This window comes from Hetaerina americana, unplaced genomic scaffold, assembly GCF_022747635.1.
Source record: "Hetaerina americana unplaced genomic scaffold, ioHetAmer1.1.p SCAF_2, whole genome shotgun sequence".
In the NCBI taxonomy this organism is placed as follows: domain Eukaryota; kingdom Metazoa; phylum Arthropoda; class Insecta; order Odonata; family Calopterygidae; genus Hetaerina; species Hetaerina americana.
Window position 1 is genome coordinate 90,921,047 of NW_027286763.1, and position 288,358 is coordinate 91,209,404.

The following is a 288,358-nucleotide window of genomic DNA, read 5'->3' on the forward strand; positions in this document are numbered from 1 at the left end:
AAAAAAGTAGCAACGGTTTCCGCACCCACGCCTCCCAATACTGTCGCCAAGGTCCGACCCTCCTCCCATCCTCTCTCCCCACCCCTCCCGCCGTGTCCTCGACCCACCCAAGCCCGCCTCCTCCCGCCCTACATAAAACGAACTGGAGAACCCCTCCCAAATCTCCAAACTATTCCCCCAAACCCTCTCCCGACATCTATAACCACGCATTTTTCTCCACAAATATGAGTAATGCCTTATTTCCGCCCCAACAAGCAGGGGTAGTTTCTGTTTTGACTATGCTCTTATTAGTTGTTACTTACCGTCACCCATTTTGCACTACGTATCAGTGCGTGTGCAGCGCAGAGTCGGTATCAGTTAAATACAATTGCTTTAATACAAGGAGGAACAATCAATGGAAAAAATTGATTTAAAAAACTTTGGCAATTACATTATTACCACGGCATCCTACCTTAAATATAATTAAGCTCATTAAAGTCAGCTTTATTTTTCTCAAAGCTGCTTCGGCAGTGGACCTTTTATGCATGTAATAAATCTGAAACTAAAACTAAATGACGACTTCTGATAAAATATGTAATATTCCCCTCAGCGAGTAAGGCTTTTTAAGACTGCAGTGTTCCACATTCTGCATACTACTGGGTAGACATGCCTCTTTTCCCGCACGACCTCTTTCCCGCGTCCCCTATTACATCCCCTAACGACGATATCTTGGCCACTGCTCCCCTCGAAGCGACACCACTCGCCCCCTCCCTCTCTTCCCAGCGCCGCTCTACCCAGCACATCGAGGTAAGGACCCCCCGCGCCCGTCGCCCCCACCAGACGCCCCAACATCTTGCCCACAGCTGGCCGCTAAGATTCCGGCGATTTGCATGCACTTAAAGATTTTCCTTGCGCACAGTGGCCGTTTCCGCAAGGGCTCGGGGGGTTGGATGGAGCGGGGCAGGAGGGGGACTCAGCCGTGGGCGCGATATGAAAAGCAAGGACGTCAATGAGAGAAGTAAGGGGGCGGAGGGAAGGAGAGGGACGGAGAGAAGGAGAATCGGAGGAAGGAAATGAAAAATATACACGTTTCGCTCCTCCAACGACCTTTACGGTTTCTCTTCTTTATAACTCCAGACACGACCACTTTGCCATCCCCTTGCCACCCCGGTCCGCTTCTGAGGCCCTCCTCTCCTTGAAAACAGCCACACGCAAGCAGATACGGCAAACCCTTGCACATAACGCAAACAACCATCTCATCGACACTGAGAACAACACGGCGCATCGACGGACACCCCTTTTCGACGCCCGCTCCATTTTAGTGCGAGAGTGAGAGAGAGAGCGAAAGGTTTCCGGGAGGGAAGAGGATCGGAAAACGAAAAAAAAACTCCTTACTCCCTCTCCCATATGAGTGGGATTAAAGGCAATAACTTATCTCGGGAGGGTGTTAAATCACAGCGCGGGAACCATACGTTTCGGCTCCCTCCTCCCCCGACCCTTTTATGCTTTTTTTTGGGTTCCTCATTTTCACGTCCGCACCCCATCCAATTACGCGACCCACACACGAAATACGCGTGGAGGGAGAAGGGAGGATTCCGGGAGGAGAGAATGGGGGAAGGTTTAGGAGTGTCTTGGAGAAAGGAAAATTTTTGTTTACTTTGGAATACACATTTAAAAATCCTTAAAATATCCATTTCCCTGGGGTCAGGCGTTGGGTGAGTCGCGAGTGGTCCCCGGTGCCGCACGTCGGCTATTTCTCAATGTCCACGCTCTGAGGAGCGTAAAATTAAATCAAATCACCAGGGCCCCATGGAGGAGTCCGCACTCTCGTCACCAGATGTTTTGCGAGTGAATGAGGACTCGAGGTTCGCCACGCTATACCGTCTTGGTGGTCAGAGTTAGTGAGCAAATTGAGTGGTGCGGCCGTACACGATAAATAAAATGGATGATTTGTCCTACTGAAATACATGCCACAGAAAAAAACCATAATGCGGCTGCTGAGGAAAATCACATGAAATCGATGAGTTGAATTTATCAATTTTACCTCCTATTTCTTCAGTCGTCCCTTCCGTAATGGAAAAAAATTGTACCGTCGTTAAGACGAGTAATCACATTTGGGCCAATATTTAATAGAATTTAATAAAAATTTCTTGGGAATACCTCACCGGCTCGAAAAAGTAATGAAATATATCCCCAAATATTTCTTTTTCCTTCCCCGTCGGAAACAAAAATGAGAAAAATACCGGTTTCCGTCATGTTTTTTCCACCTCACCCATTTCAAAATCTTCTCGTTCATTCGTCTCGAATTCTCGTTCCATTTTCGATCCGCACTTCGATTTCCTTACAAATATATATACATATAAATATATATATTTCTTTTTTATATACACTTACGAGACAATCTCCTTCCCGGATATCCTTTCCGCCCAACCGCTCTCGGAGATATATTGAGAGAAAAAGAGGGAGGGAGGTAAAAAAAAATATTCGCTCAACGTAACTCGCCCAACCCAAAATCCACTGCGGCCCCTCAACCCTTCCTTCCTACTTTCATAAAAGTGGAAAACCGATCTCCAGTGCCTTCACCTCAAACCTCCTACCCCTAACATCTCTCCCACCCACCCACACCCCCGTCCACATCGAACCCCCCAAAAAAATACCAACGGAGAAAGATGGGCGAGATGAAAGGAGAGGGGTGCGGGAGGAAGGGTGAAAAAAGAACGTGATGAGAGAGCCGGTCCGGAAACTCCTCCCACATGACACCCTCTTCCCTCTCCCGCCTTCCCCACCGGCCGCCACCCCCCTTCTCTCCGTTCTCCCGATCTCCCTTCGACCTCTCTTCGCCTCCATTTTGACGTAAAAGAAAGAGAGGGAAGGCGGGAACGGGAGATGCGGGAGGGACGGAAGGAATGAGATAAAAAAAATGGCTGGTGGAAAAAATAACAAAAAAAAAGAATCGGAAGCAAAACCGTGGCCTACCCCCGATGGCAGGGCGGGAAAAAAGAGAAAGGTTTGGGCAGCCGGCTAACCCTTACACCACACGCCTTCTTGCGAAGTTCGGAAAAATCGCCCATTTTCTCCGACCCCGTTCCACTCCACCCTTCCATTCGTCCCTCCCATCCCCCCTTTTGAACTCCCCGGGGTGCGGAGGCACGAAGGGGTGCAAGTGAGGACGCCGGCACGCCTCCCACCTACCCGGCTCTGTGGCCGCCACTATCATCCCTTCCCTCACCGTCGCACTCACACACACCCTCGCACGGACCTTACGGCCTCGCAGCCGTCTCCTTCCGCCAGTCCGCCCCTGATATCCAATATCCCGCGGAGACCTTCCGGTGCGAGATGGACTGGTAGGAGAATGCGGACGAATCCACCTCCGCGGTCCCCCCTCCCGTCTCGCCCCTCGTTTCTTCCACCTCCCCCCCGCAGCGCCTTCTCCATCCGCCCCTTCCGTTCAACGAGAAAATCACACGGACATCCGCCTCGAATCATGCACGCTCGCAGTGGAAAAAGAACGAGCATAAGTGCGATAAAATCTCCCCACCCTAGAAATTTGCCGGCTGCCGTGGAGACCACTTCGCGGATAATTTCTCTGAAGATAGGTGAAACGCATTTTTATGTTTCACTACACATAAAATACTGTGAGCGAGCTTTAGAGGTCGTTTTGCGTCGAATTACGAGCATGCTTACATCGTGAATGTTCATCTGAGATGGAAATCTCTCCAAGAGGTTAAGAATACTAAAAAAATGAAGCAACCTTTGGATACTTCGGAGTCGAAGCTAATCATTATTTTTTTACATATTTGGTGAATGGCTTGTGTCGTTCTAGTTTGATTTTTGAAAATTCTCCAGGCATATACGAGGAATCTCGCAGCACGGATGGATTGATGCCTTGCAAATTCTAGGAAAAGAGTAGGAAAAAAATCAGGAAAGGATGGAGCTGCCCTAGGCCTCGGCGACGCATTCCATCTGGAAGTTTTGAAGGCGAGTAGCTATCCGCGGACTAGGAGAACACCCTCGGTAAATTCTGAGCGACGTGGAAGCCTCGGGGACGAACACCAGTGGACCGGAATCCTTCCACACCGGAAGGCGACACTCAAGAATCCTCCATTCCGGTTGCCATCTTCGCCTTCCCTTCCTCCTCCGACCTGCGACCCCCTCACCCCCCCCCGCAAAGGATACTCTCCCCCGATCTTAACCCATCCCCTCCACTCTCTCTCTTCTCTCTTTCTATCCCTCTCCGGGGCCAAAAGCTTCTCCCCGATTCTTTCTCGCTGCGAGCCATAATTCACGCAGCGGTCTCGGCCGATGGCAGAGATATACGCGAGGAGAGGTTGACGCAAGAGGGGGGGGGCGGAGGGAGGGAGAGGGAACGGCCGTGTGCTGGCGGGGCTGCGGGCGAGAAAGGGGAAAGAGGGACGAGAGAGGAGATAGAAAATGGGGGAGGACGCTTGGACAACGAATATACATATATAATATGAGCGTGCATGTATAGCAGAAAAAAAACTGTCGAAGGCAATGTGGGAGCGTCTTTCGGATCTCAAAAAAAACCGGACGGATGTGAAAGAGAAGGCGAGAGAGATTCTCAAGGGTCAAATAAAAAAAATGCGAATTTTTGCGAAGAAGCTGTGACAAAAATAAAGGCAGACGATTCTGACTTTACGCGCGCGCGCGCAGAGGACGTGGGGAAAATCACAACATCCTCTCCTCGGATGGAGGGACCACCGCAGTCAGTATCTGACACCATGTATGTCCCTCGGAGCGATATAAAATTTCTGCAAGAAGCAAAGGCCGGACGAGGCGTGCTAAAACTGAGAAACTTGAAACTTGGATCACCGTAATCATTGTCTTAGACGAATTCACCGGATCAACGCGAGAGCGAGGAGAAAAGGACTTTAAAATACGCCTCGCAAAATTGAAATGAAAGGGACGGGAAAAGGGAGGCACGGTGACGGCACACAGAGGTGGAGGAGGAGTGGAGAGGAGGAGGGAAACGGAAATAAAACAGTCCCACGTGAGATTTAATGAAGAGAAATGGTAAGAGGTGGGAGGAGAGGGGAATGGGAGACGAGGTGTGGCGGGGAGAAAATGAGGGTTCCCCGTGAGTAGTTTGCAGGGAATTGGAATGGACGGGAACCGGGAGATGGAGGGAATGGAGAAGGAAATTAATTCATTGCCCTGACCGATACATTAGGCATGTGATGTGGGCGGCAAGAGGGGCTATGGGCAGAGAGCGGAGGTGTGTGTGAAGTGCGGGGGGGGGAGAGGGAGGGAAGGCAAGGCGGATGGGAGGGGAGGTGGGTAAAGGACCCCGCATTCTAGGCGGCGGCAGGTGCTGACGCGAAGGAGAGAGAGAGAGAGACCAGGTGAAACCAGGGCAAACCTGAACGCCCTTCGAACGCTGATGATCGGCCAAGGAGCATGGGCCCCTGGACACGAGCTTTGCTAAACAAGTCTATCTCCACCCTTCCTAAAGCCAATCGGCATCCTTGCCCTTTGACGTTCTTTTATATGCGAGATGCAATTGCTGGCCGAGAGATTACCGCACGGACTTGGGAATAATCTCGCCCTACGTTTCCTCTCTAGAGGTGAAAACATATATTAATATTTCCAATTTTAGTCCTGCAGCAATATCGCGAGTGCTAAGCAGATGTAACACATTATTCTTAATAAGCTAACGTCAAAATGTTTATCACTGACAGCTATAATGTGCATCTTAAGCGGGGTTAAAAAATACATCGCCGAGGTAATCATAAAAAAAAACTCAAAGAGATAACTAATTGAGTTTTTGGAATCAATTTATGTATTTCGTTCACATCGGCCACTTAATTATATGCCTCAAAATATATTAAAATCATAAATTATCGGTTGCATTTCATCCCTTGATGGCAGAGGAAGTACTTACAAACATTATGATTTAGGGAGTAGGAAAAAATGCTCGAACCCTAATTTAAAATCCATCGGCCAACATACTCAGTGTAGAAAAACATACGATAGTCTAGTTATAGCTTATTAATCATCATCTGCGCAAACCCAATCTTTATTGGCACTCACTGCTTATCTCTCGCACGTATCTCTCAGCACTATCCTTTCCGCCCGAGTCCGTTCATTTTTAGTCCACAAAATGGCTCCCTCTCCCGTGTCCATCCGTTACAACCCTCTTTTTTTTCTTTCCCCTCCACTTTTCGGCCCTTCTGCTCCGCTCCCTTCTGTAATCGAACACGCGCCCGCTATCACTCATTCCGACAAAAATGAGATTCGTCACGGCCAAGGTGCGGTCTATCCGCGTCTCCACAAAAAAAAGGATTCGTCTCCCCGGCCTCACGCCTCAGGGCTCCGCCTACCGAGACTTAAGATCTCGGCGAGGGGCCTCGAAAAAAGCCCATGTTTCCAAAGGCTAGATCAAATGTAGTAACTCTGAACTGATAATCTTTACATTTTAAGTAAAACAGTGTCACTTACAAATGCCAGAATCACCATTTTATAATGAACTCTAATTATAAATCTATGAGGCAAGAGTAGGATCGATAAGATAAATGCATAAAGTAATTACGAAGGCATGGGCATGTTGCATTGATAAATTTCGTGCAACATGGGTACAAAACGGAAACCAGGTTTTGGGTGAGATTATTTCGATTAAAGTTGTAACGAATTAATAAATATATTTGAAAATAATATTTGTCCCAGCGTACCGATAACATGCACCTGCATTATAACAGTATATATGAGTATTTTAATATAATATAGCTTATAAGTTTTTTTCCGAATTTCAATAAGCACGTCATTTCAAAATTAGCGACACTTTACGTAGACTAGTGGATAAGTAATGCGTAACTTAGAATGACATACTTATACAAAAACCACGATGGCAGTCCTTCAAAGATATAAAAGCCACAGTCTCTTCCATAATGGTCATGGAACAAAAGAGTGAAACCCAAAAAAAACTCTTGGGTACCCAGGGGCAAAGGCTCGGCTTGACCGAGGCCAGTCAACGGCTGGAAACTGTGAAAGGTACTCACTTAACTTGGAGACTGAAAGGAAATTACCAAAGAAGAGGTGAGGCTGAGCACAAAACAGCTTTTACGAGATGACCGCACGTCTAAAAACTAAAGGGCTCATGTTACTCGCTCACAAATGACCTTCCAAGAGTACCAAAAAAATCTTCACCTGCTTATCGAAATTAGAAGAACGGGGAGGAATAAGAGGTGAGTGCTTTTTTTTTACAGAAAACGTGTTTTTCTTGGCATTCCTCTTCCGCTGAAGTTGAATCAACGGCCAGCGCGTGTTGTTTAGGGCGCCAAAAATGAAAAAAGAGGGGCAAAAACATTTAGGACGTATTCCGGGCCAAGAACACGTTCTTCATCGTGGTGTGGGGGTATAAAAAGAGTGGATCATATAGTATAATTTAGATGATGTCCCTTCGGCTTCACCTGGTCAAACTTCAGCGACCGAATAGGACCCAATGGACCTCACTGGGCATCTAATAGCCTCTCAAAAGAGGTCTAAGTTGAAACAAGTGGTGACGGTCCCAATCAGTAGGAATAAAAAGTAAATGAGAAAGGATTACGGATGGCTTAACGGACAATGACAAAAAAGAAAGAATTTGAAAGAACTAAATGCCTGAAATCGTTAGGCTAACATTAATATCAGCTAAACAAATCGGGCAATTGAAATACAGAGAGGATATCACGAAACTGTCAGCAATTCAAATACGCCATTTACTAATCATAATACAGGTGAAGAATGGACTTAGGTGTACACCAATAAGTGTAGTAGAACCGAGAGTAACGAGTCGACAAAAATAATACATTTTGTAGAAGAAAATGCAATTGAGAATATTTATCATTATATTTTAGAATAGCATATATGCATTGTCTTTAAAATCGAATGTAAAAATGTCCATTCTCTTAGCAAACCTGTGAGTAAAACTCGCGATAACTGAATGCGGAAGAAATAGACATAATATTTTGTGTGTGCAATTGCATCATTTAGCAATAGCGCTAGCAAATTATAATTTTCTTTGGCTTCTTCCTTCTCTAATTATAAAAACAAGATATTTTAGCATCCCATTAGCAATCAGATATATGTATAACAAATAAAATATATATATAACATTCTATTTAAGTCATCCCACTACATCAACGCGAACTGATGGTCCGCCGAGCAAAACTTAACAATCCCCTTCACCTCCGTGGGGATCCTTCAACCCCCGTCAAGAAGTCACCTTTTAGTTCTCTTTAGTAGTACCCTGGCCTCACGATCTCCTCTCCCCGATGGAGACCGTAACCTCCTCGGCCCCTATCTCCGTCGCCGAGAACCGTGAATCATCTCTCAAAGCCACAGGAGGAGAGGTGGCGTGTGTGCGGGGGAAAGAAGGGGGTGGATGTAGAGAGCCTCCACCGAAGGGGTGACGGGAAAAATATGTGTGTGGGGGTTGACAACGGTAGGGAGACGGCGCGTGAGGGGCATTGGGGGATGTGTGTGTGGTTGGGGCAGGGAGAGGGAGAGAGCTAGCGTTTCGATCTCTCGTGACACCGTCCCCTCCTGAGGGTGGGGTAGGGAGTGAAGAGATACGCGAGGGGATGATTTTGGTGGTGAGGACCCACCCTCCCATCTCCACCCCTTCAAGTAAGGAAGGCTGCCTCTCGCCACCAAAAGTCATTATTGCTTCCAGACCGGAAATGCTTCTCCACAGGATCTTAACCAGATCCTTTACACCCCGTCTTTAATTGCGGACCGAAAATAAACGGGCTACCCCCCCTTCCCGCCGTCGTCGCAGTCTTAAGGTGGCATCTCGTCCGCGGGATGGAAATGAGCGGAGAGTGAGAGGGTGTGGGAGGGAGAGGAGAAGGGGTGGGTTGGAATGGGAGAAGGATGGGAGGGGGGCTGTTTTTTTTAAAGGGACGCCGCCGAAGGGAGGAGGGGTGGCGGCGAGTCACGAATGGTTGGACATCTTCGCCGCGACTCCTCCTGTTTTTAATTTGAGCCCCTTAGCACGGGGGGAGGAAGAGCAAAGAGGGGGAGTGGTAGTGGGGGCGGGGAGACGAGTGTGACGCCGCGCTATCCGCTGGCATCCCACCCACCCTCGATCCTCTACCCTTTCTTCTTTCATTCGTCCTCCCATTCTCAGGTTATCACGTTCAGAGTCGTCATCTCCCACTTCTCCCGTCCCCCTTTCTTCATTGAGAGGACCCTGTGAATACGCCGCTGTGCTTTCCCTACCTTTCTTAATTAAAAATGCACCTTTCCCCCGTTGAATCTGTGACACCAGGCTTCCGCGCAGGAATGACTACGGTAGACCAATCTAATTCGTGTTCTAAAATACCGAAAGCAGTTTTAATGTTACACTAAATATGGAATGCACCACAATATATGTCATTAGCAATTTAGACTTTAAGTAATCAGTATCTTAAAGGGTTTTCTAGAGTAATAAAAAACTAACACAAGTATTGGAGATATTGATAACAAATGTGAAGCTTTTTACATAACTACAAATCAAAAATTGTTCACTGTCTTTTACGTCACTGAAATGGATCACCAAAGCATAGGTGTACTTTGTTCCTATATGTGGCCATCCACCATGGAGTCGATACTCCTCATCATGCTATACAGCCAAAATCGGAGAGCTTCTAGGGATATAACTACGCATAGGGAATCATTGCCTACATTATCATCTACAAAAGTCAACAGAAAGCACAAAGGAATTAAAAAATATGGCTTCGGCTCGTAAGCTGAGAGGGCTTGAAAACGAAGCAATCACAGCAAAGAACTTCGAATGGTGTGTAAGCCAAGCTAAATTCTGATACATGAATAAAAATAGTACGAAGGGAAAAGCGAAAGACTTCGGATAGTGGGCGAGGAATGAGATAAAGGTGTCGATTTTGTCAGAGGGATAAAGAGAAAGGATGGCGAGGGAGGATAGGATTATGATGCACGAATAATCTGAGAAGGCAAAAGAAAAGAAACAGTTACGAGAGGACGGAGGGGAGACGATAGAAATTTGGACGCAGGGTGAGACGGTAGGGGTGGGGAATGAGGAGAGACAGATGGGATGGGAAAGATGGAAGGATCAAGGACTCGAGATGAAGTCATACAAACGCGATTTTTTAATTTAAAGAGGAAAGAGATAAAAAAAAGTATCCCCCATCACATACGTCCCCTCGGGGGGATATTGTCGGGAAACGATCGGGTGACAAATACCAAGATGGGAGAGGGGAGAGAAGAAGTGAAGAGGGAAAGAGGGTGTGATAGAAGGTGGATTATTGGTGGGGGGGGGGCTGGATTTTGCGAAGCGGAGCTTGATGGTGAAATGACCGGGTATCGGTAGTCCGAAGAGAATCTGCGACCGCCGCTGGGGAGGAGGAGATACTCCACCGAGAGGGCTTTCAAGGGAGCCGTGGAGAATGAAGTCGGGGATTGAAGGATGGATAGTGTGCACAGATTGGGTATCGTACGCCCTCGGAGCAGTCGGGGAGATATGCTGGTGGGGAACCCAGGACGTGCCCGAAGGGGGGGGGGAGGTAGGTTCGGAGAAATTCAATTCGGATGAGGTGTTAGTTACGAAATCAAATTTCGTTTGGTTTCCATTCGTAACGGCGAAGTGATTTCTTCATTTCCCTGGCGAATAGATTACTCCCGTAGCCGTCCATCTCTCCCGTTCTGGGGGAGGGATTGGGGAACACTCGATTGTATTCCACAGAGCGCGGTGAAGACTATCCCACCGAATATAAGGTGTTATTTTTATTTTAGGAGCTAACTAAATATCGGATTGCACATGTGAAAGGAAATTCGAATACTTTTCGGAGTAAATTTCCACTTCGAAGCAAGTAAGTGAAAAATTTGACGCCCTCAGTGTCCTAGATAAATTGCGCTCGAAACGGATTTCAGGAAAACGCCCGACAGACAGAGGCAGTCTTGACAAAAATATCTAAAAATTCATAAAAAATAGGTTTATTATTTGCCTAAGGACAGAAGGCCGTGCCATCAGTGTCAAGTACTAAATTATAAAATAAACTGAACAGCCAAACGATCCTTTTTCTTTGTGTAATAAATATAATAAATAACACACTAAGGCATTCTAATTCCAAAATTTATACCCGTTCAAATTGTCATTTTAAAGTTGTTTACGACGAAATACTCACTACTTCCTCCTCTACAGCACAGGTGAATTTATATCGCTCCCTGTATACTGTCATAATAAATTTTAACTTTTGCCGTTTCGCGACTTTTCCTACGTAAAGATAATCATCTCGAAATGCACGAGAACACAGCATTAGTGCACATAAAGTCAACCTCAAGGAAGCACAAAAGATAGTTTCACAAAAAAGAAATATTCCCCAGTCGTAATGCTCATATCGCGAATCGTGAACATAATAACTGCCTTATGTTGATAGACATTAATTTGATACAACTACAACGCCTCGAAGACCATAAAACGTCCGACGAGTTCTTGGCAAGTGCAAGAGGAGAGGTAAGTGCCGTGAGAAATTCCAGTGCAATTGAATCGGATAGAACTAGAATTTTGATAACTCCAACTGCAGGTACCGCCAACTAACCAATCTCATTGGCTCTTTATTTCGGTTTGCAGTGGACCTGCCCTTCACAATCACCCCAGATATTCAAGAAACACAAAAGAGGAGCTCCTTGAAAAAAATGGAAGGAAACTTAGCCGAGACACCAACAGTGGAAGAAGGGTTTATCCACCTAGTTAAATAAGGGGGGGGAGGAGACGAAATCGAGTTGATGCCAAGACAAAGGAGAAACCTAGAAAAACTGAATCTGGCGGCACACAACAATACGTGAAGGCACGGTTTATTTTATCGTTAAAAGAAGAATAAACAAGAGTAATCGAGGGAGAAAGATAGAAAGGGCATGGAAAGCGAAAGGTAAAGAAGAAGAAAGGTTGGGAGACACACTGAGAAAGTAAAACAAACGGAAAGCGCGAGGTGAGTTATAGAGGGGGGTTACAGATGAAGGCACGAGTCTTTGGCTCGAAAGTGAGAAAAGTAGACGAGGCGGAAATGTTGAGTGGAAAGCGGATCGTAGAGTTGGAGGGGTGAGATCGAGGAGAAAAGGAGAGAAGAGAGAGAGAGGGGGAGGGGGATCCAGGAAGAAGGAGCCAGATAAAAAAAGTGGAACATCGGTAAAAAATACAGAGTAAAAAGGGGGGTTCGCATGCGAGAGAAATTATTTGGAAAAAATATTATAAAGATGCTAATGATGTATAGAATAGGTACACTAAACAGCGCAGAGCATCTGCCTACGCTTTAAATTATAGCCAAGGAAAAATAGGTTTTTGCAGATCTACTGATGAAATCAACGCCGAGGAGTCACGGTTACTTGGTTACGTGAGGTCAAGCAGAAATTAAGACGGGACGAAAATAGAATGTAAAATAGCCCGTTTTATGGTGAGAAAAACAACTACGAAAAACTAATGACGAGAATAATCCACTTAAGAGCGAAGACTTATAGCATCAAAGCGTGATTGCTCACCATCGTTTGGCACCGACAAAAAACAGAAACGGATATTGGAGAAAATAAGAAGATGGTGGGAGCACTAAGTGCCATTTCAAGGGCTTGCAGATTCATCATCAGAAACCCATCTTCATCTGCGGAAAAGGGAAAAGATGGGAGTTAGAGAAATGAGGAAGCTAGTTAAACGTGCGTGTTCCTCGCTTTGGACTGACTTGTATAACATGTGAGATGAAACCTTTGAAGTAATGATGATTAATACGCAACTTGACGGCGGGAGAGTGAAAAGAAAAATTAGCATTTTCTTCCCATTCTCAATCCTACAATCTCTAGCATTCCCCGCCAAATAAAGTGACGGTTACGAGAGATGAGTAATTGAGAGCGTTTTCAAGTGCAATACAAGTTGGGAACAACGACGAGGCATTGGTAAGCACGGATAAAATACGGAGAACGAGAAATGACGAGGAACGTAAAACGACGGCTAAATTGGATGGACGTGGAAATGTCGCAGGAGCTTGGAGACGGAAGAATTCGGACTCCAAACAGTGAAGAGGGGAAAAATACGTCCTAAATTTAAGTCTAAAGGTTGTCTCATGGCCAAGGTTCATCCTCCATTCTTCATTCACCAAGAAACACTTCTTCCCCTCCCCTGATGCTTCTTCGCCTCTCTCTATTTCTTCCCTCCTCTTTTTTCCACTTTTTATTCTTTTGGGAAAGGAGGCGGCAAACATAATGTACAATTTTTCTCACCCTCCCCGACCATTTCCATACACTAAATAAGCCCCTATCTGCGGCGGGACTCAAGCCAAGGAAATATTTGGAGCGAAGGAATAAAAAGAACGCCTCGAATCTACTTTTTTTTCCATTCCACTCCGTCTGTCTCTCTCTCTCTCTCTCCACCCCGATCGGTTCTCATCTGTTGCTTTCCAGCACTCCACGCTATGGAGAGCCAAAATTTAATGAAAGAAGCTGCGGACATGCGTGCGCGCCAGACCGAAGGCTCCAAAGATTCAAAAGATGTCGAAGCGTGCAGAGACGTGGAATGCCTACGCCCGACTGCCCAAGGGACTGACTTTCAAAGATAAATGCCCGGGATATGTTTCCCACAATTTGGGACATATAACCACGTGGTTAATTGTTGTGATTTCTTTTCCTCCTTTGAATTCCTCCACTGAATTACATTCTACATGAAACTTTTACGAGAATAATCATTTAACATATGAATTATTTTATTGAGAATAATTCAAGAAAAGCCGAGAAGAAAATTTGGTATTCCTTTCAAAGCACATCAAATGATATCGCCAAAAACTCCTCATCAATGAGCATTCCGTAATTTAACATGATTACAACATGTTGCCCGTGAATTTCCACATTTTAAACTTAAATCGAGACATTATTTCAATTATAACCGTGTCGGTGGATACATATTAATATAATATAGCAAAGCAAATAAGTATATACACATCACTATAATATATTAAAGAAAATAAAATCACTTTAATGTATGTACACTTTTGCGAAAATGTTTATCAGTGTTATTAAAAAATTGCTAAAAACACTGGTGCGTTTTAAATTGAATTGTTTGTCGTATAGCCCCAACAAACTTGTACTGCTGCTTTCCACTTTTTGGGAATGGCGATTAATTTTGGGTTCCGTTATAAACCAAGTAATCGAGATACTTAAAAAAGAACTGGCATTAGAAGTAGGATTGAGATGTAGAAGACGCTTCTTGGCGTCACGGTGAATATACAGTACTTCTCAGGGAGGGAGATGAGAGTGGGCAGGGCCCGACTTGGATAGTGTGGAGCGGCGGCCGGTTCGGGGTGTAAGAGGGGGGCGGGCGATTCGCCCTCGCGCAGCGAGAGAGGCGGTGAAAGATGAATGGAGGAGGCGGAGGGCGTCGGTTGGGCAGACGACGGCGACTGATGGCTCTGGGGTCGTGGGGAAGGTACAATGTGGGTGGGCAGCAGGCCTTTGCCGGGAGGTGGGCTTTCCCTCGCAAACGAATAAATATAGGTTGTGCGGCAAGGAGGAAGAATCCTGTGAAATGTGAATTCATAAGCCACTTATGCACGAGGCGGAGCAAGTGTGAACCCATCATATCTCAAATCGAGGAAATTATTTCGAGACTATGACCTTAGTGGACGAGGTGAACAGTGATTAAGTAAAATAAGGAAGAAGCCGTGCAAGCCACAATGATATGCTGTGTTTTATGCTGCACCATAGAGCATATATGAGATGGACCGCACATTAGAATGGCAAATATCCGCCTTACATTTCAAAATAATCGGCTTGTCTTTGATTGAAACTTCCATAAGGAATTACGATAATTGCTGAAAATGACGAAAACCCGTGAATCTAAAGTAAATTGCTGACGTCATAGCTTCCATTGCATCAAAATTAAATCTGTTCCCGGTTGTGGCGTGGAACATTTGAGGCACTTGAATCAATTAACAATGAGAATATGACCTCGAAATATTCGTCTAGTGTTTGATATGTAAGATATACATTCTTTCAAATTTCGAAATTTAGAAAGATAGGCATTCGCATTTCTTGATTGCGCGAGGCAGGCACACCTTACGGGATTGATGACCGACTGCGATGTCTGGAAAGAGTGGGAGAGAGAGAGAGATGATGGAATCTTCCCTCTCAAATAGGAACAACCCACGCCTCGTTAGCGATGGCAGCCAAAGATCCAAGGGCACATTTCGTCCGACACGCTGGGAGAAAAAGCACCGGGCCGAAGGGAAATTGTGACAAATCAACCCGGGGCGGAATGAGCGACGGAGGGCATCCATAAGGTACTCGCCACACACGAGCGGGCGGCCAGGTAGGAAGGAATCAAAGGGGCAGGAGGTGGCAGGAAAGAAAGGCGGAAATAGGTGTGGATCTGGAGGACGAGAGAACTATGCGGGTTGACAAGGCGCAAATGCGACATGACACCGAAGTCGTCGTTCGGGACTGGGGGGGGGAGCGAGAGGGGGCAGTCGGGGGTACATTTAGGCAGCAGGTGCCAAGGGGGACGGAGGGGAACCGGTGCAAATGCAATGGAGTGGTGGAGGGCGCTTGATGGGGATAGAGGACGGAAGAAAGATTAATCAGTTACGGTGCGTCCGAAAAAGGGATATGGAAGAAAAGAAGAGAAATTGTGGGTCGCGGGTCGGCTAAGGGAGAGCTCCAAATGAAAGGGGGGTACGTGTGGAAAGGCAAGGAGGGAGAGGGCGGTCCGAAGAAAGGACAAAACGGATGGGAAGAGAGTATCCGGAGCGGACGAGAAATTAATGAGGCTATCTGGAGGAGAAAATTCTTTCAAGGTATATTATCAGGAGTGACGTATCGGTCGAATATCTTTATGACGGGAATAGTGCGTGGTACTTTTGAAAGGGGAAAGATGCCCTCTCATCATACCTGCGATAGAAGTGACTTGTGACCACGAATGAGGCAATATGCTAATTCTTAAAAGGCCCGTGAAAATTCTAGCATGTGCGAGTGAGAATGAAGGCCTTGTTGGGGTAGGTAGGTAAACCTTATATGGCTTACAACAATTCTTTGATTACTAAGTTCTTTTTCTTCAAAAAAATCAGAGAACGTTGTGAAAACTCTCAAATGAGACGGAAGGCACAAAGATTTTTACAAAAACAGTTGTTACTGCAATACGACTGCTATCTGCTCCCACAGTTCACCAATAACAATTATAGCTAGGTGCTTCATTCCAGTTCATAGAACTTCCCGAAACTGCGAAAACTTGGGTTTTTCTCGGCGCGGAGGCCGTCTAGATCCTCGGAGACATCGAGGAGTAACCAAATCTAAGAAGCGAGAAAATATGTTGAGGAATGGGATAGAATGAGCGTAGAGAAAGGAGGGTTGCGGGGGAAGTGAGGGAACGAATCCAGCGGAGAGTTTCCGGGGCAGAAAAATTGCCCCGCGGTGTCGTCGCCATTTGTCACGTTGGTCCTGACGTCCGCGGACGACGATTCATTTGTTTCGGAGGATGAGCGTGACGAGTCGGGGGGGTGAGGGGAGGAGGAGCAAGGGAGTTGCGGGCGAGGGACGCTCGAAGAGTGTTCAGACGGATGAGGTTGTGCAGGCGGAAGAGATGCGTCTAGCGAGGACCGAACATTCAACTTTGACAAAATAGGAAGACGCGATAGGGTCGCTTACTTTGTTTAAGATCGCGGAACGAGTTGAGCGAAATATAGCCGGATTCAGGATGTGCCCTTAGACCACACACGACCGAAAAGATATTGAAATAAATATCGGCAAAAGTGTTTCTTTTATAGTTCGGCTTAAAATTTTCCGAAACTCACTGCAAAGAAAAATATCAGAGAAGATTTCAAAATAAGTGCAGTGGCTGCATTACTGATTGGCTAGCGTGCATGGAGCAGTCAGCTCGCAAAAAATCCCAGGCCAGGGATGAAACATGAACAACCTAACAAACTAGGAGAGAAATCGGTTGTCAATATGAAACTTAAAAACGAAAATGTGATCCTTTAACTAGTTTTCTTTGCGTGAACAGTTGAACTCCCTACCAAAAAACAAACCCACTCGATCTCTTGTCAAAAATTATAACGTAAAACTTTAACTCCTTCTTTAAGAGCGGGCAGTCCATTTTGGCCGGTTGCTTAGCCGCACCGAGCCGGTGAATTTACAGCTCCCCGCAGGGCAGCTGGGAAGTAGATGAAGCGACAGGAGCTTTGTCAATAACTCATTACGCTTACAAGAGAGAAGGAAGCAACCTCTGTCAGAGGGTTGGCATTAAGGAAACCAAACATAAAACGAGCCCAACTCCTTGGGTGCGGGGCAAGGTGGAAAGGGATGAAGAATTAAGGGAAGTGGAATGAGAACAATAAATGGCGTCGATGATCACGTGTGCAGTAAAGTGAGCGCAGTGTATAGAAGACACCACGATGGGCGTGGGAAATAAGATCTTTGTTAACAACAAGAAAGAGGTCCGATGGCAATAATTACGCACGCAGGACCGACATTCTATGACGGTAAGAAAAAAGAAATGAGCTCTACAGAGGCTACCATTTTTATTTCGCTGACTTCCATTGCCAAAGTAATTTTTGAAAGTGAGAAACAAACCTTTGAATAGAAATTGGAAACATGGTAATGCCATAAATTCATCCAAAAGTACCGTAAATCATTATAATTATGTTGTATATTATAACTGAAGGAAGACAAATTACCCATTTGCATTAACCATTTTGCCACTTGATGCCTAGCCATGTAGTCCTCTGAAAAATTCGAGAGATTTTACTAGCTTTGATGCCTTACTTTGCATGTCGGAAACTAAAAATTCACATTTCAATGCGTAACTCAAGAGTATCTACCAGTATTTAACTGTTTGCGTAATTTTAGAAATATTTTCTCATTGTTTTAACATCCTTTCTCTCGAAAGCAAAAAAAAAGTGAAAAGACAAAATTCAATAACTTCACCCCGCGAATGAATTATAATTCACAAACACTCGCCTTCGGGGCGACCTACACTCTTTCATCCCCTCGCCGCGGCGTGGCGATGAGAGAGCGTAGATAAGTCGGATCAGTCAGAAGATATATTTTACATTTCACGAGACGGTTGGTTGAGTGGGATATGATTTCAACGGGGAGGAGGGGATAAAAGAGAAGAAAGAAAAAAAAAAAGGCGTTTAACCGATAAAGGGATCACTACCGGCGCGCGGGACGGCGGGGAAAAGGGCATCGTGCCTGATGAATCGATAGCGGATGAGGAGGAGGAGGGAAGACGCGCATAAATTAAGGAAACAAAGGCGCAGACCGTGTAGGGAAGGGGGCGTGAGGGAGGAGGAGGTGAGAGGCTGGGTGAGCGGAGAGTAGTGGTCTGGAGGAAGGAGGGGGACGTTCCTGTATCCCTCTCTTCCGGGAAGGGAGGAACAAATCGCGAGGGTTCCCGTGAGGCAGCGTGCGCGCACACAAGTCCGGTGGCCGAACTGACGTGAGGAAGGCATTATGTTTTTTTCTCCCTCAGGAGCTCTGGGGAGGGAGGGTTGGAGGACTACGGAAGGAGTTAGGACGGGGGTTACCGTTGGATGTCTCAACCAGGTGAAGAACGGGAGAACCCTCCCCGCCTATCTCGCCTCCCACCTTCTGCGTTCCTCGCCGATTCACCCCTTCCTCCTCCCCCTTCACAATCCTCCTCCCATCAACTCCTATACATCTTCGCCGTATTTCCGCATTACCGTGAAACCTAGGCGATGAAATAGGAGAGATTCTCCGGAAACGATTAATTGGCGGACATGGTGGCAGTTCAATTTGAATAGCCGTTGTTCTCCACATTGACGGATAACTCTCATTTCCTCTAAAGACTCGGATGGAAATTTTTAACAATATAATTACAATCATTATTGTAGATATCATTAAGCCTAAAAGACATTTCAGAAATAATAAACATGCATCAAACAAACTTTTTGACGGGTTTCCAACCTTCACCGATTGTAACTCACCTTACTATTAAAGATAACTAATACCAAATACAATTTTTAGGCCTAATCCTCGCCACGACAATTCAAGAGCATATAGCATTGAAAAGAAAGGAAACCATCGAAATAATAAAACTGGCCAATCTAATTACATTCTTTTCATTTTAAGAACGTAAATACTCGCAGCCGGAGGTGAGTGATTATTCAGTGTATTTAATTGTACCTGGAAAAGCAGAAAAAGAGAAGGAAATGGCTAAAAGTTTAGAAAGGTATTGATCCCAAATATTTCTGATTTTTGGGGTGGACAGGTAAATACGGAGGCAAAGAGTTGAATAAACCAAAATCATTACTTCGCCTTCCACTCAGTCAAAGGAGAGTGATTATATCGCTACCGCCGTTTAAACAAGCTAAGAGGTCCTTCATAATTAATTAAGCAACTGGAAAAGATGAATTATTAATGAAGCAAAGAAGTTAGCTCCGAAACGGAATGCATTTATTTTTTCTTGGTTAACAACGTAATCGATTAGCGCGATTATCACCAGCTAAGCAAATGCTGTCAGAAAATTAATTTCGAAGAAATTCATATCTGGAATAATAAAATTACATTAGTAAAATGAGCCTAGCGCCATTATTTTACAAAAGAGAAACAGATTTACAGGAGTGTGACTGTTAAGCAGATCAACGTAAGCATTAAGTAAGCGTAAGCGTAAACAGTAAGTCGGATTAAGTACTCTTACTCAACTTCATACCATTCGCAGCCGGAAAAAAAACAACTTTCGGTAAAGATGGAAATCATAACCGGAGGTAACATTAATATTTTGCGTACGCCCACGACTGCAGAACAGGGTCAAGATGGAGGTCGGTCAGGACGGTCATTCTTCGGAGGAGAATTAAAGGGAGGGCAGGGAGAGGTGAAGGGGCTAAAAGATGGGGAATGAAAGTGGGAGCCGTATAGATTTAGAAAACGCCGGAGGAGAAAGGGGGCAGAGGAGCGAGTGCTGCGGGCGAAAGGTGGGAGGGAGGGAAAGAGAGAGGTGAGAGAGGTATGGCGGGGACGGGAAGGGATCAGGGGGAGAGATAAATAAGTGGGTGGCGGGGGGAGGGAGGAGGAGTGGGGACAGAGATACACACGGAACGGCGGTGGCACCTGCCGGCTCATGCGGGTAATGAGGAAGGGAGGAGAGCGAGGGATATGGGAGCAGGGGAGGGTGTATTTTTTTCCAGGGGTACTCACCTCTCTCTCTCTTTAACTTTAGCGCCCACTCCCCCTCCCTTCCCCGAATATGCCCCGCAGGTGTAAAAAAGACCCCGAGGACACGTATACACGCATATACACATACGGACACACACACACACAGTATAACCTCTCACACGCAAACCCCCTCCCTCACCCATCCTCCTCCACACCTCATTTCAGTATCGACCCCCACCTCCGCTGGTCTTCTCCCAACTCCGAACTCCATAAAAAAAGCAGATGTTCCATTTAGTTAGCCATCCCTCACCCCCAATCCCCCTCCCCATCTCCACTCCCTTGCTCCCCGTCCCGTCCCACCCTCTCCCGCTCACACCACTCAACCTCGCGGCATCCCGTATTTACTCGCAGACATCACATTGTCTTTATCTCTCTCTCTCTTGATGTCCTTTTTTAACTTAACCCTTCCTCCAGCACCTCCAGTTCTTTCCCCGTTCCCACTCCACGTCCCCCTTCGCCCGTGACCCTCACTACACGAATTCTCGACCTCGCTGCTATCCACCTCCCGCCCCTCCCACGGCGCCTCTCTCCCGCACAGATGCTAGGTAATCTGTCCTTCCTCCCCAACCGACCACCTCCCCCCCCACTTTCCCCTCTATCTCCCCCGCTTCTCCATTAAGCAACCAATTATGCAGGTAGCAGGACTGTGTGGAGGCGAGGGGTTGGGGGAAGGAGGAAGGTGAGGTTTAAGGATAGGAGGAGGAGGACGGCCCAAGTGGATAGGAGATGGCAAGCTAGTATATTTTTTCCCCACCTCCCTCTCTCCCTTCCGGGGAAGTGGGAGGGAGATGGTGAACTCGACAAGCAAATAGAAGAGTGGTTTGGCGTTTGCGAGAGGTGCGGAAGGGAAAACGCGGGGAAGACGATGAACTAGCGACGCGGCTTCTTTCAGGGAGAGAATAAAAAGGATGAGGGAAGGGGGGATGGGGGTGTGAGGGGGTGGGGAACAGAGTGGGTGCGTGCGGGGAAAAGGGTTAATACGCATGGGCCGCGCAGTCGGGTAAGGTGGGAAGTTGAGATATCGCCCGTAACCCGGATTGGTGGTTTACAAGTTGGCCTCTTCCTCGACGTGATTAGCATCGCGAGAAGACGAATAAGTTCTGAGGCGACAACGGTATCTCTGTCGGGTGTTTTTCACGAAGGGAGTAGCGCTGGGGAGGGGTGTGAGAGGATAGGTGGGGAGGGCTGGAGTGAAGGGGATCTTTAATAGCCCGCGCGCGTGTTAGCAAATCTCCGGCGAATAAATTAACCACGGAATTGGGAAAGGGAAGGAGGCACTGAAAAACCCAGGTGTTTGGCGTTTTGCGGAAAGATTAAGGCCGCATTATTCAGCGATAAGAGGTCCGAATAATGCATTATCATTATCGTGTTGCTTCGGGGGTGAAGGGAGAATCATTGTTATTTAACTAGCAGTTTTTGAAAACATCGATCCTCGAGAAATTCCCAACAGGTCAAATACTTAGAAGAGGTAGAGAATTGCTGAATGCACCGATCCACTGGCCTTTCCCGTGGGTTTTACAGCGAAAAAACAATCTGAATTATTTTGCAGGAATCAACAGATCTGAAAATCTTGAATGATGAACCACCATACCATCAGGAACGGTGAGCCCGCGTTTTTGATGAAATTTCGCTGTCAAATGCATTCAGGGAAATCTCATTGTTTGTCTGCTGTGGCAGAAATGATAACCTAAACGCGAAGGTTTGCTAACGACAATATCATGCGGGTCGCAATATCCTGACCCTGGTGAAAATGCCGGGCCGTATTTTTCCGTGAATTGGCCTTCAAGAGACCTCGTTTTTTCATTCAGGGTAAAGATTCCCACCATTAGCCATTTTCTAGCACAAGACGTAAACGTTCCATCAGTAAAAGAGATTCTGCCACATAAATAAGCATATCAAGGAATAGAATTTATAACCCCAAAGACAATTAAAATACCTTTCTAAAAGTTGCTGAGAAAAACTACGGAAGAATAATTCCAGTGAGAAATTTACAGTAAACTAAAAACTGTTGCGTAAATAAGCTCGCGTGTATACGGGGCATATATCATCATCGTCTGTCAAACATAAAATAGTGCTAATGCACTTCTGGGTGCTCTCATTTGAAGCAAGTGGCTTAGGTATTTATCTCTTTCCAGGAAGAGTACTATTGGAAACCGTACACTTTAGAAAACATTAGAGCCTTCAAATCATAACAGGTAGACCGAGCTGTTTCTAATCACAAAATAGCCCTAGAGAAATGAAAGCAATGAACAGGAAGCAAACTTTACACCTCAAACGACCGCTCGTTGCTAATACAAAATATTACTCATGTTAACACACCTATTTGGATGATAAATAAGTAATTATAGAGCGCCAGCATGAAAATCACTCATCAATACCATGGATTAATTGCTTTCACGTCTTCTACATCCCTGGAATGTCCATTACGCACGCGATACGAATAAGTAACTGCGAGTCAGATTAATATGTATACTTATTTCCATAAAGAAACTAATGATGATCATCGGAAGCTATTAGTCACTAGTTGCATTAAAAACTCTTGATAACGAAAGAATGACCACGTCAAATACCTTATTATGATACTTCCAAATTTGCATCGTTACGGCCCCTGTGGAACGTTTGCATCCAATTTTGAACGTGCTTCGTCTCATTACCCTTCTGTTTTTCTTACTGAATTCCTTCCCGAATTGTCACACGTATCCTTATTTTTGCATACCGCCCACTTTTATGCAAAAACCCCAACCCCCAAATCTCGCCAAGCGTACAACCACACAACACCCACTGTTTTTGTTTTTTTCCCCACACACTTTTCTCCGCCGCTCACTAGCCATCAACGACTCCCACACCGCCTATACCCCCTCCCCATCGCTCTCCACCTTCAAGTCCTTAGCCTCCTCCTCCTCTACTCGACCCCACCCTCCCTTTTCAGCCCTTAATCCTCCCGCATCTCCTCTTTCCCTCACTCCAGCACGTTCCACGCCTTGTGAATACTCCACTGCCACATACCCTCCTTCCCTTGAGAGAAAAAAGATAAAAAATGAAGGGGAGGTGGATGAAAAAATTGGGTGGGGTCCCTGCGAGGGAGGAGCAGAGGGGTAGAGTTGGGGGGGGAGGGGTATTGGAGGTTGAAGGGAAATGAATTTTTTGAAAGAAAGGAGAAATCGCCATCTCCCTTTAAGCATCCCGTCCGACCCTCAGCCACCCACCCACACGATCCCTCTCTCGTCTCCCCTTGCCCAACCGCGTACAAGTCTCCTAACCGTAGTCTTATTCCTAAGCGTCCACTCTATTCCCGCCTTTTCCCTCCACCAATCCTCCCCCTGCATCCTTCTCCCCTCCTTCTACGATATAAAGATCATCGCCTCTTTTTTTCGAGAAAAAAAAAGAATACGAAAAAGGACGAAAACCGCACCTCCCCACCCTCTACGACCACGACGCAGTACAAGTCTCCCTCTCGCACTTCTCCTTTATCTCCCCTTCTTACCGTCGTCACCCGTCTCCGCCCTTCCAGCCCCCTTCATTTGAATGCTGAACCGATTCGCCACCCCTCTTCTTCCTTAGGCCTCCGCCCCCCCTCCCCACTTTCCTTCCCCCTTCTTCAGCCGGCTCAACCCTCTTAGGGCCATCCCTCTTATCCTTCCTTCCTGCCCGTCCCTCCACCCTGCCCATCCCCCCCTTCGACGCAACCCATCCCCCTGCCGCCATCCTTTTCATATGCCACCCTCCTACGGTCATCCACTTTTTAATTCCGAGAGACGCTCGCCACTCTGGCCATCGCCATTCTCACTCTCCCCATTTTCCTACGACCCTTCCCTCTTCCCCACCTTACTCCATTCCCTTCGAGCTGCCCACCCGGATTCCGTCCCCCTGCGAGGCTCTGTATTCTACGTCGGTGGCGATTTTTTTCCATTAGGTCACCATGGCACTTTATTTCGATTGAAAACGTTGATGGAGTCCCGAATTATTTATGTCCTAAATTAACGTCTTGGTAAAAATTAAGAAAGCGAAGACCTCGCGAAATAATAATGAAGGATTTCCCTGATCTAGCAAAACCAACCAGATTATGGCTACAGATAAGCTCCGAACCACCGTAAATAAAAAAAATAATCTATTCATCCATGATCTCGTGATGAAATGACTTGCTCGAGTGTCCGTTCATTTCCTTATGGGAAACGGGATAAATGAAGTTGAAAATGTAAAAAGTGTACCAGCCAGGTAGTAATGTGCATTCTTTTCCAAATATATCCTCTATTTTCCACTATATTTGGAATAGTTACGCAAAGCGATTATAAAATCCGGCATTTTTTTCTGAAACAAATGGTGATTGGAAAATTTACTAGAGAAAAAAAACAAGTTGAAAATGTTTGTTCGCGAGATCGCATGATAAAATATTACGAGTGAATACTGATGACTAAATGTATTTCCGGAGTTGCTATCTTCTCTGCAATTAGCAAAACATATCTAAAAGACATGAACTTCCTATTAGTTAAAACTAACTAAAGCTTTCCACTTAAGGAGAATGAATTTGAGGTGCCGTCCACCCAAGTAACCTCTGCTCTCTCTCTCTGTCCCTCGTTCTTTTTATCTCTTTCTTTCGTCCGCTTTTCCTTCTTTAAGATTAACCTCCCTTCCCATGGGTAGTCAAAGAAAGGAGGAGGAAAGAGGCTCGGGAATGAGGCGCTTTGCAGGCGAGTAGGTCCCAATTCCAGCAGACGCCTGCGCTTTTTAGCATTCGGGATAAAAAAAGGGGGTAATGTAAATAAACGAAAATCCTACTAGAGGACGCGACCACTGTAGAGGGTCTGACCGCGTTGCTAGGAAAGGAATTTGAATGCGAGTCTTTCGTTTTTACGTGGCAGAGAAATAAACGATGGTACGCTGAAGACGATTGGATTTGAACGACCGTCAAAACAGTGGCTTGCAAAATATGCTGCTTGGGATTAGAGAGAAGTGATGATATTTTTAATTTGAAATTTAAAAGAAATGCCGCACAAATGCGCGCAAACGTAGAGTGCGTTAGTATTCCGGCCATTTGCATCAAGATTCCCAATAATTATCTTTCCAGGGAAAGTACCTGTGGCAAAATCAACGAGATTCGGAGAGGAAAACACGTCCCTGCGTTTTTTATAAGTGAAAATAAAATAGAATAACGTCGGTTAATGGGCCAGCATGCAGATAAAATTTCGAAAGTTAAGTCTGGCCAAAGATAGCAGGAACGTATATTAAAAACATTTATATTTTGTTAACCCAGATATTCTACGCAACAAAATCCATTGTTTCCAGAAGCCATATTTATTTAGGAATAATAGATAGCCAAAGATATGTACATCCTTTCTATACCCCAAAGGAAACATATAGTTCTTATCTCTAGTATCATTCGGCTTGTTTTATCTTTCCAATTAGAAATAAAACTTCCAGGAGTGGGTTAGCGCCAGGCTAACTTTACCTTTCCGGGAAAACGCCCAGTCATCGAACTCCTTATAACCAACCAGCTTCCTTTACCAACCGCACACACACACCCTATCCTCCCACTTCTTTCTTTTTTTCATTCCACCCCTCCCTCGGCCACCCATTCCTCCCTTTCCGCTAGAACGTCGCCCGCATCGTAAGCGGCCCCTCAGACACACCCTTCCTTTCGCCCACCCCTCTCCCCCTCTCAGCTCTTGCCGCTCCCACCCACGCACACCCCCTCCCCATTCCTTTTAACAAAAACCTATTCTCCTCCCGACGCCCCCTCCCGCCCCGATACCGTCCCCTGCCACGGGACCATGCTCCCGTTATCATGCCAAAAATCTACCCTCTACCGATGCCCTTCTTCCTAGCCCATATAACCGGCTGAATCGAACGACTTTCCCCCACAGACTGTCCATTTATATTTCTCCGCCGAAACATTATTTAAATCCAAATTTTCCGAAAATATCCGGAAGATATTTTGGTGGGCTAGAAAGGAATTCTTCGATTTAGGGTTCCGGATAACTACAGTCTTGATTGGATAATGGGGAGAAACTCGAAACTAATCTCTGACTGTGATATAATAACATTGGGCTCCTGCCATTATTTACTCATTCGTGCCAGAGTGGTACCTAGTGCTGAATAAATTATTTTTTAAATTTAAGTGATAAACACCAAAATAATATATATTGAATTAGAGGACTTGGTATTGTTTCAATTATAGTTGATCCTGTTTTGGGAATTCTAACGCGCGACCATTACTTTGAACACTGTACTTCTCACAGAAATATTCCATTTGAATTCTAAAAAGTTAAATCATAATAACTATCCTCTCGAGTGTGAAGTTTCATAATTGATAAACTCCATGAGCACTCTCTTGATCCTTCACATTAAAATATTTCGCTAAAAAAATTATTATTTTATAACATATGTGAAGACTGGTCGAAATATCATTTTTTTACTCGAGCGGTAGTGCACCCAGGCGTGCGCTGGAAGAATTAGTTCCTTCTTACGCATGCTCAGAATATTCTCGTGCCTCACTCTAAATCTTACGCGTTACTCGAGCTGAGCCCCAATTCGCTTTTTCTGCCGCGAGACCAATGCAGGTGTGCAGGCGTGTGTAATTAGCGAGTCACATCGGATTAAGACCGTGGGAAACATGCGTGAAAAACATTCCTTTGATTAGTGGATTAAGCACGTCAAGGGAATGGAAGGTCAAATGATATGTGGGAGGAGAAGAGATCAGTAATTACCGCCCCAATTAACCATAAGGGACGATAAAAACTTTGTGTCGCTGCACATTGATAGAAAGTTTTTTGGCTATAAAACATAAATCACCGACGTCGACTGACAGCCAGATACTACGGGAGAAATCCCTTATAGTAATTATTCTTGTCAGAATTATTTATTCATCATGAATAAACATAACACATCAACAGAATACAACAAATCAGGATGTATTGACAACTTAATTAATCGGCCTGGCATATAAACTCCAAAAATTTAAATATTTTGCAAACTAACATGAGAATTATTTCGATAGAACAAAGATTCCTACCACACATTGTTGCTAATTTGTTTTTAGCAATAATTGCCACACATTTGTATTCAAAAGGCCACGATGCAAGACAAAATTTAGGAGTTTTAAATCGAAGAATTGGATCCCTCAGCACTTCGCCAAACAATAACCATGAAAAAGGGGGTTTTCCCCACTTTTCCAATAAATTTACTTTCTCTATCCCTTCGCCTCGGTCCTTAATATTGAGTTGAGCCATTCTTCGAAAGGTCCTCCTCCTCTACTTCGGTAATACTTTGCTTTCCCTGCCCCACCTCTCCCCAACCTGCCACTTTCGCCCTCCCAGGATTCCTAAATCCTTCAATAGTCCGTCAAGAAAACCCACCCCTTCTGTTTCTTTCTCCCTACTCCTCTCGTCCCGAACCTGGCGCAAACACGGCAGGCAAACACGCAAACAAAAGACGACGTTGCAAGTGTTGTGAGGGAGAGGGGGAAGAAAAAAGCAGCGGCAGTCCGAGGCGGTATGGAGGAGGGGGAGATGTGGTCGGTGAAGAGAGAGAGAGAGTGCGGAGAAGAAAGCAGAAGAAAGAGAGCAGAAAGGCGAACGGGTAAGACTAGGAAAGAGGGTGTGGAGGGGAATCTTGAATGCGAAAACAATAAGACAAAAGAGGTCCCATCCCCGCTCCGCCCGACGCAGTCTAATAAATAAAACTAAACAAAAACAAACTTGAGAGATAGGGAGAAAACAAACGAGAGGAGAGAGTAAGAGGAGAAAAAACGGAAGATTACATTAAGACTTGGAGAGATACGAAGCGAAATCTCTCTCGTGCAAGCCGGCCGAATCTCATACATTATTCCGAATATATTTTTCTTTTCATTTATTTTAATCTTATTTTATTCCCTCCCTTTCCCACCCGCAGGGGATATTACCAGCCAAAATGAGGACTCCATTCGGCCCTCAGAAATTTCCTCATGCCCTCTTGATCGCGATTGGATATTTGGTAAAGGTCAGCTAGTCCAACTTAAGTAATGCTAATTTGTCATCCCGAGGTGTCCGTAATGATAATGTGTAAGGTACGAAAATGAAAGAACTTAACCCACCCCAATAAAAGCTCAGATCGAGAGATACGCGGGTTTGAAAAAAGAAATACAGCAGATGGAACCGTCGATCTTCTGATCGTTTCTCGAGAGTGGGCCGTAAATTTCGAACGGGATTGGACGCACCTGAAGAGGTAGGTCTATAATGAGGGTTCATCCATCCTACTTAAAACTGGACCACCTCGAGAGAGGGAGAGAGACTGCAAAATGAACCGCACGCTCTGGATTGGATGTTTGTACTTAACAGTTATCGCTTCCTGGGCAATCAAAAAACGATAAAATACCCAACCCAATAAAAATTAACTCTGACATATAGGTATGTCTTTCCAAAAGGAGGACAATTTATGACGGTAAGTTTATTGGCAGCTTATTCAAAATACGTGGCCGTTATAAAATAGAAAGAATAAATGCTGCAGTTAAAATAAAAACGCTGAAATTTTAAGTGAGAAGAGATACATACAATTATTTTACAAGAGACGCCTTCCATGATTTTTTTTGGTGTAATGAATATTTTTTGCTAGTGAGTTTTAATTCTGACCAAATTGTTAGTAAGCTTAATTCAAAGTAAACAAAAACAAATGTCGCATTAGTTTCTCCGTTCTTCTTTTGGTGGACATCTGCTGCATGTGAATCCCACCATTTTTATGGAGGAATTTTTTGCTCTTACTCCTGTATGGCCTTCACATGCTTGCTTTTAGGATCAAAAACAAGAAAACTTTGCACGGCGGACTTTCTGGAAAACCTTCAATTTCATCACTCGATGTTTTTTGATAAAAGTCAAAAGAACCAGAGTACTCTCCCATTTATTTCACAGAGATGCATTCTGAATTAAGTTATATAATCGGTGTACAATATTAACAAAAGTAAACCAAAATGCCTTGCTGTTTCCTCTTTATTACAATAACATAAATATAGTTATTCTCAATTCTGATCAAGTGAATAGACATTAAAATATCAAAATATTTTATAATTGGTCATAATACTTAGCATTAGCCAGAAATAGTACCGATCATTTTTTACATAAGTGATGAATGGTATTTTGAACACGAATGCTTAAAAGAAAGTTAATCAACTAACTCTTTTGGCTGACGTTCCAGGTGACTAGTGACAAACTAAAATTCCCTCCTCTCTATAGAGCTAACCCTTAGTCCAAGACGGAGAATTATTTACGCAATATAATTCGCTTAAGTGCGGACCTACTAAGTTAGTGGTATCTCTTTGCCTCTTTCCAGTAGACCTATTCCCTTCCTTCAACCTCGCCACACGATGAGCTATCCCCTCCAGGCCCGAGAACATCTCCTCCCATTTCCTCCCCACACGGCAGACGAAACCTCCGCGAGCTTACCCCGAAGGCCAGCAGGTGGTACAGCAATCCGATTGGCATCTTCCGAAGGCCGGTGTGGCAAGATGGAAAGGGAAGGCGCTGATGAGGGAGGAGTTGGGGAAGAGGAGATGGGAGCGAAAGGGAGGAGAAAGCTTACGAAAAACGGACAAATGAATAGGGAGAAGTCAGAAGAAGAAGGAGCGAGGTAGAGAGAGAGAGAAAAAGAACGATTTGCGATAGCAAAAAGTGCGTTGAATCATGGGGAGGAAAACACATGTTCCGTAATGAGAGACAGGAGCCGGATAAAACGAGAAATAGAGAAATATCAAGACGGTCAGACAACTTATTGGTCGGCTTGTGACCAGTGCGAAAATATACCCACGTCCGGCATGCAAATGAATGAAATATGCACGGTATATTGATAGAAAAAATAAAATTTGCCTGAAAAAAATAACCGTCCACCCTGTAATTATATTAAAGACTGAAATACTTTGGAAGAGACGGTCAGATGGCAACAAAGAGCAACTAATACTTTCCCAATTTAGTGATCGTAAATTATGAATCGACTTGATTCTGTTACACGCGATGCGATGGAAAAACAAATTACAAGGAGAAACTTGCCGAGCGAGTTGGCGATTCGTAAAGCCATTCTTTGATCAGGAGGGAAACGGAAGAGGCCATTTGAAGGGATGCCGACTCGTGAGAATTGAAAATTGATTATGATCAGATGGAGATGAAGCAAATGGGTAGTCAGAGTATTGAAGAAGATGGGAAATAGTGACTGGCGTGAAAATAAAGGGGACGACTATGAGAGGAGGAAAGAAAGACTGGCTTTTCAAAAATGCACCTAAGGTTTTCAAAGGAAATGATCGGGGAGATGTGAGCCCAAAGAAATGACGGCGGAGTGTGGGTATATGAAAAAATTTGATCGAAAAAAACTACTAATGAGTGTTGAAGGAGCGGCTGAAGAACTGCTCGCACACGCTTCAAACATTCCGGATGGCGATAGGATGATTAAATGGAATTTAATTTTCCTCCCGAAGTTATTATACCGTGGCGACCATCGATTTATCTCGATAATAATGCGCCTTAAAAAAAGCTACGCCATTAGAGACTGTGGGCGAGCTCTGAGGAGACTAAATTACAGTATTCTCTTTCAACGGAATACGTAGGCCTTGTGGCTGCGAAATTATTTTAGGGTACGAGTAGTAGATGCTCATCGCCCCGACGACCCAAGTCTGAAAAAGATTTCATGTGACTCGCGTGCTACCTCACATTAAGCATTATTACTACATCGAAGTGGTGTCCCCCTAATGGGCTTATTAAAGATTGTTTACACCCATAATTTAGTCTGCAATGACCGGAAAACGGTCATCTAATTGATTCGGATTGGTAACTTTAGTAGCAGAATTTATTCAGAGGGCAAGGTGCATAGAGGCGGTGATTAATGACTGTTCTAAGGAAATTCAAGAAACATAAAAGGCACCTTTACGATAATCAATCCTGGAAAACAAATTATCATTTTTCACGGTGTTACTTTCCTATGAAGAAATATCTTGTGTGGATCTGGCATTCGTATAAAAATTCTCCACCACCTCCACTTATGCTCAAAAAATATATTTTACAAATATAAACTGTAAGATATAACATTTCCCACTCACCAGAGTTGGTCGTGTTTGATTCCGCGTCGACGACGTCCACCCTTGATTCGAGCCTTTCCTGCTTGATCCTCGGAGTCATCCTCGCGTCATCAGCGCTATCGCTCGCCTCCCGCTTCCCGCTGCTGCTGCCAGGGGTACCGCTCCCGTTGGCGGCCGCCGCGGCCGCCGCCGCCGCCACCTCGGCCAGGAGGCGCGGCGACAGCTGCGGAGACTGGGGCGAGGACGTAGACGATGACGAGGAGTGGTGGAGATGGTTCGAGGAGGAAGGGGTCCCCGGGGGCGGGGCAGGGGGCGCGCTCCCACCGGGGGTTAGCGAGGCTGGAGGAGGGGTGCTCGGGGATCTTGCGGGGCCATCGCCGCCGTCGGCCCCCATGCCCTCTCCGGCCTCCGAGCCGACTCCGAGCCTCTCCTCTGCCGCCGACGGAGAGGAAGAGGAGGCAGCGGAGTTGCCGGAGACTGACTTCTTGGCGTTGATGGGCGCCGAGATGCTTGGGCGCCGGGAATTAACAAGGAGAGCTTGCGGGGCGGAGCCATCGTCGCTGTCGCCCTCTTCATCGTCATCCCTCCGCCTTCGGTGGTGGTTGTTGTGCAAGTGGTTCGCATGGGAGTCGTAGTTCTCTTTGTTGCATGCCAGCACTTTGTGCTGGATGAACTTAACTATGTCGGAGAGTGCGAAGGGCTTCTGACATACGCCACACGTAAGGATGTCCTGGGAGGACACTTCCGCCTCCGCTAAAAAAGGAAAATATGATTCAGATTAATTTTCTATGTAAAAATTCGATATAGCTATACAATATTAGTTGGTTTAATGATCGATACGCCGCAATAGATAGGAAATGAACCTCGAGTAAGCATTATAGCATATTTACATTTCATGAAGGTTCACCACAATGTTAATGTTTAAATACACCGTATGATTTGAAGCCATGGTGATAATTGTGCATATTCGTTTCTTAGTGAACAGGAATCGAGAAAAATTGGTCGAATGTACAAGTAGCTGCATTTCATAAACCTGGAAGGTTATAAATTTTGTAAAATAAAATTTTTATAAACCTGTCGTTTGTACTTCAGGAAGATATTAATTATTCGCTGCGCTCCTTGGAATAATCATAAATATTAGCGCACATCAACAATGGCAAGAATTTTATTCTGTTCACTGCATACAACTGGGATTACATTGTGCACAAATAAGGGAAACCTAAGAAGATGCGGAGTAAGGAATGAAATTTTCCACTCGCACTTGCAAACCGCAAGCCTCGGTCAAGCTAAGGGAGGAGGAAGGGAATATGGTAACGAATGTGCACAGAAGTGCAAAGTGCTCGCGCGAAATAAAACGCGCCACTAACTAACAAGGAGATAACATGAATGTGTATTGCCCGGAGGGAGGGATAACCACGGGAGAAGCAAGAATGGAGGAGGGGGGGTGGGTTTACCCGTGAGGGAGATGGGGGAAGGTTTCTGAAAGGAGGAGGAGAGATTGTGGGAAGAATAGACGAGTGGGGTAGGGGTCAGCGGGAGGTCCCGTGGGGAGAAGGGGTGAGAGGCTTTGGGGGAGATGCTCTTTCTCCCTAGCCCTCGCTCTCTCCGCCTCCTCCGAGGGGACTGGAGGCAGGTGGGGCAAAGGGGGGGCGGGGAGGGGGTGTAGGCTTCCGGGATGGAGGTAGGGGTAGTGAGGCGGCCGCAACTGCCCCGAGGTTTCCACGACAACCCCAAGAAAGTGGGTGGGGCCGGTTGGGAGGGGAGGAGGAGGGGAAGAGGGTGGCGGAGTAGGTGGGGCAGGGGACGGAAAGGGTACCCCCACGGGCATTGATCGCACAGGGGGCGGCAGCTGATGCCGGAGGGGCGGGGGGAGGACTTTTGGGAGAGAGACAGAGAGAAGGAACCCTTACGCCCCCATTCCACCCCCTTCTCCCGACTCGGCAAAAACCCCTTTTTCCCCGGGAAAAATAAGAAGGGAGTGCGGGGGAGGGGAAGAAAAAAGGAGCCGAGAGGGAAAGAGAAAGAAATAGAGGATGCGGCTATTTCCGCTGTTTCCAGCAGGAGGCCTCCTTCTCTTCCCCTGAGGACCCTGGTTGCCCCTCTCCCACCCATTCCTGAGGAGCGCCTCACAGAGACCCTTTCGTCTCGTATACCCCGTCCTTGCCCCACCCGGACCGTCCTTTTCCAGCGTTTTCTCATTCCACTGGAGTAAGGCGTCGTCCATTGCTTTTTGACCCTTTCCAAGGAATTTAATTTTTTTCTACCCGCTTCCTACTCCGAGAAAGAAAACTTTCCAGGCGCATTTCTGGGGTCTCTCCACAAATATAACACTTAAACGCAGTATTCAACTGCAAAACTGAAATATCTCAGAAGGAGAAAAGGAAGCACGAGGTTCCTCCATTCCAAATTCCGCACTCAAAGTATGTGAGAGATTAACTGGCGAAAGAGAAATGGAATGGGAGTGTAAATAAAATTTAAAAATAATACAGACTGAAGCCGTTAGGTTTGTATCCTTTAGGGACGAATACGCTCAATTTTCACTGTAAAGGAATAAAGAATTGGATCGCGAATAAGCACGACTTCGGCAAGTCGTGAGGATACGTGGCATGCGAAACCTTAATTACGTCATGCATAAAACGAAAACAAAGAGTCACGAATTGAAAAGGCTAAGACCAGGGACACAGGACAATTGTAAAGTTTGAGGTCCAAAAGGTCGGGAGGTTTTTATTACTGCGGAGCACCTCCGCCGTCTTTAGGCACGCCCGCAAGAGGGGGGGGAACAAAAGAAACGGCAAACTGCGGCGAAAAGGTAAAGGGAGTCGCCCCAAGAGGCCGATCCGACGTTAAAAATTTCGCAACACCACTCGCGTCGGCGGCGGTGGAAATGGCATTTACCTCCACCCACCCCCGAATCTCCCCTCCGCCACACACCTCCCCCGCGCGGCAAGTAATTCCCGCGGCTTCGCAACGCAATGGGAAGGGGCCCGGGAAGAGACGGAGAAAGGGCTGCGGGGAGGAGTGGGAGAATATAAGAAGGCCGCCTGCTCTAGATACGAAGAATGGAGGTGGAAAAGGAGAGAAAAAACACGTCGGGCGAGGGGAGTGGTGTGGGAGGAGGGGAGAGAGTGACGGAGGGAGGAGTTGGGGTTTCGAGCGAAAGGGAAGGGACGTGGGGAGAAATAAGAGTGGAGAATGACACGAGGCATGCGCAGGACGTGCCCTGGGCAGCGAGGAGGAGTCCGGGGTGTGTGCGGGGGTGGTCGGAATCCTTGGGAGGGTGGGCGAGTGTGCGGGGCTATTCCGGGGAGTGGTCGAAGGGTCAGCGGCGGCGGGAAGTGGCGTGCGGGAGGTAGTCGGAAGCCGTGGAGGGTGTGGGGAAAGGAGGGAGGGGAAAGGAGAAGTGGGGAGGGGTCGGGAGGAAGGGGGGACGAGTGGGCAGCTCGGCTCTCGGGGCGTGTGTTATATGCCTTTTAGGGTCCAGCCATTGGTCAGTCTCTCTGGTCAGTCCGAATGTGGTGCGTAGTGACGGGGAGGGGACAGCGGTGGCGAGGAGTGGATGGGTGTGGCATATGTGTGTGGGGGTGGCCGAGGGACCAACTGGATTGGGTGTGGGCTGCGGTTGGAGATGGGAAGGGCAGGGATGGACATTCGCTGACCTCTCCCTCGCACGCTCCCTTTCCATTTGTTCGTCGCCACAGTTGCAGAGGAGAACACTGCGCCCAACCACAGAGCAGATGAGGGATGAGGCGTGCGTGGTCAGATTATTACTTGTATAAATGGACTGGGTGAGGAAGGGAAATGAGAGCAGGGAGAACACATGAAGTCTGCTCACCCCTCATGGTGACCGAGTTCAGGTCTATGCTCCTCATAGTTTCCCCTTGAAATATCGTAATAATATTTTGCCTTTTCTTAAACATATTGTTTTCTCCCATGAACCTATTGTCCCTCCCATGACATATGGATCTTTATGATGGATGTCTTTGGAATGCAAATCATCCAGATTTAAATCATTTCAACTGCCTAATATGAACACTCAATAATTAGACCATGGGAATACCAAACGTACCTTAAAAAAGGATAATGTATTGCATTAAATTGACCATCAGTATTTCTCTCATTTATGATTTTCAATTTATTAATTTCAATTCAAGTAATGCTACTTGTTATGAAAAAACTGATTCTTGATAAAGAATTTTCTCTACTTTAGATTTTATACACTTAAAAGAGTTGAAATCAATCGTGGAAGTGGAAGTACGTATGTAGTCATTGTCACTAAAATTCGGCATGTAGTCGTAAAGGGAATACGCCCTTGAAAGAGGGAACACTTGAAAATGGGGAATTTTTAAAAAATCTGAATTTCCTTAACACTCATCATTTTAAATTGCAAACATTGCCACTTATTTCACTCGTGTGATTCAAGCCATCATCTCCCCTAAGTTTCGTACAGGAGCGCCTTTCCCGCACTTGCTATCCACTTCGACTACGCCTTCCCTCCGCGTCGACTTTTTAACCACATACGCCAACGCACGCACGGATATAACCCACTCTCCGACATCGCCACTCCCTTTCCAAGATCCAGATTACACCACATTTTTCCCCTTCCCGGGAGCACTCTCCTCCTGCCGCCCTTTGACCCATCACTACGTCCTCACCCTCTCCCACCTCCTTCCACCCCACCCTTTCGACCACTCTTGAAAACTCCCGTATGGCGAAGCAGCAAAAGCAGAGAACAATAGGGGGAGAGGGACCAGAGGATGACAAGACGGAGGCACCCCGCTCTCTTTGTCCTGACCAAAGAAGATCAATAAGTCTCCAAAGTCCTGTGTCCCATGCCACCGTACCTGCCTCCCGCCCTACCCCTCCCCCCCTGCATCACCTTGCCTGACCCCTTCCTTCCCCCTACCCCCATCCCTTATCCTCATCCTCCTCTTTCTGTCCTTCTTTCCTATTCCCGAGATCCCTAGAGAGCCACGCTGCGGCGGACACCGCCCCCTGCCCCGACCGCCTTTTCTCCACCCCTTCGGGACAAGGAAATTCCGATTCTGACCAGCAACACCCTCTTCTTTAAGTTTACCGGGAGTCCAAGGACCCCGCTACACAACTCTAGCCCCACCCATAAGCGCCTATAACCCACACCGCCATACACCTACGCCTCCAAAATAACACACCATCGACACAACACATTTCCGGATCCCAAGCCATGCTACTTAAACCATTAACCATTAAAGAAAATTAAAACACGTGTGATTTTTAAACAGACTCTTACAGCATAATACGCTTATAGATAACTTATGATAAATTAAATGTAGATTTTGATGCTGGGATTAAGTTTCCACTCTTCAGTTGCCATGATTAAATTTTCACTCATCTATGCGCGTGATGGTAAGCTAGTGGGAAGATCATTCCGCTTCTGCAAAAGTGTCTCCGGTTGGAATTCGGGTGATCCCTCGGGACGAATCTTCACATCTCTCCCAAGTTGTGTTCATTAACTTTAGAACTTAATGGAAACCTCGAGTTACATAGGGAAAGATGTTAAGTTTGAATTTCATACGTGGTATTGTTTATAGCTCAGTGAACCCAGCATTCACGTAACTAACTATCGAACTGAAGATTGCAATTTATCCTGCGTCAGCATTTAAGCGTATACAACCAAAAATTGTGATTGATAGAAATTATAGGTTACTTTTTGCTAATTACTATGACGTGAGGGATACACAAGGTAGTAGTGTAAGATACTATTTAAATAACTGGAACATCATACGTTTCAAATTATTAAAGTTCCCTCGGACAAAATCACAGCAACATGGTTTCCCACCTTAACCCCATGCCCGGCTCCGATCTTCTGCACCTAAACCAGATTTTAATATTAATATTCCAAGAAAATGCGGGAGATTCCGGAGTCATCTACTATACGTGTATTACAATGCCACAATTTCTGAGGGTAAAAATCCCGGTCAAGGTCAATGATTTTTACCCTTTTAAATTGCTGCATTTTATTATTCATATTAATTATTCGACGGCAATGTACATGCTCGTATCATGGCTGAAATTTCTATAACAGCTTTGGGAAATAAATTTACCGCTGTGAAGAAAAAAATACCTCAGCGATCAATCAAAATATTTAAAAAATTCAAAGTTCAAAGTACCTACTCGAAAAGAAAAAGAAAGAAGCAGACACCCAGTGAGCTGCAGACAAAAAAATCCCAATCATAAACTAAAGGACCGGCCGGTTTATGCCCTATCAGCATCTCTCAAACTGCACACACCCCTGCGTCACGAGTGCTGCTGTCGGTAGTCACACCCCCTCAGGATACGAGCATATGTCCAAAAAATGGGAAGTGGCGGAGGGCGGGTCGGAGGAGAGTGATAGAGAGGGAGGTGATGTCCACGCAGCAGCACTCCAGCCCTTCGTCGAAGATGATTCATGTTAGGGGCATCGAAAACCCGACGTCCGTCCTTCAATCTCCCTCTTTTCACCACCGACGTCCCCCTCCGCGCGCCGCTGCCTCCAACCCCTCCCCCCACCCGCTCCCTCTATTCATTACACACCTCCCTCCCTCCCCCACCCACGTCCGCCCCGCCGTAACCCCATCTGCTCTCCCCCGTGTGCGAGCGTGAGATAGGGCATTAGGGGAAATCGGCGTGGACGGACAAATAGCCGGTGCGCAACCCCTTGTACCCGAGCAAATTGCGTCCACTGCCACTTGCGTCACATAAGAATCCTAGGGGCCTTCCCCTCCAAGCGGAGGAAGGGTGTGGTAAGGGTAAGGCTGAGAACAAAGGACGGTTGAGAGAAGGGGGTCGCCGGCGGGGAAGAACGGGGAAGGGAGGGGGGAAGGCGGGTGGTGGAGGACACTGAGGGGGCGGACCGGGGGTCCGAAGAGTGCGGGGGGCCTGATGTATCATCGCCTCCCAGTCGGCGTCCGAGCTTAACGAGAATGCAGAGGATGAGCCAAAAAATTTTCATCCCGTTTTAAACCGATTTTTAAACTCTGTGGAGACTTAACTTCTTTTAAGAGAGGCCACGGTGGAAAAAGCATGATAACAAAGGATATGTTGGGAAGCTTTACAGTCAATTTTTCTAGCCGCGTCTTTCATCGATATGATATTTTTCTGATTCGAGAAGTGACTATCGCTACCGATGCTATGGCTAAATAAGTTTACGTCCGAGCCGTTAATAGCAGTGTTTTATTTTAAAGACTGAAACAAATAATGCTATATCAGTAACTCTAAATAATCTAATGCTAACAAATTAGCTCCTTCATCGATGTTTTAGGATCGACTATAATTACAACTGTTTACTGTTTTTTTAAAGAAAAATTATACGATCATGTTATATCCGTATATATCAAGGCCTCGGAACGACGAAAGGGTAATTGCCAAAGATTCTCTGTAAAATTACTAATGCATGGTTTTTTTTGACGTCTTGGATCGTTCAAACTAAGTTTAACGTTAGCCAGGTCGTTATTTTAAAGAGTTAAAATAATCTGAACCCATCATGTACTTCCAAACATTAAATTCTAAGTAATATTAGTAAGACGTTCGATATACATAATTCATAAAATTAGTCAACTTCAAGCATGAAAATTGAATTACGAGATTGCCTCCAAAATGGAAACAGCACCATTATTTGAAAATCTGGACATGTACAGACGGATCGTACACAAAAATCAGAGCGATCTTGCTTTCAGGGCCAGAGAGCCGCTCGGGAGCTCACGCAAAACGCACAAGGACGTAATAGGAGTTTTTGCCCGACAGACAGGACAACCACTGAACGCGAGAGTGTACCCACTCCACCTTTCGTCGATGCATTTCTTTTCTGCCACCTCTCCGCATATTCCCTCCCCCCTCATCTATTTTTTTCCCTCCCGTAAGTGATACCTCCGCCGTCGCTAACCCAATTGTAACTGGCTCCTTCACAATCAAAGACTTCATCATCACCAACCGACCAGCCTCCCTCCCTCCCTCCACCCTTTCCATTTTCACAAAAAAAACTCATATGTGAGACCGCCATCGGCTCCTACCCATTAAATAACGACGATGCGACCCTCTTTCACATCCCCTCACCCAACCCCCTCACCCACTCCCTCTAACCCCCACCATAGTCTTCCTACCTTCGTCCCCCCACCCTCCTGAATGGCGAAGGGAGACTAAATTTCTGGCTCTCTCGCCCACCCCCCAAATACGTCTCCTCTCTCACGCCAACCCTCCTCACTTTCTATCCTCTCTATTCTCTCTCCCCGACCCCATCCATCTCCTTCGCACCCCCATAAACCCGCTCACGGCATCTATACGAGTACTCCCCTCAAGCCCCTTAAACGCACCATTAAGTGAGTTTGAACTATAACGCACGCGAACACGAGGGCTGAGCGCGCGAGAACGCCTCACGGTATGGGGATAACACAAAAGAAATGCGGAGGGTGGGTCTAAACCCGAGGCTACAAGCTCCTGGTGCAAACATAAGACAGCACAATGCACTGATTAGTAAAAAAATGGGCAAGAATTCAGCGGAAAACAAGTGCTACTATCGATGCAAAATAGGGATTATTTCTAGCCAAAGTGGAACGCAGCGCATCTCCGCTGTAGTGCAGAAGGAATCATTCAAAGGTGGATATGGGATTGCCTTCAGGACCTCATTAAATGAAGATTTATTCTCTAGCATTATTCTGCTCATATCATAACGGAACATCCCGACGCTAATTATTTTCTCTCTCCGACTACCTCGCTTACCTATGGCGAAACAAATACCTTTTATGCTCACAGCGGGTATTAACAAAAGGGAACGAAATAGTCTCCACTTCAACCATCTATTCGTTCGTTTGCTTCAGCAGGCCTCACAGCCACTGATTCAGTCAGTGTCCACCGACCCCAGAGCAGGAGAGAACGCGCAGAAGAGAAAAATAAGAGATAGAGGGAGACAAAAAAATATTTTTTCGAAAAATGTTCGAACGCGGTGAGCCTCGTACATCAACCCTTTCTTTCTCCTCCCTTTTCAGGAGACTGAAAAATCGAGAGAGCATTTAAAAGGGTGTCAGAGGGGGTGATGGGGACGGTCGTGAGGGAGGAGAGGGATTGTGGTATATGGAGGAGGAGAAGTGAGGCAGGGTTTGTGGGAAAAAGGGGCTAAAGAAGGGATTGGATGGCCATGGCGTCACAGCTCCCCACCCACCAGACGACTCACACCCAGCTGCCGCGTGCCCCCCGACACTCCAAACCAATGCCCTACCCCACCCAACCGCCCACCCACCCACCCCAACTCGCCCCGGCACGCCTCGCTGCCCGTCCCCTCTCGATCCTCCTCCTCCTCCCACGCGCGGCCCCGATGCCCTAATGCCCAGACTCTATATCCCTCTTCATGACCGATTCGCACTTGCATCACATCCAAAAACCCTTCAAACTCGGCCTCCCTTTGCAGCCCAAAAGTCTCGGTGCCGCACAATACGCCATTAGGGTTGGCGGATTGCTGCTGGTGATAGTGATTGCACCGCGGGGAGGTTTGGAGATGACTGGAAAAGTGGTGCTGGAGCGGGGGTGAGGGTGGAAGGGAGGACACGGTTGAATGGTGAAGGACAAAAAGGAAGAGTGGTGAGAGACGTTTGAGAGGAGGAATGCTAAGAGATTTTGCGTTCTACGTCAACTCTCTACTTAGAGCCTGTATGCGTATATTCCCTCGGACTAGAAAACCTGTGACATCTGACTGCAAAACGCATGGAATTCATTGCACATCGAAAGTCGTCGGCTCCTAATGTTTTCAGTTGGTAAGTAAAATGTTGAATATTTTTAAAATAAACTTAATTGGTCGTAGGAAATCCCAGTAGATGTAGCGAAAAAGATATGTTCACATTAAATAAAACATACAATTATGTGGCATGAACAAATAGATGATTTAAGAAAACGGAAGTAAATGGTGTACTCTACCACAAAGCAACCTGTCAGCAATTTACTCAGTTTCCGCGCGATTACGTATTAATTATTAACAACGTTGGCAAAGACAACATTGGACGATTTCTAATTTAGGCAATAAGAATTTATGCAGTACGTAACTTTTTGAGAATGACAAACTTGATGGGCATAGACTTTTTGGAAGAATGGCCAGTAGACTGTAAGGAAGCGAAAGGGGTGGAAATAGAGAAAACAAAATGGGAGGTTGAAAAAATGGGGAGGATATAAGAAGTAGGGGGTCGGAAATGAGAAGGGTGGATCCAAATAAGGGAGCAGTGATTTGCGAAATGAGAGCGCACTCGCGAGTGAGACAAAAGACCAAACGCAATGGACAGAAGGGAAAAAAATTCGGAGAACGAGTGTGATGGCCATGCAGAATGAGGGAGCGAACGGCCAAGGGCTTCACGATATGCGCGACTTCTAATCAAGACAGTGAAATATACGTTCATCTTGACGACAGAAATCACGAAAACATTTGATCCACAATGATAATAGAATATCAAATTAAAGATCAACACAGTGCCCTCACTCAAAGCCATTTCAGCTCTTCTCAGCCACTTATGAAGAGCCGATATCCAAATAATTATTTCATAATTTTCCCATCATACGTTCCCATTTAAAACTTGGGTTTTATCAATATTTGAATCTCTCGCTTAATTAAAGCCCAAAAAAACTCTCTAATTACAGAATTGTTTATAACCGCAGGGTCACGAGAATAATGCATTACAGCTTAGAATTGAACATCACATCACTAGCACAGTCGGAAGCCTCGAAAATATCCATCTTCCCACGGCGAAAGAGAAATGAACTTGAGAATCAGATGTACGATTTCTGAGGTAATCTTTGAGGGTTGTGACACTAAGCTCTGAGCATCGCAGTTAATTCTTCACGTATAAGTAAACAATACTATTCCCTGGAGATGAAGTAACTCGGTGCTTTAGCCGCCATTAAGAATCCGGAGGAAATAAACCACCGGGCTTTCGTCTGTTTCACGCAGAAGTGAGTCTCGGAGTCAAGAGCATGGCTTGAGAAGGGGAGATAGGTGTGGGGGATGGGAGGAGAAAGAGAGGCTTTGCCATATCCTAGGAAACGGTGAAAGATCGGGAGGAGGAGAGAGCCCACACACACACGCACAAGGCGTTGTTGGTGGATAGAGGAAGGAAGATATATATATATATATATATATATATATATATATATATATATATATATATATATATATAACTACTCGTGGAGCAGACCCTCTCTTTACCTCAGTGCCTCCAAACCTCAATTCGCAGGGAATCTCCTTCCGCCGAGAGAACGACGGGCAGGCCGGCGAGAGGTCGATTACGTTATGGGAGAAAGAGCACTTCGCCACTCGGCCGTATTTCCATCCTTCCTACCCCGCCCTTCCCTTCTCCGCCTCCCACACCAGCCACCGGCTCCTCTCCGGCCCACGGACACGCGCTGCCTCCTCCTCCTTTCCTTTCCTATCCTCCCCCTTCGTTCCCCGGCCCCGCACTTCAACCCCCGCCCACCTCCATTTCACCCGCCCCAAAACCTCAAGACGAAGAGATGGATCTCCCACGGCAACTGGACTAATGGACGAGTGGATGTCGCGAAGGAAGGCTCAACTGCGGCGAGGAGGGTTGAGGCGGGAGAGGGAATAGGCCGGCCGAGGGGAAGGGCTGGACGAGTACGAATGTGAACTGTCTCATAAGGGGATAGAAGGATATTTCAAGTGAATATTTTACATCTGAACGAACGCGAAAATCGAACGAGATTAAATTATTCATTCCTGGCGTCCGCGAATCGTCGTCCATTTGGCCGTTCTAGGAACCTTGGGGGCTCACGTGATGCCGATCACTTATGCCTAATCTGACCGTACGTGACAATCAACCTTGGGAGAGATGCAATGTGACCTCGAGATAAGCCAGCGGATTACCGAACTAACACACCTAAATGGAAGATACGTGTACTTCTAGCAATGATAGCTTGGATGAAAATATTTCGTGCCAAATGTAGCCCAGTGAATTTTACTATTCCATTACAGTTATCATTTATTAGTGCTATGAAAGAAATTCAATCCATGCGTGATGAATTACATGAAATTTATTTTTTATTTATTTATTTAGCATTAGTCCGAAAACAGTGCATTTTGGCCTTTATATCCGACTGTTAACAATGATAACAGTTACAAACACCCAAGCTCTAGGTGGAGGAAAACCCACCCAGGCGGGAATCGAACCTGCGACCCTTGGAATAGCATACAAGGACGTTACCCCGCCGCCACCGGGGTCGGCATATAGGTCGGTCAGCAATAATTTCTCCATGCGTTATCACATTGCCGCCATTTCATACTTTATATCGGTGGAACTTCGTTCAATAACATTGAACTGCCAATGAATTTAAAATGAACTATTCTTCTCTGAAATACATGTAAAAGTAAGAACAAAACTGAGGGATTCTATTAGAGAAATATATGTTTAAATTTTGACACGGTTTGGTTAGTAGTTAGAAAAGGATATCATCTCGCTTGGGACACACACTGTTTTCCATCAAATCGAACTAGATTAGGTATCATAAGGTACGGGAGAGTGATATTACGTTAAAAAAATAAGATGAGTTTACATAAAATGCATAGGGAGCATATAAGTCGCCTCTTGGAGTACTGTGGGTAACATACAATCGCCGAGCGGTTGATAGCTGTGTTGGGGCGACGTTATGGAAAAGGGAGGAAGGGGATGGATACCCCCAAATGGACGAGGGATGAATAGGAGCGAGCATGAGGGCCCGCGAAGGGACGTGTGGGGGGACCCAGGGTCACGTGACGGAGACGGGGGAAATGGCGAGGACAAAAAAAAGCACACCATCTGTGGTCATCGCCATTCACACCACGGGGGTCGCTGAGAGGGGTTTTGGGAAATGAGCGCAGGCCAAGCAGGGACCCTAGGATAGAAACCGGGGTTGTGTGTGGGGGTGGTAGGAGAGAGGCACGTGGGAGGTGAAGGATGGATGGGGGTTACAAGTACCAGAAGCTGCGAGAGGGAGGGAGGAAGGGGGCGCGATTCAGTAACCCGCCTACGACACTCCCCCTGAATATCCCTCAATCCTCACCCATCCAACCCCCCCCCCCGCCCTCTTTCTTTTTGCCCCCGACTTAACAGCACAAACAACCAACAATGCCCTCGAGCTCAAATTGGAGTCTGAGGGTGTGTTGTGTCCCCCCAAAAATAAAAGCAAAATGTCCGAGGGTCCGTAAACCAACTGACTCGCCAAGCGGTTCAAACTGTCGCGTTGTGGTCCTCAAGAATGAGGGAGAATTCAGAAGTCTTTCCCCATAAATAAACAAAGAGTCCAGCCGTATCCCATTAAAACATCCACTAAGAGGGCGCATTTAAAAAAAATCTAGAGGCGAAACAAAGGCTCATAAAATTTTAATTATCTTACTTTGTGGTAAATATCGAACTAACCCCTCAGATCATAAATCACTAGAGAGACTAAACGGTAAATCTAAGAAAAATATTATCCAACGCAAAATTTAATGGAGCTATAATACAACTCAAGGCATTAATTTAATATGTGACATATATTGGTTTGACCAACCCCTTACTCTTAGCTTAACAAGGAGGTGGACTAAAATTGTATGACTATCGAAGCCGTCACAGGAAAAATATTATCATGCATTGATGTGAAACGTTATATCCTTAATTCAACGAATCGATGAATTCCAACTTGAACTTATAGTGTTGATATGATAACAACAATTAATTGAAGATAATGTTTCAATTCAGACACTTCAGAACGACAAGTGACCCATCTTCTTGGGGGCAGGAATTAAGAAAACAAATTAGAAGGTCATATTTGTTCTCAAATGCATGTAGCGGAAAATAAGGAACCAGGCCTAATCTTTAATCCTTTAAGGCGCCCCCGGTTCCCAGATGCTAGCAATCGGTCAATCATCCCCCCTCCCTTATTGAACGTAACCGGCGCATCCAATCGAACCGTTCCTACGTGCTTGTATATACGCCCTGGAGGAGACCGACGTTGCCGCATTCCTGACGCTGCCGCGGGGATGGTAGATAGACTGCGCCGCAGTGGGGGAATGGAGCTTTTGAGGGCGGGGGGGGGGGGACGTCCAGCAGGAAAACGTTGGGTTAGGTTGGAGCTGGATTCGAAGGGGAAGGAGAATGAAATGGCTATCTCACTTAGGCGGAGATTGGTCGGAGCATGAGAATACCCAATCAGTTTTGATTAGGTCTGGTTCTTGGGAACACGAATGAGGAGCGTAAAACTCTTGAACCGAGCGAAATGAAGTGGCTGCTGGGCATTCTATTGTTCTTGGGTGATGGTTTTGGAAACAAGTTAGGAGCTATAAAAAAACAACAGTAAACTCCAAAAATAATACTTTTTAAATATACTAATTTCATACTCGATGACCATGCAAAAGAATCTATACATGTACATACTTTTTCAAACACCACGCATTTCTGTAATGATGTGAAGTAACGAATTCTGCTTCGATGAAACCTACATGATCAGGTCATAAATGCGACGAACGAAAATGAATCAATAAGAAATATTGATACTTAATAAAAATTACCACAATTGTAGAATTTAATAACTGGAATAACATAGAAAATTTGAATGAATAATAGCCCACACTTTTCAAATTTCAAACCCCTATGAAAGAGGTATGATATGTAAAATACTACTTCGGAGCAAAACTTCACATAAAGTCAACGTCAATGGCGAAAAGAGGCGATACCTATATTGATGAAATTTGCCCGAGGTGTGAGAGAAAGAGTTATCAGTTATCTTAGCTTTCGAAGAAGGTAGAACTTGAGAATCAGTACAAGCGTCGAAGAACGCCCGGGGGAAAATTGCAGATAAGAAGAGCGAGAGAAGGGAAAGATTGAGAAATTACTTACCCAATGCTGTAGATAGCACGGCGATACAACCAACGTATTGAGGAGAATGATTTCTGGGAAGAAAAAAGTGGAAGGGAGAGATTGAATGAGAGAAAATGTGTGAGAGAGAGAGAGAAAAAACCCATCTTATAAAGACTGAATCTCGATGGCGAATGGATCACGAGAGAAGAGGATATAAAAATCCATCGCTGACGTATCCCCCTTACATACATATATATAAAAGTATGGCTACCATATATCTGCGCGTTTGCAAACATATGTATACACACCCGTCTGCGAAAGACCCGGAGAGGACACGGGATGGCGAGATACGGCTGCGGCACGCGGGGATGGGGCCGGAGGAGTCCGCTTGGTGGCATTAATCTTGCCATCATGGGCCAATAGACGTCCGTGGATAGAGCCGCGGGGGGAAACAAGATCGGCGAGGCGCCGGTGGGCCAAATTGAAGACGGAAGGTCTGCAAGGGAGGTGGAGAGGATGGGGGAGAGGTGGATATGTGAGGGTGGGTTCAGTTTAGATGGGTCGAGAGGGTGTGGGGAGGAATTTTTGCCCTCGAGTGGACGACGAAGGAAAGGACGACGGAAGGGGAGGGCAATTTGATTGGGGCGGAGGAGCGAAATAGGCCGGCCGAAAATGAAGAAACAAGTTGGGAACTCGATTCGGGGATATAAAGAGAAAAGGGGCGAAGAGAGAGGGAGAGAGTAGTGGATAGGGACGGGGGAGTGGATTTGCCGGGTGAGACGATTCTTATTGGTGAATTGGAGATTGACCTTCAAGGGAAGGGGGCGGAAGGCAACTCCGAGTCAAAAAATAATAAAGACGGTAGTCTCATCCCCGGAAGTGGACTGTGCCGATAAGTCGACCGGGGCCGATCGCATTGCTGCGGTGGGTGGGTGTGGAGGGCGGGAGGGTCGGGAGATTTGGGTGAGGGATTGTATGGGTGAAGCTAAGAGGAGAGATGGAAGTTGGAGGGGCGGGAGAGAAGAGATACGACCAAATTGCTGGATACGGCGAGTTAGCGGGGTCCACTGAGGGGAGGGAGGAGGAAGCGGATGGGCGAATGGTCCTCCCTGCCGGTAATTTATCTGCTTCTATGCCATTTGTATGGATATTGGAGAGCGTGGAAGCTCCCACTAAATCGTTTTGGAGAATCAGGAGAGACAGAATGTTGTTTTGTCGGAAGATTATTCTTGGTGAGGTAAAAATGGAAAGGAGGAACGGCAACAAATCAATCGCCATTACTGCAATTTCTGAATGATATCGGCTACACGGTGCTGTAGAATTTGGCCCAATCTTTGCCTACAAAATACGTAGTTTAATCCACCAGAATGGTACCGTTTTATATCCGACCATGTTGCACAAAAACAGCAATTAAGCGTATTAGATTAAACAGAGATGAAACCATCAATAAAGAACAACGGCAAATCATTATATATTGATTACGGGAAAAGGAAGAAGCACAAACGTTTAGACGTGTGTTTGATCGATTCATAAGAAGGGTTCAGCACTTTCTTCCAAAGAGCTAAATGCCGGCATTCTTCGTCTTCATGGAAAAGTATGCGGAGTTCACATTTTCTGGAAATAAGAAATAAATAATCTTCACCTGACACAACCAAATTTGATGGCAGGTACGTAAATGGCTTCACAAATAGCTAATGCGAAACTACTAAGGACGCGAAGGGGAGATGGAATGAGATTTAGTTCATGGTGACAATAATATCTAAAAATCTTTAAAATCGCTTTAAGCCTACTAAGCATACAACGGAACAGTGTCTTTACCCTATCATTATTAGTTAAAATCTTCTTTTACTACTTGTTTCTTTATGTAAAAAAAATAACGGAAACTGTAAAAACTCAGACAAACGATCGGGCGAGCGGGATTGACATAAACTGATGCTTCGCTGGGCAATCGGTTAAGCGTAACGGAGACACCCGGCGTGAAATGATCGCACGAAGTGGTTTCCCGGAAAATTTCGCCTGCATACTAGTAGGCAGGAAAGGAAAAATTGACCACACTTAAGGGCCTGATACGATTGTGGAGGGGAAAATCAGGAGCGGCTTTCAAAATGCGCCTGCTTCGTATGCGACCCGTTTCACAAATATGATAATTGGAGGCTTCGCCACCTACGGCGCGAGTGTGCACCTCTCTTCTTGCTAACCAGGAAGGAGACTGGCCTTCTGCCTTTCAGGGACAGCCAGCCTCTGGATGGGACTTGAAGAGGACTCCAGAGACGGCTCGGGTGCCCGAGGTCATTCGATATCCCTTGTCACTTGCAGCCTCAACAGCTACTTCCTATCCGGCTCTCGGAAATGCCGAATAATTAGCCTCTGGAGGATAAAGAGGTGCTAGTCAGGGATTGTGGAGAGAACGAGCGCGAAATCCCGACGAAAACATATCCCTATTCCCACACTGACCATTTTTCAGGCCTTTCGCTTCTGGTGGTCCTTTACCCCTTTGGTCGAAAGGGGAAAGATTTTCCCCGAATATATAAGGAGAGATCATTTCATTCTATTTGGAAGGGGCAACGAGCTCGGGTGTGTCCTACCGATCCATGTATATTGTTATTGCAGCTTCCATCCGCAAACAATCACTCATCCCGGGCGGAGGGCGGGCGCTCCGATGATCCGTGGAAAAATTGAATGGGTTTTTGGGACAGAAAGGGTAGAGAGGGCCCGATGATCTTTTCATAGGCCATTTATCGAAAAGTTTTAGTCAAGGGGAGCGAGCGTAGGACGGGGAAATGAGAGGGAAAAAAGGGTTAGTGGGAAGGCTTGAAGGGGAGGGCTTTTTCCCGGGAAGTGAGGAGTTTGGAGGGGTTTGTGGTGGGGGGAACACATGGATGTGACAAGGGAATAAAGAAAAAGGAAAACGTGCTATCCTCCCTTCGAAGGAGGGAACGCCGCCATTGGACGCTGGCAGGAGACATATCGCGACGGGATGGGATTGGACTCTTTATGTCTGTGGATGTGTGTGTGTGTGTCTATGTGTACGCGAAAACTCTTTTACCTCCCGGTGTTTTCCTGGATGAAGCATCGCAAACGAATTCGGGCATGCCCTCCTACAAACCCCAGGACGAAATACATCGACATCGGAAAAAATACTCGTCCCCATGCGGCCCACACGTGCAGGCGGTTTGTTCCATCGACTCCCGAACGCTACGAGGGTAGAGGGGCGGGAGAAGGGAAGGGGACGAATGGAAGCTCCCAGTAGGGACGTCAACAAGACCATCCGCGGAATCTGCTCGTAAAAAGGACCACACTTCCAACAGTCCCCGCGGTCATTAATTCCGTCCTCTCCCAACGCGGATGGACCGTCGCCTGCATCAACATTATGATGAAGAGCTGTACTATATCAAAACAATTGGTACATATATATTTTTTTCACGCCTTAATCGTTAAATAATTGGGGATATGTCAACGTTGAGCATATACTACGTTAAAAGAGAACTCTGTGTTAACAGGACAAATAATTTCACTTTTTCATATTGCGGAACTATTTTCATGATTTCGTTCTCTACATTCTAGATTAGCAAGGAACCCACGGATCAAGAATGACTTGTTGCTATCACTATCACGACAATATATTTGATAATTTAATAACCATTCATCACAATTACTCACCCGTAATGGACGACGTATACCATGGAGAGATTTGTACTACTGTGCTGCTATTTACGTATTTATATAATATACGCTAGTATATTCATGAGAAAATATTTCGAGAGAATAACATTTGAAAATAAAATAACTATTACAGTGTATTTCCCTAAAGGAGGCATCTCCTCAACGCCCGATTGTCTCAATAGTAGAAAGTATCTCTTGACTATTGTAATACCCAAGGAGGGACTGAGTTTGAAAAACTTAGGGTAAATTTTAAATTCTTTAATTGGGTTAAGAATTAGCACTTTCAAGCACCCAAAACGAAATTAATAAGCTATAACTAAAAGACATTCAGTATCTTCCTAGGTAAAAACGATTCCAGGAAACTTCGTGGTGAGTAATTTTACAATAATGGCGAGCTTAACCTTTCAATTCAATAAAATGGCTCCCATATTAAGTGGCACCTTTCTTTTCATCAATCTCTTCCAAACGCGGCACTAACAGTTGCAGCTATTACTCTTTAAACCGAGACCTCACCAAAAATTTTTCTCCCACTCGACTCGTTTCCGGTAAAGGAAGACTTTTTACACCCGCCCCTTAAATCACCCAAGGCCGGCGACCCGTTCTCGGTGGCTCGCAGTGCACTGACCCCCATGCCTTCTCTCCTCCCCCACTCTACTTGCAACGGAAAAACCGTGGGCAAAAACCGCGAATCGTAACCCAAACAACTTTTTTCTTACTCCGGAGGCGTCCAAGAATGAATGGGCCCTATTCCTACCTTTATCCTTTCCGCGAAAGTTTCAACCTGGGTGCCTCCACCCGCTTCCTTCCCCAAATACCCGCAAATTCCGCCCTTTGACAATGCCTAGCGGAGACACTCCCAACTTTCGTCACTGAAACAAATACTGGTAGCAAGCAATAGCACCGCAGGCGTCATGCCTATACAATTGATATCCAACTTTATTCTTTGGTTAATTAATGACTCATATTTTGTAACTCTCTCTTTCTTAATGGATGAAGTTTATTGCCACCTATCATAAAAAATATTTTGCATAAGTAAAGTAATAAAATGTTATCGCTGTTATTATAGGAATTAACCACATGCACTCTTTCTGACTTTTGAGGTGCTATGCTAATGATCTTGCTCTCCCTAATTAATAATTACCTTTCCATTATCAGAGTAAGAAAGTTTCATAGTTTTATTTTTTAATCTATAACTCAGGAATAACTTTAATACGAACCGGTTTATCTATCGGAATCCGAAGGCAGTCTTAAATTTAAATACGGACAGATTTGAACGAGGAACCATACGTAGAGTGCAGCTCTCTTTAATAGGTTATCTCTCACTGCGGAAATAAATCTAATTTTAGGTATAATAATATATGTTAGCAATTTTTGCGCAGGTATGAAAAATTATTTTTAATTCAGGTTCGGCAATACGTTATTACACATGTTTTTGTGATGCTGTTAAGAATTCATTCGCATAAAAAGAACTGCATAATTGGGAAGAATTATGAATGCATGAAATCTCATGACGCATGTGCCTACATTCCAAAACAATCAAGACGGAAATCAACAAGAGAAGTAGTGTGTGGGGGTGCTTCCTAAGAATCGCGTTAAGGATCAAAATATTTCGACCCGCGAAACGAAAATGCGCACGTCCACCGGTATCTCCCTAAAACAAAACATTTTTCATCTTCCGTCCTCTTCCCCCTTCTCTCAGACGACCTGAACTCCTCCCGTTTGGGGCCAACCCACCGCCCACCCGCACCTCACTCCCCCTTCCCCTTCTCCACATCCTCCTCCCACTCCCCCACCCCCGCCTCCCACATCTCCCACGCCACAATCCATCTTGTGCCCCCGCGCCCTTGTCAACCTCCCTGTCCCCAAACCCCCACCTACTCCCAGCTCAACCCCCTCTCCTCCCCACATTTCCCTCCGACATACATACGTACACACACACGCACGCACACACACACCCCAACCCCATCTATTTCTTTCCCCCCTTGTCTTTTCTTCTCCCCACCCCCTCGGACCAACTCCACCCCGCATCCATTCCTCCTCCCCCTTCCCTCCCCACCGCCCCCCTCACACACACACACACATCGTTTCTGTCACGAGGACGAGACGGACAAAAGAAAGGCGTTGGTTATTGATTAAGGAGCGGGGCGAGGGGGTGAGGGGATGGAAGGGGATGTAGAGAGATAAGAGGAGAGGGGGCGCGTCGGAGGGGAATGGAGAAGGGTAGTGGGTACGGAAGGTCTTAACGAGAAGGGGAAGGGGAGGAGAAAACGGTAAGATGGGTGGGAAGGACGGGAAGAAGATGCGTACAATGAGGAGGATGGAGTCGGCGAGATAAGACGGGCATGGCGTCCTTAGTAGGCGCCCGCCCGCCCGCCCATCCGAGTCATCCCTCGCCATCAAGCCACGGAAAGGGCATTGAAGGGACACACGCATTTGACCTGCCGCCGTGCTCCCACGTCCCTGTTCCTGGGGAGGGTGGAACTGGAGTAGGAGTTGAGGGCGGGGAAATTCTGAGGAGACGTGTAACAAGCAAAGAATAGTGGTAGAGGGAGGAGTACTACGGAAAAGTTCGGAGATTTGAGAGGTGGGCAGACAAAGTGGGAACAATGTGAGTGGGAGAGGAGAACGTAGAGGGGATAATAACGAACAAGAGGCGGAAGTTAAGAATGAAATTTAGGTGATAGGGGTGGAGGAATCGCTGAATGGAAAAGGCAATACAGATGATGGAAGGGGTACAAATGGAATGCCATAAGAGGATAAAATGAGAAACTAGCAGGTCTCTCAAACAATATTATCACCAATATCACGGAAATAAAATTTTGTAAATTATATAGAAATTGGTTTCATTGAGGTATTTCTTGAAGAGTACGTGGCATTTTTAATCTGCTTGGTACATTATTTTCCATTTTAAAAAGGATAATGCAGGGAAAGGTGGATTGGATAGTGCAAATTAAATACGCTGCCTGAAAAACACGTTATGGGAGTACATTTGGACGGAATGTTATACCAACAAAAAACTTGCATTAGGAAACGAATGATATGGGGTATGGATATAAAAGATAATATGAAGAATAGATCAGGGTACACAGAAGATAATGTGTTAAAGAAAGGTAGGGAGAGGGAGGGAGCTGGAGAAGAACGGGATAAAGAGAGAGAGAGAGAGTGTGTATGTACACGTGGGGAGGAATGGGGAGGGGATGAGGTCTATGGTGTGGGGTTGCAGAGGGAGAGAGAAAGACAGGAGACGGAGAAGAACTCTGACGTTGAGAGGAATGAGGAGGCAGGAGATATAAGGAATGGAGAGGTGGAGTGTCGCGCCCCATGACTAAAGAAGCATTAAGGAGGACGAATGCTCACTTCCTCCAAAGAGTTTATTCTTGGGGGTTTGCTCTCCTCTGTGACGGGGATCGATGATCTTAAAGTTTAACGAAGAGCAGATGGGCGGCCGCTTTTACGCGGAGGAGAACGAAACGTGGAAAGCGATTCAAGCGTGCGATTTTGAATAAATTCCCGTCGTGTTCCGTTTGGGTATAGTGCACAAAGGAAGTAATTAATTGTTGTTCAACTAGTCCAGGGATTTTCGACCGAGAGTGAGAGACAAGTGGGAGGGCAGTCAAATGAATTTTATGCGCGGTAGATCCCCAATGAGTCCTCAACCAATTTAGAAAGCTGTTTATTCGGCGTAAATAACGACGCATTAGTGGCGTCAATGTTGGTGAAATTTCCAAAAGGCCATCAGTTTCATCGATAAAATTCCAGAACTGAAGAATGTATGTACCTTATAAAAAGTAGGGAAATGCTAAGCAAAGACAATCATCAGGCAACGAGGTCCATTAAATTGGTTCAATGCAAACAAAGCTGCCCGGGATGATTTCCGACGCTCTTTTCCGACTCATTATTTTAATAGGTTTTAGGCAAGGTTGCATTCGACATTGAAGCAATTACTACTCATAAGCTCACATCTCACTCACGAACCTGGCATAAAACACGGGAAAAACGTAAGATGCCCAACTATAACGTACTCCTTATAGATTCACATCGTATGTTTGACTTTTCCGTATATTAAAAATTTGTGGAACATTTTGTGAAACACTTATGCGAGAACATTATTCGAAGTTTAAAAAAATAAGGAAAAGATAATAAGTAGAAAACTCAAACAGAATAACTATATGTGATTTCAAAAAGTAGTAACTAGTGACAATAGCGGATTTAAAGAGCGGCGAAAGAGATAAAAATATCCCGTGTATCCAAAGGTTACGGGCCCAATCAACCAAATGCTGATTTCCCGCCCGTACTAAAGTATCCCCAACTGATGTATCTTATCCCTCTAAAGCGAAATGGGGAGTTTTTTACTATGAATAAACAGTTCTTCACACAGTAGAGCCTCAAACCATCAAATTTAAACACGGTTCTTCTTATAAAAGTATAACTTACACATAAAATACGCATAAACTTAAAAATCATTTAAAAAATGTAAAACGTCTTTTATTTAGTTGCATAACCAGAAATGGAGGGCTCTGCTGTTTAAATAAGTTTAAACATTTCAGTGCAGGTCAAAGAAGGAACTCGCATAACAAGATCATATCACCAGAAGTTCATTCGGGATTTCTCGGAAGTCGTGCTTTTGGTTCTTATCAATAATGTACCACATATATTTAATTTTACAAGTTAACTAAACCTTGTTTCTCAACCAGTATAAAACTATTTCCGAAACATCTCAGTTGGGACTACTACATATGCAAGTTTCATAAAGGAATGTGGCGAAGATGTCTACTCCCATTCATAGATTGCCGAAAACATGACGGGAATGAAAATCTGGCGATCGGGCGGCGAGGTGAAAGACCGAGAGGAGGAATTGCATCTGCGTCCGTGGATGCATGAAGGCGGATGGCCTGAATGATAAGCTCCCTTAGTTGGGGAAGATTCATTTCTCCGCAAGGGAAGATGGAGAAGGGCGGCAAAGGAGGATGAGGTCAACGGAAGAGAAAAATGAAAAGAGGGGCAGTTCCAACTGAAATACTTGCGATGGACCGCGTCGATGGCAAACGACCACATCCATCTTTATTGATTAGTCTAACTGGAAAATGACGAACGTTTGTCCAAGCGACCCCTGCCTTTGAATCGTATTTTTATTAACTTCTTATTCATTATTATTGTTTCTAGCATATTGTAGTCTCTAGGAGCCATTTCTAAGACGGACAACTCTTGTCTTCCCGTTAAATTTCGATCTCCGATTTCGGATGCAATTATGTTGGTCCCACTATGCGTCACCTTTTGTATAAAAATCTCTTTTTCATTAACTATAAAGCGTTTCCCACCCGGCGTCACTCCGCCACCATCTCTCCATTGCCCAAACCGACGACCGTTCCTGCGTCATCTCGAAATCACAGCGCCTGCCGCGCCCAAGGGGTCCCATTTTAAATCAGTCAGGATCTGAGGGCGGAAGAGTTATTTGCCAGGTGCGAGTTTACGCTGCCAAATGGTCCTGCCACAAAAGACTTAGCGTGCATTCCAGTGCATTCTCCTTAATATGTTAACATGAAGCCAAGTGGTAGGAGATTTTCTTTTCTTTGCCATCAAATGGTATACAAACTGTTTAGTGTTATTCATGGTTGTAAATTAAACAAATAGATTAATATTCCAACGGTCATTCTGAACCACGCACTATATTTCTTACGTGCATGGATAATATATTAAATATATTAAACTTCTATTTACTTTCATCTCAGTAAGAATTCTCCAGTCATACACGAAATTGTTGTGCAATTGACATTGCAATTGACATACCTAGTTTGCGAAAACGTACGAAGCTTATTGATAAAAGGTATTATTGGCAAAGCACCAGCAACTGAAGAGAGGCTGAAGGATGATAAGGCATATGTAACCCGAGTTGAAAATGAAATGATTTTAGTTTGACTGGGGAAAGGAACATCATTCCACCAGGCGCGTGGCATCCAACTCCGTGGGACGATTAGCGAGAAAAGGTGCTGAAGTTGCCCGAATAAAAACAAGCACCTCCGTTAAAATAAGCACAGGAGCAAGTCGAGTGCGTGGGTGAGGGTGAGAAATGGGGCGGAGCGGGAGGGAGGGAGAGAGAGAAATTGTCGATTGGATTCGAAGAAGAGTGGGTATCCTGAGGCCCCGAAAGACGCGAGGGAATCGGAAACCCTGCCAGCGCCCGCAAGACTCAGCGCCAAGGAGGTCGCAGAGGGGGGTATCAAAGTGCCTGGAGGGGGCGGAGATGGGGATGACGTCGTGAGGCCGGAAGCGCGGTGATGGAGGGAGAGAGAAAATCCCCCAGAGAACTCACGGGGTGAAAAGGGGAGAGCGGTGTGGATGGAATGAACTCTTCCCCCCTCAAGCCCATTCTCGTAGAAGATAAGAGCTGAGGATTGGTCATACAGGTAGGTAGTATAAAGAGGCAAAATAATAAGACGGGGACTGGAAAACATAGAATCAAACTGGGAGGAGCAGATTCAAAAGCCATACAATAATAATAATAAGTTATGGGTGAAATGTGAATATTAAAGAAGGTTAAAATTATCAATAAAGAGAGGAAAGGAAGCAAGAGAAAATTCCATGGCGCCAAACAGTCTCATGGAATTTTACTAACTCAAATACAACTATTACGGTAGCGGAAGACAGGTTACAACGTAGGGAGGGCTGTACCATTCTCATTTATTCCCTTGTCGTATAATTCTATGTGCACTATTTTTTATTAGGACCATCGTCTGAGATGTTGATACGTAACAACTCAATGTGAATAAACTCGGCCCCTAGGGGACTCAACACACCCACAACGATTATACATATGCTTCTACTGCCCGAGCAACGTGTTATTCGGGCAGTATAACCGACATTTTGCAGCTTATTTATAAGTTTATTACTTTTTCAATATGAGTCCTATATACTGTATGCCCACACACATACAGACTTGGTCTTTAGGCGACAGATATCTAGGGATGGAAACGCTTATGGACCACATGGTCTTCAGCTATATGTCTATCACAAACACGTCTGACAGACTTCCTATTTACGACCCAGGCAAGTTGTGCTAACGTCCGCTTCATAATGACCAAAGAAACTGGATGAAAGAATACCTTTGTGAAACTATCGTTCTCAGATAATGCATGAGGAAGCAGACCTCAAAGAGTCTCGCAGCATTTAACAGCAAACAAGAGTTAATTAAAAGCTATAAATCTGTCATGCGTTTCATCATAGAATGCCCATCGGCGCTAGACAGTCTTCTTCATTGTTGACTGGGGGAATAAGGAAGAATGGAAGCAACGACTTAAGTAAAAACATCGAAAATATTTCGGAATTAAATTATTATAAATACCTAATCAAGTAATTTTGAGGCAGATACAACAAAAAGCGTTCATTTAAACCTTACGACACCGCGTTAGGTTAATAGAATATTGAACTCACGAAAAACATAATGAAATAGCTCGGAATGAGAGGCATGAACTGACCGTCCGGGGAATGTGGGTTGACAACGGATGAGTTTTAATACCTCGTGCGGTACTGATGGAATGAAATACAGAATCAAATATGATGTAAAGGCAAGAGTTTACATTATTGAAATACCTAATATCTCATTGTGCACACAAGTATTTATTACATATCCCGCGGAACTATAAGTTGTATAGTTATATAAACTATATCGGCTAAGCTACTTTTATCGAAGTCGTTTAAATAGTATATAAATGATACTGAAAACTATCTAGAACGGATATCAAAGATAGAGAACAGACAAAATGAAATTTTACCCGCGTTATGCTTAAACTTAACGTTCAATCTCGCCAATTTCGTCAGGCAAACTCTTCTATAGGTATTTCGTTGAAACTCCTCATCGTTTATCTCATTACCGCACCTATTTTTCAAATCACATGAGCCCATAGCTATTTTTGGGTTACGCAAAAATGTTTATATCCTTGTTAAGTGCAGAAGTTTTTAAAAGTTTGTAGGAATCTTATCTTCAAAGAAAATGCATCTAAAAGCGAGTTTCATGGTCCATTACTGTGTAACAATTGATTGAGTTTTATAGTTACTTACTTGGCGAACATTTTCTCTTTTATGCAAAGCATATAATTCTGTCCTCAGTTTCTCTTCATTACGTACAGAACAAAGTTATACATTTCCCTCGAGTTTAGCCGACAGAAAATCACGGGAAGACTTGAAAACGTTTTCCAAAGCATTGCTGCCGAAAATTTAAACAAATCACGGGAAGACTTGGAAACGTTTTCCAAAGCATTGCTGCCGAAAATTTAAACCTTTCTTTTATTTGAAATTAACTCATGTCAGACACATGAATTAGTATCAATGGTATGATGATCTAATCCACTCTTTCTTTTAGTTACAGCTTTTGATGCACACCTCAGAGGTTTCTTTGGTCGATTTCTCAAGCTCGAAATTGCTTTATGAAAAATTTAAACTACTCTGGTAATATCAAAAGAACGACCGTGGTGCTAATTATTCAATTTATCTACATGGGTTGCAGTTACATAAAAAATGCGGAGGCAAAACATTAACGCTTGGTCATTAATTAGCCTTTTCAAAGTTCATCATTTTTAAAAAGAAGTTGGACTGCTGTAAAGTATATTCTGATCCACCCTCGGAATTGAAGAACTTCAGATTCGAAGGCATCCCTTTCTTGTGCTGCTTCTTCGTTCTCAATAAGTAATACTAGTTGGTCCCTCCTGGTTCTTTTTCGAAATACGTTGTGTCATTGAACGTCACAACCAAACATTTAGCTTCACCAAATTTATTTACGATCTTCTTGCTTTTAGCATACATAGTGTAGTAGTTATTCATTGATTTAGAATTTCGTTCCCTTCCCTTATTGGAAGGGACATCGCGAGAAGGGATGCCGAAAACGGTAAATTTATGGGTGAAAAATAAGTGGCAATAGCAGTAAGGGGGAAAATACTGGAATACAAAGATTGTGACTGAAGGATGGATATTGGGGTGGGACAAAAGGACTCCCACAACTGCGGCGCCCTCTTATGTATGATCCTTTACCCAGGGCGTGAGGGTGGGTGGCAAGAACAGCCTTGTGCACACCATTCTTCCTAGAGGATGCGCCCGGGTGACTGAGGGTGGGAACTGCGGGGGAAGGAAAGGGGAGATGGAGGCTTTGGAAGACGGGGATATCCAGAGAGAGATGGAAAGGGGAAGAGGAGTCGGATAGAGGGGGATGGAGAGAGGGGAAAGAGAATCTGAGAGGAGCAAAAAAAGGTCACGCGAGGTCACTCTAAACGGCTGACATGGTCTCCGTATCTCAACCTTTCCACTCTCCTGAGCCTTTTCCACTCCACCCTCACCCATACGCCGCCCGACCCCCGCGGCCGTTCGCGACGGCGCACGCCCCCGCCGCGACCCCATCTTCTCCCCACTCTCCCGCCCACATCTCTCGCCTATAAATTTCTTACGCGCATATATTCCGGACATAAACGCACGCTCTCACGCGAGAGGAACAAACACGGGAGGGACGGCCGACGAGCGGGCACCAGCTCGTCCTAGGTGCGGAAGGGGAACGGGTGGGTGGACCGTGGGGAGGGTGGGCGTCGAAATGTGCGTCTTGCACGCTCTCGCACGAACATCCAACTATCAAGGTCAAGGTGCTCGGAGCCGCCATGGGCCTCGTAGTGTGCACAAGAACCGATTCCGTGGACAACTTTTGAAAGATTGGGTTGGTGGAAAAACACCGAGTGAAGAGAAAATGCCACCTTCGTATGATGGGATGTGCCGAGCACCTGAATGTTTTTTATGGCAATACTTGGGAGTTGTCACATTCCAGCAAAGGTTGTGCACCTCAGCTGTGCGGAAAAGGTATCCAAGTACCGCAAAATAATGTGAAATAGAGAACCGAAAATATGGTATACTCTCTTTATTTGAATTTTAACCAAAGTAAAAAAAGCCTGCTTTGGCTGCACGTTTAGAATGTCAATATTTATTCGTTCCATTGAAAGAGCATAATACTTCTCCATCTGTGTGACTCCTTGAAAATTATCATGCGGATATCTGTCGGGTGGTTTAAGGAGAGCTTTTATAATCACAGAAAGTTACAAAAAATGGCAATACAAATCAGCTATGATACTGAAGCCAAGGAAAACGTCTTTTTAGTAATTTTTAATTAATTTTATTCCACCATAAGCATTATTTAGAGCTCATTTTGAATGGATAGGCAGCTAATTTAACAATTAATATTTTACTGCGAACGAACATATTATTGTCTCTTATTTAATATTATTATTACATATCACTCGCGTATTTTCGATTATTAACTTCTTTAATTGTTTCTCATTATATGGGCGTGGATCCACCATCGCATTTCTTAGTTAGAGATATTTCGAAGGGTGAATATAATATGCATATAAGAAGGTACCAAAAGAAGAGAGTATTTAAGTTTCCTCAATAGATTTTCACTGATATATAAAAAGGATACTCGGGAATTATAGGATAGTAAAAATTCAAAGTATTTATAACAAAACGCAGGGAATTGAAATTAGGGTAAACCAATTAATTTAGATATCGTATATAAATCAATTTAATCACGGTGGTACTAAATAACAGAAGGTAAAACTAGTGTAATATTGACATAAGCCAGATATTGAAAAAGTACGCGGTCCACTGCATCCGCTCCATTACCTTATCCCAGTCAAAGATGGCCTGCATGGCACAAATTGCTTTCTGAGATGTCTCAAGTGACCATTACTTTTTCACTATTTCTCACAATTGAGTAGGGCATCATAATGGCCATGAGTATTAAATTATTTATGCTCTCATCCCAAAGACTGCTACTACCCCCGAGATTTTAAAATTACTTAGGCCAACCACACCTTTGAGCGTCAACCCATCCTTTACCGGCCTCCTGCCGCACTGCTCGGGACTACGAGATGGCCGCGATCCGAACCAACCCAATCAACCAAAGCCAGAGGGGACAGAGGTGGATTGAGCTCGGGGGAAGGTTGGAGAGCGAACTGCTGACGGTGGGGGAGAAGTCCTCGCCGAGCACAAACGAGTTCAAGCGCCTCCCATCCTCTCTCCCTCTCTATCCACTGAATTCCCGTCCCATCTCCTCACACGCCACGCTCCATCCCCCTCCACCTGAGAGACGAGTCAAAAGGGAGAAGGAAAAGGCGACCGTCGACCGAAAACCACGTCAAGAGAGTTCGGGCGAGGTTGCGAAGGCGGTTGGAGCAGAAATGACCTTCTCGGTATATCGTGTTATGAGGATATCACGCGCCACTTGACAGGTCTGAGGTGCTGCGGCGACATCCGGCCTCGCACCGCAAAAGGTAAAGGAAGGGTGGTGCCACCCCTCCCCGCCACCTCACCGACCGACCCTCCTCCCCCACAGCTAAACCCCTCTCGCTCTCTCTCTCTCTCTCTACTCGCCAGGACAGGAGATTCTGAATTCCCCCCATCCTCGGCAGTAGAAAAGAAAAGGACCCGTATACTCAAAGATGAAATTTTTAAAAGATGAGTAGGTGGTGGGCGGAGTGAAATAAAGCACAAAAGATGAACAGGCCGCGGAAAAATTTCCCGCAAATTTTCTCCGCGAGACTTCTCGTCATTCATACCGACAACACAGCACGACACCCCGTCACTTACGTTTCCCCTTTCGTTTCCCTCATCCTCTTCTCATATCCCCTCCTGTATCCGTCTCTCTCTCTATCTCTGCTTTTATTTCCTCGGCTTTTTCCTACCTTTAGCCATCCACCGCCTCATCAAACACTCACACATACCCACAATGTCTCTGCGTCTCTCACTTCTATCGCTCTCGTCCCTCCGCTCTCACCGGCGACGTTTTTTCCTCCCTCTCCGTTCCCACTAGCACAATTAAGTTACTGTTCACCTCCACCGTCGGAATCGCTGCTAATGGAATAAACCAATATGGAGGGACCGAGGGTGGCAGTCTTTCATCCGCCACCGTACCCCGACCCCGCAACCTTCCATCGCTCCACCAAAAATCCCGCCCGATCCACCTCCTCCCAATGCCCACGGATGAGAACTCTTTAACCTTAGCAAGTAAGGTCCCCACAGGAATTCTTCGTCCTCGGGGCGGAACCGGGAGGTCTACTACGTCTGTTAAGATGACCCCCCCACCTCCATCTCACACAACAAACCGAGCAACAGCTTCTCGCCAGCCAAGAGACAAGCACGTCAATTCCCACCTAAAGGCGCACAAACCCTGGATAAGAGGGATGGGAAAACAGGCAGACGGGTGGGAGTTAGCCGGGGGAATATACTATTGGAGGTAGGGTGTGGGGAAAATTCCAGCCGGCTCTTTTTCCCACCCCTTGTCCCAAAGGTTGCACCGAACCCTCCCCCCACGTACGAAAAGCTCATGTTACGTCACACGCAAGTAAGCGCTATGCCGCTTTTACCCTTATCCCCTCCGGCGTTGGTCAATAATTCGATTTGGTGTGGGCGGTGTGAGTGAGTGAGTGCAACGTGGTGGCATCGGTGTTGTAAGGGGGCGGAGCGGGAGGAGATCGCCCCGGGGCCATGCCGGCCCGGGCCCGCCTCCTCTGGTTTGTGTGAGGAGAGCGGGGCACCCCGAGGGGAGAGGGGGTCGGAGCGGCAGAGGGGGTGTGTCGCGGGAGGGTAAGAGTCGGGCGATGTGGTGGGAGGGGGGCTACGCTGCTTCGAATCTGATAAGGGAGAGCAGCAATTTACCGATCCCGGAAGCACAGCTCTGGCGGCATTGCATGATGTCAATTATTATACTGCGAACGCGAACGGAGTGGGGGGGGGGGTGTTTATTTCGCGAAGGAATGAAGATGGGGAAGAGAGGGGGGCTCCGGGGAGGTCGCAATAGGAATTTCATCGCTCGACACATTGCCTCGAGAACCACCGCTGCCGTGTGTGTCGCCTCTAATGTACTAATACACAATAGGTACAAATGTAAATTTCGTGTTCAGGATTACGAATAATGATAAGATAACACTTGTAATTAACATATTTAAAATAACCTAGAAAGCTTTCAAACTACACACCGACTGAAAAGGATTCTAATTAACATTAGAAGAAGAAATAATGTATTCGTATTTGAATCATTAAAAATCACCCGTTTAAGATAGCGCTCATTTCTATATGTGATCCAGAATTTCCTAGATATAGATATTTCAGCCTGATTTTGATGAAGGTAATAAAAACGCTGGCAAAGTAGCATAAACTATTTGAAATATAATTAAAAATAAGTAAAAATACAAGTAAATAATTTCGAAGGGCGACGTGAAATTCTCTCGCTCATATTCAAAGGCAGCTATCCTCTAGGCGATGGATACCAAGGAAGGTTTTTTTGTCGAAGCGTTTATTTTATAAGCCTTGATTACATCTGATGTGTGCGCAGATCAACTCATGAGATAGCATCGAAATTATTAGAGATCTTAACTACGCCCACTTTATGCAAACGTGCATACCTTGCGCCCAGCCCCATTCCTTTGCGCGCGCATTATTTTTCACGCCACAATTTAAGCCACCTCTTTGAGCCAATTCAGGCCACGGGAGTCCTACAAACCAGCCTTCCCTCAAGCTCCCTCTTTCGCTCCGTGAATCATCTCCCCTCACACCACTGCTGCCACTATCTCATGTTGCCGCGCAGCCGTGCCGAAAATCTCGAACTCATGCCCCGTGAAAAGACACCATGGTCCTCGGCGTGAGAAGCCTCTTGTTCTTGCTCGGACAGGCGATTCAAATGGGACCTCAGGGATCAAGCCCCCTTAAACTGCCTTGAATTTACACCTCGCGCGGAAAGTCCACACGGCATGTTCGAAAAGGCGTTTTTAACCCAACGTTACGCAATACTAGAGAATCAAAAAAAGGTCTCATCACCATCTACACGATACACTTATCTCAAGTTAATCATAAGGACTATTCTGACCAGTATTCATTAAAGGCCTTCGGAAGAAAATCATTAAAGTCCTGAATTTTTGACGATCACATAGAAGATTTTAGTTATTAAAAAGTAGGCTGAAAACATCTGACTCGGTTGTACCAAAAATACAAAATGAAATTACTGTAAAAATAGGCTGAATTTCCTATATTTGGCCGCCTTCCTACACTTTGGTTACGTGTCAAATGCTAATACCAAGAAAAGCATGATTTATCCAGATTTTTTAAAATATAAGCTTCCAAAATATCAATTTCGATGCCTACTAAATGGTTTTTTTGTAATCCAACATATTACACAATTTTTTTTTTTCATTTCAAGCTTCGTCCTTTGAGCTTTATTCTAAAAATCGTATTTTATTCAATTATCGGGAATCATTGATTAATCCGTTTTATAGGTATTTTTATACGAAACTTCGTGTGATCAGTTCACTGGTTCCGCAGTGATGGGATACGAGAGAGGTTGTTCCCTTTCAAAAGATGCGTACAAAAGTTATTTGAAGTTATGGTGCAAATCAATATTTAATAACACAATTTGTGCGTCTGTCCTGTGCCCTACTTAAAAAAAGGAAGATCACTTGAGTATGATGACCATGAAATTTAGCATTGAAGACACCATGTTCTCTAAATAAAAACTATCATAACCCCAACCATAGAATAACCCTCTTTTTTTCTATTGCGTTTTCCGTTGAAGTGCGATGCCTCTCATATAATAATTCAATAGGTAGGCACGGAGCCGACTCGCCCACTGAGAATCGGTATTTTATTATGCTTACGAGTATACTACGTATATACTACTACACGTGCGCATTAATGATAAAACGAAACGAATAGGTAGCAGAGAGGGTTTATGAGGAGATACGATACAGACGAGAAGAGATCTGGTGGGCTAGAAAGTGGCACATGAGCGCTTAAAGTAAATGCGAGGCGAAGATACCACAGATACACTTATGACACGAGGGAAGCAGTAACAAGTTCGTATTATTTCTTACTCCGAATGCACTTAAAACGGACCGGAATAGTACAAATAAAATTCGCTACCAATTGAAGGCCTGACGTCAAGAACCGTTAGCAGAATATCTCCGCTTCCTGGACATTTTTTGAGACTGCGGTTTGAGGTTGGGCAACAGCTGACTAAAAAATCCAATGCGATATTCTGAAAGCGTATATCAAGCCCTTGCAAGAGTGTCTTAGCTCTTTATAATCTAAGACTTCTTCGTTCGCCTTGCTTAGCCATATGGCTATCGTGCATCCGGAAGGCATAGGTGCAACGTCAGAGGAGACAAAATTAAAACGAAATAGCAATACCAACAACCCGCTGAGAGGGCAGTCAAATAAAAGACCAAATTCTGACGGCCATTTGAGCCACCCCGCCGGAAGAGGAAGCAGAGGAACTCATTTGCGAGCCAGCAGCTGTCCAGACACGCGTGTCTTTAGGGCTTAGGACGGCGATGAAGGGTGGATTGAGGGTAGATGGAACTCCTTGGAATAGCTCGAGACAGTGAAATGAGGATGAGTGGGCTCTAGGAAAGTCAAAGAGGGAGGGTGGACACGAAAACCCTAACTGTCGAGCGTCGAAGAGGGACGGGGAAGAGGTGAAAGGGTGGAAAGAGAGGGGAAAAGATGACAGGAATAGTGATATAACTGCACACATGGTCAGGTCAAGTGCACGGAATAACCAGAACAACTGCTCGCTGGCTGCCCACAGGAGGCTCAAGGAATTGAGAGTCATGCGTTTTTTTAGTTCGACCGCGTGCCTTGTTATTCGTGCGACGTTTGACATCTAGAATATTTTATAAAAGCAGATGCAAAAAATTTGAGGCTTTCGAATATGCGATTTTTTAAGCTAACGGTCGAAGATGTCCCAACCTAAATGGCTCACCCGATACAGGTATCTAATTAGCTAGATCTAACAATGAAATCCAAAAAAGTCTACGCTAATAATCAGAAGTGACCGAAGGAATAACGGTTTGGACACATCGAAATGAATTACGGAACTTAAATACCAGGTGAAAAAGAGGCACAGCCATCGACGACACTAAATTAAGATTTCTTTCAGGATTTCGGGATTCAAAATCGAGTTCTGCTCACTAGATAGTGCCGAATACACCAATTGCCATATTTTTGCCACATATGGCAATTAAATGTTATAATCAACATTTAGATTATTTTTTTGATAAGCATTAAAAAGCAACCATTTTCCTCGAGAACCTCCTTTAAAGCAGGCAACGCCGTTACTAAGGCATGAAAATATGATAAAAACCGGATGTTTCCTAGCACCAATGTGTTGTGCGAACATGAGCTACGAGTATCCAAGGGAAAACTTGCGAAAATTTATTCCACTAACAAGCTGCAGTACGGCAATGAAATCTCATTAAGATCACCGCAAATACACCACAGAAACATAGGAGAGCCTAGGAGGTCATAAAGCCACGAGGTGATGCTGACACAGCGCGGTAAAATAATGCCTCCGAATAATTCAAGAGTCAAGGCGTTATAAGAAGAGGAAGAGAGGTGTATCCACCCCCCTCTCATTCTCTCTTTCTCTTCAGCGTAGAACAGAGAAGATCTTGGTGAGTAAGAGGGAGAGGAGGCAGTCGTGATTGAGGGAGAACGGGGCAAAAGGGGAGCAGGAGATCGTGAGTGTCCAGGGGGCACGAGGGAAGGTTGAGCGGAGGGAGGTGGGGGTTAGCGTTTGGGGGGGGGGGGGATGAAGGGAACAACCCAGCACCGCCACCCCCGCTCGGAAATATAGACGGAATAATCACGGGCTGGATGATCGGCGGCGAGGACCAGGGAAGGCGAGCGTGGGAAAAAATCTTCGTCCGGCGTTTTTAGGTGCTCGAGATCCGGGGGAGGGGAGGAGGAGTATGGTTTTGTGGAGACGAGGAATGGAGGATTGAGAGGGCGGGGAGGGGTTTCCGGGAGAGAAGGGCAAATGAGCGAGAGTGGGTGGGATGGGGTCGGCTGGATTAAGGGGAGTGCGTGGATGAGGAGAGACAAGAAAGTCTTTCTCTCGGTCAATTCCATTTTAGCGCCAATCTGCCCCTGACGGGTCACGAGAGTTCGTGGCCCTCCACCCTCCTCCTCCTGCCCCCCCCCACCCGCCTCCCAATCCCCTCCTAGTGTGTCAGAAGTAACGGCTTATCGAGGTCACCAACAGCTGACTGCTCTGCCTCGATCAGCAGACAAAACTACTTCCTGCGCTCACATGTCCTGACTAAGTCCTCCCCCTCCAACTCCACCATGATGTCTTACACACTACTGCAACTTAATGGCATTATTCGGTAAATAGGTAAACTGGGACACTTTCACGAGCTTCAGAGAAGCAAGTTTATCTCCTGAATCATGGAGAGTCCCTAATTGCAATAAAATTCTAACTTGTCAAAGCTCGATGAAAAAAAACTGAAACACATGATAGATTGCAATTTCATGTTCTTGAGTTTTTGCCGATAAATACTAAAATGAGCTTATAAACATTCTATAAATAATGTGTATGGATAAATGCCATTTATGAATGCTCGTGATTTGAACACAGATTTTAATTCGAGTCCAAATACTGAAGTCTAATCGGTGGATTACCTATGATGTGTTGAATTTGTAATTGTTTTCAGTATTTTACAAAAACTACGTCGTGAGTGGGGATTCATTTTGTTATGTTAAATAATATATCGGTCACAAAGTGTTTACTGGAAAAAACGATATTTTATTTGGCCGGCTGGAAAATCTACCAATAAATGTCGGAATTCCTTCAGTCACATGGTGAGGGACGCAGTTTCTCCATCACAATCTGACCAAACACCGACTAACCACTTGCCTGGTGGCGGCACCGAAGGAAGAAACTTTTATCTCCCTCGCGCTTAACATAGCCTATTGACGCATTGCTTCCACCTATCTCTTCTCGCGTGTGGTCTTATGAAGGTTTTCGAAGCGTCGAAGGGGCTTTTATCACCACAGTCGGGAACCAGTGAAAGAATAAGGGAGGAAGAGAAGTTGATGAGGAAAGAGATAGAGGGAAGATAGCCAGCATGTTCCCTTTGAAGAAACGGCGAAAACCCGGCACCTCAGTCCGCGCTCGAAAAAAGGCATGGGATATGTGAGGAAGGCCCAAAGAGGGAGAGGAAGGGAGAGAGTAGGCAGCTGAGATACGGAGTTCGATGGGTAAGAAAGAAGGCCTACTCGGAAGGGAAAGAGGATCCAGACTTAAAAGGGCCTCTTCCTTTATACGACGCCAACTTTACGAGGCGAGGATATGAACGGAGGGTTGAGAAAAGTTGAGAGGACGATCACGAGCATGCTTCTCTTGAATGAGGTGAAGGTATTTCGAGATGTGCGAGGATATTACTGGAATACCTTCTCCAACGAAATTTGCACGGAGTTTGTTTGTATTTTCACTTCATAAGTTTTATCCGATAAGAAGAGTATTGTGCATCGAAAATGTGAATTATTGTTCTTGTTCTAGAGCATTGTGTTCCTCTGACTTATGAAACAAAATCATGCGGAATCACTGATAGAGTAAACTTTGTATATTTTTACAAATCATTTATGTCGGTACTACGGTATCGACACAGGCGGCATTATCAGGTACCCAATAATGTACCTGCCCGTTGAAACTTGTAAAACAAGTAACGCGTCGAAACCAAAATACATTTATTGTGAAAATATACAAAACCTGATGCCATTGAATTCATTCGGGATCATTTTAGCACTTTTGGTATTAAAACTGCCAACGTTTAAATACTCTTCATTGATACACAAGAATTTTCGCACCCTATACTCGGAGAATCAACAATGAAGCTTAAATAGTCTAACTTCAGACATTCAAGCTCAAAATCAAATCTTAACATCCGGATAGAATAACCCCGGTAATAACCGCAGCGAATGGCTTCAAATTGCTGTGGAAGAATGCCAAAAATAACTGACCTATTGAAAAAGATTAAATCATCGAGGCTAGCCGAAGAGCCGATAGGAGTAAAAAAAATACAAGTGAGAGACGGTCGGAGAATTTCCAGGAGAAAAATAACATGTGACCCACGTGGTATCTTGTCCTTCACTCGATATGATGACGGAGAAATGAATCGCTGATCACTTCAAGCGGAGTAAATAAAGGGAGAGGTGAATGCCAGGTCGGAGTAAGAGCGCGGGGGGAATGGGTCGAGGCAGGGAGACGAGGCTGGAAGAGATACGAGGGAGGAGGAGGGGGAATATCTCCCCCTTCGCTCTCTTTCGCGCTGTAATTAATGGGGAAGCGTACGCGCATACATCTAAGTGGCAAAGGGGGTGGGGAAAGGAGTAGAGCAGGAGAGAGAATTAAATTGCTCGCAAGCATGGGGAGGACGCTGGGTGGAGCTCTTAGGCAAAATAAATTGAAAACAATGGCGTAACGAAATCCGAGATTTTCAGATATAATCTCAACAAAAAAAAAAAAAAAAAAATATATATATATATATATATATATATATATATATATATATATATATATATATATATATATATATATATATATATATATATATATACCACCCCAAGAAAATTCACCGAGACGACTAAATATAACTATTACAAAAATAGGATGGCATAGCATGCATTTTCTATGATCGATTATGCGTCAAGTGTGTGTTAAACTGACCAAAAAGGAATGACTCCAGCATACTTCTCAAAATAATGTCGTCAAGCCAAGTTCTTCCGAATTAATAGACTCATCCATGGTCTAATAAAATTAATAGCGTCGGCGAAATATGCATCTACTGCCTCACGGAGACAAACGAGTGCGAACTTAGGAATAGAAAACAATTGTGACTAACCCTTGAAACATTAACGGCAGAAAAAGATGTTCCTGTAAGCGGGGGTATTAAAGATGATCATTAGAAGTATGGCATTGTACTTAACTGAGGAGAAATTGTGGACTTTGATTCAGTGAGCCCACCCCCTTCTCATTACATTAAAAATAAAGAAAAGTAAAATTTACGTACGACAAAATCACGAAATTGAAAGAGGTGTAAGGATGTCGTCAAAGACAGAGGGATGCAATAAATTAAGAAAAATAGAATGACAGTGAACACTTTGAAAGTGGCTGAGGAGAGTGAGAGAAAGAAATAAGATGAGTACATCGACCCGTAGAAGTAACTCGAGAGTTGACAAAATGGATTCCAGAGGAAGGAGTTGAGGAATGCACTCAGAGAGAGTATTACGCCTCGCAAAGAGGTAGGCGAAGCGAGGGGGATGAGGTGAGAGTGAGGAAATAGAGGGATGTAGGCAAGAGACGGTGGAGGAGCATTGGGTGGGTGAATGAGGCGGGGGTGGATGGAAGCGGCACGAGATAAGAACTTTGCAGGTGGAGCGAGGCCCTCGGAAAAAGGATGGGCGTTAAGGGAGGAATGATTGCTTCTCAGCACGGAGATCTTATTTTGAAGAGCACCTTTGCCGAGGCGATGGAACGTTAAGATTTCTCAGGGAAAAATTACTAAAAGCGTTTGGCAAATTGGTGAATGTTGAAACCCTCTCATTGACATCCGGTTAGAGAACATTTCAACTGATATCTCCTACGCTCTTGCCTGAATGGAAACGAACATCTTCGCATGAAACCAATACCATATCGAGCGTGGCCTTGGATGTAAATCATTTTAAGTCTCCGCAAAAATACTTCAGCGGACTTGCAAATCGGGGTTGCCAAAGGGAGCATCAAAGAAAGGATACGTAAAACTACACTTCCGATATAAACCTTGCTCGAGTTTTAAGCTCTTTTGTCAGTTCGGTGAGGGCTAGAGTTTATTTGAAAAGAGAAATAATTAAACATTTCTTAAAATAACCCTCAACTTTAAAATATCCGCACTAGGAGAAAGTATAAAAAAGGGTAAAAAAACAATAAACAGTTGGAACACGTGAACGACGGGAAGTTTTTATTTGGCCATCTCATTTATTTTGACCGTGCGTCAAAAACTGGGCCTTTAAGTGGCCACCGACACGCTTGGGTTGCGCGCATCAAAATCGGAATTCCCTTAAAATACCATTTGCCTACAATTTGCTTCCCCTGCCTCTTTGATCTCTTTCCCCAACCACTGCGGCCGTCCACGCGGCATTACCGCCCCTTCGCCCCCACCTGACCAGTATCCGCAATCTGACAGCTGCCGTCCAACAGCTATCGTCCTCTCTTCTTCCCCCTCTCACTCCAAACCCCCGTTCCTCGGTTGCGAGACAGGCAGTCGGAAGAGCTGAGGGGTGTGGGGTCAGCCTTATATATATCACTGTCCAAGTGTGAGAGAGAGAGAGAAGGGGGGTGGGAGGGAATGGGCAGGTAAGACGGGGAGACGAGAAGTGGGGAATGAGGGTTAAGAAAGGGTGGAGAAACGGGTGGAATGGGAATGCGAAACCGAGTGAATACGATTGGAAGAATAAAGGAATGAGTAGGTGGAGGACTAAGGGCAAGCAGGGGAGGGATAGTGTGATAAATTAAGTAGCGAAAGAGCGAGAAGATAAAAACGGATGTGGAGTCGGACGAGAAACAAAAGACTCATAGAAACGTTTTGGAAGTGATGATGGGAGGAAAAAGGAGATAAGATGGCAACGTGGGGTTCGGAGGGAGGCAACTAGGCGTAACTGGACATGCTTGCTATCTATACAATCAGATATTTAAATAAGGAAAGAGAGGTAGGGGAACTTTCATAATCAAAGATATTTTTAGATCGTCGTCGTGAAATGATATTTTTAATGCCCTGCGTCAGTTAATCGAGTTATATATCTTTATTTGCCAATCATGACTTCAGGAAAGTATGCTTGGAATGCATCTCTCGAGAGATAGCTTCCACATACGTCATTTGAACTAAAAAACCGTGTACATCAAAACTGCACATAAAATACTAATCCAAATCTCCAGGTTTCCACTCCACGTTTTAGATAAAATTCTTCCGATAAATCGTACCCCGCATTAAAGGTCGCTAAACATTTAGAGATTGTCTGCCTTCTCGGGGAAAAATAAAGACAGCACTCCTTGCAATTTGAGAAGGAAAAGAGTAAAGACGATTGCTCTCAAAAAAAACATTAAAAATGAATTGCGCCTTGTACACAGTGACACAAGAAAATGTCGCTTAAGAACGAGGGAAGCGTTTGATTAAAATCGTGGAGAGAGGACTTATTTGAGAGGAAAAGGAGAGGAGCAAGGCAAAGAGAATGAGGTAGGGAAAGAAGTAAACAGCAGTTGGGGTGAGAAGGGAGTCGCGACAAGATGTGTGGGAGGGAGAATGGACTGGTTGCATGGCAGCAAGGACGAATCATTAAAAGAAGGGGTTTTCTGGATTCGACGCGCGTGCTGGAACGCGCCCTATTCGAACGACGAGGATAAAAGAGAGAAAATCAAATGTCACGGACGAATAGAAGCATCTTGCAGAGCTTCAGCGTCCTCGATAGCGGGCATTGATGACAACAAAGTTTTTTATACGCGCTAACGACAAATACTAACCATAACTTATTAAAAGCCGCTACCTTGATCAACAAGACACTGATAGTATCACCTGACGCGATTTCCCATGTTTTCCGTTTTCTCCCATAATTCTAGCTGAGGAATTCAAGGAATTTGAAGACGCGAGTCTTCATTGCAAGTGCAAAGGAAAATCAAATGTATTCCTCCAGAAAGTTCGTAATGCCATTCCTCCTGCCATTAGATTTTCACGGCTAGTGAAACTACTCACGATCAAAAGGCACCGCCAAGGTCCTCATGTGGATGAGATGCTATCCAATATACCGTGAGGTGAGAGGCCGAACCCGGATATGCAACACATCACACACCGGAGCTCAAACGTTGAACATTAGACCGGGCACAGAAAGAAGCACTCGTCGAAGAATCTTCACCGATCCACATGATCGATTTGATTCACACATCGGGATACACATGAGCGGAAGACCTAAGAACAACAGAGAACCTAATGGGCGATAGAAGTTTTCCGAAGTGGTCTCACGACCCGTTTATTCGTTTCACAGGACAACGTCACGCCATACCGTCCGAAGCCGAACTGAAAAGCTCCACTGATTCGCAGGATACCTTTTCCCCCGAGCGGATCAAGTCGTCTCTTCCCTCACTCCCACTTCCACCCTCCTCTGCAACCTCCCCATTCCGCTCTCCGAGACGGATCCGTGCAACCCAAAAACATCCTCCCACGTACGGGAACAGGCCACCCATCCGCGGTGGAGTCCATCGAGGTCCTTCTAAAAGGTCTTCCCACCATTAAGCATCGCATCCTAGCCCTTTCACTGCCCGGCGGCCCCCCGCCTCCTTACACCTTTCTGGTCCGAACCCGTCTCGCCCTTTCCCTCAACCCCCTACTCCTTCCACCGCCTCCTCCCTCCCGACATCCTCGCCTTCCCCGTAACACTCAACTCTCGAGGAGAAACATCTCGACGTCCCCTTCGGTCACAAACCCAGCTACCCTCGCGCAGTCCAACGGACCGAAACCTTCGTTTTCACACACATCCCCCAGTTCTAAGACTCAACCCCTATTTTCACCTCAGTGCTATCACTCAGAAACCCCCCTTCCAAATTGCTTTGTTGTCCTCCGTGGCCTCCGTAGCCACCCACGTACAGTTGTCCCTTTCTCCAACGTCTGAGGATGAATTACCCATGCAGCCGAAAGGCCTGGACGGGTGCCGTAATGGGAGCGGAGGGAAAGAGGGCTGCGGTGGACCGAGGGATAGCGGATGGGGGATGAATTTAATTTTTCGACCAATCGATCGAAATCCGTACCCGCGAGGCAAAAAATTTCATCAGAGCGGGGAGCACCGGACGCCGCCGATAACCCCCATTATTGCACGGAGGGTCGAGGTTGCGGGCGTTAAAAATTGGCACGTTTGAAAAGCGACATCTGGTGCGCGTGGGCTTTTCTGACGGCGATGCCCTGCGAATGGCCGACCGTCTCCTCTTCGGGTTCCGATGCGCGGCTTCCGGACCATTCTTTGCCTTCCCCATCCGGAGGAACCCTTTACTCGTCCCCGGGCGGAAGAGGTCCCGTCACCCAAACTCAACCGCTTCCCTTCCCCCCTCATCCTCCTGCTCCATCCCCATCTCTCCCTCCCCCGCCCGCCCCTCAAACCACCGCACGGCAGCGGGAGGGGACTGAGAGCAGGTAAACACGTCAATCAGCCAGACCAGTGGCCGGCATGTTCCGCCAACGCCCAGCGAAGGACCTGATTTCTTTGAATCAAGAGGCAGCGAGGAGAGAGTGCATGGAAGAGAAAAAGCACCGCGGGTGGAAATAGTTTTTGTATTCAGCAGGAAATCTTGAATAAACATCACGTTTAGGAAAGGCTTACTCTCTACCGGTACAGCAATCAATCCAAGTCCCCTCAAATGACAAGTGGCTCAGTAAAAAAAAACATTGAGACTAGGAGAAAATTCGCATTAATAATAATTTCCATTACTGATGTATGTGATAAAAGAAAATGCAAAGAAAAACGGAAAATCCCATCGGAAAATGGGACGGCGAGAAAGTTTCAGCATATCTCAAGATTATTTAATTCGAAGATGAAATTATTGACCATATCTGAAACATTGATATGAAGTAGTATACAGCTGTACAGATCTAAAAACGAAAGAACACACATACAAATGTAGGTAATGTGTGCAGCATAAATGTGTTTATTCCGACTGATGATTGAGCAACATGCTCCGATTTCAATCATTAAGTGTTCTCCACAAATGATTTGATTTATAACAGGCATAAATTTTCCTTGGCTCAAAACTTGGGCAGCTGAATATAGGACGAAGTTATGAACTATTGCCTTCATTAAGTGTAAACTCAAAATATAGGCATTCGTAATGCCAATGCAAATAAAATTAATGATCGAAATGAGAAGGAAAGGCCGTATTCTCGTATTTTACCAAAAGCTTGCGTACGTTTGGCGCACTTAAGGATCTTGGATTTACATAAAGATCGAAGGAAACAAAAGAACGTATTCTGAAAACCATTCTATAAAAAATAGGTTCCCTCTTTTAATTTACGTTTTCAATCGTCATCCCGGAAAGATGATGACTCTTGTTTCGACGTCTCTTCGCTAAATGATTTCATCATTCAATGGGCCACGCTCTCTCTCCGTACGTACCCTGTGCTTATAGTTTTCGGATTTCCCGTCTCCGTCCTTTCATACCTTTCTTACCCACGTACGTACGTACATGCATGGTTCGCGCAGTGGGCGGACTCGAAGGAGATGAGGGGGTAGGGAGGCGGTTTTGTGGGGTCGGTCAGTCAAGAGGCGGCCGGAGATACGAGGCATTCCCACGGTTTGCAAGAGAAGTGTGGTCCACCCTCCTAAAACGGGGATCCGGGAAGATGGGGGAGGAGCACATGCGGAGGAGGAGGAGGCGGCAAGGAATTAAACAGACTGGGGGAGGGAAGCGGGAGGGGAGAAGATTTCGCGACGGAAGGGGTTACAAGGCACTCGCAGAGCAAACAGCCGCCGACGCAGACCGAGAACCCAGATAAAAAGGCGACGTGTACTCACGAGGATGAAACCGCTACCGTGGAGGCGGCGAGCGCTGAACTCTATATTATATCTTTTTTTCTCTCTCCGTAACATGTGGAAAATACGCTGTTGCACCCTCGGAGACTTTCTGGGGGCAAGAAGACGGGAGAGCGTTGGCGGAAAGTTTAGGGATTTTCAAAATGTGTTCTTAAACCGGTATGAAATAGCAAGAAGATGACGAAGGCGACGTGGGAGTACTGGCGTCGATCATGATTGTAAAATAAGAGCCAAGAGTAAGGACAGCACGGCACGCTTTCAGAGTCGGTGTTTTATAAGTACCGCTTGGACCGCTTCCCGGATTTAAAATTCCAAGTCAAACTGCAAATGACCTATTATTTAACTTCTGCAGGGAACTGTTAGCATAAGTGAGAGTTATCTCAGATGAAATAACGAAAGTTAGGCGAAGAATTCTACATTCGCAACGGAATAGCTCCTCGCACTATCAAAATTTAAAGTGCGCGGAAGAAATGATGCCCTTAAGAAATCCCCATCTTTATACGGATATAATATTTATGTTCGTCTCTTTCAGCAAACTGCTAAATTAAGCAAACTAAACACTTCCTGGATCACCTCTCGGACGAATGACGCTGGTCCGCTGTAATCCGTTTTACTTCGAGAAACACTTAAAGCCGCTAACGAGAAGAGACAGTTTCAACCTAACAAAAATAAGACCCGGAAAAAGTCGTGCCCTACGCAGGACAAACTAATCTGGCTCCCACGCTTCCGGATACCTTTTGTGTACGCTTGACAAGGAATCTTCCGAAAACCGGCCACTGTGGAAAATCTTGAAGTTTACACCGACACAGAAAGCCCAGACACCGGTCAGAAAGTCCCACGGAAAAAGAGCATTCCCAACTCACAGCCTCCACCTGCATCAACCCGTTCCTCTAGGGTCATAACAACACTCATTTTTCTCACGCTCTGGTCCAGAAAAATTTTCCCTGAAATCGCTTATCGCGACGATGCCGTCCAGGCTAAGATAAATAAATGAGTCCGAGCGTACTGGACCGTGGGAAACGCTTGCGGGGGTGTGGACCAAAAGTTGCCCTGCTGCGAGGGCCAGTCAGGGGTCACTCATCCCCTGGACCCCACGCTGACCACTAAGACGGAAGGGAACACGAAACCGCAACGAGTCCTCCGAGATACCTGTCATCTGAGCAAACAAATGATGAAAGGTAAGAGTAGGAACGGAAAGGGAAGGGTTAGAAATCCTCTTCGTACGCATTTAAACGGAGTCCCTTTCTTGACCTGCTCCTGCTGGGTCTTTAAGGGTAGCATGAAAAGCGTCTATTCTCCACCAGTCTTTTTATAACCAATGAAAAGAGGAACGGTCCAAAAACACGTTGGCTCAGCATAAGTTATCATTGCTGGTTTTCGTGCGCTAACTATCATAAGTATTTCAACGTTATATTAATACTGGAAAGAGATCAATATTTAAAAATCTAATGCATTTCTTTATTGTCTGTCTTGTATGAGTAGAATGCTACCTGGTAATTAGTGACTGTGTTGTATGTGAGCCCGCCCTTTTTAATGGGTTTCCTTATTCGTTTTTAGTGTAATCAGCAGAGTAGTTACTAATAGTATAGCATCCGTAATTTGTACATCGGATATTGCATGAATGGAGTCCAGTAGCCCTCCATCCACGTTCCCTTACGGTGGATCGCGGGGGGCTATGACTACGTCATTTCTGGAAGTATTGGAGAAGATGAAAGTATGGTTGGTGACCAAACACCCCCTGGCATTAGTCCTTGCAGCGGCTTGCGGGGGGGGGGGGTTATAGATGTAGATGCAGAAATGACACTTCTTTAGGTAAATCCATTATTCGTAGTATTGAAATAAATAGTCTCTGACTGAGGGAATGATGTAACATTTACTTTCATACACCCACATGCACCTGTGCACAACACATACACTCGATTACAAGTATATATTATGTGTGCAAAAACGTAATTTCTTCAAGAACATCTTATATGGAATAATTATAGACAATTAAAAGATAGGTGCCAATTTATTTACGGCAGATTTTAATTCCCTCATGTTCAAAACGTTTTTAATATATTGGGTTTCATAATTAATTCAATCCTAAACGATTCAACAATAATGAATTTTATAAAATTATTAATAAGTGTCTTGTAACGCACATTTTCATCAATTATTTCCTAAGACATCAAATGGATGTTTTATTATTCATATAAAAACTCTGGTCCCATATTTCCAGTTGGTCTACAACAGCAATCACTTTCCATACGTCTGGGATGGACACTAGCAATCAAAATGCCCATAAGTCATCTTCGCTTTTTAATTTTAATGCCCTCATTTCCTTCCTTTTATTTCGTAGGCCTAACGTGGCGTTCGTTCATTACCATTACGCTCGAGGCTAAAAGGGAAAGACGCGGGGCTTACCATGAAAGCCATTATCCCACATTCTCATTCAGGACTCGTTTAGTTAACCGTAAAAATATGCCAACGACCTCGAGGAGTGGACGATAGAACTGCGGTAGAAAGGCGCAGTTTTCCATCTACGGACTCGGATCAATACTAGTCTAAAATTCATTCATCAACTGCCCCTCATCAAGGCACTAATATTTCAATACTGATAACATCTAAAGCCAACGCTTCAGGTTCGCCATCGTGATAAAGAAATTATATGTGTTTCCCACAAAAGATTCCAAGGGAAAGACAGGAAAGCCATAAGATGGAGAAACATGTATTACCTAATAAGTATTTTTATAGACTTCACAATAACTATTCTACGAAGATAAAGTCAGGTCACCATTATTCATTAGAAAAATTCATCTCTTCCTCAGAATCCCACGTGTGAATAATGGTGTCTGTATTCCAAATCTATGCGGTACAGACCTCAGAATTTTGGCGCAATACCAGAATACAGCATAGTTAACGAGAGGAAAGAAATACTTCACATTCATGAGCCAATTTATTTGCAACCAAATAAATGTAAATGCAGGAAAATCTGGGAGAGAACCATCATAAAGATAATAAAAAGTAATGCTTTACGGGCTCAAAAATATAAAAATTTGCGAGTAAGTGCCCTGAACTAGAGAAAAAATCCAGCAAGGTGAAATATTACCGATGTCATTTTTACGAAAAAAGATTATTCCTATGAAAAATGCTCATGGATTTTCCACGGGTGACCACGGAAGAAAGAACAGTTGTAAGCTTCAAGGCTATCCCAGGACCGCAAATATTTTTCGCCTGTCCTGTAACCATGCTATTTCAATTCCTTCCAAAATAATGACAATGATAAAAACGGATCTCTCCGCGCGCCCGGTCCTGCGAACTCATCGAGTGAAATGGCTCCTCGGATGTAAGCTAGAGCAGTGTGTGAGTGTATGTGTGCGTGAGAGGGACAGAATGAGGTGTTTTTTTATATTCAAACCGCCAGCAAACAATCCCGGACTACCCCTTCCCCTTCTTTTAACAGCACAAAACGCACCACAAAGGGACGAGATATTAAAATCCGTTCTCCTCCGCAGCGCCCCTTTTATTCCACCCCCGAGACGGAAGAAGGGAGGGATGGAGGGAAGGCGGGGAGGAGGGGGGAAAGAGGGACGGGGGGGGGGAGGGAGGAAGACACTCCTGTGAGTGAGAGAGGAAGGTGACTACAAATAAAGAAAGGGGAGCAGACAACGGAGTACCGGGGTGAGAGGGAGAAAGGTTGAGGGTCTCCCCACTGATTGTTGGAAAGCAAGAAAACGAGGGAGCGTGGGGTATTATAAAAATTGCGTGCGACTCTCCGGGCTCGGCCATGCGGCGAGAAATAACGTGGCGATGAAAAATTGGACGCGAAAACGAGGAGATAATGAATGAGGTCGCGAGGGTTTTTCGGATGAAGAGAAGAGGGTGGATGGAGTGGATGGGTTGAAGTTAATGCTGGGGAAGGGTCGATTCCAAGTGCGCGCATATATATATATATATATATATATATATATATATATGTATATATATATATATATATATATATATATATATATATATATATATACACACACACACACACAAACATGAGAGACAAGGACAGGGAGAGGGAAATGATGCGATATTTTATACGACCTGGGAGACTGCAAGAAGAGGGAAAGTCCACCTAAAATGCAATATACTTAAACCACCTTCCCATTCCCTTCCCCATTCCCCCGACCAAATCTGCATGACTGCATTTGCCACCTTCCTCACTGGTGGTCGATTCTTTCTCTATGCGAAGCCAAACGCTATGGGGTGGAAGTTTTTTTAATGTCATGTCGAGTTTTAAAAGCTTTCTTCAGTAATGTAGAAAAATATCACTCCAACCTAAGAAGAATGAGCATCTAAGAAGTGTCTACACACCTTTGAAGTCTGTTCTTACTTTGCAACTTCTATTATTAAATTAAGTACCAAAGATTTCAACTAAATTTTTTATTGTTCAGTTTAATTTTACCTTAACATTGCGAGCTTATAGTAAGAGTTTTGGTGATACTCCTAGAAAATAAAAAGTCGATCAAAAAAATATTGAAACCCTAAACTGGTCCATACTACCTAATATATATATTTAATAGTGAATAGAGAGGAAGAGATTTCCATGGTAAATTAATATGATGGATTATTCCTAAAAATAAGATGTTATCATGAGACGATGGACATATGAGACGCATTAATCATGAACACTATTAAACGATAGATTGATTTATTGCATGGTAAAGGGAATATTTAGAACAAAAACAATATATTAAACAGCAAGCCCATAACTTAAGGACAAAAATTGATAGCGTCAATCATCTTCTTCCCAGATTGCCAGGTTGAAATTGCTCTTTAAAATGTTAATCGTCCTATTGCGCATAAAAAGAACGTATAGGTATCCGAAAATAATTCACGACGCATGCAATCGGCCGGAAAACACTCCTAAATGACGATTTAGGGCAGACAAGCGTCAGTGTATTTGCATTGCGAGCAGGACCGAAAACATAAAATATCAGCTCCGAAAAAAATTGCCGCAATTAAAAATCATTTTTGAAAAATGCAAACCACCCCTCGTAATTCTAGACGTGAAATTATGCCTTTCGGACACCGATCTGATTTTTGATGAGGTAACTGACAATGTAAGAGTCTGAAAGAGGCGGAAGGAGGCACTATAGTAGACTTTCCAGCAAAACTGGATAATAAAAATCGAGCGAAGTGGCCAAAATGAAAAAAAAACTCAGAAGAGGCGCGTGTAGTAAGTCTTTAAAGACGGCCGAGGGAAGAAAGCTGGCAGGTGAGCCAAGACAGGGATGAGGAAGAAAAGAGAGGGAAATGGGAGGGGCGCAAGGAATAAAAGTCCAAAAAGTGATGTCTTAAGGAAAGGTTATGGAACTCTTTAAAAGAATAAGCGGGCTCTGCAGGATTCGAACGAGCAGGAAGGAGCACGAAAAAACTCAAGTGAGGTAAGAGTAAAAACTTGGAAGTTGCCTGCGACCTTGAGGGGTATGGTGGAATGGGAGGGAGGTTGCCGCGGTAGGGTGGGCAGTGGGCATTCCTCCGTGGGGCATGGGAGGGCTTCGTGAGTGTGGAGGGGGTGAGGAGAGGCGGCGTGGAATGGGGAGATCCGCGCCTGAAGTGCCCAAGGGGAAACGGGTGGCCAGTCTTCGGACGGTGGCCGAATAAAATGTAGTGACGTTTCGGCGAGAGCTCCCCCGCCGGAAACGTTGGCAATTCCGCGGATGCCAAAATTGAGAAACCACAGTTAAGAGAATTTTTTCAATTCACCCTTCAGCTGACTCCAGAACATGAAAATAATGGGCATTTTACCTTGTCTCGCACTGATTTCAAATGTGTACTTCAGAAGAACCCTGAGCTTCAAGCTAGCACCCAAATTCAACAGGTCAGAAAATCCCAAAGCACAAAGTTCGCTAAAATTTCTTTATAAATAATATGCTATGAATATCCCATAAAGTTGACGAAGTCACAAGATCACAAGATTAGCGAATATTTTTTTAGTCATAATCACCCAGGTAATGAAAGCATAGTGACAATAACGTGCCACGGGAGAAATGACCAAGCACTAAGTGTAAATTAGTAAGATCTGATCAACTCATCTCTACAATCTCCCTCTACTCTCCCTCTACTTTCATTCCCTAGCTCTCAGACCAAAGTGACCACTTGCCACCATTCCTACACCAGTCCCGACCGCCCTCACCTCCTAACTCCTCCCTCCCCACCTACAAATGCCCCTCCGTATCATTCCTATCGAGTTCCTTGCTCGCCCAATTTCCCAACATCCCTGAGTTCCCCTTTGCGGCCGTGCCGACGGCAGTCGGCGCAGTGACACTGATCATTAGCGCCTATCAAGGGAGGGATGTTTCGGTGGAAATGGGGTTGGGGGTATGTAGCGGAGGAGGCCGGCGGATGAAAGGGAGTTGACGAAGAGGAGCCGGGCACGGATAAATGGGTAGGAATGGGTGGAGAGGGGATAATAAAAAACACTGAGGAGAATGGAAAAATAAGAGGAAATCAAAGGGGCCCGGAGGGGATTTCTATCCAAAAGGAACGGGGGAACGAGCGCATTTTCTGGAAAGAAATAACAAAATGTTTCGAGCTCCAATGGAATACATTGCACTTAGATCCTTTCAGAGGAAATATTGTAAGCTGGAGTGGTATTTTCCGCTTCCGAATATTAAAAATATAGAAATTTGAAAGCAATGTAAAATACAGGGCATCAGCAAATCCATGAGTGGTTGATAAAATTACTGACACAAGCAAAGCGTGAGCAAAATGCAACCTCACCGGATGGCTAATCAAACAAAGGAAAACTACGCAAAAGATGGGAAAGGAGGACGAGGAATACCAACTAAACGATGAATGAAAAGTTTGTCGCCATCGTTGGAAAATCTACAGCCTTCACTTCGAAAGAAGAAGAATATAAAAGACGCAAGCATTTATTGAAGCAGACTTGAAAAACTCAGGAATAAAAAGGATTGGGAAATAAGCTGAATTAAAACGAAAAGGAGTACGTCAGGATTGAATATAGAGCGAAAGATACTCATCACATGGCCTGTCCTGGAATCACACCCTGCCATGCATTCTAGCGTTGGCTTGCAGTGTACAATGGGATGTTCTTTTTACAATTACTAAACAATTAAGTGACTATGTATCAGAGAGGAGATACGTATAATTGTTAATGTCGGGATATAAGGCGCGTGATGATGTGATCAAATAAAAAGTGACTACAAACTAATGATTCCCTCGCGTCTTGATATGGATTATAATACATTGTCCCAAGATCAAAAACCTTATCCAATCGCATAGAACATGGTGAAAGGATTTCATTTTGATGTTCGTTTAATGCATAGATAGAAATATGATGGGCTGAAGTAGGAAGAAAGCTATTTCGAATGGCTAAGTTATGACGGCATTCTCTATTTAGGTATACGTAATTCGAATTCATGGCCTCGGCGCGGAACACGGGAGCCGCTAGGTGACTTGCGGACAGGATGCGTCGACCGACCGAAGCGCAATTTACGGGCTGTGAAAGGCAGCGATGCTCATGGGGTACAAACGTGATTTTCCCACACAGATTATGCAGCGGATCTTATGTACGGCGAGGGCTGGAACAAAGAGCACGAGAAAGGCGCGAAGAAGGAGGACAAAGGCAAGAAGGCCGGTGGGGTAGCTATTTAATGATATCTCTCTAGCTACCATTCTCTAGTAAAAAAAACGTCATACTTTAACGCTTCCATTGAGAAGTGGTATTGATAGGAATGGAGAGCCATATTATCTAAATTAACAATTACATAAACAACTGTTTCGCATGATGATCGTCTGACTCAATATTATCCGTATTGACGGTTTGAAACGGGAATATTTTTAACGAATAGGACACAAACTTACAGGTCTCTTCATTCTACTGAAAATTTAGTCAACGATTTAAAATTGTTCAATAATGAAATGATTTTAATAGGTATTTTTATTAAGCATGTATTCCGAGTGACACCTATCATACCGGAATACGCTTAAAAACGACTTGAACTCAACGAATATCTGTTGCATTACTCTTTTAAAGTAATTGCTTTCTTTGACAGATATTCCCTCCCGCCCAGCAGGTTTCAAGACTCTGGTTTAGTTTTTTACCTGTGGGTAGTAAAAACGCAAGCGCGTTGATAAATTATTTCTATCTGCATATGGTTATAAATAAGGGGAGAAGAGAATAGGAATCATTGAGGAAAGATGAAAAAATGTCAAGGTTTCCTCCTTTAATGGCCAATACAATGATGTACAAATATTTCGGCTTAGTAAGGATATTAAAAATTCCACGAACGAATTTCGTTTTACAGTAAAAAAAATGGCAAATGAAGGAGTGGGCAAGTTAAAAGTATGAAATTTTCAGGTTAACGCAAGCGGTTAGAGTATTGGGTGAAAAAAACTACTTTCAAATTCTGAATCCGCAGTAATTTCCTTGATGTTTTAATTTTTTCTTTGTTAAATAAATAGCCTTTTACCGAAACGGTAATTATGATAAATATAATAAATACTCGTTGAATCGCGGCGAGAAGAAAAAGTAGGAGAAGTTCAGGCGTCGGAAAATCGTGAAATAATCCAGCAAAAAAAACGTGGAAGGTAAACAAACGAGGAGGAAGAGTGATTCATTCAGTGTCATTAAATGCAAACCAAATTTGCGGTTCCATTTAACTGCTAAGGTGTGTCACAATGCGGCACCGCTGGTTAAGATTTCCTCCCGAAGTGAAACCAAAATGAAACTCTTTGCTTTGAGAGCGTTCGGCTTAACAGTTGAAACCTCCTAAAGCCACCGAGTTAAATGCTCTGCGGTGAGAAATGACCGCCGTTAAATATCCACAATTATGGCCGCAATGAAGTGGCCACCGCCGTAATAATCGCAGGGATGACTATCATTTTCCCCGCGGCGGGCCTTAATCTCTACCCCACTTCATCTTCGCTGGCCGCTACACGTGAGAGTAACCTTCTTCCCCCTTTCAACCCGTGCAGCACCATACCCTCCCTCGCTCCTCCCGCAAACCCCACTTTTCTCTTAAATCGCACACATATATGAAAGCTGGCTCGCCACGAACCATACCTCATGACGTGACGCTCTACGCCCGCTATGTGTACACCGCCGCTCTTTCCCCCTTCCTCCTATCCTCCTTCCGACTTCCCACTCCGCTAATTAGCCGAATTGCACGTGCGTGACTGCTGCCTCAACAACGATCGGTAGGAGGGCCCACTATAAATCTCATCCACCTCTTCTCCCTCCCTCCCTGCCGCCCGCCGCGGCTATTGCTTCCCTTCCCACGACCACCTCGCTCGCCCTTATAACTGGCCACTCTCACCATACGGACCATCACCCGCGGACACAGCTCCCCACCCGTACGGCCGGAGGGCTCACCCATTAGAAACATCAGAATCACCTGTGAGATAGCGATACTCCTCGAAGTCTCAAAGAGGTAGCCGTGTGGGAAATCCATCGCGACCTCGGGAGGCGACACTTAAAAGTGGCATTTGGACTTAAAACGTGCACCTAAATATTAATATTTATATTGATAAATAAATAAATATTAATGCTGCGTTCAGCTGACGAGTGAACCACCTGGCAGGCAATATCAAAAGTACAGCCCCAATTAGCTGAAGCTTCCGTGCAACTCCTTTGTTTTCGCATCAGCTAATGCTCTGTGATTAAAATAAAAATTCGCCTTGAAGTCAGAAATAAAAATGTTGAACGTCAACCTATTTGGCTTTCATCATATTTATATTTGTCCCAGATTTTTTTACCTTGAGAACTCTGAATCCATCTGTGTGTGTAATGTACCGTTGCGAAATACTATACTACAACCTATACGTTCAATTTTTGCTTTGAAAATGTCGACAATGCGAGGGTCTGGTTCAACCTTCTCTCCGTGACGAAATTTAATTTTATCCCTACTTATCCATTTACTAATCTCCTTTGCAGCTCTTAAGTTTTTTTCCGAGGGGACATCTCACAGAAAAACAACATTAATCTACTCTAGTCCGTTTATATTCTATGTAAAATGCATCAACAGCATGAGAATAGAAGACATTTATAAAATATCAAACAAATTACGACTGTGAGTCATATACGTTTACTGCGATGAATAACTTTTGACTGATGAACAAAGTGGGTCTAATTTACAAGTAAGAAATGCGATTAAATGTGTAGAGTAAATGTATTCCTATATCACCCAACGTCCGTGTATTCAGTCACTTGCCCGCCCAATGTGCATTTCTCATCGCATCCCAGATCGGTATTTTATTACCAATATCCCCATTACTCCCCACAGGTTGTTATCAGATGAACATACTACCTTGAGCAATCTACCATCCTTGACGTGAAGGGGTCATTTGTAACAGGGAGCTTAACCTTTTCCCATCGATTTATACGGATTCTAATCAAAACTGCTCAACCTTTTCGGATAGGCAAAAAAGTGAAAAGAATAAGACCCGTAATGAGCTGCATCCATTCCCATTCCTACGACTGATTCACTTCTTTCCACGTCCTTCACTGTCATTACGAACGTTTTGAGAGATATCTCCTTTGTTGCGCAGCGGCACTAAACGGATTTCCACCTCTCGCTCCCCATCCCGCAGGCATTCCCCCCGTCTTACCCAACCCATCCCCTCTCCCCATACCTCTCATCCCCCACTCCGACTCCGACCACCACCCCTTTTCTCTTCCTCCCGAGAAAGACGTCTCTGTGCCATCTGGATGGGGCATTCTCACAGAAATGCCCCATCCTCACTTTTTCGCTCCCATCCCACCCTCATCTGACCCATACCTCTCCTCCATCTTCCGCTCCCCTCCTCCGGTACTTCCCCTATAAAATTTTCTTTTGCGCAACCAACCCTCTCTCTATCTTCTCCCATTTATATTTCTAGATAACCGAGGTGAAGCAGAGGAGTAGGAAGGAGAGAGAGAGAGGACACTGTTGTGGGGCAAGGGACGAAAGGAACGAAATGAACCGACTGCGAAAGGAAGAAACGAGGAACTACAAAGGTAGATGTTTCGGCGGTGGGAAAATGGTGGATGATTGAGAGAAGTGGAGTGGAGGGAATGACATAAGACCGCACGATATGATGCCCTGAATGCTTGGTGGGGCCGGAACGCTGAGCCCGATGACGAGAGTACGAAGAAAAACGCAACCAAGGAAAGGCTTTTTTATTTAAATGATACATCCTTCGATAATATGACGAACCATAGCTGTATTTTCCGAACTTCGAAATTTTTTATTCGTATGGGATTGAAATTCGGAAAACACGTTCTGGATAATGGCAAGCTATAACACATTATCATGAAAGGCATTTAGTGATTTTTTAATTTGATTCTGGCCTCATCTCTTATTCCCGTTACAATCACGATGACATACTGTTATGGTCAGACTAAACGAATTAAACGCTTCTAAATTAAATTTACATTGTGATTATTAATCCCGACGCAGTGAAAGTAGATAATCCTTACAAGTAATTTTGCTTCATGGGATGTAATTGACAGGATAGCCAGAAGCATAAGGTATTTATCGATGCTCATAATCTCTTAGCCACGAAGATTTTGCGAGAGACGTGACCCACAGAGCAAACAAGCCAGGAAAAATAAGCTTTCTCGTCCTCAATCATACAAAAAAAGGGCAAACAATACCGAAGTCCAATTATGGCGAGGAATTCTCATGATTAAATAGAGGCGAACCAACAGGAGGCGGAAGGCGTAATTTGGTAGCCGAAAAATAAATTAATCCATTTCGTGCCATTAAATACTTGGGGGCGAAAGATGGCCGCTTCAGTTAAGCGTCTAGATTAAGAGCAATGCTGAATAACGTGCATAAGGGAATAAAATGACGGCATTGCGGCACTGGCCGCACCATTGAGCCGACGATCCGTCCTCCATCTTCTTGGATGTTTCGTTTCCCTCGGCACTAGAAAGCTCAGAATTCTCAGTCATTCCTCTATTCGAGGAGATTCAATCTCCTCACGCGAAAAACGCAGTCAGATGTTCCCAGGAACGATAGGGAAAGAAAGGATCGCGTTTCTCGAACCTAATGTCCTAAACTTACGCAAATTAAAAATAATAACCCGTAGAGAGAAAAGAGCATCAATTTTTTCCGAGGAATGACTTGACCCCATATCCTGAAATGGCTAAAATAAAATGAAAAAAAATATGAGGAAAGAAAGATTAAAACAAGGGGGCGAGAAATAAGCCGGCTATTCGCGAAAGAGCATACCTACCTTCCGTGTCTCCCCACTTCCAACTCCAACCCCCATTAGACAATAGGAGGAAAGGGAGGCAGGAAAAATAATACGTCCTGACACACGAGGAGAAGTGATCAAGATGTCTTCCCGACGGCGGCCAAGAAGTTTGGGGGTGAGGGGGGACCCCGGAGTCCCGGCGGCGTGGGTGTGGGAAAGGAAGAAGAGAGTTGAATGGCGAGGGGGTGAGGGAAAGGAAGAGACAACCTATGGCTCGTCTGAACCAAGGGGTGTCTGAAGGGTGGGAGAGTTTAAAGGGCGGAGAGGAGTAGGCGGAATAAAAAAAGAAAAACGGGAGCAGACGAAAGGAAGAAGACGCTTAAGAATGAGTAGAGCTTCCGATCCCGATGGCTCCGTAATGAGGGTGGGGGAGGGTAGTCAGGGGGAGGCGTGGGAGGGGAAGAGGTCTTGAGGCCTGCGGGGAGAGAGGATGGAGAGAGGTGGCAAAAAACAATGGAGGGAGGCATATAGGAAGAAAGGTGGGCGGTGACCGACGTTCCACCCACCATGCCATATTCGGACCCTTCCTGAAATAACTAAATGAGAAAGGTGGGATGATGACGGATAGCCGGTTCTAGTTATTACGTCTTCGTTCATGATGACGAAGGATGGATTATTATTGTGACTGTTTTTCATCGAATGTAGGCCGCAATACGAGAGGGGAATGGATGTAGATCATGGAAAAATTGAATACGATGTTGAAGAATGTCAAATGACGCCTCGGGAATGGTTGGAGCAACGACTTAAGGTTGATACGAAAAGTATGCGCTCGAATATGGTCCAGAATTAAAGAAAAGAAAACTTTATAACTATAGCATATCCAAAAGTAAATGACAACTCAATAACAGACTAAAATTTAAGAATAGACGCAATAGATGAAAAGGAAAATCTTCCTTTCTCTCAGGAATTTAACCTTCGTATTGCCTGGCCTTACCAAAAGCGTGTTTGTGTTTTAAAATTATATCCTATACATATTTTAACGTTCGTGTAAGTTTTTATTTAAAATATTATCTTTCTGTCGTCAAATAATTCTATCCCTACAGTGAAACATTGCGCTCTAGACCAATGCAAAAAACTATTCCTCTATTTTAATTTTAGACAAAGAGGAGTAATATTCCCAAAAGTCTTGTCACTCTTTCCTCTGGAAGCTTTCCAAGGAAAGAGAAGGATGACTGGAACTGGAATAGACACTATATGACCTCATACGGAAACTCATTTTTCATGGAAGAGGTTGCTTCTGGTGTGGTAGACGCCACGAAGATAAACAAAGCGCTGAAAAAACAGTAGAAATGACTTGAAATTACTTTGAGAAATGCAGAATCTAAAGAGAAGTTTTTCTTTGGCCTAATTGGCTCCCTTAAATAGACATGAACGTAATCAATCGTTTCAGGATCGAGAGCAAATATTTACTCTCGAATTAATTTCTATTATGCGACTAAACCTCCCATAAAAACCTGTACCAAGTACTGAATCGCAAAAGCAACGCATTCTTTTTAGTTCGGGTGAAGCACTTCCCAGTAGCCGTATTTTGAACATGATGTTCATACAAATTTTACGATCCCAGAGTCCCTCTGAATCATCCCAATTAAAAGAATTCAACAAAATTATAATCATTTTGAATTCCAGAAGAGTTGGGTACCTTCAGTAAAGAAACGTCCAAGATCGTTTCGAATCTAATGATAACATTAACACGTGATACGGACGTTAAAAGACGATTAATCACTCAGAAACATCCACTCATCTCCTCGTTTCAATTCCAAAATCTGCCACAAAGCGAGTCCTTATAGGATATACATACACACAAAAGCAAAGGGTTCAGCAGAAGAAAAAAATACGCAAGATGGAAGAGGTCCAAGTGGGACTTTAAAAGATTCTTGCACAATTTCTCTCTTCTTTTCGCCCACTGTGGAATTTCAAGAATGAGAGACCGGAACACTCGTCCTTCTACTTTGCCTACATCTACCTCATTTACCCCCGCGCTCTCCTCTTTACCTTTCGGATTACGACGAATCACCGCAAATCCAAGAAAATAATTCCGTGCATAAAGTGCTAAAGAGAACGCCCCTGAGGCCCGCCCTTCTCTCCCTCTTCAGACCTTCTCATTGTGCATACGCCGCTCCTTACAGCTCCAATCCCTCCCTTTCTTAAAATATACCCCCCCTTACTTCCTCCTTCCTCACCCGCCTCCCTAATCTATTCCTCGGGGACCACACCGCTCCTTCCTTCCCTCCCTTCACCCTCCCTCGACTCCCGTCCCTTTTTGTGTCCCCTCCGAGTCCAGGAGGGAGAAGACCACCTCTCTCGACCTCTTCTCTTTATTTCTGGACCGACTTTCTGTCCGTTTAAGTCCGTCTCGCGTCTTCCTCCCTCGCCCAGACGACCCAAACCCCACCTCTACCTCCCCCCTCCCCTCGCCCTCCCTAACCCTCCTCTCTTCGTTAATTTAGTCTTTTCCGGATGTCACGCGTTAGGGACCCCAACTCCCTCCCTCCCTCCCTACCCCCATATCCCCGTTTCTCTTCCAGTTTCGCCCTATGCCCTCCTCTCCCCCCCCTCCCGGCCTACCTTCACCCCCGCACCCGCGCCGTCTTCTCCCTCCCTCTAACCCTCTCCCCGTCCGCCACCTTCCCCTTCCCGAACTCCCTTCACATCTCCCCCGACCACTGATATACTACCGCGCCATGTCGGAACACCGGTATCAGCGGACGTCTTTACACCCGCTCTCTCCCGTCCTCTCTCTATCGCTCTCTTCCTTATTTCCCCCGAGGTGGGGCAGACCTCAACCCCCCCCTCTCAAACCGTCGTCCACGCTGGACTGAGTCCCCTGCAGTGACGGGTGCGAAAGGGAAATATACCCATATAATCACTGCACATGATAGATGTAGGAGTTTTACGGTTTATCGCAGACGTGGCAGGAGAAGTTTGGCATGGGAATGGGGAGAAATTCGAAACGGAAGGAGTGCAAAAGTAGAAAGAGCTCAGCGAAAAAGGTGTCTAAAAGGGTGAAGGAGAGAAGAAAAATTTTAGGGGCAAAAACGCTGAGTGGGACAAGAAGTTTATAGGATTATTCAAGGATTGCTCTCACCTTCGACGAAAAATTAAGTTTCCTTGAAAAAGTGGGAATGAGGAAGAGAGTGTAAAAGTCTCGTAAAACCGAAAATTAGGGCAGGAAAAAAATGGACTGTCGGGTCACCCTGTCGACATCTCATAAAATCGAAGTTATATTACTCTGCGAGGCTTGTGACATACTCTTAAGGACAACATGGCTAACTCGGTGATGCGCACTTCAGGGTGTTTAAGATTGCGGAAAGGTACTTCAAGCGGGATGGAAGGGGTGCAAGACGGGAACGAAATAGGAAGCTTAAACTTCGCGAAGGGAGTTTAGTTTGGGGTAAGATTTAGCAATAGTATTATCCTAAAAATATCACCCAAGACTTGTGGTAAAATTGAGTTCGAGCAAAATGTATATATTTAGCTATATTGCCGTGTGAGATGCGAAGAAACTCATATCTTACACCCAATACTCTCAAAAAACCACGTAACAAAATACGCATTAAATTAACCTATTCTTACAATAATATACTCTGTAATTACTTTCATCCTAAAATACATAATAAATATAAGCACCACATTTTTCCAATCAAAATTAACTTAAATGCAAAAATAAACTTTAAATCATATATCATAAGTTCATTGCTATTAGGCACAGTTGAATATGATTGATAACTATGCATTCCTGCAACCGCTCCTAAAAACGATGGATTAACCATTGATTCCGGTCCACATTATCTACTTTTTATTTTCTTGTGCCAACGGATAATCAGAAATTACCACTAATAAAAATTTCATTGAAACTGAAACATGCTTTCAAAAGTTGCAGAAAAACCTAACATTCGGTAATTAAAGGTAAATACACAAAGACGAAACTCAGCCAGCTTATTCACTCCTAACGAGCCGCGAAAGACCGCCAACCTTCCCCTGAAATATAAGACAGTAATAAGAAAATGGAAACACTTAGGAAAATTATAGTTTTCCTCCATACTATAGTTATTCGTCCTCACTTTCCGACAATTTCTGTCTTTCACTTGGGAAAAATAAGTAATTAACCTCACAAAGTGACTCAGTTCTTAAGACTTAAATGCGTTACATGCAACTGGAAATTATATATCCGAAGAGAGTAAGTGGAACGCGTATGTTAACGCGGAAAGGCATTCCAATTGAGTTGCGAGCGCTGCAACTACCATGCGTATGCGCGATTACCCGCGACTAACAGGCTGAGATACTATATATCTTCTGATATTAAAAAAAGGGAAAGTGTCGCCTTATGCCTTCATAGAAATACGCGGGAGAGAATTTCCCGTTGTTTTTTTTAACATCGCTGACCCATTAAGGAGCTATTCCTTTGGCCAAAGTACACTGATGGATGGAGGAAAAAATGCATAATGGAGGCATTATGAAGCCGATGCCATATATAAACTTCGACGTCATTTTGAAGCGAGCGACTTTCAGTCTCAACACACCGTGTAAGAAATCCCGCTCTATCAAAGGAAAAGGGAGGAGAGCCACGAAGCGGACGGGAGGTAGGAAAGGGAAAAGAAGAAGGGATGGTATAGAGGAGCGGGGAGAAGAAAAAAAAACGGGGCGGCAGAAATCCGCGAGGACGCTAATGATCACTAATGGTCGATTCTTTGCGGCCGATTCAACCGAAGATGGTCTCGGGCGTACGTTAAGCGGGGCGGGGATCGTGCGAGTGATAACCTCGTAACGACCGAAGCCCATTCGAAATCCTTCCAACCCCTTTCCAACCACCATCCCGAGGACGAACCGGGCAGATCGATTAATGCCATCCGCTTGGGGAGGCCTCGGTGTAAGGGACGGCCGAGTCAAAATCCCACCGACGAGTGAACGAGGGTGGGCCCTAAAATGGGAAGGCTTTTTTACCGAAAAAAATGCGTATCGGACACGAGGCGCCTGACAGAGTCGTTTCACTTTTATAGCACCACCTGGTTCGCGGGATTACCACCGAGTGAGCTGGCAGCGCCATTTTCCGTCAAACACGGAATTTTTCCCGGGCAGAGGACGAAGGATATGGAAAAACAAAGAATTAACCGCGCCGCACTAAGAAGGAGAGCTTGGGACGCAAATGAACGCCGTAGAGCACGATTTATTGATGCGTGCACTCGAATCTACCTCTCGCAGTGAAAAATAAAACATCCTTCATACCCGCCGTCCCCGAGCCGACTCTCCAATGAATAAAACGATAGTAATGCCTGCTGTTTAGCGAAGAAAGCCCCCGGGGGGCTATCCGCCGGGTCCCACCCTTCGGCCACCCTCCTTCCCCTCTCCCGGCACACACACACCCGTCCCCAACGTTTTCGCGAAAAAAACCGGATCTTCCAGCATCTGTACGGGAACGAAAGGAGACGATCTCCAAGGAATCATGTGTGGCCACGGAGTCTGAGGGAAGGGAAAGGAGGAGGAAAAAAAGGTCCGAAAAATGGCTCTTTTTCAAAAAGAAAAGTCAACGGGAATACCTAAAACACATGGTTGAGTGATCACCGAGACAAATGCGAAATTGGTCCGGCGCAAAGAGACAGCGGATTGGAGGAGGGACTGGGCAGGTATGCAAAAGCAATGGCAACCCCTCAGCCGAGGGGGGAGACGGGAAGGATAACATGATGGAGCAGCTTTACGAGGGGACTAATGATAAAAAGGAGGCGCTGATTAACTACATGCTCCTCTGCAGGAAATTCAAGCGAAAAGCGGAAAAAAGTCCGAGGCTCGATTAAAAATATTAGATGCACGAAGAAGTTATAAGGGTGAGTAGGGATATTTTATTCTTTTTCCAAGAAACCGGTAATAAATTAAACTCGTAGCTCTTGAGTGAATAACTTCGACCGATCAGTTGTCCTACGTCCGCAAGAGCAAGTTTTCTCCTCTCTATTTTTATTGTAATAATATTTAGGTACGGTCGAGGAGACTGTAGGCCCGCCCACCACTGATCGCCGTGGTCCTTTTTCATAAAAAGGTCGTATCAATTTTTAATAGTGTTTCCTGAGGCTGGCCGCACAAACTTCCTCCCCTCTTACACCACCCACCACAATCTCCCGAAGCCCTATGTACCTCAACCCTGGGCAATAACCAGCCTCTCCCGCGGGACGCGGCTGGATTGATGTAGAAGGTCACCGAACCAAATGACGTCAAATTGATTACAATGATTCCGGGAGGGGGGAAGGGTGGATTAGCGGGAGATAAAAATGTGGTGGGAGGTACGAATAATAAAATCATAGGCGGGAATGGGGATCGATCAACATGAGGCCCCTCTAATTTCATTCTCCGCTTTCCGGATCTCCCTTTGAGCGATTTGAGGGCGTGAAGCGAAGCAATGGAACATCTCTCCTCCGCCGCGAGGAATAGGCTTCTGAGATGTTCACGAAAAGAAAGAGATATCAGACAGATATCCCCTCGTTCAACAAACTTTTCGTCCATTTAATTAAGAACCAATTACAGCACTGCTCTATGACGACCGTCATCCCGTTGGGCTTTTAGATTATGTTGAAATGGCACCAGAAATATCCAAGAACTAAGGAAGGAAAACAGCGTTGGTTCATTTGACAAGCAGCGTGCTTAATATGCAATTTGCAATAATCTTATTTTAGTCTCACTGATATTTATGAGGTGCAGAAAGGGCACTTGCTTACTGCTACTCGTATAGTCCGGAATGACTGAAGCATGGCATTGCCCATTAAAATGTATTCAGACTCTTCAATTCAACATGGACTTAGGTGAGATTTGTCGGAAAAGTTTATCTTTAAAAGTTTACGCATTAAATCGTCACCGGACGTATGACTGACAAACAAATGGAAAGATAAGAGGATGGATTTTATAGTACGACGAATAATTGCATAAAGCGAAACAATTTTACGCCAAACGAATAAATTTTTTTTAAACAATAAGCTGGCATAATGCTTCGTAAAAATGCAAGCGTTGATATTTGAAAATTAGCAACTTTGTTTATATTTAAATATTCTAGTGTTATTTCATTTCAAAACGTTAAAATAATTGCTATATCATGTTCTGATTTTAACTTTGATTCCACTCTAAGGCAAATATTCACCATCAAGATTACCTGGTATAAAATCTGTCCTTTTATAATAAGAGTGTTTTGCAGTGAATATCTTTATCGATCCGCAAACAATTTAAAAATATGGGGTGATTGAGATTAATGTAGAAATGAGAATTGAATGACCCGTAAATGAAACCTGTCAATTCCCCTGGGTCCGTGACCGACTTCCAAGCTTCAATCCGACTACCACTCCGTGCATGCTAATTCTTTTGAAGTCAAAAATGTCCACTCAGTCTCACAAGGAAATTTTACGTACTTCACTGTGGAGGATGATCCAACTCTTCTTTTCCAATTTAAAGTAATTGTATAAAGAAAAGAAGATATAAAACCAAGAAGTTAGTAAGAAGTGAACATCAAAGTTAACCAACGATTTTTTGAACAAGTACAGGAGATAATCTAATTGAGAATCAGCACTAACCATGGGAATATTGATCATGGAAGCCAAATGCAATCGTGGATCAGAGTATTCTCATGGAAATATTGGGTGAGAAAGTTTAACGAAACGGGTGTTATGAAGATAAGGAAGGAAAATAAATGAAGCTGATAGCAGTGTTTCGGCTGACTGAGTTAAGGAACTCTACGTTTAGTAAAGGTACGGGCATAATAAATATGTAACAAATAGCAACTAACAACAGGAAAGTATGGTAAGAATGGTAAGGAAAACTAATATAATACGGGCACAGAGGTAGTGATCAGTTGAGAGATAAAGCTAAGCTGTAAAAACATTTGAATTACTGAAAATCGGTGGAATGCAATTGGAGAGAACGTTCCAAACGTAGCGGCATGAATGGGAGACAATGAGGCATGACGCTACATGGGTTCGGATCGAAGAGGCGAGGAGGCTTGCGGGATACGAACCCGACCATCCTCGCTTTAAGCTCCATCCCTCCAGACGAAAACTCTCGGAGAAATGGCAAAAAGCGGAGTCGACGTATTTATAAACGCGGCACCGGAGTTGGGGGGAGGGCAGGGGGGTCGGGAGGAGATATTTCGTTAGAGACTGCGGCGGCATTTGTTAAGACGGGAGGCGGGTGATGGAAGATCTAAAAGGAATCGACGATCTTATGGCGATCGAGAGATTCTAATTCTTGTTTTTTCCTTGCTCGCGCCTATCGCTCGACCCTATCCCTTCATTATGCGCTTTGCTTGCCTTGGCTGTAGTGGTGAGATAGGCGAAATACTCTTCTCTCTTCGCCTCGCGTGTTATGAACGGGAATTGGATCGATGAAGACGAAAGGAATATCAGAGAAAAAAAATCCAGACGACAATCGAAAGAATTACAAATCGCACTGTCGAGATTTGTTGTGATACTGGATTTCTTGCCACGCGGTGTCGACTTGCTAATCAAAAAGAGACGGTAGATAACATCGAAAACAAATGCTGTGAGAAGGGAAAAAGGGCGTTATAACTTATGCCGGCTCAAATTCCACCTGCGCTATCCATTAGTCGAGTCTCTCCAAGGTGTTGACGAGTTCTTGCAATGGCGTGAAACCTTCTCCCTTTAACCGCAAGGTGTTTGAATAATTGTGCGAAGCGAGGGCATAGGAAAAGTTGCGAGGCCTGCGTAATTGGTCCTCATATTAAATGAATAGATGCAGTGTCTATAAATGGAACGGTTCTAAGCCTGCTCGGAGAAGGATTTAACTACCGCAGGATACAAGATAAGCCAGATGGATAAACATTAATATAATACACTAGTTGCAGAAATTAATGGCTATTTCTTGTCTTACAAATTTCTCCCCGCTGTTATGGCTGCTTTGCGGTTATGTTACATCATTTACAGAGTTCTGAATCTTTGTGAATGTCTCACACTTTCCCTTTTTGCCACAAGTATCGTTCAACATTACATGCGAACATAGAAACTTATGATTAATGTAGTAGCTCATGGTAAATTATTTAAATTTAGCACTCTTTTATAAAAATGGTGATATTAATACACAATAAGCAACGTATGCAACAGAAATGCACACGTCCTGTCCATTAATTGGATCAAGAGTTCGCGGGGAACTCACGTTAATATAGAAATCTGGATCGAATGGCTCACAGACGGTCGAAGCAAAAGAGTTGACCACTAAGTGAAAAGTTTCGGGGAAATCATTAATATACAGTCGCATTGATGTAAACTGAAATTTCACGAGAACAGGAGTATTTGTATTAATTAATTCTTGTGTTAAACTGGGAGAATTGAAATTATTGTCTATCGCCAAACAGGGATATGAATATATAATGAAGGAGCTCCTTTCTTCCGGGAGAATCCTCATATCAACTGGTGCAAACGTGCGTAAGCTCGAGAGAAGTTGGGGAGTGGGAAGGCACGGCACGTCGCAGGTCCGTCATAGGACCGGAGTGGCCACACCTGTCTGCGCGGAACCATTTGCCTCAGGAGGAAGAAACGAGTAAAAAGATTTTGGGACGAGCGGGAGTGTGGGCGATAGGCACATCCGAAAATTGAGCATTAAGAAGAATTCCATCGACATTAGGGAAAAGGACTTTTTGTGAGTAGAAGGCTTGTGTGTCGGACGGGTGGGGAGGGGGACATAGGAAACTTATCTCCTTTTCTGTCCCTCCTACCGAAAAACTTATCTTTTCACTGCGAGGTAGTAAAGAAAATTACATCTCGCTTTTTTTCGAGAGAGAAATCGTGCATTAGTGTTGGAATGTGTGTCGGTGTGTGTGTTCGTGGATGCCGTTGCGTGTGTAAAGCGAAGGAGTTCTAAGGAGGATTAGAAATGAGAAGTAAGCATTGGGAAGGGGGTGGGGTAGCTGGAAAGAAGAAGGTATATAGAAGCGGCAGGCATGAGGTTGGGGATGACCAATGGAGAATAAGAGGACGGAGAGGAGGTTAAGTTGGCTACCGACAAAGCGGCTCATTCTGCCCGAGGTTGATTTTTTTTTCGCCCGCTCCGACCAATTTTCAACCAACCTTTTTATTATTATTTTAGTTTCCATTTTTCTGGGGGAATGAGCAGAGGGCGGAAGTCCACGACTACGTAACCAGGTCCAGGTGCACGTGCCGTTGGAGCTCGAAAAGAGACCTAAGAGGATGGGGAGAACGGTAATTTGGAATCGCCTTCCCTGCCCTCCAAAAAATAACCATCAAAACATCTAATTTAAAACTACGTCGTTACCGTGTTGGTTTTATTTTTAAAAATACGTACTCATTTCCACGGAAAGCAAAATAAACCGTCCGCATTCCCATTCTCCCTTCTAATTCAGATCGGTCGTAACTTCTCACCCTTCTTCCGACTAATCAGTCCTTCCCCAAATCCTGTTCACTCTTTACACAACCTTCCCAATCTCACTCATGCCGTCTCCACTCCTCATTCTCTTCTCTTCCAGAACTTATATATTTTTTTAGAGAAAGCTTATTTACCACATGCGACGCTTCTTTAAAAGTGACCGGCGCAAAGGCATTTCAAGCATTTCGGGGAAAAGCCTCGAGCATTTCAAAGGAGGACGGGGAGGAAGGAGAATTAAGGGAGAGGGGCAAGTAGATGTATCTTGGGAAGCTGGATCGATCTTCCCTCGGATGCCTCTTACAATGGACCGGACAGGAGTGAGGGCGGCTGAAGGGGTAGAAAAGATGGAGGAGTGCCGGCCAGGAAGGGGGAGAGGAGGAAAAGGGGAAGAGACAAGGGGACACCTTATGCCATTGCACACGGCATATGGAGTCGCTTCAGACATTGCCCTTTGGATTCGCAATCTCCCTCTACCAATTAAATCCTTCCCTAAAGAGAAGTAGGAGGAGGAGTCCTTATTACGGACTGAGATTCTCCTTCCCCGCCTCTCACCCGCAACCACCCCCCCTCTTATTCCAACCGACTAAAACTACGACAATAAATCTCGCTGCTAAGTTGCGCAGAATGTTTACGTCCCTAAGCATTGTGGCTTTGACCATTTGCCTCCCTATCCCCTTCGTCCCTCGCCCTCGGATTGTCGAGACCAATGCCAATTCCGTTCCGTTCCGCTGGAAATTCTAAAGGGGGTATTATCATTTCCACTTACCGCGACTCCGCCCTTGTCCATATGTTCGATTGGTATCCCTCGGGCGCCGCACGCTCCCGCTATCTCTATCTGCAAGCCGGCTTCGGTTGACATCTTAAACCCTATTCACCTGACCGTTCCGTAATTCATTAGGGTTGTCTGAAGACCTTTTGCCTATCCCACCCGAGCGCAATTAACGAATGCGGTGGAAAGGGGAAACCACAATTTCCACTTCGTGACCATTATATTTTCTTGAAATGAAAGGTGGGTGTATTTAAATATACGCTATGAAAAGTGAGTAGGCACATAGTAAATGACTTCAAAAAGTGAAGCGTGCTGAATTTACTGGCGTACTTTGCCTCTGCAACATCTCATTGGGCGTCTACCAATAAGATATCCGCCACTAAAGATATCCCCTCAGTTAAATCCACCAATTTATTATAGAAAATGTACTCATATCACGAGAGTGACAGATGTATTTTTCAAGAGGTTGAAATCACCGCAATGACATTGGGAAATACGCAAGCACCCACTCACGGCATGAAGCATCCGTGCTCGAGTAGAAACGGGAAATCGACCTATCCATCTCTGCGACATCAATTTTCCGGGAACTTCGTGTCGTATAGAAAGCGTTTATGTAAAAATTCCATAAAAATGTACATCCTCGCTTCATGAACTTACGGAATCGCTGATATAAGCGGGGAATATTGCCGTCTTCACTGCGAAGAGTGCCCGATCGAGGCAAGTACCCGGGATCACGAAACGAAGACGGTAATCACGATTCGACGAAAAGGCCAGTGGATGTAGCAGTGGTCGAGCTTAGAGGAGAACAAAGGTTAGAGAAGGTCAGCCAGGTAAGGAGGATTAGGGAGGGGGTGAGAGGATGATGCAGGAAAGAAAAACAACGACAATCACTTGGCACGTATTTCTACTCCATTGGTTGCACGCACCTCTAGACCCCTTTCATTTGCGCTTCCCCGTAATCCCTTATGCCACCCCTCGGTCCACACCTCCTCCCCCTACTACACCTCACCCCTCTGCGCCTACGCCGCACGGAGAGACGGAAGCAATAAAACACTCTTAGACTCCCCGCGAGGGAATTTCCATGAAACGAGAAATTCCCGAATGAATCCGAGGGAGAATGAGACAGAACAAATAAAATGCACATACCATTACGCTCATCTCTTGCTACTCGCAAAGACTTTTCCTGCTTTTTCCCATTCTCAGAGGATCGATTCGAAAACTAGTATCTCATCCAGTTTCAATTTTTTTACATGTAAACCACAGATGCATATGCAATACATATACAACCAAGTTTAGATTTTTTGCACGGCATAAATTTTGATATTTTCCTTTTAGGTCAACGTTTTGACGTGCAAAGGTAACCGCAGCTTCAATTAATATTTTCATGAGTTGATTTTGATTTTTTAAACTTTAAACTGAAAAAGCGAAATTTAAATTCTTTCTAGATTACATACTAGCAATGCTGAGAGCTATTAGCTGAGGGACCGACGGGTCATCTGTAACCACAATTGAAAAGCTCTCATTATAGTTTATAATTATATATATTTTTGCCTAGATATGATAAAGTATATATAAAGATAAGAACTTGAAGTATTCTGCATTGTCGGGTTTCAACGCGTCGTTGTTTGATTCAGACAACAGTTTCGAATCATTCTTTAGTCCCTCGATGAAATTTATCGAGGAAAAATTTTATTTCGAGTTGTGTCCTCTGAAATGATTACTTGTGTTAAGGCTCTTGCCTAACCTTTGGCTCAATTCGTCAAATCCTTGATATTAAGTCGACATAATTGCACATTAGCTGAACCAACCGCCTTGTTCTTGTGGAGGGCACTTTGAGTGAGTACGCCGTCCGTCGGATGGGACGTTAAACTGTGGACCCCTTGGCGCCTTTCGTAAAGAGTAGGCTAATGCCGACGCCGGGTTTCTCTCCACCCTTCATCCTTTCCTATCCATCCCCTATGGCGCAAATGACCTTAGCTGTCGGTCGCCTCCCCTCAAAACTACTAACTCCAATACCAGATTTACGGTCGCTGCCGAAGTTGGAAGGCCATCTACGTCAAAGGTTATACAGATGCGTGAGAACGAGATGAGTCAAAACATAAGGTAAACTTCGAAAGTTTATGAGGAACACTTTGCACACAAAGTCTATTCGAGGAAGTGACAAAAGAAAAATGTGAAGTACTTGGAGTCAAGTAAGCTACTCGTTCCTTCTAAAACTCTCTGAAGAGTAGCGCGGAATAATGTAACTTCGTATTTCACTACAAAACAGCTGGGTGTTTGACCATGACAATGTCTAGAGTCGACATAGGAGATCTACCGAACACCAGCTGCCCTGTACGCTAAATTTAATCTGAAAGAAATTACATCTTGAATCAATTAGGGAGTGACTTTAAATATCATATTTGGATCTCTCCGGTGAACTTTTCAAATGGAACTCGCTAATATGTGAAGAAATCGAAAGTTAAATTTGGGGAGAGCTTAACAATTGACTTGACAGGAGTGAAAGGTAGAATATGTTTAGGAGAAGAATAATGATAATAAATAAATGCAAGAGATGCGAAATAATGTCTTGATCATTCCTACCAATAGTCATCATTATTCCAAATTTTCAGAGGATTATCAGACTGATTGATGCAAAGTGGACCAAATCCTAATGCAGCTGCGAAGCATATTTTCAACGGTTTGGCTTCTCTCTATTATTATAACTTTAAGATGGAAAACATACCGAATATACATACCTAGGCATAAGAAATGAGAGTTATTCTTCAGTTCATTAACATATTGTACAGGGACGATTCTAGGCTAAAGCTGTCAAGCCTCATGATGCGATATATTTTTATGAACATACCATTAGGTAAATTCCTTTAACGATACTTTTAAAGATGTTTCGAAGCAGCACTCTCTAGCGCTAATATATGCCCTCACACTCCAACAAATACGCTAGCTCGGTGTCCATGATAGCCGAGATAGCCATAGAAGTGACGGGAATTTCATATTGAAAACACACGGCAAGCTTATTAGGCCGGGAAATTAGTTAACTCCTAGCGTCTGAAGGCAACCACCATAATCATAAACAATGACTCGGGGAAGGAGGGAAAGATAGGAGAATCGGGACTCAACATCACGGAAGCGAACATAGAAAAGGGTAGTCGGAGGGAAGGAATGGACATAAGCTAACCGAAGGGCATGAAGACTCCAAGATGGCGTGGGAGATGAGTTCTAATCTATGCGAAAGATCGCCCATCGGTGGCTACTCGTTCCTCGCTTTTCTCCTGAGGCGATTCCTGACTCTTTCTCTTGGGAAGTGGATGGCCGTTTTGTTGCGAGGACTGGGTAGGGGAATGCGGTTAGAGAACGGTCAGATACGGAGGGGGAGGGAGGAGAGATGGGGAAAAGCTAATCAAAAGAATGTCGAAAAAAGACCGAAAAGGCCGACCATCTCCATTAGCGAATGGAGTCATGCGGATCCGTTTGTGAAGGGTTTCGTTTCAGGAAAAAATCATGGGATGGACACTAGAGGGAAAGGAATTTGAGCAATGCGCCGTAGAATATTACCTCATTGCTGTCGAACACTCTATTCGGTTCGAAGCGGAAGCCGAGAGATGTGATGTAGCATTGACGAAAAGATTAAATCCATAAAATTATGCGATAAATGGACGTACTTATGCGATAAATGGACGTACTTAAGTTGTCCTCGCGTAACACTGAAGTGATTATTATGATGGATGTTTTGAAATACTTCACATGTGGAAATTTAGTTAGAAATCCATCCAGACAAAATATTAGACAACATTAAAAGATAATTTGTTCAAACAATCTTAATGACGAAATATGAAAGAAAAAACCGTGGGTGGGAATAAAAAAAAAATTCATTTAGTATCTATACGTACTGAGTTCAAAATACTCTGTTTTAAAAATAACGGCTAGGACTCGAGGCTACAATACGAAATGAAAAATCTAGGTAACAAGTAAATGAACTCTGAGCTTGAAAGTTATTCGATGAAACTTATCCCATTATTAACAGAATAGCATGAATTATCTACATGCAATGAAGTTTTGACACACGCAAAAGCAAAAAGAAAATTAGATATTTTGCACAGAACTTCGAAACCGTGATAAGAAACAAGGTATTCGAAAAACATTTTAAAATTTCTAGTTTTCTCAACGCTGTAAAATCGATGAAGGGATAAAAAAATAAGCGAAAAAATGGCATAATTGTAAAACAAATAAAGAAAATAAGAGTCGCCTAAACTCGCAATCTGATTCGCAGGGCCCTCATATTTTTTTCGCACCCCCACCCCCGTCCGAAGCATTGTGAGCTTTTCGAAGGAAAGAGGGAGGAGGAGGAAATGAGGACGGAGCCAACGCAATGCCGAGGACTTCCCTACAATGCCGCGCGAAAGAGGCTCGCGTCGGCGCCGGCCGTTTCCAACGAGGCGGGGACTAAAACGCGGCGGCGACGGCGGCAGGGGCAGAGCCGCCTCCCGGCAGCGACGCGAGCGGCGGACGATGATTCTCTATAACGCCCTCCAACCCACACCCCGGCCTCTCCCCGAAAGATGAAAGAGATCACGGGCGGTAGATGATGATAAACACGGGTGGGTGGGGTGGGAGAGAAAGAGAGAGAGAGAGAGAGAGAATGGGGATGGATTGGAGGGTGAGTGACGTGATGGGGAGGAGGAGCGCAATGCGTGCGTGCATGCGTGACTGAAATGCACACGCGCGCCGAGCAAGCGCCATTCTTTTTTTTCCCTCGCATGTAACACGGAAGCAGCTTTTGTCGCGAGGGACTCCACCGATCGGGCGGCAAACCCTAAAAGCAGTGACTAGTATGATGTAGCAAAACGGGAGGGAGGGTGGAATGTGAGCACTCAACGCACATAAAAGGATGCTCTCGTGAAAGTGTTAAAGTGTCTTCTATCGCCGGCCGTTTTCAATTGATCTTCTATATGGAAAATTAAATTTCGGCACACACATGCGAAAGAGAATGCTACGGCTGCTGTACGTATGTGTGAGTGTGTGGGCTAGGGGGGCATCGACTCGAAGGTGAGGGAGTATTCTACCTCTACGGGTAGCTGATTTTAATGTGATAGCACCCTGGGCCGAAATTAATGCCCGTCCGGCAGGGAGAAATAATCCCAAAGGGATAAATTCTTCCGATTTTTTAAAATGGAAAAATTAAGGACATTACCGAGTAAAAAATAAATGGCAAGAGTGAGGTTTTTTGTTTATACCATAAAATTATTTAGATATTTTTAGAAATAATAACACAAGCCGTGAAGGTGTCATTGAAATTGAGCCACTAGTACAATCGACCACTTTCATTAAAATAACGATGCCAAATTAATAAAAATCTACATAGAATAAGATTAACAACTTTCAGAATTATCATGCACCTAGCAAAAAAAAAATAAATGTGGTTACCTCCATATCGGACCATTTCTTCCCCACAATTTTCATTCCAAACCGACTCGCGGTTGTCGCACAAGGACTCACCTGCAAATAGGAAAGGATTAATAATTTACAACAGAGTAACATTTTTACAAGTCACTAACTCATAAAAATCACTTGTATAAAAAAGAAATAAAGGTGTTCCACAATTAATGTAATACACTCCTGCGCTTCTGGTTAAAAAACATTCAGGACACAAATTAAAAACAATTTTATGTTCATAAACTATCGTGGGGAATCGGGGACATTGTGAAAATCTCGTCGAGGGCATTGCTATTGCCGATGTTTGGGTGCTCTCTACGAGAGGTGCAATGGCCGCAGATGTCGTGAGATTGACGCAAGGGTATTTGGAAAGCCAGTACTTTGCCTGGAACTTCCTATTGGTCGGGTAGTTTGGGTTATTTCATTGGCCGGCCACGTCAATGTGAAATTTCATGTCGTGGAAGGGGCCGAGCGAGAAGTTCATTGGATGGAATGAGTGCATGCAGAAGGTTGGCCGGCGAGGCGTGGCCACACTTTTGGGAGACAGCTGTCACGCTTATATATACATGCGTAGGATGGTGCCAACCTCATGCTTATACCCCTCCCACCTTCCTCCTCTCCCCCACCATTCCCCGCCGACTCGGGGCGACGCGGCGCAGCGCCCCGCGGTGAGATCGGGGCGTGGGATTTTAACACTCGACGCAGTGCAGAGCGCACGCCGGGGCTACACGCATGGACAGAGGGCGTGGGTCCACCAACGGGGAGACGGGACAACGGAACCCCCTGTTCCCTTATGAATTAAAACACCAACCCTCCTTTCTCTCCCTCACCCCCCTCTCATCATTCCATCATTCACTAATGCCTCCCAACCTCTTGGCTCCACCTAATAAAAGAATTCACTCGCCCATTTTTTTTTCTTATTCGTTCCCCCATCAACACCGCGATCTTATATTCATCGACTCTGCTTTAGACAAGGCAGGTGAGGTTGAAAAGGTCCTTTTCTGAACGGCTGCACCTTTACATCCTCCTCTCCTTCATTTTTACACCCATTCCGCTGACATGCTCCTCATACCCGCGCTCACTCTTTCTCTCACTCGATAGAAGTGTGTCGTTCCGCACAAGCCCCACCCATCAGAGTGCGCTATCCGCAATTCAATTTTTTTCTTTCTTTCTCGCCCTCTTTGGTCTGCTCTTTCCCCTCCACCCCTTCCTCAATACGATTCATTCCCATAAGATGACTTCGACGCGTTACACGCCGCTCGCTGTTTAGGTATGAGTCCGCTGCCGTAATGGCCGTAAGTTGCGACACGTAGGTGGTTCTGGGTCCATTATTCTGTGCCCGTTTTTTCCTGCTTCGCCCAGAAACAATCCAGTCCATTTTAAAATAATCACTGATATTTCAACGGACGCCACAATTCTGATGGAGAGAGTCAGTAGTTTGATAAATAGCCGGGTTCAACGGCACAGCGATAGAAAATTCGCTGGCCGGCAATACATAATGGCTGCATGTGTACAAAAAAACTAGATCGGATCCGATAAAAAAATGCCATTTTGTTTTAGAAGTTGGTTTTCAGAATATACACATTTAACTCTCGCCCTTCTCCGTAGGGGCATTACAAAAAACATGACGCCACTGACGTCCTTGAATAATCACGGATGGTCGCCTTGATTTCTGTACATACACTCAAGACTACCAAAGGATATCTCTCTTACCAGTGATGTAATATAATATATATTTGTTCCAGAGTTCGCTTCAAATTGCCAATCGTTATTTTTACATCACGTAATTATTAATATTATTGAGATAAGTACTTCGCATAGCAAATGGAGAGGTAGTATCTGTCACAGTCAATCTTGACGGATCTAGCCTTTTCATCATTGTCAGCAATAAGGGCAACCTTTTAGAACCATTTGTCCATTTTGACGAAAGATAATCAATAAAAGAAACAGGATAGAGTTGATTGCGACACGATAACGTGCAACGGACCGCATTGGATATTTTAAAATATTACTCCAGAGTTATGCTGTGTTTTAGACGAATTGGTTGAGTGAGGCCCTTCCCCGTTCCCACTGATGAAGAATGACAGAGAATACCATTTTAAAACCTAGAATTTAAACGAGAAGGCATAAAAATACGGACGAGGCATTTATTTCGTATAACCATTAAGGGGAAAACTCCTTCGCATAAGAAGAAGAATACTTCTTCCCAGTCTCACGCAAGCCTAAGCATTTGCGTGAAATGGCAACACTAACGCATTCGCCCTCTTACTAAAGGTGATTTAGAATTAATTGAGATAGCTTAAAACTCTCTCGACAATTGAACAACCTAATCAACGAAAATCCTTAAAAAATGTAAACAGGATGGGAGCTACCTTGATCATGATGACCGAGCGGCGATTAAGGACAGAAAGTCGTCAGGGGAATGCACAACATGGAAAAGCGTTATTTGAAGAGTTTTAATGGCGAATAATTGAATAAATATGCATAAGTGTCAATTCGTAACTAAGAGATATAGCAGAAGAAATTAAGGGAACTGGTACATTTCATGGCTGAACGATGAGAACGATTAATGAAGAGAGAATGAAATTGGGATGAGAGGAGAATAGGTATTTGTGAAGTTAATAAAATGGAATGAAAATTAATGGAGTACAGGTATGAGATGAAAACAATAATATACTATGACGATCCAAGTAAGAGTATTTCTGTTTTATCAATTTAGTAACCGATTAGGGAATTAAAAAATAAAAATATACAGCTAACAGTGCACTTCGGAAAATAACTGATCAGCGGGTAAAATTTTAAATCAACCTCGGCCGTAAATAGTCACTCAATGACCTATCCTATGCCCACACGACGCTCTCGACATATGCTTCCTCTAACAAGCCTCCTTTGTACCACACTACAAACACAAACGCCACTCGGACTTCATCCCTTCTCCGCCAAAAATGCCGTTCCCCTAGATGAAAATTCCACAGAAATCCCATCAACATCACGAGTTTTAAGGAATGGAACTGAATAAATTTCTGGGCAATGGACAAGCGGAGGAATTTCTCCAAAGAGACGATAGGGGTTAAGTGGGAGGGGAAAGCATAAACAGAGTGGAAGAGGCAATGGAAAGGGGAAGGAATCGAAGGAACGTCTCTTTAAAATCGCGTTCCGCCGGATTGCAAAACCGCTTTCGACTCTCCGGAGGATCCGGATAAACGCTCATCAATAAAGTCGTCCAGCGCAGAGCAACCATCCACAGGGTGACGTGGAATCCAACCTCGGCCCGCAGCAGCGATCAATCATCCTCGGAAAAAACCGCTCATCCCACTGCCCCTTCCTTCACCGCCCTCCTCCATGTTGGACGACGGACTCGCTCAGCCTCTAACATCCCACCCTCCCCCTCCCTCTCCCCGCACTCCCATTTTGAAATTTATTTCTTGCCCCCTCCCCCCGTCTCATCCCGCTCTCTCTCCCTCCTTTGACTCGGCGTCGCGAATGAGGAACGTTAATTCTAGTAGAGAAAAGATATGGAGAATTACCCCTGTCAATCCCGAGACTAGCGTGCTCTTGGAAGGCACTCAGTCAACTATCCCGGGAAAGACACCTCCTGGCTAACAATCGCGCGGATGCGCCAGAGTCCCCTTCCCATCCTCTCCCTTTGGACGAAGCAGACGTAAAGATGTCTGAAACGGTGGAAATATGTATTCGCCGCGCACTCGTGCATAGTGGCCCCATTATGTAGTAGTTACGGATGCAGCGAAGATGTCCGCTACTCTAAACCGTTACCGAATTTTCCCATCGTGCGTCAGGGTTCCATTAAGGGAGAGCAAAAGAAAAAAAATCTGTACCCGTATCGACTCCCCTTTATTCGCTAACCGAATTACCACTGATTGAAAAAAAACTTACTCCGTCTCCCCCAGTTCGTTTCCATTGTTTTTCGACGCCAAAACGGACCCATTCTTTCCAATCAAGGAAGACGATCCGAGGCAAATGGCTTGGGGAGGAAAATTGTTATGGAGCCGCAAGGAAGGGAGATTGGTTCCACGGACGGCGAGTTTTGAAACAAAAGAAAGACTACCGTAATGACGGGACACGTATTGGGATGCTGGGAGAAGTGGATGGCAAGTCCTTTTCGGACCACCACTCCCTTTCCATCTTCCCCAACCTCCTTCCCAGTCCTCCTCCGACCTCTCCTCTCTTCATCTGGTGCAGAATGAACAGCTTAATAAGAGGAGTTCTCGCCGCTCTTTAATAAACGGCGTAATGGGAGTCCGAACTTCACGCCCTACCCTTCAGGCAACCTCCCACTCTCCCTCACGCCTTCCCTCCCGCTTCTCCTCTTTATCATGTCCCCCCCAACCCCACCTCCACCCCCCAGTGACTCGTTCCCATGGTCACCCAGGCGGTATGAGGCCGATTTTAATGCATCTTCAGCTCTTCGAGCCGACGTAATTGACCTGTCCCTTCTCGAATGAAAGATCGCAGATATATTATGTTTTAAAATCAAAATATATATCTTACAATCATATTAGTGAAAATAAATTATTTTCAGACCGTTTTAGCAGACGTTCTCCTCCGGAATGAAAATTGGATTATTAGGGTCCGTCGACAGCAGGGATCATTTTGGACGCATGTCACTTGTAAAACTGAAAGTGATTTAGTAAAATTTTGAAAAAAAAAATTGACTTTTCGGCGATAATTTGTTCATGAGACTATGTTGGAGTTGAAGTTGGGTCACGAAAGAGATGCCGTGATGAGAAAGTATTCTCCTCCCATTTGCACTTGCAGAGAAAAGAGTTATAACTTCACATGATGTGTATAACCACCCATTATTTAATTGGCATTACTGTTTAGTAAATATTGCATCGTGTAATTATAAGCGTAGTAGGTAATTTAGTAACTAAACATTTTTAAAATGTAGATGGGGATACAATCATATTCCTGAATATCTATTACATTATAGGATATCAGATTCTCAATGAGATGTATAAGGAAAACCTTCTCTAAGTTGATTTAAATAGAACACAGTAATAAGTTCTTCAAAAGTCAACGATCTATCCTGTCAAACGTGGAAAACACAATAATGAACATCAGGCGGAGTGACGAATTGGGCCAGTTAACATCGCCGTCTTCACCGCCTGTCCCTTAAATACATTTTCATTAAAATTCTTGTTAGAAAAGCCCACAGGGGCTAAACTGGCCAAAAAATGTTTTCAAGCTCATTTAAAAACGAATACACAACTTTCTCCATTTAAAAACTCCTGGATATTAATTTTTCGCTCACTATTAAAACAAGTTAATACAACATGACATGATAGATTAAACACAAGACGTGAACTATATTAAAATATTTCTCGCTTTCTGAGACAGGTTCACGTCTTGAAGACCTGCCAGGCATAATAATAAGAAAGGTGGGCATCTCTTCTTAATACTTAAACCACGACTTGGGCTCCTCCTTATAGTCGAGCCTTATGAACCCGTCTCCTTCGGCAACGCTGAGATACGGAGACTGGACGCTACTCTCGCGCCGACTCGTTACTCTCTCAAGACAAACCCTCCATGGCTCAGTGGCCAGTATTCTTTTGCCGCGCCGCGCGCCTCACCGCCTCCCCTCCAAAGTGCCCCTTCCGCTCTCCGTGCGTATCCTACCACCATCCGTCCAAGAGCCAAAACCCCATCCATCCCTACGTCCCGGCGATATATTTTTTCTTCAATCCTAAGCTTTGGAAAGCGGGGGTGAAAACCGGAAAGTGGCCTATTTATAGACTCTTTCCTCTTACGCGAGAACTAAAAGGCAACCCAGTCCGTGGGGTTCCTCCGTCCTTTTTCCTCTGTCTCCCACCCTCTCTCTTCTATCCATTTCCTCCGCGCCTTCACGTTCCCGACCATATTTACTATCACTCAAATTTCACCACATTCCTCATCTCTCTCTTTCGCTTTCGTTTTTATGCCACTCCCTTATTATTACTATTATTGCTCTTTTGAAAAGTTCATAATTCACGCCCTACAACTTCAAGTTTCCATAATTTATACCGATTTTGATCAAAGCATTTCTTCGTGAGGTGTAAGTATGGTGTTTGATTTCTTGGCATGCAGCTGGAAACCAATAATAAAATTAAACTTAAAAGACATTTTTAACGCTAACCTCGGCAGACAAGGAGTTTCCCACGACACAAACACCCCAGACTTTGTCATGTCCGTAACAAAACTAATAACGTCGAGATTATTGGATTGCCAAATTTACTGAAAAAGCTGCATTAAAGTCATGATCATAACATATACTGCCTATATACTGATGCAAGTGTATACGAGTATATGCAATCTCTTTGAGGAAACATCGAGCTGCGACAACACATGGAACATGTTAAAGCACTATGAAGTGCACGTTTCGGAGTTTATAAAATCTGATTTTTCCTCGTACTACGAAGGCAGCATTACCACCGAAAAGTAATTGCATACCGTGTCCTTATTATTTGTGTCTATATTTTAATATTGTTTTTAATGTTGATTATATATGCATGCGTCTTTGTGTGTGGTGCGCCGATGGTGTCTTAAAATATAAAAACCTACAGCCATTCAGCGTGTTCTTCTTGGGCACAGGGGGGGCCAACAAGCACATGCACTCTGCAGGAACGCATGGCAGACGTTGAGAGGACACACACGGGGGTGGAAGGGACATTAACGCCCATGGGGTAGGGGTGGCATTGGTTGGATTTAGCTGTAAGTGAGTGATGAGCCCTCCTTCCGGCTTCCGAATGCAAGGACGACGGACATGAGTTTGGAGATGATGTGAGGGGGAGATCACGGCAGCATGTGCACGCATTGCGTGGGTGGAGCTGGTGACGGGGCTGGAGAAGTAGCGGCGGCGGACGCGGTGGTCGAGAACCACCATCAGTCACGACAAGAGGAGCATGGGTGGAAGAATTCATGGGGAAAGGACCGCAAAGGCTAAGCTGACTTAGAACTTGAGTCTTGAGTACCTATTTTGGGATAAAAAGGATAATGGTTGCGATCGAGTTAACTACTCATTTGCATTTTCAAATATTATCAAGATAATATATTTTTCATCTTGAACATTTTATTTTGCCATGAAGGCAAGTTTTAACCATTCATTGAAAAAAAAATGTTTAGATCCGTGTACAAGTTTACATCATCAGTCAACACTCAAGTCGTGAAATCGAAACGAAGGCAGCGTGAAATACTCTCTCGCGTTTTATCTGTAAACCAAATCGGAGGCCTTGACGCATAACAAAAAAAATAATGTCAGTGAAATAAACACGGTGAGAACTTGAGACGAAGATTCTCATCGGAAAAATAAACATAGGTGTGAATGGGCATTTAAAAGTGACTCTCATTAGACAAATAATACGATCATAAATCACACATTTCAGGCAACGAGTCATTTAAATGAGCATTAAATATAAAAAGGTCCAGTGCGAGGAATGAGAGAGAAATAAACAAAGCGAGAACAGACCATGGCGAAGAAACAATGAAATAATACGCACACAAAATATAACTGGCACTCATTTTCCCCCCATTATTCGAAGACAAAAAATATTTCAATCTCTCCGCGTGTGATAAAAAAAACGGGGCCATTTTGGGCGAGGACTGGGGTAAGAGCAATGCTGTAGCAGCGGGGTGAAAGGGTGTGCTTTGAAAAGAGAGTGGAGAAGAGAAGGGACACTGGAGGATGCGACGAGTGCGAAGGAAAAGAGGAAGAGGCCCAGAAGAGTGAGGGGTGAAGGGGAAGAGCTTAGAGATTGGGAAGAAAGCGAGGGTTTTAGCCCGGGGACGTGTAGGAGTGAGGGAGAGCGGCGTATTTTATTCGAGAGATGAAGTGGACACGGGGAAAATGAGAGTCAGAGGGTAGAGGCTTTAAGTATTTACGCGAGAGTGCGGACGCGTCCGAATGACAACCGTCCGTCTGCGCGACAATCAGGTGCGAGGAAAAAAGGGGGATTAATTCGGTAGAGGCGCATAAGTTTGAGAGGCAAGCCACGCTCAGCATTACGAAATACCCATCGGTAACGGTTGTGTTTATTCAAGCAAAAGGTGTCACCGGCTTATCACGAACTGCGCAAGACACGTATAATTAACGATAATCTGTTAATTCCAAAATCTTCCCAACTTTGATTTTTACTTACGATACTAATCCAACTTCTAACGTGATAACGCGAAGTTCGACATAAAGTTTTTTTTACAGTTTACCCACATGTAAAATCCATAGAACGCGGCTTATCATGACGCCGCAAGTGTCCATTATTTTCTTATGTAACAATAACAACGCCGCAAACCAAATACTACAAATTCTGACGCCTCTAACAATTCCGTCTAATCTTCCCTTAGCATATCAGGTGTTCAAACAATTGATGTAAAAAACGAATGCCTCATATATCATATTATGTTTGACTTCAACAACTCGTCGATAGAGTAACAAATAAATCATATCCATACCATTCAATTAGTCGGATAAATTACATTTGACTGCAAAAAATTGATTGTTTACTTTGAAAAAATGTGCGCCGGTTTAAGGCTTCCAGGGTCGTTCCCTTGAGGAATAGTAAGTTGGTGTAATTTGATACGAACACTTTAGAAAGAAAGAAATGCACTGATATTTAAATAACGCGAGTTCCATGCGTGTGGGATACCTTGCGAAGGGAAGATTTATTAAAGTCATGAGAGGAAGGACACAGACGGTGGACACACATGAAGTGGAAGAGAATGAAAGGAAAGGGTTATCAGGGGGAGAGGAGAGAGAGAGAATGAGGCATGGAACGAGGGATGCGTGAGGAAAGTGGTGATGAAGTAGGTCTGAGTCCTGAGAGAAGAAAGGAGGATGAACTCCACCCGAGAAGATGAGCCAGAGAAGACCGGCGGACTGGGGGAGAAGGAAAAGGGGGGCGGTGACATAGGGTGGGCACCCCTTTTCACACGAGAGCTACTGAGGGGAGAGAAAGGGGACAGGATAAAAGGAGAGTGGTTAAAGAGATGTGGAGAGGCGGACGAAAGGGTAAGAAAAATGAAATAAGTGGACTGTTTGACCGGAGCGATGTTTCCATTCCGATTCCCTTTCTACGCCGCAGTGAGCTGGAGAACGACACACTATTCTTTCCCTGTCTACGGCTGAATACTCCTGGTCTGTAATGAGACGCAAAAGTAATTGCCACGAGATTAACTTCGAAACGGAGGGAAGCTTTTCTCAAAATTTCTTTCCCTTCCAGCTCCGATAGAAGAAAGAACAGAAAAACTTTCGGTAGACAAGATTCTAGGCGCGAAATCCTCTAAGCATGTTATTCAAAGAGTTATAGAAGAGGTATCAAGCTAATAGCAGCGCAGAGTTTTTTCTACGTTTACCGTTTCACCCTTATGGAAAATAAATTGAACAAATAAATAATAATCGAAATTTTAGCGATTTCATATTTAATTTAAACTTAAAAACTTTGGTGAATCGAGGTAATACCGGTCAATGTCATTTACGCGAATTAAACTGATGGCAACACCACCTACTCGTCTCCCAAATATTCAGAAGCATACTTGCCATTGCCCGCTTTAAGACTAACTTTCTTTTGATAAGCTTTTATTTATTTTCAACGGCGATTTCCACTCGGCAAATAGCAACAACTAAGCAATTAAAACCAAATCTATGCTAAGCCGTATTAAGTACTCAACTGCAGTGTCGTTTGAGAACTGCATGAGATAGACTAATACGGGATAATGATCCGGGAGTCGACTCAGTTTGAGACCCCAGGGTTGGAAGGATAAGAGAGAGAAGAGGAAAGGGAGAGAGGGTCGCCTGGGAATTGGAGATGGTTTACCCCTCAAAGTCGCGTAGGGGAGGAGTTCAATTGAAGCGTGAGGTTGAGACGGCTCATAAGGGAGGAAAAGGGGGAGACGAAATTGTGAGAAGGAAAATGCAGGGGTCTGTCGCGCGTGCTGCCACGTGCAGGCGGTCTGCTCCGGTTTGAGAATAAGAAACGGATTGAAAGAAAGGGAGTAGGGCAAGGAGGAGGGTCTGTCCTCCCTTCCTGCTAGTCATCCTTGCCAAACCCTTCTTTTCCCTTTCCCAAGGATCAACTCCGCCCTACCTCTCCTTCCATCTCCATTTTTACCTCACCAGGTAAGGCAGGGCCGAGGGTGACCAGGACATACGCCTTTAGTAATGCCGTCGTAATATACTGTGGGGCTATTTTCTCTCGTTAATGCCTTCCACTTATATGATTTACGATGAGACGAACGGGATATGATCTTTTGATATTACGCCGTCACAGGAAGCAGTAACTCTTTGAAATTGAAAATCATTAAGTACATCTAAAAATGTCAAGCTCACTCGCACCTAAACCTTCTCTAATTCCCTACGTCCAGTAAGGCAGCGAACAAAATGGGACGAAACATTTATTTTGACTTGTGGTTCGTAAACATAACCGTTCAAAATATCCAAATTTATACATCTGCGCAATTTTGTTAACTTAATGTCCACGAAGGTAATTACGAACTGAAATAAGTAAGTATCTCATCTCCTTCGAGTACGGCAGCCGTGTGCGGAGCTACAAAGTGTTCCTGAGAATTTATCTATATCCGACCTAATTGCTGTCGGTGTAAAAGCGGGTACAGTACATTTTCCGCTCGCACTGAACGAACCCCGCTCCTTTTCATCTTCTGCCTTAATGGCGGTCATCCGTCATGAATAGCAGCGCGGAGCGACCTACGGAGAGAGGGAGAGAAAGAGGGCGAGGAATGGAGTGGGAGGGAGGGAGTTAAGAGGAGGGAGAGCCAAGGAAATAGTGGCAGGTGTCCGAATCGGAGCGCACATGAAGAAGGGGGAGGCGGGAGCAATAATCGCTCGCAGGGAGCCCGGTCACGCCCCGGGGAGAGGGGACCCGTGCCTTATCTAGCTCCCCCTCTTCTCCGCCCCTCATCTCCCAGCGGCCATGGAGTGGCCGTGCATATTTATCTCCGAGGAGCGAACAAAGTCACTCACTCTCGCACGTGCGTGCGTGCATGTTTTCTTCGCTCCCTCTTTCAAAGAGCCAAAAGGAGAGTTGTGCGGATGGACCCCAAGCATGAGGAGCGGCGGCCGGTGACTCACGCCTCGCGTTCCCCCGCCCGCCCCCAAATCTCATGTCTCGAGAATAACACACGCACGCGGCCGCTCGCTCATACCCCCCCCCCATCCTGCGACATTTCGCGCCTCATCGTGGCCCCTTTACGCCCCCCCCCCTCCCTCGCTGTCTCGCGCCCTCTTTCTATCTTCATCCGGGCTCGAGAGAGGACTCCTCCCTCTCGCTCCTTAATCCGCCCACACTGGCCGGGGAACTTTACAAGGCGTGCACCACCATCTTTATCCCCTTCCCCGTTCTATAATTTCTCCTTATGTCTCCTTCTCGTCATCCCAACTCCCTCGTCCCCCGCCTCCTATGTCCATCCCACTTTCTCTCTCTCATCATTATCCCGGTTCTGACTGGGTGACTGATTCTTAAATTTTTGATAAGTCAAATCGATCGGCAATTAACCTTCAGGAAGCTAGAATCCCGCCGAGGGAGAATAAATTTAGCAATGCCGGTGAGAGGTTTTTAATTTGCAAACTGACTTCAGGTGTGGGAAAAACTAAAAGGGGGCTGACCTTGATCTCCATCGAGCCACATTTCTGTTTCCCGTTAACAGCGTCGAGATTTTAGATAATGTGGTGATGAAATCGCCTTTGGCTACGGCTGATTAGAATCCCAAATGAAAACGAAAAGGATCCCCAATCCATCTCAGTCAAAATATTATTATTTCGCAATCATTCCTTCACTAATAATGTAGAAAATATGTGGAGAATCAGGCTTAGAGATATGGATCGAATTTAAATAATTTTACATTCATCCCTTGAAAAGTGTTGAATAAGGCTTCTCATCTCTTCCCCGTGGAGACCGAATGGTCAATTTGGCATAATGCGGTTGTAATAGTTTTCCCTACCAGAGGTCCTGGTTCTCTTAGTATCATGCTCCCCATCTCAGAAATTGTTTCATCCATCCTTCTTCTCACATCCTCCACCCAGAGGAGCTGTTTCCCTTGCGTGAATAATTCCTCTCACGGTCTATTCCTTCTTTTCTCATCATTCCAGGGTAATAAAACGGATAGCTTTGCCATCCACTCATCGTTATCTTGCCATTTCTCATTACTCTCCATTCACCATTTTCAACACGGAGAGACGGGGGAAATTTGACCTACTCGCCGCCCCATTTCATTTCTTCAACACCATCCGTATGCTCGATTGGCCCACTCCACACCAGTGGCTCAATGAAGGTTCGCGCCCTCTCCAGATCTCGCGGAGAAGGGAAAGAAGAGGAACTCATTTGGGGAATAGAAGTGTTCCTCATTCACTGTTTGGCTTAAATCTCAAGCAGCACTCATATCTCTCTCATGATGTGTTTCCTGATCACACTATGGGACCCATGCCGTTTAGTTGCATGCCTCGTTTTCCACGAAGAAGAAATGATTCAGGAGCTATATACTTGCCGGTGCCAGAGCATATTCATTTACACCGTTTCCGCACCAGTGGTAGTTATGAGACCTCACTAAGAACGTTCGCAAATCCACTCGAATTAAAAAATCAATGCACCGCGGAAAATTTTTCAATGAACTTAAAATAAAGATTAGTTTTATGAAATGAAATTAATTATCATACAGTTATGAATGAAATATGTAAAAACACACTTCTCATGAAAATGTTTTTGAAAATTTAGAGATACTTCAAACGAAATGGCTCAAATATGACTTGGAAGAATTGCAAATAAAAGGATGAAGTTATATATAAATAGAATAACTGTGGCATTGTTCTAAAAGATTGAAGGAACAGGTTATTCATATAGGTATGAGATTCTGAAATAAAGAAAGTGATTTACTGGCTAACACGTGAGCTGTGTGAGAGAGAATGGGACATTGGAGGGGGAGAAAGGGGGTAATTTCCATAAATACACACTCCACAACAACCAAATGACACACATTTATTTTTTCTGACATTTCCAGTACAATTCCCTTCTTCCTCGATGACTGTGATCCCAAAATTTTCTCATCTCTCGCAGCGACACGAGCTTCATTCCGCAAGCAAGAAAATCCTTAACCGCAAGGCAGGAGACGGTCTAATTCGTCACCTTCCCTCACCATCCTCCTCGGGCATCACCTACGCATAATCCGAAAATTTCGTCCACTCAAACATACAAACTGCCTGACGAGCTTTTCCAATTCAACAGGACGGATGCATAAGAGGACACTATGGATGAAACTAAACACCTTGACTTGCTGCGCATTTTTCACTGAAAATATTTTTCCTTTATAAAGGAGCAATAATTTCATGCCTTTGTTTTAATACTTCCGTTCCAGAAAAATTCTTTAAGCTATAAATTAACCAAATTGGATACGAAGTCATGATTCCAAGGAAAGATTACATTGAATTGTATAATGTTGTCTCAATTGTACGAAATGTCATCGAATAAAATTTTATCAGTACGCGCGGCTTGGATTTATCTCCTAATGTATGGCTAAAAAAAATGAAAATATATTAATTAACACCTGTCGACATGTTCGCGGGCAACCAAGCCTGTCTCCTATTTCTTAAAATATATTTGACGGTCTGGATATGCAAAAAGAGGATTTACTTATGCAGTGAATATCATAGTAGAAGTTGAATATTAATAAGACCTTTAAAACGAACATTTTGGTAACAAAACCGAAAAAACAACATGCCATAAGAAGATCATCATGCCCGTTAAAAAAATCTTGTCCCTGCCAGAAACACTGGTGCCCAGCTAGAGAGGGAAAGAGGAGATATTTGATGGAAATACCGCGAAAAACAGGGATTATATATGAGCTAAAGATGTTGTAGTTAAGGGAGATGAAAGGTTGACAATGAAGTTTTTTTTGCAACTTCCTCGTAATGTGAGAGAGAAGCAGGGAGCACGAAAGAAGGAAAGATGAAAGTGACGGAGGGACGGTAAGAAAGGGGAGAAGAATGTCCCGAGGTCGGAGGAATAGGGGGGATTTAAAATAAACGTGAAGAGACATGGTAGAGAGAATGGTTAAGAGAGGGATACATTCTTAGAAGTAAAGAGAGAGAAAAGAAGAATATAAATGAGAGGCGAAATTGAGTGTGCGGCCAACATGGAGTTATAAAATATGGCACCACTGAAAGAAAGAAGTGGAAGGGGCTGCTGGGCTTTATTCTCGCGCGAAAGTGTCCGGGGGAGAGGAGCGGTCAGGAGACGAGTGTGAGATGCCGAGGGAAAGTCGGGGGAACGGGGAGTCGCCAACGCTGAAAAATGAATCAAATAATGGAAATGACAGTATCGGGCAGGTATGATCGCGGTGAGCAAGTGAAAGAGGCACTTAGTAGTGGACAAGAGGAAGACCGGTGGCAGGAGGAGGCAAGGCGGTTGGGATGGAGGAGGTGGGAGGTCAGGAGAAGAGGGAAGGAGGCATTTCCACGCAACGTGGTAAATTACGGGGAGATGAAAGGCAAGGGAGCGTAAGTGAGTGAAAAAGTGAGAGACGACAGGACTTCTGGAAATAAAATAAAAACCCTTAAAAAAAAGAAGGAAGCAAAGGGGGGAGGGGATGGGGAGGAAAGGACGGAGATAAAGTGTAAACCGAGGGCATAGTAAAAGCGCAGGGAATAAAAATAAAAACACGGAAACTGTATGAAAATATAATATAGAGCAAGCAGTACGAAAGACGGGGGATGAGACGGGGATCAGATAGAGGGAGAGGGAAGTGGACTCTTGGAACGAGGAGAGGGGGAAGGGGAAAGGAGTGAAAACGACGCAAGATAAATAAATAAAGAGCGAGGATAAGACGAAAGAGAGAGAAGGAAAAGAGGACATTAAGTGCGTGCGGTTGAGTTAGGCGAGGGTGGAGACGATGATGGGAGACAGTGAGGAGGCCAGGAGGACTCGGGAGGGGGGAGAGGTGGTGAGCGGCAAGGGGTGGTGGAGAGCGGGGGGAGAAGCCGTGGTGGGGGGAGGTAGAAGAGGGCTCTAAGGCAGGAAAGGCAGAGAGTTTAAGGGGGGGAAGGGTGAGCGGGGATATAAACAGCAGCGGTTGGACGGGATCCAGAAACGTGGAAAAGGAGAGGCCACCTCACGAATCCATGCCCACACCAAAACACCTCTTCCTTCTTTTATCCCATTTCTCCCGCGGGGCCGCGGGAAGGGGGGGCAGGGGGTCGGCTGAGTGTGTGTAGACAAGTAAGACAAAGAAAGAAGAGGAGGATGGGGGAGAAGCTGAGGAAGAAACGGAGCGGGAGGGACGGCGAGGAAAGGGTCCGAGAGGTGGGAGTGGGAGACATGTTGGGGGGGGGAGATGGTTGGCCCGGGAAGGAAGCGAGGGGACGAAAGGGAGGGAGGAGAGGAGTGGGAGGTGGAATCTGTGAGACAAAATAAAAGTGCTGGAGAGGGCCGAGACGACGGCGGAGGGAAGGCGCACAAAGCGAGGGAGGGAGGCCGCAATTAGATGGGAGCGGGCGTCGTGGTCGGGGGTGGATGTCAGGTTCAAAAAACAAGTGAAAGGCGACGAGCGCGGGACGCTGAGGGTGGCTCTAGATATTTGAGGAGAGGGGAAGAAGACACGGAGATGTCAACGGAGTATTGATACTTGTGATTTATCAGCAATTATTACCTAAAAATGATTCACGAATTGGCTCAAGAAAGCCATGAAGCCAAAAAAAATACATGAGGTATTTTTTGTCCACAGCTGAAATTCAGGGGCTAAAAATGAGGGTTATTAATAATTCCCTCATGCTTAACTTTGCGAAATAGTATAGCATCCATTGTCGGTAATTAGACTTTTCGTAATTTTTCTCGGTTATCATCCGCACGGAAATTGTGGAAAGTAACTAAAAGTCTATTTGTGAACAACGGATAGTGAAGGAAGGTTAGTCGTTTTTCATCGGCCACATATAGACGGTTAGCATTAAAATGAATACTACGGAAGATTTTTTAATTAAAAGGTACCATTCTGAGAAGCCAAAATAGCAAGCAAGCTAGGCATTACACTTGTCGATATGCCAATTGAGTCGACTCCAAACATGGAATGCAAGCCTGAATGATGTCATTATTAAAAAGATGGAGACGTTATCGCTGGCCATTCATTCGTAGACATATAGTGAAAGCTAACGAAAATATAATTTTAAGTTCATTCCAGGATACTCGCTGCATGTGGACTACCGAAACTTTCTCATTCTTTGAACTAGCAAAAATACGGATCGACATTGAACCCCAATTTTAGAAGATACATCAAGACGGTATAGAGAAGAAAGCGGGACTTCAAGAGACAAATCTTTCCCGAAGCACCTCCAAGAACGCTGCAGGGATCGAGCGCGTGCCGTTCAACGATTGTTTCAGCACATGAAGCGAGAAAAAAGGATACGAGTTTGAGGGTGGGAAATGAAGAAGAAACCGATCTCCCCCTTCTCTGTCCCTCCACTTCACACACGCCCCCCCCCTCGGAACTCTAATACCCGCGCCTACCCCCGCCTCTCTTTCTTCCCACCTCGCTAACACAACACTCCGCTCCCACTCTCCCGCGCACACAACTCAAACTCCTCCCCACCCCCACGTTCACTCACACCTTCAGCTCCCCCATCCCCGTGGTTAATGAGCTTTTCGGTGGTAGGTCGGAATAACAGGGTCGTGATTTATGTCCCACTACCACTACCGTTGAGTGGGCGGGAAGAAGAGGTGGGTTGTGAGGGGAAGGAAGGAAGAGGAGGATGAGAGATGAGGAGGGTGGGGACAGTGGAGGAGGGGATGAGGTAGGGGGAGTGTGGAGAGAGAAGGAGGTAGCTGGCTTAAATGAGGGATTAAAACTCCCTGGGGAAAGATTTTCAGCGGAATGTACGGCTGCGCTACCACCGTTAAAGAGTCCGGAAGGAGTGTAAGCGGTTATTTTTTTATTAAGTGGGGATGGGAGGGATCTTCAGGAAGGTGTGCACGCCTTCGAACGGCGAGCTTTCTCCTCCATGGTATCGGCGGTGGTAATTTTCTGAGGGAAGGGGACGCAAGGTAAATATACGCCGGTCTCATTCCCTCCTCGCTCTCTTCCCTTCGGCCTCCTGGAACACGTCTTCTTCCTCCCACGGAACCTGGCTGCTAAGCCGTCTTCATCCCGCCTTTCGGCTGCCTGGTCGCATGCACGTATAATGGTTTTGAGTACGCAGGTATACATATGTGTGAGTGTATAAATAAATAAATAAATAAATAAATACACACACACATATATATATATATATATATATATATATATATATATATATATATATATATATATTTATATATATATATATATATATATTTATCTTCCAATTTCCAAACGGAGCCACGTGGGCAAGCGAGTGTGGTCGCTGGCGTTGAATAATGCGGCCGAGGAGTATGTCCCAGTGATGCCAAGACGGGGGTTGGAGGAGGAAATTTTACAACCTGACTTATCTCCATAACTTCCGATTCCCTCCCTCGTTCTTGAAGATTGTTCATGAGGCGTATTACGGACTCGAAGGACAACGCTGGGCCGTCCAATTAAACTGGAGGAATTGTAGTGACTTTTACGGCGTATTTTTCGCTCTGCAGTATGAGTAAACAGCTTTATGGGTGGCCGCGTATGAGCCAAGTTCAGAGGTTGATATCTTGCAACGACCCTACCCGCGACTAACTTCCTACCAGAGACACCCTCCGGGTCAAATCTAAGTGCTTCCCCAGAGAAAGATCCAATGTATCGCACGGGATCGGAGCCTGGCCGAAGATGTGCATCAGAACTAATGTACAACGTAAGGCAAAAATTACCCAATATTTATTTCAGTGAACGATCTCTTTTTCTCCCACTTGGATTTATTCGTCACATCAATACCCCACTTTGCAATCCACATCCCCTTCGTCCTTCTTTAGCATCTTACCTCCCTTCTGAGCTTTTCTAGCCCTACATTCACCTCCTCCACCCATTAGCGAACCCCTTTGCCCCCGCGATACGTTCCTAAGGGAGGCCATGTCCATTAAGTTGTTTACACTAGAATCCTTTACGCAAAAGACCTGCGAGAGAGCGAAAGAGAGAGAGAGAGAGGAAGAATTTTACGCTTTCTGGAAGAGAAGGGCGGAGTCCTCGAGAGGCAGGGAGGAAGGGAAGGGGAGAGGCTGTAAACCCGGAATTAAAAGGAGCCTCGGAATCGTGATGCGAAGGAGAGCCCATGAATTCCCTCCTTCGGCGAAATTCCACTCTCCCGGCATTAGGGATGTATAACGAACGGACCTGAGATCATTTCGGCATATTTCTTGCGAAATGTTCCACATTCAACGAGACGGTCTGCGGCACAACATTCAGGAGAGGTCAGAATTGAGAGCAGAGCGCATTAGGTTTGAATCGTTTGAGTGCAAGAAATGCAACCCGGATAAGAATAGACTGAGCGCACTCCGAAATATGATGCATCTTCGTATGTGCACTTCATTGGAAATGCGCTTATATTAGAATAGGTACCGCGGGAAAGGAATGTGAAGTAGGCCGCTTGCTTCCACAGATATTAACGGAAGATGACGATGCGATAGATTAGAAATGGATGTTAAAATACGAAGACCTGCGGTATTAATTTAGCAGTGATCAGAATCCAACAGGAATTTCACGAAAAAAAATCTCCGAAAAATTCCGAGTTCTAAACACCAGTTCCTCATAATATGAACTATTACATTAATGAGACTCGATATTTAATCATAAATTTTAAGAAACTTAGACTATGTCATCACCTAACATACTCGAATACACTTATAGTCATCTGTTAATATAGAAGGATCAAGTAAGTTCAGCTGTTTAAATATGGACTCCTTCTCATTACGAGTTTATTATAATTAATGATAATAATAATGTTTTCAAGCCATGACCAATAAGGAAAACGAGTAATTCTTATTCCGGGTCTTCCATATTTTCCAAAGACTTTCAGAGCAGTATGTTTCATTAGACTTCCAATGTTTATAAATGTGATATTTTTAATACTATACATAAATTAACAATTAAAAAATTTGACAAATTGTACTTCACTGGTATGAATTTGTAGGATAAATTTAATGACAAGGATTTATCCTTATTATCGGAAAAATATTGAGTAATTTCTAATTTTGAATAAAGTAAATGTTTCATATCTGCGCTTAATTCCTTCACAGCTCATGTTGAAAATGATAACGAAGTCCTTATGGTAACGATGGTTATGATTGTTAGGGGAATTGTTTTCTTGAATTTTCCAGTAAAGTTTTACAGAACCATGAATACAAATTCTAAGATTTATCCGAATGCTCCACTACAGGAAACATGTGGTATACTAAAACCGTGCCTCCGCTCAGTATGTTAAAATTTGAAGTTTGTTTTTAAAACGAGATACTTTGAAAGGATGTTTTCCACGCGTAAGGGATTGAGAACTAGTATGCACGGATACATTAAATACAAAGTAAATCTAGGAACTAATCACATTGAGCATATACGAAAGAAGCGAAAAGAGATTAAATAATGTAAGATTCAGAAAAATGGGATGGAAATATCATACGGGATTTCATCGAATCCCATGAGGGAAGCAAGAGAAGTTTTTTTCGACGACGCATTCACTCAATGTCGACAGGATTGAAGTATCATGGCCGCCTTCACCGTTTATCCCGTCGCCAAGATGAAAGGGTTGGAGGAGGAGGGGTTGAGGGTGAGGTGGAAGGATGAGGAAGGTCTCCCAGGGAAGGAAAGGGTTGTGGAGGCACGCCGGCCCATTCTCGAGAGCACTCTAGCAAGGAGAGCGCGCGGGGAGCGCTCAAAAAGCGGAAGGGAGTTGCCGCACGCGTCCCGGCGGCCTCCGCCCGGAATGCGAGCGCGGCCGCGCGGAGACTCCGCGGCGGTCCCCGAGCGATTGCGACACCCCTCGTTAAGGTGGCGGGGAGACGGCGACGCGTGCCCCGGACGTGGATTCCGAAGGGAGGAAGCAGAAGGGGGGAAAAACTCAAGAATGGAGGAGGAGGGTATGCGAGAGGAGTAGAAAGAGAAAAAGACGGCGACGATCCGAACTCCTGTGTGTGCGTGTGTGTTGGGGAAAGGAAATAAGGATAAGCGGGTAGAAAAAAATGCATAATAACCCGAGGAAGTTGGCAGCGGCAGGATGGTCGCAAGAGATGGGGAAGGGTTTGGATGGTGGGAGGCGTAAGACGGTTTGGGACCAGTGGCGGGGGAAGCGAAGGGAGACTGAGAGGGGGATGCGGTGTCAAGGGGAAGGGAAAAGAAAGGGTTACGCGGAGCGTGTCAAGATGGGTTCCGTTTGGCTCCCAAAAGTTAAGGGCGAAGTCTCCCCAATTTTTTTTCTCATACGACATCATACACAAAGCAATTACGAACTGATGCGTTTCAAATGTGTCCACACGAAAACTCCAATCATCCAAATAATTACTCTACACATAGTATCTCTTCATTTTTCTGGGAATTATAATGAATGCCAACAAGATAGCGCACTTAATTTTTAACGATAAACCCATATGTTTGGTCGAAAAAGAACATCATACTCTCAATTTTTTCTCGACGGAAAGAATATTTCTGACAATACTAATTTAAAAGCCTATTTGAAGTAAGTATTCATTTAAGCAGGTTTATAAGGCGGCAACAGAATTAACGGAAAGTATTTTCCAAAAGTAAATTGCAGTATCACTATAAATAAAATCATGCCAATTAATGATTTGGCCGCGAATTTCGTTGCTGGGATAATATAATGTAAGAGGCTATTCTAGGGATGAGATCGTGGCATAAGATAAATCGCGAGATTCGATCCGGAGTGTTCAAATCCCTTGCCAGAGTCTTCCTCGAAGCTATTCCCGTTTCTAAAAAGATAAGAATTATAAGAATTGAGAAAAACACTTTCAAGGGGTCCAGACTATTTTCTGAGTGCGGAACCAAGCATATTTATTACTGTGACCGTAGACAAAGACGATTTTCTGCTGATATTGTGAAAAACCTTCATACATTAGGAGGGTTGTAATTTCTCAAGTAAAAGGCAGGCTGGTACTTTCAAAGGGCTACTTATTTACACTGATGTCTACATATTTTACATTGCAATTTAAATATTAAGGGAGGTGACAATTAACTTAGATCAAAAATATTTCACAAAATAAATGACTCTTGACACTCCATAAAGAGTGGATTTTAGGCACTTTACGCAAGGCATATTCAACGATTTTCAACATGCCAGTGAAAACAAATGTTAATTTAGCAATTAATCACCACGAAGTCGTTTTGGTTTCCTAATTCATAGGTTCGAGAGCGGAGAAGATCTTGGTCATACGTCGCTGTAGAATGGACGTCACAAACCTGCCTCTTATAATCGAGGAAAAGACAGGTTCCGACGGTTTTTACCCCAGAGATCTACAGCGGAGAAAAAGGGATAGGAGAAGTCTGGAAACAATTTTCATTCAAAATTTATCCCAACTCCTTTCGACAAGCGTCGAAACTCGTCCGACTTTTTCATTCCTTCAGACACCCTCTTCTGCCAGGAAATCCTCTCTATTACGAACGGAAATTCCCCCGGGACTTGCAAGCTAGAAGACCTTCGGGAGACCGCAACCAACCCCTAGAATTTATGGCTAATGGGAATGACTCCTGCCACCTATGATTCCGTAATGTTAAAAAAAAAGAACGCAGCACACGGAAGAAGACCCTTGGCCTTTCGCGCTCCCTCATCCCCTCGCCTCCTGGCACTTCCTCGACTCTTCCTCGAACGCAAGGGTGGCACAACTGTCGAACCCCCGCGCCAGACGGATGCTGTCTCCTTCTTCCTCTCCCCTCTCGACTGTCTAGCCCCTCAGTTCTTCATCCTCCCTAGAACGCTTCAAGGAAAAAAGATCCCTTAGACGTAGGACGTAGGACGCCGGCACCACCATTCGGGCATAGTTCTTACGAGGGACCAAATAGTTTAGGAAGCTTCTAGGGAGTGGCCCTCTGGTTTCCCGACAGTGGCTACGAGAAAAATCTTTTTTCTTCATGAAGATTGTAAATTAGTTCCAAATTTACAAGTTCCTTAATCACTATTATATTGTCGTAATACTATTCTTATAATATATTCATTTAAAAGAAACTAGGTCGATATGACCTTTGTGTCGATTCTATTGATTTTTAAGGTTCAATTCGTTGTAAAGAAAAATAAATTGAAGGCACAATGCCACGCAATTTGGCAATATTTACCATCGAAATTTTATTGTACGTAAAATACTGTACTTAAATGCAACCTAAATTATCAGTATAACTTATTATGTTACGTGATATCATAATCAACGAATGGAAATCATAATGAACTTGAAGTTACTGCCAAAGAGTGATTGCATGCATGTTCACCGAAGATATATCTCAGGGTGTTGGGTTGGAAGGGAAACGTAACCTAAGAGTGGAGGGGAGAAGAAGAAGGAAGGAAGGAGGGGCCGGAGGATGGATGGGAATTTGGGGCTAAAGTTGAGAAGGGGGAGTGGTCCACACCGGGAGCGCTGGCTATTTTGGCCGGCCGTTGCGTCTGGAGATTCTGGGAGGGAGAGAGGTAGAGAATGGGCGAGGGAGAGGGCGAAAGGCTGAAGAGAGAAGGATTAGCTAATGTTGGAAGGACCTCACAACGCTCGTTTTGAAACACCAACCTCCGCCTACTTCCTCCACCTCCGTGTAACGTCCTTGAACGAAAGGAACTTGCGCTGGAAACTCAAAAATTCCCCAGGTGTACGATCAAAACCCCAAGGAATACTCGCGATAATTGTACACATTAGACATTGCAACTGCAGACTTTCCACTCATTTCCCCGCATCTAAATCCTCTAAGCCATATTTTCAAAGTTCCCTCGTCCTTGGCCCCACGCCTCATGAACTCGCCTCTGCGAAGGAGTCGATCACCTAAATTAACCACTTTTGCATATTTCAACATTATTTTCCACTGATGTGACCAATTAGGAAATCTGTGGGAAAAATTATTGAGTTCTTCTCTTTTTTCTCGAGTTAAGACTGAAAATCGTTTGATAAAAGAATTTAAAATCAAAAATGCAAATAATCGGCCATCGAGACGCGAGCAATCATAAATTGAAAGAAATCTGGTTATCAATAAAAACACTAGCAATATTTTTTCCCACACCAGTTAGTGTTATGGGTATTCCTGATAACGATATTCTGTCTTGTTGTGATCTGTATTGATATTCTGTACCCATAGTATAATATTAGAACATGTTTTTGCAGCAGCACCAGCACTGCGAAAGAAAGATAAATTTGTAAAATTCAACCCTACAAGATCATTTTGGAGCACAAATCTATGCAGCATAGCTTTTAGCATTGCCAAATCCGAAAGCTATTGCTTATCCAGTATATATTCTACTCACAATTATGCGTGCACGTAATAGCAGTCATTTACCAACGTGTTATCCAAGCTGGACGCCTCGCTAGAATTAGCATTATTATTCTACGTAAATTCGACTTCAGACATCGCATATAATTTCAGTTTCTGGATTTAAATATTTTATCAAAATTTATCTTTTCCAATCCTAAGAGTCACTGCAAAGTAAAACACAGTGATCTCATAAATTACACGCTTTGGATATCCAGTGTTCCCACGCTCTATCCTCCCACTCATCACCGTGACAGAAAACACCCGTAAAACCGCCAACATCGAGATATTCCAAAGAGATTGAAAGCATCAAAGAGTAGAGCGACATTTTGTCAAATATCTGTGTCTCATTATTTAACGCTTCTCGAACTTTAAAAAATCCCAACATTTCTTCTCAAAACCTGGAGTGAGAAATTCTCATTCCATTCAAATGACGCCAATTATGCAGTCACAGAAATTCCGCGAGGAAGATTTTATCCATCCGAGAATATTCAACTAAATAAATGCCCTTTTTCCCCTTAGATTTATCTCGTAAAGTAGCGGACTATTAAGATTTAGATTAGCGTTGGTGGATCAAATTGGTCATGACATTGCCACTGCAACGAACCGTAGGGGAAAATTGGTCTGTTTTCTGTGTCCCTCTGCCACGGATAACATTCTCGCTCTCTTCCCACCCCCGCTTGTTTATTTGGAAGCGGTCCCCCTTTTCCTCCCCCTTCTCAACCCCCCCGACACTCCCCCGCGGGGACTCTCCCACTTCTCCAAACCGTTTCCCCGAACATCCCCCTAGCACCAATCCGAGTGTCTGCATGCCGTTCCCTGGTGCCGGTGGTGGCGGGGAAGGGGGCCGAGGTGGCGCGACGGCTTCCCACCAAGCAGCAACCAAAGCACACCCTCCCACCTACCCTCACCCTTCCTTCGGCACACTCTCGCCCTCCCGACCGAACGAGGGCCTCGCCCGTGTGGAAGCGGATGGAGGAGACCCCCCCTTTCATCCTCCGCCCCTCCCTCCTGAGCCCATTAGTCCGGCACAGCCGTCGTCACGAAACGTGCGTGCGCTCAATTAAGGATCGCCTAATTCGAAGGGAAAACTTATTTTCCCATCCGTCCCTTTATACTTTCTTTCCCCGCTCGCCCTCCTCCCACATCCCCACACTCCCCTCTCCTCCTCGGCCGCTCTTCCCGATTTATCCTCGGGTCAGCAGCCAAGGTGTCAAGCTCCGCTCTGAGTGGACACACCCTGCTCGAGACGGGAAAAGTCGATCGAGGGGGAGCAAGAAAGGCGGAGGACACAGATAATGAGGACGTGGCGCAGGGGCGACTGTTTGCCTCGAGAGTGAGCGTTTGTTTATTCGGGAAGAATAACAACAATGGCAACAGAAGATTCGGCCTTTGCGATGGGCAATTTACTAATACACTTTGACTCACCATGGTTTGTTAAAAAAAAACGTAGAAATCGAATCTAGGAATCAATGAAAAAGGCAACAAAACCTTATTCAATCAATGCAATATGTTATACAACATTTTAATTAATTGATTTTGTCAAACAGGATCCAAATAATTGGGTCTCATACAGCTAATCCTAGGGAGCGCGCAAATTCAAAAAGAATGCATATTTAATTTTCTTGCAGAAGAGATGAAATTAATTGCATTATCGATAGCACTCGCGAAAAGTGCGAATAATCGGATTAATATTTCCCTCGGCCTAGCTGTTATACGTACATTCTTCCCATGAGCATCTATCTTAATCTCAAGGAAAGGCAAAAGGAAGAATTGCGCAGACAGAGAATGGAAAATGCATTTGCAAAGATAAAGAGCATGAAGTGCTTCCCATGGATTTCAAGGTATCACCTCTCTCGAAGACCACCTATCAAGACGCCTCTTATAATGAACGCGGTGCGCCCACGAATAGTGAGTCGAATAAAATGTAAGTCTGTGAGAGTGGTCTTCGAGAAAGGCAGGGACGAAGAGAGAAAGCAGAGCGGGAAGAAGGCGCCCATAGATGTTATCTATAATGAGGGTATATGTTCTAAAGCGATTTAACGCCTCCCTGGGATAAGGGTAGGAATGATTCCTTAAGATTAAGACACGTGAAAATAAGAGTTCGTGGGAAAGGAACGATAAATAATCATTTTTTAAAGAGTCCGTTTGACACGGAAGGGGTAATTGCGAAGTTTTTTTTTTAGTACGGAGAGAACCAAAGTTACTGACCCTCGTTATGATTACAAAGAAGGAGTCGTTGACCGAAACTCCCGCATAAAGCAAGATCGGGAAAAAATGACGTGTCATGCGCTCCTTGGAGAACGGTGGGTGGAACTGAAACACGCCGTGCAGGAAAGCTCAGCATTTCTATTTCTTTCGAGGAAAGATGGGGGTAGTAGGTACCGGTTCTCTGAATCAACTCTTTAAATTTCGCAACCTTACGCCCAGAATAAAATTAAATCATTTTCAAAGAGGGTTGCTTACGACGGAGAGTGAGAAATGGGGTCGTTCACTTTGTAACTTATTCACAATTTTATTCGCCGACTCGATCTATGGAGACTACAAATGATTTTTGAAAAACTAAAACTCGCTAAATAAGTTTCACGATCACAGATATTTTCATGAAGCGAAAATGAAAATATCTTCCGAAAAGTTGCGACCCATCGTTGATGATAAGCACGTCATTTGCCATTCGGTAAATCACCAATTAAACGAGAAAGGTTCGATAACAGAGCCAATAAAATAGAGAACACGTAAAAAATAGACAATATATAACTTTTGAAGGCAGTTGATCTGCTGCACGCTTAATAAAGACCTACAAAAAATTTAAAATTAGGGACCATATTAATTATTTTGCATGCAAACATGTTTTATTTGGTATATTTCAGCACCAAATTCCCAGTTGGGTAAATGATCTTTGTCCCATCGTGTGAAACGGAGACATTAGTAGCGCTTCGATGCTTCACGGTCTAAGAAACCAGACTACAGATTGAAAAATAGAAATGTATATCTATTTTATGCTTTTAAATGTAAAAAAAGTACTGGTAAACAAGTATAACTTATAATAATTAAAAATAATAAATTCGGTATAAATTGGCATAGGGACGATATAAATATGTTCAATTCTAATTTTGGACACGTTTCACAACGTAAAAACGAATGTTAAATTATTTTAAATTGGCTACATTAGTATTACACTCACAATTAATTAGGTGTCATTCGCATAATTTCAAAAATAGGTGCTAAGATAATTAATGATGAAGTCTGACTATCCAATTAAATAGATTATGAATGATAAACTTCGTCGAAAAAATTAATACCTCGTCCTCTAATTCCAAATTGAAATGTTGACTGGAAATATGGCACGTTCACAGAAATTTTGATTTTATAACGCATGATTCCTGATGAATACATCCAGCAAGCAATGTAATGAAAGATCTGGTGCTTTCCCGGCTATGGAGCCATTGACCCGGTGGAAGACCCGAGAAGAATTCACCCAAGCAATGTAATGCTCTTCAAATTCTTTTACAGCTTAGTCTCTTGTCCTTTCATTCCCACTCCAAATCCGGCAGTCCCTCGCCCATATCCATCCCTCCGACCTTAAAATCATGAAACCCTCCTATCCCCCCAAACTCCCGCGCTGGGAGGATTTCCGCGTTATTTTACACATGTCAGAGCACCCGTGAAGTGTTTTTTGGGTGACGTCCTTTCGCGCCCCCTCCTCAGGGAAACTTCCTCCGGGAGCGGGCCGCCGCTTGTTCTCGCACATCCTGACAATTTCCCATCCCACCGTTCCTTTCTTCCTCTCTCGCCTCTCACCCAAGTCCATCACCGAGCGGGAAAGAATGGGGAATAATAAAGATGAAAAAAAACGTCGTCGGACCACCTCCCTCCTCCCCACGACACCTCCGTGAGCTGGAGCGGACGAAGGGACCCCTGCCATCATCCCCTTCCGACAGAATCTGGAGACGGAGGGGGCCGGACCGAGAAGTGCGGGAAGGACCTCGACTGGGAGTGAAAGAAAGGGAGTCAGACGCGCGCACACACACATTCATTTGGGGGTTCGACCCTAACAAACGTTGCTCGTTCTCTCGAACCCGGCAGAGAGGCACGCCTCGCCAGGTACGACGGCGGCGGCTATCATCCGACACCCACCCCTCGGCAACCCCCTCCCCACCCCCCGCCATCCCTCCACCCACACGATCGTGCCGGCCCCCTTTACGTGGAGGTTTTCCCGATGGAGGGTGAAGAGGTGAGAATGGAATGAAGAAGAATATGAGGAAACGAAGAAATAGGAGTGGAGTGGGCGTGTTGGACGGGACCCTGCGTTTTCCTTCGTCTCCCCACCCCAATTCTCTTTTTACCATTGCATCCGAAACGTTTTCGAGGTGGCTACCGTGGGAAAGCCGGGAAAAAATGGTCGTCGGAAAGGGGGAAGGCGCGCTTGTGGAGGAAACCAAAACGTCGGGGAAGGGATGGGGCTGGTGAGACGAGGGACGGTCGGAGAAGCCCGCGGTGGACAAAAGGGTCGGAGCGGGGGAGGGTGGGAGGTAATGACGGGGGTGACCTCCAGCGCACGTCCTAATCGGCTTGCATGGAAAGAGTGAGCACGATAAGTGCACTTCCACAGACCAGAGGACGAATTGCGGACAACGAATGAAGACGGTCCTTGCGGCAAATTGACTCTTGATAGCGCGTCCATTACGGCCACGAGGCGGATATGAGAGAAGAGGGAAAATTTTACATTGAAACATATTTGAAACCTACAGCAGACATTGTAACTTGGATTCCCGATTTGAAATTTCAGTCACGCATAGGCTAATGTTAATGACTAGGCAACACGATTCCTTCTTTGTATTATCGAACACGCATGACTCTCGCCAATATTTCCGCGCAATGATTCCAGTTAGCAAGGGAAGTATCCATAAAATGTATGTTACACATAGAATGAAAGTACTAGAAAAAAGGGAAAGTGATGCTTCCGCAGCATTTAATGCGTCTTCAATTCGCGAAAATCACGACCACGAAGAATGGAATGGAATCTTAGCGGAAGTCTGATCTGCAATAAGAAATCAGTGATGGCGATGAGAATTCGCCACCAACGAGATTACGAACGATCCCGAAATTTCTCTCGCCACAACATTTTCAAATTAACCGAAAATTCTGCTCTGGGCATTATTTTTTTCTTTCTCTCCGACAACGACCGCCGAGTTTCTCCTGAAGGGCGTGCCCACGGGATGGAAAACTCACTTAGACGTCTTATAATTACGTCAAATACACATTTTTACGCACGTGAACCTTCGAATTTTCCGAGTCCCTCGCAGGGATGATTCGAGCGACGAGAGGATGTACACTTAACGACTCCTTCCGCCCGCCCCCCAAAAAAAACCATGTAGGTCCCTCAGGACATTCCTCGTGATCGAAGGCGAGGGGAGCACTGCAATCACACATCCGCTGGTCAGCCCCCAGTACTTCCCTATCCTACGTGACCACGCCAAACGTGGAGTTCTCCACAGCGAGCAAAAATAAGCGGGCCAGCGCGGCACAACTCACTGACCACACCCTCGCGCCTCACCCCACCCCCTACCCTCTCCCTCCCCGGCGGCAACTTTCTGGGTCAGCGCCACAACCCCGGGGGGAAGGCCCACAAGGAATACGGGGCCGCATGATTGACTCGCTCACGATCCATTCCAAAGACCGAAGGGGTTAATCATTTCCCACCCGCAGCAGAGAGAATTGGGAAAGGGGGTGAAGGAGAAAGGGGGCGGGACGACCGAATGGATTTGAAGGCTCAACGATGAAAAGATGAAAGGAAGAATTTTCGCTTATTCTACGCGGACGGAAAAAAACGGTGGCCATTTATTTTTGCGTCACGAGAACCCTCCCGACAAGAGTATCGGAGAGAGAGAGAGGGAGATGGAGCGTGGGTGAGGACGGGGTGGCCGCGGCGGTTGATAGTCGCCACGAAGAGAAGTCAGTGAGTGAGGAGTGGGTGGGTGAAGAGCAGTGGAGAGGAGGGGCCATTTCGGAATATAATGGAAAATGTGAGTTCTCGCACACGGGAGTCGGGAGTGGAGGGAGCCCGGCCCACCAACCCCCATTCCCGGTCACGCACGAAGACCATGATGAGTGGTCAAATCACGGGTTTTGCGCCGGAGGTTAAGCCTCCTCCATACTCCCCCACGTTTCCTTTGCGCCCCGCGGCTGAAGCACAGGGGCAGCTCTCCATTAACACGGTAATGATTTTCGATCGACGATAAATTACCCGAGAGGAGAGATAGAGAGAGAAAATCTTGGAAAGTTTAATCTCAATCAGGCGTTTCCTTTATACGTGTCGGGTGAAAGTGAAATTTGTTGCCTACACCCAAATATTTCTAGTCACATCGAGCGCCTTCTCGACTCGTTTAAGCCGAGACCCCCGAAAATAATATCTCGCTCGAACTTCAGACATTCAGGTTACTTGTGTCTGATTCAGTGGAATGTTTTACATGATGAAATATATCTTTGGTGCTGAAAATTTATATACCTGTATATATGTAACCTATTTGGAGGGCATAGTGTAAAATTAAATACTACAGAAATTCCACACTAAAAATCAACAGGGTAATCAGTTTATTGTATTATCAATTCATTTATCAACATTCTGTTATTTGTGAACAATTTCATTGGCAGTTAAATAAAAATAAATGACAAGAATGCAAAGGTAATGCCCTGAAAAATACATCCCCCTGGAAACAATTATTTATAAATTTTATAATAAGGCGAAAATACAATCCGGATTGCGTAATATAGTGTTTAAAAAGAGCAAATATCTTTCCCTGTAGCTCTTAGCTAATATACTTCACCGATTTAACTGTCTAAGATATGAGTTTTGTTTTTAATGATACAATGGTTACTGTACCACGATATCTAGTCAGAAGAGATACTATTTTAAGTTGCACTTTTCACAACTGAAGCATTTATTTGGGGATCGAGATGGTGCGGGGGCTAACGTACTGGCTTCCCACCCTGAGGGCGCGGGTTCAAATCCCGGCGGTGTTGAATATTTTTCAGAGGTATCTCGATCCCTACATGAGGTGCTTTGTGGAGGGCACTTTGAGTGAGTACGCCGTCCGTCGGATGGGACGTTAAGCCGCGGACCCCTTGGCGCCTTTCGTAAAGAGCAGGCTAATGCCGACGCCGGGTTTCTCTCCACCCTTCATCCTTTCCTGTCCTTCCCCTATGGCGCAAATGACCTTAGCTGTCGGTCGCCTCCCCTCAAAACTACTACTACTAGCATTTATTTGCAATACTCGTGCATACGTATACATACAAGATTTTTCTTCTAATTATTTCTGATTAAATGCATTGGCGTACTGTTAATTACTAAGGGCATACATATTGAATAAACATAAAAAGTAAGAATATTTGGGCAGTTCAAACATTTTCATTATTTTTCATTCCTAACTTCATGTGGAAAGTAACCTTCATGCCTGAAAGGAACTGAATTTCCTGCCTGTATTTCATGTCTGAAGCTGGCCGGAAAATTCAAATAGTCGTGACAGCCACGTACAATTTTGAAATATTATTTTAGAAAAAGACATAACACTTTCCGTTAAAATCCATTATGAGATTTATTTGACTGTTTAAAAACTTGATAAAAACGAATATGAGTAATTGGCAATCACTTTCAACCAACATTGAAAAAACCGACGCTGAAGGTATCTGTTGACGCTAATAGGTAAGAGGCAAATATTTATCCGGAAACAATTCTGTTAACCATTCACTTACGCAGAAATTACTTGCACTTTATCCCAAACGAGACAGTTTATGAATCATGGATATATTCTTACGATTGTTACCAATCAAAATGTTATTTTTCCCCCAGCAGATTTCATGGTATGATAACTACGTTTTTCAGAGTAGAAGTGGCGGCTAAACAATCCCCTATTCCTAAGCTTGAGGACTGGGAAAGGAATCATCAAAGCAATCAACGGAAAAGCTACTGCTTAGCAGATTGTGGGAAAGCAAGGCGAGGAGTTACTCTAGAAGGGAGCTGCATAACAGAGGAAGAATGAGTTTTGCTTCCTCGCGAAGGCGAACTCGCAAGGGGACGGGAGCGACTGCAAGTTTACGGGAGGAAAAAATGGCAAGAAAAACGTAAGGAGAAGAAAGCTGAGTTGTCATCAACTGTGGATGAAAGGCAGAGGAGAACCCTGGGAAGCGAACTGTGTGAGGGGATAATAATTCGAAAGGCCGAGATGAGAAAGCATTCATGTGATGAAGAGAAAGACAAATTAAACATTGAAAAAAAATAGCACGGCATGGTGGGCACTCTTCTCCGTTGCTGGAGATGCCCGGCGACTCGGTGACTCACCATGAATAGACAGCGATTTTTGCTTGGCTGCCACCAACGTTACATCGTCCCTCACTCACGAGTATCCGAGCGACCGAGTGCAGAAAATTCGAATCGTTTGGACCACTCAAATGAAAATATTTTCCAAACCTCACACGGGAAAACTTGATAATTTTATCGGGCACCGGGATGCGACACTGGCTAGGTGATATAACCTCCCCTTTTCTCTCTCACTCTTAGCACGGGAAATTTGAATAAAAAACAGTGGCACGAAAAGTTTTCAGTAGGAAAAAAAATATATTACACCGGGACTTGGATTTTTACCACTTATGCACAAAAAGTTGGGTTTTTTTTATTCTTGCCTCGAGGAAATGTGCACCTCGAAGGCGGCGAGGAGGAAGTGGTGGGTGGGGGAATGGGGAGGGGAGGGGGAAGGGAATGGGAACCCCAATGCAATAGGGAGAGGAAAATTGCGATGGGGGAGAGGTGGGAGGGTGAACGAGATGGAGAAGGAGAGAGAGAGAGTCGCGGATGTCTTCGAGGGAGTTCACCCAGGTGAAGCGGAAACGAAACGAAAAGCGGGAGAGAGAGCTCCGGGGCGGGGGCGGGGATGACGGTCGGAGGAGGAAGTGATAGCCGAGGGAAGAAGGGAGTTGAGGGGCTAGATAGAGCGGGGGAGTGGGAGGATGGAATAGTACAGGGAGTGAGGGCGGGGGGGAGTTCAGGGAATAGCGGACGGGAAGGTGGGATCGTCACGGATTGGTAAGGGTAAGGCCAGGGAGGGAAGGCGCCGAAGGAGGGTGGGAAGGGTTGCGGGCGTGTGGGGAAGGGTGGGGAAAGGTCACGGCACGGGGGGGATGTGTAGAGAGGGGGGAGGAGAAGGGTGATCCAAGGAGGAGAAGAGAAAGGGTAGTGGGTGGCGGTTCATCGACAGGGGAGGATGGGCGGTGGAGACTTTTCCTCCGGGGTCGTGAGAATTGATTCTTATGGATCCGCCTATGAAGGAGGGAAGGGAATGAGGGAAGAGTTGGGAAAGGGAAGAGAGAGGGAGGGCGAAGACGGGAGTTTATAGGTACGACCCGCGCACGGAACTTAAAATAAAGTCTCGCGCCTCGGGTCGGCACGAAGGTGTTGCGGGAACGGAGAGGTTTCTATAAAAATTGGTCAAAAGTCGGCACCGTCGGAGTTATTGGGAGCAAAACCGAAAGGGTCGAGTTATTTCAGACAATGATGAAGCAAGTTATTCTCAAGTAACATTCACTGGCGGTTGTCATGAGAAGGATTTCCTGCGCAATAGTATTGACCAATACAATAAATGTGAATTAAGACCACGGCGGGAGAACATAATGATATCAATAATGTACGTTTTTCTTTTTTCATATAATTTTACATGTGCCATATTTGACACGGCGAAAAGATTTGAAACCACCCATATTCCTTGATTGCACTCAGATGTGGTCTCTTGTAGACTGTATCCTTAAGAGATATGAGCTGGACCACTGCATCGCTTGTTGCGCTACCCTATTCAATGAAGACTGTCATTCAATTTCTTACTTCCTTCTTAGACATACACTGCGCAATTGAGCATGCTGGTCTATTAACTATAGCAGACGGATGTAATGGTCATCACAAGCATGTTTATCAGAATTAGATCAAATCAGTCACATAATGCCGTGATTCGATGCTGGCAAAACGCATGACCTCTATTCCACCTCGGTGAGTTGTACTATTCCAATCAGAGTAGGCCTTGAGGAAAATATGCCCCCATGTCCGGCGAGCGAGCCTTGTAGCCATAATTCTTACGCCGAAGAGAGAAAGAGGTAAAACAACAAGGACGGATACGAGCGCATTACGTTAGGTTAGGCATAAAATTGGAATAACATGGGCGTATCACGAGCGACAAATCGTCCCTCCACCCTCGGCAACGTATCGCCTTCCCCCAGTTCCAATCCTTTACCCTCAACCCTGCGGCAGTAAGATCGTGACCACCAACGAATTCTCCTTTTTGTCTAACCCCCCACTCATTCTATCCAGCCCTCATTTTCCATACATGGAAAAGTGCACATCCTATCTCTATACATCAAGCCGTAACACATTCGCCACCCTGCTGTGACTTGTGACTTGCAACCGAAAGGGAACTCCTTACCTTGCTCTTATTCCACGACTCCTCATGAAAGGAAGAGTTAGCTTCGGGGTGGAAGATATGAGGAGGAGACGGAGAGGGAGGAAGTTAGGAAGTATGGAGGGGGAATGGCTGGAAAAAAACAACAATCACTCCAACGACTCCGGCATTATGAAGGCTGAATGCGAAACATGGCCGGTCCATCGGCGCGCGTAGAAGATCGGACTCCGGAGGGCCTGATGATGTATAGCGCTCGATTCGTAATGGTGGGAAATCGTCGGTCCAATTTTCCACTTGAATATTCATCCAAAGCTCCTTTTTAAAAATCCCAGCCAGGATAGAGGAGGAGAGATCGATGGCTGGTCAGCTAACTGCGAAATCGGCGACAAAAAGCGTCGAATGTTCCGAGAAATTCCACACCGTGAACGTGAGCTCCCATCGATTCTATCACCGAGCGTTTTCTATTGGTCCAAATTAGGAATCATTATAAAATTTTACAAATGTGAACGGTAGCAGATCGTAGTGCATTGCATTTCAAGTGCAAAACGTATTGCCTAAACCTTCAATTATCAAAATTAACTTCAATTAGAAAATAATTCCTATAGTAATTATGGGTGAACTATCACCCCCTGCCAAACGTCCTCGCGACGGTTTGCGGGGTAGGGTATAGATAGAATATTTGCGTTACTATGTGATATAAGTTCAATTATACAGTTTTGGTAAACATTTCTTGAGCATATTATTACCCTCGTTCATGCAGAATACATTCATAGCTGTACAACTGTAATTATTTTTCAGGATCACGAAAAAAAGATTAGCATTGCGATTTAAACTTCCTCCGGGTACAAAAGCTGATTGTTAATTAACAAGCACTTACCCCACTTCGATCGACTTCATCAAAGCTATAGTAAAATCAACATTTCAAAATAGATTTTTCAAAGAGATTGTGCTATGGATATTGTTTCTATGAGGAAAATATCTATATTAAACCAGTAGGACCAGAAATGGTAAACCCATTTGCATGAAATGAGTAAATCATTTGCAAGATTATTTTCAATGAAAAACAAACCACAAGGAGTTACGCTCACGTGCAAGAGCATTCTTTTAAGATAAGATGTAGTCGCATCCATCTGCGTGAAAACACTCACTACTGATTGAAATACCCTCGGACACCTATAACAACTCGACTTAATCTTGAAGGTGCCAGTGAACAATGTTTCCCTAATATGCACCTTTTAATAAGAGGTTTAACAGTTTCAATAGTAAGTTTCAAATGAAAAGGGGCTTCTTCATACAGCACTAAGTGATTCTCACTGAATTATTAGTAATTGGCGGCTTACCAATTACACAGGTGGTTAAAAGGCAAATGGCTGTGCTTTCTGTATTGATGGGTAAGAAAAATCTCCTATGTTAACGTCAGAAAAAAATATCCGTGGGATGTATTCAATAGCCGGACGTAAGGAGAGTGAACCGAGTCAAAAGCTATCATCAGTGCCTGACCGTCACCTATTTGCCCGTGTGCTCCGCAAGATATCTTCAAATCTGCCAGATCGGAACGAAGAAGATGGGAAGCATTAGGAAACTAAAAAAATGTGATTTTTTGTCCAATGGTTCATTTCAATCTACCTCACTGAATCCACGGTCGGAGTGTAGTAAAAAGTGGAGGCCGTGTAGATCGATCAAAATAACGAGGCGTACTAGGTATAGCATATCCGATTAATACGCATTCAATAATTAATTGGCATTTCGCATTTTCTGGGACATAATACTTATAACTACGTACACAATATCAACGAGAGGAAATCTCCATTTAGGGACTATGTATGGTTAATATATACCTGGGTTAACAAGAGAGAGCTTTTCCCAGACCTGACTCAGTGTCTAAAATTATTTCGAAATTACGCATGTTTTTCTCAGGTCAATGAAACATGAGCGACATAGGTGAAGGTAAAAATATAATATATCTTGCGAACAATATGAGAGATACGTACAGGTCACATTGTTTCCTGGGCCAACTTAGGCCGGATGATGAGCAACGCAAGCGGAATGCCACGCGCTGGTAGGAAAGGGCACGCGTAATTCCATGGACCCTTTCTTATTCTTTGGGCATTCCACGAAACGGTGAGCTACGAGCATTGGGACATCCAGGGACCGGGAAGGACCCATTCACGTTCCCCGCTGCGCAGACAAATCACCCACCGCTGCCCAGAAATCGCCCAACCCGAACACGTACTTTCAGTCGGGAACCATGGGGACCGGGCGCAGCGGACGCTCCCCGCCCGCCCGCCTCCGCGACCGACTCCCGCCGAGGAAAGTTTCCTCGTCCCACGGGGCACGTGTGCGCGCTTGCCCGCACCAGCACGTACGTTTTGGAAGCAGGCCATCCACGGGCGCTAAAAGCAATGGAAGCCTACGAAGAACAAAGAGTCTGAGCCGACTAGTTCTAAGAAGTCGTTTGTTTATTCCATCTCCAAGAATGAACTCTTTGAATGATAATCTTTCTCTGAATCCTCCATTGTGTCTAAGTGTACGGAAAATCCGAGCCGCAGAGACATATTTCACCACTCGCAAGATTTTATTGGCGCAAATAAATGAGGGCGAAATATAAATTACTCGTCACAAGGAAAAACTGAGTTGCTGCTAGTGTTGATGAATGCCTTGCACTCATTGAATTCTTAGCCATGTCTCGCATTCATCGAGTTCATAATAGATATCGTGAACAGGGAAACAGATACTGCAGAGGGTAACCGGAATAGACGTGTTATCCTCAAATCACAACCGATGTATTCCCATTGTACATTTTAGACCAGTTGCTGCCGCTGAGACCGGGATGATAATATTCTTAAAATACCTAAAAAACCCAATTACTTTTGCCATTCACATTGGTATTTTTGTGCAGTCATTTATGCAATAGAATAAATCACATTATCATGGGTAGCACCCAACTGCGTCGAACACTCGAAGATACAGGAGCATACCTATTACTCCCTATAAATTTTATAGTGAAAATATGTATCCAGAGAATTGCCTAGTCATCCTTTCCCTGCCATTAATCCGGCAGATGGCATTTGGAAGATTTTGCAAACAAAATTAATTCTTCGGCCGTGATAGGAAACAAAAAATTCGCCCCAGAAAGATTTAAAGTATGAGAACGATGTAGAGAAAATATTTCCACGCCACAAATCTGCTAAAAAAATGAGTCTGATGAAAAAGAACTTCAATGTGCTGGGGAAACGATGGATAGGGGGTTATGTGAGCGAAATAGGATGGGAAAAAGAAAACCTTTCGACCCGTATGACAAGGGTAATGAGGAAATGCGATACAAAAATAAATACAAAAGTCAAGGGGACAAATACGTATAGGACCGGTGTGCATTAACTCCTCGAGGAGACAGCATCCATCGTCCCTTTCGTCTCAGTTCCGTTTCGGGGAACAACTTCGAAGCGGAGCATACGTGTGTACTCCTCGCATGTGTTTGTACTTGTGCGTAAAATATAGAGCGCGAGTGGTGGAGGAAGGGGATGAAGGAGGAAGGGGTCCAAAGGCGCAAGATGAACACTATACGGAATAAGAATCGTCGCCGTGAGCTTTCCGCCCAGCTTCTTGGGAAAGAACAGTCCTCCGTCCCGCAATATCACATTCGGCGGCTGATCACGTCCATTTGCCCATCCCTGGGCCGAAATTCAAATGAACGGGAGCGCCTTTATGGCCGCGTACCTACATATTTTGTTTTCGTGGTTCCGTGTTTTCCTGTAGCGAGACGTTAATTCCTTAAAAGTTTCACGGTGGACGTCGAGCAGGGACGCAGGAGGAGCGAGAGGGGAAGGCGGGCATGACTGTCGTGGCGGAAGAAAACGATGTTTGGCGGAGACGAGAACTATTCCACGACGACGGCACAAAAAATATACATTATATATATATATATATATATATATATATATATATATATATATATATATATATATATATATGTATATATATATGAACGCGACCACTTCCATGGGCGGCAGTTCTTTTTGATGATCGTCCATGTCGGTGGGAGAGGCGGTCGTGGGAGATGGAAAGAGAGAGAAAGAAGAACGCGACTCCCGTATTCGCCGTGGGAGAAGGGACCAAAGCGAGGAAAAGAGTTGGCGGGGTCGGGAGGAGTGGGAGAGACAGAATACCTTTGGGATGACGAGATGAGAAATTGGAGGCCGGCGGAGGAGTTTTTCCGACCCATTACGAAGCTATGCTCGTTAATAGTGGCGAGCGGTCAGTAGGATCTGTAAGCCATCCTTCTCTTTACGACCTCGTTTATCCTCCGCCGAAACGCCCAGCGGACCGTGAAATAAGAGCCTTGACCACCCGCATCCGATCTCCGGGACACATCGGCAGGGGAGGACGACTCCACCGCCGTCCATGTGCCGGTCTCCCGCGATCCTCTTCTCGAGTGCGAAAGACAGCGAATGAATTACGGTCGCCTGTGAGTGAAATGGTTGGGGAAACAGGGAGTAGTTTAAAGTTTCCCGCCGATTCTTCGGAAATAAGCTACAAAAATTTCTATTATGCCGAGCTCCCGAGATGCAAGACTGGAAAGAGCGTATTTCTCGGCAATAAGTTTGAGTTTAAAGTCGTTTAAGAACACGATAGTCGACCAGCGGTTGTGATGAATGATATCAACGTACTTGGAAAAATCAAACCGCAGATGTGGGTGGACTCTCACAACTTGATGATTCGAAAGTAGTACAGTTCAGAAGAGATAATGATCGCCAATAAGTTACGCCAATGCCAGTTTAAATCAACCAGCAAAACCACATAGATTGCGAAGGTTCACGGCTACGTAAATACATGTTACATTGGTTAGACCCGAAGCCAGTCGTGGAAGCCACGCGTCTGCTATTGACGGAGTATCCATTTCGCCACGAAGTCAAAATTCAAATTGTTATTGACGGATGATAATTCAGTTGTCACTAAAATCATAATTAGCCAAAAATATGCCCATCCCCTGGGCTAGAATAATAACATATTCTATTCGTTATTTAGACGGTTAACTGAGAATTTTCACAAGGACAACGAAACAACTTTAAAAAAAAAGACGTGAAAAATAGCTCAATATATACATACATCGATCGAAATAATGTTTTTTTAATTTTATTCCCAGTAGCAACAAAATTACCTTATTATTCGCGCTTAAAAATAATTCCAAACGATGTAGCGCTTCAAATTAAAAGCAAAGGCTACAGATACTCGAAATATACGTACTCCCGTCTATCGTTGCCTGAATACGGAATGACTTAACAGGGTCTTACTAAACACAGACATCGTATTTAATTTTCACTTCCTTTCTCTCATTTTTGCTCTTGATCTATTTGCAAAATTATTTCACGCTCTCTTATAGATCACTAGAATTTCGGCATTTTACAAACTTCTATTTGACATAAAATAGGTAATATTTTTATCTTTTGCACACATTAACATTGACCATGATGCCGTTCAGGCTATTTTAAGCAAATACTTTTTCCCTTGGAAGGGAAGCGACCAAGAGATATCAATTCCCGCAATCAGAGTCACAATTACCCATGTGGCCACAGTTGCTCTCATCCGTCATTCTCACTGACTCCACTAAAGCGCACAAACACTCACTGATGTCAAAGGCATGCACGACCGCTAGTCAAGAGTCTCCTTTCATCCCTCTCATCCCGGCAACTGGGTTGGACATCATTAACCAAGCGATTGCAACCCGGGCTGCTTGAGGTAGCAAAAAGAAGAAGGGAACCGAAATCGAGAGAATCAAGTTTTGGAGATTGGTAAGACGGGGCCACGGGGAAGGGGAGGAGTGGAGTGGGTGGGGTGAGAGAGAGAGAGAGAAGGAGATGAGAGGAGGGAAGAAAGAGAATAAAGGGATTAAAAAATAGAGGGCGGGCAAAAAAAGAGAACGCGTGCTGTATGGGTCATCGAGACTCATGGGTACAGCGACCCTGGGCCGAGGCAAGTGACCCCGTTCCCAGAGCGAGAGAGGGCGGAAGGAGGAGGGAGGGAGAGGGGTGAACGGGAGGAGGGAAAGATGGAGAAACGCCTGCGAGATCCTTTCAGAGCTATTCACACGATAGAGGAATCGCTGGTGGGCTTGGGAAGAGAACGAGGGATGTAACAGACGCACAGAAAGCAGAGGTTTATCACGCAGTGATACGCGTTGCGAGCTACTTGCCTCGCACGGGCACTAATCGGTTCCTAAATCTATTATTAGCATTAGTCAACCGGGTTAGGGTAGGTTTTTGATAAACCCAGTCACCTCACACTACTGTAATCCCAGGCTCTCACTAACGGGACACAAAACATCCTCAAACGAAAACTACATATTAAAATAACTCATTTTTCAGCTTTTCATCCTTTCTACCCACTTAATCCCGTTGAAAATTTCAATTCTTTACCTCACTCATTCTTGCTTTCCCAGCATTCTTCCTCCCCTTTCAACATCCTCAGCATCCCATTGCACCTCAGTATTTCCTGTACCGAATTGTCCAGCCTTCTTCGCTTTTATCTCAACAGCAGTTTCTCTTTTCCTACTGTGACTAAAACTTTATCGTTTGTTTTCCTTTCCGTTCATGTTATTTCCTCGATTCCCCACCACACCCCACCTCTCGAAAGCCTCTAACCTACGCTTGTCCTCTTACCTCAACGGCCACGTTTTCGGGTCATACAACACAAAACTTTACATGAAAGTTTTCACTAGCTTTTTCTTTACAACATTATTTAAGGTGCTTTGATACGATTACATAAATGGGAAAAAACGGAGGCGTCGGGACGAGGACACAAGGTCCTTCAATACATTTTTGTTCACTCTACTGTGCGAACAGAGGGAACGGAAGCAATACAACATCTTCCAGATTAATCAAGTTTAATCAGCATGAATTTCAGCCCTCTTCCGGTATTCACCGAGCCAAAAATAAATGAATTCACCAGCCGAAATATAATATGCCTATTAATCGTCTCTCGGCAATCGACTTTAAAATGAAAAACTTAAGTTCCCAGAGAAATGGATTGCCGGCCGAATTAATGTAAAAAAAATCATCCAAACGGTGGGAACCTCGTCGCTCGCAACGGATTGATAAGATTAACTTTTCCGATACCATTTTTTCCCCTACCGAGAGGTCAAGTAGATTAGCCCATAAAATATACATAGAAAGCTTGCGGCTGTTGGGGGAGAAGGCGATGGGAATGGGATAGGTGGGAATGATGAAATAAGCCCGGGGCCAAAAGGAGAAGACGCCGATTGGACACGCGAAATAGTGCTGCATCGCAGGAGGAGGCGGCATGAAGCGCCTCGGCGGCGGCCGGCGGTGCGGGACACAGAAGGAAGCGAGGACGTTTCAAAGGCGAGGCGAAAAGAGGAGAAATATTAAAGCACATCGGGGGAAAGTGGAGGGTAGAGGGAGACAGGAAAGGTGCGGTGGTTTGGTGGGAGGGTCGGCGGGGGCGTAGGGATGGAAACGGATTACCGTTATGATACGTGACTCCCAATCTGACCAAATTCTCCGTCTCTTTTTTATCTATGTTCTAACCAATTCGCCATTCAAGTTATCCTCCTTGAGGGCATATGTTAAGAAAGTTTCTAAGTTAGGCGAGAGAGATCTATGGTTTACCCTTACCACCTCAGCCAAAGACCACCATAATACCCTCGCTTGGGTAGCTCTAACCGATCATTATTAGAAATACGATACACGTTTCCGAGACAGAGAAAGTATTTCGATCGTTCGAATATTATGTATACATTTTTTTGGTGGACGAAAGCCTCACTTTGATATTCTTTTCAGAAAAAGTCGCTTGCGAAACAAAGAAACTTTAGCTAAGCACTTTCAAAAATGAAGATATTAGATTTTGTTGAAATGGCAACGCTTCTCGATGACACGAGAAATACGACGAAATGGTACCATTTTTCGCACAATTAGAAAATATTAATCAAAAGTAGGAACAAATGTTACACTTCACTCAAGTGGTATATTCAGGAATTTGGACACGATGAAACGTATTTGTACTGCCACTTTGTGATTCCAAACATTTGCCGTAACTTGACACAAATCAAAATTTTACCACCAAGATGAATATTACGTTGAACTTGTATGTCACTCATTGTACTAACAATATCCGAGCACAATAATTCGTTTATATTCGATATACGTCATATGTTTTCACAAATCGTCCATCTTCGTCCAGCACATACACTCTTGCTTCAAATTGTTCTATTTCCCAATTCTTACCTATACATTATATGAATACCTGTTATAGAATGAGACTTAACCAGTCTTAAGAGCATAAAAAATCTTAAGAGACTGGAAGAGTGATCAAATAAAAAACGAAGAGATACCGATATGGATGGAATGAGCTGGGAAGAGAGGTGGAAGGCAGCCAGGGACGATATCCGCCTACCCTCCCCACGCGCGATTTTCCCGACTACGGGGGGGGGGGGGTACTACTTGCTCACTGTGAAGGTGCGTTCACTCCCTCCCATGCGCACAACTCCGGCCGCTGACCATCGGAGAGCGGGAAGGGATAATCACTAGGTGCCATCTGAGAGCGAGTGGGAGAGGAGATGTATTAAGGTGAGCGAAAAGGGCAGAGGGGAAACGGTGGGCCAAGAGTGGTAGAAGGGGAGACGGTTGGAGTGGAAAGCCGAGGAGAGGGGTCGCGGTGCGGGGGAGGGAGAAGAAGGAGGTTGGGAGAGTCACGTGGGGAGGAAGGGGGAGGAGGGCATGTGCGGGGGCGGAGGTGAGGAGGTCGGCGGGTTGGAGTGTGGGAGAAGCTAGGGCGTGCATCGAAATGCCCTCGGAACCAATTTCACCGATGGCCAACCGTGAGGAGGGCTTTGTGGGCAAGCAGGAAGGAAAGGGGAGGGGGAACGAGACTGGTTTTGAGGAGAAGAGCGTTCGTGTCTTCTTCCCCAGCGGATTCGTACTTTCTTCAGGCAGAAGCTACCGGATTAACCGAAAAGCCATCGATGATGATACCATTATCCATAGCAGTGTGAAATACTGTTTTTACTTTAGCTCACCAAAGTACACACATTTCTGTGACGCAAGTGCAACGTTGACTTTTACTGGGTGCTAATATGCATTTTCTTTCAATAAGATTCTCATCAAGAAATATCCCATGAAAATATAAGTAATTTCATCGAGAATTCAGAGAGCACGGACTCATAAGTGTACTGGGTGCACACCTACTGGAGATGATGCACTTACTACACTGGCAAAAAAATGAAAATAAGACATCTTCGTTTTTCAACTGCGCAAATGCTTGGGGAAAACAAAATTTTAGGTTCCATGTCATTAGAATTTAATGCACTATTCATCCATTTATTAAGAATGTGCCCCATGAGGCACTCTTTAAAGCAAGTAGTTTATGTTAAAGGCACTTCATGCCTGGAGGGACAAATTTACCGTGAAAGGTAGGGAGGGAAGTCAACTCACCAGAGAGAGAAATGTTTATACGAGCTCCAAACATTGGGCCTAAATGCGGAGACGATCGAGAAAATTCGTATCGTATGACTTAATCAATTCATTCGTTCAACCGAAGGTCCAAGATCGGTCCATTTTATGCATAGAGAAGCGTGATGTCAAGGAATTCAAACACGTTAAAACGGAAATCCAATATGGGTATTAAGGAAAACATTTACGTACATCCGTTTCGGGGAAATCTAATTCTGAAAATATTCTTTAACATTTTGAAATTTGGGTGGATTAACACTTGAACGCAAAGAACGTCGTGGATTTAATTCAGTCATCAAACCGAAATAAACACATCACACTCGATTTCCGATTTCTTTTAATGTTTCTATTTATTCAGGAGAAGAAAACCAGGTGAGAAAGGTTGCGAACACAGAGTGAAGAGAACATTTAAGGGCATAGAAGCTTGAGGAAAGGTAATAAAAAGGGAAGAGCAAGTACCCAGCAACATACCTGCATAAATACTTGAGGAAACGACATCGTTCGTCTGCCTGTTCGTCCTGTCGCCGGAAGGGTGCGAAGGTAAGGAGACCGCGGGGGCCGGATGCGCGGCCGATTCGTTGCGATCGCGCAGTGAGTGAACAGAGGAGGTGGAGGAAAGGGGGTTGGGGTGGAAATGACGGAGTAGGAGGATGGACAAGGGACAGGATTGGGAGGAAAGTGAGGGGGTGCAAAGGGTGTGTAGTGAGTAGAGGGGCGGGGGAGAGAGATCGAGGGAAGGAGGTAGGGATGGGAGGACGGTGGTATCGGGTCGGTGGGATGGGGAAGAGAGTGAGTGAAAAACAATCGAATAATTCCTTTCGGATGTACGAAACAAAAGAGGGAGAGGGGAGACAAAAGGCTAGGGTGGAGTGTTCTATTGGGGGAGTTTGCGGTGGGTGGAGTGCCGGAGGAGGTGGGGTAGCAGGGAGAAGGAGTGTGACGGCGGAGCGGAGGGTGAGAGAGAGAGTCGGTTCTTTCCACGTTTTTGGGCGCAGTCGATGTGAAAAAGGCAGAGAAAACGTGAATGGATGGACGGCTCGGGAGAAAAGCGGAAAAGGGCGGAGTCAACGGAGGAGGAGTCCGGAATCGGTCCGGCTTACGGGATTGAATTAGATTTCTTTTCACCTCCTAACCCCCTCCACCCAACATCATCTTCCTCTTCCCACCTTAGCTGTCTTAAAAGAGCCTCCAAGGGACCAAACAGCGTCGATTCATGCTCATGTGTTTGATATCGTCCATAGTATATTGTGCAAATGAGTTGGCTACAATTTTCCGAACTCAACAGTCAGGTTAGAGGGCAAAAGGAGAATTAAGTAGTCAGACTCATTTCCTCTTTCACCATCAAAATCCCTAAAGGATAAATTTCCGCAAAATGAAGAATCAGGGCGAAGTAATTAAGCACAAATAACCATTTCCAACGATTTTGGTGTTCCCAGAATTATTTTATAGAATTTGATATAAATATTGTCTATTTATTAATGGACGTTTCACCAGTTAAATCGTCTGCATATTTAAAATAATTCATACTCATGCATTCAATCTCACAAGACGTCAGGACATACTTTATCTTCGTGGCATAGAACTCAGTTTTGGGCTCCAAATAAAAATATACACGTACACCGAGTGGGAGTATTATTTATTAATGTTCCCTGAATTACCATCTTAAATAGTGGAATATTTTTATTTTCATTTGATTTAACCTTCATTATTTGCTCTTTTGGTTTTCACGGTAAAATTATGAAAACTCGAAGATAAAAATGAGGTGTAACGCAATTACCCTCTATTTTCTCGCGAGGGAATTTCGTTCCGCTCTTGTAAATTCCACCACTCGTCCACCTGCCGCCGTTCGGAGACTATGTAGATCATTGTTCCTTGATCCTGTTTTCCCAATAGCGCTGGAAAGTAAATTCACGTACATTATATTTCGATTTCCTGGCTACCGCGAGCGAAGCCGGACGAATAGCCCCCGGTCATTTTTGAACTGAATTCTAAAGGTAGCCCTCGACTTATTTGCTTCCACCGCCAGCCGCTCCATCGCTGCCGTTCGTTATTTGCGGTCTCGGCAGCTTCGAATGGAGATCTTTGGCCGGGGAATCGATTAGATTTCCGTTTCCCGCGGCGGCGATTCGCCGATCACGCGAAAAAGGACCACTATTCCACTCCGTTGAGGACAAATGACTGTACACGGATGACCTCACTTCGGAGGCAAAAGAAAGTACCCGCTGGAGGTTTTTTTTTCAGAAAATTCGTCACAAGCCAGTGGTGCGATCATAATGATGACGGGAAGAGAGTATTGTCGTCTTAAATTACATTGCGGTCCTCGATACAGTCCTGAAGCATTCATTCAAAAAGCTAACGCAATGTGCCCAGCGTATGAAATTGTGCAACTAGAATACTAAAAGGCGGATTTTCTCGAAATGTGACAAGAAATCTCGCTTTACCGAGAATATCTTGCATTTAAGCTTGCTTGTTTATCTTGCTTTTAAAATTTATACTTTGAAATAAAATTACGGCCACAATGTCACTATCTATCTTTGACTGCTCAAATAAATTCGCTTTTCCCATTGAAAAAGTGCTCGTGAAATGACTGATTTTCATAATTTCATGTCGGCTGCTAAAAACCTACAATCGTTTACTTCCAGAAAAGGAGTAAGCATTTATTTTTCTAACTCGATAAATACCTAAATAAGTCAAAAAGGACGATAATAGAAATGATTTTTTGATTCAAATTTACAATTATATGGCGATCGCTGCCGTAAAAATTCTCCCATTCAAGATGAAGGACTGAAAGTAAGACAAAGAAAACTAGCGAGAATTTTTCACAATGAGATAGTGACCATGCATACACGTTAAGTACGTATGGGTAGAATTGACTGGATACAAGTTGACCAATTTCCTGTAAATTCGCGATAAATTTCGAGATAACCCCTGGTGAATCTTACCGATGATAATCACAATAATAGCGCACATTAAACAGATAGGGCAAAAAACGAGGTTGGGAAGGAATTTATTGCAGAAATTTATGGTGGCATCTGAATCGACACTCTTTTCTCACGGCGTCTCCTTAACATCTCACCCCTCCTATTCCTCCACCACACTGGTTACTCATATTCCGACGAATGCGAGCAGGCGCAAAGAATAACGGCCCGCCGACAAAATTGAGAACGGATCTCTTTCAGGAAGTAGCATTAAGAAGGTTTAGAAAACAGGGTGAAATAATAATAACTCCTTCCTTGGCAAAGTGCACCGCGGAGAGTGAAACAAATCTCGATGGTCCGACCGGGATAATCCCTCAATCATCGTAAAAACATAACTATGCGGCCCTACCCACGAACAGCTTAGCTACGCAGGAAATAAAACACCACCCCGTGTAGCACGGGAATAATATGGATGAGTTTATAAATAATGGCGAGTTGCGAAATGAGAGACGCACAAAAGAAGAGTCGGTTCTTCGTCACGGGCGCCTGACCGCAATTGAGACTGGTGCCGGCCGGGAGTGAACTCCGTTGCCGTCTCTCTCTCTCTCTCTTTTCCCCTCTATCACTTCTCTGCCCTTTCCCGTCCGCGTGTAATGGAAATGGGTGGATGCCAAGACAAGAGGGAACTCGCCATGTACGCAAGCCACTTGATTCTACAACCGCTATCGAACCCGGCACCACCCAACCCTCGTCCTTTTGCTCACCATTTCGAACACCACGCCCTCATGTTTTTTTTACACTGGTTACTTGGCTTCTCCTTCGCCTAACGCTTCATCGAAAACCTCTTTCTCCGGCGCAAGAGAGCCTTTCATTGGAACGGACTCCACCCCGCGGAAGTTTCCCGGCGATTCCTTACTTTCAGGTCAAAGCTGATTTGCTAAGCTCCGAGTCCAATATTTCTAAAAAGATGCAATCCAGCGGATGATCAAACGGGATTCAGGATTAAAAAATTGAAACTTTTTTTTTCTTCACTCGTTAGGGGAGAATACGGATGCTGCAGTTACTCAAGGAAGAAGAGCCGTCAACCGCCAGTGAGCGCACGTAAATGTTCATGAAAATATGCAACAGCACTGGATTCATATCATTTACTTCATCACATCCATTCCTCATTCTAAAGCTCTGTGTGATACACATGATTAATTGCTTTTCCATAAACTCCGGATAAACGCTCGTTATATTCTGTGCGCTGTGCTCCGCCAAGTCATAAATGGAGGACGTGGGAGGTCGATTAATGAAACTATTGACCGATAGAGAAAACGGGCAAGAAGTAATAGAGGGAAATACCGCAGTGAGACTGAGTAATGCAATGACGGCGTGATTACGAGCTCTAAACGAAAGAATAAGCACACGGAAATCATAGTCCTGAGACAAGCATATGCTGAGGAATCAATCTCGTCAAATGACAAAGTAGCACAGAATGAACGAGCAAATGCCTACGCAGATTGTAAAATTTACAGCAATAGAAATTTTAAACCAGAGATGAAAGACGGAGTGGTAAAAATGAAGGTACGGACGTTTGATGTACGGGAATATGGTGGAATGCTGGGGATGTACATCATCTGCTCAGCATTCACTGACGAGTGAAATATTAGAAGATGGACGAAGGAAATATTAGAAAATCACCAGTTCAATGCATTGAAGAGATGACAAAAAAGTCAAGAAGGCACACGATGAAGGATAAGGGCATGAGGATTAAAAAAATGATGAACAAGCGTTGGTAAAATTATCAATTATGATTTTTATATACATGACCAACTTTTTTGTGCAAGGCTTTATCAAGATCCTTTTATCAAGCTCATAAAGGTGCTAACTAATGGCAACTTGGCGACGAGGAATGGCCACAGAACATATTGAAGCAGGCTTGTGATCTATCTTGAGTGGAAAATCTCAGTACGCATATAACGTGTGAAAACTACTTCTGATGTCATTTGAGTGGCCGGAAAAAAATCTTACTTGTGCATGCAAAAAAAAGCATATGAAAATATGAACAACCTCTCTGACTCTTAAACACATGTATCATATAAAACTATTTGACGTATAAAGAGACAGTGAGAAGATTTCTCTACGGACAACTCCACTCGAAAATTCAGGGGAAGGCTACCCATCAATGCACATTTTGAATAAAACAAGCATGAAAAACAGACCCTGAATCACTATCGAATTCTCCGAAGGAACTTGGGTCCGTAATAAAAAGAAGTTAAGAATTATAACGACTAAAATGAGTGACAACGCTACTAATTTAATTCATCTCTCGCTGCCGCCAATCCGAATCGCCGTACTTCCTCATTCCGTGACTCGTTATCTATCGTCCATCGCACCATTTTTCGAATAATATAAAGAATGGCCGAGGGAATTTCTCATGAGCCCTCGCATTCAAGTCTTTGCACATGGGCCTTGTGCGGGACGGATCTCCTCCATCGGTGCCGCACGCAAAGGGGGAATCGGGGGGGTTGGGGGGAGTGAATGCAAGGAGATTTCATCAGTCGTTACAGCGGGAGAGTGAGGAAGAGGGGAAGGAGGTGAGGGCGGCGAGACCGACGCGCCGCTCGCCATGGGAAGCCGGTCGGTCCCTCGTGCCCGTAGGCGAAAGACCTAGGTGGCCACCGTGGGCAAAGCGTCGACGGGGCCCTGACTCGCCCTCGAAATACCAAAAGGTCTCCTCCCTCTCTCGCTCAACTCGGGAGCGAGAGAGAACGGCGGTCAGGTCAAACGTCTAGTGCATATGTAAAAAGCGTGGGAAGGAACCTAAAAAAGAGGATGGTGATATGCGATGGGGGTGGGTGGCCTGGAGTGACGGGAGAGTCGAGGGGGGGGGTCGAGGAGAGGCGGCTTGGGGAGAGGAATCTTGTCGCGGAGGTGGAGGCATAGTTGCCTTATGCGTTCGCGGATGAGGGAGGGAATGAATAGTCCAGGGAGAGATCCACGTGAGGAAATAACAGCAATTCGCCACCGTTCCTACCACGGCCAAGAGGATAGCATCTTGATATGCGCATCTCTTTATTATACTTTTCTCCACAGATCTACTCAAACGATCGAAACGATGAAAGAAGAACATAAACGCGAACGCAAGAGGAAGAGAAGTCTTTCCTAGTTGTCTTCTCCCAAGTGCGTGCGATGAGAAATGACTTGCTGCACTCATACAGTGACATGGTCTCTGTAATGGTTTAACATTTGAGCGTAATGACCTTCAGCTAGTCATTCAGGCAAGATAAATTATGTCCATTTAAAATTGTGAACATACTCTCAGCTCCGAATACGATTCTCAATTTCACAGCGAATGATAAATAGATACCATAGAGATAGGTACCTAAATTAACAAATTTGGTACTGAAATGAAGCATGAGAAATAATATTTCAAGTAAAACTCATGTAATTTTGACCATGGAAGGGCAACTGTGTCTCCGGTCAGTATTTATCAACAGTTTGAGGGATTTATAATTCAAATAATTTTGGTGCATAGTTATTACTAATCCGATTCGTAAAACTCGAAAGGTGTTAGCAACCCAGTAAATCGGAAAAAAAGATATGATCTAAGAATTCTCACTCCTTGTGACCCTATTCCGCGAAATTACTGCTCTTTTGTGACATCAGCGGTATATTAAAACACTTACTCGGACTGTTTCCTGCTCTGCAATATTGAATGCCTCTTGTCGAGTCACCCAGCGGATGGTGTGACGATACCACAACTTTCATCCCGGCTCACGACATTGTCTTAACCCCTTTTAAACGCAATCCGAGGAGGGGGTGGGATAGGACGCAATGATTTTCTTCTCAAGGGAGTGGGGGGCTCGTCGAAGCCTGCGACCGGGTCCATCGCCAATCTCTCTCCATCCATTCCTTTCGTCTCGCAGCGGAGGAAGACCCATGCCTCCTTCCTCGCTCCCGATCAATCTAACCGCTAACCTCCGCCCAGTTTGCGACCCACAGGTACAGGAGAAACCTCAAGAATTCATCCTACAGCCATTCCGCGGTCTCAATCGCCACCGGCATACGATCGTATATGCCCTCGCCGCCGAAGACACCGTCCGACCCATTCGTGCGTCCCTGCCTTCCGCTCAATACAAGACGCCCAAAGGGGAGACAAACCAAACGCGTTGAAAAACGGGACAATGAACACCGCGGGACATTTTCTGTGGAGGGGGGAGATAGGGTAGGCAGGGAAGATAGATATGAGGGGGCCGGAGAAGCCAGAGAAACTGGGGCCCTCATTTTCAGTTCAATTCCTTTTTCTCTCTATATTTCCCCATCCCTTTAATTTCTTCACGAAGAAGGTCTCGGAACCGGTCCATTAGTTCATCCTTATCCACGGCCTCATCAACAGGCTATCTGTCTCCAACAGGCGATCTCTTTTCCCTCTCTCCCTATCCTTTCCGCCTTCCATTCTTTCTCTCTTCCTTTCTCTTGCAATGGGGTTGACGCACAGCCGGCTGGCGAAGGCGACAGAAAACGCTTTTAAACCAGTGGAAGGGCGTCGTATAAAAGGAGAATAACGAGGGGAATGAAAGAAGACAATCGGTAATGATAAGAAAGTCGGACGTAGAAACGTGTTCACAATGGTCAAGAAGTAAATAAAATCCTCTCTTTGCCTCTCCCGACTGCCCAACTCCCACACCGAGACCTTCTGCGAGGACGATCGTAAACGGGGAATTGAAAAACGAGAGGACATTCCGATGGCCGCCAGGAACGCCCGATTGTGTTTTTTTTAATATACAAAACGAAGTCTCGTCGTAAATATAAAAGAGGAAAGAATTTACACTGATGCCTGGAATCGATAACCTGCGGAGTGGAGCCACATCGTGTAAACAAATGGGTAGCAGAGCTTCCGAGGAATTACATTTTAGCTGCCACGTTCGATATATTTCACAAAAGCAAAGAATAGAATGAATGAGAGAGCTTAGGAGGATTGTTTCCACGGGAAACTAAGCAGTACATTTTCTTGCTGCTGCAGCTTTACAGCCTTACTGAACAAGAACATTTATTCGCAATCCTTGGACCAGAAGGAAGAGCAGAAAAGGGATTTTGGCGAGAATTAAAAACACCAGTAAAATATTTAGCATTTTGCCCCCAAGCAATGAATATGTACAAGGGAACCTAGTTGATGCAATTCTGGTATGAGAATTTGTTATTAAAACGTAAAATCCCCAACACCTCTAAGCAAGAAGTATATAATGACAGGATTTTAATTGATTTTCACAATACTTCCTTCGGTATTTACATACTTGGCGTAAATCGCCTAGAAGAAAAATTAACACCCCGAAAATTCGCAATGCGCGTATCTGTTCTTCTTTTCAGTGTTTTTTGTTTCATTCTCTGTCCTCAAATCACCTCGTTTATTGCCGTTTGGCTACTTCCATTCAACTAAACCCCTTTTCTCTCTTTTTATGAATAAATAATTTAAAAATACGCACAAATTTATATATAGAGGCTGACAAAGAGAATACCGATCGAATATAATGTTGATTTAATGATTAACAAATTGAAGATTAAAGTAATGTACCTAAACCTTTGCACCAATTGTAGAATACACTAAAAACCAAATGCCCTCTTTGCTGATAAGAACGAAGGAAGGAAGTTGAAATTAATCTTCGAAGCAGCAAATCAACCTGCTCAAATGTGTTGAACTGAAGAATACGATTATCAGGGCAAAACCTTTATGAGGAAGGAAATGAGATCGCCCGTATGAAAAGAAAGAAGGAGAGGAAAGGGAACCACCGCTCACTCCTAGAAGGTCACCCCGCTCCCCGCGGTTTTGCAAAAACTTAACGGAGACTCAAAAAGCAGCGATCTTGTTGCGACTTTTGGCCAGCGAGAGCGCGGAAGTTTCGAGGATGACGAAGGGACATGTGGAATGCACTGAGTTTATAGTGCTGGGGAGGATTTTCCCATAAAACGGAAAGTAAAACACGGGAGATACGCGACTCATTTCTTGGAAGAGTGCCGGGGAGTGAGTGAGAGAGAGGCGAGGTGGAGGGGAAGGCGGGATGGAATGGGGGATGTGCTGGCTTGGTTAGGGGCGTGGGGAGCGCGCGGCTCGACGAGAAGGCGGGCCGGCCTCGCGAGCTGGATTGGGGGGGGGGGGGCGGCGATGAGGCAGGCACGCGTTTTCTTTGGGAGGGATTGGCGGTGGGTTGTGCGGGCGGGATGGGTGGGGGAGAGGGAGCGATTGGGGAAAACGAGGGGGTGGGGGCGGCGGGAGAGGAGGAGGAAAGGGGTGCCACTTGAGAAACGAGTGATGGATACTTGAGATTGCAAGAGGCCTTGTCGGTAAGTGTGAAAGAGTGAGCGAGCTGATTGATATAGCGACCTGCTATAAAGAACGGGCAGCTTCCAATGCCGACTCCGTCCATGCTACAGTACACGAGGGGTTGAATACAAATGGATGGGCGATGGTCGAATTTCGGCCTGAATAAAATGGGCGAGTGTTAGTTTTCCATCAGATGGAAAGGTAGATAAGTCTCCGAAGCAAATATTTATGGCGAATATATCACTCTAATGTATTCGCCATAAATGTAGCATAAATAGAGTCTCGTCCCGATGGAAAAGAAACCTATTTTGCCGTAGTAAACATTTAACCCCTTTTTAAAAAAGGATTGTCATTTTCAATTATATATTCATATGATTCTAATAACAACATACGCATGTATCTCAATACAAATACTTCAAAATACATAAATTCACTTTTGAGGTGCACCTTGCAATACCCACAAAATTTACATCGCCTCACGCCATTCTATTATCAACAAGAAAAAACAACGCCAAAGACCGTAATATCATATAATATAGGCAGCAACGCACCTCCCCTGCACCTGAAAATAAGATGGGCATATTAAATATGCAGAGGTGAAAAAGTCCTGATAAGTGGTTTTCTGGCATAAACCAAATCGGTTTGTTAATAATTATTTTAAAATGTCTGCATTATACTTCTTTTTAGCATTCGCACAGGGAAAAAATAGTTTTATTATTATTTATCAACAATGACATTAAGAAACCTTACCGAACTCAAATCACCTCCAACTTTGGTCTAGTTTGATTGATGGCCGTGACGTTCCTTGTATTGCTAATTTTAATAGTGATTCAGAATTATAAAAAAACAGCAAAAAATATTACTCTTGTCTCAAGAGTAACTTGTCCCGCTCATCGAAACGAACACACGCTCGTCCACGAGCAAAAATTAAAAAAAAACGTTATTCCCACGCAGAGGGCCATTCTCTTCCTGTCACGAAACGAGGAGGGGAATCTTGAGCGGTCAAATTGTTGGTGCGTTGGGTTAAAAAAATTTCCACGCGAGAGACAGTTGCCAACTCCTGAATTAAATCCCGGAGAGTGTGAAAAACTGTTTAGAGGCGAGTGGGAACAATGCCGAGGAGCCAGAGCTTCTCATGACCCCTTCACGAATTCGGAGAGAGGCGATAGGGTCACTCAGACAAGGGCTGCGGGAGGCTAAAGACGAACGGGGGGGGAGAGGGGAGGACGACCGAATCTGAGGGGGGAGGGAGGCCCCGAGGAAGGGAACAACTCTAGGTTTTGGTGAGAATGAGTGAAAACGTGAGGTTTCCAGTTCCTCTCCGCGAGGGGAAAAATTGGTCCGAGGGAAAATCGTTGGCCCTCTTTTCTATGGCCGAATGGATATCAAGGCCCACGGATCGAACCGGGCCTCAGGAAGTCATCATGGACACGTCGTGATTTTTGGCAGATTGAGATGGAGAATCATGGTTGAAGAAAGGTGTTGGGAAGAGGTTTTTCCACTTATATGACACGTTAAAAGTGATGTCGAAACCTTCGACCATTTCCACGGCTCTTACGGAAAAAATTTACACGATATGATGCTCCTAGAACCAGCATCTTTAGAGAGAGAGAGCTCGATAAGCAATGGATATTTCAACTGAAGAAACTAAGGCAGTAATTTTGTGAGAAGATAAAAATCTCTTCCATTGACGATGATTTCTTCCTCAGTTGAAAAGAATGGAGGAACTTCATTTAATCACCAACCTCGATAACTAATTAAAAAATCCTAATAACTCAAACTCTTCCCTCTCCCGACACTTGTATTGCAGCCGGCGGCATGGTCTGTGTGCACAAATAAAAGGAATTGTGGTATTCCAATAAAAAAATAACAAGGAAAAGGAACAGTCCATAATTTTAGCGTCATTTTTTGACAAAATATGAACGAATAATAAGTTAATTGCACAATCCATTTCATCGCACATAACTAGAGCCAATATGAGCAACAATGACGAAAATTTGTATGGGTTCCGCGGTGCCGTGAAGAGGGCGCCATTTTATTAGATTTGATCCGTCTAGCTTTATTACTCTTAGACTGGCGTAATCACCATTTTCACGACCGCATGCATTTTCATCCTAAGCGTCGGGTTCGGATTCGGGTCTTGCTGGCTTGAATACGGACCTGAAGATGCTGACAGCAAAGCCAGGGATACTGTCGCTTCACAAGAAGGAACAACGCAGGAGCGGGCTGGAAAGCGTTATTTCTCTAAACATTGCCTCTATTCACTATAAAATGGCCATAAAAATAGTAACTGCTTAGATCAATTTTACGGTACACTTGCAGAAGAGTTCTAGAAAATGACGGTTTTAAGTTTCCGAAAGACTAAAGACTGAATATTCATTTAATAAATATTACGAATCTCAACAATCAATGCAACTATTCTCCATTTTCAAAGCCCACAGCCCTCTACTACCGAAGTATGATGGCCCTAATTTTTTTTCTGAAACCATCTTTTCTGAGGGTGGAAGTGACTAGATCACCATGCAGGCTTCCCCTTAATCCTCTGGGCCTCAGGTGCGCCGCATCTACGTCAACGCCTTCCGAGAATAATACGACGAAACGGTACTCTCTATTGTCTAGTTTAGTGGCCAACCCAATGAAACTCAAGGGAGTGGAAGGAGGACAGTTACTGCACCAGCGACTTATCAGTCATTAACATCTACCGAAACATTTCGCGAAAACCAACTGTTAAAAGGGCGGCTCCTAACGGCATTCGCTCCCGCTTTAATCCAAGATTGCCTACGTTCGTCCCCAACTTGTGTGCGTCCAACACTCCACACCGAGGCTGCAAAAACAATGCGAGAATAAACATTTTTCCTCACTCTTTTAGCTGATTTGAGGAAGCGCGGGAGAAAGGACCTCCCAAACTGCCTCTCCCCCGCCTTTTTGAAACCTTTCTTGGTTTAGACCCCGGTAATCAAGAGGTTCCATCTTTTTCCCATGCGAGAGAATCCGAGGGGCACGCTGGATGGGGTGGGGAAGGTTGGCGGAGGTTGGAGTGCAGTTCAGCACGGGTGGTAAAAGGGGGAGAGAGGGAATGAAGGAGGAGGCTTAGGAGAGGGGGACAAAAGGGCGAGGTGGTGGGGCGATAGCGGAGGGCGATGGTGTGGGGGCGGTGACGGTGGCCGTCGAGGGCGGTCGCAAGTTGAGGAGAGTTCTTCTCATGAGGTCGGCCACGATTTTATGACAGGAAGGGAAGAAGCATACGGGGGAGGAGGGAGAGACAGTGGTGAGGGGAAGCAAAAGACAAGGAAGTCCCTTTTGCGGCGGCAAAGGGATTGTAAAAAGGGTTTGAAGTTGAGCGTTCGGAAGAGACGATAAAAATTGTATATTTTGCAGTCCTTTGCACGGGGTCTCTACCCATACGGATATAATAATTTTAGCTATCGTCATATTATAAACGGAAGCAATTTTTCAAGAAACTTTTTCAATAAGAGCGATTATTTCACTGGCTTTGTTTGCAGCCTGAGTGAGTAACTTTGTTGCATTAGACGCTCTCTCTTCCTGACACAGGAGTCGCCGAATGAAAAAATACAGTGAAGAAGAGCAACTCCATGTAACACATCCAGGGTAATAACCCTAACTATTTTTCTACCAAAGGTGTTTTCTCCACATATTTACGAATTGTTCTATTTAATTTATAACTTCAATTTTAACTGGAGAGCACTATGTAACCCCGATTGAAGTAATCCTTTAACTGAAAAGGCAAACAAAACCACAAATATGTACGGATTGATCTGCAAGCCGTTTTGCCTCGTATCTGAGGAGGCTCATTGTCTGACTAGACGTGAAATTATACTTTGGAGCGCGATTAAAATAAAACGAATTTCCATCGAAGATAAATAATATAAAAGTAAAGCTACCTATTTCTTATTTAGAACAATATAAAAATTCTAAATCTTAGTCAATATAGTGTAATGGACACTTCTCATAAAACCTATCGAATAAACAGTTGTGAAATTAAGGGAAAAAGAATAATAGGGAAGTAAGTATAAAACGAAGAATCCAACTGAATGGGAACTATCAATCCAGACGATCGAACAGTTAAGGTGGCAGACATTCCCGATGGCCCGGAAATAAAAGATCCGGCGTCGTGAAGACTTCTGCTGGGAGAAAACGTCGAGCATAAAGGGATTAGGTGGGAGGGAGGACTTCGGGAGGGCGGTCGGACAGTATGTACAGGATGAATGGAAAGGAATTAAGAGGGAACCGAAACACTCAAGGGAGGGAGATCGCAAAAAAGAGGGAGACCGAGGAAAGGGGGATGGGGAATCTCCAAAGCGATGGCTTTGAGAAATTAATAGGGCTTACTAGCAACTACAGCAGCCGGAGGATCACCGGTTGGGAGGAGGACGAGAGCAGGACACGGAGGTGGGAGGAATAAGGCCTTACGGCGAGCTAAGATCTTCCGAGGAATAAATGGCGGCCGGCGGAGGGTAAAACAAAGGCTCCCCTGACTCTCGGTAAAAAGAGACCAAGTGGAGGGAAGGAACTAACTCCTGCTCTTGGCCGTCCAAGGAACACACGAACTCTTCCCGAGTTCGCCGAGAATGCGGCGGTGGAAGGAGGTGGAGATACTCGCTGATCGATTATAACGCGACTAGAAAAGAGCTCAGACCAAAGAAATGGAGACAATTGCTCTAATTTATACGATCTGCAATGGAGCCTGATTGCCTCTGGAAATGAGGATTGATTTCCCATCATGTAGATGAAAAGCTATTGGGCAGATAGGCTTGTCACAACAACGATATGATATAAGGCGATAAATCATATGTAGACATTAAAAAAATTAATCGTATCCAGCTCGTTATGCAACATCTAACATCCGATTGGAAACTGCATACCTATGATACTTCATTCTTGATACTGCATGAAAACAGACTGGTTTAATTATATTTCTTTTAGGAACATATTCCAACGTACGTAATTATATGGTTTCTTCAAGGTGAAAATAAAGTCTGGCAATGAAATTATTGATTTAGTTTCCTAGATATTGATCGAAATATGATACCGTTATGTAAAAATGAAAGTGACACCTTTTGGATATTTTCTCAGTCGGACAGGGAATTGTAGATTTGGTTTCTCAGTTTCACTGCACCTTTCTAAATTATCAGACATATTTATTTATAATAACTATAATGCTTTTATTTTGATTGATGGATATAGTTAGTCCCTACCCTGTTTACCACTATATTTTATTGAAGACCGTCTGGCGATTTTGTAATGGCTAGAATTGTTTCAATGGGTTAACAAGCAGTCGAGATACTTGCTATGAAAACAAAGTCTGCATGCAAAGTAGATAACAATAATCAACAGGTTTAGAATAACTCGTCCAATTGCTCGACTTGAAGAATACGGTTTCATATACGAGCTCTCGTATTGGACGGAAAACCCCAGTATGGTTCACATGTAGCAGGAGTGTCCATAATGTGTTTGGAGTGTCTTCACCCTCTCTACTTGTTTCGCGTGTCTTAGAGATGCTAGCGTTGTGCTGAGGGTTAAAATGGTACCTTCGGATATTCGAAAGTCTTTTCCGAGAAATTCCTTCTAAAGCAACGCAGGCCAGGCCCTAAGAATCCCCGGGAGGCCCGGAGAAGAAAGAAAATCCATGAGCCTTCACCTTTTAGCACCTTCTCGCTGTAGATCAAAGAAAGACCGAAAATAAAGAAAGGCGCTCGGTTAAAACTATTAGAAATCAGTAGTGGCCTTCATAGTGATTCTTACCAGGACATTTGGTAGCACTCTGCAAATATATATCCATAGAGCTTACTCTTTACACACCAATGGACTCTAATCCTATGCAATAATAATAATATATGATATTAACCAATAGCACCAAGATAAATTACATCCACTATCGAAAACATAAACGTATCGACATAATTAAGTTCATAAAATTATTATAAGAGTCAAAATATCAACGCCCATTACTGACAACGTCCACATCCCCAATTAATCTAATATATTTTGAACAGATACTCGATATTGACGGAGTGACAAATTACAAGCATTCCTTATAAAGAGAAAGTGTTAGGAAAATAGAATTTCAACCCAAACAGATGCGAACAAAACCAAATTAGGGCAGAAGTAGAAAGAACGTGGTCGAGCCCTGATACATTTCAATCAAAAACCTAATCGTGTTCCAATTATAATTATTCCCCATTAAATCAGACACAGAAATACGGCGGAATCAGCCAAGTACCTCCAAGGGAAGCAAAGACAGGAAACCCTTGTCTGGAGCCGACATTTTTTTTACGCGAACATACTCTTCCACGCCTTAAAAATATTCTTCTGGGAAAAATACGAGAAAGAGAAATAAAAACACCTGTTCCCCAGTAGTAGGAATGAAAATGAGGATAATCGGTGGGAATAAAATAACGACGGGGTACTTCGCCAAGGATGCTGCGGCAAAGAATATCGGCTATTCAAGGCCATTAAGCGAACCTGTTCCATTTTCTCCCGACTACAACGCACCTCCACGTGAACGGCCCGCTTTACTCCTCAACGTCTACCGCCCTCTCGAAGTATCCATTTCCCCCCGCTTCTCCTCCAAGTATTTTATACCGATTATTCCTTCTCCCACACCACCTTATTGTTATATCAATCTACTCCTCTCAACGTCAGAGATTCTACACCGGATGCATGGTTTCATTTGAAATTAAGCAGTGAATATTTGCTAATGATAACCTATTCCTGAAAGGCAAGAATACCTGGTCCTCCATCACGAACCAATGGTGCGGGGAAATTAGTTGGAAATTGTTTCCTATTAATTTGAGGATAGCTCATATACTCGACAGCGGGCGCAATTCAATTAAAACGCCGGTTTGACTATTAGTACGTATATTCGCGGAGAAAAACCTGGAATATTTTCTCAATAAGAATGCGATTCAGGAATTGAGTTAAATCAAAAATATTTACTAGAGCCAAGTCATACCGAACTGATAGGATAAACAGTTTCTTGAGGAATCCTCTCGCAATCATAATAAAAAGGAACGTAATAATTTCCTCAATTTTATCGAGTAGTCTCACGACGAGTTGTACTACATACACTATAGGACAAAAGTGTGCACAATTTATGCATATATTCACCACATATCATAGTCAAATACGTCGTGTCACTGTTCAATAAAAATGCGAAAAATTATCAAGCTTCTATTCAATTTGGATATAAAAAATGTCCACCAAATCTTAAACTTATTGAACTCAATCCACGATTGGAAATAAATGTTGATTTGGAGGCATGGATAAAAGGGGTGGAGTTGAGCGATAGCCCCAGAGTGAAGTACATTCAAATTTTTTTAAATGCAGCACTGTAGATTCGCTTGAGAGAAAAGTCACGGAGTAAAAAAAACCGCATACGATAGAACGCCCCGGTAGCGTAGAGAAAATTGTCCGTTAGTGTACGGAAGGGAAGGAGAAATGATGCGAAGACGAAAGACGGGAAGTTCGAAACGGATGCACATTCGTGTGCGCATTGTTCTCGGGGTGAGCGGATTGAAGTGACCTCTTGCCGCCGGTCCAGCATTCCCTCCCTCATCTTCGATTTGAAGCCCCGCCTTCTCATTTTCCGCTACGTTGAAATCGCTGCGGTCATACGTGGACCAGGAGTCGACGCGCTTTTGAGCGGAAAAGATGGGGAATTACGGCAACATCACGAAATGTTGGCATGTCCCGTTCTGAAGTGGGAACCTTTTTTTTTTAGGGAGGGGCACGATTATAACATACCCATTCTGTGGGAACCATGAAAATAATATTTCTTTTGCAATTCGGAGTTAATACTCTCGATGAAGGCATTCAATTTTAAAATGCACTATTTCTTTCCTATTGCCTAGATTCTAAGAGGTTATTCTACCGCAGGTTTTATCAATAAGAGCTTCTGGATTTCGTTACTAAGAAATTAAAACCACAACAATTTATTGTGTCTATTGGAGGCAAAGAATCTTCACATTCTGCTTCATAAATTTCATACCTAAAATGGTAAGTTATTTTCTGAAATATGAAAACTTGGACGAATGCGTACTTGTTTAACACCCTCCCCCCCACCACATTTTATAAACCCAGGATACCCCGCAACTCATTACAAGAAGTTTCCATGCTCCAGCGGTCGTTTTTTCCTTCTCAAGCCATGAATGACTCGTGTTCTCCACCTTTTATTTCACCATCTTAATTAAGTACAAGCCATAAAACATCGAAAAGACATCTAACTGTTCGCAAGGTCGCACCGTGCCGGCGTATCATCCGTAAGGAATCCTACCTAGAACTCGCCAAACTCCCCGCCTTGGTTCTTTTCACGCACGATGAAGTTAAGATATCATCCTTCCCGTCCGCAGCATCAACAAAAGAAGAAATAACTTTCTAAGGCGATGGAATAGAACGACAAAAAAGATGTTTAACTACGCTAATCAGGGTCGAAGGGAATAAAAAAAACCATGGCCTCGCGTGTGTTTAAAGAAGGATGAAAGAAGGCGATTTCAAACATCTGCGCTCCACGGTCCAATGTGCACGAGACGGGAACTATTTTTCACGGGTTGTGTCGCATAGGCCAAGCGTGGATGGATGACTGGGCAAAAATCCTTTGCCACGGAAGTGTTGTCTGACCGTTGCGCGTGCTAGCTTCTGAAAAATGCACCGTTCTTTTCTCTTCCACCTAACCCATAACGCCCTTACGGCTGCATTCGGGGCAATGGCAAGTCACGCTTTGACGTGATTTAACAGGGTGTACAAATCCCTTGCAAACAGAAGATGGAACGTTTCCTTCTATTTGAAGAATCGAGCAAAAGCAAGAAATCCGCGGAGGTAGTGAAGAAATCGGACAACGGGAGAGGCAAAAAATTTCAGCACCAGTGGCAAAATTGGTTTTCATGTTACAGTTACAATACTTTTTCTTCATAAAAGAGTTTGTAAATTGAATACTCAGTCCCGAACGAATATTTATTTCTCGGGAAAAACGATCCAGGTGAAATGTAGGTAAAACATTTTCGCATTCTTTGCACTAAAATCAAGTATTTTAAACCACCTTGAAAGTATGTGGAAGACGAAGTAATAAATTACAGAAAAATGATACAAATATTTAAAAAAAACTAGCACATCCAGGCATATTACACGGCGTAAACAAAAGGAAAAATGCGATTTAACTGTTATGTACTGTATAGACTCTAGGGGTGATGGCATTTCACTTCCCTGACGGCGGTTACACCCGCACAATTTACTTAATGTGAAGACGCCTACCAGCTAAACTCAAGATATAAAGCATGAAGGGATGACTCCCGACTTTTCATGAAGTCATAAGCGAATAGTGAATAATCTTCACATTTACTTTTCCTTCATGATATCTCTTTCTCTCATCGAAAATGCGCTCCTTTTTCAAACCGTCAGAGTCACATCAGAAGAAATTCCCTCCCTGGCTCTCCGATTTCAGCGGCGCACAAGAGATCAAGACGGCGAAGGGTCAGGTAGGCGGATTCTTGACCCCACGCTACGCGCATGCCCCGTTCGCGAGGAAAAGGGGGGGGGAGAGAAATAATAATAAATCTCTTCCCCCTTAACACCCCTCCAGCAGCCCTGGCTACCGCCCCCGCACGGCCAACCCCACTCTAATCCCCGGCCCCAGCCGTTCCCAAACACGGGACAATGAATGTAATTAGGGATGTGATAGACATCGCGCTTCCAAACCTGGTTATTCGCTCCTTCCCGCCATCCCACTCCCCACCCTCTCTCCCCCACCCACCCACTCACTCCCCCTCGCCCATTCTCCCCCCTCCCCTACCGCCTACGGGCCTATCCAGGAAAAGTGGACCCAAGGCAAAAAAAAGAAGAGGTTGGAGAGCGCCTCTGAGCACACAGTGCGCGAGTGCGAATACGCACGCACACACGCGAAAATCGACTCCCCCAACACATTCTGCTCCCCTTTCTCCCTCCTCCTCCGCAGCACTCCCTTCGCCTCTAAACACCCCACGACTGCAGAGGGAAATTAATATTTCTTTTTTGACTGATGATATGCATTTTCGTAAACCGCCATTTAAGGAAGCGTCCAATTACTCATGGAGCGTGCCGTTTGGGTAATTCTTCGCCCTGGCCCCTCTTCGTCACAATTTCACCACGCGCCCAAGTTGTTCGCGAAGACCACGAGCGGTTGGAACGAGGGGTAGTATTAGTTTAGAGATTGGAAGAATTCGTTTACGCTGAGAATCTTTTGTCGTTCAATTACTAGACGTGAATTAATTACATTCCTGTTATCAATTAAACATTACCTCAGCCCACCTGACTCTGGTTTTAAGAAGAAAAGGGATTGAAGGATTCTGTACGATGTTGTCATTAATTGCCAGAAAGCTCTGCACTAAAACAAGATAATTTCAAATAGCATTGGAAGCTGAGAGCAGCTTTCATAAAAATTATGTCTTCCTATAAATGCAATTTTTCTTAGAATCTTTCAAAACGTCTTTCCGTCATGACCTAGCTCAAAACATCACACGTGCGCAAGATTTTCCATTGACAATAAAATATCTTCTTAAGAGAAAATATTACGGTCATTCATTTACGTCCTCTTTACCATAAACTTCAATTACAACGACTATGGAGTGAAAAATGCGGTGCCGTTCTCGGTCACAGCGCTAAAGAGCAAGGCTCGGTGATGTTGGACATGAGGTTTAGAGGTATGGGGGTTGGGTGAGGAATTTAAGGTGCATCATGACTACGGGGAAAAAATTGAAGCGATGAATCGACCACGGTGTTTGAGATTCGTCGAGGTCGTGAGGAGAAGATATTGAGTTCAAGAAGACGTTTGTCATGTGTGGCATGAGGGAGGGAGGAGGGGGGGGGCAGGTAGAAGCTGAAAGGATAGGACGGAACGTGGAAGATCCCTAGACGTTTGCAAATCGGGTTAAGAATCGCAGAGGATCAAATTGGGACTCGGCTCTACTCACAAATTGTAAATGATGGCTCCTTTTGATAGGCATGGTGAAAGAATCAGGGCACTCAACGATCAGGAATGTACCACGAATGCGCGGATAATTTCCAAAAAAATGAGGTCAAACGCCAAAAAGATATTAGAGACGATGAGACCAACGAAGTCTGCGGGTTCGATACGTTCAAATATTTGTTGTAGATTTCATCGGCAGCTTATACAAAATATAGATGTGATTTTTCACGGGAAAAGGAAATGAAAATCAGCTTTTTCTCGCCACAGCCAGGGAACAGGTTTGAATACTAATGCCTGGAATTGACTGCAAGCCAGCAATAGTGAGTAAATTTTAATGCTCTGGCGAAAGTATATTCTTCGGACTGACCAGCTTGGCCAGACACTCAGGGAATAAACCCATCCCGACGATCAATTCGAATTAAGGGAAAAGCATGACTCAGTGGAACCAGTAAATAAGGAAAATTCGCCTGACACCGCGGCGTCTCACGTTTGAGGCAAGGCCCCACGGCTCGTGAGATACGACTTTCGGCGGACGAGCGTGGGTGTGAGGATAGAGGGTGGGGGAGAGGATGGTCTGGGGGGAAGGGGGTGAGACCACAAAATAGGAGGGAAAGTTTTGCGGGGCGAAAGAAAAAGAATTGATGAGGAGGGGGTGGGGGGGAATGCGGAGAGTTGGACAGGAACCTGCGACTGAGGAGACGAACGGAGTGACGGAAGTAGGTTAAAGAGCATCGGAAATACTTCTCGTGCTGTGGCAAAAAGGAAAGAGCATCGAAGGCTAAGAAATTGTCCCTGAATGGGGAGCGCTACGGGAAAATGTTTCGGCTCAGCTGAGGCTAGGGCGGGGAAGTTGTGAGGGACTCGAATTCCCGGGAAAGTGAACGGGAAAGTGACAGGATGGGGAGGGATAGTGAGTGAGAGAGGTTTGCCGGTCGGGACCGATTGTACTCGTTGGTTCGTGCCATATAAATGGCGTCCCCCAATTCACCGTCAATTCTGCAGTGAATATTAGGATGGTTTCACAGTTGGCCCACGGTGGGAGACGGTCCTTCCTAAAGGCAAAGAGGGCCTCCAATCGCCAACATGAGCCGCCAACTGGGAGCACTGGTCATCGCCAAACCTTTTTCCCACGTAGTTTGCCGTACAAAAAAGCTCCGTGCACACTCATTGTATATGGCGCTGGGTGGGTTTTCCCGCCGCACTAAGCCATGTGCACCACCCACGTCGAATTTGACGTTACGCTCATGGGAAAGAGGGATGGAGGGATGTAATCGAAAACAAGGAAAGGACGCGAGCACTCGCTTGTGTAGTTTTTGTCCGTTGGAGTTACGGTTGGTCATTTAAGAGCAGCATGCAAGACGGAACATGCAAAAAGTAACCGTAGCAGAAAAGCTATCATTTCCTATTAATTTTTTTTTGAAGTGCCTTTCTCATTTCTTATGCTACCTATAAGACCGGCCCTTTGGAAAGATTAGTAAATCAAACCATGTCCTAGAAGTGGGAATGTATTTCCAAACGAGGAAATGGTTAAAATGTGGGAAATTCAAATAAATTATAGGTAATTTCTCAAACGAAGAAGACAAATGAACGATACTTAGTACCAACGAGTACTTATAAGGGAGAGTGTTATCATACGAAGGTCTAAAGTTAGTTCTACCTCTTTTGACCAAGAAAAAGTGTCTCTCTCCTGGGGGAAGTTAAAATAAAAGCAGATCCTAAATGATTCGAACAAATTGGAGACAGCTAAAATTCGTTAAGACGATTTGAAACGCGGGTAATTAAAGAATAGGGACATTTCCTACCCGGAGCCGTCGGAGGTGGAGTCACAAAAAGAGACGGGGAGCTTTTAAAAACATAACACGAAGAAAGTAACAGCGCAGAAGGTGGGTGGAGAAACGGGAAAAAAGCCAGAGAGTTCCTCTCGCCGGGAGAGCAGTACGTTTATACTCTCAAAAAACAAACCGAGACTCCTGGGCAATAAAAATACTACCGCCCTCAAAGGGCCCTCTGGAGACGATATACAGGGCCGTTAAAAGACACTCAATGGAACCAATCAAGCAAACTCGCCGCGAAAAGAAGAAAACACGACTGCCACATTGCATGGAGGATGGGGGGAGAACAAATCGCCGAGGAAAACGATAAAGTATGACGACCGCTGGGAGATAATACGTTGTCGATAGAGATTCGAAGTCAAAGGTGAGCGGACACCGTCATTATGACTTCCCTTCTCATTCTCTCGGCCTCCTCGCATTCATGTTGTCGCCAATCACGGCACGAAACGGTCGTTTATCCCGCGTGCTAGACGCGTGTCCGGACGGAGATTGAAGGCGCAAATATTTCATTCCGCTTTGAGGAAAAAGAGAAAAAATGCCTCCGAAAACGCGGATTCTTCGAAAAAAATAAAAAATAAAACTCGCGCCTCTGTTCCCTTAGCGATTCTTTCCACCCCTCATCTCCCCCACGCCCCTCCTGATCCACCCCCTCCAGCTCACTCCCGTCCTCCCTATCTCCACTTACAATCGCTTTGCCGACGGGAATTCCCATTCTTTTGTTTTTGCGCTTCCTCTTTCCCTCTCTCATTCCTTCTCAAGCGGTCAGTTTTAGGCTCGGAATACGAATCGGCCTCGGTCGAACCCCCCTTCCCATTCCCCTTCGTCTTCTTCTCTTCGTAAAATAGCTTCGACTTGGCTTGGAGAAGAGCAAGAGCCTTAAGGGAGTCGTCTTTCGCGATCGAAAGCCGAGAGGAAGTCAGTGGGCTCATGAATTATTCAAGAATTAGAGCGGTTGAGGGTAATGGAGGAGGGTGGGCATTTTTGAGAAGGAATTGGGAAAAATATCCCAGGTCTCCTTCTCATTGAGACAGATTGCAAAACCGCCCGATAAGTCTTTCTTGGAAAGATTCGATTGCATCTCTTTTTCTTTTCCATTATAGCTAAACGCTTCCAAAAGCATACGAGAGAATTAAAAAAATGGTGGGTATTTAAAAGGTTACAAATTACGGGGAATTTTCATCTCACATTCAGGATCGAGAATTTTTATTGATAGGCGTAGGTAGATTATGTCTCTATGGCATTGCATCTATTCTCAAACGGGAATTCAGCGAGGTAAAAAAAATAAAACTCTGTGCGCGAAAATTAAGTCCCATTAATAAATAGAACTTCATTTCCAATGCAAATGTAACTAATCAATTTAAATGACTATATCTCTATCAAAAAAAGGAAGAGATGTTCATGATATACACTTAATTCAGCTCGCTACTTCCGCAGAAATACACCGTGGATACAAATTCACTCGCAAGAATCCACTTCGTATTCCCTTCCAAGTAGAAACTCTAAAAAGTCTCCCTCTCACTTCCTCTCCCACTGACCACTCCGGGCCGGAGGGTGGAGGTCTTCAATCTGAATCTTCCGATTGAGATGGGGACATTATCTTTCGTCTCTTCCAATACTATGATGTCGGTTTCATAAGAATGGAGAATGACTGCCATGTTCTCAACATATGTCTCGGAATGTCAAAAAATGAAAAGGTATCGAGGTTGGTAGGTGAGAGGACTTGGAAAAAAAATGAAAATGATAGCTACAAGGGTCCAGGAGCTCAAATTTTAATAACACGTAAATGTAGTTTTGAAGGCTCAAGAATTTTGCCAGATCGCCAAGGACTGCCCTGCTGAAATTGCCTTAGGTATTGTCTAATCAATCCTTGCGAAACGAGGAAAAAATATTTTTCAGAGAAATAACGGAAGTTACTCCAACGCGGTAATTTCGGGAAAGGTATAAAAATTTACTTTGTAATTATATTAACAAAATAGTTTTATTTTCAAATTTCTTCGACACAATAAATTACTATGCATCAAATTTTGCAAGAATTATTTCCTTTTTTTTGTCTCGCGTTCAACTGGAATGTTTTGTTGGCGTGTACTTCGGAACACATTTACCCTTTTTCAATAAACGAGTAGGTTTTTGGTAGATATCTATTAATTGAGCATTTACATATATTGAAGATACATTTTCAATGATTTGACTGCAGATCATATGGACATATTTCAGTTATTAATGCATATAAATCAGTCACATCCTCCCCCTACTTCGTTATAATGGCATCTTCCCCACTCTCAGGTTGCCCCAAAATCCCCATCCATTTTCACACGGCTAAAACCGGAGGACTTTAGGCATGTGACTCGGACGTCAACCCCAGAACGGAAGCGCGGAGTGACGTACCCTACGTTCGAGTCCCTCGCTCGACTCTCCCTCTCGAACCGCGCGCACATTCCCAACGGTTTCCTTACCCGGTCCCGAAATGTCAACCGCCTCCTCGGACATTAAGTGAACGTTAGAAAAAATGAACCATATCGCGAGAAATTAAAAAAATATTCATATACATATAACCCTTCGTACGCCTCTCTACGGAAACCCCATTAGCTTACTCCGCCTCGCTCACATTTTAAATCAATCTCCACTCTCCCATGATTCCACGCTTCTTTATTTCCTTCCCTCGTAACTCCCATCCGTCTCCGTAATTCCCTCACCTTTCGCCCACGCTAACCCGCGAGAAAGCGATCTCATAGTTCATATCCGCGCGCGGAGATGATTCCGCGTGTCACTTGTTAACAACCACTCGTTCTGGAATCCGTGTTTTTGAGAGAAGGTCACAGTTCGATTAATGACTGCTAACTACTTATTTCAACGCCTTGCCGATCAGTGCCTCATTGTTCAGGCATCTGTGTTCTGGCCATTGCTTTAGTGCACCACTACCACAAGCGGTAAATATTAGCGATTCCATTCAAAGATTCGTCATTTTTGAATTATAACTTATGTTTACATATTAATTATTAACTAAACTCCCAGAACCGTTCCTGCATTTCACAGAAGCTAGGATTCGAAGAGCGATGAGCAATATCGAAGACGACGAGATGTTATTACTAGACTCCACAATATGATAAATAAGACAAAAGTTAAATGTGCAAATATTGTTGCAACCTATGAAAATATCATAATTTTGCTCAAAACCGAATCTGATTCATCGAAAAGATGCTCGCCCGAATAATTGAGTTTATTTATAGGAGAGATGTTTATTAGAATGAAACAGCTACCACTCCAAAGTACGTCTAATCGGTTGTTCCAGATCAGATATTTTCATTCGAGGCCCAACACACCTTCCATACTTAGGCCTAAATCAATTTATTAAGACAACTTTTTACGATGAACGTAAAGTCTCATTCGCGCAGAATATTATTATTATGTGTTGCTTCAAGAAATGATAAATTAAAAACTCTCCTACGGCGGCACCACACACATAAAAGCGTCAGGATGATGACATAAACGGAACTCAGTCCAATAAATGTCAGTCGCTTTGAGGAGGCGCGGACCGCAAACCCAAGAAGAAATTCCGAAAGCGTAAATGCGTGGACGCAATTGGATCAATTTCGTGCGAGAGCATCTTCCTCCTCCTCACCCTAACAAAACCAACTTGACATCTCAACTCTCCGATAGCGCAGCGAGCAATGAGAATTAAGCCCAATGACGCGGCCGAAGGAAGAGAAGATGTTCTCTCCCTCCTCCTCCCACTCGTAAACCTCCCCTCTCTCCAGACTCCCTGCCTCCTCCACGGAGAGGAAGGGTAGGATGGGGGTGGTGTCTCCCCCCCCTCTGGTGCAGAACTCCTCCCCGCCCCGCCGTCTTCCCATCCCCCCGTTCCCCGGACGACCCCCCTCCTTCCCATTCCAGATCGCTGCCGCCGCCGAGACCATCCGTAGCGCCCTCGGGCCTCGGACGGCGGGATGGGGCGGCACGAGAGAGAGGACCCGAGACACCGACAGCCATCTATTGGCGAAACGTGGGAACTCCCAAAGACTCCTTCCCCTCTCTCTCTCTACCTTCCCTCTCCACCTTGAAAACCCCCTCCTCCGTTCTCTCTCTCTCTCGACCCCCGTCCCTCACGCCGCTCCCTCCGCAAAACTCCCACTCTTTCCCAACCCCCATCCCCCACCCACTGGCGCGCTATCCCTTCGCACTACTCTCTTCGGCCGCCCTGCGGAACCCCGTGCCCGGAGAGTACTCGCGGAATATCACGAATTCACGCGCTCCTTCCTCTTCGACGGCTCTGGAAACTTAAAAACAAGCGTCGTCCTTGGATAACACCCGCATGTGAACGTGGCAAACTATCCGATAGGCACGTCCGGCATGCGCCAGCCACACAGAGAGCACGGGCCACGAGTGCACGCCGAGGACTTCTTTTTATATAAGGCCCCGGTGCACTGCCTTGGAAGTACTACTGAAGTTCTATTTACATCCAAATGGCGGATGTTAAATGAAATTGTTACGTGTAAACAAAAACTCAGCTCTATATTTTAGGAAAATACGCAAAATAACATTTAGATATATTTTTTTATTGATCAAGCTAGAATATATAGAGGGCACAATACAACAAAATTGAAAACACGTAAAAGGACATTCACATTTCAGATAATGTTAGCTTCCCTGAGGCCTTCTTGAGGTCTGACTGTCTGACCGAAAGCTTAAACTTAATGAAATGTGATTGTCTTTCACGTGTTTTGTATTTATATCTTTGTTTTCTTATATATATATATATATATATATATATATATATATATATATATATATATATATATATATATATATACATATTTTTATACATATAACACATACATACATACATACACATATATATCAAGCTATGTGATATAGTTTACTTTTCACCCACATACCACACACAATTAATTCTATGCTGCCTCATTTTCTTACACTACAAAACATTTGTTGTCTGCAATAATAGGAAATTATGAATTAATAGCCTATCTCAAGTTCATTTTATAGTTATCCTCGGAAAGGACATTATCGCGGAGACTTAATAAAACTTATTTCATATAAATGTAAACTCCGAGGCCTAAAAACCAATTAATTCTAGAAAATACGAGAAAATAGGAACGTGCATGCAGCTCTGGAAACTAATTAAATCTTAAGACCGCAACTAAAGATCTCATGTCCGCCAGCAAACACGTCTTTTCGCCAGTTGGCTAGACGTTGGTATTCATGCACGCTCATTAAAAACCAGGCCGTACTTAATCTGCTAGATGCACCGGAAATTTAGAGTCCCTCGAGGCTAATTTCCACCCAAATTCCTTTAAAAACGAGAGAGGGGGGGAGGACGTGCCATGGGTAGCATGAGCGTTTTTTGGACCCTCTATGCAATACGTGAGTCTGGGAAGCGCTAGGCGCCTCCGTGCTTGGATAAGAGATGGTAGACGGCAACTCGCTCCTTCTCCCAGCCATACGCCCCCCCCCCCCCGCCACCAACAGTTTCCGCGCTACCTTTCGAAATCATCTCTTTTTCTTGAGAAAACCCAGAATTTTTGCGATGCAAAATATTTCCTCACACTCTCGGGATTGCCCTGGGCATTTGAGCTATGACGGCGCGAAAAATCAACGCCCCTTTCGACCGATTGCGGACATCTATCCGGAGCACGACATAATAAATGCCCCTGTCACAGCATTGACAACCAAAGTCCATCCCGATTCGAACAGAGAGAAATTCAATACGCTGAGAGACGCGAAAGAAGCGAAGGAGGAAACGAGCAAAGCATGGAACTAACTATATGAAAAGCGCAGCAACAACCACTTCTAAGTGGGAACAAACCGGGACGAAGCGAAACGGAATCCCAAACGCAAACTGCAATGGAGGAAACGCGACGAATCTGCAGCGGCGGAGATTAGCATCGGAATATCGCGACGTGCTCCTCTGCACTCACGTCCGCCTGCGTGATTTGTTTTCGTATATTTTAACCTTTATGCCTAGCCGATCCCCAATACCCACAAACGCTTCCCTCATCAGACCCGAGCACACACAAACACCATTATGCACACTATTATGGCCGGCTTGAGGAAGAGCCCCTCCCTATTGCTCCTTAACGCCGATATTCCTCCACAGGAAGAAGCTTTGCACCTGGTGCCATCATCTTTCTCTCCTCCCTCCCTCTCTTTCTCTCTGCAACTCCTTCCTCTACCTTCCTTCGCTAGCAAAGGCCCTTAAGACTGCAGCGCCGCCGAACATCTCCTAACGCACCCGGTATCTCATCTGCCCGACACCAGAAGGCGTGCCCGTGGCTCAGCTCTTTATCGCAACAGCAGTTACGTTTATCTCAGCTTAGCCACGTCTCCTTTTTTAAATAGGACATAAAAAGGTTTCCTTCCAAGTTAATTCATTTTCACCTTCAAGCTAGTTTTGAGGTGAACAAAAAAGAGCAATTTTGATAAAGAATAAGCCTTTTGTAAGATAAAGTTACATAATACCTAATAATGGGGTAATTTTTATTAATTTAAATATTCAGGCAATTAGCGATTAAACGATTATAGATTTTTTTCAGTTTACAAAAAATTTGATAAAGTTCCTACAGCGTGTTAATTGCGATTTGATCACAGTTTAAATAACTCCTCTAACATAACCTTCATTAATTAAATAAAAAATAGACATTTTTTGATAATTTAGTGGAACCTGTGTGAAACGATGAAGAGGAAAACAAATATTGGTCAAAATGTCAAAGTTACGTGTCTCTCTAAATGTCATTGTCGTCTAACTAATATAATTCTGCAAGATAACTGTAGCATAGGAAAATCATCTTTTTCAAAACTGAAAGCGCTTCCGTAAGGAAAGAAAAGGCACATTTGTGTTCTTGCAAATAAAATAAATGCTTAGGATATCCTAAGATAAGCGCATTCAAAGCAAATTAAGTGAAATACGGCTTGCTCGGTAGTCGGAATCATGTACTAGGCGAAAGTTGATCTGGATGGTTTATTCCTAGGTATACAATTTCTTCTTGGTCATAATTTTCAATGCTAGCATTTTTGTGTAAAATCTATCGGACAATATTTCTCAATTTTTCTAAATCTTTCCAAGTTTTTTCTTCTCGTGTTATCTTTTTGAAAAAATTTTCTTGATTGAAAATGTTGTTATGACGATATAGTTAATACGGCCTCTTCGGCAACTGTTATAGGTTTCATAAAGTATTGATACGAATAGTCTCTAGTAGCGAGGATGCAATGACAAATACTGGGTAAATAAATTCCGCAGAACTTTGATGCAAATTGAAACCTACATGGTCCTGCAACTGCAAACTTTGCGGGGTATAATACTTATAAATGATGCATCAAATTAAATGTTTCTATGAACTCCGAACAAAGATATTGATTTAATATTCCACGGTAATGATTTTTTAAGGGTGTAGAAAAAAGTGTAATCAGCGTTTTGACACAATGCATGGAAAATTCCACGAAAATTATAATACTGATGATGTCTATGAAAATGAAATTTCCTTGCAGCGTTAGCCCATCTTCTATCAATTAAAACGAAGTTCGACCGACGGCCGACTAATTCAAATTTAAGAGTTAAAAACAATTATATTTATTTGATTTCAAATAATAAAAAGCTTGAAAGGTTTTTGGTGAATAAGGTACATTTTTATTTGCAACGAAATTACCAAGCAACAGCGCAAGTCACCTCTTAAGAATATCAGTATTAACTCTCTGACTAAATTCCTACCGTAAAACAACCCAAAGAAACTCATTAAAACATTGGTTAAGAATTGAAAACCACCGTAGTGAGACGTCATTGTCCACCGTCAACGGGAAATTATTCCCGCATTGGAGTTTGCGGAGCTACAGGCGCGTAAAACAAAATCCCAGCGGGCTGGCTACCTAACCTACCACCCCATTTTGCGTCCGTAGGCAGTCGCGACGGCCATGGAGGAGCGAGACCGGACTCGGACAGATGAAGAGGGCCAGACGTGCCGGGGTGAAAAGGGTTGGCCAAGGGGGCTTGCGGGGGGGGGGCGAGAAGGGGAACCTCTCCCCGCCACAGGGCGTGGTGGGCCACGGGGTGTGGTCCTCGAGGACGGGAGGAGAGGGGACGGGAGTCCAAAGGGTGGTGCTCCGTTGGAGAAAGACGGAAGGGAGCGAGCGGGTGGACGGCGGAGGGCCCCGAAGGAGACGACCTCTGGGTGCGCAACACGAGGGTGACCGCTGTTGAATTAGAAAGGGGGTGTCTGGGTGAGGTGAGGAAAGGGTGCGGGAGTGAGGCGCTGCTGGGAAATCGGTGGGTGTAAGGGTGGACCAGTTAGGAGGCGTGGCAGAGGAGGGAGGTAGGGCGAAAACTAGGGTGTGGTGAGGGCACAAGGGTGGAGAGGAAGAAAGAGGGACAGGGGTTCGCTCGGCCCTAGTGTGAGCTTATGTATTTGTGCGTGTGTGACCCGTCTCTGCCCATCATCTAACGTTTTTTGCAATGGAGCGTGTTTTTTTTTCCTGTAGTTCATACAACTGACTCATTCGTTCAAGTCCAGCTACACAAGGAAGTTGACGAGCTTGTTTTCAATGGACAAGAGGGCCAAGGGACGAAGGGGAGAAAGATGCCTGGCCGACGCCCAGGTCCAGTAGTCTTAACTCGTCTGTTTTTTTCTGAGGGAGCCGAAAGATTCAGGCGACGCAAAAGTACGGTAAACATAGATCAGAGCCTAAAATTGAATTTAAAAAATTAAAATCTCTCCCCCACTGGCTGTTAATTTTACTATTTGCAATGAACGATAGGGGATATAACGAAAAAACGAGTGTCTCAAAAGTGGCGAAAGTTTCACGGCGTTGTGGTAGCGAGAAAAATGATCCAAAATGAAATTATTGGGAACACACCTAAGTATACTAATTCACTCCACAAAGATTTCACCGGCAGAGAAAATACCAATATTTTAACATTATTATTACAAAAATATTCACATGCTGAACTCTTATTAAAATGAAATTCTATTCTTAGGCTTTCCACACTTCTTAACTTTATCACATTCAAGTGAAATGAAACAGCGAAATCACGGCGGTTGCTAATCTTAACAAAAACGGAGAAAAATTTCAAAAGGGAGACAAGATGAGATCTTTAAATGGCTCACCCGATTGGGCATGCCGCGTACACATAACTCTTCTCAATTAATTTATCATACAGCTAATCTTTGCATACGGTACTGTATGGATTGAAGTGTGACGAATATTCCCCGGTATACAGAAAAAATAGGATTAATATCTCTCTAAGAACCATGACATCTACTTTCGGTTGGCGATAAAAATATGGTGTAATTGCTGCAGTATTACGGGTTGAGTGATTACCACCACTTTTCCAAATTCTCCACCCTGCAACGCACGGGGAGTATACCTACTACCCTATCATTTCTTATGGTGAAATTTTTCGATTTTCGTAGAAAATAAATCGTCAAAAGTTTATTTTTCCTAGTGCAAACGCAAAACATTTCTGCTTTCGAACCAAAACATTCGTTCTTTCAGACATGGATGAAGGAGGCCCTAAAGAGAGTGAGACAAAAAAATAACCCTAAGCCAAGGTTTCCTCCATCACCTTAGATAGCATTTCTCACGCTCCTCTCTCCGAAAACTTTTTCAATCCCTTTAGAAAATCCTGTTTACCCTCGGACAGCGGCAGTAGTAACGAAAAAGACTGGACGACTGGATTGGCCAGACTGAACCGGGATACGCGATGAGAAGAGCTTCCGAGTCCGATAACAGGGACAGGGCGAGGCCCTGAAGGGTAGAGTGGGAGGAGGAGGACGTTAAACGAGACGGGGGTGTGGAGTGGGGCGGGGAGGGGTCTCTCTCTCCTCTCCAAGGGTGTGGCAGCGCAAGGGGGGGAAGGGATAGGGCACACTGGGCAGGGCGGCCCTTCTCCGACAAAGAGTGGGCACTCGGGAGGAGACTTGATTCGCTGCTATAAAAAACTTGGGCGGGATGGTCGGCCCCGCAATGGGATTCTGGACTGGAAAATATGGAGGAGTGGACTGGTCAGAGCCCACGGGGTGTGGTACCTTTTTAACCCCTGATATTTCCCCCGTCTCCTCTTCCTCACCGTCAGTTTTTTCATTCATTTCGTTTCTCCATTCTCCCATTCTCTCTCTCCCTGCCTTCTGGATTCACTCGACCGTTAATGGTTTAAGAAACTCGAGTACTCCCCGCGAGGATGTGTGGGATAGTGGGGAAGTCCAGTCCACCGAGCGGCCGGTGAGTAAAACAGAACCTACCATGAGAAGATTGTTTAGACAATGAAGCTTCATCAGATATTGTGCCGTTAAATCTGGATATTTAAAATTCACGGGACTCCGCCATCGAGTGCGCAGTAGTGGCAAGAGAAAGTTAAACTTTCCGCACCATCAACATTTGATCCCACTAAAAAAAAGTTTTGTATACGAAATAATAATAATATGATTATTAAGTGTTACTGTACAGAAAGAATATCCTTAAAAAATATCATGAATCGATAAAGCGAATAAAGAAACTTTATGAGAGAAAAATACTATGCATGCGGATTCAATAAATTTCGAATTCTCTGACTGCAATCTAGTCCGCATACCAGGATAATTGTAGAATACTTTTACCTTTCGATAATAATATTTTCAAATATTTTCAATATTGTCAACAATCTAGATAATATCTTGAAATTTAATGGAAACAAGCTTCCAAGTGCCATAGAAAGTCCACATTTTCAACGAATATTTGTACTTGTCGGTCGGGATAAATGAAACTTTCAGAAAGCTAAAGTCAAAATACATGAGTGCTCAAAGCAATATTGTGCGTACGTAACTGGTCTACCATCCCACCGCCCATTTGAGAGACGATTAACCAACAAAAACCCCCCATCAAATCATACTTAATACCAACCACCACGCGCATTTAGATCCTCCGTCCTCGCCCTGAACCCAAACTCCGTCCATTGAGCGTTGGCCCTACAACACAGAAACTAAAGTCCTTTTTTTTTCAACCCTTCCTCGGGTTTAAGGTATCCCCTTACGCCCTTCTCTCCACCTCCCAACTCCATCACTAGTCCTGGCGGTAACTATGGGGAACTTCAAACTTACTGAGTCATTCTATATTTATTCAATTCATGCATACATTTATAGCTATAATATATATTTTTATTAATAAATTGGAGTATATTAACCAACCTACCATTCCAAATTACGACCACTGCTTCAGAAAATAGGGAGAATCTAGCGCAGTGTACACCTACGCTTCTTCGGTGGAAGTATTGGATATACGTAATTCCTCACCGGGAACTAACTCTATTATTTAAGAAATACATACCATCATTGCTTATTTGAAAAAGGGAAGACTCGTGCATTAATGCGACAAGCACACGGTATAAGTGGGACAAAACCGTTCCATTCTAAATACTACGGTTATTCGACCGGTGAGATTGTGTACCTGATATTAGGATATTTTAAGACGACGCAGTGCGGGGCAAAAATAATGCATAGGCCTCAGTGTAATAATTGCGACTTCGTAATAACCCGTGGTAATGACGTCTCAGGGGTGGAACAGAGGGAAAGGGTTTTGGATTCACGCCAACGTAGCATTTTATACCGAGGGAAAAAAATGCTCCCGGTGAATTATAATACGCAATAATATTTAAAATAAATTGAAAGGAATAACTCGAATGAAAAGAAACAGGGATGACTATTTTTTTAATCAATGAGGAGCAAGATTGGAGCAAGGGGGGAAGGTGGGAAACGAGAGGACGACCTGACCTCCCTATATTATTTCCTCGGCAATTGTGGCAAGCGAGAGGAAAGAGACATATAAAGATCCTGAAGGAGACACTGGACGATTCTGCTTCCTTGCTCGGGCTCTGGCGTGGAAACGAAGGAAGACGCATTAACGCAGCCAAGCAGGACAATTTCAGGAAACCGAAAGAGTTTATTTTTCACCACTAAACCGAGATTCACGACAGTATTTTTTTTTCATTGCATATAAACCTAACCCCACGTCTCGGGCGATTTTCCCATTCACCGGTCCTGGAGAAAATATACACACGAAAATTGAGAGGTTCACAAAATGTGAAGGAATAAATAAACACAAGGATCCGTGCACATTTCATGTAAAAAAAGGGAGGGGAAGAGCTCTCATTTTATTTGAAGCGGCGAGAAATCGCCTCCTTAGCGATTTCCGGAGAAAAACCACGACCTCCGCGAATTATTTACGCAAGGATTAATTTCTTTCTGGAATGACGACGTTTTTCGTCCGACTGGTGCATGGAGGATGAGCGAGGTCGAATGGAAAAATGAGGAGTCGAGGGGCGCGGATTTCTTTTTTTCTCTCTCTCCTTTTAAGCGAGGGTGGAATAGGGTCGGTGGCGTTAACTGTAGTGCTCGGGGATCAGAAAAGAAGTCAAATCCCTCCCGGGGATTCATAATGCAGGTACAATGAAAGAGAATTCCTTCGCATAAAAATTGCCAGCTTCTTTTTGAGTCCCAAATGCCGGGGACACTCTTTTCCCCTTCTTCGAATAACTGAGAAGACTTGAGGTAACGACTGATGAAGGTTCAATGTGGGAGTTACGTACGCAATTATTCACTGTTACTGACTCAAAACCTGATTAAGTCACAAACTTCACGCAGTAGGGTGCCGTCGACCACCGAATCCTCTTTTGCAATTTTCATCAACGCTATTCGACGAAGAGCGTTTTGAAAATTTAGCAGTCTTGAAATAGTCCATTTATGCCCAAATTAAACCAAACGTACGCGTAAATAAATAAACGCAAGGCTAAAATCAAATTGTTCCGACAACCAAACGTTGCCATTAACATTCTTGAAAATGCTTTATCAACTATGCGTTTCACCTTTCAAATTTCTTTCATCCAAGTAAAATTACAAACAAGCCCATTGCGATTTCATAAACATGGATTCATGAAGCCATCCTCAAATGAATTTAAATGCCATCTGAATCAACAAATAGTACAAGAAAGAGGCGCGGAAATATGTTATTGCCTTAATTAATATAAACAATTGAAATTGAAAATTAACATTATATTAATCAATTACACGAAAGCAGGAATTAGTAATGAACTTTATCGGTATCGTACTGAACTAAGAAATATATAATCGCTTTTTATTCTTTACGTGCCTAACAATTTTAAGCTTATTCTTAACTTCTATCTGATGTACTGCGCACATAATTGAGGAAAATCATTGTAACTGTATACTCTGTGTTAACACTGAAACATAAAAGAATTCGAATCTGATAATATTTTATTGTTATAGCTATCGAAGTACGAAAACACAAAAAAGACAGGAAAACACCGAAACTATTCTCAGATAACGTTTTCTTCACGTTCACGTCAGACTTCGATGTTCATCTTCCACTGAAATAACCATCGCGTACGACCTGACATTAACACAACGCGATAAAGGAAAAAAACTTCTTCGGTGACATAGCCGGCGAGATAAATGCGGACAGCGAGGAGACCTCTTATGCCAACGGACTGAACACCTTTTTTTATCGTCCTCTAGCCGCCGCTGATTTCGCCGAGAATTACCGCCGAGGGTGCGGGTCTCCCTCCGGGCGCTCGAGCCCTCCTATGCCGGTCGAAGTTGACTTGGATCCCGGGACCACCTTGCCTGCTCAACCGGGTCTACTGCGGGCCAAAAAAATATCTCGCGATAAGGCAAACACGCTTGTGAACCCTTAAAAAAATTTGAAGTGTATTTTCCTCCCGCTACTTCCTGAAGTTAATAACATGGAATGCACGCTTACAAACTACTTCGTGAATGATTTTTACAACCTTATCAAACGGGAAAAGGAGAATTATTTGCGGGAATGCTCGCTGGATATATCCAATACAAATACAGTGGAACGGTGAAACGAGGCCGGGCGTGCTCCGCGTGATTCATTGAAACGGATGGTCAAGGCAAATAAAATCCGCAGCACCTGTGTCCACAAAAATCCCCACCTCTACAACACGTTCACGCGTTTTTTCGCGTTCGTGACTGCATGACACAAAACTTCCTAAATTTTGCAAGGTGTTTTCGGTGTCTAGTCTAATAATTGTTGCTGCGGTGTGGCACGAAAGAGAAGAAACGGCAAGTAATGGCGTGATTCCCTCTCCTTACACCTAAAGGACAAGACACTTCGCCACATCCCACTTGACGAAACATATACCGACAAATATGCCCCGCTGTACTTTTTCCCGAGCTGAAATGATTCCACAACTTATCTTCTCAGACTCTCGAGCCAAACTGTTCCTTTTTGGATGGGAACGCGAAGAATTTTCACTCCTTCAAAAACGCCCCCACCCCGACACAACTTGCTCCTTTTTTTCTTGTTCCCTCTCTTAAAAAATTAAGTCGCGGAGGGAAGGATTTGAGAGAGTGAGGAGGGGAGGAGGAAGTAGTGGAAGGAGGAAGGGGAATGGCTTCGAAGGAATCGCCCTCTTAATGATAATTTTACTCCTCCTCCTTCGACTCCCCCATTAACCACCCTCCTCCCTCGCACTCCCTATGCCTCCACCGCACGGCTCCTCCCTCCCTCCGTACATTTTCTACCCTCCTCCACCGCCTCACCATTCCCCCATTCGTGTAAATGTACCTCAGGCGTCCAAACACCACCCACCTGCATTCACGCTACATGGCCTCTTCACTTCCGAAATCCCGTCTTACCTCACCAGGCTCTAACCTCAGACCGAATTATTGCCTACTAACCCTTACTCTTTCTTCCCTTTCCCTAACCCTCTTTCGCGTCTGCTCTGCCCATCCTTCTTCTCCATGAGGAAACATATACGTCAGCCTCTCATAAAACCATCCTTCACCTCAAAACCCTTTACACGCGTACCAGCTCTTTCCACCGACATTCTTTATACTTCGGATTAAATATGTCATTAAATGTGTAATTTGGAATCATGGGAAATTCTCTCAATTGGATTGGTCGTCTCGGAATTGAAAAGTAGTGGAATTTCACCCGTCTTCATCTCTCTATTATTCTGCTTCATCGCTTTGCTTACCAATATCCACGAGCAAACTATTGCGAGCGAAGCTCTTGCTTTCCGAGGCGAGATGAACGAACCGATGGCCGTAAAAGAATTGCGAAAACGACTCGGATGAGTTTACCCATTGGGCTCCACCCTGATCGGTTCGGTGAGTACTTTGCACAAGAAATGTGAAAACGGAAGTGTCTTTTAGTTTGACTGGAGACAAATATTGCCAGGCGGTGAGAACAATAGGTACATTCTTTTAGCATGATGGAGTTGAATATTATGTTAGCATGCGTATTTTCTATAAAGGTTGAACTGATTGGAAACATATCGCCTCTTTGGCAGTCTATTTTATGCTAAAGATTACTAAATTAAGTCATTCGCCTACAGACAATGACAATTACAAGAAAATACGTGTCAACATTTATCACATATCAGGTAACAACGAATGGGAAATCAAGTAACGGAACGGTTGTGATGAACTACCCTACCGTTTTTTTCCTTGCCCTCGGATGCAAAGAAAAAAAACCTGCTGCGCGGCATCGGCGAGTCTCCGAATATTGTATGCATACCTATTTATAAAAATTTTTAAAATCCAACTTATATAAAATCGAGAGACAGTTTGGTGCAATGGTTTTGATAACGAATAAATAAAACTATCCTCTTAGACAACCAAAGAAAAGTGACCACAGCACCGGGGACTTGAGAAGGTACAATCGACATGTGTTGGAATGTCCATGTCGTAAATAAGATTCGTAATATGATATTATGTCATGGGAAACAAGTCCAAATAGCAGCCCAAAAGAAACGGAAAAAAGTGACACGAATGGATGTAAGATAGCTCGTTAAAGACAGCACGTGCTGCTGCGTCGAGCTTGACAGCCAAAGACAGAGATTCCCAACTTTGAAGTTTGACGGTTGGGAAGTCACTCGACGGGCCGAGAAGAGTTTCACTCAGGTGATATTGAGAAGGAATTAAATGGAATTAAGGAATCAGATACTTCCCAAAGTAGACAACTTAAAGAAGACTCACCTTGGGCGATGCGAACCGCGGGCATCTTAATCCTCATCTTGACTGGGGGGCAGTTTTGAGTCGTTATTAAGGCGACACAGTGAAGTTCTTGCCCGTTGCAGGGTGAAGGCGAGATGTCGGAAATGCCGAGTTCCCAGCTGTTTAAGGTTCTTTTGGAATTGTCTTCGTACAATTTAAAAGAGATTCTTCATTGCATTGCTCAAGGATCCAGCGCCCGACAACGGCGCGGTCCGGCGAACACAATACACTTGCGCTTTACACACTCACACGATTATGGTGATCTCAACTACATTTACCTCCCAAACCGACAAAATTGGCGTGTTCATTTAAGTCTTGACGGGTTCGCGGAGGCGATGAAATCCTTCACAAAGTTGCCGAGAAGTTAAAGCTGGCCACGTACTATTTTCCAGATCACTTGTCCTCCAATCGTTTGTTTGACAGTTCGTCTGGAGTGTATCCTGAGACGATTGTCCACATTAAAGTCACTGCTCCTCACTGTCCAAAACTACTACTAGTCCCTTTTTGGTAATTACTATTGTCCAGGTGGAGGGTCAGCTATTACTTTGAAGAATTTGTAATCGTCAGGTGCACGGGGTGAGTGTTGTCACAGCGAGTGAATGCAAGTCACGATCATCCACGGATGAGGTTTCATCCCTTGACCACAGCGACAGATGGGATTCCGTCAGGGAGCAAGTACGGCAAGGGACCGCGGGGGACACGAGAACGCCCCCGAGCATGCGGCGGGGGCGGGACTGCAGAGGCGGGGACTCCCTCTCAATCGCTCTCCGGCCGCCCCGATCGGGCGTCGCCGGCGCCGGGAGCGTCGCCGGCCATGGGCAGGGCCCGCCCAGCGCGGTGTCACGTCACCGCCGGCGAAAATCCCCGTCCTCGCAGCGCCTCCCCGTGGCGCCTTATCCCGCAAGGGGCGGCGGCATGTCCGAAAGGCGCCGGGACACCGCCCGAAGCTCTCGTCCCCAATCGTTCGGGTCGCAAAAAGAGACCGCTCTTGCTGGCGGGCAGGAACAAACGAAAACAATTTAATTCGTAGACCGAAGTAAAAAAGTGACCAAAACACCTCGTTCAAAGTCAAATCTGCTGGCAATATTATCCCCTTTACTGTCCCCGCTGCCACGTCGGGTCAACCGAACTGTCACCGAATGTCCACTAGTGGTCAGTCGCGCTGGACGTCGCACCGTCCACGGCTCGTGAGGTGCTGTCCTTTTGCGTAACAACAGGGGGGGTGCTCCAGTTGCGGAATGGACACGGTCGCAACTTCTCGTGGACTGCAGCAGAGTGGAGTGTGACGAGCCGAGAGAGTGGGGGCCCTCTTTTCGCCCTCCCCCCCTTTCGCTACGCCTCGCTCGAAAACCTTCCCTTCCCCCCTTGGATCGGGAGTAAAGGACCGACCGAGAGGAGACACCCAGTGGCCGCAGCGGCGATGTACACAGCGCGCTGGAGAAAAGAGGGATGCAGGAGGTGCGAGAGAGAGAGAGAGAGAGAGAGATGGGCCGCTCACACCGCGCGCGACCGTACTACACAGGGGGCTGGCCTGGCCTGAACTAGCCGCTGCTCTCCCTCGCCGATACCGCCGACACCACCGCCACTGTCCCCTCTTCTTCCTCCCCTCCCCCTCTCGCTCGGGCAGACCCCTCCCCGCCTCGCCCCATCCCACGGCCGACGAAAACTCCCCCTCCCGGCCCCGGAGAGAGGGAGAAGGCCCGGACCCCTCCCTCCCGACCTCCTCCGTGCATACACATGGACCCTCGGCTCTCTCTCTCTCTCTCCCTGCCGCCCCTCACGCTCTCTCTCTCTCTCTCGCACCTTCCCCTGCGTCCCCTTCTCTGGAGCGGCGCTCTTCGGGTCTCTCCGCGGCTCTTCTTCGAGCGGGAGGGGGGAGGGCAGTTCTCGGGCGGAGAGGTGAGTGGGGGGGCACCGCCGCGCCGTCGGGAGGTGGGAGGGTGGTCCGGGCCGGCGTGGAGGAGGGGGAGGAGAAGGGGCGGGGGAGGGGGCGTGGGCCGGCGTTCTGAGAACGGGGCAGAGGGTGAGTGAGTGTGAGCTCTCCCTTTCTCCCGCAGCCACAAGGGCGGCGCTGTGTGCCGGGTGGACTACCGCCGAAGGGATACGCAGGGAGGAGGGCGACGCCGGGCGCCGCTAGTGTTCATCCCTTCGTCCGCTGGGCGGCGCGGGTGTCTCGACGACGGAGGCGAGCGACGCCGGCGTGAGGGCAAAGCAAGGCGAAGTTCCATGCCACTCCTCCCCCCACTTCCTTCGCACCCTCCTTCCCCCTTCGGCCCGAGAGCCCACCCTCCCCTACCACCTAAACCCCCCTCCCCCACCTGACACGTGTTTGCGAGGGTGAAAAGCGCCCACCCTTTCCCCGCCTCGCTCCCCAGCACATTTCACACGGCGCCGGCGTCTCGACGCAGGCCACCGCTGGACTGGTCAGTGGCGGACGCTCAGCCAATCCTGTGTGCGGTGGGGATAACGAGAGCAAGAGTGTGGTGGGGGAGTGGTCAGGGTGCGAGTGGACAATGGACAGTTCGTTTGGGCGTGGCTGCTCCTTGGACTCTGACGCAGGTGTTTTCGATTGGAAATTAAACGACAATGCAAAGCCAAATAATCCACACGGAGAGACAAGAATATTGGTTAAAGCTGAAGGGAACGGTTATTGCTGATTATTGCGTCCTTTTGGATGGTACATTGAGCTAAATATTAACAATGGTACATTGTTGGGCCCGAAACGGTGCTTGATATCAGCAAAGCTCCTAAAAGATAATCCTCTTAACTGATAAATCCATTATGACTATCGAACAATGAATTACAACAGTACAGAGCGAAATGGTATCTTCCCAAGTCATTATATTGAGCACACGATAAAATGATATGGTAAGGGTGTACCCGTGTGTCCGAATGAAATAAGCTCCTAAATAGATACCTGTAATTTCTGCATAGTTGATATTGTTAAAAGAAGAAACATTACGCCATTACCACCGTTTAATAAATTTGAACGATCTGCAGTCCATCGGGGAAATAATACTAAAATAATTCAGAATTGAAGATATTAAAATAGTATTCAATCTGAATGTGAACTGAACATTACATGAACTGAGTACGTGAACTGATACATTGAAAATAAACTCTATCTGGCGAAAGAAGAAAGCGCGCTAGAATTTTTTCACTGACGCCTTGAACTAAACATATCGCGATTCCACAGTTTTGGCATTTATCATGAACAATGAGTAATGAAAATAAGTATACAGAGTTTAATTGGCTAAAATGGAGGCGACTGGACGCCACGAATGCTAAAAACATTCTTATTCCTCTCGAACGGACAAAGTATAAAGTAAAAAATACAAAATTCCTCGATTGGTAGCAAATGCAGTTAACTAGCTAATTTAATCGGGCAAATAGCTGCATTTGGTTACCACTGCTATTTCGTACTGGATGACTGTAGAGAGGCAAGAAGACCCAATTTTCCACGAATTACTAAAATAAAATCAGGAATATTCATTTTACACATGAGACTAATATTACATCGAATGTATAGCATTTTTTCAAAGACTATTTTCTATCTTTTTTCTGTGAGATAGGCATGTAACATGTGGATGAATATCACAGTTTACATTTTAAGCTTTAAAAAATGACGGTATCAATATTACCTACAATACAATTTGGGAATAGGTTGAAAAACTATCGTCAAAACTTTAAGAAGTGATCCCTACATTTAGCTTCGTTGGACTACTGACGATTGATAGTACTATATAATACTCACTTTCATCCTTTCCACAGAGTACATTTTCACCGAGGTATTAACTAACTTTTCTCGATTCGTAGTTTATTTTTCTCGTTATCCAAAAGGGCAGACACAATTAATACAATTACATGTGCAGTACTAACATATAAAGGTAATCTAGACTGAAAGAGCCGTCAGGCCGAATTCCACGTCATAGTCATTTAAGTATTTTTGTTTCCGGATTCCTAAAAATCTTCTGAGTATCGTGCGAAATTCACTATAGTTTATCTAAACAATGAGAAGATTTTAAAAGATACCAAAAATACCAGTATATCATCCGGAAGATATATTCTCTCTAGCTCTACGTCCAGCTACTAATTAGTACGAGTGACGTGAACTTAATCACTAATAAGTGGGCACGCAAAGCAACTAAATTGACTGAAGCAATACACCTTTGAGTGACAAGACAGTTCCGAGAGGTGATATCCATAATATAACTGAGTTATTTCCTTTCGCTTCGCATGTGACCTACCCTTGAACTACTGTTCAATACGGGAAACTATTGGCAATAGGTACAGGAAAACTATATATACTTCAAGAAACTGATGACAACTCTCACTTATCACGCACTACTCGATTCTTCAAAATGTGTAATCGATCGAGCCGGAGAGTTTGTCCGTTCTACAATTTTCCATATTTAAAATAAATTTTATGAGAAGGAAGGTATTCCAAGAAATATCACGTTATTTAGATTTCCATGAAAACCACAGTTTTCCGTTCGGTTCCTCAATACAAACACCAAAACTCTGCATGAACTTTTACTGTTTTTGAGAGGTACCAAATAACGTACACTCAACAGTGATCTCCAACGTGCTTGTTTCATTATGCCGTATCCGACCATTTGACAGGTTAGAATGCAAATAAACGGAGACTGTAAGCCTTTAAAAATAGTATAAGTTAAAAATAATACATACACAGTGTATAGTATAGTAATAGTAGATATTGATTTTTTCCTGATTCGAAGGAAAGAATGGAGAGCAGGCAGATGCCTTTCCATCGTCTTCACCTGGATTCCGTCAGCGGTTATTTAATATGATTTTTCCGAATGTTAACCGTAAACCCAAGGTGTGCTCGCGGGCTGCGGAAACCTACATGGGAACTTCTACTCCAAGGATTTTCTGGTAACTCTAGGCGAGTCTGAATTACTGAGTTTATCTTGCTAATGAAGTGTATCTGTTGCGTGCCCACGCCATGCTTTGAAAACACTTGGCGATGCAGTAGGACAGTATCACACCATTCACTCGCCATTGTTTCCGGCATGACTCATCCAATGGATGTCAATTTCGCACCTGATATGAGCCGACGGACGGACAAAAGCATTATGCAAGGCGATGCCGAGTTTCACGCCACCCATTGGGTATTGTGTTATCAGCAGGAAGTGTTGCGAAGGGAGCATTTATGCCGCACCTTGTTTTTCGGTATTACGCAGAACTCAACGGACTAGCCAAATAATTGAAATCCTTGTAATTATTTACATGGAAAGGTATTAAACGCCCGGAACAGTTCATATTCAATACGAATGAGGTTGCGCCCATACGGGTTTATAACATGAAATATTGTCGTCGATTCTCCACAACCTGCGTATCCTTTTTTTATATTAATAACTAAGCATTTCCGTAGCAAGCATTTCATGAAGATAACAGCTTTTGCCTATGACTCAGTCAGGGACCCTATAGCAATAACGATTATTATATGAGAAAAGCCAGTGCCTCAGTGAATATTGTACATTCTGGCTTACAGAAAGTTGACGTCCAGTAAAATTATGCAGTTAGAAAGACATTTTAGGCCATTACAAGTTTAGCTTTGACGCAGTAATTTCTTGTGGCCATCTCTGCAATGCATTTCAAGAATTACTAACGCATTCTAAATTTTTCAGATGGTTAAATGTTATAAAAAGGGTATAGATAGTATTTTTGGAGGTCAAACGGCTTCTATTGTGCTCTTATACGGTATTGGGGCTTGGTTGGCACTTCCAAAGTGTAATGAAGTAGTAGAATGAGTATCATCACAAGGAAACGTTATGAGTGTGAAACATTTTAGTCTCTTATCAATATTTGTTCAATCAAATAACTGTTACCACAAAGACCACGAGCATATATATTAATATAAAGAGTAAAAAATTAGGAATGGATCACTACGCCACAGAATATTTAATTAGGAGTGCGATGAATCAGAACGTTTTACGGCGATATCGCGTAATTTTCGTTCGATACTATGTTTATTCTTTTTCAGTGGGTATTCAAAACTACTTCGAAGTATTCAAGAAAACAAAACGGCGATGGGATAGGTGAATGGTAGTGGTTAGGCCCTCGCACTCAACCACACGTGATCATGATTTATAGATTGACGATCTTTTAAAATTAAGCCTTCGACGCCCTCAGCGTCGAGAGACCACCGGCACCCATTTGGGACAGCGAGTATTTATTTGGTGATACTGTGCGTGTCAGAATGAGACGAAAAAGGCTACAGATTTCTTCGTACCGACTTAAAAGGTTTTTCCCTGCAGTTTTCATTTTGTGCCTGCATTTTCTCGTCAGGCGCTGATTTCATCCCCGCACTTGGTCTTTCAACTGTATTCCGTGGAGGAAAACGGAAGCAAAGTGACCCATAACTAAGATTGATGCAGCGCCGCGAGGCAAGCAAGTCGCTCTGCTCTCTTGCTCGTGCTTCTCGTCTCTTCTAGTACCTTGCCTCCCTCGCCTAAACCACCTTCTACTCTGCCCATAGCTCTTATTATGAATGAAGCGACCGGAAATTTAAACGCGACCACATCCTCCGCTATGGCGCGGAGTCCGCCTAGCGAGCATGAATGTACCTCAGTGAAGGAGATATGGACGCTGAGGAAATGTATACGTATACCTTCAAGAGACCCAACTTATAAGCGACAGCAGAGGAATTTTCGATTTCTACGCAATGTTCCTCGAGAGAAGTAAATTGAAAATTGTTCCGCAAGGATGGTTTTCTACAGTAAAGGCGCTGGTGCAATTTTAGTACCGTTATCATGTTAAGAGGAGGGCTTGAAAAATATTCCATCCTGCAAGTTCACGTGTACAGTGATTTGCCAACAGAAAGAGCAGAGAAGTTATCAACAAACAATATAGCTAAGTACTTCATTCATTATGTTTTTCTTGGTTAGCGGATATCTTAAAAATTAAAAAAAGTCAATTTCACACTATCCCAACTCACTTTATTGAGGAGCATTTTAAAATGTGAGCCATGCCCAAAAATATTTCTGCAAAAATTATTTGTAAGCAACGGCTTTATAACATTTTTACCGATTATGACTAATAAATAAGCTTCAAAATATTTCCTTTCGTGTTTTCTACTACTCGAGAAAATTCGCACTTTTACCATACAGTAAGGTACTTCGATAAAAAAGCTTTGAAATCTTTAAAATTACCTACAGGACAACAATTACTCACTTGAAGGTTCCTTTGAACTGTGTAAAAGGCCTATGAGAACGAATGAATGATCGCATTTTGCAACAAAATAGCAAATATTTCCAATCTCTGTTTTTCTTTGGGTTTCATTTGCTACACCCTGGAGACTTAGAGCTAAAGAGTTGCAACTGGATTGCATTTGGCATTGTGAATGCAATAAACGGCAAAAGTTTTTTGTTTAAGATGTGTAGAGCTATGTTCCGAGAAAGTACGTTGACCAACCGGCACGAAAAATGTACCCGTTGTTGTTTTTCGGGATCGATCGCATTTCACACCAGAGACATTAAGTGGCGGAGAAGCGTGGTAAAATGAACGAAAGGACACTCAAGTCCTTGCTCTGGTGGCACCAGATGCCATTAACCCATATGCTATGCGCTGGCAGGCGTGGCTCAACACCTTTGCCCGAGTGTTGTCGTCGTCTCGCGTGCGTGTACACCCAACGGTCACGCGCTCCATTTCACCGGCCGTCCATTACTCCCCTCTTGATCGCCGCCAGCCATCTCTCGAGACTGTGGAAGAAGAAAGGCAGCGAGGAGAGAAGGAAGGAGGCTCTCTCTGCGTAACCCCTCCCCACCTTCAGCGCCTCCCGAACGGACGGGGAAACTTGGCTCGGCGTTATCTCGGCTTTAAGGGCTGGACACATCTCCACCTCGACGGAATTCAAGCCTTAGAAACCGCAAAACAACGGACGATTCAACGCAGCGGCGTGAGAACAAAAGAAAACCAACAGCCAGTCGTTAAGGGAGAGAAGTCCAATGCTGGCTGAGTCGCGCATTAAAATATGTTGTTTTCGATAGCAGGAAAAGCTCACTTTAGTGCCGGAAAATTGTTTTCTTTCTATGAAAAACAAATGATTCTTTTAAGGGTCATTCCGGTTTTATCACGCATCCATAGAGCATATTGGGTATGCTCCAGTCGAAAGGAAAATTATGTTTCAGAAAATAGATTGAACAATCTTAGCCTTCGACGTTAATTTATTTTTTTTGGAGAATAACCACTAAAGCTGGCATTATTTCATGTTCATCGGCTCTTGCTTGAACTAAGTGACGCTCCCCGAAAATCCCCACCAGCGATGGACGATGTTTATTTTTTACGCCGAGATGTCATGTGAAAGGATATATATTCTGCTTGCTCAAGTCACGTGACTGGACCCCGTTTTGTCGGCTTTGATATGTTTGGCTTTTGAAGAACTCCTTCCGGGAAATAACAGGCGCTTGGATGAAAGGTGGTGGGCGGGGGCATATATATGTCCGCCTGGAGCTTAAATTGAATACATACAGCTGCAAAAATGTCATTGAGTCTTCATTCATCTTCATTTAAATTCCGCATTCTTGTGCGAAGACGCGATTGAAAAAGCTGGCAATTTAGTATATATTTAAATAATGACTCGTGAGGCGCAGTGATATTATCATGTGATCCAGAATTGGAATCCAAGTTTAAATCCATAATTTTCCGTATTTATAGCTTCCTTTGATGTAAACAGAAAACGAATCAGATTTGTGGGAGTAGCAGAGCTGCTATAGTAAAAAAAACGACAAACGGTAAGGTCAACTAAAAAGTATTCAGGATTGGAATATAATGTCACATAGTTGGAACGCATCCGCTATTTCCATTATTCAAAAAAATAATTGCTTGTAGAATAAAAACTTATGAAGATATATTAAAATAGACCAAATGATAATCAACAGTCTTCTAGATGAAACTAATTTGGTTATAATTTACACGACAAATTCATTTTAACTCTCTATAGCTGATTCAGTCATCTTAACACTGATTATTTACACAAGTTTCCCACCTAGTGTTTGCTAGTCAGTCTAGGGATTCAAATCATTATGATGAACAATAATTTTGAAACGTCGGAATTTATTGACGTAAAGGGAATACCCGATAATTCCTTCACTCATGTCATTTATGGTATTCCTTTGAAATATAGCCGCGTTGAACACTTCAAATTCGTTAATTTTTTCTATTACAATGGGAATGGAGTAACGAATACATCGCTCACTTGGTTTTTGTCGCCACAGCGCAAAAGCACCTTCGAAGGACAATGAAACAACGAAAAACGGCAAAAAAATCAGGCAACGGAGGAGGTTGGAAGGTCGAACGAGGACGACAGGCAATATGGTAATCTTTCCCGAAGAATATCTTTTTGAGTGTCCAAACCTATACAGCATTCCGTCCCTCCTCCATCCATTCCAAACTCGTCCTTTCCGGCTTCTTTCTCCCGTCCCGTGACGCGGTGAAGGGTCTCTCATGCCCTCGCACTGCCCCGTGCCGTTGTTCTCCCTCGATTTAGCAACCGCGTCACGATCTCCCTGCGCCAATGTTTGTCAACGCTTGTTGAACTCGGTGAGCCACCTAAAGTTAACCCGCGGGGGCATACTAAGGGGCCCGGTAAATTAAGTCACGTGCAGAGGGGAGCAAAGGATTGTCCTCGTATGACCAGGTGTAACCAGGGGAAGGCGGGCCCGAAGTGTTACGTCACTTGGGAAGTACTCACGTTTTATTCTACGAGTATTCTATGGGGAAACGTGAAGCAGAGGCGGAAGGCCTTATCACTGTGACGAGACGTTAGAATTTCAAAGAAAGCACACCAACTAACATGAATTTAACGATTTTTTCTTGGGTGTGCATCTTTGTAGGGAGCAGGCCAAATACGCGTTCCTGGTAATTCTTCTCTAGCGTATTCTTTTTTTTCCATTCGAATAGATACGGAGAGAGTTGGTTTAAATATTTTTCTCTTTGTGCTCCTCTTATGTCCTCATCCAATACTCCTTCGTTTTCCCGCAGCGTTTCCTTTGCTATCTTGTCTCCATTTCTGCTCCGTCCTCGGGTTTTATTTACCAAGGGTCCGGAAACCTACCACTTTGCTCCTGTGAACGTCGCGTTTACAGCATGTTCTCCCAAATAGCTATAATTTCTCGCAAATTCTTTTCCACGTTCATGCATGCACTATGCACCCTTTGTCTTTTTATCGAAGAAGTACTTTGCCTATTGGTTAATTTAGTGTATTCCATTCTTACTAAGTTCCCAGTAAATGTAACTCCCTCCTTTTTCGTAAGGCATCCGTAATATTTTCTCAGCTCGGGTACACAGCTCACGATTAAGTCGTCTCCTATATAGTCCATTGTCCCTGGTTGTGCCTGGATTGTTATCAAGATCTTCCCCTCTTATAATTGTAATTTTTCCCTCAATCTTTTTTAGTCCATTGAATGACCATGTATTCATTCATTATCATCTATTTTATCGGTTGATTTGCATAAAAGGCTTCTGTAATGACTACGGTACCATAATGTCTCAATATATTTTTCGTAAGCTGATAAGCCCTTTCCTTTTTGTTCAATCGTGAAACTCTTCAGGTTTTCCAATCCTACTCATTCTCCTAGATACTTGAACCTCCCACTGGCGCGATTATTTGCCTGTCAGTCTCCAGATGACTTCGATTTCCCTTGATATTTTTCATATATTTTGCTTACTCACACCATACTTGTAAACCTACCTTTGTTGTGCATGTTTGGAGCTGACTGATTAGACCCCCTTTCCGTCTTCTGATAATTAGAGAAAATTAGGTCATCCGAAAATGCAAAAAATGTCCACCATTAAGATCATGTTACTTTATTCCATATGCATTCCATTCTCAACATGCGTGATTCTCAAATTCTTCGTCACTCGCGTCTGCATTTTTCTAAAATGCAGTGCAAAATCAAAGGTGAAATCAAGGTCAGTCCCCTTGTCTTCATTTAAAAATAATCAGAAACCTCTCCTCTGAACCTAACTCATGACGTAGTGCCAGTCAGTGTTTGCTGGACAATCACATTCATCTTTTTTAATTCACTTGTAATTTCCAATATTGGAACTCCGCCATTTTTAAACAAAAACTAGATCACATATGCTCGTCGATGTAGAAAATCAAAAATTGAAATCGTGTAGCATATGCATATTAAGCAGATGGGGTCTCATAATGCTGCAAAACAGGAGAGTAGGTTGTAACAGTTTATAGAATTGGAGATGGGATGTGCAGAAGGATGTGTGAACTAGAATTATCCCTTACTCTACAGCAAATTCTGTAGTTTAGTATCATGAACATCGATTAATGAGTTCGTTTCCTATCGTACTTACTATATTCCAGGTGAAAATGGCAAATAAGATAGATTTGGCATAGAAAATAATTTCATCAGATTACCGAGAAAGAACAGCGCTTCACTCATGGAACGGGGAAGAATAAATCCTAATAATAGAATAGATAACATAAAGAAAAGGAGACGATCGATAAATCACGTCATTTGTGTTCATGGACTATCTGGTTGAATGTACATACATCAAAGTGTAAGGGTTGGAATAGGGGTGAGAGAAACCATCCGCCGGCCGGTAACCTCTCGCAACTAAAAGCCTGTCTTATTCTACTACTGTAAATTTACTATTTGCCGTCACACCAATCCAAGCAAGGGGTCCTCATATCTAGTTTAGCCCGAATTATTTCAATAAAGGCCCATGCGTTCCGACCTCACCTGTTAATCTCCTCACCCTGGAAGAAACACTGTTGAATGGCTTATTATTTTGATCGAGACATAATGACAACGGCCCCGCAATTCATAATAAAGAGGACTCTCTTTCATCTAAACATAGTGAGACCGAACAATTTGTTGCTCCATTTCTCAATGCTAAAGCTCAATTAATGAGTCACTGTAGTTTACACATGCTACAAGTATAAGTGCATCGCAATTGAAATATTTTTCCAAACATTTAACACATCAATTTATCATGGAAATTGCATTTTAGAATGGTTTGTATTGCATTTAAGGCTACTTATAAAGCCTTGCAGATTTAAGAAACGGGAGTCTGGTTGATTAGGCGAATACAGAATGATTAAACCGATACACCTTCAAAATTTCATTTCGGCTCTAGAAGTTGAGCAGAAAATGTTTTGCGAGTTATTTATCAACTTTATCGCGTAATAGATGGCATATACGTGTAGTATGTAGAATTAAATGCAAGCTCAATGATTTATGACAAAACATATATTTGAATACAATTTAACTATGCGCATAATCATAACATATATTAAAATCCAGGAAAATTGAGCTCTACGGCTTCGTAAACTTACAAATTAAATGAAATCTCCAATAGCCGGTATTACGGCTATAGGAGTTCTCATTTAATTTATTAATAACATATATTGTTGACTGAATGCCCGTATCATTCATTAGAAGCTCTAAAGAGCTTCAGTGATGTAGCATAGAAAAGAAAATTGAGGGTAAACTCATTCAAAGCATTAATTAGTGGTTATTAAGATAAGAAGAATGAGATTTAAGTTAGAATATTGAGTGTGAAGGACGAAGGAATAATACAAGTGGTTGGTCATGTATATCACAATAGAGTATTGATTGCAACTCTAATTTTGAACAAATATTTGCTGGTGGTACAGATGATGAGATTGAGAGGCGTGCAAGTGCTGGAAGACGGGCAGTAGCATTTGATGTGCATAGAGAATGAATATTTGCACTAAGTGACAAAAACAGTAGCGTAAAAAGGTTTACTCCAATTAGTATTAATGATTGGAAGTGAAACTTGAGTACGACGGGACACGTATAAATATCAACTAAATGTGGTGGTGGTTGTGGGGTACTTGAGGATAGGCTATGGAAAGCACAAGAGTTATGGGGTGAGCAACGAAAGGGTTAGGAAATGATGCGGTTTAGATTCAAATATAGAAGTGCCTATTAAAGAAATAAGCTGAGCTAGTTTGGTCAGGATTTTATTTAGTTTTAGATTTATTTAGCACCCTGTGAGTCACCACTAGGGTGTGTGGCAGCGGGTGATTGCACACCAGACAATCCTTGATCCAAAACACCCTTCCCATCTAGCGCGATTGGAAAAAGGTGACTTTATTCTGATGCTTATCGTTTGCGAAAAAATGGCATCTTAAATCCATCTGCTCTGCACATAATCTCTCAAATTTAATTGACATGATCTCACCTGCCGTAAAACGATGGGGCTACAGTTACATTTTCGACATCATTGCTGAAGAGACATCCTTCGAATTTATGCAAGAGATTTAATCTGTAAGTTAGCCTACGCTTAGTGGGTGATTCTCAAACTAGATCCTCTAATAATTTTGATACGCTGCTCCCTCTAGTCTCTCCACACTGCACGCGATCCAAATCGGCAATTAATCCAACTTCATGAGGATCCCATACACCAGCAGCATACTCTAAATGAAGTCTAACGAGCGAAAGATAACATTTTTTAAAAATCTTTTCATCACATTTACCCAGTACTCTTCTTATAAAACTTTTTTTTTTGTTAGCTTGTCCACATATTCCCCGTATATTTTTCACCCAGGAAAGGTCGTGAGTGAGGGCAACACGTAAGTATTTAAAAGGTGAAAGAATGGATGAGAGTTGAATCACCGAACAGATACGTATATGCATGAGAAACGAACAAATAGTTCGAAAGGAATGTGGAGAGCGAGAAAGTCCTGGGTGAACGTGGTGTGGCAGACAATGAACGTTAAATTGTCTCAGAAAACAAAGTACAATATGGAAAAAATAGAGAAAACGAGTAGAAATCCTTTTGCAACCTAAAATAAGACTTTATTGATTGCATATCCCAAACTGGAAGTATGTATCCCTTATATACGTATAACGAAGGAATTATTTGTTGGAATTTACTTACATTTTACTCAAATTTACTCGCTCAGATAAAATACCACACAGCAATTCCACAATTCATATTTATGCTAAACTACCATGGTTTAATCAGATTATGCCACGCGGTGGTGAAATCATGGTCATTTAGAATAAATATAAATTGTGTATTGCTGCGAATTATTTTATCGGCACGATGCAAAAACAAGTAACGAATACTTTCATAAATTTACTCGACCTCGCTCAAAATTAGGCGTATTTTACCGAACAGATAAATTCAAAGATTAGTTTACCCTACGAATTTTGTTCAGAGACAACTAGTTTCAACACTTCAGCTTCATCGTCGGGTACTGGGTGATTAAACTGAGGCCTTGAAACTAGTTATACCCGGATAAAATTTTGTCAACGATTACAGAGTGTTCCTTATTTCATGAACATGAACTTACCATAAATTTGAGCCTACAGCCATCAAATGAGTCTAGCCCTCGCTCAGTGCACGTCCATAAATCAGAGAGTCATGCATCAACTAATTGATATAAATATAAAAAATATCCTTCATGGACATCTACCATTATATATTCATGCATGGTATCCTAACACCTTCTGCTACACGCCTTTTTCTGCGACTTGTGGATCATTGTGTATATGTAGGAACTGTAAAAAATTCGGTGTTTTATTCGTGTCTATTATCTGATATAATAATGAGCATTTCGATAGCCGAAACACCGCTGCAATATCGTGACCACCGATTATTGTCAGAGTTCTAAGCGTTCAAAAGTATAGGCCTACTTATTCTTCCACCAGTCAGGATTCTGTTCAGTAATAGGACAGTCCCCTCTTATTTTCCTGTACCCCCGAACTCCTCTTATCTTGAAGAGCCCGCAGCATTGGAAGCTTGCCCAACATACAAGGGTTTTTTCGCAAAGTAAAGGCACAATGTGTCTTGAAAAGTGAATGTAATGTTATGTCACATTTGAAACATTGTCTCGTACCTGGCACTATCCCAGTCAACATCATAGCCACAGATCATGACTGCCATGCTCAGTTTGGCGGTGCCCAGCAATTGACAAAGCGGGTCGTATTCATAACAGAAAATTTGCTGCAAAATGAAAATCTTTCGGCGTAACTTCGCTGAATTTAATTTTAAAACAGAATGAAAAGATCCCCTGAAATTTTTTAAATAGCAAATTTGGTTTTACAAAAGCTTTCTGTGTTAGAGGAGAGAATGTTAGGCAAAGGACAAAGGTGCAGGAATAGGACAGAGACGTTGAATGGAATGAAGGGAGGAAGGAAATATATGGAGCTGAAGGGGGCTTGTGGTAGAGTAGGATATTGGGGTTGTGTTTTTTGGTAGAGACGAGAAATATTTGGTAGCTTGTGTTCATCCAACACCTACCTTAACCGGTAGATTATCTATAATAATAACAAAGCAATTTTCAAGGCGAGGAATATATTGATCGCGAGTCATATGTACACATGAATTTATCCTGAAAGTTGATGTGAATGATTTGAAGCCGACCCGCGGATTTATGTGCTCAAGTAATAGATTATATTCTCTGAGGGCAGTGGCGACATTTGATTTGCAATTTTTAAAAGTAGTACAACCTCGGACTATTGGAAAAATGGAGCGTTACAGACTAACTTTGCATGAAAATTTTGATATTTTAGGCTTATCTTTTCACATATTCATATATAATCTTGCGTTTCTGTCCTCATTGTGCGCTCTTTGATTGTGTGAACTTTTATGCCACTGTTTCATCCAACGGTTACGTACATATATAATAAGGAATACGGGGTTGAGGAATCCACTCCATTTCGAAACAATGTTCGCTTATCACAATCAATCCTTTGATAAATGCTTTAGCATAAGGGTAATGGATATACTCCCAGGATCATCATCAGATAGTTTATAGGTGAGAGCCCGGGAGTTGGCACATATTTGGTCGCAGGAAGTTTGTGAATAGCACGGGCTAAACCAAGTGAACTAATAACCAATAGTCAGTTCCACTAATAACCAACAGTCAGTTCCACTAATAACCAACAGTTAGTTCCTCTACCTGCTTTGTTCAGTAAGGACTAATGGGGTTTCAGAGTCGGTTTGCTGAAGGAGAGGAGCAAAGGAAGTGATCACCTTCCCTTGAATCCTTAATGGTTTTTAGTTTTTTGTAGTACTCTGCAAGCCACCGCTAGAGTGTGTGGCAGGGGTGATTACACAACAGAAAAATTTTGACTTGCAATTTTTACTTTTCCCCCCTCGAGCGGTCGGATAACGTTTATTCTGATCCCTTTTCGGTCGAGGGAAAAATAACATCTAAAATCTATCTGTTTTACACTTACTCTCTCAAATTCTATGAATATGATTTCTCCTGCCATAGTATGATGGGGCTAATATAAGATTTCTACATCATTGCTAGAGCGATATCCTTACAATTAATGCAAGAGATTTCATCTGTAATTTTACTTTCGCTCTTTGAATGATTCCCAGCCATGTTCCTCTAAGTATTTTGATACGCTACTCAGTTTATCATAACAACGTTTCACAAATCTAGCTCTTCTACGCAACACGTGACCCTATTCGGCAATCAATCCAACTTCATGAGGTTCCTATCTACTAGCAGCATATAATAGATGAGGCCTAACCAGGGAAAGGTAATATTTTTCTTTAACCTTTTCATCACATTTCCTCAAAACTCTTCTGATATTTCCTAATTTTTTTGTTAGTTTTTCCAAATATTCCCCGTATATGCTTCACCAGGGAGAGGTCGTTGGTGAGGGTAACGCCCAAGTATTTAATCGAGCTTACACTTTCTATTTCGGTGTTCCTAGTGTAGTAGACGTTCGAGAGGAAATTGCTTTTCCAAAAATTCTTCACTACGCACTTTTTTAAGTTTAATTCTAATTTCCAAGTATCACACCAGCGCTGTATAAGCATTTAGATCATCTGCCTAAGCTGCTATATCCTCAGAATTACGGATAGCTCCCCAAACCAGTGCATTATCGCCAAATAAAAGTATCTTACTAGTTACTAGTGAGTTAAGTCGTTTACGCAAATAAGGAATAAAAGAATAAATAAAGGTTTTCCAGAGTTTGATAAGAAAATGGGAAGTTATGAGTTGAAAAATATATGAACAAATCGTTATTCGTGACAATGCTTGTCAATAGAAGAGTGAGTTAACAGTCGAGGGCCTATTAATAACTAATCATATTGATGAGCGACTTCGGGAGGGCACATAGTATTTCCTGTGCATTCTATCAGATTTTGGGATTCATATTATTGCCTCATAATTTAAATTACACAATTCACACATGAACAGTTTGTGCCAGAAAACATTAGGAAGTTGTTGTTATTCTAAATACCGAGCCCAGGGGTCTAGAATAAAAATTTTAAAATCTTGACTTCTATAACATAGAATATATTATTAATTTTAATGCACCTCCTAAGCGATTTCAGTAGTAGCTGGATAAGTATCCATCGTAAATGTAGTTAAAAGGAATTTATTAGAATAATTAGAAGTATGGTTACTTTCCCTCAGCCACAAACCCTAGCGGTGGCTTGCAGGATATTATGTTGATGTATATTTTCAAATGAAAATATCTGGTGCGATGCTGCTCGAGGGGATTTGGTAGAGTGTACGCTATGCTAGAATAATGAAAATATCTGCAAAAATACGATGTCGCAAAGTGACTGAACTTATATCAAATGGCCAAATTGTTGCTATTTCAATCGATTAAAGCACTAAACATGAAGATATTCATTAAATATCTTCTGATTCACGTCATCAATGTAACTAGGCCATCATAAAATAAATAAAACTTCACATTTCTTTTCAAACTAGTCTCTCAATATCGTCGACCTTTTATAAAAACTTTGTTAATCATGAATTTCTATACACATTGAATTCCGAAAATTATTCCTTTGAGCAAAATACTTCCGTATTTCAACATTGACAGACATAAATCTGCAGACGTCTGCAAAAAGAGTGTTAGAGGCAAGGGCTTTGCATATTTTCTCACTGAAAGTAGAAATTATCAAAATTACACACTTCCCCGCCTTGAATAAATTCTACAAAGACTCACAAGGTAGTTGTGTGATTGAGCATTGCCCCTTTTCACAGACCCATCGCGTTGAAAATTACTTTGTGAATTTTGTATTCAGGAGTGTATTACCACATCATTACCATTGGCTCATCACCTCATTCTGGTCATCAAATGGAAATAAAAGCGTACCTTATTCGGGTCACGGACTTCCCCACTGTTCTCTTTTTTTAGAAGTGCCCAGACTCAAAATGTCACAGGCATGACAGTATTGACGTGAGTTCATCCTCCACTTACCCCTTACAATTTACATAGAAATGCGACAAGGTGCGCCGAATCGGAGTTAGTTTCATAAATTCCATGTGCAAGAGTAAACAATAGCATATAGATTAAGGTTGCCCAGTATGAGCCCCTGGAGATAACCATAGACTTGTGTTCCGGCAGACAGTCAAAAATGGTCTCTCTATGCTATACTTATACTACATCTCATATGCATAACAATGGATTTCTTTAAGAAAAAAATTCCCGTTTTCTATGTACATAAGTACACGTAAAGTACAAAGTGCACATAAAATGTTTTCTCGCGATAACCCGACCCGATATTTCTTGCCGACCCCGGTGGCGGCGGGGTAACGTCCTCGTCAGCCATTCCAAGGGTCGCGGGTTCGATTCCCGCCTGGGTGGGTTTCCCTCCATCTAGGGCTTGGGTGTTTGTAAATGTGACCATTGTTATCGTTGTTAATAGTTCGATGTAAAGGCCAAAATGTGCTGTTTTCGGACTAATACTGAATAAATAAATAAAAATTAAATTCGACCACGACTTATAAATAAAATAAAGAATTAATTTGGAACGCAGCCTAGACGCTCTCTGATTTTGTTATTTACGAAATATCCACATTCATTCAGACCAAGAAACCAGCAGTGAACTAAACAACTGAATTCGCATGCAAAATTTTAAAGAAGCATAGGGCTATTGTTTTTTGAATATGATGATTTTTAATTAAAAAATATGATACAAGGAAGTGTGCGGAGTCAAATATTTATATTTCAGATGAGGCTTTAAAAAATCCAATTCACTTGAATTTACTTAGTTTCGAGATTACAGGATATTTCCTTGCTTGAGATTTTATAATGTGTTCGATCGCAACCATAATCTTCAACTCTAAATTTGGTTTGTTACGTAATAGCAGAGATAGCCTGGTTACCTTTGTCTTTAAGCATCACGCAAAAACCTTCAATAAAACCATTCAGGGGTTGGTTTATACTGCATAACCTTAAGATGTTCAACGTATGACAATGGGTGCCTTCTGTGAAAACAATTCATTAATAATTATCAATAAATTTACAATATTCAGTCAGATAAAATACTTAATAGAATAAGTAAGAATAGAATCAGTTTGCGTCCATCCTTGAACAGTAGAATACCAACAAATAATAATAGAAGGAGTAAAACACTCAAGAAAAATATCTCCCTAAACGTTGTACGCCATATTGCTGGAGTGGATTGAAATTATTGATTTTACATTATATCCAATGTGGCTATCAATAAATAAAAAAACAAGAACAGAGTAATCAACCCTAAAGCCGGTTTGTTTGGTGATGGTAGATTTACGCAATCCTAAGCCCATCGGTATGTGGAATTCACAAAGCAGGTTGGAGGGTTCCTTTCCCGGCTATGATTTCCCAAGAAGTTCTGGTACCAAAACATACAGCTCGGGTGAAGCTGAGGGTATAGAGAGAGGCATACCCGGAAACCAAACCCGTGCTCTCCTGTCAGTAGTCGAAAGCTCTACCCCTGGGCTACCACGTCTCCCTATCAATTAATATATAACTTTAATTACGAGGATACCATCCATTCAACTTGGTGGCACATGGCAGAACTCTCCACACTGGGCCCAGGTTTTCTTCAAATCTGATTTCTGCTACGATTTTTAAGAAGAGTGACCTTTTCTTCCGCCGATGAGTAGAGTGACGCTCCCACCCTTACATTGTTTCCCCCACTCACCCGATGCCCTGAGTGGCGGAAGGTGACCCATGGAGGCCACACCACGATGACACCAGCCGCGTGCCCAATCAGAAGGAATAAACACCAGAGGAACAAAAAATTTTAATGCCCCAAAAATTGCACGAAAAATGATAGCGAAGGATGGGACGGGGTGCTGCAGGGAGAAGGGAATGGCGGGCGAGGAAAGAGTTGGAATAATCCCATTGAAAGCAAACGGGATATAACGGCAGTTGCCCGTCTCCCTTCTTGCATTAGTAATGTCGAGGAGAGGGGGAGAAAGCGTATCATTAGGAAGAAAGGGAGGGCCACCAACCTAATTCTTTATGGAAACGCGAAAGAAGGAAGGCAGAGCCGGGAAGAGGCAGGAAATGATGGCTCATGAGTAGGTATCGGTCGAAAACCGCGAGGTTAAACAGCGATGGGACAATGCCGATGAGGAGGAGAAGTGAAGAGGTCCCCGAGGACGAGGGTGTTCGGTAAGAGGGTAGGGAGATGCTCGCGGAGTGGGCTTTCGAGCGAGGGAGAGGTGCTCGGGGAGTTTTTCTTATGGCGTCGGAGGGAATTGGAATGGGTAGGTAGATGCTGGTAGTGGGAGACTATTGTTTTTATTCGTGTTTCGTGGAAGGGGGTGGAGTTTAGTGGGGGAGGGGACGATAGAGGGAGAAGTGTGGGCTGGCGCCGGACCTATTGGTGGCAGGTGACTTCGGAGGGCGAGAGTTTGGGAGTGGCGGGAGGGAGTTGTAGGACAGCGCAGCACCTTAGCATCACACGCAGACAGACGCTAACAAAAAAAAGGACACATCCCCGAAACAATGGGTGTGGTTGGAAGGGCGCGCCCTCTTTTGTCATTCGTGGGCCAGCAATCATCACCTCCTACCCCCTCCCCCCCCAGGAGAGTGGTGGGGGCGATTCATCGGGGGTGCCTTTGGGGGACGGTGACGTCGATGGGCCCCTCGGAATCTCTTTCGCCCGAGTCGATTACAGAGTAATACCGTTCCGATGGTCGGTATGCGTCAGTGAAGGAGTTTATTCATGAGAGAAACACGAAGGCGCTCGCATTATTCAGGACTCTCGCGTGTGTTGCTGCAACCGGCATGGGCCTTCTCTGATGCGTACGTCATTCTTTTGATCACAGGACCTCACAAATCCTGACCGATGAGCATTGTAGTGGATATGTCGATGTGCGGCTATTGATTCGGAGGGCTTAGCAGTGAAAGATAACACGACTCGAGAGAAGGATCGAACGCAGAGGAAAGCGATGCTTTAAAACTCGTGTAGGTTCAATCTTCCCATAATAGATTCAATCCAGGAAATGTTTCTGAAAAAATAAATTATTTTAAATTTTTTATTTTCGTTTTACTTTAATCATAATGCGTATGAGTGATATGCTAAGTGAGGTGTACAAAAATCTGATAATTTTCACTGTTGAATTTCAAAAATAATTCACCATTTTTTTGCTTCCGCGAAATTTCTAATATATCTGTGCATGTCAGATGATGATTCGGTTAAAGTTACTGATGAAATAAATGTTTCCGATTATTCGAATAAAAGAAGTGTATTTTCAAGTATTATTACGTTAAAATAAAATACTCAACTGTTAAGTAATTATAATTCCATCTTACTTTACCTACCATTTTAATATATCATTTAGCTATGGTTGAGACAAAGATGGAAAGAAATAATTGTTTTATTTGTGTATTTGTATGTTTTAGTTGATGATATAATTTAATCAATGCATACATTGACATTTTATTACGGTAAATTGACATGTACACTGATGTAATCGTTATACATGACTTGGCGTGAAAGACTGACAGCAGAAACTCCATATTTAATATTATTATTTTCTAAGAAAGGTAGGTGAAATTAACAATTATTGAGGACCTTTTGAAATTCTCTCCTATACTTGGACGGCTTAAAAATGTTGGAGAAACACTGGGAAAAATGTATCGAGCTAAAAGGAAATAATAAAGAGGACAAGACATTTTTTAAAAAATTACCCAAAATAATTTATTTTTTATATTTTCTCCAATTGACTTATTATTCGACCCATGTAATTCCACGGACGTTTTCATTTTCCAGCTTGCTAAAATGTCTTTAAATTGTGGTATAAGAAGTCTGCATGCTATGTAACTTCCAAGTACCTCTCTTGAAATACAGGCAGCACGACTGAAAAATATTTTGATTTATTATGCAGTGAAAGTGATTTCCAATTCACTGTATTTAGCTTTAAAATAATCATCAGAGCTCGTTACCTTGATCTATTTTATAAATTTTCAAAAGTTAATTATTTTTTTAAGGACATGCAATTGCTGAGATTTTACGATGGATAGTAAAAATTCAGAAATTTTCTCTAATGTGACACAGGATCTCTTCATTCTTTATCGGGTTACCTTGACGATTAACTTAAGTAAATAGTATTGTGTATAAAGAAGAGAATTTGCTTTAACAAATCGTTAATTCTGATTTATTCCCAAAGCACCTCACCAAAGAAAAAGAAAAATACTTCTAGAATAAGAGAACTTGATGTTTATTCATTAATTACTTTCCGAGGAATAACTTTTCGATAATTTTTAACGATAGGTATTAAAGAATAATCTATACGTTTGGCCATAAATAATAAAATGAGATTACCAATTACACTATCACACACCCTACGGTGTACCTATGTCCAGATGTTCTTCAGAAATGATATCTGTAGGTACTATGCATGGGAACCCTTGAGTTTCAATGTTTAAGGCAATTATTTCAGAAGAGTTTGACAAGGTGATGGTGCAATCCACTAAAAACTAGAATATATGTCGACACTTTAATTGCCGCTATTCATGGATTCATATTTCAGGTCCATATAGCTCCACGCATCCAGATCAATCGCTGCCGACAACAATGCCCTCATCAATCTAGCACCATAGGACGTTGCAATTAACTACATGAAAGCCGACCAACAATACCCTGATTAACCCATTGCAAACCAGCTGTACTTGTAGAATATAACTCAAGCTTTCCTATTTTGCACTTTGCCTTTTCTGAGAATTCTTCCATTTCCTCTTTCGTTGACAAATGCTCACCGGTCACGCAATGAGAACGAGTTTGAAATAGTCACTCAGGGCTCTCAAGAACTTTAGAATGCTTTACTCATAATCATGCTCTACATCTCGCAAATTTCTATCATTTGTAGCGTAAAAAGTAATAAAAATTGCAAATACGAAAAGCATCTATTCGCCTCGATTATAACTTGCATAGAAAATTATTGTTGAAATATCCATCCATTCTGAATTGTATGTGGTTATGCATGCATGGTATACGCATGGGTACGTATATTTATCCATGAAAATAATTTAAAATTTCGTTTTAATGTCTACGAAGGATGTAATAAAAGTCAAATTCTACCAACACATAATTCAGGCATTAAATGAATTGGAAGATCACACACCAGAAATAAATACAAAAAGAGTGCATCCATGCATTAACCTGAGAGAGTAGATGTAAGCTTAAAGGAAACATCGAGAGAATTCATAATACGAATTTTTATACGTAGCTCCTGATTATTCTAATAATCGCAAGAAATTAGACGGAGTGTCATATTAATCAAAACATTCCGACGAATAACGGAAGTGATAAAAGGCATAAAAAACCCATTACAAATCCATTAATGAAATTTTAATTGAACCAATGGGTAATTTTCTAAATATAATAGGCAATAAAAAGATTTGACCGTATTGTGTTTCATTTTTGATTGAAGTTTGATAGAATTGGGCAGGACATTTTTGATAAAATTAGAAAGGGACAGATTTCTTCATCTAATTCATATCTAAGATCTCTTTTAACCACGTGGTAGAAGGTCAAATTAGATGTGCAGAAAGTTGTTTTTGTTGATCACGTCCAGTTACAAATTCAGAAATGTGAACGATCAATTTTTGTCTTTGACACTATGAATGTCCGCCCCTTTAATGTGCAAAGTAAGAAGACGGAGAAGAAGAGTAAGAATCCAAATCCAAAAAGCTAGTGATTGTGTATACAAGTACGCAAAAACGCATTCATGTACACGTATACATGCATAAACAAGTATATATATATATATATATTCTTCTATTTATATATTCCATCTATTCTATCTATCTACATCTATTCTATCTGTCTATCTATTCTATCTACATCTATATACATATTCTATCTATTTATATACACACACACATAAATATGCATATATGTGTTTATCGAAAAAATATGAATGTATGTGTATACATACGTGTATGGATACATACACATGAAAACCCGCCATTTGGCGTAAACATATTTATACGGATACAGATATAGGAAAAAGGGATACAAGCACGCACTAAAGACGAACATAAGACCAATGAGAAAGGTCGGAGGACGCGAATTCCAAGCAGGAAAAAGTTCCTATGACCGGTATTTGAACCATGGAGCTTCAACTTGGTATGGATGTATACGTGTGCTTCTTTATATACGAGGGTCATCCGGAAAGTAGTACCCGTTCGTGAAATAAAGACACAAAAGTAAATATTAACAAACATAAAAAATTTTATTTGAAAGAGGATACTTTAAACTACTTCTCAACATAATCTCCAAGCAAATTAAGGCATTTGTCATAACGTGTGACAAGTTTCTGTATTCCTGCTGCATAGTCCTTCGCCGCCAGCTCATTGAGATACGCGAGGGACCCATCTTGCACAAATTTTTGCATAATGCAGATGGTGTTTAACAATTTCATGAACAATTGTTCGAGAAACATTGGGAAAATGCTCACAGATGTCATCAATTGTGACGCGCCGATCGTTCCTCACGAATTCGTCAACTGAGCTCACCAGTTGGTCTGTAATGACAGACGGTCTCCCCGAACGCTCATCGTCGTGTGTGTTCCCCCTCCCCATGTTGAAGTTGCGACACCACCGCCGAACAGACGACTCGTCCATTACATTGTCTCCATACACCTCCTTTAATTGGCGATGAATATCACATGGGCGAACGTTTCTTGCATTGAGGAATTTAATCACTGCCCTCACTTCACAACTGGCGGCGTTCTCAATTTTTTTAAACATTGTAAACAATCACAGAAACAACACAGGCAATGCTAGCGTCACGCAACTTGGCTCAGAGAAGGCAGACAAGCCACTGAAGCTATCTGACCTCGTCCAGCGGCTACTCGCGTCGTCAGCACTTCATGCGGCACGAACGGGTACTACTTTCCGGATGACCCTCGTATTTATGTATTTTCTATATATATATATATATATATATATATATATATATACTTCTCTATCCTCCGATGAAGACGGAGCAGAATCCCGTCGAAATTATCAAGAAATAACGTGTACGTGATCTTTTTTTGTGTTTCTATATTGTTTGTTGCTGTCTAATTTACTATTCGGCACTTCCGTGTTACGTCGACGAAATCATCTCACATATATATATTAATTAACTTTAGAATCACTACATAGAAAAACAGGCTGGTGGATTCCTCCTAGCTATCCCTTCTCTCCGTTAATTCCTTTTTCTATTAAATCTAGTACTCCGATAATAGGCATAAATAATTTCAAAATCTTATACAGCCACAAGCCTCTTGCTGCAACTATTGCCACTATTACAACTAATCATTGAATAAGGTTATATATCAACAGCGGGAGGATAAAAGGCGTGCGCTGAGTGAGTTTTATTACGACGATTGATGCGGCCAACGGCCCTCAATAATACGCATATCCTTCACAACGCCTATATTTTGCGTCGTTACAACGGATGATCAAAGTCGCAGGTCGATATATCTCCGACTCGACGGAAAACAGGTCAACGTAAATCTGCGGCGAACAAAAAAATGCCATGACAAGGGTGGGGTTATACGGGAAATGAAGACATTACCGTCCCTGAATGCCTGGACGGCGGCGTCGGGAGGCGCCGAGGGCAGTGGGAGAAGAGAAGGCGGGGGAGGGGGAGATTATGTTTGATGGAGGAAAGGGGAAGGAGGATAGCGGGAGAGCCGACGTTTCGTGCGGGAAGGGGAAAGCGTTTCGGGAGTGGTACGGCCCGGCACGAGGGACGCCGCCGGACACGTTTGCGTCGCGGACCCGAGGATGCCTCCTGCGTGGGGTTCATAAGCCATCGAAGGTGAATTATCCCGAAATCACCCTTTTGCCCTCGCCCTCCCACTTAAGTTAGGCACGGCATATATATATATATATATATATATATATATATATATATATATATATATATATATATATATATATATATATATATATATAACACTTTTTGAAAGACTCACGGACGTGAATAATAATGTATAACACTTAGCACTAGTGGACACAGACAAAAACACAGAAACACACAAAAAAAGAGACTCACTATTTTTCGAATTTTCGGTGGTCGTTGCCACCTTTATCAAGGAGGAGAGGGACAGAACTGAAGGGAATACGAGGGCTGGAGCGATGGATGGAAGGGGAAGGTGGGGAGGGAATTCCGGAGGGACGGGTTTGGAGGGGCAGCGTTAGAAGGGTGGGGAAAATGTAGAAGGTGATGGGGGTGGAAGGGGGATGAAAATATAATTAGAACAGGGTAATTAGTGCCTAATATTGATTCCTGGCCAGTTCCAGGACTCCAAAAGCCAGATGAAGGATTGCTCTAGTGTTTTCAGTTTCAGAGGAGGATCAGAGGGTGGGAGGGATGCTATGATTGATTTGATAGGGGCGGTAAGAAAGAGGAAGAGGAAATCAAGGTAACACAGTGGTGAAAAGAGGGATAGGGCACACAGATAAAGGTGGTAACACTAGAGCAATCCTTCATCTGGCTTTTGGAGTCCTGGAACTGGCCAGGAATCAATATTAGGCACTAATTACCCTGTTCTAATTATATTTTCATCCCCCTTCCACCCCCATCACCTTCTACATTTTCCCCACCCTTCTAACGCTGCCCCTCCAAACCCGTCCCTTCGGAATTCCCTCCCCACCTTCCCCTTCCATCCATCGCTCCAGCCCTCGTATTCCCTTCAGTTCTGTCCCTCTCCTCCTTGATAAAGGTGGCAACGACCACCGAAAATTCGAAAAATAGTGAGTCTCTTTTTTTGTGTGTTTCTGTGTTTTTGTCTGTGTCCACTAGTGCTAAGTGTTATACATTATATATATATATATATATATATATATATATATATATATATGATTGGAGCGGCGATATATTTAATGGACACAAAGATAACACAAAATGAAACTCACACTTATTCCGAATTTTCGGTAACAAGACTATCTTTCTCAAGGGAGAGAAGGTCTCACCGAAGATTCGGAATAAGTATGAGTTTCATTTTGTGTATTTTTTTTCGCTAGTGCTATCTTGGTGTACATTATTATTCACACCGTGAGTCTTTCATTCAAGTTTATATGTATCGCCGCTCCGTATTTACAATGGAATCTTGAGGGAACCTAATGCTTAGCGAAATAGAATTAATTTCGATCTTGAAGAATAATATTAAATTCGTAGAGCTATGTTTTTTAAACTTTGCTACATCGTTTTGACCTTCCCTTAAATGCAGATGGCTTGAAGGTACCGATACAGTATTTAAGTACCTCTACGTGGGATCACTCGTTTCTCCATGCTTTAATATCTTAGGCAAATTTTAAGAAATTTGAATTAGAAGTTATTCTTGTTTGAATTTAATTTTGAAAATGTTCCCAGCCGACCAATGTTAACCTATTTTGCTTTTTCCACCCTTCTCGAAACTTACCAAAGTAAAATTACACATCAGAATACTATTATTGAAAAAACTAGATAAAAAGGTTGCCCAAATTATTTACAACTAAAAGTTTGGCTATATTAAATAACTGTACCAAATGGATGCATTTTCCGTTTTAAGTTGTACTTAAAACCAGACCATGTTTTTGCGTAAATTGCAAGCAGCTGAATAAAAGAGGGAGGGTGACCAAATACTGTATTTCAAAATGGAAGGCCAAGTATCAAAAGAGCAACTACCATTGAAATAATATTAAAAAGCAATTGTACCTCTATACGACTATACTATCAGGCACATACAATGTATAGGTCTAGTATTTAAAACTAAAATGATCTCTATTCGATCGCATGAAATTTGGCAATATTTTTTATTACAAAATATGATATAAATGCTATATAAAAAATGGAAAATAGTGAATCATTGGAAAATAGTGTACCTATAGTTTAAAAAAACAAAATTAAGTCTTGTGCTTCACACATGGGTATCGTAAGGCATTTTATTATTTATGTGTTATGCTTGCACCATGGCCTCATCACTATCAAGTATGAAATGTCTTGACTCAGCAATTCGAGAACTACATACAAATTTTGAAAGAGTATTAATTTTACACAATACCTGATCTAATTAATTGGTACAATTTTAATATTGACCTCATTATTTCTAAAGATGTAGGCAGATACTACATCACCAACGCCAACGCCAAAAAATATTGCTAAAATCTGAATACCAGAAATAAGAAGAACATACCTCAGGAAATTTTTCTACTTATATCACTCAGAAACGTACTCTACAAAGCAAATTTTAAAAAAACCTAAAATTTGATGAATAGTAAGTTAAGATAATGCATTTTCACCCAATGACAATGCATTTATTTTTTGCAGAAATGCGTTTATTTAGTGAATTTCACTTTACGCTCAAGTTTCTTCGCCTAATGTCAAAGTTCGTCTCGAAGCAATCTATTAACATTGTTGTAATGCCGAAAATGAAAAAAATGGAGAATTTGAGGACACGGAATTTACTGAATCTTATAACAAAGATACAATAAAATGATCAAGCCATAACTATTCTTTTATTATTCATATGATGAATTGCTCGAATTGCGCGCGCCAAGTTATACTACGTCCATAAAGCAGACGGTGTATTTGAGTTCGAAAAATATAGTAGTTCTCCTTTATGTTTTGGACATAAATATTTAAAGAGGCATTAGCAGAAGTCATAATTACTTACTGAATGTCCAGACAATCATTTTGTGGCAATTCAATTCATTTCCTCCCATACATTTCATCTTTCGAAATTAGTTTGATGCGATCATACAAGTATTTGCATGATCGTAACAAATCAATGTAATACTTGTATTTGATTGAATTAATTGCCCGACGGAACGATTTTTCATCTCAACTTGAAGAATATCTCATAAAAGACAGGAGACCTATTATGATACTTCTTCATATTTACAAGTTGATTAGGCTGATAATTATATGTTTTTAACATTATTCAAGCACCGTTTATCTCTTTCAAATTAAATCTACGTATGCAGCAAATGACAGGATCGGGTCAAAGGCTTTAAGTTAATATCCTCGTTAGTAATTATAAATTCAATCATTATTTTATTAGTGATATGAATTTAACTCCTTTGTAATCTGATACTTGTGTAACGAGACCGTACATTATGTAGGCCAGAGAATACATTAATCAATCCGGCTATGAATATTCAGGACTAGAGCACTGACCAGAAACTTAATGCTTCACTCTCCGACAGCATAATTCTAATGATCATGGTCTCCTTGCTCCCATTTACGTGGAACCAAGAATTCAATCTTCTCAACCCATTCGTACTCAAATTACCCTCTCCATTACTTTACGCTCCTCCTCTAATGCGATTAGAACTCAAGAAGGACCCCCGTATTAAAACAAACAAACATGTTATTCAATTTATCACGCCTATCCCATTTCTTGAAAAATACTTGGGCAACCTCCTCGGGTCTCCTCCTATGCGTGTGCGTGCGCTTTTGTGTGCTTAATTTTTTTTAGTGGGCTACCCACACGATGGTGAAATGCAAAGCCGTGGCTAATTTTCGACCAACGCGAAAGCCAGGGATTGGGAGAGCGGGCGAGGAGAGGATGGGCAAAGGCTGGGGAGGGGAAAGAGTGAGAAATCTCCGAAGACATTAGCGTTGTCCTCGGAGAAGTCCGATAGCGCGCGCGTGGGCTAATAGCGGGGCATAAAGAGTGAATACGCCCAAAATATGGGTGGGAGGGACGACAAGGGGGTTGGGCGAGGGTTTTCCTTTTTTTCTCTCTCTCTCTTTCCCTCTCTCTTCATGGGCAGGGCTTCAGAGTCTCCGCTAATTTCCATTTCTCGTGCCAAGCGCCGCGTCAGGGGTCCCTCTACCTCTCGGCCCCCTCCCCCTTTCCCACTTTTAATTCGGGAGAGGCGGGTGTGAGGGGGAGGCGGGCATGTCGGGGGGCCGCGAGGGGGATTGAGTGACCGTCGGATGGTGGAAGCATCAGGGTTGGCCACGACGATTTAGAGGTCAAGAAGGAACTTCCCTTCGTCCTTCCGACGTGTGGTGTAAACAGGCACACCGCGGATACTCGTCTCTCTCGAGGAGTACGACTACAATCACAATCCTATCTCTTTTAAAACTCAATCCATTGACCGATAGGAATATGATAAAGATAAAATCACGATTTATAGGACGAAGGTCTCGCTCTGGCCTATTTAGGTGTCTTTGTTAAACAAGAGCGTATGCTATCCTGTTAAATTACATATCATAACTGTCACCTCAAAGGGGAGTCTAGAATTCCCGTCACACCTGACATTTATGAACACTAATCTTAATTAGGAAGGCAGTTAAGATGTTGGATATGAAAAAATATTAATGAAATAGCTGTTCACACATTTTCAATGAAATCACAAGTACCGAAGCACGACTGACTACTTAAAAGCCATGAGCCCAAGGAATCAAATCGAAAACTGTGAGACTCTGCATTCGATCGGTGCACCTACCTTTCCCGACATAGAATTCGTAATCATTTAAAGAAATTCAGTTATATGTTTTCAAATTTTAACTTGTAGGCGATCCATTAAAATATGACAATTTCTTGATATGGAAGTGTCGTTTTGATAGCTTCTGTTCCTACTTCGCTCGGTTTGCGTCAACATTTACCAGCTACCCGTTTGAGGATGGGGATTTTCAGAGTAATGGTTGGCTGTTGATGGATGTCCACGCTCAAAGAAAGAAGCGAGCGGCAATAATGGAGCGTATAAAACCTATAGAGGAAAGTTTTCAAGGAGAGTTCTCTCCGCTTTCAAACCGTGTCCGTTTTTTATCCAAACTATTTACAGTGTAGTTGGAGCGAAGGTTTTCGTGTGAGATATAATTAGCAAAGGAAACCAGAATCGCTCACATACTTTTTTTCCTTCCATCCCCGACGTCTTTCTGGGTGTGACTTCGGTGTGCTCAGCGCCTCACGTTACATTTACTCCGTCACATACAAATGGGTATGGAGGAGTTCGAAATGGACTAATAAACTCCTTTAGAGCATCAAAAGGCAGCTCCCAAAGAGAAGAGAGGGAGATTGGGAGGTGAGGGAGAGGGAATAGAGTGAGCAAGGGGTTAAGTATTCATGGGCAAACTAATAGGACAAGATGATCGAGGATAAGGGACAGCTGCTGACCAGCGCCACCGCGAGAGGTCTTGTGGATTCCCACGAAATTAATCGGTCGCATTTAGGAGCCGTGATAGTGACAGATTGGTCTAACGAGTCCCGCGGGGTGTGGCAGGGACAGGAAAGAATGGGAGAGATCCAGCGAGACCATCCGTCTTCTTTACTCCCCACTCCCCCCGCTGACGCTCTGGCGAGTGGCTATCTTCACGCTAGCCTCAGAGAAATCTCTCTTTTTTTTTGTGAAGTCCCGCTTGATACATTTTACCTACACGCAGAGTGTGTTCAGAGAGTCGGCTTTGTCTTCCCCAGGAAATCCAAGGACCGTTACAGAAATAGAGCGAAAATGGGAGGGTGTTATGGGTGAAAGAAGACGCACATGTCGCATCCATTCGTCGAATCCTTCACCGGGCGTGCACGCACACTCGTGTTCGACCTCCTCGCCGAAGCGATGCCATTCGCCGACGACTTCGACGCGAGATGGAACACGCATTTCCGGGGCCGGGCATATAACCCCAAAGCGCCAGGTCCTCATCATCTACTGAATGACGTCCGACCTCACTGTCATCCCACCCATTACTCACATCCCCTCTTCCCTCCTACGAGGTCTATTCACCTATTCACACCACTTTTCCTATCCTCCTCCCGCATCCAGGTGTTGTAGCAGGTGTAATACCGTTCATTTTAAGAACTTGACAACTGTTCATTCTTAAGGGGGTATGCCGACTGGAGTGGTGCTTCAGAGTGGTAAGTAAAACACGACGATTGCAACTAGAACTGGTGAATTCATATCCAAGGTTTCGAAAATGTGTAGGTACTCCCCTCATCGCTCATCTTTCGCAAGTTCGACTTGCAAGAGTCGTATTAGGGATGGCTTCTCCGTTTGATGAAGTTTGTTAAAAATTATAGGTGCAATTAGAAACGGTGACCTTGCATTGACGTTAATTAATTGTGAAAAGAGAATTGATGCATACAAAAATAAAAATTAACCAATTTGAAAACTATAGGCATACACTATTTTCTAGCTTCCCTAAATGATTCCTAGACATAGAAAAGCTTTTTTAAATCCGTTTGGATATACGTTTATGTCAATTACAACAAATATGATATTAATATTAAATGCAGAAGTAATTACTTTGATTAAGTGTTTTTTTTCTAAAATGTCTGCCTTCCTAAGCTTAAATATTTTCAAAATTAATAATAAATAACTACCGAAGTCAATAAAAAAGCAAAATTATTAATGCATATAATATTTCATCAAACACTTACAAATTATGGATTGCTTGTTATCCCTTTAAGAATTTTTCATATTAGAATAATTGGCAGGAAATTATGAAAAATGGGTAAAGGAAAGGGCGTGATGGATGAATTAAACATGAACAAAAATAATTGAGGGCCAGTTAAATGGAAAAAATATCCTAAATGAAGCGTCTTGACGAAAACGTTCTGGGAGGGCGTTAAGTGAATATACTGCCGTCGGGAATAAATTTTGGTCATTTCCTCGCAGCTGCGAAAATCGCCGACGACACTACACGACCCAGGATAAAAAATAAATATATATTTGGGGAAGAGAGTTTTTTACGAAAAAAATGCGCTCACATAATCCTCTCCAGATCTTCTTCATTATGGCCGATATGTCTCCGTTGAAACGCAACGCATAAAACATCCTGTCCCCATATGTTCGGAGGGAAGAGGGAAACGGGAGGCTGTGCTGTTTGCTTGAGAGGAACAGAGGTCAGGAGTGTGGGGGGTAGGGGGAGATGGAGGGAGGGATAGAAACGACGGACGGACCGCGGAGTAAGAAGGAGACCGACATGAAAACCCCGCAGTCACACGCTCACGCACGAGCGATGCGAGCGAACGCACATTTTCACCGGAAATACCTGCCCAAAGGGCGAGTGCTTCAAAGCCGCTCCTTCCCTGCATGCGAAGGCAATGAATCTCGGTCCCCATCCTCCTCTATACCCTCCCAGTCCTCCCCTCTCTTGCCACACACACACACACTCACTCTCTTTCTACCCCCCCCCCCCCACATCCCCACACACTTACCCTCCCACTATTTCTCCTCTTTTCGATCCTCGCATTTCCAATGCCCTCCGACGACGCGTTCTCCCACTCCTCCCGCCTCCTTCCCGCCCAATGGGGATCGTCATCACAATAATTAGTCTCCTTTGTCTTCCCTACCTCCCCACGGTCTCCATTTTTTCTCTCCACTTCTCAGATTTACGTTCCATCCACTCCTTGTGATTGCTTTGTTGCTGTTTTATAGGACGCCGAGGAAGACAATTAAGGTCTCGAGGAAAAAAAGCTATGCCGCCCCTCCAGTCGAGAGGACATCACGTAGACGACGCTCGAGTGTCACCTCAGAGGATTTACGCGGAGTTATTTTGAAGGAACGCCGAGGAGGGCAGTTTTTTTAATCGGCCGTCCATACACCTCGTTTGTTGTTATTTGTATAAAGTAATTTTACCCAAATTTTCTACACGTGGGATCGGGCAGGTTCTAATAATATTTCTACTTGAAGATTAATGACAGTTGATTTGAAAATGAAATAATTTAGTAACTAATACCATAAAGAGATTTAGATCAATATTCAAATACAATGCAACAATTTCAGAGGGTAAAAATCATTCGCCTTGTTTTTACACTCTAAAATTGTTGCATTATAATGTATATTAGCGGAAGATTCCGTCAAAAAGTTCATGTCGAGGCATCTCCCGCAGTTTCTAGGAATTTAATATCCGATTATTTGGACGTGCTCCCATTGATCACAAATTGTGTTTGGAAAGCACATGTGGGAAAAAATAAATTCTTTTTAACGCGGAACATTGAAAAATTTTAATAAATTAATTTTGATGCATGATAATTTCAAAGTTAAATATAAAAGTAATTGAATGAATCACAGAGTCAAAATACTCACCTTTAAGTGCCTTGGCCATTTCTAAAAGTTGTCTCAATGTACAATAAATTGTTTTGGCACTTCTGTAGATATTTTAGCAATGTGAAATATCCAAATAATAACTCAGTTCACGCTTTAAAAAAATGCAGAGAACAATTCAGTTAAATACTTTTTAATTGGCTGAATAAGTGTATAAATGCATGTGATTCTAAAAAGCATACCAGTATACGTATATGTGACCGCAATATCCTATCACCGCATTACCCGCTCCAAAATGTGCACCATTATCATTTTTATGGTGTACACGTATCCCTCTCTTTATCTGATATTTTCAAATCATCAGATCAAATTAACTTTAAAATCAAGATAAATTTAAAATCAAATTATATTTAAAATAATATTCAAGAGATTGGTTGGTTACGTTACTTAAAATTCTCTGAACACGAAATTAGTCTTTCATTATGCTAATAGTTCACAATTACAATTCCTAAATTTTTAATAATAAATGTAATTTTCTATTTAAATATCTAAAACCTAAACGATATTAGCTGCGTCTAGCCATAATAAAAATTCCAACACCATGGAACGGCTATAGAACCCATAATGCGTCACATGGAAACATTTAGGGGACAGTTTTAGACCATATCAGGAAGCATTTGGGGGAAAGAACCCTAGAAATTATTTCGGTAAAATTAAAACTAAGTGGTACGGTTATATTTCATTCTAGTGGGCTGATGGAAAAACTGTGGAGCGTTGAATATCATTCCCCCTCCTAAGAGGAAACAATATTTAGCATTAACCTCTCACATACAATATTACATATTTTACTCACATTTCTCTCTCCAAAGATCGAATTTTATCGATGAATTTAACAATTTTATTATGATCTTGTCATATTTTTCGAAATAAACCATGCTCTTTAGTGTTTTAACCAAGTGCCAAGCACAATGAGACATCCCATTGTGTCACAGTGGCATTCGAGGCCTAGCGTTCTTCCCTCGACACCGATTGAAATGTCCCTGCAGTTACCAACCCGCCAGGAGACATGTGTTTCGTTCACGCCAAAACTGATGCAAAAACTAGAAATAGTGGAAACCATTTTACAACCATTAAAGAATTTCCTCCAAACGAAAGCATTTCATTTCCCCCCCCCCCTCACCACCACAACATTCGCAAATTCATCCAATATATCACAATCCCTCCCTTACCCACCATGTCTCTCTCCAGCCCGTGGGGCGTGTTCCGTGAGGAGAGAGCAGGTCACGGCCGAAGGTCGGAGGAGGCGGGGAAGAGGGCATGGGGACGGGGCGGCATGGATGGAGTGTCGGGGCGGGCGGGAGGCGAAGGCACCGGGGGAGGGCGAGTGTAATGGCGGGGTGGCCGGGACGGCCGCGGAGGAGGGGCGGCGGGGGCAGGTGGGGCGGCGGCGTGCGCGAGGCGGGCGCGTGGGCGGACGTGCGGATGGGGGTTCGGTGGGATGGGGCAGGGGGGAGGGAGGTGGTGGAGGAGGACGAGCAAAAGGGGGGGAATAGGAATGGATGCCTCCCATGGGGGCGGCAGTTGCGAGGGAGGTTAAGGGGGTCGCGTTTTACCACGAGGGGGGTGTATCGCTGCAAAAGGGTGGAGGGGCGAAGGGAAGGGGGGGAAGGGTTTGAGCGTGTCGTGCAGGGATGAGGGCTATGGGGGTGGCGGGTGGGATTGGATAGGTGGGAGGGAGATAGTCACACTCGCGGGGCGGCGTCCCCCCGCAGGTTTCCTCTGCCTACCCTTCTCCCCCGCCCCTTCTCCTCCTCCCCTCTCCCCAGGTTACAGCCCGAGTCGACTAATGCCTCCTTTGCTCGTTTTTGTCTTCTCCCGGGGTTATCTCCACTTTATGCCCTTGCGTGCTGGCGTGAGCCTTCCTCGTCCCTTACCTGTGCGCCGGCTTCGCGACCCCCCGTCACCCCCCTCCATCCACACCCTCCCGTTCCTCCCCCGTCCTTCTTTCCTGCCGTGTCCTCTTGTGCAGCTGCGCGTGCCTTTCTGGGGGCGAGGAGAGGCTCGTTTCGAGTGCGTGCGTTCAGCGGCGCGGCAGGCGGAAGGTTTTGAAGGACTCTCCTCCGCGGGCCCTGCGCCGACTCGCCCCGCGGGGACGCCGCCGTCACCTACCGCTGTCCGTTTTGTCGCGCTCCCTGGCTGCCTTCCTCGCTCGCGACCGTATCCCCCCCGTCATCCACTCCTACTCCGTCACCGCCCGCGCCATCGGTAACAGCGTGAGCTCCCATTTGAAACGCGGTCCTAAAAAAAACCTGGGGAAGATTTCTCGCAACCCATGCACGGAGAAAGGCACGGATTTTCCGAGAAAATTCGAAATATATCCGATCAAGTTGAAGCACGTTTGTGTAAGCTTTCCTTCAGCAGGTTGATCTTCACTCACTAGTTACCTTTCTTTTTCCTGCGCGCATTTATTCAATAGAAAAATTACGCCTTGGAAATAAAAACTTCCATAAATATTTAAATAAGTAAGGTAAAGGCAATATACTTTATTTTTCCAATTTAATCAATGGCAGACTTAAACCATACCAACTTCAGATACTACCTAATGATAATGTATTATATGTATTACATAAAAGGTACACATATAAGAGAACTCTTGGGGACCCATAATTGCATGAACCCCCGCAGATTTTAGCATAATTCAAGTTTCCAAGATAGCTACCTGTATACTGGCTAAGAGCATCAGCCCGGGAAGTCAATGATCCGTGGTTCAAATCCCGGTCAAGAAAACTTTCTTGCTGTAATGATCTGCTCGATTCCGCCTTCCCTACAATTACTGTGCTCTCTTATGCATATATATATACCATATATATAACATACACACACACACACACACACACACACATATATATATATATATATATATATATATATATATATATATATATACTAATAATATGAAATGTATATTGCGCATATATATACAAGTATACTCGTATATACGGTGGGTCGCGGTAGTACAGGGGTAGAGCATTTGACTACTAAACTACTGACTGTGGGAAACCATAACCGGCACAGAGAAAGGAACTGTCTGATGTGTGAATTTCACACGCCATCGGGCTAAGTACTGGGTGAAATCGACCATAGCCTATCAAACGGACCTTAAGATTGATTACTGTATTTATGGTTTATATATGTAAACATATGCCTATATAAGTACAGAGGCCGCGGTAGTCCAGGGGTAGAGCGTTGGAAAATCCACCTTGGAGGGTTCGGGTTCGATTCAAGGGCAAGCCTCCCTGGACACCCTCAGCTCTACCCATGCTGTGTGATTTTTCGGGGACCAGGTCTTCCTGAAAAACAGGGAAAGGAGCTGACCCCCTACCCTGATGTGTGAATTTCGTCTGGCTTAGTACTGGGTGAACTCTGTCATCACCTACCAAACCGACCTTCGGGTTGATTACTGTGTTTTTATGCATAAGTACGCAAACAATACCAACTACGGGGTTTCTGGCTTTTATCGGAAGGGAAGTTTTAAATGAGTGTTTCCAATAGGATTAACATAATTTCCTATTTATAGAAAAAATTCTAGTTAAAATTACAGTAGGGGGACAATACGTTGCTCAAAATGGCACTAAAGTCAATTAGTTTCTGTCATCTGTTTATCTTATTTAATAAGTTTTCCAGAACGATCTAATGAAAAACGCTGTGAAAATATAAACAAAATTTGCCATGATGATTTTATGCAATATTATTTTAGCTCGGATTTATTTTTAATTAGTCACGCAAATTGTTTAAATATGGTTCTGGCTATGTAAATTGTTAAAATCACGACATGGAATTAACTAGATTAATATCTGATATTCATGACTGATACAAAGAATACAAATTCATTTCAGGCGATATAATTGAACTGTATGACAGTGAACTACTTCCTCATTTGTACCTTGAACGAACAACGTGGCCAAGAAGTTTGCCATAGCACACCTCTGAAAATAACTCGGTTCTTATCTGCCAAAAACGGATACAAATACGCGACAAGAAACTGATAAATGGACGCCCTCATGTGTCGTGATTGTTCGGAGGGGAGAGGTGGAGTCCACACACAGATGGACACGATCGCCTTCCTATCTCTGCTCTACCTGGTCAACAACGCAGGGCTTATCATTTACTTTGAGGGTCGAAAACTTGAGGTCCAAGTCTTACCGCTTCCTCAATTCATTTATCTCTTTCTTCAACTGAGCTTATCTCACTCAAGGGGCTCCTTTTAGATTCCCAGCTCCCAGTGCCTCACAATTTACACTCTAATGAGCTTTTTGTATGATAAAGGTATACTTTTATGAGAAAGTGATGCGTGAGTCTCTGATCAATCATTAGAGAATGGCAAAACTAGTGAGACATGCTAAGAATGTCGTGATCAATTAGCGAAGCTAGGAATGTGCCAATACAATCCACACAAACAATTATTATACCTTTCCTGAATGTAAATGATATTCTCAATCCAATGCGTTCGGCGTCCTATAAGAGAGCACACCACGCCGCAAGCTATAATTTAATTTCAGCAGTGATTTTGAAACACTTCCATCGCTTTTGCGTCAGAAATAGACATTTTCGTTTTGGACATCTACGTAACTCACATCCTCGTTGAATAATTTATCACGTTGGATTTCTTGCCAATTATTCTCAGGTTTTTTAAGATGATCTAAGGAGCATCAAATAGAATCAGAGCTTTTAAGCCACCATTAAAATAAATACCCTGCTACATTTTCTCAGGAATAGTATTAAGCTTCTACAGATTGAAATAAAGTAAATTCAGAGAGGTTTGTTTAAAATATTCCGGAAAAAGACAAAGTCAAAATAGCTACATGTTGATTAATTAAATATTCTGTATACATACACCATTAAGAGTGTGATAAGCGATGGAACAAGAACTCTCAAAACAGCTATCCTGAAGAAAGAAATAAAAACTACGTGAAACGGAGAAAACTGAACTAAAATCTCTTAGCTATGTCTTTCAATCTACAGGATTGAATTTAAATTCAACCGGCATGGAGTCTTTTTGATCATCAACTTGAAGTTGATGAATGAAATGGATCATTTGTCAGGTTTCAATTATTTTGAAGGTCATTTCAGAGAGTGAGCTTATCACCACGCTGCAAGTGGATGATATTTTGAAAAATTTTTATACCAGTCTTTTTCGTGGTACTTAGATATCAAAACGGCTGTTTATGTCCCGCTTCTTATTTCCTTACTACAATTTTGCCGCCTAGATGTCTTTCATGTTTCTCCTGCTTAAACCACCTTTGCGCTTTTCATCTCTTCTCCCTCTATGAAAGCATCCTTTCTTTGATTATATCCCTCTTCTCCTCCCACCCACCCATCCCAACAGCGATCTCCTTTATCTCCCGCCTCCTGCCCTCATACTCCCTCACCAATCTTCCACCGCCTGCCCCTTCCCTCTCCACCTCTCTAGCGTCACCACCCTCCCGACACTACACCCGCACCCAAAGCACAATTCAACCTCCGAGGTCTCACCCCCCCCCCCGCCGACTCCACCCCGCACGACTCCCACTCTATAACTGCCCTCTCCCCCGACATCCCCCACCTATTCTACCCCCCCTCCCTCCCGCCTCACCATGAAACCATACTCCAACCCACTATCTCCATCTTCCAAGTTCATTCATTCGCTCAAAAACCCTCATCCTCCTAACCTTTCCATATCTCCCTCCCACTTTCCTGCATCCTTCTCCCCCTTTCTTAGCCTCACAAGAATTCTATCTACCCTTCCCTTTGGTTCATTCCTTCTTTCCTTTTCCCCCACCTCCCCTCCACCCCTTCTCCGACTGCCTCCCCTCCCACAACGCCTTCTCTACCCCCCTTCTCTCTCTCAAACTTTCTGCCCTCTCTTTCCATCTCTCCCTTCCTCCCTCTCGCTCTTTCTCTCATTCACCTCAAAGGAGATTAGATAGGCTTACCAGTTCCTCTCTAACAACTCCACAAAGACAGCTGTCTAGCCAGTTCCTTTCTTGGCCGGCCTGATCGCTACACCACCACCATTCCTACCATTCTATATCTATTCCTTCTTTTCCGCCTCCCCATGTTCGCCCCTTACTTCTTGTCCCTTCATCTGCTTCGTCTTCCTCTTCAATGTCCAGCTGACAGTCACAGATCACATTGTAACTGTTTGCCCTCTTTAGGAAGCAGATTCACATTTTTCGAAATCTATGCTGTGGAACTACCAGTCATTGTACTGCTTATGCAGAGAAATGCGAGCGAATGGATTCACTCGTTATGGATTTGGAAATTTCGTGCAAGACGTTTTTGTAAAGAATGTTTTTCAGAAACCTTTCGACTCTCATGTAGGTATTGGCTTTGAAATGTGAGCATTATATTCAGAATGGTGCAACGGAAGAAGGAAGGAAAAATATCTTATATACCCATACGAATTTCTTAAGTATCTCATATTTTCTCACTTATTAGCCTTAGGAATTCTTTGCCCTACTGTCAGTGCATGCCGTTGAAATGTTATTCCCAAATTCCTTAGAGATTAGAAACTTTTAACATGCCCGGTGCAAAGCAACAAAATTGGTCTCACTATCTGCTTTAGTATTAAACTCATCTCAGCCATAAAAATAGATATTTTATCAATTATTCCAACAGGTGAAACCGAGATGGGCGGTATTTAAAAACAATCACAATTCATCTCCTCCAATCGAAATGGATGAACATGACTTTGAATATGTATATTTTGAACGCTTGGGACCCATCTCAGAAAATTTTGATTGAGTGGAAAAAAATGAAATCCCTGCTGTCCGCTGATGACAAATAGTTGTTAAATATAACGGCAAATTACAAATATTATTTTCTTAAAAAATTTCGTGAAAACTCGTTAATTTCGAAGAATAGTTATACTAAATAAATCTTCGGCAGCAAATTATTATTTAAGTAGGTTCACTTTAGACAGAGACAATTATCCCAATACCTCTTAAAAGTTAGGAGCAATGCAATGCTGAAAAGAGGGCGAATCCAATAAACTGTTTATCGGCCACCGCGAACTCGACCACAACAAAATGAAAAGAAAATGATACCTGTTTTCCCAGTACCTGAAATACAATACCTGTTTCCCACTTTTCATCTTTTTCCATATTTTTCTCCATTTATGGATGTATCACCGAAGTGCCTTGACCCAAGTCCCTAGAGTAGCTCACGGGTTAGCTCACGAGGCACTTGGCGATGTCATATACGCATATTTTTCTACCTCATATCATATAACATTAGCACCACAGTCAATCAATCGATCAATAATTATCAGCAGATAAAAATCTAATAATTGGTTTGCAGTAGTTCTCCATCTCCATCTCTAATCTCAGCTAGCCTAGTCATTTCTTTATAACATGTATATATGCACTTCTAATTATCATCTGACGCATCACTGCATAGATCTTTCCCCGTGCCATTTGTTATCATATCAAAATTCAATTATTGCTCTAAGAGGCTATTTATCTTTGAACATGATCGATGAATTTCTTTCTTCCCAGTAATTTTGAATTTTTTCAAACACATGGTCTATTTACTGACGAAATAAAATAAATACCTTGTTAAAGAGAGAACACGGAAATTCTATTCTTCGAGTTTAGTTTAGAATTGAAACTCATATTCATCCCACTTTGAATGAAGTATCTATTGGGGCGGTTTAAAATTGCAGCATTGTGTTCTAAGCAAAAACTATAAAATACCAATTCTTTTTCATTTGGTAAGATTTTGGTTCAGTAAAACTTTCTCAAGACTGTTGATATTATAAAAATCTCGGATCGAAACAGAAAGTTTACCACATCGGTTGTTCCAATTAAAAGAATGAATTCAAATTTTGAAACATTCCTGATTCCCTTAGACAAACGGGTAAAGTGTTTTAGGCTAGTCTTAATGTCCTTACCGTATATTATTTCCGCTAGTAATTTAACCTTACTTAACTATCAATCGAGAAGTCTTTTTTAAAGAAATAGCCGCAAGATTAGAACCAATCGTTAATTTGGCTCCATGTTCTCTTATTTAACGAACAAAAATATTATGAAACATGTAACAATATTAATAATTAATAGGGGTGATAGAAATAATATATCTATTTTCCGAAATTGTATAACACCAGTCAAGTTTCACCAAAGTAGTTTCTTAAGACTAATTATAATTTTGGTACTGTGAAAAAAAGAAACGGATAGCAAAGGTTCAGATAAAATTTACAATAATTATAACATGTCAATATGGAACAGATATATCCCTGCCATGAACTTTAAGCAGCAATAAAGATAGCCTCATATGTCTTGAGACCTGCTGTCTTAAAACCTGCTGATGTATCAGGAAAGAAATGAGTGATAAAATATTTGAATGGCTTGACAGCTTCACCTGCGCAGTGGTCCTCTTAACCAAGATAAAGTGCATTAAATTGTCCTTCCAAGAATACGAGATAACATTGGTTTGAAAGAAGGCATGATATTCCGTGGGCGAACAAGAGATAGTGACTACAAATGACGGGTAAGAGGAAAACTGCGGCAGATAAAGGGTGTAATGAATGGTGATATTCTTGGAAACAAATATCGAGAAATAATGAGATGATGCGTTTCCCTTCACGAATCTGCAGTGCTCAGTTTGAAATTTTCAATAGGTAATATCCAAATCGGGACTCATTAACGTCCTTAAACAGTTTCATACCCTAATGTATCAAGAATCTATTCAAAGCATTTCATAGCGTATAGTCTAAATGAGGAAATATCAAAAATGAAAAAAATGTTGAAATATTTTGATTTTAAGAACCAAGTTAGCGGAAGTCAAACTAAAATATAATGATTGAATCGCCTTTCCTGAATGTATTTGAGCATAGAAGGTGGAAAGTGAAAAATAAACGAGAATCGGGAGTAAAGAGTGCAAGAAGGTAGACTTGCGATTAATTAAAACATAACATTTGTAAGAGATTAATCTCTGAGAATACTCTTACAAGAGATGAACATCGTTTTAAAATTAGTTGCATTGAAATTGAAGAAGGAGAAGTAGGTACAGTGGAATGAAAAAAAGCAGGGAAACAATATTTAAAACATTATATACACTAAGTACATGGTTACAATGAATTTACCAGGAACTCTACAAAATGATCTGGAAGAATAGAATGAAACTGAGGAATATCAAAAAACTATTAATTTAATATTATCTAGTCACAGATGAATTTCAAGTATTCCCGATTAAATGTTATCGGATTCAGCAACAAATGTTCTTCATGATAAGATGATGTTTTGTATTTTAAATGATACACCAATACGAGCCATTTTTTAAATGACGTTCCACAAGTTTGTCAGCAGTCACCAGTACGACGCTTTGATATTTACCGAAAGAGACGAAGAAAATGGAATACATTGACGTCCTTAAATTAATAAGGAGTACAACGAGAGGAAAATATGTACAGTTGACCTCCGTCTGAGAAGGAGAAAGAAGATTGCAGGCCGGAAGGAATGAGCAGATGAAGGGAACAGAGGGGGGAGGGAGGGAAGAAGGCTTGGAAATTGGGCGAAATTGAGACCAACACCTCACCCTCTCCCCTCATTTGCGTTGCAGCGGCGCAGGAGTGGAAGATGTAGAGACGGGCTGGGTGGGGACCCTAGGATGACACGAGCGAAATGGAGAGGTTATGGGACGGAGTGGAAGATGAGGCGCGGGGAATGGTGGGAGGGAGGAAAAGGAAAGGGTGGAGGGGGAGGGCTAGGGGGGAATTTGTTGGGGGCTGGCGGGTGAGGACGAAGGGGCGGGGGACACGGGTTGGGCGTGGCGGCGAGTGACTCCGGCAAAGGGCGAGGAAGGCGTGGAGGTGGAGGAGGAAGGGCATGCCTTCGGATTTGCATAGAATGGGACTAACCCTTCCCTCCGTCCCGCCCGCTCCCCCGTGGGGAGGCGGGGTGACCGGAGGGTGGTGGCGGGCGGGTGACCGAAGGGTGGGATGCCTGCTTCCCTCTCCCCCCTCTCTCAGCGGAGGGGTAAAGCGGGAGTGGTGGAGTGTGGAGAAGGGGTCTTGAGGGAAAGGGGGGAGGTAGAGGGTTGGGGAGAGGGGAGTGGAATGGGGTTCTATGGAATGGAGGCGGAAAGTGGTGGGGGTATGTAGAGGTGAGAAGGAGTGGGTGTGACGTGGGTGGGCGGTGGTGACCAACCTCCTCGATCTCTCACTCCCTCCACGAGTCGAGGGAAGTGGTCGGGTCGGTCGCCCTCGGAGGGCCTTCCCTCGGCGTGCACGGTTTGGAGCGGGCCGATTATGCTCAAGGGAAAACAAAACTCACTTCAGAGGGACCTTTCTTTTACTACTGTCATCCTACGGAAAAAAATGAGCGACACGAACGCACAGATATCAAGAAGTCGCGCGTACTCTTATGTCACTTCAGGCATTTTGAGGTTTATAGGTGCATGCTTATTCCTCCGTGAAGGGAGAAGTTTAATATTGAAATAATTAACGAAGGGACATTGAGTAGGTAATGATGGAAATAAATACCTTGTAGTGGATTGGGAGACTTCGGTGAAGTGAAGACTATCATTTAGACACAATTTATTCGCTTCGTTTTTTTTAACTCCATAGTCTCCTAGAAAATATTACATAACACGAAATATGCACTCTTTTTTAGGGATATTAAGTTGAACAATAAGAGCAATGTGCTTTGGATAATTTGGGTACGCACAAGGGGCCGGTCAGTCTGCACGGGTCTTGAGGGTTAAACTGAAGCACGTAAATGGTGGCAAAATCCCTTAGTTGGAAAGCAGCAAGCACAACTTACATAATATTAAGCAAAAAACTACTGATACGCAATAAAAAATTCTCCTTGTAGGACATTTGTTTTGAAAAGCGCAGGGATATGCTAAAATTTAGTGGAATGAAAATGCCGTCCTTGACTTTTCAGGTCAAAGTATTAGAAAATTTTTCTTAATTTACTTTTCAATCCAGCCCGCTGAGTGTGGGTAATAAACTACTAAATGCCAAATATAAAGCAAGATTTCTTACGCATTAGCCTAATTATGGACAATTGAAAGGATGCTGATCCCTGATGATGTTGAAAATAGTCTACCAGATATAGCACAGATGATTTAGTTATATATTCCGGGAGCAGGTAGAAGAAACATCAGAAAAACATATTTCATGCGTCGCAAATAGAAAACCTCTAGCCCTTATGCGGCGTCATCTTTATTTGCGTCCTTAGAACTGTTGATCGCCAAATTGATGGCGAATGGTAGCCGAGAAGGAAAAATTACTTTCTTCCTCTGTACGCTCTTGAAAAAATACGTACAAACATTTCCGAATGAAAAGGATGGACATGGGTTATTAAATCTAAAAATTGCTTTGTAAATATTTCCAGGTTGTCACAGAGAGTGCGCGCTTATGAGCAGAGGAAGGCGACAGGAAGCTCTGCGGACGTCTTCGCGGACAATATGGAGTCACTGACCCGACACGTTTAGTTAGGCCAAGTGGTTAAACAGCGTTAGTGGAACTAAGGGATGTGTTTGTGGAACATCAGCGGATACAGGCAAAACTTTTTGTGGAGTCGCATAACGTTTCACCGAGATATAATTGCACGTGTAGTATTCAACATTGGTGACAACAAATGAGAGTACAGTGGTGCACAGCATTGAATATGAACTTAAAATCATTTTTTTCAGCTTCGATGGTTTACAATAAACCTAGAATCGAAATCGCATCAAAACTATCATGCAATTGAATATTCTAAAGGAAAAAAATTTGGGTTTCCAATCGGTGAAAAGAAATTAAATGTTTGAAATTCTGAAATCATGACCTGGTTAATCTTTTGAATTGAATTACACTTGTATGGATATCTTACCTAAAAGAGACAAAAGTAGCTACAGCTACAAGTGTAAACCTCTTCTACAAATAGGCTAAGCAAAGAAAAGAAAACTATTTTTAAGGTAGGATAAAAATTTTTCAAACCAAAATATTCGCTATCATTGGAGGGAGATGCAAAATTAAGGGACTTTTTGTTATTTAAAAGGCAATTAAAAAGATTTTATGAGCAAATGACATACTCCTTACTTATAGACGTGAAATTCAATTTTTAAGGGATCATTATTTTTAAATTGCTGTTCTTTCGACTGGATAAATACAACGGAAACTATTACTTGAATTCCGTCGGAATAATATAACGTTGATGAAAAAAATGACAGTTCAAATCACACAAATTTCATCAGTCTTGGGCATATATTTTGCACGTGCATATTGCGAACCATTTCCGTCCACATGGCGATTGTTGTAAACCACGCTTCACTTGAGAGAATGAAGTCGGGCAGGCTAGGACATTGAACGCTACGCCCACATTTTCCTCCCGCAGTTTGGAAGGTGCTCAATCTCCATGGTAAATATATAAAAAGGAGAAGCATACGGATAATTACACTCAATCATGATATTTATTGACCCATAGTGCATTGGGTGATATAAACGTCACGCCCCTACGAGATGTGCCCACACGATGCCCACCTGGCGAGGAAGATTTGCCGCCATCCCCCTGCCCCCCCTCCCTGCCTATACAACGTAGGGACTCCTTTTTTCTCTCCCCGCCCCCCTCACCTCCGTTAGGTACCCTCCAACATAAAAGTGCCACAATCATTCCGCTTGCGCGTCTCGCGTGCTTCCTTATTGAGACTTGTTATTTTTTTTCATTCTGCCTCATTTTCGTGCTCCGCGCCCTCGTGGCTGCCCTCCTGGCCGTGTCCTACGTCAGACGAACTTTTTCCGCGGGCGAACACATATGACTGACTGACGTCTCAAGATTCCTCGTAACCCGCAGTCATCTCATTTCCACCCTGCTGTGCATGCTGGTCCATATCTTTCTCGAAAAATATTTCTTTCAGTTTATCTAGAAATTTATGAGAAATTGCTCCCCACAACTTCCGACATTGCCCACTCTTCATTTGTATTTTAAACAAGATAAAAAAACTAACACCCGATACATCTGGTGACTGCAGAATTCACAGAAACTACTTCAAACAGGCAAAAATAAATGATTGCACATCCATTTGCGTTAGATGTACAAAATATATATCCGAATCAGTATCAGGCAGATTTTCAAGTACCTACCACCACGAGGCAAGCCACCCGAACTCCAAAAGAACATGAGATAATTATCCACATGTTATTAATATTTTATTAACTCATGACGAGGGACCTGCCTGCTAACCATGAACCTCGAAGACACCCATTTATTTACTGAAGGCTGGTGATCTAACTCCCCCTGCCTACTGGGTGACTTACAAAGAACGGCACAGATATAGATTAATTATAATCGAGGCCGCCTATTTTATCAAATCTATCAAAGCTATTTGACCAGCAAAATAAAAAAATATTAAATTACGCTTCGGCTTTAAACGTTAGTGGAAGAATTATTATTATTATTAGGTAATCTACCGGTTAAGGTAGGTTTTTGGATGGACATAATTACTAACTAAATAATTTGTGACCCCTAGCAAAACACAACATCCTACTTTACATCAGGTCCCTCTTCATCTCTGAGTACTTTCTTCCTCCCTTCATCCCGTCCAACATCCTTATCCTGTTCCTTCCCTTTCCTCTTTTGCCCAACATTCTACCCTCTATCACAGTCTTCAACATCCCACTGCCGGTCAGCACCCCCTTCATCCACTTTTCCTGCCTCCATAGGATTGCTCCCAACAAACCCCTCTCTTCGCCCACCATACCAAGTACTTCCTCATTTGTTTTCTTCTCTGTCCATTTCACCTTCTCCATTCTTCTCCACACCCACATTTCAAAAGCCTCCAATCTACGTCTATCCTCCTGCTTCAATGACCACGTTTCCGCACCCTACATAGCTACGCTCCATATCAAAGTTTTTACGAGTCTTTTCTTAACATCCTTACTCAAAGTCCCCGTCATCAACTCCCTCCTCCTTATGAAAGCCTCTTTGCCTAGCGCAATTCTTCTCCTTACGTCCCTATTACTTTGACCGTGTTGGTCCAAAACACTACCGAGATACGTAAACTGTTCTACCTGCTCTATTTTTTGCCCACCTATTTTAATGTTAAGCTTGGCCTTTTTCTTTCTAGAAAATTGAATAACCTTTGTTTTATTAATATTGATTCTCATCCCATACCTGTCGCACTGAATTTCCAATTCACGCAGCAATGCTTGCAGCCCCTTGGCTGACTGACAAATTGAAGCTTGGTCATCAGCAAACCTAACTGATTTTACGAATTCCCCGCTCACTTTCATTCCTACCTCGAGTTCTTCCCATGCCTCTTTGATCATTTCCTCTGCATACAGGTTGAACAGCAACGGTGAAAATGGGCAACCCTGCCTTACACCCCTTCCTAACACTGCCCATCCTGACTCCCCGTTTCCCACCCGCACCTGAGCAGTCTGAGACATGTACAGGTTGCGGATTAGCCTCCTTTCCCTTAAATCTATTCCTATTTTCTGCAGAATACTCGTAAGTTTTTCCCAATTCACTCTATCAAACGCTTTTTCGAAATCTACGAAACAGGCAAATACCTCCTGGTTGTGTTCTATATTCCTCTCGATTAATAATCTCATTACTGCAATTGCATCACGCGTACCTCTCCCCTTCCTAAACCCAAACTGATCATCCCCTAAGTAATCATTTGCCCTACTCTCTATCCTTTTGATTATGATCCTGAGAACAACCTTAGCTGCGTGGGATATCAAACTAATTGTCCTATAGTCCAGTGGAAGAATATTCAAAATAAATTGAACATGTCTCAATGAACCATTCCCTCCATTTGCTATATTAAAATGCAGTAGCTATATTTATCCTTTACTACATTTATCATCTGCGCCCTTATCCAAGAAACGTTTACAGATGTTTTTAATTTCAATTAGCACTCTTCCTTGGCGGATATATGTCGCATATTTCCGCATTTGATGTAAGAGTCAGTCATATAATATAATATGTTCCCAGACATCATTCAAGTCAACCATTAATAGATGTCTGAAAGTTAAATTTTAACTCTTTGACGGGACAAGCATAATAAATGGTAAGTAAAAACTTACCTCTCGAAATGATACGAATCAAATAAAATCCAGTATTATATATATAATGTATAACACTTAGCACTAGTGAACACAGACAAAAACACAGAAACACACAAAAAAGAGACTCACTATTGAATTTTCGGTGGTCGTGACCACCTTTATCAAGGAAGAGAGGGACAGAACTTAACAGAAGTTCTGTCCCTCTCTTTCTTGATAAAGGCGGTCACGACCACCAAAAATTCAATAGTGAGTCTCTTTTTTGTGTGTTTCTGTGTTTTTGTCTGTGTCCACTAGTGCTAAGTGTTATACATTATTATTCACGTCCGTGAGACTTTCAAAAAGTGTTATATATATATATATATATATATATATATATATATATATATATATATATATATATGAGTATTTTGAAAACTAGAAAGCTTAGTCCCTAAATTTGTATTACTAATTCAAACGAAAAAATGAATTTATTTACATATTTTTACGGACAGCCGTTTTCCAGATGTTCAATATATTTTGAAAATGCAGAGTGTTCAAGGATATGGGAATATTTTTGCTTAACGATTCTAACACTAGAAATTTAATATCTAATAACAAAGGATAATACTGAAAAAGTGCATAACAGTTTACAGATGTGAGTACGACTGTTTTATATATGAGCTAATATATATTTAAATGCATTTATGACCTAATAGTTTTGCAAACATGGCACTCGCCACCCCCTGCCACATGCCTTTGCAGCGGTACACTGGATAGTATGACAGTCGTGTATCATATGCACAATTATGCATTGATGGAATTTATTTTTTAAAACATATTTGAATAAAACTGTTTTGAAGATGAAGAGGCATAGCACAGCATACTGGCTAAAGACCAAATAAAACCTAAAATGATGCCTGTGGGGCATAAATTGTGAATAACTGTTAGCCTTCACCCAAGAGGACTAATTAAGCAACATTTTGGGTAGAATTAAATTCTTAGATAGCTCGCGGTAACCGACCACTTTTGTCCGTTTCGAGAGAAGACGCTAACTCGTAAGAACCCACTTCATATTTCTCCCAACGGACACTCATATCGGCATTTACCGCCCACTAGGGACATTCTCCCTTCTCTTCAGGACAACGTAACTCACAATGCATCCCATCATGCGTTGACCCCGTCGCACATCGCATTCATACCCATTCCATCACCATCACCTTACTTCCCATAAGCGCTCACATAGCTCTCATACATAAATCCTTGTATGTGACGGTCCCCCTCTTACTCGTTCATAGCACGACCTCTTGCGGAAGAGATTCGAACTACCCAGCGGCTTCCCAAGAAGGCTAAGAAGAGCAAGTCTGAATGGGGAGATAACGAGGAAGAAGATAGCATAGAGAAATGTGATGGAAGATGAAGACCAAGGGGATATGAAGACGGACTGCAGTAGTAGCTGGGGAAATGCGTGACGCTGCAGCGAATGTCTTAATTTGACGTGGAAATATTAGTGGTTCAAGGACATCACCAGGTACATTTCTCCATTAAATAATAAACTGTGGAAATACCGGCATATTCTTTTTTTAATGCAAATACACCGTTGGGCAGAGAAGGAGGCAAATCTGAACGGGCAGATACAGTAGATGAAGGAAATATAGAAAGGTGGTGGTATGCTAATGGCCGCAAGAGAAAAGAGCAGCGGGTAAGCGGGATACAGGAGGGAAGAGAGTAGGCTTTTTAAACAGTATGACTGGGAGGAATTAGGAAAAGTGAGGAAAGAAATACTACCGGGAAAAGAAAGAGGACGTTATCAGGATGCTTGGAAGTTAATACGTAGCAGTTATGGACTGCCCAAAACTTGGATACGTATACATGTAGTTCGAGTGAATGAATAAACCACGACAAAAGTACATTATACGTTCTAAGTATGTATCAGCTGGATTCTGAAGAATAAATCTGGGGACTTTCAAATCACACTCTGCTCAGCTCAATCACTTTGCTTGCAGCCCTAAAATTGATTTAAATCTTAACCGCCAAAAAGTATTTCATGAACTAATATTTGCTTATTTTTTTCAAAATTCCTTTTTTTAGTTGAATGAGCACATGGTATATATATATATATATATATATATATATATATATATATATATATATATATATAAGCAGAAAGGTAAGACCCAGAAAAACTTTCGTAACCTTTACATCTCCAGCTTCTAACTTTGGGTGTTTGAAAAAATAAGAATAAACAAAGTTCAATTCTCTTACCCAATAAATTACTCTGAAATGACAATAAAAATATTATTGAGAGTGTAACAGAAAACCCAATCTCACTTTTTTAAACGTACGGTTAAAGGAAGGGAGCGTATGATACAAATGAGAAACTAGGTGAGTGCAGTTGGAGTATAAGAGGTAACGACGAGTGGAGACAGGGTTGGCTGGGGTTGACATAAGGTGGGAAGGGGAGGGTCAAAGGAGAATATGATGACCTTTCAATCCAGCGTGGCTCTCTTCTCCACCATTTAAGGATGAGGTCTCAGAGATGACGTGCCGCGATGCATGATGTCCCCGTTTGATTCGAAAGCGCGGTTCGCGACGGGCCCTCGCGTGCACCCGCGTGGTGCACGGCATGACCGACTGCACGGGCGGAGCCGTCTGCGGCCCAGCGGTTTGCCGCCGCCGCGTCGATGCGGCATCCCACCGAAGCGCGGGGCCATCCCGAGCGTTGAACTCTCCCATCCACTTCGACCCCCATCTCCCGCTCCCAGACGCACTTCCCTCCTATCCATCCCCCCCTTTTCCCTCGCGACTCCCACTTCCCCCTCACTCTCTCTCTGACACCACCACCACCGCGCTTGCCCCACACGAAAGGGTAAATTAAAAAAAGGCCTTTTGTCGGAAGGCTGTCCTTTAAAAGTCCCTTGACAGCTAGAGACAATGCGGGACGGTCGGTCGGAGTGGGGGAGAAGGTTGAAGACCGGGAGGTCGGAAACTGGGAAGGGAGTTATATAGAAAGAGCCCGCGCGGAGGAACGAGAGAGAGAGAAAAGTCCACGAGTGAAAGGAACCGAACTACGTCTTCACTACCATCACCCCCGCCTGCTTTGCCGTGAACCTCTCTGCTTCCTCCTCCCGTCACTCGCCACCTCCTCCCGTTCCATGGAAGAGCGGCGGGCTCTTTGCGATCTATTTTGCCCCCGCTCGCGTGCGGTGGTCCTCTTAATGCACCCGCCCCCGTCTAAAAGAGGGACGCCGCCGACTCTTAGGCATCCTCAGTCCTCCCACCACCGCTACACCCGCTATTCACTCCCAACTCCACCGATGGGAAAAGAGTGCTTGCGCGGCCTCTCGCCCGTTCCCCTTTGAGTGACCAGCGCGCCGATTGCGAGTTCCTCGTCCGCATGCCATGAGTCTCTCCCCCGGGTGTAGAAGAGGCTAAGAGATCTCTTTTACGAGTCCCCTTGAAGGATTCACTATCCATCGATTGTGCCCCTTTGAAAAGACCACCGGCATCCATTTCTTCTTCTTAAATTCTTGCCTCAATTTTTTCGCTCATAAAGAATGCTGAAGCGCAAAGCACGAATACTTTCTAGCATCTTCTAAAGAATCTTTGTCTTCCACATGCCCACCATACTAAATGATTTGTGGTCAAGCTCGGAACAAAGATGGATTAGGGCTAAAATACGTACATAATTCCACGGGGTGCAGTTTTGAATCTCCTGGATATCTTCAGTTGGGAGGTGACAACGAAAAATCCAGTAATAGCTGGCTGCAAAAATTCTTTTCCTACCCATATGCTGAGAAAAATATTGATCTATCGATATAAATGTGCTAACAAATCTAACATTTAACCTGTCCCACACAAAAAAAATACCTTCTTTCTGCTACAATTTGATTATGTGTACTTCCCATGAGTTCCCATTTTTCCACAAGTTTTCCATTGAATCACGCTTACTATATGATATCAGCATTTAACCCTATAATATTATTCATGATACATAATTGCAACTGTGAAGGTAATGCAAGTAAGTACGTACATAAAAATAGATTTTAGAAGAATTAAAGTAAATAATATTTATGGATATAAATAAAATAAAGGTGATTAAGTCTACAAGGGCAGAGGAAAAGCTATTCGTTCGCTAACTTATGGCAAGAGTCTGAACTTTATTTTACAAAGGAAATCGGTTAAGCCTTGCCTTAAGAATTTGATAAATACTTAGTCCAACACATTTTCCTGGCTTCAGGGCCATTGCCTCCTTCCGTAGCGGAAGTTATGGCAAGCGGAGTGGTTTCGACATGAGCCTCTGCTCCTTTTAATCTCTTGGCTCTCTTTCTCCCTCTCTCCATCTCGTGGCTCCCCAGATACGTACGCTTTGCATGCAAACGCACATGCAAACGTACTCAGCACGTACACATTCGCGCTCACACAACCACACATACAGGCACAATACTCCAACGCGTAACACGTCCGCAAGTAAAAGGCAGGCCAATTAGCGAGCGGCTAGCCGTATCTCTTCCTCCATCTCACGCAGTCTACCCGCCGAATGGAGGAGAATGAAAGATGTCCAGCTCGCCTGGCAGCCGCGGAGGCCTCGGGTTGCTATATGTTGTAGGCTAAGCGTGCTCGCCCCACGCAGGATATCGGGCGGATGTATCTAGGTAGAAGGGGGTGGGAAGGAGAGAGGGATGTGGGTGGTAAGACCCGGCCACTTGTGGCATCAGTGAAATGAAGGAGAGTCTTTCCCTGGGACGAGATTTTTGCCGGGAGGAGAAGCCAAGCAACGGAAAAAAACCTGATGGAGAATAAAGGGCAATTTAAGGGAGGCTGTTGGAATAATTATGCCGAAAGTTATAATACTATGGCTCAATTTGTATAGGTAATTATATTTCGCTATTCTTGGGGACCACTCACACGCACACTAACTCTTTCTACCATGATCTATTGAGACGGATCTTAAAATGGATGATGATTTCTTCGGACAACTATATTTTCAGCATATGTTATCGCTGCATATATTTTAAGTTTCTGCAAAGCAGTGGCGTCTCTAATCTTCACCTTCTGAAGAATTATCCCTCGAATCGTTAGAGCATGTCTCTTGGAAATTATTTCTATAATTATTTTAGAAAAGTCTGTACACATGCGATCACTTTATCGGTCGGGTAAATGCGGGGGCACGTTTTCACTTTACTTCATTGAACTAGAAAAAAGTACAATAGCTAGTACTTTTTTAGACTTACTTAAAAACCTGTATTTTATGACCTCATGATATGCAGGTGCATGGAGTAATAATAACGTCCATATTTATGGTAAATAACATTAATAAGTTTACGATTAAGATTCATACATATTTAAGTGCACCAAGCAAGACACATAGAGAGAAGAATATCAAATTACTTAGCAATAATATGAAATAAACGATCAAAGCAAACAATATTAGTACGAATTCACATTAGTATTAATAGCTTTCATGCATACTGATGATTTGCTCTCCACATGAGCAACAATGGGTGTTGAGGCTGAGTTTCGATAAAAAATGTTCAGCAAATCAGTGCGCAAATAATTTAAAAAATACTACGACTTGTAAATTGTATTTCGGTAATAAATATATTTCCATTCGGTACTAAAAACAACCTTGCCCTAGAATAGATTTAAATTTATATACAAAGTAAAGAAGCTTTTTCACGCGATTAATATTGTCACCTTTAAAAAGACAATGCATATTTTTCTCTTTAAATAGGCTTAACTTATCTATAAAATCATTATACTTCCATGCCTATTCTCTAACCAAATATAAGGATTATTGGGAATACAAGATAACACAAGTTATAATACGAGGGTCATCCGGAAAGTAGTACCCGTTCGTGCCGCATGAAGTGCTGACGACGCGAGTAGCCGCTGGACGAGGTCAGATAGCTTCAGTGGCTTGTCTGCCTTCTCTGAGCCAAGTTGCGTGACGCTAGCATTGCCTGTGTTGTTTCTGTGATTGTTTACAATGTTTAAAAAAATTGAGAACGCCGCCAGTTGTGAAGTGATTAAATTCCTCAATGCAAGAAACGTTCGCCCATGTGATATTCATCGCCAATTAAAGGAGGTGTATGGAGACAATGTAATGGACGAGTCGTCTGTTCGGCGGTGGTGTCGCAACTTCAACATGGGGAGGGGGAACACACACGACGATGAGCGTTCGGGGAGACCGTCTGTCATTACAGACCAACTGGTGAGCTCAGTTGACGAATTCGTGAGGAACGATCGGCGCGTCACAATTGATGACATCTGTGAGCATTTTCCCAATGTTTCTCGAACAATTGTTCATGAAATTGTTAAACACCATCTGCATTATGCAAAAATTTGTGCAAGATGGGTCCCTCGCGTATCTCAATGAGCTGGCGGCGAAGGACTATGCAGCAGGAATACAGAAACTTGTCACACGTTATGACAAATGCCTTAATTTGCTTGGAGATTATGTTGAGAAGTAGTTTAAAGTATCCTCTTTCAAATAAAATTTTTTATGTTTGTTAATATTTACTTTTGTGTCTTTATTTCACGAACGGGTACTACTTTCCGGATGACCCTCGTACTATGGCTCAATACTACTGAGACCAACGAGTTATACTTCTGAGATACCAACGAGCTACATATCGTGAGAAATATTACGACATAATGAAATGAATCATTCTGGTAATATATATTAGAAACGTTTGGGGGATGAATATCTTTACAACCTGATATGAATATTAACCTAACAATCGCTATCACAAAAATAAGATGAATAGTACTTGTAACATTTTAAAATATGCCACATACGTTTCACTGGGATTGTATGCTTTTAAATTAAACGAAGTATTCTGAGACGCTTCTAAATCATAAATATGATAAATTTGATTAATTTCTTTCCCATTGCCAAGCTGTTTTATCATACAAAATGTTGTGGCTAATAATTGCTTGAAACTACCTTTGCGCTCCAAGACAGGAATGTTCTTAAGAAAAAAGTTTCACAAATACTCATAATTGAATTCACTCCCACCCAAATTTGAGGGATCGACAATTGAAATATATTTCTTGATAGTTGATTCTGTAAGGTAAAGTCAAAAGAGACTACTCTTTTATCCCATATTTTTAGCAGTTGTCAGACATCTTCCCTGAAGCTACTAGTACTACCATACTTTTATGAACTTTCTCGCACTAATTTTGCACCGAAGGTTTTACAGGTCGGCCATATTATGAACTAATAGAACGATTGACTGCCATTGGTCATCAACGAGTATTTTTCCATAGAATACTTCTTCAATTGCTTAATTAATGAGTGAAAATACATACAGAACACCTTATAAATTAATCATTTTTCTAGACAAGTTGGACTATATTTTATCAAAATAGTCATTGACTGCAGCTTCCAGGAGCTATAGAAATCGCACCATTATAGGATAAAACATGAAATAAACGGACAATAGCAACTCGATGGGACGTATTCACGCAAGATATTAGAATACAACTGCAGAGGAGATATTTTAAAAATTACGTTTGAGGTTCTCTTTATAGAGGATACACTTGTAATGATAAGAAATAAATAAGCACAAAAAAGAAACGAGCTAAGGGTGGCTTCAGAACTTCTGGCAATAAGCGTTTCAGCATAACAGACGTAGATGGTGATACCACTAAAAAGGAAATGCCGTGGAAGTATGTATAATGCCGTCTTCCACGGGGTGGAAGTTATTAGATGGCCGTTTTTTGTTTTTTCTACTCAGTGTTGACTTAGTATTAGATGGTATTAGGGAGGGTAGCAATATGCATATGGTTTTCCATTAATCGCACACCAGCACAAGATATGCCGCTTGAAGTATTTACATCCGATTTATTGATGTCTTCGGCTGCATGCTTCCTTCATATTCATTCGTACCACAACCATCCTCACCTGAATAATGCATCAGGAACATTTTCACGGGAAACGTGTTTCTCTATCTCCTTCTCAGAATGGAATCCACTGGAGTTTACCCAAGGAGCACTTACTAGGAGGGATTAGCATGTCCATACAAAGCGTAATGGAGGTCGGAATAACCAAGGGATGACTGTAGACCTACCGCACGACCACTGATGGAAGGACGAGAGAAGTGTTAATTAGTCCCCACCACGGGGGTGTGAGAGAGAGAGCAGGAGAGTGAGGGGCACGGAAGTACACATTCCGCTCTGGACCCCGCACCTTCGTCCTCGCTCCCCCAGCCAGTGCCCTCTCCCCCCCCCCCCCCACACACACACACTCGCTCAGGTGTCCCTACCCTCCTCTTTGCTCCCTCTCCCACTGACTGACTGGAGCCCCCACCTCTTGTCCAGTGGTATCCCTCACCTTCCCTTTCCTGCCGGACACGACAACGGGTATCCCATCCAGTCACACTCCGGACGCCTCCTGACCGGTGACACCTCCTGCTCACGAGGCTGGGAAGCCACGAATGGAACTGCGCCCACTGCTCTAGGTGGAGGGTCACTTCATTCATCATGCGAATGAAGCTGTCTCAATAATCAAATTAAGAGTGAGACTCGGCTTTAATTGAAACAATTCCGCTCCGAGAGATACGCAGTCCTACCCGAACACCTTATGCCCTCGGCGTACCAGCCCTCAGCCGTGCGATTGACTTGCATTGAGCTTCCCATTATTCACATCTTTTCATTCAAAGTTCTGCTTTATGTGAACTCGTCTACCTTAATTGTTCTAAATGTCTCCTCCTAATTATTTGTCCCAGCTCAAACATATAACAACTGGAGACAACACCGCAAATTTTTAGTTGGGGAAGTATTTATTTTCGGGACATGATACGCACTTGTGCTTCTTTATTCTTTCAGTGTAATAACCATTTTATGGTTTACTCGCCACCATTGGCAGAATAGAGTAAAGTTAATGCAATATCCTAAATATATTTTTCCTTATGAGCATTTAATTATCTAAAATAATATAGCAGCTAGGCTGGGTATTACTCACGCAGCGAAGTTTAAATTACCTATTGAAGCTCTTTCATAAATTGGAAGGGCGTCTCCTTAGCAGTGAAACTGAAAATGTATCATTACACCCATCGTACTACGGTAGGTAAGATCGTGCTAGTAAAATTAGAGAGATTAATTATAGAGCAGATAAATTTAAGATGCCTTTTTTTCCACGAACAATAGGCGATCATAAAAATGTTGTTCGATCGCTGTAGGGTCATGTTCGGGTAAAATTATTATGGTGTATATTCACCCCCTGCCACACAACCTGGGGGTGGCTTGCAGGGTATATATGAATAAAAAATTAATAAATAAATAAAATCAAACGTACTATATATGCCAGTTCTGAGCTACACTAACTCATTGAACACAATCTACCTTAAATCTTTCTATTCGTTATAGGGCTATATGAAGCCCAGGCTTTTGGGACATGATTATTTACTAAGGTCCCTAATATCCGAGAAGGCATCATTATTTTCTTTCTCAGCAGGGACCTAGACCTTTTTCCTGCTATACATATAATGCTTGCAACTAAAATATCAAGTTTCGAAGGTACATTTTACTTACGGAAAAAAGAAATTTCAAAAGGATCTAAAACTTATCTAAAACTATAGTTTGTCCTTTTAAGTAATACATTAATGTAATCAAATGAATTTGAACAGAATGCCTGAGCCCTCAGTCAGGAGCACATTCATAGCCCACAGTTTCAAAATGCAAATGTATGTATTAGTTGATTTTCTCTTCAGTATTAATGAATGGGTTGAAATTGCTTTTAAACCTTATTAATGGGAAGTGTGAATAACATTTCTGGTCGGAGAAAAGCATGCAGGAAAAAAAAGGGTAGGAAATAAGATGGAGGAAACAGCGAATGAAAAACTCAAATAAAAGAACAGCTGAAAACGAAATTCACACTTCCTTTATGCAATAAAAAAACTGTTAATCATGAGAAATGAAGACGTTACACTAGAATGCTCTCCCTCGAGCCATTTGGGACACGGTGGTGGGAGAATAACTGAGAAAAATAGCCTTCTCGAATATCATCCTGATCATTGTAGCAATATAATATCTCTTTCTCTCTCTCTTTGTTTGCTACAACCATTCACTCTCTCTCTATCTCCATCTCTCTCTCTTTTCCTTCCAATCCACCCAAGTCGTATGGAATCAACTTATTTCACCGCTACGCGATTTGCCCCTCATTTGGGCTGGAGGGGTAGGATGGACAGAAGAACTGGTTGAAGACGACTAACGTGCTGTTTGCAGCTTTGAAGTCTAGTCAAGAAGAAAATGGATTAAAGAGTTTCTGCGAGCCTTGAAAGCAAGAGAGGATGCTCAAGTAGGAAACAGAAAACTCCTGGAACGGGATGCGGCGAATGTTTTCCGTTCGCAAGGGCTGACAGCAAACCCATGGCAGATTAACGCGCCTCGCACGAGTGAATGCACTCAGGTGAGTGCTTTCAGATACCAACAAAATATTATAGGAATGAAGTGACTGAACTTCGAACCTTATTCACTTGTTTCCGTAATCGTATCGTAAAGATACACTGAAATCTCCCATGATACTCTTTATCTTAAGTGTCAAGTTAGTGTGGGAGAAGAAATTTACTGGAATAATCATTGGGTACGGTCATTTGCTGATGTAAAATTGGCTCGGAAGTTTGGCTTGGAAGAGAGTCTGAAATTCGAATCCGAGTTTTGCATTCAATTTATTTTTCCACGGTTATTCATTTTAGTGTTTGCTTGGGATGAAGCTCCTATCCAGTACGCTTAACTTCATACTTAATGGCATATCTATTCAAAATTAACTCAGCTCCTTAGGTGAAGCTCAAATTTAGTAACTCTCAATGTTTTGGGGTCAAAACCTTCTCTTGCGTTTAAGGGATTGTTTTTTGTTGTTACAAGTTTTATGTGGAATTATTGAACCCCGCAATAAAATACACCCAAAACCTATGACTAAATAATGAGGAGATTGATTATCAAAGAAATTTTTACTAAATGAACGCCTAATTATAATGGAGCAGAGAAAACGGTGATTTATGTTTTCTTTAATTTACCAACTTTATATCTTCAAAATTTATCCTATTTATAGTTCGTATTCACTCTATCATCTAATTGATAATGTGCATCTCTACTAATAACACAATGTAAGAATTACTTACCAGTTACATATTCAGATACATTTGCTATTCACTCCTATGCAGTAGAAAGAAACAAATCTTCACCAGTAAATTTTAATTTTTAAAGTATGTATCATGGAGAGTGATACCTTAATAAACTAGAAAATTATAAACATCAAAATTTATAAAATTTTATTAGCTGCTTGTGATTGATTCCGTATACGCTGTAATTAATAATAAGCCAACTAAATTTAAGAGTTTCTAGGTTCAAGAACATAAGGAACATAGGTTCATAATAAGTCTCAGCTGAGTTTTTTATAAATATCAGTAGTATTGGATCGATTAAAAATGTGAGCAGAAGATATTCCATATGTTTGAAAGCCTCCAACAAATAGGCGCATTACTTTGCTGCAATGTTATTATTTCAATATCCACACGAAGGATTTGTACCCCTCCAAGGAGATATTCAGGGCAATTTTCACTTTGAATTATCTGATGAGCATTATTTTTCCTGTAAGTTCTTGATTTATTTGTGAAAGCAGGAAATGAGCAGAGTCTAAAAACTACGCAATTAAAAGGAGCTTAATTAAACAACAGCGATGAACTCACGGAAATGATTGTTAGAGGGAATAAAAACAATATTGACTCTTTCAACAGGTAGACAGTAATCACAGAAAACTGCCACGGCCAAGCTATATCGTAATTAAACAACAGGTACCGTTATTGTGAACAGATAAATTTCAAAAGAGACTAGACCAATTAGTTTTAAAAGAAGGAATTTACCAAGAGTAAGCGTTTCCTTATTCTTAAGACCCAAAATTAACCGAGGTTATATTTCAAAACACAAGAGCAGCACAGAGAGTGCTCGTTACAGGAACAAGCAGCAAAAAATATTTCAAATCGGTTTTGCGGTAGCTAAAAACAAAAATAAAACACTAAGAGAAAGACTTTTGAGGGGAAAAAAGATCTCAGACGGCCGCTAAAGCAGGTGAATCTGTCTCGGGAAACGGTCATTCTGGTAACTTGCGGCTAAGCGATAAAATGAGTGGATTTGAGGGGTTTTGGACAGAGCGTGAGAAAAAGATGGCCTGGAGGGGTCGAATAGGCCCCGTGCATCGGTGGCCGGGGACGTAGAATCCTTTTTTTTCCACGGACGGACCAAGTCACGGTCAAGATTGGGAGAGGGAGCTGCGACCTGGACAGGTGGACAACGATGGCCGCAGTCAGATAAGAAGGTGCGCGTCCCATTCTCCGGGAGAGGCTCGGGTCGGATCCCTTCTTTCTGGGTGCAAAAGGGAAATTTGGAATTCAGGATACGATGCATTTTGACAAGGGTTTCGCCGGGGCAATGGAGAGTTTCGTTGCTCGAATGACGATGCGCATTCGAACAGAATTTTAACTTTCTTCGTGGCTTGAAAAAAATTCAAGCTTCCCGGTTATCTGCATGCGGTGGTTATTTTTTTCAGAGATAAATGAGATAAAATAGAGATTTAACCATGAAGCTAACGGTGTATTGTTTGCAACAATATAGAGAAATATTTTGTAGAAAAATCACAAATTCCATTCGTTCTGTATAAGTCAGTGAATCAAGAATTCAAATTATCACTAGGCAGTTACCATAAAATAACAAAAAACCGTTTGAACATACCGAATAATGAGAAAACTGACAGATTATTCAACATTCAAATTACAAACCAATACAATTATAAAAATTCTGATTATAAACATAGTTTCAATTTAATTTATTTTCTAGAAAAAAGAAATTTTTGGTATGTTCCCCAAATTAAGGGTGAAACACTGCGTTAGTCATATCAAATTTTGGTAGCATTCTAGAACAAAAACCAACAATTTCAATTAGAAAAGGACAACAGTAATCTCGGCGTCAGTCTCTAAATCTCTGAAGAAAATCGCTCAAGCATTTTTATTTCAAATCAAATATTTTGTCATGCAAGGCTTCGATAAATCTTGCTTTATGACAATCAGCATATTTCTCATAATATATCCAATTAATTCATGGATTAGGTCTTCAAAATTTTTTCTTTATTTACCTATTTTCCACACTATCAATGATTCTACCCACAAATCTTTATTATTTTACATATAATTTTGTATAGAAATTATATCAAAATAATATATAATCTCTTTATATAAACTCTTGCATACATATTTAAAAACTCATTTATTATTCTCTTAGTTAAATAATTTCCAAAAGGAGAAAATAAGGATCCTTAATAGCAGCCTAACATTCTCAATGAATTGATTAGAAGAGTAAATTATCACTTTGCATGATATAGAATGGGTAAAAAACGTGCATAGACCACAACCAAAGAATTTAACTATTTACCTTTCATAACAGGTATAGTAGTCAGATCAGCCATATAACGCCCATTGATCCGGGGGAATTGTGTGTGAAGGTGCCTAACGTCTTCAGGACCTGAGAAGGAGACTGAAAGATGTGACCACCACCAGAAGCAGGTGGACGAGAGTTACGGCGCACTCGAAAGGGGATATGAAAAGGCATTCGGCAGTGGAGAGGTAATGGAAAAAATATATGACGGTGAGTGGAGGAAGGGATGAAAGGAGTGGCTGGAACCGCGGTATTGGTAATGAAATAGAAGAAGGACGGACGTGATCGCGAAAAAATGTATGAAAGACGAGCGTCGGAACATCAATCGATCTCAAAGGCCAGTTAGGGGCATTGTGAGCGCAGAAACAATGGCCCCTCGGGAGAGGGGGTGCATCCTGCATATAATTGATCGGCAGAGAAAAGGGAGGAAGTCTCGTTCCGAGGGGGTAAGGCACGTGAGAAGGCGAGGGAGCTCGTTGGGCGGGCCACGGGGCTACCGGGCAGCTTTTTCTAGGGGCAGGAGGGAGGGTGGGTGGTTCCCCACGTGGATTGACCACAAGCTTACTCCACCTCGTGCTCCTGTCGTTTTCACGATCCCTTACCGCTTCCACCCACAACCCATCACGGCGCACCACACATACGATGAGCAACTCAACCCCAGACGTCTCGAGGAATGTTCCCAAGACACCCGTCTTCGCTCCTGACCAATATAATGGGAAGCCTTGATCTGACTGAAGGTTCCGAAGGCTACGAGAGGGAGACTAGAGAAAAGAATTATGAAGGCTGGGCTTTCTCAAGCGCTTACTGTAGAAACAGACACCTTCCTATGAAGGTGCAGAACACTCTTTCCTTGGTTCATGCCACAGGTCACAGACCAAACGCCATATTTCAACGCCTCGACAACTAACGAGAAATCATGTTTAAAAACGGTGAAGAGAGTAATACATATTGATTTTTGCTCTGGTCTGTGTTGGCTATCAACTTGGTACTCCTTGAATAAAAATATTCTGCTTGACATAGCATTTGGAGACGATACTTTAAACCCTCCTTTAAACCAATCTAAGCATCCTGAGACTGCTATGATATGTAAGGGGAGAGCTCGCCAAATGCTGACTCCAACGGCGGGTAAAATTTACACCTCAGGGTGGGCAGTTGATTTCCCTGGCTTGCTTGCAGTTTCTCAGGAAGATCCAGTACCCGAAATATCATGCAGCTAGTTTAAACTGAGGTTGGCCACAGGCGTCACTCGGTATCGAAACGCGGCTCCCTTGCCAGAAACTGTGAAACTCTACTATGTGCATACTAGTACTCTCTGAAAACCCATGCAATATTATTTTAATGCATTCTTTGGTAAAATTCAATTGAATTATAAATCAGAGTAAAATATGATTTTAATCAGTCATCTTATTTGTTTAATAATTTGAGATGACCTTGAAAAATATTCTTATACCAGCTTTTTACATTTTATGGTCTAGAAATTGAATATAAGGAAAAGCTCGGAGAGTAAATAAAAGTTTATTCGCATTTCAGTATAAGCTCAAAGTCCACAAATTATTAGTTGACATAAACTCACCAAGCTAAAATTTAAAAATCATTTTTAATCATAATAATGTTTTTAATAGAATGAAAAATGTTACGTAAAATACGATAGGATATGAAGGGCTGTACTTTTAAGCTAGTTTTATGGCATCTATTAACACAAAGAATTTTAAAAATTTTAAAATTACTGAACAATCAATTAAAACAATTAATACTATTCCAAATAGTTAGTAGAATACAGAAATATATACAAGTATTTAATAAATTATTCGGAAGCATGAAAAATTCATATTTTTATATTGAAGAAGGTGAATGAGATTCAGAAAAATGAAAATCCATACTTTATAGCACAACTATTTTCGTGGTAGCATTGTCATTTGGCTTGCAAATCAGGAATACAAATATAAAACTTTTTTGGACCCTTTATAGGAATATAACACCCTTCATACGGAGTTTCAGCGTCCAATAACTCCTTGCATGGCTAAACCAACTTCCAAGTATTTGATAATATTAATAATTGTGTAACGCTAAGATCAGTTACGTTATTTACGACTGGATAGGAAAAGGGAAATGGTAGAAACAAGGAGGAAGGAAGGAGGAGAGTCTATATGAGTCTATTCCAAACGAAACTTATCGTAAGTGAAATACTTTTTCCAATCGCCAAATGATGATGGCAAGATACGTGGAATCCATGCAGACAAAAAAAGATAGCAATTGATTGTTTTTTTGCGGATTATTTCGCGTGTAATTTCAATAATTAAGTTATAAATCACACAGTCAATTTAAAGTTAAATAAACTATGCTGAAAATTGAAAGAAAATTAAATGTAAACATAGAGAGAATATTGGGCAAAGAAAAGGATTAAGCACAAATGATTGCATACGATAGGGTTCACAGAAAAAATCCTTGTGAAACAAATCATCTTTAGATTCTCATATGGGACAGAGTCGTGAAATTATTACAAAATGTGTAACTAGAGACAGACAGCTATTTTGTCAACTATTCTATCGATAAAATACTAGCGCATAAAAAGAAGCTTCGAAATTTGGAAACTAATTATTTTCAGATCCGAAAAATATAAGCGTCAGAACACTTGCTTGCTTAAGTCATCGTTTACACTCTATCCAGAAACTGTACTTCTAAACCTGGTGACAGAAGACCCATTTAAATATGATTGCCAGTTTATTCAAATCGCTCCCACCTAACAAGGAGTCAATAAAAATGATACAGTTAGCTAAAGATAAAAATTTAACATGAATTTTTTGCACAACCTTAGGGCCTATCGCCGCAAAAAAAGTAATGTGGTGCTTATCTATACAACAGAAACCGAAAATAAAAATCTGGATGCAGAAAAATACCCAGTGAAGCAAACTTCCTTTTGATTTGTCATACAAATAAAGAAGAGGAATAGGAGGGAATGAACTGTTAGTTTGGTGTTTCAGATTAGTTATGTGTTGTACTTTTTTAAGAATTCTCATTCTTAAAATTTTCCTTTATTTTGACCCCTAAAATATCTACTTTATAGTTTTCCATTCTGAGCTAGTCTCGCCAAAGGTGTTCAAATGCCGCTCCAGACATTGGATGATTGTGCTCCACAAAACGTCGGTGTGGGTGAGAGAAAAGAAATTCCTACACGTGGTTGCGCTGGATTCCGTTGTGATTCCGACAACAAAAAATCGATATGTATTTGGAACACCGCGGTTCCTTTCCCTATTCAATGAAGGCAAAAGGAAAAGGGATCGGAAGGTTTCGAGAGAACGGATGCGATCGCGTGCTGATGAGGAGGAGAAGACGTAGACAAAAATGGAAAAGGAAGGAAAATGAAAGAATGGAGAGAAATGCGACAGGAGAAGATTTACGGTGCGGCTGGAACAAAAAATTCTTTCCTTGAAGCAAGAAATAGGGATCATGATAACTGGCATCCTTGCCTCGAAGACGGTGAGGAAAGGTATGAATGGGATTCCATTCTGAACATGCATATGGAGTTTAACCGTTTGTAAAAATCGTATTTGGTCTTCACTGGACAAAAATATTTGTGGACAATATAAATACTAAGACTGTAAAATGTAATTTTTAGTACACAGTCACCCTATGACGCCGAAAATACATTTAACCTGAATGAGTACGTTTCCTCATTGCTATAATTTAGATGTAAATTTGATTGCGGTCAATACGGATAAATTTTATTCAGATTTAATAACATGAATATGGATTGTAAATTGAAACGCAATGGAACAGGTTTAGCATAACGCAAAAAATTACAATTTTGAATGGTCGAAAACTCCAAAGCTGAAAGAGACTCTCATCAAATCATGAGTCTTATAAAAAATGCAACCTTAATAAAGGCAAATTTTATTGATTACAGACGAAGAGAAATGATTTAAAGGTTGTTTTTACGTGGAAATAGGGGGTTTCTTCAAAACGAACGAGGGAAAAAGGGTGGACTGACTGATTGGAATTTCTTTCTAAGGCATACGGATATTCATGGGTGGTTATTTAAATACTTCTGTTACAAGCGTCAGTAGGATACACGAAAAATGTAACAATACATTCTTGACTACCCTCGAACACTTCGATTACCTCATCGGTCAGTTTATACGAAAGGAAAGGCAAAGGAAATTGTGCCTATAAATATTTAATTCCGGAGTGTATTTGCTTCTCAGAAACTCAATACGGAGTTTAACTATTACAATTTACAATATTTCGTCGTACAAAATTTCGTCGTCGTAATATATATTCATTAAGAGCAACCATTGATATAATAAGAGTGCAAAATAAGTTTTTACACAACTATTTTAAAGACGCAAACATTTCAAATTGGAAGAGTACCTGAAATTTCAATAACATTTGATTAGCTCAATTGTGAATGCCAATGTCCAACGAATCTTAATATCTCTTGTGATTACGCTTCACTGGAAGTCAACAAAATAATACATTTTATCAAAATAATGACATCGGAATGCCAGGATTATTACGTAACAAGTATTATTAACTGATCAAGCAAGAATTATCGGCGTCTCAGCGGCCTAAAACCCGACCATTAGTTAAGTAGACATTTGCGTTGTCAAAATAACTTACCCAGAAGACTAATGCAAAATTACGAAAATACGTATCTCATAATTAAATCACAGCATCTGAATGGTAGCAGTAATATTGTGTATTAATTAGGGGCTAAGCAACCGATCCCTGATGCCATTTGCGCCGAAGGGGACACCCAGCAATTTAGATGATTACACTTGAAATACCACACGCAGCAAAAGAGGGAATGCGAATAATACTGCTAAAATATGTAACCACCAGGTTTAGATACCCAGCATCTCAGATTTGATAGCAAGTGCACTAGATAACGCAAAAGTCCGATTCTTCAGCTTATCGAAGCAACTTTGAAAAACATTGCGTATTTTAAATGGTGGGTTTTTTCTGGTATTTAACATATTGCCGGTGTTGAATATTTTTCAGAGGTATCTCGATCCCTACTTGGGGTGCTTTGTGGAGGGCACTTTGAGTGAGTACGCCGTCCGTCAGATGGGACGTTAAGCTGTGGACCCCTTGGCGCCTTTCGTGAAGAGTAGGCTAATGACGACGCCGGGTTTCTCTCCACCCTTCATCCTTTCCTGTCCATCCCCTATGGCGCAAATGACCTCAGCTGTCGGTCGTCTCCCCTCAATTCTACTGCTTAAAATATTGCATATGTATACTTGTGTGTATCAGTAATTATAGTATTTTTTTGAACCATGGGATTCTATTCTGTATTCCGTAGTATTAGCGGAGAAATTGAGTGAGGAGAGACGCTAAAAGATAAGTGATGCAGGAATGTGGAGCGAGGCAAACGGAAAGGGACTACTTTGAAAGAGGGAAAGGAGGCGGTGAAGAAAAAGGGAGTGAGAAGGACGGAGGGAGTAAGTATGGGGTGTGCGGAACAGGATATAAGCAAGTGTCGTGGAATTTACTCGTGAGAGCAGAATTGAATGGTTTTGTAGGAGAGAGATAAGAAGGGGAGGAAGAGGAGGAGGAGTGGGGAAGAAAAAGTGGTGAGCGACGAGTGAGAGAAGGACAAAGAGAGACAGAGATGGGGGCGGGGAGTATAAGGGAGAGTGGAGGCTGGGAGGTTGTAAAATGAGGGACGAGGGTAGAAGGGGTTGGGGTGGCTTGGGGGGGTGTGCACAGCTGAATTATTAATACCGCGAGAGTCCCATTATCCAGAGAACGGGTCCAGGGGAAAAGAGAAAGAGAGATTGAGGCGGGGGAAGGGAGGGAAGTAGGTGGAGGCGATTTTTCTGTATTCAGTCGCGGGTGTTGCCCATCAATGACAGTTAGCTAAAGAATTCACTTCCATTCCCTTCTTCAAATCAATCTGCTCAAGCCCTCCGTGATTATTTTGTCGTTTTCGTTTTAACGTTTTTGCCCTAGTCCGACTTCAAACTCCGGAAACAATCACGGCGCTGAATAGCGTTGAATGTTGCTAGTGCGCGTGAATATTTAAGTCACTGTTTTAATCGTTCTTTAATGGTGAAAAGATTAGTTTGGTTTAAGAATGTCTCCATCAAGCCATGATGAAAATAGTTCACTAAGGGAATTTTAGGACTCACGAAAACTCATCTTCGTGCTTTTATCTCTCGCCGAAGAAGAAATAATGCTGCTAAAATAATACAAACATATTACTTTGAATAGGCATATGATTTTTCTGATTACATATTATACTTAGAAGTGATTTCTCTTTCAAAGGTGTAATGGGCAAGGTTAAATAAATCTTTTAAAATTAATAATACTTATAACGCTAAAGATGAAATGAAACAACTTGACTAAATAGAATTCAACCTACTTACAGATGTGATGATTTTCTCAATCCATCTCTGGCCAAATTTCTTCTGGTATTCTTGCACAACATTTCTTCAACACGTGTTATTACACATCCATTGTACCAGCAGTGGAGGTTGTTTTTATTCGCCCAATAATTTTTTCCTTTTGTTCCGAGCCTTTGCTTGGATTTCCCAAGTAGTCATTAACATTCCATTAACATTCGGCCATGGGGTATAAGTTTTTGCCACCCAAATGGATCATTAAGAAATGGGACGAATCATGAGAGACGTATAAGGTTTCACTCTACAGGGAGATGAAAATCAATAGAACAGTTAAAGTATGCGATACACCATTAAATTTTATTATTTTAATGAATATGAATTATAGTTTGCATTACAAAATCTCCATAGAATATTGAAAAACACCGACATTGCTGATTACGTAAAATTCATATTTTTATTAAGTCCTCATTATATACATAAGCATCAGCTAAGTTGATAGATTGTAATAGCTTACCTTGAATAAATTTTTTTGATTTTTTTGAAAAATAATATTGCCTTCTGCGGCTAAAACAGCGAAATTCAAATATTGGATAGTGTATTCGTCATCTCTTTATGAAAAATTTGGTTTCGTTACAATCAAAGTAATAATAATCCTCTTGTTTTACTCTTTCATTATGAAAGAGCACAAAGCTCATGACCAAAATAATCATAAATTTCCAAAAATGCAAAATGTAAAGTTTTGAAAAAGTAAATCTTATGAAATCAGAAGTAATTTACCTTTTTTATATCACTGATGATTGACAAGAATTAGAATTTGAGATGTTACTCCAAAAATTATGACTCCCAATGAGGCGTGATAAAATTTACAAATAGCACAATGATTTCTATAACCTGGAATAGAATGAGCCAGCCACCGCTCTACTGATCATCATTCCTCGCACCTAGAGCAGCTAGAAAAATTCCGCTCAACCCACGCAAGAGACAGTTGCGCTAACAACATCTTCACCATCTTCGCCATCAATTGTCTTGCTCGCTGACTTTCTAAGCGTGCATTCAAGGCTTTTCCGAAGCCCTTTCACCCCACCGAATGAATGCGTACACCGCCGGGCATAAGGGCGCTCCGGAAAGACGCAGCAACGACGACGCAGGGGACGAGGAGGTTAAAAAGGACGCTCAGGAGGTTGAGGAGACGGTGTTCGGGGCAGAGAAGAGTGGACGGGGTTGGGGTTAGGTGGGAATGCTCTGGGCGGGGGATGGGGGAGGGAGGAACTCTCGTGGGGAAAGCACACCTAGAGGACGATGCGGCAATCGACCGTACCGTCACCACCGATGAAAGCGGTGCCGGAGAGAAGAGTCTGCGACACACCCGCCGCCTTCTCCCGCCCCGGACCACATAGCGTCACCGCCCTTCTTCCCCTTCTATCGCCGACCCCTCCGCGAGGCCGTTGGAGAGGGGCAGTGGCGGTGGCGTGGGCAAGGGACTCGAGGGGTCGGTGGAGGGGGTGAGGTTCGCATTTAATAGCGCGGAGGAATATAAGGGAGAGTGAGGGAATAGTCGGCTGCATTCCAAACCGCCTTCCCTCTTTTCAAGAGAGCCTCCGCCCCGCGAAGCAGCGGGTGGAAATCGCGCATCGCTCTGGGCGAAGTCCCCTGAGGACTCCTTTCCAACAGATCACAAGCTTAAAGCACACGGATCGCGCGGACAACAATGGTGGGAGAGGAAAGGTATGGACATGGGGAGGGGAGAAGGAATAGCAAACGGCAACAACGCCCCATTGAAGCGATAGGCCACGGAGTGTCTACCATGCGCCCTTGCCCGCGCCCACGTAGAATGTGGGGACCTCAACGCGCGGATGTCACCATGAGGACTGTCATACTTCAAAGTTGGATTATAAGCGGTTAAAATGTCAGCCATAAAGACATATACGACACCTTATCCAAGAGGTCAATATTTGTGGATTTTGATTTCTTTTTAATACTGTTTATCCTGAATCAGATAAGAATTTGAAGGCTCGGGACATTTTATATAGCTATGTAAATTTGCTCCGAGAATAGTTATTTCCAGTTTAAAACAGCATTGTGAAAACATTTTCGCGGCACGTTGGAGGGAGCGATGTTAGGAAAGTTATGAATGTGTCAGAAAAAATAATAGAGTTCAACCTTATCGCTGACCAATGGCATATTTGGTTATATTATTTAATACGACTACTCTCTAAAATATATAATAATATCTTTTGAATCCATCCCTCTTCGTTGTAGTTTTTATTCACCTAAGTAACTATACAAGTAAATACAGGAGATGGGTATGGAAAAACAACAAAAAGAAAGAAAGAAAATTTGGCCAAGTAAAAAGACAACAATACTAAAACAAATTTTGAAGCAAAATATTTGCAAATAAAAAAATAAAAATCCAACCGACTGAGGTGCTTTAAAAGATGGAAATAATGTACCATTGAGAAAAAACACAGCACATATTCTCATTTATTTGTGCATTTACACAAATTGATGTATGCGGCCATAACTGGTACATAGCTTTATGCTTTAAAAGAGAATTTATCGCCACGGGCATTACGAAGTTCTCATTCATTGGTAAAATCTTAATTTTGTAATGTAATAGTAATATTTATAAGGCAGGCTAATTTAATAATCTCATTTCATATTCATACAAAAAAATGCAGATAATTGTACTTGATAGGAATTTAAGTCTGAATTAATGTTTTTGGGAAAATAACAGTGAAATAAACACATTGCTCTAAGAACAAGTTATCGTAATTACGAGAGTTCATTCAAACAGATGAGCACCAAATTGAATTCAAATGTCAATGATTTTCCGAGTTATATTTAAAAATAAAAAAAGGAGCACAAAATTTTACTCGTTCGTGCAATTAGCAGGAAGGGTAGACTTACGTAAAACATGTTCTCCGTTTCAAACAAAATTGTTTTAATGTCTTAAGAGAATTTATGAATACATTCCTATGGAATATCTCCTACTTTTTCTCTCCTTTAAAAACAAATAAATCTTTACTTAAGCGTTCTTTGTCGATAAGTAACTCAATAAACGAATAAAATAGAAGTAACTTTAAGGATCTTTTTTGTATTTTCTCTCCTCCCACTCTTCACTACTTAGGCTATTAGCTTCCGCAGATGTGCGAGTCCTTTCTTTTCACCTGCAATATGGTCGGGAATTGTATTGTTATGACAGTGGAGCATTAAAAACCTTAGGTAGTGGCCCAAAATTTCTTTGCCTTTCGATAATGAATGCTGCTCACAAGAGGACCACACGTGGGGAGAACGGATCGCCCACGCCACGAAGGAAAAAAGGAGAAACCATCCTGAGGACACGGGTGGTAGGGCTGCCCCTATTATTGGCTGAATTGGTTGGCTACGGGACACCCCGACTTGCCCCGTGAGGAACACATGCACCCCTATCTTCGAGAAACGGTGTTTTTATAGCGATTCCGTTATAAACTCCCAGTGACTTTTAAGGACATGGTAGCACTGACACAACGGCTCAAAATTAGCAAGATCATCGCTAGGCTAAGCATGAGTAGTAGCTTTAGGATTAAACAATACCTGCACTTGCAGCCCTCATTTACCAGTTTATGTTGTATTTCATTTAAGGGTAACGTTTGCATTATTTTTTCTAATCACTCACATAATGCTTTAATTATTCAGGCATTAACTCGAAATGCATGTTGTAGAAGGCTTTTTTGTGAAGAAACGTATGAAAGGGTGTTTAGTTATGGCAATTGCAAACATTGCCTGTTGCTCACCACATCACTAGGGAGCGTACTTTATGATCTAACGAGGAGCAAAGATATTGAAATTCCCAAAATGCAATTGGCTCTATCTAGACAATAGTTTTGTATGCATATCTATATTTATACGTGAGAAAGAGATTTATACAGACAAAATACAATTTTAATTAATATTATAAAATATTACAATTCTTTTGAAATGCTAAGTAGCGTAGAGTGTCAGGTTGTCTTGTTCGGCGAAGCTAATCAATTAACCTTGTTAAGCCGATTTCGATCTAAAACCTACCTTAAACGGCAGACTATCAAATAATAATGATTATTTTAAGTTGAGAATCATTGAGCGATAAAACATTGACATGTAGTGTATTAAGTTACTTTCCGCGGAATACGAATATGATATACTAAAAATTGCATGAATACTTAGGTTTTTCTACAGTTATTCTGTGTGTAGGTACATTGTTCTCGCTTAATTTTTGAAGAGTATTTCAAAAACATTAAACATCGAAAAGCAACTTGTTTTAACAATTACACACTAACACTGCTAAAATCCATGGGGATTATGATTCAAACTCGACTAAATATTGGTTTGAAAGCATAAAGTTTGTCTTCACTATGCAACACCCGTTAAATACAATTATACACGCATATTGCTCACCTTGGCTTCTACTTGCGATTAGTTCTTGTGGCAATGACGGCGCAAGAAACTTAACACCGCAGTTTTCAAACATTCCCATGTTCTCCTCATACTTACCCATCCCTTCTCTTTTTTACTAGCCCACCACCATTCCCATCTTCCTTCAAAATAAGTCCCTCTGCTACGCTCATCTATTTGTTGACTCTTCGCAGCTGGACCGTGCCGGGTAAACAGAGTCAAGCCTCCCGACTCGAAAATGGGGTGGCCAAAGACCCAGAAGGATGCCAACGTTTACTAGGATCCTTCACTCCAGTGCATGACAGGCTCATTGCACAAAGGAATTTCCTTGGCTACATAATATAGAAATTGACGGATAAAAAGTCCACCAGAGACCAGTCGAGCAATTCGTTAGCATAATGGATTTAGATGACTTCAGTTGCTGATAAGTTGAAATTAAACATCTTTTATGGGCATAATTTTGGGGGTTGATTTGTGGAAATCACTCTTGTTTGCACGAATGAAAAATTGACTAATGGCTCCACTTTTTCAAAATGCCTCATCAAATGCTTAATATAGACAAATGCGCAGTTTTGAAATTTTGGAACAAAGGAAGCGGCGAACAAGATATAAACTACAAAATAGAGGGTTCAGTATTGACTACGGCAAATCAAGTTAAATATTTGGGGGTTGTTCTAACACCACGCCTTTCATGGGGAGCACATATCAGGACAATATGCGGATCAGCTTTAAAGAAACTTGGCTTCATAAAACGGGTGGTGGAGAAATGTAATGAAAAAGTTAAAGAGAGGTGTTATTTTGCTCTAGTTAGACCTCATTTGGAATATGCCGCAAGTATTTGGGATCCGTGGGAGAAAATTTGGCAAAAAGAATTAGATAAAGTCCAGAAAAAATCCGCTAGATTCGTTAAAAATTGTTATGATAAAAACACAAGTGTGACAGGTCTCTTAGGGGATTTAGGCTGGGAACCACTTGAAGTGCGGAGAGAACAAGCGAGGCTTAGACTTTTAGAAAGGTTCAGAACAAACGAGTTTAACTATGACACAGAAGGAATTATAATGGCCCCACACTACTTAGGTAGATCAGACCACAAAGATAAACTAAGGGAGATAGATTCCAAGACAGATAGGTACAAATACTCATTCTTTCCCCGAACAATCAGAAATCATAATAGCAAGAAACCGAAGTCACTTTAGAAATATTAAAAACGTTGAATTTACAAGTCGGAACAAAATTAAACACTGAAAAGATATTAGGTATACTTTCAGGTGCATGTGTATGTTAGTTGGTAGTTTGAGTGTTTGCATTTGTGTGGGGTGCAAGTGTTCTTGCATGAATGTATGCCATGTTTTTTTGTGGATGTATGAATTTGTGTTTTTTTCTTTTTTATAAATTACGGGTGGCGTACTAACACCCCCGCCACACGCCCTTGCGGCGGCTTGCGGGGTATTAAGTAGATGTAGATGTAGAAATGTATTTTAGGTGATTCGGCGATAAATTGCTCTCAACTCATTGTATCTGATAGATATTCTAGTATAATAATGCTTTGTTCAATAACCATCAAGTAGGGCATGCATAAGTATCAATTAATGCTTCTGAACCTACCTTATCGCATACTTTTACACAGGTGAACATTTAATTTCTCCAAGGTTTAAAGTCCTAATATAACATAGGCTCGTTCTAAGATAAAAAGTAGACGCATGCAGTTTTAAAACTGGAGCAAATGAAACATGGCATATAACCAATATTTCTACATATTATACGACGGCATGATATAATAAAAGTAAATTATTAATTAATAGTATTTTCTACAAATGTTAATATAGACCTAGACGGGCTGATAACATAGTATTCACACGCCTAAACCACGACAATTCTACTGTAAGTGGACTCAATTAAAATCTCAAATGATATTTTTCCGGAGCTCTGCTGATTGTTAAACTTGGATAATTGTGGTATTTATTTTGTGGTAATGACATAATTTTGACTCACCTAAATAATTAAAACCATCATCACATTTTATTTGGCTGAATCGCATAATTTTTAGAATATTCATAAAACATCTATCTTAAACAAACCCCAGGGAACATGTTTCGAAATATCAGACTCAACCAAAGCATCAGAATAACAAAAGACTATGCTAATGCATGTAATTGAATTTCACTTTAAAAATATAAAGGTTCGAAACATTTATGTAATATTAAAACATACATAATAATATATTATCTTTATGATATGATATTATGTGTTTAATTCTGGTTAATGCATATTTCTATTTCCGCTGTTTTACCCCATGTCCAATATTTAAAACACGGAGGATATCAACAATAGACAAGGTACTATCAGTGACTTAGAGATTTTCATAGCGATGAACTGATTAATGACGAACTACAATATTACTAAGAAGGAAAACTTGTTGATTCTCTAAGCTCCGGGACCGGTGATTTTGGTCCCTTCGTAAGATTGAAACGACAGGAGGATGGGAAGTTGTAGCGAGACGGGTCCTTGTCTTAAGGAGTAAGACCTCCATCCCGTGATCGAACCCGTTACCCACATGTGTCTGGAGACATTGGACACTGTTTTCGTGACGGCAAAGTTGCCGAAAAGATAGGATTCCCAAAAAATACCCGGTAAGACACACGAACCTGTTAATATGGCTTGGGATAAGTATGCAATTAGTTTTTCACGCATGAGGCCGATGAATGGCGGATCAAATCCTGAATTGTTCCATCCTTGCCTGGATGATTACACGAGCAATTTTCATAACCCGTACCACCTGAAACCAAAATAAAAAGGTTATGAAGGGATCATTTTTTGTCACTCTCTGAGATCGATTATTAGGTATCATAAAATCATGATCTTATGCTCCACTATTTATTGGCTCCGGATGGCGTATTTAATGAGCAGAGGCCTTAAAAATCGATTTCGAAAGGAAAAAAATGACTGAAAGGCAAGAAGAAATCGAAATTATCAAGCTCCGATATTGACAAGGTTTTTTCGCCGCCAACACATAATGGAGCCCTTATTTATGCACGTAATAATCGTCTTCATGATCGAGAAAGACGTCGCAATATAGGTAGTAGACGACGATCAATTCCGGGAAACTAATTTATATAAACATAGCATATAATATGGAGACTCTAAGTGAACGGTTTCATATGAAAGGCTTTAATGCCGTCATATAAAAATGGCAAATATTTCGGTATCATGTCTAGAAAAAAATTATATGCAAGTTAAAAAAAAAGAATATATTATGGAAATGACGCTGTTGATTTTCATGGAAATTAAACTGCAAGCATGGAGGCCATGCATGATAATGTAAAGAATTCCTCGTTTTAAATTACACGATATACTATAAAATTATTTTAAAATTTTGAATTGCAATTAAGGTAAAACATACTTATTTAACTAAAAAGTTACATTTTTTCAACCACTGGGATCATGGACCAATCTGACTGTTTTGAGGTAGCCCAATACCTTTATACTATCTAGCTTCTTCAATTAACGGTGATTAAGTAGATTCACAAATCTATGTCGAGATAAATGCTATCCTCATCACGAAAGTCTATCATTCTTTTAGTAGAAGGGGATTGAAGGATCTATATGAGAATGAACCAGCCCTCACCGGGCAAAGACTATTTCCTCCGCTTCCACCTAGCCTCTCTCTTCGTCGGACCCACTCCCTCCACTACCCCTGAGGAGTATCACCTCCCTCCCAATCCCCCTTCCTCTGCCGACCATCTCCTTCCTTCTCCATGACGAGCGGACATCTGCTTCCTTCCCGCTTCCCCTTGCGATCCCATAGGCCTCCCTCCATCCCCAGCCGACCGACCGACCGCCCGCCCGCCCGCAGACTGGACTCCTTGCTATATTCCCCTTATGACAGCTATTGTACATTTCTCATTCCACTTCCTTCCATTATTCTTTAGAATCGTCAAAAATTCTTCCTGTGGGGTTTGTTTTAGGGGAAATGCTATCTTACCACTGGACAGGCCCCTGCCCACCAACCACTCTTCTAATATTTTGCACAATTGTTCTGTCCCCAAAAGCATGAGCGTCTCAGGAAATGAATTTTTTGCGGAAATATCACGTGAAACATATTATTTAGCGAGTAAATGGTTAAATATTATTTGATTGTGTAGGAATCACTTGCTATCGTAATACTTGCATCAAAAATAAGTGTGCATATTTTGAAACTTAATGCTTTTAAAGTTTTGAAATTATAAGCAACTACACTGTTTCCATGATGAAAAAATGGTGGGGAAGATAAATATTCATTGGCATAATTATGATCGGTGCTAAATCATTGTTATCCTTTAGAACCAAATACAACACCTTCGTGTATATCTACTGGGAAGTGGTAGGCCAGTGGTAGTTGGTTATACTGACTGGTGGGCCCAGGTACCCTGAGCCTTAACCAAGCTGTGTGATTTTTTGGGTACCAGATCTTCCAGCGAAACCACAGCCGGCAAAAGAAAAGGAACGATCCCCCCCCCACCATGATCTGTGAATTTCACACGTCGATTGGCTTAGTACTATGCGAATACCCCTCACCTATCACATGGACCTTCGTGTTGAAAATTGTGTTTGGTCATATCTACTAACATACAGAAAACGCTATATATTGCTTCACATGGATATTCGAATCAACACATTTGAAAAACGTTACTGTCGTACCCACCGTACAAGTTTTCAATGCTTATGTTCATATAGTATTTTATTACTAATTGAACTAAAACCGGGATGATATATTAGCATGAAACTGTCGGAGTCTGTTAATAGTACCTGGTGAATGACATTAGTCTCAAAGCACTATTGCCATTAACTGGGTATACAAATTCAAAACGACCAATGCTGTTATTTTTTCCCAAATCAATGAATGGAAAATTGAAGCGGACTACCTAAGAGAAACATTACATGTGGTTTGCTAGAAAAATAATTTTCTAGTGGAGAAATACCTTTTTTAGATTAGCGGATAGCATAAAAAGACAAGCACATGATGCTGGGGACGGTTGGGATGTTAAGACTGATTCGGGAAACTATATAGCATCGAAAATATCGAAATTGTTGGGCATGTAGGATATTGACAAATGCTTGTACCTGACAAATCACGGTGGCTTGTCAAGTAAGAGGATTTATTGTCATCGCATCTTATTTTTAGGTCTCAATGACTTGCCTGTATGCCAGTTCAGAAGGAGTACACTGTAAATGCGTGTAAACATTTCATGAATTTCCATCTCTACTTCAAAAACCATTGTAACATATCAACGCTTAGAGAAATACGAGTAAAATATATTGAATGGCGCATCCATCGACAAAATACAATGTATTAGTTAGAATGTTCAAAAATGTAGAGTATAAATATAAATTTTGTTTCTATAAAATAAGACAATGCTAACTGTCTTATTTTACATTCTTTTATAATGGGGAACAAAATTTCCCATTATTAACCACAAAAATGTTATTATTTTTCCCTATTAACATCATTCCCATTTTACTACATCCTTCTCTACAAACATGCAACGGGACAAGGCGTTGAAATTAAGAGCGAAAGATTGAGTCCCACATGCTCGCTTCCCAAACTCTTTCCCTATTTTCCCATGGCTAAAATAAAAAGTGGACAGAGGTCTCAAATTCCTCCGCTTTCGAGGGTGTGAGAGAAGATTGTCGGGAAGGGGAAAGCGGAGGAGACGGACAGGCAGGGTGGGGGACGGAGTGGTATGTGCGTGAGGGAAGGGGAGCGAGCATCGGGGGTGGCCATCCGGACCGGCAGGCATCGTGGCCGCCACCCATCGCTTGGCTGCCGCAGGAGTACCCTGGACCAGGGTCGGGAGGGGATTCCAATGCAGTGCGTGCGTGTGCGCGCCAGGGGTCGGGGGGAGTAGTCATGGGAGAGAAATGGAAGGTCTCGATGGAAGACGAGGGAAACATCGAAAGGAAAGGGGGAGTCGTTACTCATAGGGATTGAGTGGCGTACCGTTAGAAAAATAGGTTTAATCTACGCTATGGTAAAAACCTGCGAACCGCCACCAAGGAGTATGGCAGAGGTCGCTAAATTATTATTATGTGCATCCGAATAAATGCGAAGCATTTGTGAGAGAAATGAAGGGTTATGATTAGATTCCGCGAAGGTAGTTATTGCTATACTTAATCGTGGTTTAATTGTGGTCACAAATCATTGGAGGCAAAAATGAATATAATCTAGCCGTGTAGGTGTCTACTTCAATTATTTTATTTTTCTCGTCCGGTGAGAGCATTTCATTTAATTAATTTTCAAGACCTTTAAAAATGGAAGGGTGCATTTATCACCCGTATTTATCTTGCCCAATTCATTTCGCTTAAAAATGCAGTGTAATATGAATGGAGATATTTCAATCACGTGAATGAACGCGGGGAACCTAACGACTACTGGAAAGAGATTCAATATTAATTGAGGCTGGAAGGTTTGAATTAATGAGTAAATTATTCTAAACAAAGTGAATGGAAACAGTATTGTTAGAATAATTCAGCCAGACAGCTATGAGATGTTGAAATCTTATGTCCTAATTTTCACAATGTGTCAAAACATGATTATTACAATGCAACAATTTCAGTGTGTAAATATCATTCGCCTTGACCAGGATCAAATTTGTTTGAATTGGATTCGCCTTGACAAGAATCGAATTTCGATCGACCAGAGTGAATGATTTCTGCACTTTGAAATTCTGAAATTTTTGCATTGAAATGCATATTAGCGGATGAATCCGTTAAAAGTTACTGTGGTGGCATCTCCTGCAGTTTCTTAGGAATTTGATATGATTATTAAAAAAATCATCTTCTTAATTAATACGTAGAAGCATTAAAAATAGAAACATAACCAAATGAGACCAAGTGTTGAAATTTTCATTACTGCGACGAATAGAAAAATAGTAATAAACATATTTTAAAGTATAAAAAGAAACATATTTAGCATCTTTGGCGCACATGGGCTCAGAAGTCGAGAAAGTGGAAAAGAAGAATGGAATAGAAAGTTTTCGCACTTTAATTTGAATTATTAATCTATTCAGAGTTGCAAGGACAAATTTTAAGATTATCAGTATTGTACTATAGAAACTAATACTTAAGAGAGATAAAAGTATTTCTAGAACAGTGCCAAAATAAATTTAAAATAATTCAATTCAAGATGATTAATAGCAATGCCATAATTTTTATGTGCCACGTAACTATGACTGCCTCATATTAATAATGGAACGAGTGCAGGGTGGAAACTCAGCCAGGAAGGTCGGCTGCGCTAAAAATCTTTTAATACAGCGGAGCCATAAAAAAGTGTTGAGAGAACTGAATGAAAGTTAACAACAGATGAGGTCTATGATGAGTGCAGTTATTTTCAATCTATAAATATCTTACAAAAATATCTAGATACCTCAATATTTTTTGTTTCCTACAAAACAAAGTTTTTCACCAACTCATATGCAAGTAATCTGGACCTTGTCCACCTCGTTAATGATACCATTCATATGTATTCATCCGGAAGGATCCGACAATAACAGATTACAAAGTATTCTTCAGAGGTGAAGGGAAGGGAAAGATTGGCATTATTTCCGCATTAATGGAACTCAGCTCACCCTTTTACTTAGAGCCAACGAGATACCGTTCACATTCAACAACATTTAACTTTTAAGATACTGATGGGGCACTCGTTTTCATAAAAAATATTACATTTTTTTGCGTTTAAATTGCTGCTATTGTCACGGCACAACAGTTCATCATGTTCTGGGCGAAATCCATTCACCCACGCTTTATCGTATGCAAAGCGCAGTCCCGCAGAGGAGAATAGGGGGAGGATGAGGTACATCCTCAGCTCTCCTGCATCACCCCATCCTAGCCTCTGTAGTGTCGAGTTTCCCGACATGGACTGGGGCGGAAAGTTTGGAGGTGGGTGAGCGGAAAGGTGGAGTGTGAGGGATTGTAAGAGGGTTCTGGCTCGGAGGATGAGCGTTGCGGGGGCGAGAAAGGGATGGGGGAGGCCGAGAGGAAGGAAGAGACGAGCAGGCAGCATTGGTGTCTGTCTGGAAATGACGTCACGTCTGGTCTCCAGATCTCTTCGCCCTTTCCTTGCTCACAACTGTCCCCCTATACTTGGCGGCTCCTCAATTTCGGCCACCTCGGTCCCTTCACCACTCTCTATGCCTCATTCCTCCATCTCCCATCCTTCTACACTGCCCCCTCTTCCTCCACTGTCGAAAACTGACCCCGACCTTAAAAACCCATCCTTTCTTGGGTATCTTCCTCATTCTCATCTCCCCTATGGGGCATGGAAAAGGTGAGAGCCAAACCTTCTTTCTATCCATTCCTCACGCGGAGATTTTTGTCTTGCATACAAAGGGAAAAAAATAGAAGTATGCCGGTCACGTAGAGAGGCGTCCATTTCTACTGCAACCAGACTTGATTTGGGAACCCAGGGTCACCCACGCTATCTTCCAATCGAATGTCCTGGTAAAATGAAAGGAACCTCAAGAACGGTTACATTCTCAGCTCCTTGCCTCCTTTTCCCGCCCCTTCTCGTTTTAATGAGATGGAAGTGATAAGAATCGTGGTGCGATACACGTACAAGAATTTTAGTGTATTTTATCTCTCATGAAAGCAATTGATGAAGGCACGAAATAAGAATGGTCATGCTTTTTCTGAGCAAATGCTAACCTATTTCTTATGTAAAGTTTTGATCCTAGATAATTATAATCCAAAGGTACTGTTTTATTCATACAATTGGTATTAACATTCTTCTGAAAATATTAAAGGACATAATAATCTTTGCCGTAGTGGCATCTTAAATTCTAATGCCTTATACATCAAAGGCCACAGCCCCATCTAGTTTGGATACTTAATGACTAACGCAATGCTAGATTTGATATTCTAATGCTTGAATGAAACATAGACCATTAAATAATATTTTTATTTCCATAAAATGATAAGAATACGATACTTTGGTACCCTTGCAGGCTATGCAAGAAAAATATTGATTTCTGGAATTTTACGATGGAAATTTGGGGGATTCATATTTAAATAAAATTATCCCTATTTATTGAGAATAATCCGAATGGTATGCCCGTGTGACTGGTCTCATAAAAAATGAACATGAGGTTTACATACATGAAGTTTCGGAGGTGGAACTATTGTCATCATTGCGTGACGTGATTTGTTAAAGTTAATAAACTTCGTGAAAAGTGTATTTATAAGCAATAACTATGTACCTTATGATTTTTTGTTTCCATGTAGTGCTCTTTTATGGATGGACAAACGGCTCTCATGTTCATGAATAAGTTCTCTTGAAGTAGAGAAATAAAACATTTTCCGACCATGCACGAAGTCATGCGGCACAGCCAAAGAACCCCTCCCGCCAATTCGGACTATTTTACTGAAGCAATTAACTCATGACAGGCTCTCGGACGGCATCGGAAAAGGAAAATCTTGGAGTCGTTTTCCCTTTCTTCGCGACCGTTGAAGTCACCGAAACTTATTTGCTGTTTTCGATGGCCACTTCAGTCGCCCGGCTGGCCGTGAGTGATGGCGCGCCGACAGAGAGGCGAGGTTGGTTGCGAGCGACGAAACGACCAGAGCGGCGAGGGCTTAGGCAAGGGAGGGGCAGGGGGAGGATATTGGCGGGTGGACGGGGTGGGGTTGGGGTGGAATGGTTGGGTTTTAAGAGCGGGTCAGTGAGGTTCTGGGGAGCTTTCCCTGCTCGGACGAGGGAAGAGTTGGGAGAGAAGTTTGGTGTGAGAGGAGGGAGGACAACGGGGTGGACCTCCATGGGGTGGACTGACATGTTTTACGTCTGTGGGGGCGTGGGCGTGCTCGGTCGGTGCGGAGGGAATAGAAAGAGGTGGACACGAGTAGCTATCCTTCTCCACCCTGGAGCACTAAAACTTTTTCCCTAGCCACGCTTCTTCCTTCACGTGACCGCCCACAAACTTAGAGCACTGACACTGGCCCGGCGGGTGGTGGAAAGGTTTGTATAAACAGAGGAAAACCTTTTCAGACTAATTCCCCGACAAAGCACAGAGGCAAAAATGCGTAACAGGCCAAGGAAAACTAAGGCGGCAGCGAAACCACCCAGGCAATGGTTTGTGTACATCAGCGTGAGCCATGGGTAGCTGAGGGAAACAGGTTCGTATTGTTCATTCAGTAAGAAATCAAGAGAATGTACAGTGCGGACATTATTCATTAATAATATATTTATATCTAGAAGTTTACAGGATTCAACCAAAGACGAATATAAATTGGCAGAAAGCTAAAATGAATTACGAATCAGTATGTAGGTTAAGTAAAGTAAATCGTTAAGACAGGACGATAGCGATGCTAAGGAATAATTATGAACTATATATCTATCAGGTAGAGCGTCTGCTGTTCTGGAAAAGATATACGGACGAAATTGATTCAGTGCTTGCTAAGCGACGCTAATGAAAAATGTTGTTTCATTCAATGAATCACCAAAATGAATAAGTTTAAGATATGAGCCAAGATAGTTTTCACAGGGCTGACATCTGAAAAAAGCTGCTTGAAACCTTTTCCAACAGATCACTCAATAGACATCATTGCTCAAACTAAGTTTCCTCAAGTTAATGTACTATAAAGTAGATTATTTTTTCTATATCTAAAATCCCCATCTTAAAATAGACCAAGGAGACCTAAGACCCCTAAGATATGATTAGAGAGATGTCTCCAGTACAAATAGATACAAATATTCATCCTTTCTTCAGAGAAGCATTATATTACGAAATCAAAGTCATAATAGAAATACTTAAGGCATCCGAATAAAAAGCGAAGATAATATTAAACGCTGCGTAGACATATGGTACATTCGTAGATGCATGAGCTTCTGTATGTCAGTTGATAGTATATATATTTGCATGTGAGAAGCTTAAAATGGGTATTAATGAATATACTATATACGTCTCTGTGGGTGTGTTTTGGCATAATATGTTTTGTCTTGAATATGATTTTATTCTGTCCCACGGGAGGTGGCCTAAAACCCTTGCCACACGCCCCTGTGGCGGCTTGCGGGATATTGTGTAAATGTAGATGAAAATTTGTCACAACTTCATTGAAGCCAAAGTAAACGTCAATCAGTGAGTCGTGGAGTGGAGTACAATTTTTTATGTACCCTTTCAAAAAAATTATATCATCACTGCATATGTTAAAATAACCTTTCCCGCCAATTTCTATAGTTTTTATGAATTGAGAGAAAACACTAACGGATGCACGACGAAAGCATAGCGTCCAAAAGTGTGCACGGGAAATTCCCACGCAGGACGGAACGCGAGGAAAATGATGATGCCCGAGGAAAAAAAATCCTTTAGAAACTTGTTGCACTTTGACCGTAAGGGAGGGGCAAGAAGAAAGAGATTTTTTTGAGTGCAATATCCTAAAAAATGACAAGTCCTATGCAGGGGGAGAGGGGGAGTGTAGACGGCCATCGTGAGGGGACGAAGAGAAACGGTGGTCGAGGAGGGGTGGACGCTCAGGAGGGGCGAAGGCGAGTTTTGTGAGCGTTTTGGGTCATAGATTGGTGATTCCGTAGAAGTAAAAAAACCCCATTGGATCCAACGGGGTCCCCGCAACACTCCTGCGATTGACATCCCGAAATGAGACATGACCAAAAGCAATGCCCCATAGATATAGGGAGGGGAGAGAGAACTTTGGGGATAAAACATGGGGATTGGCCAGAAATACCCTCCCGAGGGACACTGTTTATCCATAAAAAATGCCATAAAAAGTGGGCGATGGGGAATGCATTGGGCGGTGTGATTGGGGAGTCGGCCATTGACTTGCAGTGTACACACACGCAGACTACCACAGGAATAAGTGAGGATCACATGGGGTCAGATATTAAGGGACAGGAGGGGATAGCTAAAAAAACATGGCCTTCCTAACACCCTCAGGGACCTCAGAAAAGTGGACCATGGGAAAAAAAACAGGTGCTGACCATCAGCAGGATATGCGGCTTTAAGGTATCCATATATCGGATTATCCTATGGAAAGAAAAAATGCTGCGTATACGTATACCCACTGCCTAGGAGAATTGTTGATAATTTTAAACAAATAAAAGTCTATACATAAGTGGTCAATTTTTGAAGAACTAAAATTAAAGATAAAATAGTAATATTGAAAAATTCATTAACCTTACAATGATTTTTACAAATGTACAGGTTATTACAGATGAAAAAACAGGTAGAAGATCGATGCGCTAAAGGCACTCACAATTTTAGAAAACGTAATGCCCTTTCGATCATTTCCTATTATAGCTTAATATCTAGAAGTGTCTACCTTCTTTCCAAAGGCTGAGTCATATGATACATCAATTCAGCAGATATATCAAACCCCTTTTCAAATATATATTTGGCTCAATTTTTCCTTTTAAAATGGGGAAATTTAAATATGAACTTTCTTTCTACGAGAAGAAAGAAAATGACTTAAAAGTCACAAATTTAAAACATATTTAAAACATGTTTAAGCACAACACCTGGGTTTTTGTTCACCCACTCTACACATAAAGTATTCACTAATGAGAATACAATCTCGCTCTGACTAATGAGGTATAGATTTTTATTAATATTAAGATTGTCTCGTAAGCATATCCTAAATTGCTATTAAAACAGACATGCTGGAAAAATATAGCTTTTGCAAGTTATCGAAGTTAAATTTTCCATAACTATGGAAATATATCAAGGGTTCAAGCATACTGCAAAGCTAAAACAGAGGAGAATATTATATCACTTCTCAAGCACATCTACTCTTTGGAATATATGAGCTCGCAGACCTTAGATGTGGGCATCTCAGCCACTCGTTTATAGCTCTGTACCTTTGCTCCTTGTGTCAAAAGGAGGAGGAGGCAGGCCACACCATTATCGCTCACCCCCCTCCGCACCCTAGACACTACTCGTCCGGGGATTCCGAGCGGACAGACCCCTAGGGTCCAAACCAACCACCAAATCCCCGCCCCCAGCTTTTTTTTACCTACCCCACGGGATATTTTTTAACATGGTCGTTCTTCTTTTTTTCTCATGTGTGTCCCACGTTTTTTCTGGCCTTGGGAGAGGGAAGTAGGGTGAGATGGGGGCAGCCGTGGGGTGAAGCAGCGGGTGACCGCTAAAAAAGCCCGAGCCATCTGGTCGGAAGTATAGAGAGGAGGAGAGGGGAAGTTTTAGACTGCCAGGTAGCTCAGTACTCGCGAATATCTGAGCGTGATACTTGATGCTGCTCCATCATAGTCGTGCTGCCCAAATACAATATTATTTAAGAGCTGAGATTGACAGATAAAAATTTGAACATAGTTGGCAAAAAATGTACTAATTAAACATATGCAAGGGAAGTTAATCAGTTAGAGGGTGATCCAAATATCATAAAAAGCATTGCTTAAAAACCATCAGAGAAGCTAGTAGGTTCTAGGGATTTTAATACTGAATGATCGTAAAGTATTTCAAGCTAATTATGTTTTCAAATTGCTCTAAAGGTATGAAGGTGTTCTAACTAAGAAGCTGAAACAGTTCCTAAATATCGCGATTTTTATCTCAATTTTGAATATACATAAATCGGGTGAATACTCTAGAGGTATTAATGGCTAACTCTAAAATATAGCTCATTAGAGCATTATGAATAATCTTTACTTGAACCTTTAGTTCAATAAATGATTTTTCAAAACGTTCCATGCTCAATAAAAAAAAGAGAGCACCGATCCTAGTGATACAAAGTAATGAAGCTAAAGCTATAACAGCATACCAAAGTCTCTATCTATAACTAAATTAAAAATGAATAAATTTATTCTTTCAAATATCTTGCCTCATAGTAAACACCGCAGCAAGAACGCATCGAAAAACGGAATCACATTTATTTTTGAAATAATTGTAAATAGTCATGATAATATAACTTATCCTTTCCGTTTCATAATGTAGGCGATAAATAATTTAAAAATTCTCCAGTCATCGTCAGGATAAGAAATTTTAGAGCATTGTAAGCTCTGAATAAGGCGTTGTGCTAAGCTACGTAAGCTCTAAATGGGCAATAGATGATGTCAACCAAAGATAACGAGTTTAAAAAAATTAGTTTATTTAATCCAGGGTACGGTAGAATAGTTTGTTGATTTGAACTGAAATTCCACTCAAATCAGCGAGTTATGCTGCCGTCTCTATATTGATTACCCATTATAGACGTGAGATAATTCCCCTTATGCTGAGGGAATCTTATTCCTCTTTGTAATATATATGGATGCCGCCGGTCAGAGAATTAGCGAAAACAGCGCGAACTAAAGGCACTCACATGTAGGTTTGGATGGTTATAATAGTCTATTACGTTTACCTCTCTGTAAAATGGAACATAGTTTAGTTTCTAGATAACTTCTCGATGGTTGAATTAACCTTCTTCACCGATGAAATGGAAAATATTCTAGGATGCCAAATAATATCTCTAGGAGTTTTTTTTCATAAATTACACTTCCATTAATTTCAATTAAGAACTAATGCATTGTTTGTTTCAGGCTGAAACTGAGCCAAATTCTTCAAAACAAAAATGTTTAATACTTTAGCCATATTTTATGAATTCTTTGCGTGATTATTCTGCTAAGTAAAAGTCTCTTTTACAGCCACGCGCTTAATACATCGCCTCCTTCGAAAGGGCACGAAGCTAAAAACTGACTAGAGTGTAATACACTAACTTATGCTGCATGACCAGTACCAATGGATATTTTTTTTCTCCCGATAGGTGTGTACGAGAGAACAACTGCACACCACCTTTTCGCTCCCCGAAAAAAAGGACCGTCCGTCTTTCCAGCAGCCCATCCGAAGTTCTTCGTGCCTTGTGCCCGCAACTGAAAAAAACAACCCTCCCTCCAAAAAACCTCTCTTCAGACCTTCTGGCCCCATGTATGTCTTCGCATGGGCTCGAGGGTTTTTCGAAGTCCAAAAAGGAGGCCAAGCAGGAGGACTCTGCTCGTTCGTGTGTGGGGCCGTTGGAGGAAGAAGGTAGAGTGGGCAATTTTTTCTCTATCCATTAGCGGGGCCGGCGAGAACTTCAGTTCCAAGCACAGGAGGAGACTCAGGGAGAAGAGGATTTCTAGGGGGAGAGGGAGGGGATACGGGAGGGTGAGGTGCTTGCCTTGAGAGAGGTGCAATGGGGGTTGGGGGGTGATGGATAAGATGGGCTGGTGGGATGGAGTCGGAAGAGTTTTTTATACGTGTACCTTGGATGGCACGGATGTTGTGCGAGCGGATAGGATGTTGAGGTAGGACCAGCGTGGGATGGATGAGGAAGTGGCCAAGGCTACGGCCGAAGGGACGCCTCGGTTGGTAGTAGGTGAGAAAGAGCGTCTTCCTCTCCCGCAAAACTGCGTCTGCGCCTCAATGAAAAACCGAGCGATGAATGATATTTTAATATTTCATCGAAGAGCACTTAATTGCCTTCTTGATAGGGAATGCCTAAACAAAGAGATTAAAAGGAAACATGAACGGAACACATTGCTACAGAATGCTAAATTAACGAGGCAATAGACAAAACCAGTGCAAAATAGAATGAGAACTTCCTCAAGAAAATCATTGGAGACCGCATTTATAAAAAAGAATTTATAAAAAGTTCTAAGAATATTCATTTGATTTGTAAAACATTGTTACGGGAATAATTTGCGACGAGGCTAGGCACGCAACTATCTAATACAGACTGGTGTCCTAAAGCAACTTCTGACACGCCGCTGAGGTAAGTCGCAAGGTGCAAAGTAGATGCAGATTTGGAAAACGATTGACGGGAGCCCCAAAAACTCAACGAAAATAATATCATATAAATCGTCCAGCAATGCGAAATGTATTATATTTTGAAGTCACATAAATTGAGTGTTTCATAAATGTATTTTCTAATCAGGAATACTATACTTATAGGATGTAATTTGGAGCTAGAATTTGTACTAAGGCAGTTGAGAAGATTCTTGAAACAAATATATTCTTATTGCAATAATATGAAGGAAAATGAAATTTGTACGCATTCATGAATTAAATAGGTCGTATCAAAATGATTCTAAGTAAAGCATGATGAAATTTGAATTATTTATTAATTATTGAAGCTTCAAATAGGCGCTACTGAAGTAATTTTTACCAGGTGAGTGTACTTGCTCTAACGATGTTGTACCTGGTAAATTGATGGTACGTTATTTTTAGTGCTCATATTTTATCTTTTACTTGTACTTAGCCGCAGACTTATGGCTAGTGTCAAGCTAACTTCAAGCGAAATACATGACAATTTAAAATTAAGTACCTATCAATTTTATAGAATCGCACAAAAAAACATCGGGAAAGTACTCTCACCTGGTGAAAAATACTATAGTAACCAAGAACATGAAGGCCAAACAGCGAATGAGATCACTATTCGATAAAGATAAGGTAGGAGAACAAGGAGAGCATAAGAGCGATATAAAATGGAAGAAGGCAAGGCCAGAGGTTGATTGATTGATTTGATTCATTTTTTCTGGAACATTGAAGGCAGCCGGAATTTCTGCTTTTCGCCAGGTGCTTGGAGAGTGCCTGAGATACGTAAGATGACGGGATAAAAAGGGAATCCATGAGAGGGGACCGGACGGAAGAAAGAGGGTAGACAGAGAAATGAAAGGAAGGGGCAGCATCAGGTAGGCTGGACGAGAGAGGAAGTGACCGGGGAAATTGGCTCGAAACGGATGCCAGGCTATCGGGGAGGCTGAATTCTGGGTTGGAGGTACCAAAACTGGACCCTAAGGCATTTTACCTGTGCGGAAACCGTGCAAGTTTTTTTTTCAAAAATCGACTATGTCACAAAAGACGTAAAAAAATAGGTTTTGAAGGAGGGAAGGAATTGAGAGGAATGAAGAGATGGAAGTTGAAGGGGAGGGTTAAATCGCCGTGGGTAAGTAATTTGGACACTACACTGGAGAAAGAGGCTGGTCGAGTGAGGAGGACGTGACTGAGAAGCCAGTCAAGGATGAGGGCCAAACGAGGGCGTGCGTAGGGAGCGCCGCTTCGACGGGGAAAATAATTCAAAGAGCTTGTTTCATTAGAGTGATGGAAGTGAAAGACAATAAACTTTCGACTTTTGGTACTAGAAGTTCTATTCATCCTGCCAGAAAAAAAACCTCGTTTCTTTAAGGTTATACGTCATTCAGTCACAGCCATTAATCTGTTTAATTACAGAACATGCAACAACGCGGCTGCGAGTGAACGAAAATTGAAATATAATTTTTAAATATATCAATATCCTCTGCAGGAAGAACGACGAGGGAGAAGGAATACTGATATCAGGCCATATCTTGAGTTTTAAATCCTAAATACATAAACAGCTCTATTTGGCCATGAACTTGGGAGTGGGAAGGAATGAATGACAGAAAATTCTCCATTATAAGTCACATCGCTATCTACTGATCTTTCTTAATAAATGGGTATTCCACTACCATCAGAGTCTGCTCATCCCGACCCTCATTTCTCACCTCTTAGTAAGAGCAGGGTGGTGGAGGCAAGGATCTTCTCTGGGCAGTCCGGGACAGAAGAGAGATAGTAGCACGATACTACATAAGACGGCTTTTATGTCCGCGTCTGTCAAAAAAATTGAGAGGGCGAAAAAAGTGAACTGCGGGGGGTCGCCTAGGAAAAGGAAGGTGGGAGCCTAGCTGGATGTGTATGGGATAGCGATGGTCCCTCGATGGGCATGAGGAATTTTTTTCATCAAACCCTCGACCGACCGACCACCATCACTTTAAAAGCTCACATTCTTCTCCGTTCGGTCCATCGCGTTGACTCTTTTCACTAAAATACGTGCAATTTTTTAACTTGCGCTCATTCAAAACTAACATCCTCCAAACGCTCACTGGCCTCCGACTGGAATGAAATATTTTGGCGTTGGTGGTACGCTAACCACGCCCGAATCTCGCTAATGTAAAATGGAATTATTGCGCAACTTCTTCGTAAAATACATTCTATCTATTAAAACTCTCACGAAAATTGAAAGTTTTAAAATTTGTATTTCAATACCAATGAGGTGAAGCTAATCGATATCAGAAGAAACAAAATGGTGTTTTTAGTTTGGCTTCGTGAAGAATATTAGAAAATATAGCAGCATTCAATTCTATTGCGAGTAATGATTAGTTTATTTTATTTATATTAATTAATACATTTAATGGAATGAAAATTATCAATGAATGATTTTTACTGACAATGCGTGGCAGCCTTTAGAACATCAGTTATTGACTAGAGGTTTTGACAAAGTTTCCGCAAGAATTTTCACAATTTACAAGAAATGTGAGTAGTTATCAAGGGCCTAAGTTTATTAAAAAGCTCAATTTTTTCACTGGGTGTAAGCAAATATAGCTTTTGAAAAATGATTTGTAAGGTGAACGTAAAATATAATTCGTCATTGCATAAAATATTATTTCATAAAACAATATTTCTTCATTTTACAGAGCTTTCAGCTTCCTCACAAGAAGATTCAAATTAATAAATTATAGGCATATAGATTCCACGGGGAAAATTACTTCCAAAAATTAACAATATAAACATGGAAGAGAATGTGTCAACTCTTATAAACTGATTTCTTTAAAATCTTGTTGGAATGAATTAATTTAAAATAACGTACTTGGATTTATTTAGTAACGGCCGCACTTTCTCGCGGTCAAATGTGCTTTTGAGAGCTGCAAGACTTCTGTGGTCGTCTTTACCCCTTGTTCGTGAACCAGAAAGAAAGTTAATACCCTCTGGCCTGCAGGAAGGGGCATAATGAACAGATGGCTGGAAGTTGGGTGAGTAAAAGGAATAATGAAGTGACAGAAAGAGGTGAGTTAATGTTTAGGGTATACTTCGCGAAACATGGGGTGCTTCGCTCATCGCTCCAGAGGCGTGAGTGTAGTCACAGAAGGTAAGGGAATGAGTGAGATGATGAGGGTAGAGAGTCACCCCACCAGAGAAGGTACTGCAACGGTGGGAGTTGTAATCGTGAAGGTCAAGAGGCAAGGGGATAAATTACTCATGCAGAGGCGTTTAGTAGTCGTTAAAAAGGCATTGGGGAGGGATTAGGAGCATGAGTGAAAGAAAGAAATAGCTGAGGCAAAATGGAAAAGTAAGAAGCTGAAAAAGGGGTTGAGAATCAGATGAAAGCGCTACAAAGGTTAAACCGCGAGAGAAGAATAGGTAGAAGAGCGGATGAACACTGAAATGAGTAAGGCACAGAAAAAGTTTACCTTGAGTTTTACAGCACTTATCAAAAAGTGAAATAATGTGTATGTAATTTCTTGAACTAACAAGACCAAAATAGCCCATTAAAAAGTATATTTTAAAGAAACCAGTCGTAGCTAACCCCTATTAATCAGATTGCCATCCTGGGGGGGAAACAGCTATGTATAATTGCCTATAACAATTATAAACTGTGTGAGTATGAAAAGGAGGTATTGATTCAAGGTTGAAAATTGTCATTGCATAAGTTATTCTCTTCTTTTCTTTGACGTGAATAGAGATCAAAACGATGGGATCTTTCGAATTGATTTTGAGAGGACTAGATATATTTTGTTAAAGAAATACAAGAAAGAATATGAGCTACCGGATCTCCACCATGATTATATCAGGTTGTTTACCGAGCAGTGAAAGGTTGTGGACAGTCTCTGAAAAATATTTATTTCTCATTCTTCACTCCGTACGAACCTTTCGCTATTTAGATATGAATGAATAGATAGTCATCTTCACGGATAAACCAACTGTGAAATATGCTTTTCCGTTTACCGATTAGCATAAATAGGCAAAAACTTAGAGGAAAAGTTAACAAGCAAAATTAGTATATGCTAAGCGATACCGTGGTAAGAGATAGCGTAAATACTACTCAATTCTAGGAACAGCAACTACTGAAATAGAAATAAAGCGGTTTGGTTCTCGGAAAACTAAAAATTGAAATCCAACCGGGAAAATAAGGATGAGACATGATAGAAACTTTCACTTTCGAGTTATTCAGCGTCTAAGGTTTGTTTGGAAGTAAACGGCGATATTGTGTGTCTTTTAATTAGAGACTCTATGTCCATTGCATTGCTATTACCTGTTGACCAAGTTGTTTCAATACTAGGAATGCAGCAAAATGGAAAATCCTTGCGTAATTGTAAAATAACTTTTGTGACACGGTGTGTGAGATCATGACTTCGGCAAAGTGCTTCGGAAATAACCTATTTCAATCCTTTTTTCCAAGGCAAAAGTACAGTCATACGGTACTTTCATCATGAAGCTCTTACAAAATCACTTGAATAGTACTTTCAGCATTAACTTATCTAAATTTTTACATCAGGCCGCAAGTATGCGGAGCATAAACATATTTTGTAATTTTTTTGTAATATGTTACTCTGAAGAACTACTGACAAAGAATCTGACCTGTATCACGTATTTTATTTGATTTAGCTAATAGGCCTGTAGAGCTGGTGAAAACGTTCCCGGGGGATAGTTTCAGCTGTTCCCTATAAAGGAACAAATTGACTATTCGGAGTTATACGCATCAATCCCCAAACACCAGAAATTATATTAGTCTTTTTCTCCCACCTGCACAAGGAAACTGCCTGGCATACGGCAGTTTATGAGCAGAAATTTTGATAGAATTATGATATTTCATAAAAGGAGCATTTGTACCCACCGAAATGGTTTTGGTAAGCTCACATGTTGTAATTCATTGATCAAAGGCAATTTCCAGAAAAAAATTAGAAAGAGTGTTATGACCTATTTAGTGGGAAATTGGCATCCACATAATTGAGAAACGATACATTTCTGAAAATCATCACTATTTCATTTAAGAAACTAAAAAGCACTACTGAAACCATAGAAACTCGTTCAGAAGAGTAAAACTAATATTTAGAAATATGCCAAATATATTTACTATAACTTAAGTTTAGACATAATAAGGTATTATTTTTCTATTTCAGTGAATAAATTGAATAACTACTAATTGATGGAATGGCTAATATGCTATATCTACCAATATTCTTTTGACAAAACACACCATTCAACTTTGCAATTTAATCGTTCAATATCGAAAGCACTGCTATTAATGATATATGATTATTTTGCAAGAGTTTGAAAAACAAATTTGAAGCAATGATAATGCTGTGCACTTTTTTATAAACTCAGTTTTAATTAAGAATATATTTATTTCTACGAAGGATTGAGTAAAACTTCTCAGGAAAAAGTTTCAGGTAATATGGAAAGCCCATAAAACGGTAGGAAGGCTGAACTCAGATGAAAAACGTCTGTTCTGTTAGTACTAATAACCACCATGGCAATTGTTAATGTTTTCTCGAACTCAGTCGAGTTGACTGAGCAAAGAAGTCGTTTTTCATGGGTATAAGCGCATTGCAAAAGGTTATCCTCCTAAGAGTGAAGTCGTTAGTAGATGGGCAACTAATTAGGATGAAGAATTCAGTCATAGAATACGGTACCCTGTATAGAAGACCATTATAGAGTAATACATGTTCCAAAGGCGTAACGGCATAATTGCTATAAGGGTATGATTGAAGATGCTTAACATCATAATACCGTGTTAAGAGCCGACGCAAGTCTTTCTACTATTTCCGCTGTGGTAATACTATTTTCGGTCGTTTTTCCGAGTAAAACTGAATAAAATAAGCTCACCTATTAAAATTAATTGCAGGAGTTCAACTAATTTATGACAACTGAAACGACATATATGTGACTGATTCACAACACGTAGGAATTGCGGGAAAGACATCGGCGTCATTACGGAAGAAATTTTATCTTTCATACGTCAGAAATACGTGTATTACCCAGAATTATAACACCACAAATCACTATTAGTATTTAATAATAATTATTAATAAAATCTAAGGCACCATTTTAGGCAATATTTCCCAAAAATATTAAAATTCTGAATTATTAGCAAATAATTCTTACATCTTCTCATTAAGATAATTTTTTATCACGGAAATACTTACCCCAAACCTAAAAATATCAATAATTGCCTTCATTGTGGTTTGCAATTGGCTTCAATCATGTCCAAAAGTAACTGATGCTGATTCTTATTGTAGTAATAGAAATTTGTGCTATAAGAGCTGATGGCTATTTAGAGAAACCGTTCATTAGGCTAGTGAAAATATCGGGAAATTTCCAGCTTGGCATGAGACAGAAAAAGGTGGACTACCATCACACTACTGGTATAAAATATTCCTTCTGAAGATAAAGCTTTATTAATTATTATGTACTGTTTAAACTAATGACAGACCTATGAACTCAAACTATGGCGTCATCGGACGTATTTTCTGAAAAAAAGATAAAAACCGTATACCTGTAATCAAGAGAATAAACCTGTTACTAATTGTACTGGGTTTCATTATGAACAAAGGAAGACGATTTTGGGGGCACGGTCTACATGTTTTCCATAGATGAAGATATGATCTGTTCCATATTAATAAAAGAAAGAATATCGCATGATTATAGGCAGAGGTAGTCGGCCAAATATTGATGCATCATCAAATAGGCGAAAATAATATACTCGTATCTAAGTATCTATTATTTATAGAAATACATTTCGGTTGGGAAGGATGTTATCAAGCAGCTATACAAGTGTTAGTCAAGTGGGTGTAATACCCTTAACCTATAAGTATTAGGAAAGGTAGAGAGAATCCTTAGAAAAACCAAACTGTAGAGAAAACAACATCCCCTACGATAAGCGGGAGAGGAATATTTTGGAACTATATAACTAGCTAGTTGAAGACGATGATATAAAAATCAAATGCACCAGCATCACTTGCTTCAAAGGAAGAAATCTTTGCCTGAAAAATTAATATTTTTTTAAAAGTATGGAACCTGCACGTGCAAAGTAATGTCAAGAAACGAAAGAAATATCCGTAAATAATATTGTACATTGAATATAAATACAATACGATTGTGGCATTGGATATCAACTCAAATAAGAGAACTCAAGAAGACAAGAAGGCAAGTAGGAAATATAAGAATCCTAAGAATAAAACTGAGGAAATCCTTTAGAAAAAGTGGAGAAACCAAGTAATGCAAGTGTGATAAAAGACCAAGAAGAGTGGAGCGAATACTGCCGAGAAGAAATCAAACCCAACATAAACACGGGAAACAGCGAAACTGCTTATAAACTGGTGAAAAGATAATTCTGAGAAAAAAAACAAAATCCCACAACATCCGAGATGCTGTAAATATAACAATAAAAAATGAAGACATTAGAAAGTATTGGAAAATGGACAATGAAGGGTCCTGCCAATTGAAAGTGAATAAATCAAATAAAAAATCTTGATAAAAGGAGACGAACGGGGCTCGAAAATACTGTGAAGCGAATCCGACAGAGACGTGATAGATATGAAGAACAACAAGGCACAAAGAGTTGACAAAATAGGCCGTGAAATAAGCAGGGCACTTGGGATCAAAGGGAAGACTGTCCTCTTTGGGCATATTAAAGATTGTGACGGCAGTAAAAAACAACCAGAGGGCTTCTAGAAGAGTGAAATCATTGCAACATCCAATATATCAAGGAGGGATAAATGTGAAGAACACTAAGTACTCACATACTAAAAATACTTACTTGGATAACTAGCTAAAGATTAGCAGGAAATATAGCAGAAAGTCTCATAAAAAAACAATTTGGATTAGGAAAAATTCGATGAACAAAAGGAGAAAAACTCATTTGGAGGGTACTGGCCGGAAAAAGAATTGATGTAAACTAGCTTATACATTGATGTAAACTAGCTCACACACGTGGTCTTGGAGAAGGCCTTTAAAGAACAGCGTTGAATGAAACAGGAGCCTCAAGGTACTAGAAGCGCTCGGGATAAACTAGAACAAAAGAAGAGCGATCCATCGGGTAACATCCGTGCAAGTGAAACACAGAAAGAAAATAGAGGCCAAAATAAATAAAACCAACTGCTATGTTAAAGGAACCTAACGTTGCAAACAAGGAAGCAGCTCATCAAAATGTTCGTACGGAGGATGGAACTCTACGGACTAGACATGGAACATTGGAGAAGTAGACCTGCAAAGAATAAAAGTCTTCGAAGCATGATGATGCATGAGAATGCTGAAGATTAAGTAGGTAAAGTGAGGAACGAAGCAGTATATAAAAGGGCATAAGATGAAAGGACCACATGGAACACACAACGGCCAAGAAGTAGATGGATTGGGCACAGCTTGGGGCATAATGGATCAGTTAGAAAAGTAATAGAAGGGAAAACTGAAGGAAGAACCTACGAAGAAGACTAAGAGACAAGGACATAGGGCAAGTTAAGAAGGACGTAATATAGAGAAGCTATTAGGGGAAGGGGTAATTAAAATGAATAAAAAATAATAGAGGGCTGCAGTGAACCAATTTTAGAATTTAAATCCTGATGATCTAATTAATGTATGTATACAGATAAATGGCAAAGGGATAGAATGAGGCATAAAGTACAACAACTAATTTTTTTAATGGGAGGAAAGGCATGACGTCAAAGCGATTCAATGGATTTAGTTTGGAATAAATATTTTCGCAGTGGACTACTCTTTCAAACCAATTTGTCATGTAATTCTTATATATCTACTATCAGTATCACTGAAGAGCATTATATTGTTATTTTTGATCTGTATATGATATATGTTTTTAATATCTAAATATCATTTTTGTCATGCTTGCATGTTCATTGTTCTCATACACTCAGTAAATGGGAGTAGCAAGGGAAATATGTACAATCCGACACCAACAGAACAAAGAACACTTTAACCTCAATGAATATCCTTTACCTTCTGGTCTAAAATGGTTGGGTAGCAAGGATTTATCCATTTTCAATTAGTATAAGGCATCAACGACTGGAGAAATTATCTAACGGTTACTTGAGTTAAGATGACCTGGTTTGCATTGTAAACTTCCATGAAAATAACGTTGCGCTTAGGAATCAGGAATTCTCTAAAACTAAGAGTTGTAAGATAGAAAAGGTTGTTCGGCTAACTATGGGCACTTAATAGTAAATAAATAATTTTTGCGTCAATGATGATTCGTACTTAATTACAAGTATATAAATTATATCTCTTTCGTTTCTTGAAATACATAGAACGTTCATAATAATACTCAATAATTACGCTATAAGCGAAAACTTAGAAAATCCTCAAAGAGGATTAAATCATTGTTCGTAGGTATTCAAAGAGGCTTGATGATCCCAAGGTGGCGAGAATTTTGATGATTCCTTTGATGGTTTGGCTGCGTAGGAAGCAATTACTCCGATACTTAAAACAGTCAACGCAACGGGAGATCTAATCAGCTTCAAAATGTAATTTAGCAACGTGGAGTGAAATATAATTTTATATTTTACTTCACGTTGCTAAGTTGGATTTTACAAGAGAGTATCCTTTAGGTACTAGTTATGCTTTATTTCAAAGTTTACTGTCGAAAAATTCCATGAGGTTCCGTCTGATATTATTACATTCTAGACTAATTTACCTGATGGATTTTTACCGAATGTACTTGTATAAATGCAAGACGACAAGTATTTGGATGTACACTAAAACATAAGAAGATGTACAGAATAACAAGAGTAACACCATGTTTTAAAATATAAGATAGACAACTACGTCAAAGGCATATGAAATATTATAATTGTAAATAAGGTAGATACTTACGGCTTAAAAGGAAGAAAAAATGAGGTGGAACTCACCTGTAAGAGAATAAAAGCATTTAGTTACAAATAAGGGTATTTTTAGAAAAATAAGGTACATGCATCAAATATTGGTCAAGCTACCCTGTATATACAACGGGCTGGAAAATCAAATGGATGTAAGGAAATGAATGATTGTGTAGTTATTATTATTCATGCAATTGCTCAATTAAACCAGCAGAGGCGACGTTAGCCTTTTATCAGAGAAGTGGAGCAGACGCAAAAAGGCTGCGTAATGGTCGAAAAGTGCTTTATTTATAAACCATAAACACAGTAATCAACCAGAAGGTCGGTTTGGTAGGTTATGGTAGAGTTCACCCAGTACGAAGCCCGACAGCGTGTGAAATTCACACATCAGGGTAGGGGAGCCAGTTCCTTTCACTGTGCCGGTTATGGTTTACTCCGATCTGGTACCCGAAAAATCACATAGCTTCGGTGGAGCTGCAGGTGCCCAGAGAGACTTGCCCGGGAATCGAACCCGGGACCCTCCGGTCAGTAGTCCAACGCTCTACCCCTTGGGCTACCGCGACTCACCTTAATTTATATATTTTATAGTAATTATTGCATGTACAATTGAAGAAAAGTAATTATGTTTTAAGCTACTGACTCTCGTCTACATTTCATTTTTCCCTTATATTCTGCTTTTCAAAGTGTTCTGGATGATGAGTGAAATATAGGATAACATTCTAAAGTTCTGTTTAGGCAGACTATCACCAAATATTAAATAGGTAAGCCTTTCACCTTTAAAAATTGATTAAGCCTTAAAAAAATGTTTTTTGTCATTTATAGAAACGAGATCAACAAAAAATGAAGCTCAATTGGACAGCGACTACCTGCTATTGTTACTACAGTGAAAGTTGGAATGATAATAAAGCATGTAGCCATGACACTTAATTTCTATCGAGGTACTTGGCAATAGCATGTGAAAAGAGTCAAAATTAAATGCTTAAACCATAAATCAATGATGATTAAGGTACCACAAGATTCGACTTGTTCCCAAATATTTAGCCGAGTGCAGATTGGAATGCCCTACACGGGACAAACTTAATGAAAAAATATCTGCCCTTATTGCTTCAAAAATAAAGTACATATTCCCCCAATCATGATAAGAGATTCTTCTAATAGATTTACTGATAAGAACTGTCTTATGGAATTCAAATAGAATTTTCTTTGGTTGCTAATTTCGTATTTTTTTAAAACTTTCAGAAGTGTATGTATATACGATTGGTTATAAAATAATAGTTTAGTAATTAACCAGTTTGTGCTAAATATTAAAGTAATATTATTTATACAATATAATCAAAGGCTGGAATGAATTGAAAAGCATTTGAAAGCTTAAATCGACCTTGAAAATATTTTAAATAATATCAAGCAAGTTATCTCTTAATTCTCATGTATCCATTTATTTTAAATTTTACGAAAGACGTTTCATGACTTTTCCGAACATTACCAATTTACATCGGGGAATTTTACTATAGGAAAAATTTTAGATAATGTGAAATTATGAGCATATACAAGTTTTCTCATATGTAAATAATTATTACCACAACTGTAAAAAATTAAAGTGATCAAATAAATTTCAATTATTATTGTATAAATAATTTATAACATACTTTTAATCAACGCTGAATTTTTTACGACCGAGACTGATTTTAAAGCATGCCTGAGGATATTGTAAAAAATGTCTTTTACTTCAAAAGGATGGCCGACAAATGCCGAGTAAAGCGCTTTTTGTCCAAGAATGTTGCGAGATAATTAATGGAAAAAAAGAAAAATGTATCATTGGTACTGTCTTGCGATGGGATTGAGTATCGCTCGGACTAAGAAAGGAAGCAAGTTCTGGGGTAGAGGGTAAAATTTCTGAGGAAGGAGACAAGAGTTGAGTTGTGACCAGAGGACGCCAAGTGGTCATGAGATAATATTAGCGACGGAAGAACCGGGCGCCCTGGGGGCATAGAAATTTTATCGGGTGAGCATATTAAGTTCGAATGTCGACATGCGAGCCTGATTACCGAAAATCTAAAATATATCAATAATGCATGTGCTTCTCTGACGCTTATCAAGCTTTTGGTTTTCTTCTTTTATTCATAAGAATTACGCCAGAAAAAAATACGCTTGAAGATGGTAATGGGTTTGCAAAAAGACGGTATTTGATGAATAATTGTTTTCACATGCTTGGCTGCATTTTTGCGTTTCATAAAAAAGTTTCTATTTTGAAAGTAGTTGTCTTTCTCGTCGGTCTGAGTTCCGTTTTTTCTTTCGGTAAGTAAGTGTGTTTGAATAGCATTGATTTAACTATTAACCAATGTGTAGTGGCAGGAAGATAATGTATTCGGGCATTAAATTTTAAAACCATACGCATTATTAACCAGAATACTCGATATTGAAAAGTCATTGAAATTTTCTGCATGTGAAAGCATACGTATTAGTGGATAACCTCGTCGAAAGTTATTGTCGCGGTATCTCCCGCAGTTTTTTGAATTAGGCAAATACCTGTTTATTGTGCATTCTTTTAAGAGCCGTTGATGAGTAGAAATACGAATTTAGTAGAAGAATGTGAAACGCATGATTGTGAGGAATCGACTTCATATCTTTGGTATAGCATGCTGTCACAGATTGGCTTGCATAACGTTTGAGCCGGTGATCTTTGGCAAAGTTGCTTGGTGAATTACCCATCCAATTAGGGAAAGAGAAAATTGCATAGTCGTTGTGACCAATAAAAATATATCTGTATCTGAATACATGAAATAGTTTGATGTTTTTAAAATATGTTTCAAGCATTGATATGTAAAATTTTCAATACTGCTTACACGGCATTGTGGATTTATTCACAGAACATAATTATCAAACTACGCGTTAAATTCTTAAAAATAACGTGATATGATATCCGAGGCTATACAATGACACAACTTTAATGCCGCCCACGTGGCATCACGCCGCAGTTTAGCGGACCGGATGAGCTTTTAGAACCAACAGCCATACACTCAGCATTTGTGCTCTATGGTTTTCAAAGGAATCAAGAGAGAAAATTTATGGCGGGAACGGGATTTGGCATGGTGATGCGTGTAAGAAGAAAAAGGCCAGTCCAGAAGATGCGAAGTTTGGCAGCAAGTGATTCTTCGACGGGGATCACGGTGCATTAGCGGGCACACACATGATGGATATTCGCGTTAATCTTAAACCCACCGTGGCCGTCCTCTCCATAACGTTATACGAGGTCTGAGTGCAGTCCAGATCGGATTCGTGGCGGAACGGAATAATTCTCGCTAAGGGGCAGGCACTGGCGGAGGGTGGGAGAGAGGGAGAGAAGGCAAGGGAAGGGTGAAGAGAGTAAAGGAAAAAATGAGGAGAGTGGGAAGACCACAGTTTTAATAGGAGCGACGAAAAGCAGGCAAAGATTGGGGACATGGTCACAGGTGCGTCCGGCAGTAAAGCACGGCGATGAGGAGTACGTGTTGGCCGCTGCCCAGGGGGGAGTCGGGAATCTCAGAGCCACCCTCGTCTCTCAAGCCGTTCCTCATACCACTCTCTCAACACTCCATGGGAAAGCCGAAAAGCTGCAAGTAAAACCACCAACGCAAAAGTCCACGTAGCACTTACTTACTCTAACCATGATACTAATGCTTTGATACTCTTCATTCAACACCAATCTTCCAAGATTAAAGGAGGAAGTACAGTTGGTTTGAGGAAGCGTACCCAAGAAAACAAAGGAATGGTCCTCTGGAGGGAAATTTACTGCCCACTACAGGTTTCATTTAAAAAATATTATTTCAAAACCGGTGAAAAACATAGAGTGGCATAGGGAACACTGAAAAATGTATTAGAAATTATATTAAGGAAATTAAAAGCATTAAAATGAAAAAAGGATAGTAAATATAAATATTATGTTGGTGTTCCTATTATCGCCCTTCATCCTACATGCCTTTATAGATAATGCGATTCACCAAATAAAGGAGAAGAGGATAGTGTACAATGTGCAGACACATGGGGCAAGGATAAGAATGTTATGGTTTTGAGGTCGACAAAGCAATCCACTCTTGCATGGAAGAAAGATGTCTCGGAATTAATAATACGCAAAGAATAATGGAAGAAAATTAATGGCAAAATTTACCCTAATAATAAACAAAAAAAGGCAGTCGTGTCTTAGTCAAGGAAGAAAACTTTCAAATCAAGGAA

At 42.8% G+C, this 288,358-nt stretch overlaps 1 protein-coding gene across 1 annotated transcript; it reads right to left on the minus strand.

Moving 5' to 3' along the window:
* Nucleotides 1–22,982: 22,982 nt before the first annotated feature.
* LOC139688177 (uncharacterized) lies at nt 22,983–185,890 on the minus strand. Its single transcript, XM_071585604.1, has 3 exons — nt 185,129–185,890; nt 31,184–31,915; nt 22,983–23,143 (listed from the first exon to the last, which is right to left on the minus strand). Exons 1-3 carry the CDS (start codon nt 185,163–185,165, stop codon nt 22,983–22,985), a joined length of 930 nt encoding a protein of 309 aa, XP_071441705.1. The 5' UTR covers nt 185,166–185,890.
* Nucleotides 185,891–288,358: the final 102,468 nt, after the last annotated feature.

Bases quoted from the DNA above. Each gene is read 5' to 3' on its own strand.
- LOC139688177 (XM_071585604.1), bottom strand. From the start codon at position 185,165: ATGAGGATTAAGATGCCCGCGGTTCGCATCGCCCAAG. The intron at 31,916-185,128 runs GTGAGTCTTCTT...TTCCTTTTTTAG, and splicing joins CGCGGTTCGCATCGCCCAAG to CGGAGGCGGAAGTGTCCTCC. The intron at 23,144-31,183 runs GTGAGTGGGAAA...TCTCAAGGGAAG, and splicing joins ATCAAACACGACCAACTCTG to GAGGGTATGTGGCAGTGGAG.